The sequence below is a fragment of the Camelus dromedarius genome, chromosome 6, assembly GCF_036321535.1.
Source record: "Camelus dromedarius isolate mCamDro1 chromosome 6, mCamDro1.pat, whole genome shotgun sequence".
NCBI lineage: Eukaryota > Metazoa > Chordata > Mammalia > Artiodactyla > Camelidae > Camelus > Camelus dromedarius.
The window spans coordinates 61,530,164-61,818,521 of record NC_087441.1 but is presented as its reverse complement, the minus strand read 5'-3'; the positions used below and the strand labels follow the sequence as shown (position 1 = coordinate 61,818,521).

The following is a 288,358-nucleotide window of genomic DNA, read 5'->3' as shown; positions in this document are numbered from 1 at the left end:
TTTGATCAATACTGCCCTCTTAACAAATTGGCAAACGTAAAATTCTGGAAGAAGAAGATTAAAGAAGCGTAGTAACAAGAATACAGATAAGGGTTAATCTTGAAAAGGAAGATGCATATCTTTCTCTAAAACCAGAGGAATTCTTCATTTGTCATTTTTTAAAGTTTTATTTTTTGTTGAGGTGGGATTTAAGTAGGTTTACTTAGTTTTAGAGGAGGTGCTGGGAATTGAACCCAGGACGTTGTGCATGCTAAGCTTGTGCTCTACCACTTGAGCTATACCCTTTCCCCATCATTTGTCACTTTTTAATGCTCTGATTTCAGGTAGCGTCACTGGAGTGGGACTGAATTGTGACTACAGCCTCCATTCATTTTAACTGCTGTCCAACATAGAATGGAATCTGGCCTTATTAATTTTAGTAAAACCCTGGCTTTTTTCATATTGTATTTCATCCAGATGACTTCATGGAAGGCCCTTTGGGATATCTTGTGGCTGTTGTCGTATTTTCAACATAGACTTACTATGTGATTAATTGAGCAACAACCTCTGTCATAGTTGAAGACATCAAAACCTGCTATTATAGAAAGATCTGCATTTCAGGGCTTTCATGGAGACTAGACTATAAAATAAAGCACTTGACGTGAATGTTCAATGACAAATGATACAGTAAAGATGTGAAAAACAGTAATTAATCAGGCAGGTAATGAATTTATGAAGCAAGGGAGAAAAATACTCTTTTCAATTGGAACATGATTGCCCTATCATTTTTTAAGGCTTGGTAGAAATCTTAATTACAAGTCGTCTTAAACATTTTACTACCTGCATTGCAGAATGTGTAGCACCTCCATTCACTGAAAGAACAGTGTGCAGAATGCAGCTTGTAAAGAGCTTGGCAGAAACTGCTTTTATTACAGCCTTCTTAAACACTTCACTACATGTATTACAAAATGGGTATCACTTTCATTCACTTAATAGAAGTCTGGGCAAAACACAGCTTGCAAGCAGCTTGTTAGAAACTAGTTTATGACAAGTCTTGTGAAACACTTCACTCCATGCATTATAGAATGAGCATCACTTCCACCCACTGAAAGCACACTCTGCGGAACACAGCTTGCAAGTAGCTTTTCAGAAACACCTTTGTACCAAATCTCATTAAAGCTCTATCATTTTTAATCAGTAGAGAAGTTTTGGGCTTCCTCAAAAAGAGAAACCTCCACTCTAAAACCATTGATTTCTTTCCTTGTGGAATTATCGTGACGATTCCCTCTTTCCAGTCAGGGTAATAGCTGCCATTCTTTTCTGCTCTTTCTGTTCTTTTGCAAAATCTGACGCAGTCAGTTTCTCTGGACTCTCTACTGAAAGAATTCCTTTTATTCAATTTGTCCAACATAAAATTTGAGTTGAGAGCTTTCTAAGAAAATGCAAAGATGTGATTTGTGTTGCAAGGTTTTTTTGTTTTTTTTTTTTTCCCCTCATGTGGACACCTTAAACAGAAAAAAAAAAAAAAAAGAATAAAATCTTTGTTGATTGGATTGAGGTGCACTGAATTCTTCAGGCATTTGGCTGTAAGCCTCCGGGAAGACACTGAAAAGCCTGAGAGTTGTAAGTGTTGTAGTGGTGCATGAAAGGAGCAGGAAAGGTTACAACACTGCTGACATTCTCAAATTCTTCAGTAACTGTCTCATGACTAAAGACAAACTATCTTCTTCTTCTCAAAATCTGCTCGTGTTTCCATGACCTTATCTCCTTAAATTACATAATTTGCCTCCCCATCACTCAGGCACAAAGCCTCTAATGTTTACCAAGAACTGTAGATGCCATCTGTGAAATATCTCTGACTTCCATCACTTCTCCTTTATTTCCATGACTACTGCTCTAGCATTTCAAGGTTGCATAACCTCATCCCTGAACTATAGCTTCTAACTCCAAGTCCATCTATATTAATCACTCTAAACTGGTGTATCTTTGGGCTCTCATCACGCCAATATATCCTCCACACTGCCACCATATAATATTTCTTATTGCTATCGTACTCTGCTCAAAAACTCCCAGGGTCTCTCTATTGCCAACAGAATAAAGTAAAAACCCTTTAGCAAGTACTCAAAGCTCTTTGTAATCTGGGTTCAATGTAAGTGTGTTTATGTTTTTCAAATTTTTTAAAACATTTTTTATTGAGTTATAGTAATTTTACAATGTCGTGTCAAATTCCAGGGTAGAGCACAATTTTTCAGTTATACGTAAACATACATATATTCACTGTCACATTTTTTTTCGCTGTGAGCTACCACAAGATCTTGTATATATTTCCCTGTGCTATACAGTATAATCTTGTTTATCTATTCTACATATGCCTGTCAGTATCTACAAATTTTGAACTCCCAGTCTATCCCTTCCCACCCCCATCCCCCTTGGCAACCACAAGTTTGTATTCTATATCTATGAGTCTGTTTCTGTTTTGTATTTATGTTCTTCTTCTTCTTTTTCTTTTTTAGATTCCACATATGAGCGATCTCATATGGTATTTTTCTTTCTCTTTCTGGCTTACTTTACTTAGAATGACATTCTCCAGAAGAGAGAACCCTCGTACACTGCTGGTGGGAATGCAGGTTGGTGCGGCCACTGTGGAAAACAGTATGGAGATTCCTCAAAACACTAGAAATAGACTTACCATATGACCCAGTCATCCCACTCTTGGGCATATATCCAGAAGGAACCCTACTTCAAAAAGACACCTGCGCCCCAATGTTCATAGCAGCACTATCTACAATAGCCAGGACATGGAAACAGCCTAAATGTCCATGGACAGATGACTGGATAAAGAAGATGTGGTATATTTATACAATGGAATATTATTCAGCCACAAAAATGACAACATAATGCCATTTGCAGCAACATGGAAGTCCCTGGAGAATGTCATTCTAAGTGAAGTAAGCCAGAAAGAAAAAGAAAAATACCATATGGGATCACTCATAAGTGGAATCTAAAAAAAAAAGAACATAAATACAAAACAGAAACAAACTCATAGACACAGAATACAAACTTGTGTTTGCCAGGGGAGAGAGGGGGTGGGAAGGGATAGACTGGGAGTTCAAAATTTGTAGATACTGACAGGCATATGTAGAATAGATAAACAAGATTATACTGTATAGCACAGGGAAATAGATACAAGATCTTGTGGTAGCTCACAGCGAAAAAGAATGTGACAGTGAATATATGTATGTTTATGTATAACTGAAAAATTGTGCTCTACACTGGAATTTGACACAACATTGTAAAATGACTATAACTCAATTAAAAAATATTTAAAAAATAAATAAAATAAAATAAAATAGTACCCATTAAAAAAAAAAGAATGACATTCTCCAGGAACATCCATGTTGCTGCAAATGGCATTGTGTTGTCAGTTTTTATGGCTGAATAGTATTCCATTGTATAAATACACCACATCTTCTTTATCCAGTCATCTGTCAATGGACATTTAGGCTGTTTCCATGTCTTGGCTATTGTAGATAGTGCTGCTATGAACATTGGGTTGCAGGTGTCTTTTTGAAGTAGGGTTCCTTCTGGATATATGCCCAAGAGTGGGATGACTGGGTCGTATGGTAAGTCTATTCCTAGTCTTTTGAGGAATCTCCATATTGTTTTCTACAGTGGCTGCACCAACCTGCATTCCCACCAGCAGTGTAGGAGGGTTCACTTTTCTCCACAGCTTCTCCAGCATTTGTCACTTGTGGATTTTTGAATGATGGCCATTCTGACTGGTATGAGGTGATACCTCATCGTATTTGCATTTGATTTGCATTTCTCTGATAATTAGTGGTAATCAGCATTTTTTCATGTGCCTATTGATCATTTGTATTTCTTCCTTGGAGAATTGCTTATTTAGGTCTTCTGCCCATTTTTGGATTGGGTTGTTTGCTTTTTTCTTATTAAGTTGTATGAGCTGCTTATATGTTCTGGAGATAAGCCTTTGTTGGTTTCATTTGCAAAAATTTTCTCCCATTCCGTAGGTTGTGTTTTTGTTTCACATATGGTTTCCTTTGCTGTGCAGAAGCTTGTAAGTTTCATTAGGTCCCATTTGTTTATTCTTGCTTTTATTTCTATTGCTTGGGTAGACTGCCCTAGGAGAACATTTTTGAGATGTATGTCTCAGATAATGTTTTGCCTATATCTTCTTCTAGGAGGTGTATTGTATCTTGTCTTATGTTTAAGTCTTTGATCCATTTTGAGTTGATTTTTGTGTGTGGTGTAAGGGAGTGTTCTAGCTTCATTGCTTTACATGCTGCTGTCCAGTTTTCCCAACGCGATTTGCTGAAGAGACTGTCTTTATCCCATTGTATATTCTTGCCTCCTTTGTCGAAGATTAGTTGACCAAAGGTTTGTTGGTTCATTTCTGGGCTCTGTGTTCTGTTCCACTGATCCATAAGGGAGTTGCTCGGCTGCCTACGAAACTCCGACCCAGAAGTGGCTCCTCTACCAATGGTTTAGCACCAGGTTCCCCACGAACGCGTGGTGCGTCATGGGCGAGGGAGCGGCCACCTTTCTGGTCACGCCGTGTGTCCCAGACGAAGTGCTCTCCGCACCAGATCCCGGTCCCAACACGGGGCAGGGCGCGCTGCACTGCGGCGCACGCGGACGACGGTCCGCCAGCAGGGATGGCGGGGAACCGGCTATCCGAGGCCGACAGAGGCTCCTGCGCCACTAAGTGTGTTTATTTTTAATTCCACGAACTATCTACTTCCCTGCACTAGACTATTGTCAATGCGTTAACGTTTTCTGCCCACCACGAAGTCTTTTATTTCTTTTGAAATCATGCATAGCTCATCTTTAAGCTCAAATGATAGCTTCTGTATGAATCATTAATTCCTCTAGTTGAATTTAGTCTTCTCCGTGGTTCTCTCAAAGCTCTTTGAAGTTTTGTGAGCAGTGCTTCTCAGAGTTTATAGCAAATCTGGGGTCTTGTTAAAATGCAGATTCTAACTGAGTAGCTCTGAAATGGAGCTGAGATTATGCATCTCTGATACGCTCCCAGTGGATACCTGTGCTGCTGGAATTTGGACCTACTTTGGGGAGCTGGGTTCCAGTATTTCTCAATGTGTGGCATTTATCACCATTCTGCCTTGTATCAGAGTCTGCTGGAAACATAGCTTCCTTCTGATAGAGAACAATAGCTTCCTTCTGATAGAGACCACTTTCTTTCAGAGCAGATTCTTAGTTATATCTGTCTCTCACACACTTCCTAGTCTGATGCCTTGTTGGCAATTTTGGTGGAAGATTCAGCCAATGAAACAGTTGTAACAAAACCCCAAATTAAAATTGAGATTGTAGCTTAGCTCAGAATTTATTTCCCATTATCCTTGAAAGCAGAAAACTCTCTAATAGTACAGAAAGCATATGTCTTGCTGGGTAGGCTCTTATTCACCGCCTGATTTGTTGCCCTAGCATTCAAAAGGACATGTGAAGGAGTTCCTTCATTTCATAGCACCATGGTTTGATCCCCTAAGGGGGATTGTGCTGGTCTGATGCCCTCCGATAATGTTTCCATTTATCTCTGCATTAAATGCCCCAGGTAGCAATATCATTGGTCATTGAAGCAATCTCTGCTATTTCTTCAGTTGTCACCACCAAACACTGTCCAGTGTATCAACTTTTAGTATCCCTTTTCTCCCTATCATCTTCAATCTGTTGCCTTCTATATCTAGAACTGCAATTTTGGTGGGGGGGGGAAACATTTCTTGAGAAACCCACCTAAGCTTGTAAAATCAGTAAGATTAATTTTAACCATTTTTCAAGTTGATTTGCTTTTTTTCCCCTATAGGTTTGAGGGTAACTTCATTTGTTTGTCATAAAGGGCAAATACTTTGGAATATTTATCTCCTTTGCTGCCCCTTTTGTAGGCTTTGGCTTTTAGGCCCTATCCCAAGTGTATTGAGCTGTGTCTATTGGAATCCCACTGGTTCTATCTTTGGGTGTGAGACAGTGTCTACAGTGGCTCCCAGTGATCCTCACCTCCTTGTTATTCATATCTTTATGCACTCCCCTCCCCTTGAGTATGGCTGAACCTACTAACTTGCTTCTAATGAATAGAATATAGCAGAAGTGATGGGATGTCACTTCTGAGATTACATTAAACAAGACTGTGACTTCCATCTTGCATTATTTCTCTCTTTCTTTGACTTTACTTGCTTGCCCACTTCAGTGAATAAATTGCTATGTTGGAGAGGGCTCATTGCAAGGAACAGAGGGTGATCTCTTACCAAAAGCCAGTGAACTGAATCCTTCTGTCCAACAACTGTGATGAACTGAATCATGACAACTCCACTGGAGTGAGTTGGGAAGTGGATCTCTATCCAGTCAAGTTATGAGATGAAGGCAGCCCTGTTTGTCACCTTGACGAGAGTCTTGTCAGACACCCTGAGCCAGAGGACTGAGCTAAGATGCGTCTAGATTCCTGACCCTCAGAAACTGTGAGATGATAACTGTTATTTTAAGCCACAAAGTTTTGAGGTGATTTGTTATGCTGCAGCAATTAGCTGATGCAGTGGGTCTCATTCTTTATGCATTTATACCAGATCTCTTTATCAACATAATTTTCACTATGCTTTCTTCATTAATATTCACATTTTTACCTAGGAGCCCCTTAATAATAAGAAAAATATTTTAAAAACCTATCATGCCAAACCTGATTGGTTGAAAAGTGAAAGGGACATATATACATTAAATATCTAGAAAAATTCTGCTTAAATCTCTGTTTAAATCTCTTAAGTTTCTGTTAAATCTAAAGCTATAGAAAAAAAGAAAGAGGACGGGCCACTGGTGTTTCTGAATGGATATGTGTAATGCACAAATGGGTCAACCATTTGAGATAAGGGAGGATATTTAAAGAAGACTGACAGCTGAGGTGAACAATGTTTTTCATAAGACATTCATAACCAGACTGATATTTAAAAGTGATATATGACCTACTGAGTCTTGCCTTCCCACTTATGATTATATTTTGCTTAAATAAACTATTGCTTCTTGGAACATCATAATACCTCTTCAATATAGCCGAGACCAAATTTCCTTGAAATTTCTATTAAAATGCAAACTACTGCTAATAGAGCCAAGACTTCTGAACAATATTGTTCAACAGAAGTCTTTTCCTATCAGATTCGAATCCAGTCAGAATTTATTTGACAGCCGACTATGTCCCAAGAAAATCTTATTCAAGCAAATATTAAATAAGGATAGAAGTCTCTTCCAAATCTGAATTGAATATAGAGCGTGTATTGAGAATGCTAATAAACCACTGTTTTGGTATTCTAGGACAATTTAAGAAGTTGAGGTAGTAGCATTTAAACAAATAATCATCATTATGCTTTACTCTAGGAGTCTAAAAATGCTTAAATGGTATGAACTTTCTCTTAGATATGAAGAAAAAGGCAGTAGAGGAATGCTTAGGGTCATTTAGGTCTACAAACCACAAAGTGATCCAGTTGTTGATAAAAACTGAAAATCTGTGTTTATAGGACCAGTGTCTCAGGCTCTCAAAGATCATCTCAACTTGCTATAACAGGTCACATTATTGCTTATTTGTTGACCATTCATGAGATTTGGAATCCTTTATGAAAGTTCTTATAAGCCTGGATTTAAATATCATACTTCCCACATCTTACTGCTGTACTATATCCCCTTCTCTGGTTTTTGTTTGATTGGAAGAAACCATGGTTGGATTCTAACAAATGTGGGCCACAACCAGCATGGATTCTAACCATGGATTTTTTTTTCCATCTTTGGCGTTGGGGACCAAGCTTTGAAGTGAAAACCAGAATAAGAAGTGTGTGGAGAATAGTAGGGCTACAGAGAAGAGGTATCTCACCAATCACCAATCAGGACAAATTCCAGCCCTTGAAAGAAATGCAGATGCTGTAATGAAATCAAGAGCCAGCACTGCTCTCTTGCCTTTATAAACTTAACGATTTCCCAGAACCCAATGCCCATGTGGTAAGTGATCAAAAAGCAATACTGGTTCCACATTCTGATAAATCAATGCTGCGTAGTTAAACATGGAATTCTGTTTTTCTTCTTTTGGAAGTATGGAAATAAGAGTGCATCGTAATAATAGAATCTAAGTGTACCACTCTATCTGTGCAACCTGTCCTTCACAATGGTGCCTTCTCCATAACGCTATAGATAAAGCACAGTGCCAACTTTATCCTCGGTCTCATGAAGGACAAAACTAGCTGAAATTATGTGAATATAATCACAATCAACCAAGACAAGTTGATACCCAGGGCTCCTCACATTGTGCTCTAGGCACTTTTTACAGGCTGTTCTCGCAATATCTGCTGCTGCTTTCTGTGCATTAAAGTGGGAGCTAAGAGATGTGTATTTTGACCCTGGAAGGAATGCTTCTTATAGGATACGACAAAAACCACATTTACTTAAAGTATAGGACTGGTGTGCCCTGGACTTGTCCTGGTTGGCTATCAGTATTCTGGGTGTTCTCAAGCCGTCACTCAAACTCCCTGAGTCTATAAAATGATTTGGATGACACTGAAAGTTCTTTTCAGTTCTAAGGACTCAAATCTCTGAAGAGGTTTCAAAGAGCTTGTCTGCATCCAAAACAACATTAGTATTCTGGAAAGTGTGGACAAATCACAAACATTTATCTTAGAGAAGAATTGATGGGTTTTACTTTCTGAGAGCACAGAAACCCCTGGAGGAGACAGCGCACATCTGAAATGTCAGCAGATACCTGATCACAAACCCACTAACATCTGTGCCATTCTTGTTGCTGCCAGCATGGCAGCCTGCAGGGATATTTCTGTGCACTAGAGAGAAAGGACCAGTATTGTCACGAAAGGATGCTCCTTGCCAATGCTTCTTTCCAAGAGACAGAATTAGACAGACCCTAATTGAAAGCAAATTAGCCTCTGGAATTAATTACAAAATGGAAATGGTATTTACTAATTTCTGGTCACATATACACAATCAATGAGAGAAAAAAATCACCATGCACTTAGAAGATAAGCTTTCAGGCTCTCCTTGGCTATGGAAAGTTGCAGGGAAGAACAAATTTACAACTTCTTGGCATGCATGGTGAGATAAAGAAATGCCTCATAGGTCTTTACAGTGAAGTGTGACTTCTGAGTAACCAATCATCCTCCCTTCCTGTCTCTCAGGGTGCATAATTCTAAGACTTAGACTTCTCTCCACTATTGAGTGAGCTCTCAGACATCAGGGCCCAATCAGGAAGATATTTAACTGGTCTCTGTGGCTGGAGGTTGGGGGAAATGTAAGGAGTAAGTACTGAACAATTAAAATGAACAGAAAACAACCACTTCTATAAAACACAATACTAAAAAGCCACAAGATGGAGGTATTGAGATAATATGTTTTATGAAATTAGAGCCAATTTTGTCACCTTTTTGAAATTGGTGCTCTGGGGTAGAATGTTGAAATAATGAACCAAATAGCCCAAAGCAGAATTCCTTCATGGTCTCCACATGGCTTGTGTCCCAGGCTGGTGGCTAAGATGTTGGCAGCTTCCCTTAGTCTGATGAGACTGGGCTAGTGTCTATGAATCAGAGGAGTATAGAGGTGTGTTAGGGGTGTCATTGTGACCTGTCTGCACAAGGATTGGTTCACTTGGGTCTTTTTGCCCATGGGACCCAAGCGCCTCCTGTGAAGTCATACTAAGGGAAGGAGAGTTGATGCACACAAATTTTGTTCAAGGACTGTGGCCCAGGGCGGAGAGGAAGGTGATTTTATGGACCATGCAGAGACAACACTAGTTCAATCTGAGCCCTTCGAAGAGGAGCTTTTATAAAAGTGACAGTAAAAATGAGTAGTAACAAAAAAGCCCACCTATTTTATTAATTAAATTCTCTGATATATATTTTTATTAAGAATAGTTTTTTAGAGCAGTTGAGGTTCACAGCAAAACTGAGAGGAAGGTACAGAGATTTTCCCTCATACCTCCTGCCCCTACACGTACCCAGCCTACACCATCATCAACATCCCTCACTACAGTGGCACATTCGTTAACAACTGATGAGTCCATACTGACTCATCATCATCGCTCAAAGTCCATAATTTACATTATGGTTCCCTCTTGGTGTTGTACATTCTATAAGTTTGGACAAAGTCTAATGATATGTATCCATCTTTATGGTATCGTAGTGTTTTCACTGCCCTAAAACTCTGATATTTTTAAGGTGCCAAGTCTTATTGCTTCAGATCCTATGTAAGGCGGCATAAAGACAAACAAGAGTATAATTGAACTATATTAACTAGACTGATATGCAAGTGGAATAACAAAGAAGTAGGGAAAGGTACAATTGGTGCCACTGTACGAGCTTCACGGGCTGGTCTCACTGGCTTCAGCAAGAGGCCTCTGGGAATCCAGGCCAGAAAGGAGGAAAGTGGTAACCATTACACAGAGCCCCAAAGAACTGCTTCATAATCCCAGGAAAGACACCCTCCAGGGACTCCTAGAGGAATTCAAAGGGCCGGAGTCATAGAAATGCTTTTTGGGTTCCACTAAACACAACCAGACTTTGACCCTAAACTGCTGTGGTAATGTAAGCAAAGAGCAGATAACCTTTAAGCAAGTTTATGAACTGTTCCCTCCATGATGCCATAATCCCGTTGCTTTTTTCAGCAAGGCAATAAAATAGTTTTAATTAAACCAATAAAAATGATTCCTCCTGCAGAAGTCTGGTAATCCTCAGCTCGTGACCAAAGACCCCACAGTTCTGGGTTCCTGAATAAGGGGATAAATTCAGGTTATGGTAGATGCAAAGAGGATTCCCTCGTGTGCTGGGATGGTGACAGAAGCATATTAAGAACCACAAATAAAAACAGCAGCATAATTAAAATATAATGTTAAAGTTAAGAAGTTCAAACCTCAGCCTGTTCTATTATTCATTTCTGAGGCCTCTTGACAAGAAGAGTGTCAAAATGTTTGCTTTTTGAAGCAATCTCATTTTCATGTTTTAAATTAAAAGCAGACAATTTTTGTGGAATTAGCACAACTTTGAAGTAACGAAAAGCATGCTAGTTTGATTTGCTTCTTCCCTGAAGATTTATTTTTTAAATCTGGCAGATCGACTTTATGTTACTGGCACCAGGTCATTCACCCTGCGCCAGGGGCTTGGGGCAGCTGAAAGCAACACGGAGACCCCCGTGTGTATCATAGTAGGTGCTTTGGTGACCAAAGTGGTGTCGGCCATTCTGCGGACTTGGTGAGGACCCTGGTTCAAGCCTGACTCTCAAATTTCACGGGGTTTTAACAGCCCCGATGTTAGAACATCTTCTTTTCTGCTTCGCTGTTTCATCTTCTTCCTGCCATCAGTGCCGCACACCTCACTAACGGGGCAAGAGGCGGAGGAGCCCCTGATGCTCACCTGATTTAGGAGTCTTGTCTTGTTCGGTGTGTCACGATACCCCAATAAGCCTGGCATTCTGCATTTCCCCCCTATTTTTTTAACTGAGGCATAAAATGCATAACATGAGGTATATAATTTGAAATGTGTATTTTAATAAGTTCTTACATGTGTGTATACTTGTGTAACCACTACACAGATTAAGATACAGGACATTTCCAGGAAGTTTCCTGATGCCCCTTGCTGGTTAACCTCAGATGTAACTGTTTTTCTGACTTCTCTATATATAGAATGTATTCCTTTGCATATGGCTTCTTTCTCTCAACACCATGTCTGTGAGATTTATCCAAGCTGATTCATACATGAGCGGTTTGATTTTTGATTTTTATTGCCTTGCCACATTCCCCTGGATGAATCCACCGCACTTTGTTTATTTATTCTCCAGTTGATGGATTGTCACCAATCTATGACTTTTATGAGTAAACCTACTCTGAACACTCATGGATATATCTTCTGGTGGATGGACATAAACATCCACTTCTCTTGGGTGTATAGCCAAGACTAGGATTGCTAGGGTATAAGTTAGGTGTACGTTTAGTTTACAAGTTACTGTTTCCAAAGTGTTTGAAACTTTTCATTGATCCCCATTCTCATTAACAGTATTTTCCTGTTTTTTAACTTTTAGTTTAAAAATAATTGTGGACTCACAGGAAGCTGCAAAAATCATACAGAGGGGGTCCCCACTACCCTTTAACCAGTGTCCCTCAAGGTTTACATGTTACATAACAATAGTACAATGTCACAACCAGGAGACTGACATCGACACCATGTATGTATATAGTTCTGTGTCATCTTATCCCATGTGCATATGTCTGTAACCAACACCCCCGTTAAGATACAGAACTATTCCATCACCACAGAGATCTCTCTCATGCTATCCCTTTATAGTCACAGCCAGCCCTTTTCCCTCCACATCCCTAATTCTTGGCACCCACTCATCTGTCATCCATCTCTATAATTTTGTCATTTCAAGAATGTACTATAAATGGAATCATATGATAGTGACCTACTGAGATAAGCTTTTTTCACTCAGGATAATGCCCTTGACATTCATCTAATTTATTGCATGTATCAGTGGTGGGTCCTTTTTTTTTAAATTCTTATTTTTTATTGAAGTGTAGTCGATTTACAATGTTAGTTTCATGTGTACAGCAAAGCAATTCAGTTACATGTATACATTCACTTTTTAAAAAAAAATCTGTAGAGTAACATTATATGATATGACATGGCCTCAAGTTCTAGGGTTTTTGTCCAATGGAGGAGAGAAGCTGTAGTTGCACATGAAAAATATAGTGTGACTGGATACTTTTCCTCAAAAACTCATAGAAGTCATGACAATGGAGCAAAAGATGATGATGGTAACGATGATGATGACAATCAGAATATGCTCAATTGAAGAAAAAGTCTGTAACTAACTCCTGTTGAGTTGTTGCCAATGTCCTCATCAAGCAACGGTGGGGATCTAATTGCCACGCGAGTCCCTTTCGTTGATGTTTTTTGACACTTCCTAGAAATAAAGCTAAAGAATGAGCAGTGGAGAGGGAGTCCCAAGTGAGAGATCAGGTATGGGGGTGCCCCTTAGCTTACTTTAGATTGCCCGCAAGGCTTAGTAAGTAAAAACAATGTGGCAATGGCAAATTTATTTACTGATATGATGAAACCTACAGTTACAAAGATGTGTTAGACATTTTATTTCCTTTTATCAACAAGAAACCAATAAGGAAGGTATTACTATTGTTACAGTTTAAAAAAGGAAATTGAGGTATAAAGGATTAAATTGTTTGCCCCAGAAACATAGCTAGTAAGTAGTAGTGTTAGATTTTACTGTAAGTGTTGCAAGTGGGGCTGTAATTATCTGGAGCATTTACGAGGCTGGAATTTCCAAAGGGGGCTCACTTACAGGTCTGCCAGCTTGTGCTGGCTTTGACTAGGAAGGAACTCAGCTGGGACTGTCAACTGGATTGTCTTGATTTTCCTCCACACGGCTGCTTCCTGGGGCTTGAGGTCCTAACAGTATGGCGGCAAACAAACAGTTTCAAGCACGAATGCAGATGATGTGGACTTCTTAAAATTCAATCTTTGAAATTAGACAGCATTACTTCAACTACATTCCATTAGTGAAAGTTGTCACAGGGCCAGCAAAGCTTCAAAGAGGGGATATTGATAGGAGGGACAAAGAATTTGTTGTTGCCTTTAATGCACCATAAGTATTGACTCATTTATACAAGACAAATTATCTAGGGCAACCGTTGCTTTAATAAATTAAGACTGTTTGGGGTCCTTGCTTCTGATCCGATATTTGGTATCACTTCATTTTGTTTTAGCTGACAAAGTCTGATATTTCAAAGCAGAGATTTAATTGATCAATAGAATTTCATGAAAAGAATATTTCAAAATGTATTATTGTCTAAGGTGAATGTTGGAAAAATCACAACTTCACGATTATCAGCTTAAGTGGCATCAGATATAAACTTCTTATCACTCATTCCTTTACTCCCCTTTAGGGGTATTAGAATCCTTGAGGGACCTTGTGATGTTTGAAACAAGGCTACTAACTATTAGAACTGGTATTTGAAAAACATAGTCAGAACTTAGTCATGCAAATAGTGCTGTTCCTATCTAAATAATTATCTTGGAAGCTTCACAATTATTCTAAGAATACTGCCTCATTAAAAAAGAATTTCTGGAACTATTATTTTGGAATTGCTTTCAGAGTCTGTAACACTCACTTTGAAAATCCTGGCCAGTTATCTTTTTCTGAGTGTGACTAATGTTTTAAGTGCTATGAGCCAGGCAAATCTAAGTCTGATAAATGTGCTGTGGGGTCACACTGGGACTGCTGGTTTTGATGCTAACAGGATTTAATGATAAACTAATTAGGATTGATTTTCTTGTTGCTTCTAAATTGGCTTCTGATAGCAGTTTAAAAAAATCAAATATATTTTGAGTAGTAGCAGCCTATTCTCAGGGTATCCACTGTGAAAAAGGCAACACACATTTGGATGTGGAAGTTCTGGTATATTTATTCAAAAAGGCAGAAGAGTTACTTTATCTTATATCGCTTGTAGTCTGATCTCATGTTTTTCTCATGTACATATCACTATATAATGTTAATATTTATATATATAGTGATTTTAATTTTTAAAAGTATTTTACTTTTAACTCTTCACAATGAGGTCATGAACATATTTCATGAATATATTATTCAGTTTAGAAATGAGGAAATCAAGTTACAGAGCATTTAAAAGCCTTTTTTTAAAATAGGGACAGTAGGTGGTAAATGCCAGACCTGCAGTAAAATCAGTGTTTCTTCCTTCATGTTGCAGCAAGTGTCCTTTTTATGATATGGTATCAGAAACATTGGAAGAAGGCAGCTGTTTCATAAAGATGTTTGGATCTAAAAGAAAAAGTTAAAGTAAAGCAATAATTTTTTTCAGAGAAGCATTAAAAAAGGTGTTTGCAAGGCCGATCTGAACTGTTAAGTTTTCTCATAATAATCTTAATTGATTCAGCAAATAATTCTACGTCCATCACTTTGGGTTCAATGGATTTTCTCGTTGTTCTAACTGCAGTATTCTAAGCAGGGTGCTTTTGTGGCGCTTTAAAGCAGGGCGTTTGGTTCTTCTAAGCACTGCTCACGGGGTCGATGTACCCGCACTCCATTTCAGTCTGCAGACTTGCTGCTTGCTGTTCAATTAGTGCCCGTGGAAAAAGAGATCTATCCTCCTGACAGAGTCCCCAGGAGCAACAAGTCCCTACCTCAGGTGGAGAAATTGCCTGTCACCGTGAATGGCGGGGCCCCTGTGTCTTACAATCCCTGGGCCTGTCCCGAGTGCTTCAGCAACTCCCCCGACACCTCTCCGCGTGCTTCTCAGCAGAGTGAAGAATGCAGTTCCTTGTGATAAACCCTAGTCCAGAAGTTGTCCCAGTGATCATGGATGCAGCTCTTCTCCGAGCACTGTCTGCAACTTGCAGCTTTAGTTACAGGATGAGAGTTTCCCAATAACATTAGCCTATAAGAACTGCAACCAGAGGGCTCTCTCTCTAAGTTCATGTTCAGCTGTCTAGTAACCTTCCAGGTAACCCAAGACTGATAGCTCAGAATTCTGCTGGGCCTGTTTTTCCCTCTGGTGTGAATTAATAATTACTGTCTTCAGTCCTATCCTTAACAGGTATCAGTCAGTCTTCCTGTTCAGTCCAGCAAGATTGGGCTTCCAGGTATATTAAATGGGGACAGGTGAAGCAGGTGGTCCTTTTTCCCCATGAAAATGTTCCAAAAGTGGGAAACATTTGCAGAATTGCTGGCCCTTCTTTTTATTTTTTAAGCAGAGAAAAATTCTTATATTATGGCAAATACTAGTCTCTAGATTGTAAATAGCAGGGGGAAATTTCTCAGGTCACCTGACGGCATAAACATGGGCAGGCTTCTGTATGAAGAAAAGAGCAGACAGCTTCCCAAAATGGGAAAAATAGCCATAGACTGTGCCAAACAGGGTTCCAAAATTCTGTTCTTAAGCTCCTTGAAAGGCCAGTGCTCTAAAAGTTTTTGTTCAGACAAACCCTCTATCAGTTAAACGAAGACTTGGAGGAACGAGAATTCCTGAAATAGAGTTTGTGACATCGGCATGGTGTAGATCGGAGGGTACCGGCTCTCCAGAAATGGGAACATTTGTTTACATGTGGGAACATCTAGGGCATATGGACGGGAGTTCAGAGAGAAAGGTTATTAAAATGCAACAACTTCTTCTAAGCCTTTAGTGGATCATGTAAAGATTAAATTAGTGGGTGACAATATATTGTTTAAACCCAAGTCACAATGTAAGTCCTATAATCCTGAGATCCAAATGAATAAGAACTCTTCACATGTATCCAGGTTCTTTGTAAGAAAAAAATGCTTTTTCTTTTTTTAAAGGGAAACGTGTTTGTTTTATAAGATGTATGTTGAGAACAGGGTGGAGAAATATGAGAACACCGAGAAATAAGAGTGATGACCCAAAGCTCTATGGTTGTATTGACCTTATTTTTCAAATAAATTAAAAGAAAGCCAAAAAAATTAGATTAAATTAAATTAGTGGGGACTGGAATATTTAAGTGTATTAAGTAGGAGGAAGGTAGATGATGAAGGAAAGATAGGAAGCGATCCTTGCTCCTGTCAACTAGCCATTGTTCTGGACTAAGACAGCAGTCCTTCCCAAATGGGAAGCCGTGGCCTCAGTAATTGTAAATGTACCTCTCCCCAAGGCTGCTGATAAAAGTTGTTAACATTAAGAGATTAAGAATTCCTTTTTTTTTTTTTTTAAGAAGAGCAGATAACCAGTTAGGTGGGGCTAATTTTTCTAATTTAGTTCTACTATACTGTGCCTCAAGAGAGGAAAAAGATGGGTGGAACTATGGTGTTTGTCCTTAAAGGACTCTTATAGCATCACACTTTATTTCGTTCTTTAAAACTAGTTTTAAAATATAGGCTTTTAACTCAAAATAGACTTACCATATGATCCAGCAATCCCACTCCTGGACATATATTTGGAGAAAACTCTAGAAAAGATATATGCACCCCAATGTTCATAGCAGCACTATATACAATAGCCAAGACATGGAAACAACCTAAATGTCCATCGACAGATGACTGGATAAAGAAATTGTGGTTATTTATACAATGGAATACTACTCAGCCATAAAAAGAATAAAGTAATGCCAATTGCTGCAAAATGGATGGACCTGGAGATTGTTATTCTAAGTGAAGTCAGAAAGAGAAAGAAAAACACCACATGATATCACTCGTATGTTGAATCTAAAAAAAAAAAAAAAAAAGACACAAATGAACTTATTTATAAAACAGAAGCAGACTCACAGACATAGAAAACAGACTTATGGGTACCAAAGGGGACAAAGTGGGAGGAGGGATAAATTAAGAGTTGAGATTATCAGGTACAAACTACTGTATATAAAATAGATAAGTTACTTCTGTATAGCACAGGGGACTATATTCAATATCTTGTAGTAACCTATGACAAAAAAATTATGAAAAGGAATATATGTATGTATATGTATGAATAAAACATAATGCTGTACACTAGAAACTGACACAACATTGTAATTGACTATATTTCAATTTAAATAAGTAGTTAATTTAAAAAAAGAAAAAATTAGGCTTTTATATGTGGCTCAGAAATTACAGAAATCAATAGGAAAATACATGAAATATTCTCCAGTGTGTGGGGGACTCTCTTCTCCCTCTGCTTCATTTTTTCCTATTCTCATCCAGGAGAGATCTTTTAGCACAACAACACATTGCACATTTGCCTGGTAATAAATGACTGTGACCTTGCCGTCTACAGACAGCTGGGCAACAAACCCTTCTTCTAGGGCTGCGGTTCTAACCTTAGGTGAATATGTGGACCAGGCTATGTCGGCCTGGAGAGGCTGTGAGTGATCAATGAGGACAGCATAGCATGCAGCCTGAGGCTCTGTGGCCACGTAGTCCACTCCACAACGCTGAGATGGATGGTGTGTACCTGGCTCAGAGAAGGTGGTCTTTTGCACATATCCAGACTAGACTACGTGCAGAAGTGTTTCAGTCTTATGTGTCCATAAGTTCTGTTGTATCTAACTTTGGCCTTGAATGGGGCCAGCCTCCACAATCTGATGTGGTGCTCCCTCCCTGAGATGTAAGCTTCTGTGCACTGCCTTCCTTCTTTGTACTTTCAATAAGTGAACCTTGTATGATTTATCCAAGGTTGTGTGTCTGTCATCAATCCAATCTTACTCCTGATAGTTGTCAATACGTTGATTACCCATGCATCTGAGTGTCTCTTAAAAAGGCAATGAACATTAGCAAGAGAGAGTTTGGCTTCTCTTTTAAGAACGTGAGGATCCCCATTCTTTTCCAGGATAAAGCCAGGAATATATCTCCCCAGCCAGGGTCATACCAGGAAACTGGTTCCCTGGACTATAAAAATTAAGGATAATACAGAGTAGAAGCCCTGAAAGGAAGGCTGAGTTGTGAAAAAGCAGAGGGGGAGCAAGGTCAGTGCGGGGAGAATTCCAGGTGCCCATCAGAGGCTGAATTCATGAACTGAATTCATCTTGATGGAAATGGCAAGAGAATATTTTGCATCATCCCAAAACTCCTATACATGTTCATATCAAGCTATAGATTATCTTTCTAGTGAGTCACAAAGCCAGTATTTTCTTTAAGATATTGGAGATAAAATTAAATTAGAAAATATTAATCAGTTCTGTGTACTCCATGAGGTTGCCCTTTTTGGGGGCCCAAATAACTTTTTCAGTGTGGATATTTCCAGTGGTTTGAAGGTCCATCCACATCTTTCAGAATTTAGATCATCATCCAAGAAGCGACCTTAGTTTTTATTCTCTAAGTGAAGGATACTTTTTAAACCATCATCTACACTCCTTGTTACAGGCTCAGCCAGCATTTGGCTTCATGCTTTACATACATGCTCTTTGTTGGTTGTTTCCATTTTCACATAGTGACTTGTCCAGATCTCTGGGGCTCACCCAATCCTCTGGCACAATGCCATATAACCAGCTCTAAGTTGCCACTTGCCCTTTAGTATGTTAAAGTATCCAGCCTTTTTGCAGAAACACATATTGCAGACATTTGGAATTGTCCTCAATTAGCAGATTCCACAAGACCAGAGTCAGGCTTTTGTTGAGAAGATAGTACTGCTCAAAATACAGTTTTTTTTTTTTTTTTTTTTTTTGGACAATGCCCAAAATGTGGAGCCCAAAGGCTGCCTTCCCACAGTATCTTAGAAATACTGTTTCACTGGAAGAGATATTTGGGTAGACTTTTGAAGTGTTGGCACCTTTGGCAAGTTTAGATGAGCCCCACGGAGGAGGCAGGGAGGATTTCTTCTGATGCTAGTCATTGGGTGGTTCCCGGGGAGCTGCTTCCTCTCTCACATACATATGTTCAAGTTGCCTCAATGAAGTGGTGAGATAGTATTGTCTTGGACATACATGGTTGCTTAGAGGGTTGTGAGAAGAGGATGAGTTCAGAACTGAATCATTCATGCCATTGAAGACTTTTGCAAAAATATATAAGACATGATGATATAGAATGACAAGTTGCCAATCACTTGGAACACAAGCATCTGTGCAGCAAGATATTTCTTGCTTCCTGGCAAAGAGTTTCTTTTTACTCTCCTCCTTTTCAAAGATATTGATAGGCTTTGAAATTTCTGAAAGACTCATAAAATTGAAAATTTTCTGTTATAGTATCAACATGCAAATAATGACTGAAAACTGGGCATTGCCTTTCTAGATAGACAGGGCAGAGTTTCATCTAGATCCACGCTGAAGGGAAATTGTGCAACAGCCAGTTTCTCCATGACGTGCCACAAAATATTAGAAAAAATGTGAGCAACCATGGGTATTTTATGGACTGCATAATGTTACTTGACAGAAGCATAGCTTCAGTTTTCCTCTTCCACTCTCCCAAAGCCACAGAGCATTTGGATGACTGCAAGACACATTTGGCAAGGAAGTAAATCAATGAAAATATAAGCTACATTGTATTTTCTTTTCTTTGAGTTCTTTGATTTTAATCTAATGTAAGCTTGTTATAAATAAAGATAGCTATTGTAATAACATCACACATTTTCCTTAATCATCATCAATTAAAAATGATGTTAGAATTTAAAATATGAAGAAAATGGTGACTGTATTTTACCTTTGTACACTAGGATTTGATATCATCTTGCAGACTTTTGTAGTGAAATGATACCTAATTCAATCTTGAATAATTTTTATGAAGGCATTTTTTGATGCTCAATTCTTATTTGATCTTCTCAGTAAGTTTCTGTCAATAATTTCCATCCTAGGGTGAGTTGGTAAGAAGACTTCTGTCCCCCCCCACTAAAATTAGCTTGAAATCAGGACTCTCAGAAGATAGGAACTTTAATTAGAATTAGGGAGGAAATAATTTGAGCAACTTTGAGGAAGACTTTCTGAGTGGGTAACCATGGACATCAGGTAAGTACTGGGTACAGGCTGGGGAAATCTTAGCAAGACCAAAAGAGAAAAAGATGGTGTCACCTAGATGGTAAAGGTGCAGCAAGTTGGAGGCAAGAAGTTGTGTTATAAATACGGTGGGTGGTTGAGTCAGAGCCATCTCAGCTACTGTTGTGAGGTTTTGGGGAGTGTTATACTCAAGAGAGTTTCATAACTGTTAAAGAATTAAAATAAATGTTAGTTATTTTTATTTTGGGGAAGATGCCAGTAAGAAAATGATTGCACAAGTGCCTCACCAGAGTTTGAGAGCTACTATTCCAGAGAAAGCATAAACACTGTCACCCAGTCCAATACAGAGTAGGAGAATCTCTGACATCTATGTAGGCTCAGGGACACAGCTGGACCACAGTGTTAAAAGGCGGCGTACAGTTAAAAAAAAAAATGCAAGAATTTAAATGGGCCTGGATTCTGGAGAAATTCTTGTCAGCTGAGGTTTAGCTCTTTGTACTACTTCTTAGCATCAGAGTGGCAAATTATCAAAATCCAAGGTGAAACTGTAAACATAGGGTTAAGGCAAGTTACAAAGCTCACCAAGATTTAGTCTTGGTGCATTAACCTAAAAGTTGATGTCTTCCTAACAGTCATTTCCTCCTTTTCCCCTACTAATAGACCTTGACTTTCTTCAGAAACGGATAGATAAATGCTTCTGGGGAGCTGATCACATCCAGACTCAAGGAATAACTCCTACTTGCTAGTCTAAGTCAGTTATAGCAAGTCCATTCCCTTTGCCAGTAAGTGGTTTTGAAATGACAAGTGACCCATTCTATTATTTAAAAAAAGGGAAAGCTAATGCCAGAGGGATTTGAAGCTGGTGGTTCACTGGAAGTAACCACAGCAACAATGAAAAACAAATCTAGCCCCAGACTAAAATGACTCAAGTTTCCAGGCATAAATGTTATTTACCTCAGTTTGCATTGTTAGACACACTGTGTATGAAAATCATAAAAATTATGAAACACATAAAAATAGAGAAAAAAAGGCCACTGTGAAGTGACAAAACAATGAACACATAGAGACTCAGAGATAATTCAGATACTGGAAGCAGACAGGGACTTAAAAATAAGTATAATTAATATGTTAATTGCGCCAATGCAGAAAAGGTAGAAACATGCTATAGCAGTTTGGAGATTTTAACAAAGAGATGGAAAGTATAAGAGTCAAATGGAAATGCTAGAAATAAAAAATAGAAATGAATAATGCCTTCAGCTGTCTTATCAGTAGCTTCCATACAGCTGAGACAAGAATTAGCAAACATGAAGAAATTTTTCAAATTGAAATTCAAAGAAAAAAACTGAAGTGAATATAAGCATACCTCAGAGATATTACAGTTTCAGTTCCAGACCACTGCAACACAGCCAATATTGCAATGAAGTTCATCACATGAATTGTTTGGTTTTTTAGTGCATATAAAATTTATGTTTATGCTATACTATAGTCTGTTAAGTGTGCGATAGCATTATGTCAAAAATGCACATAATTTAACGTGCTTTATTGTTAAAAATGCCAACCACCATCTGACAATGGAGGATTGCCACAAACCTTCGATTTGTAAAAAATGCAGTATGTGTGAATAAAACAGAAGTGCAATAAAACAAGGTATGCCTATAAAAACAGAGGATCCAAGAGCATGGTATAATATCAAACAGCCTAACATAGGTTATAGTTGGACTTTCCAAAGGGAAAAATAGAGAATGTGGCATGATAATATATGAAGATACAATGTTGATAATTTTCTGAGAATAATGAAAGATATCAAACCACAGATCTAAGAATGTTAGAGAACCACACTCAGGATGAATATTAAAAAAAATCACTCATACACATCATATTCAAACGTCTATCAACCAAAGATAAAGAAACAATCTTGGAAACAGCCCAAAATTAAAAAAAAAAAAAAAAAAGCCCAGCTGTGTTATAGTTTGTAATAAGGCACTTACGTTAACATCATGAGGATAAACAAAACATTATATATAGAGGAATGAAGGAAATAATTAATAGCAGAATTTTTTTTTCAGAAACTCTGCAAGCCAGAATTGATATCTTTGAAATACTGGGAAAAAAACCCCCAACAATTAAGAACCTGTCAACCCCAAATTCTATACCTAGCAAACATACCTTCAGTCTTGGTCACGATGGCACCACTCCTCCATAGGCAATTCTGAAACCTTTTCTGACTGCTCCAGTTAATTCTGAGCACCACCTTCTCTGAATTTCTGTAGCTCTAATCTTTGAATCACATCTTAGGTGTCTGAATCTCTCCTGTAGTATCTGTTCTCTAGGAATCATATGTCTGGAAGTCTCCAGAAAGTTGATAGTTTTCAGGAGGAGAGAAAATTCTGCTGCACCCTCCTGTCCCTAGTTCCATACTGGACTCATGGTCGGAAGGTGACACATTTACATCAAGCTTCTTGGCTGGTTGCTTTGGACTAGAAGATGGTACATTTTTCTCATGTAATAGATTTGTCTCATGTAAGAGGGGCAAAGAGTCTATCTGATAGACAAAATAGAAAAAGAGAGGACACATAAGGTAGTTAATTCTTTTCTATTCAGTTGTTCTTTATTTTCTTATAAGCAGAGTCTCTCCCTGCTTCTAAGCACTTCCCACCTCACTTCTCTCCCTCTACCCCCAAAAGATCTGCTTTGTCTGGTGAAATCTTTGATAAATTGTTTGGGGATAGAAGGGCAGGCAAAAATCTTCTCTCACTGCACCCATTCTCATCAACGCTGATAATTCCAGAACTGCTTTCTTTAGAGCATGGGGATAAGGAAGGTCAGCCACAGAAGGCTTTGTTTTGTTGAGTAGAATGTTCAGGTTGAGATTAGAGAGGAATTAAAGGGGGACTGAAGGGGAGAAAGGAGGGTTCTGCAGTGGAAGATGAACTTTTGCAGAGAATACCTTAGAGATCTAAGGAGAATTTGGAAGTTTTGCTGAGATGTGCTATGTAATTTTGTATCCTCTGACACTGCTAACACCTTAGAATTTGGATTTACTACGAGTGGAGGGAGGAGGGTAATACTGCAAAACACTGACTCTGTCCTCAAAGAGAGTGCTGGGTAGGATCGGTGGCACCCACAGGAAGCCTGACCCTAATGGATTAATTAAGTAACATTGCCAAGGTGAAAAGAACAGCTGTGGTTTTGAGTTTTGCCAAGATCTGCCTGGACATTGCAGAAAAACACCACTTTAAAAAAATTACTTAATTTTTAAAGCGGGCAGGTGGAAACTTTATTTTAGCTTCCCCGTAGGAATCACATTTTGAGCCTGGGAGCAGATACGCATGCTAAATTTTGCTTATCAAAATAGAAACTATGAACAGACCTGAAATGATTGCCTTAGTAGTCAAGTTGCTGGTAATAACGTCTGCTTTGTCTGGTGAAACCTTTGATAAATAGTTTGGGGGAAGAAGGGCATCAAAGTAATATATCAAGAGGTCTGTGAAAATGCAGATAATCTCTAAATATAATGTACTTTAAATATAAACAACAAAATTATAATTGTACAGAGAGACCACAGCTGCAACTAGATATATTTCAGTAAGACGGTGCCTCCTTTCCCACCCATCATCCTTTCGTGGGCATTCTTCTTTCACAAGAAGTACCTGCCTGCACACCTTAGGTCTACTGCTCTCCAGGTGTGAGTCCTTTACTCCTGGCCAGCAAAGCTAGCCAATAAGCAGATGCTTTATGTGAGCTCTGATCACCGTTAACTAAATGAGGCTGCAACTGTGCTTATTATGAAAAGATTCTCAAAAAAAGATTCTCCACATCCAGAGCTACTCCTGACAAGAGGCAGTCAGACCGCTGGCAGGACCCTGCAGGAGCACACGGAGGGGCCCTTGCCCAGACACTGCTGTGTAACTAGTTGAGTTGATAGCTGATTTAGAAGGTATATTCTAGACTTTCTTGTACAGTGTGAAGATGGGTCTGGGTGTGGTTACCTGGGGATATTTCTGGGAGAGTGTGCAGCAACTGTGGTGGATTTCTTTCAAAGGTGGCCTCACGACTCCTCCCATCCTGCATGCAACTTAACAATATGACTTCGCTCTCTTCTGTCCAGAGATGGAGTTTATTTCCTGTTCCTTAAATCCTTCTGGCTTTAATGACTCATTTTGAATAACAGAGTGTGGCGGAAATGATATTCTGAGATTTCCAGGCCTAGGCCTTCAGAGATCTTGCAGGTTTTATTTTTACCCTCTTGGAGCCCAGAGAAACCATTTCAAGAAGTCTGACTACCCTCCTGAAGAGGGTGGCCATGTCGGAAAAAGCCCTGGGTGCTGTGAGCTGACAAAGAAAGAGAAGCTCAGTCTTGCCATGGCCACTCCAGACACCCCAGTGGAGACCCACAGGGAGAAATGGATGTGAACCCATTGCGGTTTTCCTAGCCCGTCTGTGCTGCTCCAGTTAACATCACGGGAGGTGCCGCCTTGCCCCCATTGCAGAATCATGAGCAGATAAATGCTTTTTATTGCTTTCAGCTACATGTTTTTGGAGTGGATTCTTCTGTAGCAATAAATAACCAGTACTGAAGCAAACCAGCAGTGTAATAATAATCCTAATAGCAAGATGATGATGGCAGCAGTTAATATTTATACAGGATCTCAAATGGGCTGGCCCTAACCTAAATACTCTGCTTAAATCACTAATTTAATTTAATCCCCTAATGACCCCATGAAGTGGATATTATAACTAATATTCATTTTAAAAGGTGAGAAACTTGAGGCCCAGACAGGTCACAAAGTCCACAGTCACACAGAGGTAGAGATGGGACTGTATGAACACCTTTTAGGTGTGAGGCACTGTCTCAGGCTCCCTCTATACATGATCTCTTTTAAATCTCGTACAACCTGACCCATAACGTAAACTTTAATTTCTCCGCTTTACAGGTGAGTAAACTAAGACTTGGAATCTGGTAAGTGAGAGAGACAGCTTCTAAACCCAATGTAGCTGACTCCAATGCCCAGTCTCTTTTCACTCTACAGTTGGCGTCCCCTCCAAATATTCAATTGGCTATTCAAATGCAGCTACAAGACGTCATCTTGAAAATCTTTATGAATGTTAGATATGTAACAAGGCAAGGATGTCCACTGACCCCACTCTTACATAATATTATATTACATGGGTCCTCGCAATAGGCAGGAAAAAGAAATGAAAGTCATACAGATTAGAAAGGAAGAACTAAAACTGTCCCTATTTACAATGTGATTTCCTGTGTATAAATCCCCACCAATAGAATAAGTGGATTTAACAAGGCTGCAAGATTCAAGTTCACTATACAAAAACTAGTCATATTGTCATATACTATCAATCAATAATTAGAAATTGAAATAAAAAAATCAGTTCCAATAGCACCAAAACTATGAAATATTTAGGTGTAAATTTAACAAAATACATGCAAGATCTGTATGCAGAAACTAAAAACACTGATGAAAGAAATCGGAGACTTAAATACGAGATATATCATGTTCATGAGTTGGAAGACTCAATATTGTTAACATATCAATTCTCTTCAAATCGATCTATAGGCTAATTGCAATTCCAACCAAAAACACACTAGGATTTTTTTCTTAATCTTTTATTGAGGTGAAATTCACATAGCATAAAATTAGCAATTTTAAAGTGAACAAGTCAGTTACATTTAGTCCTCTCACAGCGCTATGCAATCACCCATGTGTCTGATTTCTTTCACTTAGCATGTTTTCAAGGTCTGTCCACACTGTAGCAAGTGTCAGAGCTTCATTCCTTTTATGGCTGAACAATATTCCATTGTATGGATGGACCACAATTTGTTTATGCATTTGTCAATTGATGGGCATTTGGACTGTTCCCACTTCTTGGCTATTGTGAAAAGTGCTGCAGTGAACATGCATGTATATGGACTTGTTTGAATCCTTATTTTCAACTGTTTTGGGTCAGATGAATTTTGTAGGCTCTCAACATACCTTCCATGGGTTTTCTATTCTCCCTTACATTTTACTTCTCTTTGGCCTTCTGTTTAACAGCCCCAGCCCCAGGACACTGGGAAACTGATTCTGCTACAGAGGTCTGGGTGCAGGTGCTGTGGAGGGTAGTTTTTCTTTATAAGTATCTGGACCAATCATGGTTATTGACTACAAATACCAGAAACAATCTCTAACTAATTTAAGCAGAATTAATTCAACAAGATAGTCCTGAAGCGCACAGAATTCACAGGAATCTGGACAATAAGACTTGAGAATGTGCAGGAACTGGGCAGGGTTGGGGGTTCAGTGGACATGCAGGGACACCCTAGGAAGATCTGGGTCAGCAGGCAGCCCTGGGCCTCCAGACTTTGGACAAAATCCACAGACATCATTAAGGTCGGATATACACTGTTTTAGCTCCCAGCAGTCACATGCAGACACATATAGGCATATACAGAAACACATACATGCAAACACAGACACAGAAAAATACACACACCACCCTCATATCCAGAGGCAGAGCTCTTCATGTCAGGCTTAATTATAACCATTTGAAAAGTCTAGCTGAAGACTTGATAATCGTTCCTATCTCTGTTCCTGCAAAGGCGGGACACAATCCCTTCACACAGAACTACCTTCCTCTGTCTTTTCTGTGTAGACCAGCCCTATCTCCTTGTCTGATAGAAAGCAGAATACCTTCTTGAATAAGCTGAAGTGGTGCTGCTCAAACTATCAATTTTCACAGATCATTTTTTTTCCTCAATACACCACTGGTTCCTTCAGGAGGCTATGAAGGGAATCTGTTTGGTTTTTTTTCTTTTTTCCCAGTTTATATATTTTTATTTGTTTTTGTATTTATTTACTTACTTAGATATAATTGACATATAACATTGTTAAATTTAAGGTGTACAATTTAAGGTTTGATACATCTATGTATTGCAGTATGATTACCACCCTAGCGTTAGCTAACCCCTCTATCACGTTACATAATTATCATTTCTTTTTTGTGGTGAGAACAACTAAGATCCAGGCTCTCAGCAACTATGAAGTTTATAATACGGTATTGTTGCTTATAATCACAATGCTGTGCATTAGGTCTCCAGAACTTATTTATCTACTTGTCACAAGTTCGCACCCTTAAACATCTCTCCAGTTCCCCCACCCCTACAGTCCCTGGTAATCACCATTCTACTCTCTGCTTTTACAAGTTAGGCTTTTTTCTATTTCAAATATGAGTGATATCATACAGTACTTGTCTTTCTCTGACTGACTTACTGGCTTAGCATAATGCCCTCAAGGTCCATGCCACTTGCAGCAAATGGCAGAATTTTCCTTCTTTCGGATGGAATACACAATATTCCATTGTGTATATATACCTCATCTTCTTTATCCATTTATCCACTGACAGATGGTTAGGTTGTTCCCATATCTTGGTTATTGTGAATAATGCTGCAATCCAGCAGGGATTTTTTTTTTTTTGGTAGAAACCAACAAATTAATTCTTACATTTAAACAGAAAGGCACAGAAATAGAATACCCAAAGTGATTTTGAAAAAAAGAACAACAGAGTCAAAAGACTCTGACTACCATATTTCAAAAGCTACAGTAATCAAAATAGTGTGGGCTTGACAAAAGGATATACATATTAATCAACAAAATAAAGTCCAGAAAATGATCAATATACAGCCAATTGGTTTTAACAAAGGCAGTTTGAGGGAGGTAGTTGGCTGATGCTTCACAAAGAGTACAGTTGACCCTTGAACAACACACTTTTTTGTCAGTGAACATATGGAGTAATCTGGAACTCTTAAATACCCTTGCTAGGAGAATAAACTGGTATAATCATTTTGGAGGCCTATTTGACCTAGTTTCTACTAAAACTGAATATTTGCATACCCCAAGAAAAATTCATGCCTCAGTGCCCTAAAATACATGTTCAAGAATGTTCATAGCAGTATTATTTCCCAAAGTGGGAAAAGCCCCAAATGGCCATAAATAGAACAGATGACTAAATTAGAATGTTCATGCAGGAAATACTATATAGCAGTGAAAAAGAACAAACCACTGCTACATACTATGGCATGGATACATTTCATAAAAGTAATGTTGTTGAAAGAAGTCAGATAGAAAAGAATATATACCATATGATTCTACTTACATAATGCTCAAAATAGGGAAATTTTTGATATTTGAAAACAGATAGTTGATTACATCTGAGGAAAGAGGAGAATGATTGGCATGGGGTACAAGGAAGGACTTCTGAGCTGCTGGTAATATTTCTTTTTTTTCACATTTTTTATTGATTTATAATCATTTTACAATGTTGTGTCAAATTCCAGTGTTCAGCACAATTTTTCAGTTATTCATGGACATATACACACTCATTGTCACATTTTTTTCTCTGTGAGTTATCATAACATTTTGTGTATATTTCCCTGTGCTATACAATATTTCTTAATTTGAGTTCAGGCTGTATTCACTTTGTGAAAATTCTTCAGCTTGTGTGATTTTGATTTTAGCACATTTCTCCATGACTTTCGTTAATAAGACATTCATTTAAAAGTATGTATGTATATATATATGTATATACATATTTGGTTCTGCCTTTTTTGATCTTAAAATGAATCAGACTGCACATATTCTTATGTGATTTGCTTTTTCATTTAACATTCTTATTTTGCATTTATATGTTTATGTATTTCTTTTATATGTTGATACGTGCAACTATACTTTAGACCACTGTATGATTATAATTGTGTTTTAGAAAAATCACTCCTGCTATTGTGTAGAGAATGGATTTGAGAAGGAAAAACTTGTGGCAAGGAGACAGGTTAGGAGACAATTGCCAAAATTTTGGAGAAATTAAGGTGGCCAGAAAAAAGGCAGTGGAAATAGTGATGATAATGGGGCCTGAAATTTAAGAACTGTTCTTGTGGCATTCCCATAAGATCTGGTGACTAATTGGTTATTGGAGGCAGCAGAAAGACTAAGGTAACTTCCAAGTTGTTTTTTTTTTCATTTGGACCATAGGCTAGTACTACAATATACTAGGTTTTCTAACCCTGACTACACATTAGAATCACTTAGAGGGTTTTTAAAAAATAAGTGTGCTTTCTTCTTTAAAAAGGATCAATTAAATTGAAATACCTAAGGTTTGGGAAATTATGCTTTGCTATATTCTCAAGAAGCCAGGCGATCAGCAAATGGTGGGAAAACTGCACAGCAGCATGTAAAGCAATGAAGCTAGAACACTCCCTTACATCATACACAAAAATAAACTCAAAATGGATCAAAGACTTAAATATAAGACAAGATACAATAAACCTCCTAGAAGAAAATATAGGCAAAACATTATCTGACATACATCTCAAAAATTTCCTCCTAGAACAGTCTACTCAAGCAATAGAAATAAAAGCAAGGATAAACAAATGGGACCTAATGAAACTTACAAGCTTCTGCACAGCAAAGGAAACCATAAGTAAAACAAATCAACAACCTACGGAATGGGAGAAAATCTTTGCAAATGAAACCGACAAAGGCTTGATCTCTAGAATATATAAGCAGCTCATACGACTTAATAAGAAACAACCAAAAAACCCAATCCAAAAATGGGCAGAAGACCTAAACAAGCAATTCTCCAAGGAAGACATACAAACGATCAATAGGCACATGAAAATGTTCAATATCACTGATTATCAGAGAAATGCAAATCAAAACTACAATGAGGTATCACCCCACACCAGTCAGAATTGCCATCATTCAAAAATCCACAAATGACAAATGCTGGAGAGGCTGTGGAGAAAGGGGAACCCTCCTACACTGCTGGTGGGAATGCAGGTTGGTGCAGCCACTGTGGAAAACAGTATGGAGATTCCTCAAAAGACTAGGAATAGACTTACCATATGACCCAGGAATCCTGCTCTTGGGCATATATCCAGAAGGAACCCTACTTCAGGATGACACCTGCACCCCAATGTTCATAGCAGCACTATTTACAATAGCCAAGACATGGAGACAGCCTAAATGTCCATCAACAGATGACTGGATAAAGAAGAAGTGGTATATTTATACAATGGAATACTACTCAGCCATAAAAACCGACAACATAACGCCATTTGCAGCAACATGGATGCTCCTGGAGAATGTCATTCTAAGTGAAGTAAGCCAAAAAGAGAAAGAAAAATACCATATGAGATCACTCATATGTGGAATCTAAAAAAAAAAAAAAACCACACAAACAAAGCATAAATACAAAACAGAAATAGACTCATAGACATAGAATACAAACTTGTGGTTGCCAAGGGGGCGGAGGGTGGGAAGGGATATACTGGGATTTCAAAATTGTAGAATAGATAAACAAGATTATACTGTATAGCACAGGGAAATATCCACAAGATTTTATGGTAGCTCACGGAGAAACAAATGTGACAATGAATATATGTAAGTTCATGTACAACTGAAAAATTGTACTCTACACTGGAATTTAACACAACATTGTAAAATGATTACAAATCAATAAAAAATGTTAAAAAAAAGAAGCCAGGCAATTTCATTCTGTGGCTAGGGTTGAGAATTGTTCACTAGATTTTACATTTCTTGTGGACTGGGAACCTCTGATTTGTCACTGAATCCTGAGAGCCTAGCAAATGTTCGGCATTCAGTATATGTTTAACAAAATTCATTAATAAATTAAGGAATATTAGAAAGAGGAACAGGCTCTGGTCAGAAAGGTCCTGGACACGTGGAATTTGAGATGCTGTGGTACATCCATGAGATGCTGTGCAGGGGATTTATAGAGCCCTGTGGGGCTCTAACTACAGAGAGGACTTGGGGTTGGAATGTAAACTTAGGAAACATGACAGTATGGCTGATGATTTATATTTGTAAATATAAACATGGCTCAGGAGGACTGTGTAGATTGAGAAACAAGAGGACTAGAAATCTAGGGGAATAGGTGAATGGATAATCCAGTCCCTGAACTCATGGCCCATAGTCTTGGTGCAGGAATTGCATTATTTGTACTTCTTCCTCTGAGGACTGAGACCACACTTCTTACTAACAGATTTTTTTTTTTTAAATTGAAGTATAGTCAGTTACAGTGTGTCAGTCTCTGATGAATAGCACAATGTCCCAGTCATGCATATAATACATATATTTGTTTTCATATTCTTTTTCATTAAAGTTTACTATAAGATGTTGAATATAGTTCCCTGTGCTATACAGAAGAAATTTATTTTAAATCTATTTTTATGTTTAGTGGTTAACATATGCAAATCTCAAACTCCCTAATTTATCCCTTCCCACCACCTTTCCCCAGGTAACCGTAAGATTGTGTACTATGTCTGCAAGTCTGTTTCTGTTTTGTAGATGACATTTTTTGATACAGTGTCCTACCTTTCTGACTGTAGGTATTTCGACTTTCTGCACCTCAAAGTCCCAGAGGCTGCCCGACTTTCATGATTGTGTCTAGTTCCAATTCCCTAAGACTTTGGTATTTTGCTCTGGTTACTTTCTTTGCTGAGTCATATTATATAACATGATTATTATAATTGATAGATATTTGATGCCAATAGAGCTCTCTACAATTTAAAAACATACGCCTGTATCTTCTTTTTTGATAAACATTTGATTAATAAAAATCTAAGTAATTTAAACCTTGTAATCATCATTAAAACTGATAAATATGTTTTTTATTATCTTTGAGAATAAAAGGGTAAAAATGCCCACTTATGCATAAAAATGTTATCCATTTCAAATGTGTTCACTAGTTTTTTCTGTCACAAATATTTCTCTATTTATAGTCTGAAATAATCACCAATAGCAAGTGCAAATAGCTTCCTGTTTGTGACATTAAAAATAAGGGTGAATGAAAATGCTTTCAAATTTAAATTTTACAAGGTTTAGCTTTAATTTCATGTCAAAGGGCCAGACAGCAAATTCTTCTATATAAATTGATCTGATTATGGCAGAAAATATTTCTAGACTGCAATTCATCTTACTAATATGTTATCAAGAAATGTATTATTTTATTGTTATCTTGCTTTGGTGATTATTGCATTAAAAAGACCCCTTAATTTTGTTTAATGCTTAAAAATTTGCCAAATAAATATTCTGAATTTAATAATATGTTGAGCACTTGCTGTGATGAGCAATGTGCTTGATGCTGAGAATGTTGAGATAAAGAGTTCATGTTTTTAAGAAGAGGTTGTTGTATCAGTCAGGGTTCCATTAGAGAAGCAGAATCAATAGGACACATACACATCTTTATCTATATCTATATCATAAGGGATTCTAATGATTTGACCTTATGCAAGTGTAGAAGCTAAATAGTCTGGTGATGGAGCAGTTTCTTCTGTATCCGAGGCTGCATCCTGGACTCAAGAGGGCAGGCATTTGGGAAGAGCAGATGGATGTGAAGTGGAGGAAGCAAGGAACAGATGAGCTGTAACCCACAAGGATGGACTGGAATTCTTGTCATTGTTTCCCTGCTTCTGAGCCTTGATGGTGGGGTATTTTGTAGGTGAAGTTGGGCTCTATATCACAGAGTTTAACAAATTCCTGGCCCAGGATTCAGAGAAGCTGAAGAAGGATCCAGCAGGAAGAAGAATGTGAGAGCTGTGGGAGTCATGGCCAGGCTGCCGCCCCCACACCATTCTGGTGAGCCTGCAGATTAGCAGTGCTGAGTGTACGATGCAGCAGCGTCTCATGTTCTGCACTGAGCTTCCAGGTAGAAAAAGAGATGATACAAATGGCCAATAGGCACATGAAAAAATGCTCAATACCGCTAATTATCAGAGAAATGCAAATCAAAACTACAATGAGGTTTCACCTCACACCAGTCAGAATGGTCATCATTAAAAAGTCCACAAACTTTAATGCTGGAGAAGGTGTGGAGAAAAGGGAACCTTCCTACACTGCTGGTGGAAATGCAGTTTGGTGTAGCCATTATGGAAAATAGTATGGAGATTCCTCAAAAAACTAAAAATTTACTTACCATATGGTCCAGCCATCCCATTCCTGGGCATATATCCAGAAGGAATTCTAATGGAAAAAGATACATGCACCCCTATGTTCATAGCAGCACTATTTACAATAGCTAAGACATGGAAACAACCTAAATGTCCATTGACAGATGACTGGATAAAGAACATGTAGTATATTTATACAATGGAATACTATCCAGCCATAAAAAAGAATAAAATAATGCCATTTGCAGCAACATGGATGGACCTGGAGATTGTCATTCTAAGTGAAGTAAGCCAGAAGGACAAAAATACCATATGATATCACTCATATATGGAATCTAAAAAAAAAAAAAAAAAAAAGACACAAATGAACTTATTTACAAAACAAACAGACTCACAGACATAAAAAAAAAAAAATTTATGATTACCAGGGTGGGAAAGGGGGTGGGAAGTGATAAATTGGGAGTTCAAGATTTGCAGATATTAACTGCTATATATAAAATAGATAAACAACATGTTTATACTGTATAGCACAGGGAACTACATTCAATATCTTGTAGTAACCTATAATGAAAAAGAATATGAAAATGACTATATGTAGGTATATGTTTGACTGAAACATTATGCTGTACACCAGAAATTGATACAACACTGTAAGCTGACTATACTTCAATTAAAAAAAAAAGAGAGAGAAGATGGTTGCTTTTTCACTTCCACTTTCCAAATCTTGCCCAATGCCTTTTGCAGACTAACATTCTAGGAATTTTAGAAAACATAGTGTAGTCTAGCTACGTTGACACAGTGCAGATACATCTGCAGGTCCATTCCTTAGTCATGAGAAACTGACAGCAACCCTGTAGATGAAATTTATATTGAAACCATCAGACCCTTTGCCCTGGGAGGACTAGATAATGAAGCTGTCCTTAGTGAAGAGAACACTACCAGAACTTTAAAAGAACTGACTTAAAATTTAAAACAAATGATTTTGCTTCCCTTGATTCTCTTTTTCTCTTAGAATTTCTTTTCTGATAATCGCAGGGAGACCTATTTCAGGAAGACCTATTTCAGGAATAATTTGTATTACCTGAGTGGACTACTTTCTGGATGGGATTCTGCAGCTCAGTCCCCCTAATGCTGACTCATTCATTCTATTGTGGCTGGATAATTATGTGCTGTTACTTCAAAAGCTCAAAATCTCAAATTTTTCTAAAGATTACATTGTGGGTAGAAGCAAGAAAGGAGGGGTTGAGAGTAGTGGGTGCATTTAACAAGTTAATCCTCAGTAATTGAGAGCTAAAGCCATACAGATGGTCTAATAAGAATTCATTTCATTGTTGAAAAATGGTAACAACCAGAGCATAAATTCTTATAGCTGTAAGTTAGGTATAATTTAGTATCGGTTACTGATGTTCTGTGGAAGATTAAATAAAAATCACTTAAGTTCTCTTCATCTCTGCTTCTTTTTATGTAAAATGGGAGTAATTTTTTCCCACTACTTCCTATAGAGACATAAACTGAAAATTAATAGTAATATAACAGTTTAGGTGAAACGACCAGCTATAGCTCTGTAAATGCAGTCTTACATTTAATCTTGGCTTCCAATCAATTTCTGATTCTGATGAAGATAAGTCCTCAAAGCATTGAAAATCAGCTGCAATCTTATCTCCAGCAATCTCATCTCCAGCAATCTCACTTACTGCAGCCACTTCAAGTCACTTTTTATTTCTTTTTAGCTTTAGAATCAATAACTCATGAAAAAAGTAGCACATTAAATGATACTTTTTCAAGTTTTTCAAAATTAGTGTTTTGGCTTGTCATATGTCAGATTCATCCTACTGGAACTCTGCTTTGTGGAACACTTCTAGCGCAGTGCCTAAAACAGAGAATATTTTATAAATATGCATTTCCTTTTCTCTTTGTTAATCTGGAAAATATATCTGTGCTTTTCAGTAGAGTCTTCATTTATCCCAGGTACAGTCATAGACTTTCTTTTTGGGTTGGAAGCATTGCATTGTCAAAACTAGACTTTGTCCTTATTTCACAATTAAAGAGTTATCAACTTTTTTTTATTTTTATTTTTAGGATGGATTTGAGGATGAGGAAAAGATACATTTCGTATTGGGCAAGAGAAATCAAGCAAGAGCAATACTCTATGCTGCACTCTTTGGGGCTATACTTTCAAAGAGCTTGGTTCTCTTCTGATGCTGCTGAAAACTAGATGGGGGATTTTGTTCTAGATCTAACTTTTCATGGATAAAGAATCCATCTTTGTTGTTGTTTCCCTAGGTTGGCAGATACACCTGGCCCTGAGTGTCTGAAGTACAGAAGTCTCATTATAGGTACTAAATGTGCTGGCAAGCTCCTTCTCAGTGTGTGGATGCCAAGCCAGACACTTCACTAGCTACCTGAGGACACATTTTACTGTCTGGGAGAAACAACCTAACTTTTCCACACTTTTCTTCTCATCTGGACAAAAACATATTCCTCCTAAGTAAAGGAAGAAAGCAAGCTAGGGCCTCACAGTCTGGAGGTTTTAGGGGCTCGTAACATTAAAATAAATCGAAAATCCAGGTCAAGGTTGAGGGAAAGACAAGTTAGTTTTTAGACAGAGATGGGACTCTCTGGCCTGGCAATCAAACAATTCTATCATCCAGCTTTTTATTAAAAACAAACAAACAAACTTCTCCCACATTTGGTAGAAATAGCAGAACTGAAGAAAATCTGAAGAAGCCAACCAAAGAGGTCAGGGATGTGGTGAAACCAAGGGGGGTGTGGCCAGACAGAAAGGTTTGTCTCCTAGATATCACTGGATTTGAACCAGAAGGCGTTAATGTGACCTTCGAGAGATCCATGCTGACGGACAATTATAAGGCAAAACAACTGTAGAGATATGAGCAGGGATTCCAGTGAGAGAAAGAAATACTTCCTAGTTTTGCCTCATAGTTAGATAAAATATTGTGGAAGAAGCATCAGGCAGAGAAAATTCACGAGGGTCGGTGAGTGTGGCGAACGGGGATCTTTTAGTTCCTTTCACCTCCAGGTCTCTTTGATTGTCCAGACTGACTTTTTAAAATTTTTATTATTATTAAAGTATAATCAGTTTACAATATTGTGTCAATTTCTGGTGTACAGCATAAAGTTTCAGTCATACATGAACATACATATATTGGTTTTCATATCCTTTTTCATTATAGGTTACTACAAGATATTGAATATAATCCCTGTGCTATACAGTATAAACTTATTGTTTATCTATTTCAAATATAGTAGTTAATATCTGCCAATCTTGAGCTCTCAATTTTTCCCTTCCCACCCTCTTTTCCCCCTGGTAACCATAAGTTTATTTTCTATGTTTGTGAGTTTGTTTCAGTTTTGAGAATAAGTTCATTTGTGTCTTTTTTTTTTTTTTTTAAGATTCTACATATGAATGATATCATAGGTCTTTTCTTTCTCTTTCTGGCTTACTCCCCTTAGAATGATGATCTCCATGTCATACATGTTGCTGCAAATGGCATTATTTTATTCTTTTTAATCGCTGAGTAGTATTCATATATATATATATGCACTAAATTCTTTATCCAGTCATCTGTTGATGGATATTTAGGTTGTTTCCACGTCTTACCTGTTGTAAATAGTGCTGCTATGAACATTGGGGTGCATGTATCCTGACTGACTTTTGTTTTCCAACTGAACATTGGTCTGACTCCAACATTCAAAACAATGTTGTTTCCCTTTTTCTATGACTTAACCAGTTTTCCCCAATTTTTTTCATAAACACCACAAGGTAAGGTCTTTGTCTCTCCCATTCTCAGTAAAGTCTCTGGCATCTAGCAGAGAGACACAAAGAAGACACTTCATGACTATCCACTGAATAACCCGTCGTATTAGAAACCACCCTTCCAGTTACCTGCACAAAGCTAAGGGGTGGTCTCTGATGTGTCATTGATTCACGCCTTCCTGTGTATTCCTGCTTCCTTCCAACTCCCATTCCCTGGTTTCAAATACCTTCACTTCCCACCCTTGAATTATTGCCATTGCTTTCTAGCTATTCCTCTCCCATCTGGTCTTTTCCAGCTAATTGATGTTTTATTGCCTTATTAAGTTTTCTAAGCACTATTTTAATCTTAATACTTTCCTGCACGAAGAATGACTCCTAATCACTTCTCTCTTATCATTGAAACTGCTCTATAAACCTAATTGGGCTTCCTTCTTTATAAAATGGGGAAATCGAACCAGATGACCTGCAAAAATCCAATCTTCTGTGAACACCCACGTAGTTCTATTTCAGGAGGAGGTTTGGGACCCTTTGAAATTGTCTGGTTGGTCATCTTGAGCGAGAGACTGGGGATACGCAGTCTGATGCACATCTCTTTGAAAAGGCATGGGTGACTGGAGAACAAGAGAACAGATATAGAAGCATCTGTGGTTTTGACCCAATGGCCCCTGCTAGAAGAACACAGGAAGCTCTCAAGGGCAGGCGGTGGCCCTGCAGAGGCGGCAGGTGGCACTGATAGGCATGCGTGTCAACAAGCATCCAAGGAAAACTGAGGAAAACCAGCCTGCTTCAGCCTGTGGCTGAGAAAGCCAACAAGGAGGCAGTTGGCCGCTGTTTAATTAACAAGGCACACAATTTGAGTGTTGCATTATAATTTTGAATTGTTACGGTTTGCAGTTTATAAATGGGGAGTAAGTAGTCTTCACTCACCTCTTTATTATTGGCTAAATAATGTTTGTTAAGTTACAGAAAAGTATACACAAAAATGTGAAATAGGTAGAATTTTCTGTAATTTATTTTTGAAGTAAATCTGATAGAACTGTCCTAACACCATGCCACAGAGTTTCCAGTGATGGAAAGAGGATGCAGAGGAATTTAGAATCAAAAGACCATTTTGTGTTTCATCCCGAAATACTACCCACTCCAGATGGGAAATATGAGTGGCCACTCTTTAAGTTTCTATAGCACAGTGGTCCTCATTTTGGGGGGGCTCATCTTCAGACTCCTAGATCTAGTTACATCTGAGGAACTGGGGTTCAGGGACCAAACATGCCTGGCCTCTACCCAGCAGCACTGTATTTCTATGAATTTCTTTCCCTGGATTTGTCCACATGAAGTGTCTATCCCAGCCCAACTAGATTTCAAACTGGAACCTCTGTTTCCCTAAACCTAGATGGCAGACTGAGCATAAAGGAGATTCAGTGAGAGAACCACAGGATAGGGAATCAGAAGGAAACCTCATAGACCCGCTAAGAGGCCAAACATCAACTCTTAACTAACATTCTTATCTTGTGCAAGTCAATTAGCCCTAAGTCTCAAGCCCCTCATTTTTCAAACTATTGTGGACATTAATTCAGAAAGCCACCAATCTTGAAGGTTACATGATATAATGTACAGGCTAGTTTTTCACATATTTTAAACCGGTACATGGCTGTGAGCCATTATCTTATCTTGTACTGTTCTCTGACCTCCTGTATTTCTCCCAGGAAGAGGCTGTGGCTCCTCATTTTGACCTTCCTGATAACATCTCCCATCCTAGAGATGCTGTGGGGCAGAGAGCAGAAATTACACACCTAAACTCTCATACACATCCAGATTGGTGCTAAAACCCAAGTTTGCCGGCCCGCCCTCTTTTAAGGCCCACAGAGCTTGCTGCAGCCATTTGCTAGAGCTGACCTCTGAAAAATCGTATTTTGCGAACACACGGCTAACTGGAAGTGCTTTGAAAGCAGGACCATTAGGCTGTAGGGAAACTCAGAAAGACAGAGATTTTCTGATGCAGGATTTGGTGCCGGACACACAGCAGATCCTCGCTTTCACTGGGACCTTAGGCATTTTGCTTTATTTGGCCACTTGTATAGAAGTTTGGCTCTTTAGGGGCCAACTGAAAGATGTGCAGTCTTCAGAAAACAGCCAGGAGACAGAACCTCATGAGATTATGTCACTCTTTGCCTCTTATAATTGAGCAACATTACAGTTGTCCCTCGTTATCCGAGGGCTGTGGTTCTAGGACCCCCACAGACACCAAATACACTGATGCTCAGGTCCCATATATAAAGTGAACTAGTACAGCTGGCCCTTCGCATCCATGGATTCAGCCAAACGCAGACGGGTTGGATCCACAGATGCAGAACCTGCAGATAAAGAAGGCTAACTGTATATAATCTGCCATGTTTGCACACTATGTATTTTTTAACCCACATAATGGTTTTTAAGTGTACATTACTGCTGACTCTAGGTATGATGTGCAGCCAATCTCTAGAGCTCATTTTTCTTGCTTAACTGAAACTTCATACCCACTGATTAGTAACTTCTTATTTCCCCTTTCCCTTGGCCCCTTGGCAACCACCATTCTACTCTTTGATTCCATAAATTGAACCATTCTTGAAACCTCATATAAGAGAATCATGAGTATTTGTCCTTCTGTTTCTGGTTTATTTCACTTAGCAAAATGTCCTCCAGTTTCATCCACACTGTCACATATTGCAGAATTTCCTTCTTTTTAAAGGCAGAATAATATTCCACTGTAAGTATACACCCCATTTTCTTCACGCATTTATCCATACATGGGTATTTAGGTTGTTTCCACTATTCCACTTCATGAGTAGTGATGCAGTGAACATAGAAATGCTAATATCTCTTCAAGATCCTGATTATAATTCTTTTGCATTAAGTATGCATAAGTAGGGTTGCTCTATCATATGGTAGTTCTATTTTTAATATTTTGAGGAATTTCCATACTGTTTTTCAAAGCAACTACACCATTCTGCATTCTCACCTACAGTGGTCTAGTAACCCTTGAACAACATGGGGGTTAGAGGCGCCAACCCCGTCTCCCACCCCGATGAAAATTCATGTACAACTTTACAGTTGGCCCTCCTATCTGTGGTTCTGCATCTGTGGATTCAGCCAACCTCAGGTCATGTGGTACTGAAGTACATATTTATTGAAAAAAAATTCATGTGTTAGTGCACTTGTGCAGTTCAAACCTGCGTTGTTTGAGTCAACTGTACACTGTATTTTTTTTACTGAAGTGTAGTTGATTTATAATGTTGTGTTAGTTTCTGGTGTACAGCATAATGATTCAGTTATACATGTATATATTCTTTTTCATATTTTTTCCATATAGTTTATTACAAGCTATTGAATACAGTCCCCTGTGCTACACAGTAGGACCTTGTTGTTTATTCTGTATATAGTTTGTGTCTGCTAATCCCATACTCCTAATTTATTCCTCCACCCTTTCCTCTTTGATAACCATAAATTTGTTTTCTTTCCGTACACTGTATTTTAATGGCTGTTATGTTCCCCTGGTTTACAAGTGCTTTGCCCTTGACTAATCATCTTCCAGAAAGAGACACCAGAAGGTATCTCTAAGTATGTTTGTAACTTCATGCTTATAAGTCTTTTCCTTTTGCTGCGCTAGACAGACTCGGCTAGAACTGCCAAGTACAAAGAACATCAGCAAGAATGAAATAATTCCCTTTTTAGAGTCTTTGACCAAACCTGTTTACTCTTAATTAAAATAGGACAGTCACACAATTTTATAAGACAAAGTTGTTAAAAGCTCCAAGTGTAGGACATCTCATCTGACTCTTAAACACTATGCTAGATGGGTAATTTTGGCCGAAAGAGGAAAGACTCAAAATGGTAAAACTAGCACTTACCATTTGCACGGTATTGTCCATGAACTCATCTCATTAAGTCTCTCAGTATCCTTCAGGGTAGGTACAGTGATGATCTGTGTTTTACAGGAGTTCATTGATGGAGAAGCGGAGAAGCATGCCCGTGTCACAAAGATAGCAAATGGCAAAGCTGGACTTTCCACCAGGTCCTGTCTCCATAGCCAGTGCTCAGAACCACCGCTTGGTCTCACTTGTAATAGGTCAGCAGATCTGCAATGAAGGCAGTTAGAGGGGCTCTCACCTCCCATTAGCTTGGGTAGCTAAGGACTCCTTTGCAGACAGACCCATGTGGCAACTGAGTCAACCCTGAGGATGGCAAGAAGCCCATTAGCAACTCAGCTGCAGTAGAGGGATCCAGAATTATCTATGCTGGCACAGACCCAGTGTCCCTGGAGTGAGCCCTGGCTGTCCCCCACCATCAATCACAATTTGAGCTTTCCTCGGTCTTTGCTCTATTGGCCCCAACTGTGGATGAGGCTTCAGCTCAATTCTCTCACCCGCATTTTGTATCCTCTGAGACTGGGACTGCTCTGATTTCCAACTAGCTTTTCTGCAGCCCTGGGTTTGGCCCAAATTTTGCCAGTCATCTCAGGATGGAAGGTGAGAAAAATTAGGTCTTCTTCTCAGTGCCCTCAGCCATTGCCTGGGATCCTGCTATGAATAGCTGAGGACTTTGGCACTGATGTTTGCCTTTAATTACATTGGCTGCTCGCAACCTGCCATCTCGGTTTGGCCCTGTTGATTGACCAGTTAACTTGCTCTGACAGTATCTATCAGATGACGGCTATTGTAGGAGGCTCTCCTATAACTGAGGTTAGATTGTTCAGTCCACTTTCTATTCCCAGTCCCCACTCCTTCCCATCAGCTTTTGTCACAGCCTGCCTCATGCCTGGGCCTGCGTGAATTAGGATATAATTCGCTATGGCACAGATAGTGTCAGTTCTGTGCAGCTACTCAAGTTCCTGGAAGACTGTGAGGCCGGCGGTCTTTGATGCCACCTGGACTATTTTGGAATCTACCTTTGCCCTGGATTCTGGTGCCTAACGTTACCCAGATACCCTCCCTCTCACACCCTTTCCTTACCTCTTTGTACTCACATTTTAGGGCCGGTGACATTATGACAATGAATTATTCAGGTAAACCACTCAGAACCAATGCAGAGAGTTATGAAGGACTCTTGGTGGATAATATAGCAACAAAAACATGTTTAAAGTTGGGGAAAAAATGAGACCAAATGTTTGCAAGGAAAACAAATGTTAACAATATCCTTTAAATTTGTGATATATTTTTGTTTTTATGTTTTGACCACAGTCATCACCATACAAAGATTCCATTCTTGTTGACTATGTTCCCCACTCTGTGCATTTCATATCAGTGACTCATTTATTTTGCACCTGGAAGTTTGTACCTCTTGATCTCCCACACCTATTTCACTCATCCGCTCACCCCTCTCCTCCGACAACCACCTGTTTACTTTCTGTATCTGACTCTACTTCTGCTTTGTTATGTTTGTTCATTTGTTTTGTTTTCCAGATTCCACAAATAAGTGAAATCATATGGTATTTTTCTGTCTGATTTATTTCATTTAGCATAATACCCTTTAAGTCCATCCACGCTGTCACAAATGGCAAGATTTCATTCCTTCTTATGATTGAGTAATGTTCCATTATATCTATATGATATATTATATATATATATAATATTTATATATGATATAAATAATGCTGCAGTGAACACAGAGGTGCATATATCTTTTTGAATTAGTGTTTTCCTGTTCTTTGGATAAATATCCAGAAGTGGAATTGATGGAACATATACTAGTTTTATTTTTAATTTTTTTAAGGAAACTCCATACTGTTTTCCATAGTGACTGCACCAGTTTACATTCCCACCAACAATGCATGAGGGTTCCCTTTTCTCCACATCCTTGTCAACACTTCTTTGTTATCTTTTGAAAATAGCCATCCTGATAGATGTCTCACTGTGGTTTTGATTTGCATTTCCCAGCCACTCTGTGTCTTTGTTTGGAGCATTTAATCCATTTACATGTGAAGTAATTATTAATAGGTATCTACTTATTGCCATTTTGTTGTTTGCAAGTTGTTTTTGTAGTTCTCTTTTGTTCCTTTCTTCTTTTGCTCTATTCCCTTGTGATTTGATGATTATCTTTAGCATTATGTTTGGATTCCTTTCTCCTTTCTGGAGTGTATCTATTACAAATTTTTGGTTTGTGGTTATCATGAGGTTTATATACAACAACCTAAATATTTTCTTGATTATTTTTAGTTGATGATCTCTTGAGTTCAAATGCATTCTAACAACTCTGCAATTTTACTCCTCCCCCGCCAACATTTAGTATCATATTTTACATCTTATAACTTTCAAAGCTCTTTTCAATGTATTTTGCTAGGTTGACAAAATGGACCCAAATGTTGATTCTCTGATGCTCTTCCCATCAAGCTCTTCCCTTGAGACTGGTCTTAGTCATGTGACTTAGTGACTTACTTTAGCCAATGGGACACTTGCAAACATGATGCAAGCAGAGGTTGAAAAAGCACCTGTGCATTGGAAACTCCCAGTGACCTTTGGAACCCTGAGACCACCCTGTACCGAGGCCCAGGCTAGCTACCTGGAGAGCGAGAGACACGTGGAGCAGACATGAAGAGCCTCAGCCAAGCCCCTTGGACCACCAGCCTTCTGTCTGCCAGACACATGAGTAAAACCTTCTGGACCATCTAGCCCCGGCCAAACCACCAGCAGGTTTTAGAGACCAGCTGTGCCAGCCCAGATCTGAAGAACCACCCAGCCAACCTGCCGAGTCATTGAAAAGAATTGTAACTGTTACTTAAGCCATTGACTTTTGGCATGATTTGTTATGCACCAAAGCTGATGGATGGATGCATGTTATCTCATTTGATCCCCATGATTGCCCTACAGTGAGAGCAGGTTAAGTGACCTAAGATGCTTAATTTGTAAGTGACAGAGCCAGGACTAGGACCTGAATGGCTCTCAACTCTTCCATGCGTGAGTTCTCCGATGCACCCCCTCTGCTTCTCACTCTGCCAGAGGGGTTTCTAATGAAATCAAATGGAATAATGAAACACTTGAGTGGAAAGAGCCTTAGGGATAACCTGGTTTTCCTCTCCTATAGTACTTTTGAGGCCCAGCAGGGTTTCCCTTGGTTCACAAAACTCGAAACTCGGAGGTAAGTAACAGGTATGCTGTCCCCAGGTTTTCTCACTCTCCTTCTCGAGCTCTCTGCCTTAGGGAGCTTTCTGCTCCACCTTCAGGCCCAAGAAAATTCATTGTCTTAAGGCGAGATGGTGGCAGTAAGGTGGTGTTGTGGTGAGGGCAGCGTTCCAGGCGTGTGACAAGCATGCATGTCTTTGTGTGTCTGGTGCAGAGGCTGGTTTTAAAACTTCCAGATTAACAGGGGGCAGCTAGCTGCCTCTTTGCCTGCCTGAAGTTTACCTTCAGCAATTGATTCCCTTTCTTGGAGACAGCAGACGGCCTCTTTCTAGAAGCACATGCCTGGTAGTTTCTCCCTGTTGGTTAGCAGTTGTTCCTACTAAAGTTTGGTGTGAAGGAACCTCTGGAAAAGAGCTGCCTCTGTCCAGAACAGGAAGGGGACAGAGACCCTGATTTTAGGCGAGTCGTACACAGGGACGTGCAGAAGAATGGAGCTGAGTCCTGTTGTGGCCTCCTTAGCAGAGAGCTGCCTCTTCTACATCTCTGTTTCTTTCCATCCCCATCGAGCCCCTTCTCTGCCAATCTGTATGTATTCAAACAGCCATCCACTAGCCTTTTGGGTGCAGGTGAAGCACCTCGATCTGGCCCCCACTTGGCCCCCAGCCTGAACCTGAAAATGAGGTCACACCTCATAATGGGAGCAGCATTAGGAGCCAGCATTTTCCCCACTGTTGATTTGCAGACCTTCCCTTTCATGTCCAATACTTTAGGTATATGGTTTCTATTCTGTGAAATGTCTCCCTTCAGAGAACTGTTCAGAAGAAGATAATTAGATAGGCAAACAGAAACAGGATGTGCAGTCACGAGAGTATACTGCATGGTCCGTGAAGATTTTTCATGCTTGTGATGGGAAGAGTGCCCAACCTAAGACTGCTGGTTCTCAGGGGAGTGGGAGGTACAACCACTTCCTTTTCCTTATCAGGTAACAGCCCCCTAATCATTCCATTTCCTGACTTTGAATTCTTACTTTTATAAAGTTATATATTAATTGAGAAATGGATGGTTGTATCATTGATTTTATATATACATATATATATATAAATTTTTTTTTTTAAAAAAGGAAATTAAGGGAAAGGTACTTAAATCTTAATGGCTTACATTTTTTTCTGGAGTACTTCTTCTGTGGTCCTCCTTTCTGAGTCTCAGGTGCCTTATCTCTGTAACAGAAGTACAGCTAGAGGAAGAGGGGAAGTACAATCCTGAGTGTGTGGCCCTGGGGACACAGGCAGCAAGATAAAGGCTCCTTTCCTGCCACCACAGAGGGCGGAGACCGGAAGTGATGGTGATGGCCTGACTTTAGCTCTACAGCAGCTTTTACATCATTTGGTTGTAAGAGGTGAGTTCATTTAAATAATTAAGAAAGAATAATAACAAAAAATAACATTATGCATGCTTCTTAGACAAGATACCAGTAATTTGGCTAACTATTAAATGAGGTGGGCTGACAGCCCCAGGGAAAATTCAAATGCCTGCTTTCATTCAAATCTTCTCTATGTGGACAATAGCTCTCATTGTCACATTAGGATAACTAGGGAGAGAAAACAGAGGTAATTTTCTCTTCTTGTCACTGCATTGCTCAGAATCCGTGAGTAGCTTTTGAGTTTGACTCTAGATATCAAATGGAAACTTCTAGCCACAGCCTTCAAAACCTCACAGCTGGCTTGCCTTTCTTCTCTGCTCTCATCTCCAGCCTCCTGCAGGAACTCTGTTCTGCAGCACAAACAACCTCCTTGTAGGACCCTGGGGTCAGATTTTCCAATCTCCCTGTTCACTGAGTGCATGCTCTGGGCCAGGTGCTCAACCAGCCCTAGAGATTTTGCCTGGGTCTTTGCATGCCCTGGAGTCTCCAGGTTTCTCATAGGGCCTGCTCCCTCCCAGGGTCACCTTAGTGTTTTGGAAAGGTCATCCCAACAGTGGTTTGAAAGGAAGGCTGGGTAGGAGGTGACTGAACGAGGTGTTGGTAGCAGGAAGTACAAGCAGTTGGGTGGGGAAGAGTGCCAGGGATTGCTTCTATACACGCTAAGAAGTTAGCAGAAAGATGATTTAGTGCCCAATTCAACACAAAAAGTGAACAGGGAAAAGGAATATGATTATTTGATTCTATGCATTTTCATTGACTCACACTAACCATTAATTATCCAGATTTACCATTAATTGAAACATTTTATCTTTTTCTTATGGTCGTATTTAATAGCAACTTAAAAAGCACCTTGTTTAAAAAACTGCTCAAGCCATTTTCAGACCAGCTTGAGTGCTACACCCAGAAGGTGTAGGAGAAATATATCTCTTCTCACCTTCCTGGAGTGTGTGTGGGATCATCAGTCTTGACATGGAGCCAAGTTTGGATAGGAGATCCGTCCCACTTATGCGGGGCGGCTATGGCACATGTCCATGCTCCACCTGGAAAGGCTTGGCCCCCTCATTCCTCCTTGCTCTTCCAGTTGTGTGGTCTGATGACGGTGCCTTGATCACAATCATCTACAGACTACACGTAGCTCTGTGCACCTACACGTAATCTGTAGTGAGATCTTCACTGGCTCATACCCTATTGATAATAGTAATATTCCTAGCACTGGGGACATAGCTGATGGCATAAAGATTTGAGTAAAAGAATTTTTTTTTTTTAGGGCCAGAGATAGTTAGGTTTACTTATTTATTTATTTTTAGTGGAAATGCTGGGGATTGAATCCAGGACCTTGTGTATGCTAAGCATGCACTCTACCACTTGAGCTATACCCTCCCTACCAATAATAACTTGAAAACTATCAAAATATTGCCATTGGAAAATGTCACACCTATTTGTAATGCTTGTTTCTTCTTTATGGCTTTGAGGTGCTAGTGTAGCCACCAACATTAACTTCTCCATCCTTGATGCTTCTCCTCTCCTTTTGTGATCCTTCACCTCTGCCAGAAGGTCATTGTCCAGAAATAACAATAAGAATGCCCAATACAAATTTTTAAATCTCTTTATTGCATTTTACATGTGAATGATTTCCAAACATATTATTAAATCTTCTCCCATAAGATAATAGAAGAGACTTTACTATTACATCCTGCAGATGAAGAAATGAAATCCCACATGTTACACAGCTGTGTAAATTTTAAATCCTTTGCTCTTTTCAGTTTTTTTCATGCTAAATCCTTTGCTTGGTCCCTCAGGATCTTTTCCGTGTTGTGGTCAGTCAGAAACAGCCAACTCATAGGATAATGTGTTATCCCTCTTGCCCCAAATTTGCATATTTAACAGGACTATTGGATATCTTTTTATGTAAAAGTAATGATTAGCAATAAGATTCCTAGACTACTTGCAAAATAATGTCATTTCCAGGTATAACAGAATGGAAGAAGTCTCCTTGGCCCCAGCATTTAAAGTTGGATTGTTCCTGAGATTGTAAATAAAAGGCTAAACGTGGACTATCTTCCTTAAGACCTTTGGTGGCAGGGTGCATTATTCCCTGCAGAGAGGAGTCACAGCGAAGCAATTATAACATAACCTCAAAGAAATCCAACGCTAGAAGAGACCTTGACAGCATGCAGTCCAGAGCCTCATCTAAAGTCAAGGAAGCTGAGGCTGGGGGTGGGGGATAGGGGTGGGATGGAGAACTTGCCTCAATCCCATGGTCAGCTGGCAGGACAGCTGAGATTAGGGCCTGGTCTCAAAATGATCAATGCCAGCTGAGTCAGCCTCCTGATAAATTTTTGTCTTTTAATTTTTATTTCTTCCGTATCTACATGTTTTCCCCTCTTTCTCCCTTCTTTTGCTTCCTCCCCAGAGAATCCTTGTGCTAGTTCGGTGCTACTGCTAAGGCATGACCCACCGGGAGTCTCCACTGAGTGAGCAGATGATCATCAAGTCTCTCTCCTCTGCTTACTTGGAGCTTGAAATCTCTATGCTCCGGTGCACATTTCATTGTTGAACACCCAACTACCTGACAGTTACTTGGGGAGCTGTGTGAAGTTTTGCTCTATGCATGACTTACTCCTCAGCGAAGATTCAAGATGATTCTTATGCAAATTTTTGAAGCCCATTTTCTGTGTAGCTCCCTTACTTCCAGACCTATTCTTTGCAACTTCCTGCTACTTCTGGCTAATTGAACTCCAGTCTGTTTCTTTAACTCAGTGAGTCTTCAAAACTTTGTTTAGTTTTCTTTCCCTTCACATGAGGTCTGGAAATTACCTGCAGGGAAAATATTAGGGTGACTAGTACTCACCTTGTTTGCATCTGTTCTCCCCAGGATCACAGTCCTGAGCTGCCTATTTTGCAATGACTGGAAACAGTTGCTTTAGATTTTTTTCCCCAGAGTTTCTTGGTTGTTTGTGGCAGAAGATTAAACTGATATTTTGTTTCCCCATCATGGCTGGCAGTGGAAGTCTTCAGCATCCTTTTAACAAGCTATTCAGAAAGCCAACTGTGATAGGCAGAGAACTCCAAAGATGCCTGTGTCTTATTCCCAGGAGTCTGGGAATTTGTTACCTTTCATGGCAAAGGGACTTTGTAGATATGATTAAGTTAAGATTCTTAAGATGGGATGTTTATTCTGAGTTATCAGGTGGCCCAGTGTAATCACAAAGGTCCAAATGGGGAAGCAGAGCTGGCAAATTTAGAAAAGCATGTGTGATGTTAGAAGCTGATTGGAGGGCCATGAACCAAAGGATGCAGGCAGCCTTCAGAAGCTGGAAAAGGCAAGAAAACAGACTCTCTCCTGTAGCTTCCAAAGGGAACACAGGACAGCTGACACCTTGGTTATAGCCTTCTGAGACTCATTCTGGGTCAGACCCCAGAAATCTAAGATAATAAATTTGTGTTGTTTTAAACCACTCAGTTTAAATAGTGGTTTAAATAGAAATAGAAAACTAAGGCATCCAACCGTGTCACAATGGCCAGAATTTAGCCCCACGGCCACCCAGCCTTTGCAGGGGAAAGCTGGAGAATGTATTTTTAAAATATGGGCACACTGATACCTCGTCTTAGTCTGTTAAGGCCTCTGTAACAACATACCACAGGCTGGGTGGCATATAAAAGCAGTTCTGGAGTCTGGAAGTCCAAGATGAGGGCGCCAGCATGGTCAGGTTCTGGAGAAGGCTGTTTTCTGGGCTGGAGACTGCTGACGTCTCTGTGTGTCCTCACGTGGTGGAAGAAAGGGCCAAGGATCCTTCAGGAACCTCTTCTGTAAGAGCTCTAGTCCCATTCCTGACGTCTCTGCCTTCCTGATCTCTGCCTGCCTAATCACCTCCCAAAGGCTCCACTTCCTGACACCATCACCTTGGGAGCTGGGATCTGAGCGTATAAATTTTGGGGAGACGCGAGCTCACTTCCAATAAATCTAGGGCTCTATTAAAGCCAGGATTATCAGTTAGAAGTGAGCAGTCTCTGCCACATAGTTCTGTTTTAGCTCTTCACTGTCACGCTTATTTCACCTGCTGCAAGGTGCTTTGCTATCTGTGAGCCTACTTCCTGTCATTACTTTTCTTTTTCAGAATTCTTCAGAATCTTCCTGCGTGTTTATTCAGCCATATGTACTTTATCATCCACTTGTCTGATGAAAACGTATCTTGTTGGTATCACATGACATTTACACATTATTACAGAGCATCGACATCTTGAGCATGCAGAGTTCTTCACCTAAGTGCACGCCATGGCTCTCCACTTGTGCTAGCCCCGCAAGGCTTGCTTTGCACTTCTGACCTCCAGAACTATAAGGCTTGTTTCTTTCTCTATGTAGGTTTTTTTTCCCCAGCATTTAAGGGAGAGGATACTTTTATTTTCATCATGGCATGGAGTCCATTCTGATTGTAGGCTTTGGTCCTGGTCCCTATAAGAGCCTACAATATATTTTCCCCAGTTACTTATGTAGATTTAAATTTTTTGTCTGATAAAGGCTAATTCTATTTGTTTTGGAATACATGAGAATGATTTTTTTCAAATGCTCAAGTACAGAAATCATGTAACAATAGTATTACGTTGAATTCCTTCTCACGGGAGGCCACCTGTGTAGAAATATCACTGGGTATAGAATCACAAACAGTTTTGTTCACTGCTCACTATTTGAAAATACAGTATAGCTACTTATAGACAGTAACACCTGAAGCTTGTTAATAGTCCATGATTATATTGTCAAATACATGAAATGTTTCTTGACATATAAATTGCTGCAGATAAAACCTCTATTGGAACTGAGGTTCGAAGAGCCCCACAAAGTTCTGAAAAGTGAGATCAGAGCAAACTGGAATAAGGGAAGATGCTGACTTGTGAAACAGCATCAAGTTTCAGATCACTCCCCATGCTGGGGCTGGAACGCAAAGACGAAGCTGTGAATGTGTCCAGACCTCTGTGATCTGTGAGATCGGTCATCCAGAAACTCCTTTCAAATTCTTATGCTGCTAGATTAAACTGTCAGTTTACTAGTATGACTCCAACTCTTCAGTATCTGGTACTTACTGAAAAATTCTGTATAGGTAAAGAGAAGTTACTCCTAACCATTACATGTAACCAGCCATAAATTGGTTTAATGAAAATAATCAGAAGTTGTGTTCACTTGTCCTCTTTCACTTAAATCCATAAAGAAAGAAATAATTCCAAAGTGTTGATTAGGACTATTAAGCACGTGTTTTACTTCTTTGGGTCCTCAGATGTTTCTTGAGGGGACTGGATACATAGAATTTCAGGGGGTCATTCAGAAGTATACGTAAACCAAAAAAAAAAAAAAAGAATTAGAGAGATCCTGTAAGTGATTAACAGCTTGGAGATTTGTCTTGAAAATTGAATCCTTTAATTAGCATCAGCAAATAGGAGAGACAAACTGGGATGTGACCAAGGGGAGATGCTTAGACTAACGAAGATGCCAACTCTAGATGTTTGTATCAAAACAGCTACACCGTCATGACCATTTTCCAGTTGAATTCAAAGAACAGTACATGTTGAAAATAGGAAAACGTAGATAAAAAAGTGAGGGTGTTAATCTGCTTTTATATTCAGATAAACTGAATTTTGTAATTTCCTACAGGAATGTAAACAGTAAGGGAAAGAGGTCCCTGGCTTGTGGCCACTGTTCACCTCAGACTTGGCTGCCTGCCACTAGTTAGAAGCTACAGCACTGGGGTAAAAACAGGCCCAGGACATCACAGATCCAGTGTTGGAAGGTATGTGAAATGTCATCTGGAGTGAGTGACCCACCTCCTTTCCCATGCTTGTTTCTTTCTGGAGAAGCTTCACAGTGTCATCACCAAATCTGGGCTGGTACACCTCCTCCCAAGGCAGTCTTTTCAGTCTTAGGGGGAGCTCTGGCTGTTATATTCTCCTGTATATGGATCCAAAATCTGTATTGTTATAGCTTCTACACATCGCTTTTAGTTCTATTCCCTGAGGAGGAGCGAACAAGTAAATCTTGGCTCTGTGTAGTAGTTCGCCGACTCTCCAAAACTGGTGATCGTTTCCGTAATGTCCTGTCTTCAGCTGGCTAACCAGCTCTAGTTCCTTCAGCCGCTCCTGCCAGGACAAGTAGTCAGATCTCTTCATCACCCTTATCTTTCTCTTATATTCATGCTTGAGTTTTTCTATGTCCCTTTAGGCAACTAACTCAATAATCAGGTGGGAACTATTAATTGCTGAACAGAGCAGAGTCCTCCTTCTACATTCCTGCTATCAAAGTGTGTCCTGTGGGCTAGCAGGATGACCCAGGAACCTGTTAAAAGGGAAAACTCCACACACCGACCTCAAACTCCTGAATTGTCATTTGTGTTTTGATAAGATTCCAGGTGACTCATAGAAACTTTAAAGTTTGAGAACCACTATTCTAGATAAGTGGTTCTCAAACTTGACAGCACATTCGAATCCTGGCACATGGGTCCATCCTGAGAGACTGCTGAGAAAAATGAATTTTCCTGGAAGCATCAAAACCTCTCATTTTTCCATATGAATGTTGAAGAATAGGGGCAACTGAGGGATGCAGAGCCAAAGAGGCATGTCATGGGCCAAGAGCACTAACAAATCCAACAGAAGGAATTGCAGTTTCCACCTTCTAAGTGGTGGTGCTGTCCAGTCTTGGGTCTTGCTCCCTTGAAATGTGACATAATGCTCCCTGGCAATTATAGTGACTTTACTTTCTTATTGATACAAGAATCTGGATGACAAAACAGAAAACTTACCCCATTGCATTTAGAAATCACAGTTACTAGGATATCACATTTTGTAACCTATGAGGATCTGCTGCTTTATGTTAGTACCTTGTTGTTTTAAAAAATTTTTTGTATTTGTTTGCTTATACCAAGTGATGAACCAAGACTCACTCTCCAACAGGTGCCTATATCTTATCCACTATGTGGAGGCCTGAAGGCATTCTCAGGTCCTTTTTTGCTGTAGATTTTTGAGTCGGTATTTTATGAGTCATTTCTCTATCTTTTTTTTTTTTTAAATTTCGGTAGTAGCAGAGTGTCTAAACTCACTGAAGACAATTTAAGCTTCTTGTATAGTACCTACAGGAATTTAGATTAAAACCCACTAACTCACTGGGAATAGAGAGAGTACAAAATAGAAACAAGAAAGGTTTCAGAGAGATTCTCTTGAGGAAAAAAAGGAGCGAATCAGAGAGGAAAGGGTTTTTATCTCACAACACAGCTTTTTGAGTAACATTTTATCTGTGCAGAATAAATGAGTTGGCTTATTTTGTTGAGTCCCACAAGGCAAATTCTCTCAGCTTCATTAGCAAAAACAACAAACAGAATGGATGCAGTATTTTTAGCACATCAGCACTTGTAAAAGAACTTTCATTATGTTGAAGGAAAAAAAATATATGTTGCTCACGTGTCGTGTTCAGTTAATGGCTCTGGCTAGTTACACCTGTGGGGTGCTTTTCCTGTAGAAAACACCATACCACGTGGTCAGAAATACCCCAAAGCGTCCTGATTAGGCACAAAGATATTCCCTAACAATACAAAATACCGGGGACTGATTCCAAAATATTCTGAAGTCTCATTCTTTCCTATGACTTGGCAAAAGGGAATCGGGGTCATTTTGATCTCTAACAGAAAGTTAAGGAGAAGGCGACAAGAGATTGAAAATTCTCACCTTGGCTTCTGGCTAAAACAGCAGCTGGGATGAGAACCGGAATTCAGAGGACAGGCTTAGCGTGACACCATCTCGACGCCTTCTGCCCTCCCCTCCTCACTGCAGCCCTCAGCCACGCACTCAGACTGTTCTCTTCCACTCACTCCTTTTATCACACATTCATTCTAAAAATAACTCCTGAACACTTACTGCATGCCCAGCCACGTGCTAGCCCCTCAGGATACAGCAGAGAGCAAGACAAAAGCTCTATCTTTGTGGAGCTCAGTACTAAGCAGAGAAGACATTCTGTTAATTAACCAAATCACAATGAAGTGTCTAACTGCGTCTACCCTGTCTCACTGCCATTCACCTCCAGTGTCCATAACTCTTCCCCTTGCTCTGTCTAGGTGTACAGAAATTAGGGACGACAGGGGAGACCAGGAACAGAGGAGGTGACTTTCTTCCTGTGTTCTAAGTGAACCTTGCACTTTTGGGGATAGAGTACTCACTTTTCAACTTAATGTTAAAAATAGATTTTTTTTTTAATTTCCAAACTTAAGTTACAATTAGCATCACAATATTATCTTACAAACTGTATAGCATTTTAGAGTTTGCAAAGTACTTTCACAGTCATCACAACATTAGGCTCAATACTGTGAGATGAAGGACCCATTTTATGAAGGAGAAAACTGAGGCTCCTGGAGGTTAAGCCGCTTGATCGCTAGTGGCAGAGCTGAGACGTGCACTCTTCTGCCTGGTTATAGTGGTTACGGGCACACACTGAATTTAAGCCTGTCTTTACCTCAGTGGTGCTTCACAGACCCTCTGCTGCGCTAGGAAAACGTTACAAATCATAGCTTGTGTTCCCTTAGTAAATCATTGCAGAGACAGAGACTGTGATTAGACAGTATTTAGCTGTTTTCAGGAATTACGCTGCAGGTGGCACACTGGAACTATTCACACCCAGGAACGCATTTGCCAGTTGGCTTCCTGGAAGCTGTCTGTTTTTGATTCCCTGGCCAACACTAGTTGTGACTGGAGGGCTGCAAAAGGAGGTAAGACAAGAGACTGACTATTAGGGCTGGAGCGAGGGCCCTGACATACCTGCGCAGGTCGGATTTCTATAGTGTAAATCTAGGAAGACAGTAAGAGAAGGTGTCGAGAATCCCATGCCTGGTTCCAGTGAGAGTTAACCGGCAGGAGGACCAACACCAACACGGGTCGAGCCTCAGGCTGGCTTCCCCGGCTCATGACCTGTGCAGTCCCATGAGGAACAGGAAACAAAAGGGACCTGTGATCAAAAGAGCCCCACACTTGGTTTAACGTTCTGCTGTTGCCACCTTGAACATTTTGATAATTATACATTTATTTTGTCAGTGAAGTACAATGGGGCAATGAAGGATGCACGTGAAAGAGGAGATACGTGCAGTGTGCGTGTTGTCAGTTACTGCCCTCCTCACTGGCATGTAACACTCGCCACATCCCATGAGCACAAGGTGCCCGAGAACACAGGGTGTCTGTGAAAACAAGGTGTCCATGAGCCCAGGAGGCCCCACGAGAACAGGGTGTCTCACAAGCAAAAGGTGTCCATGAACACAGGGTGCCCCATGAGCACAGGTTGCCCAAGGACACAGGACCCCCATGTGCCCCAACGCCCTTGAGCACAGGGTGCCTTGTGAGCACAGGATCCAATGACCACAGGGCACCCACCATCACAGGGTGCGTGGGAGATCAGTGAGACGCGAGGCTGGTAGAAGACGTGCATGTTGCGCCTAGGACTGAGTGAGAAGAGGTGATGACAGTCCTGATAAGCCATGCTTTCCATCCTAACCAGAACTTGCTTTGGACACAGAAGGAAGGCAGTGGCGTCCTAAGGAACACAAATGACCAAGGGTCTTTATCATGCTCTTTCCTGCTCCCGTACCCCCCTGCACTGGCCAGCCACCTATGCAGAAACAATGGCACAGAAGGAAAGAGAAAGATGGGGCAACCCATAATTTCCTATTAGTTTAGTCCTGCCTTTCTCATCCACAGGCCAGAAAGAGAGTGAGGTCATATATGTGTATATAAATAAATGAACGAAAAACAGGTGGTTTTGTTTTGTGCCATTTTCCCACTCTTCTGGTTAGAGCAAAATACATCTCCTTGTACCAGTTTTGATACACAAATTGTGTAACTTTGGTGAGTCTACATCTTTAAATGCTCTTATTTTCATTTAAAACTAGCATTGCACAATGTCAAGATGAATGGTAAAATTCAGGCTATTAGTTTAAATTTTAAAACTTTATTTAGGAGAACATTAAATATCAAATTTACAAAAATACCATGACAAGTCAAGAGAGAAGCCGTGGAAGAAAGAAAAAGTTTATATTCAAGTACTTTTAAGGCACAGTTTCTCCTGTTTTTGCAACAGGGTTCCTGCATTTTCATTTTGTACGAGCTCCCCCAAATGACGTGGCCAAGCCTGATGCTTCCAGAGAGGGTGGAGAAGTCTTCAGCAGCCGGGCAGGTCTTCAGGAAGAGCTCAGGAGTCAGTGATTTTGTGTTTGGGTCAAACTACAGGACGTTCATTAACAGAGGTCCAGGTAAGTGCATCTGGAGCCTGGGGGACAGTCAAGGTCACCTTGCTCGGACATTAAGTGGCCACAGAGGAGTGTGATCCCCAGTGAGACTTCCTAGTCATTTTCTGGCCTTTGGGTGGCATCTGTGAGCATCCTGGAAGGAATGGCCCTGGAAGAGGAAATGGCAGGTGCTAGCAGCTCCAGGACCCACGTGGCTGTGACATGCAGTGTCTGAGCCGAGATGTTTCTGACATCCTGTCAGCTCTCCCAGTTTTGTTGCTTCACTTGAGCTCCAAACCTGTGAGGTCCGTCGAATCACGGCTTTCAAGCAGCCCAGGAAACAGTTCTCTTTACACCAGATGTCTAAGCTACACGGTCGTGAAGGCTTTGGCGATGCCGACCCTGGGGGGCATGGGTGCAGAGAGACAGGAGAGCAAAGACGTTGCTGGAGATGAGATCTGCACCCCATCCTGGCAGCAGCTGGCAAGCGTTAACACTAACTGTATCTAAACCTCCCAGTTCTCTCTGCCCACATCTGGCAAACAGAGTGAAATTCATAGGCTTTCCCAGATAGGATGGGTTCCATGTTTCCCACCCTCAGCTTCTGACTTGGAGCCTGTCCCCATAGCACACCACCCCACCTTCCTCCATGCTGACACATCACCCGCAAGGAGAGGGATGTGTCTCCGTGCAAAACCAACCATCATGGCCAACTGTCCTTAACATCCTTCATTTGACTGTTGTTGAGCTTCACCAACAATGCTCACAGCTTACAGAAATACATACATACCACGTAAGGATTTTCACCAAATATAAATAAGGGCTCCAGAAGTCGCAGAACTTCTTCTCTCTCTCCCACCGTATTTGTACCCACACGTTGGATACTGCTCCTGGAAGACAAAAGGACTCTTTTAAACCTCAAGACTAGCCAAGGCGACAGTGTGCTGAATAGGAATGCACTTAGTATCAGAACTTGCCACCAGGGCACCTGAAAACGCTACTTTCTATCAACGAGCCTCCTCTGTCAAATGGGGAAAGAAATTCCCTTCCTCTGCAGACTGTCTAGGGAACAGCTTTGTTGGTGGTGGGATCTAGGCAAGCATTAGTGATCGTTATTACAGTTGGTACTTAAACTCTGTGGAATTATTGAATCCTTAAGGAAACCCAGTGAAGAAGTCCTGTGAGTCATTACTCTGTCTTAGCCTCTGCGTGGCACTAGATGTCCCAAAGGGAAAAATGATGGAGGGGGAAGGATGAGGCTCAGTGGCTGGAACATCCTGGCTAATTCTCAAAACAGATTTGACATCCTCAAGACAGATATACTCAAGACTGATTAAAAGGTGTGTTGGGACATGGCCAGGTGCCAAATGGAAATACTCAAGACAAATTTATGGCTCAAAGAAATCCCTTTACCTTATGTAGTTCACATGTGCTCTTTTAGAATTGTAAGTACTTTTAAAATCAGTTTATCTTAATTAGGTGGGTGGCACAAAATTCTATTAAATTCCATATGCAAAAATTTTGACAAACTAATTGTTAGAAAGAGGTAGCAAAAATTTATGTTTATAATATGTCTTAGTCTTTATAAATTACTTCTTCAATTATAATGCATTTGTTTCTTACAGGAACCTCATGGAAGTAGAAACTGTTGCTGTACCTGTTTTACAGGTGACAATGCTGGGCTCAGTACCTTATCAGGAGGAACTAAAAATTGGTAAGACTGCAACTTGAACCCAGGTCTTTTGATTCCAGCATCCATGAAGTTTAATAAGAAGTACAGTTAATTATCAGATACTATGAGTGGAGGGGGAGCTAGCTCAGCACTCAGGAAATGTGGATTTAGTTCCGACTCTCACCATCTAGAGGTGCCTAACTCTCCCTTTCTCTAGGTCTTAGTTTCTTCAGCAGTGGAATGAGGAGGCTCAGGAAAGCACGCCTAAGTTGTCCCTCCTTCCTTAATTACTTGATCGGTGTGAAGAAATAAATTACAATTGAACAGCATTGAAAAGATATTACCTCATTGCTCTCTATTTTAGAAAATGTGGGGGTTTTTTTGTTTGGTTTTTGGGAGATTGGGGGCAAGTAGGAACAGCTAAGCAAGTGCCAGGACTAGTCAAGGCCAATTTTCTCGCCCAGCTTAAGTCCTACAGGAAAAGAAATGCCCCGGGGCCCTGACGCAGAGCCCCGCCCACCCCGTGCAGGAGCTCACGGCAGACCCACAGAGCAACCAGCTGTGTCGTGCACCCGGCACACACTCCCGTCTCTGAGCCCAAAGATAGGAGGAGGCTCCATCAGGAGGGTGGGAGTTGATATCCAACTGATAAATGAAGGTTTCAGAGGAGCTGAGCCCACTCCACATGCCTCATGCCTTTTGCAGAGGGGAGCATACTCGTTAGTCATAAATAAGTCCCGTGGAAGGCCTCCCACATCCCATGTGAACATTTTAAACAGTGAGCTTAGCCAAAAAAAAAAAAAAAAAAAAAGAGAGAGAGATGAACAAAGATGAAAGAGAGCTTTACCTTTTAAGCTTTAGTATTTATTTGTTCCCTTGTTTATTACGAGATTTAATCTCCTAAAAAATGTTTTGGTATGAGGTCTTTAAAATTGCTCCTCTCCGACATTTTCAAGAGAAGCTCAAAGACTCTGGCAAAGATTGAGCATCTGGGGCCCATCTACTCCTCATACGCCTTCGCCTTTGGTCTTCCCATACTGGGGGCCAGGCGATGAGAGGAATTTGGGGTGGGGCAGTAGGTTTCCCTGTAACCACTGGTACCTAGGCATCCGAGCTGTTGGCATTCTACAGTTGTGCTCCTCCTCATTTATTCATGCAGCAAAAACTTACTGAACAGCCATTACATATCAGGCACCGTTCTATACATCAGTGGGCCGCAGTGATGAGTAAGACACAGTTTCTATCTTAAGGAGCCTCCAGTTTCAACAAGGAGAGACAGCGAGGTAAAGGAATCCAAGGAGACGTAAGATGTGTGCTCAGGGAGGGTCAAGGGGTTCGGCTTAGGCCCGCGGGAAAGGGCAGGTGACTGTGCCTGAGAGCGGGATGGAATTCAGAAAAGCCTCAGAGAGCAGGTGACATTTGAACTGGGTTTTGAAGGACATTTCACATTAAGAGAAGGGGTGGGGGAGGAGAAGCTTCTAGAGAGAAATTGAGGCATGTGAAAGGCAGGGAGGGGAAAGAGCATGGTCTCTTCTGGGAGCCGGGCCCTCCTTTGTATGGCAGGCACCCCGGGTTTAGGTGTGGACGTGGTGTGATAGCAGCCTGGAAGTTTGCACACCAGCCAGAAGGTGAAGGGGGCTTGTATTCTGTTGGAGTGGGGAGAGGTTAGATTTTTTTTTTTTATCCTCAAGGCAATGAGAACCCTGTTTTGCAGTTATCATTCTGGCAGAAATGGAGAGTATGAGTTAGGAGGAAGAGAGGCTAGAGGGAGGAAGACCCTCCAGGAAACTGTTATGTCATATAGAGGCTGAGGAGGGGACCCGAGTGAGATGCAGGAGGCTGACTGGCAGGACTTGATGGCCCTCTGTACAGCAGTGGATGAAGCATGTCCCCTCTCTCCAGGAGCTTGTCCTCTGCCTCACTGTTCAAGGTCTGAGATCTGTGGACCAGCAATGTCAGCATCACCTGGCCGCTTGTGCAGCATCTCTGGCCCCACCCAGGATCACTAAATCAGATTCTGCTTTCCAGCAAAAGCCCCAGTCAGTTATGTGCACACTGAAGTTTGAGAAGCACTGGCCTAAGGTAATTTTCCCACTGGCAGGAGGATTGTAGAGGCGGTAAAAGCAGAGAAACAGCATAGAGCATAAAACAAAAGTGCCAGAGGTTTGAATTGCTATCACAAGATTGGGGACCCAGACGTTGATGTTTCTCTTTGTCCTCAAATATATGCCCGATAGGAACTATGCCTGATTACTAATCTTGACCCCCTGATCTTTCTTCCACTTAATATTTCTACTGCTATTTTTTGTGTCCAGGTGGCACTTAAAGGTACTGAAAAGCTCTTTGGGGAACAATTAAGATAAAAAAAATAAACAAAAGATGACAAACTTGTTCTTATCTCTCTGTCATCTTTATAAACTCATTTTTCCTGAGATATAAGGAGCTGGTGAGTATGGCTTTAATAAAGACTGAGCTAAATTCTCAAACTTATAGGTCAGAGAAGAGACTCCCAAGGGTCAGGCAAGGTCACATGGTCCCGGGGCTTGTCTGGGAACCAGGTGGCTCCAGGCTTGCAGCAAAAGACTAAGTCATTGTGACATCTTTGTTATGCCTCAGGAACCATTCTTTGCTCCAGACATAAACCTTGGTGGTTGTGGCTCTTGCTTTTTCAACCTCTCATCCATTTTCTTAGGATGGATTCATTAGAAGAAAAACTTGATGTGGATCTAGAAATGTATGGACGAAGAATAATATTGGATTAGTTATAACGGTGACTCAGGCCAATAAAAGAAAAAGTCTCTGCAAAATGCCTACGGTGCCCTTAGATCAAGAGCAGAATATGGGCTTCACTTCAGCTTTGACGCACGCCGTCAAACGCAGGACCTCCAAGGTCTGATGATGTATTCGTTGCACCTAGAGCAGGGGACAACATAAATCACATTTGGTTGCTCTGTGATGACTGGAGTGACTATGTGTTGGAGCAGAGAGGTGACAAAGAAGAATGCATCCACTGCAGAGGCGCTAGAGCGATGCAGTCTAAGCGAATCACGGGCGACTCTAGTGACAGTGGGAAATTGTTTTTCAAGTACATCATAAATGATAGGGATATGCTGTTCTGAACTATTTTTGCTTCTACAAGCCACAGCCGTGAAGAGAATTGATTTCTTAGCGACAGGACAAAGGCTTTGAAACCGTCAGAAGCAACACAGTCCGTAACTATTCTGAAGGAACGGCTAGTTTAGATGACAAGATCACTTTGGGGTGGTTTTTAATAGCACTGTCTCGGGGGCGTTAACATGGGTTCTTGTCCTGAATACCACCAGCTGCCTGCCCTTAGATAGTTACTTCACTCAGTTATCGCATCCATAAGATGACAAGCATCCTCAAGCAGACCAAATGGATCCATTAAGCCATCCTGTGGTCATTTCTCCAGGTCCTGGGTATACAGTAAACAACTGTGTTCCTAGTTTAGCTCCTTCAGGCATGGAGTTTAGGATACTGGCATAGTTCCTAGACTTCCCCTTCCCTTCCTCCCATACCAAAATTACAGAGATGTGGGAGGAAGGCAGAGGGGTGGTGACTGCCATCACATTTTCATTTTATCTTCTTGCTCGACATGTGCAGGATTGGCGATGAATTATTCCAAGTGTAATAAACCAGTGGCTCGAATTATAGTTGCTCCTTCAGACACAGTATCTTTACCAGCACAAACAGACACATTCTTTGACACCTGTTCTGTAGCTACCGACCTGGCCACCTCCAACTCATGTTTAACACTGCAGCGCACTTCAAAGAGTGGGATCTAACTATGTGAGAGGAGACCAAAGGGAAAGGTCTGGTTGTTGCATGTGCTAAGTATGGGGGAGTTAATTCCTCAAGGGGAAAACTGTGACCAATGGGAAATATTTGACAAGAGAGATACAGGTGATAAATAGCAGACCTCAAAAGGTGAGGAGGGCATAGCTCAGCTGGTAGAGTGCATGCTTAGCATGCATGAGGTCCTGGGTTCAGTCCCCAGCGCCTCCTTTAAAAATAAATAAATAAACCAAATTACCTCCTCCCTCCAAAAAAAAAAAAAAAATAGCAGACACAGGAATTTCCTGCAGCATGTAAGATACATGCATCTGGAGTGAGGATGGAAAGTCTGTAAGAATGCAAGGCCATACCTGCTCTGTTTTCTTTCTCCTTCTGTTCCAACGTATGGCTTCTTTGCACAGCCTGTCTAGGGTCGTCTCGCATGGTTGGGCAAGAATGCCTGTGCATTTTCATGATTTGTTGGGAAGCAGTGGCCAGCATGGTAAACCATCATTTGATATGCCTTTTATCTTTTCCTGCCTCTCTTCCCTTTCCCTCACTCTTGGTGCCCAGGGATTGAAACTCCTGTCCTATTATTGACATCAAGTAATAGGATGATTGAATGAAATACACTGTCTTTTGAGAAGATGCCTACCCATGTCTCTCTGTCTGCATGGGAGGTAGAAATTGGTGAATTAGAGAAAAGAACTGAAATATATATGCTGTTTGATGTCTCAAGATGTTAGTTTAACACAATTAATACTTCTCATCTTGTACACTTTAATTAGGACCATTCTCACTCATCTACATAATCTTTTGATTTTTTGAGTGAGAGAGAAACTTGCAGAATAGAACCTGAAAGCGGATCACAGATTTGGAATTAGAATTTTTTCAAAAGTGGAGTATTCATTTGCCTTGATTTGGGCAGAACCCGGAGAGGAAGTACCACATCTCACAATGGAGGAGGGGCAGCAGTAGGCAGTGATGCCCACAGGAGGTTTGTGTGTATTCAGGGGAAGGATGAAATAATAACAGAGAGGATCTTATGCCACTGATAGCAAGCCTTTGTTACCACAGTGCATGTTTCATAGATTTCACACCCATGCTACTATATATCTTTTAAGTCTAGGTAGAGAGTTCCTATAGAGTGGTTGGCTAAATCAAAGGAATGAATCTAGGAAGGAAATCTAAGAAGGTAGCTGGACTCATACTGCATTCATTGTCATTTACCCTGTTTACGCTCAGGGAGACTGAGGGCCAAGGGCTGGCCTGACCACTCCAGGGGCAGGACCTGGAACGCCTAGACCAAAGAAATTGAAGAAGATGTTGGTGGCGGTCAGTAGTGTCAGATACAGGAGACTGAATCATACGGTTCCATCCGGGTAAACACAATCATAAAGCGGTTGATGAAACTATTGACATGTTTGGAGACAGAGACTGAGATCTCTGGGACTCCAAAACCATCACGAAAAATATCAAAGGAAAGATGAAGAAAATTATGAGGCTCCAACCCTAGAAGGCGAGAACTGCATCCCTGTCTGTGTGGCTCGTGTTGCCTACGAGGCTAACCCCCAAAGACAGGTCTGGCACTGAAGGTGCGGAGCTCCAAGGGGAACAGCAGTGTGATGTCGCTCACGGCACATGTGCCTGTCTGACCCAGTCTCACCCGTAATAAACTGTGCGTGGTGGGATCCGAGGCTTGGGACGTGCGTTTCCTTAAGGCCTCATCTCTTGTTCATTCATGATAAGCAACCATTTGTAAAATAAAAATTGGCACCACACTTCATCAGACTCAAAGTTGCTTAATGTTTATATACTAGAGAGAAATCGAATTTTTTTCAAAATCATTAAAGACCTACAGGTGAGGGACAAAGACAGTAAAAAAGAGACTAGAAAAGTACTTTTAAGAAAAAAAGGGAGACATCGAAAAGCAGGTATCTTGGCATTCAAGCTTGTTTACCTTAGCCTCGCTGCAAATATCTGACAGTGAATGGAGAATGGGGATTTCAAAGTGTTCTTGCTCGTGTCTAGTTTACTCTATTATGTTTTGATATGAATATGTAACAGTTTTAACGCACATTTTTTATTTGGCTCAGTTGGCCGCTTCCTAGTTCATCTACAGGACCTAGTTCCACAGAGGCAAGGTCCCAACACTAATGCAGGAGCAAATGACCGCCTGTACGTGAAGGAGTTCTGATCTAAGGGTTTAAAGGCTACAACTAGTGGGCTGTCTTCCAGACGCTGCCGCGAAAGTATTTAGTCCATTTTGTAGCTACTCTTAGAGATCTGCAGGACTGGGGATTACCTGGGTGTTGAGTCTGAGCTCCTCATGGGGCCTGAAGAGCCCCAGAGCTGCGTGCACTCCTCAGGGCCCGGCAGCCAAAGCTGGGAGCCCAGGGAGTGGGAGCAGGGGGAGAGGACGGACTCAGCCTGGCAGTAGAGGGCAGGTCGGGAGAGATGCGCAGACTGACAGGCTCCTGTCACTCCCGGTGAGGCTCGCCAGGCAGAAGCAAACCTTCACTGTCAGCTCGCTGCTGCTGAAGACCCAGTAAAGTAGATGCTTGATTTGCCCCCAAATAAAAAGGTGGATGGGAGGGAGATACTCTAGAGCAAGGAAAACAGTGAAGGGATGGTTTTTTCCTTCTCTTTTTTTCTTTATTTTATAGTATACTCGTCTCAATTTGACATTATTTTTAAACAGACTGCTTTAAGAGAGTCTTCTGATATGCAAATGTGGGCTATATTAAATGAATAGAAAGGAAGGCTGTTATCAAGTGATAACATTTTCTCCCTACACACAGTTTCCATTTTGACCCATCCCCCAAGCTCCTCAAAGTTTTAAGCTCTTATATTTGTTCTTATTTGAAAAGAGAAAACTCTTTTGCTGGATGGACTGATGACCTGGAGAGCAGGACACAGGGCAGGGCATGGGGGTTTGCTGCTTCTGTTCACTGAAGGAAGAATACAGCACGACTTTATAGAACATAAGCTGAGAAAATACCAATGTGTATATATATTTCGGTAAATACCAAAAGGAGAGTTTTGGTTTCCTTCCTTTATCTCTCTAAGTGCATTCTTAGTGGGTTTTCTGTAAGATTAAATAACCAGGGAACAGGCAAGGTATACACAGGGCTTGGAAAATTATCTTCTGTTGGAAAAACTGAGACAGGAAGGGGTCAGGGCACAGCCATTCAAGGAATGCTACAGCAGTTAACATCAAAATGGTGAAAGATTCAACCCCCATTAGGCCTTGAGGCTCAAGATGAGGAGAGATTTAACTTCTAGTAGATCTGGAGCTTCATTATGCTCTCATTGTAATATATTAAGATGGTAAATAACACGCCCACAGGCACCATGGCAGCCCCAAGGCTAGCCACAAAAGGTCAAAGAGCGGAAAATGGCCCACTTCCTGGGAATCCCAGCCCCTTCCCCAGGCTAGTTAGCCTGGTCCTTCCACTTATTAGCATATGAAGCCACTGAGCCCATAAATATTAGCAACATGGCACCTCGTAGCAGCCTCTCTCTCTCCATGCAGAGATGGCCCGCACTCTGTCTGTGGAGTGTGTACCTATTTTTAATCTGAGCACCCAACCCCCCCACCTCGTGGCCTTTCTCTTGTCTTTCAGTGTCTCTCTCTGAATAAATTTACCTTCACTCAACTGTGGCTCGCTCTTGAATTCTTTCCTGCGTGAAGCCAAAGACCCACACTTGGCGGGGCTCGTCCCAGGGGCTCAACCAAAGCCTGGGACACAGCCCTCCTCATGCCCCACATCTGTTTTTCTGCATCAAAACTACATTGGGTTAACCCCGATCTGCACTTAAACCAGGGCAGCCCACAGCTACAGAACTTAACACCGGGAACTGCGTCCTGGCGCCCCTGCAGTACATGACATCTTTTTCTTGTGACTGACACATACTTCCTTTTAAAATTTTTTAATTTTTATTTTTTTTAAATGGAGGTACTGTGGATTGAACCCCAGGACCTTGTGCATGCTAAGCACACACTTTACCACTAAGCTATACCCTCCCCTATTTCAACTTCTCAAAGCTTTTTAATTACAGGGATGTTTCACACACACACACACACACAAAAATCCAAGGATGTTTCTATTCTATCTAGTAAGAAAGCCTCCACTTGAGAAAATGTGAGGCCCAGATAAGTATTTTTTTCCTTGTATTGTTCTGATAAGTTCTCCAGAAGTATAGCTCAAAAATCAGTGACAGCTGCCTGTCAAGAAGACATTCTGTCAAATTAAATAATTTAATGTGTTTGCAATGTGATGTGAAGTTCCTATTTTTAATAGAATTGTCACAAAGTCTCATCACCAACTACGGACAGGTACATGTTTGGTTGTGATTCACCAGAGTTAGCAGTGGCTGGAGACCTTACCTGATCGACCAGACTTAGCAAGAAGAGAATGAGGGATTCTTGTGGTTTTGATGGGATGTTCGTGTCGGTTCTGTCAATGTGGATCTCAAGAGTGGCTTTCTTAAAGCTCTGCGGTCTATGTTGATGTTTTATATCTTAGCTTTGATAGAATCTCTTGAGATTATCAATTGATGTTTTTTTGGCCAGGAATCTATGTCAAGTTGTGTTTTGTAGTTCTTGGGAAGTTTGGTACCTACCAAAGCCTTTCTATGAGGAAGTATGCTTAGAATAACAATCCTATTTAAAATCTTTGGCAGTAATTTTCCATCATGAACTCTCTTGTAAATGCAGACCCCCGTCCATTCTAATCTATTATCTCACTGACTTACTAATATAAAATAATTTTCAAGTTCAATATTGTATCATCTTTAAATTATTATATTTATCACATTATTCCAATCAAACTTTCATTATTTCAAGTGTCTTAAATAACAGTGGAAATAATCGTAATTGCAATTCATTTCACAGCATCCCAAATTTCAAACGATTTTGCTATTGTTAAGTTACCCTGGAGCATCACCCTATTCTAATGGTAATACGGCCATCAACTTGTATTTAATTTTGTATCACAGTGCTTTCATAACCAAAATATGGCAGTTAAAAACAACCTCTCCCTGGATTTGTGGTTCCTAGGAATGTCAAAATCTTATATGAAATCAACTCTCTGCTTCCTCTGTGCCAGGGGAAAAAAATCATTAAATAGTTCGGGTTGGGTCTTGTATTAATTCATAGTGAAAGGTAGAGGAGTACTTACCACTTTTAGTTTCCAGGAAAAGAGCTATTTCCCTTAACATCCCTTACTCTGCCCTACGCAGGGCAAGAGAATTGACTTTCCTGATTTGAGAATTTGAGAATCTGAGTGTGGCCCCCTCTTATCCTCTCCCCTGGCTTGTTGCTGAGTGTCCAACCGCAGAAATGACACAATCTGCTCTGCTCCTCCAAGCTGTCTAAATTTCAAGGGCAGGCTCAACCTTTGTAGGGAGATGGGGGACAGATCCCAACATCTGGTACACAGGCTGAGGATCTTGAGAAATAAACAAGGAGTGGAATTTGGGGAGAAAAGTAACACTCACAAAGACTGAGACTGCGGAGTAGGTCAGGCCATGTTTCTGTCACGCTGAGTTTGGCAGCTGCAGGCGTCTGCATTGTGCGATGCTGCTGGTTTTCACAACTGTGTAAAGCATTGGGGGTTGGTGAGTTGGACTTTTAACTTGCCTGGCCAGGGCAAGTGAGTTCAGGTTTTAAAGTATAGGCTGCTTCAGTTTGTTTTGATATTATGTGAAGGCTGGGATGGGATTCGATCTTTCAGATGTTGGTTAAACAAACAAAATTTGCTGCAGCAACAGTATTTTTCAGCCAAGTCGACAGGCAGGAGCTTTAACTTTCATGGCATTAAGTTCTGCATACCTTAGAGAGCATATATGGGGCTCAAGATTTCAGGTTTACCTGCCAGGTCTAGGTAGGCAGCCTAAATTCCATTTTGCATTGTAGACCAAGAGAAGACAAAGGCGGCTCTAGGTTAAGTTTGGGTTAATGTGGCTTATTCATAAGCTTGGGTTATTCCCTACCATATTATTTAAAATTGACTCTGGATTTCTAAATGAGATGATTTCTATCCTTAGCTTTGGTTTTCAGGGAGCCAAGCTCTGAGTCCAACCATAGAAGTGTGGTAGATTTTATTAATCAAATAATAAAAAGGATTTGGAAGTTTTTATTATGATAAAAATATGCCATATTTGATGCAAATCTAAACTACAATGAGATATCACCTCACACCTATCAGAATGACCATCATTAAAAAGTCTACAAATGATAAATGCTGGAGAGGGTGTGGAGAAAAAGGAACCCTCCTATAACTGTTCGTAGGAATGTAAATTGGTGCAACCACTATGGAGGGCAGTATGGAGGTTCCTTAAAAAACTAAAAATATACTTACCATATGATTCAGCAATCCCACTCCTGGGCATACATCTGGAGGGAACTCTAATTCAAAAAGATACATGCACCCCAGTGTTCATAGCAGCACTATATACAATAGGCAAGACATGGAAGCAACCTAAACGTCCACTGACAGATGACTGGATGAGGTTGTGGTATATTTATACAATGAAATACTACTCAGCCATAAAAAGAATAAAATAATGCCATTTGCAGCAATATGGATGGACCTGGAGATCATCATTCTAAGTGAAGTAAGTCAGAAAGAGAAAGAAAAATGCCATATGATATTGCTTATATGTGGAATCTAAAAAAAAATCAAAAACAAAAACACAAACAAACAAAGTAAGTTATTATTTATAACTTAGATGATTGATTTCTTGAATATGTGTAAGCACATTTGACTGTCCTTTATGATTGGATTACAGCATTCTGTTGATTCTTATTTTATGGTTGGCTTTATTCCTTTGACAACTATGTAAGTTTAAAAAGCTAAAGCTGTAAATGGTTCTTAGAAACAATGAACAGTACATATATGTATATTAAAAACATGAAGTGCACAGTTGTCAAGTAAAAAACAATGCCACATTTTTCAATAGATATGCATGAATTAATAAAGTTATAATTGTGGACCCATAAGTTAAGAAGATGATGAAAAGGGTATTTTCCAGGTATTCTCTGTTCCCAAGGAGCAGATCTGCCTAGCAAGTCAAGGAGGAGCCAGAGCAATCTGAAAATCATTCTTCAAGTAGAAAAAGTCCTATTCGGTCCTACTAATATAACAAAAGTAATGGAAGGAAAAATGAAATCAAATTTTAAAAAGCTGATAAACAAGAAGAGAAAGAGAGAACCTCAAGTGAAACACAGATGTTAGAGATTGGAAGACTTTGAGAGCTGGAAGGTCAGATGGGATGTGTGTAAAGGGAATAGGATGTACTCGAGTCCAACTACTCTTAAAGGAACTATTTGTAAAAGAGGACTTGTTTTGCATGGTAACTGGATCAGAAAAGCTAATATAAACCCCAGTTAATGTAACACAGGGAGAAGAGCAACATTTCAAGCACAGACTAGGCTGATTACTGGAGGGAGCCTGCCCCCAGGATTTACTGAGAAGGACTTTTTAAAAAACTTTAATTTTTTTCCAGGCCTTTTTTTTTGGTGGGGGGAGGTAATTAGATTTATTTGTTTGTTTGTTTGTTTGTTTATAATGGCAGTACTGGGGATTGAACCCAGGACCTCGTGCATGCTAAGCATGCGCTCTACCACTGAGCGCTACCCTCCCCCACAGAAAGACCTATTCTGAAGTTTCAGTTGTACAGTTTATACCCACAGTAACTGGGAAATCACCCTTATGCTTGCTGACTGTCCTCTCAAGTCTCCCAAACCTGCATTCCAAATCCAGGCCACCAGCCCATCAAGAGGAGAGGGTAAGACGTATGGATATGAAACTCTTCAGAGACTCTTAAACTACAAGGAGTCACTGAGGAGATTTCTCCAGAGGATGTCAAAGATGAGAACAATTGAGTTCTGAAAGTGAGTTGGTGGCATCTGTAGAACACCATGGGTCTAAGCAGGAGAAATAATGATACAATTTATTTGACTAGGTGTTTAGTATTTTGTTCTTTAAAAACACTTTGACACATATCGTCTCCTTCAAGTCTCGCAACGCCCTGTGATATAGGGTGGATCACTTCCAGAATCATAAATGATGAAACTCAAGGTCAGCGGTTGTGACTTACTAAAGGGCATCCAACTAGTAATTGTTAGAATCTAGATCTCTGAGTTGTGCCATTTACTTCATTCCTCTGAACCACACAACTCTTCCCACCCTGCACAGGGGTGGCTGAGCCCAAAGAATGACCAACGGTGATGCAGGATCTGGGGAGTGTTGCAAAATACAACTATTTTGAGAACCAATGCTATGAAATAAAGCAAGTAATCAAAGCAACGTCAAATTTGATACTTTGATCTTTTAAGAAATTATTAAAGAGTGACTCCATTTGGTTTGAGGAAATAACAGTCTTTTAAACTCACAATTGTAAACATATTTGAGCAAATTCAGAAAATTCTTGCACATAAGAAAAGCAGCCCTCCTCCAGCCAGCCTGCACAGTTATTATTATGAATAATTTATATTTCTCCAGGGAATTTTGCTGTTTATTGCTCTTAATTATTTGCTTTGCAAGTGCCACTCTAGGTTCCCTGAGGAAACCCTTGAGAGAAGGAAGTTGTCCTGCTGGGGGAAGCATCAGCCTAATGGCTCACTGGCACTAACGCTGTTGGTCTGCGGGTGACAGCAATTACCATTCATTAGCCCAGCAGAGCTGGGGGAGCAAAGTTCTTCTAAATGGGCACTTGACATGGGTATTAACTTTTTCTTTTCCAAAGAAAAACTTCTTTGGGGGAGAGTGTATGAAAATGGAAGTGAAACACTGAAAAGAAAAAAAAGAGTGTCTCAAGCTGTTCACTTTAGTTCTTTCTGCTAAATCAAATAATATTTTATCAAACAGCTTTAGAATGATGTGAGCACTGAAAAGAATAAGTTGGAGGCCTGATATCTGGGTTCTGTTGTAGGGGTGCCATTAACCCATTAGGATTTTTGTGCCTTGGATTTTTCATTTGTAAAATGATGTGGGAGATGGTAATAAGGAAGAATTGGGCCAAATAAAGAAGGTCTTAGTTTAGCATAGGGAGCTGGGACTGCACAAAGGACAGTCTAACTATGGAAAAAAAAAATTACCTCAAAGCAATTGATTCAGGTAATCTAGGTTAAGGCCATAATCTCTTTAGTTACCCTCTTAGCATCCAGGAAAAACTGGTCATGGTTAAAGTTCTTTGGGTCCATAGGAATCAACAATAGTGAGCAACTCAAATCTGCTGCTGTAGCTCTAAGGTGCCTCCTGGCGGGGGGCATGGTGGACGAGTGGTTCCGAGATACAGAAAGCATCCATCGGGGTCGTGGATGATACCCAGATGACACACGTGGGTACCAGTCATCTGTGGCTCTTTGTAACTGCCAGTTCCTCACCAGTTTTTAAATATTTTTAATACTTAGCTTCGGCTGGGGGTGACTTCAGTCCCAGATATCTAATAACCAGCTGTGTGAACTTATTACCCTCTTGGAACCTGAGTTTTTAATGAGGATGTTGTGCTACGGGACCTCTACATTTTTTACTTATGGGCACATTCCCTGATGTCCTGAACTATACCCTATCTCAGACTCTCATCTCCTGGGATCCAAGTCAAAAAGTAACTTCCCAAAACACAGTAAAATTTTTTTACTCTATTGAATACTCATAATTACTGTTCCAATGAGCTGGAAGAGCCAAACTAATGATTTTTTAAAAAGAGTAGGCAATTTGGATTCAAAGCTAGCAACATGATTCTCTGCACAAGTCCAGGATAAGGATACAGGCAGGTTGACCTGGTACACTGCTCCCTGAAAATAAATAGAATTACCTAATATGCTAATAGGCTACCGAATGATATTATGGTAAGGAAAGGAATATGAAATTGGCAGTAATAAAGCTCTAAAATTAGTGTAAATCATTAAATGAGATAAGGGTAAATAAGATACTATTACTATTCACAAAACCAAGCCCTACTCTGTTGATTTAGGAAGGCTGGAAGAATCAGCGAGTGCATATTTAGATGACTATTTTAGTAGTGGAGTAATGTGTATATGTGTGACTTTATATACACACATACACACACTTTGATGAATTAATTCTAATTTTTCCTTTATTATAGAAGTTGTATTACTATGTTCCTTCTGAAAGCTGAAGCTTGATGTGTGTGTGTGTGTGTGTGTGTGTGTGTGTGTGTGTGTGTGTGTGTCTGTATTTAGAACAAGTATAAGATCTTGGCCTGGAAGAGCTAGGTTATACTGGTCTACGGGTTAATGACTTGTGGAAAGACCTTGCCCTCCAGAGACTGGCCTTACTCTCCTCCTTCCAGGTTCTACCTGGTCTGCTCAGGCATGGATGCTGGCACATTGGTGAGATCTTTGTGCGAAGCTAGTGCAGCATCCCTGTCATATTTAAGATAGTGCCTCTGGGGTGCAAACTGAACTATTATTTATCACCCTTGCTAACAAGCATGTGACACTTGGGATAGGAACACAATGATAATTGGCCTTAAGACTCTGGAGGCAGATCCTGGGGGTTGAGCCCTAAAGTAAATTAAAATCAAGCAAGGACTAAGCTTATTCTAGGACACTTGGGTGCAGATAAACTGTCCTTGATGAAGTGGAGCTTTCCCTCTAAAGAGATGCTGTGATGATAAATTTTATGAGTCAGTTTGACTAGATTATGGGCTGCCCAGATATTAAACACCATTTTTGGGTGTGTCTATGAGGTGTTCCCTGATGAGGTTAGCATTTGAATTAGTAGACTGACTAGAGCAGACTGCTCTCCCCAGGGTTGGTGCGCATCATCCAGTCCATTGTGGGCCTGAATAGAGGGCATAAAGGTTGAAGAAGCAGGAATTCACTCTCTCTGCCTGACTGCTGAGCTGAGATTGTCATCTCTTGCCCTTCGACTGGGACTTCGCTGTCCTGGTTCTCAGGCCTTTGGACTTGCACTAGAACTACACCACTGGATGACCTGGGTCTCCAGCTTGCAGATAGCACACTATATGTGGGACTTCTCAGCATCCATAATCACTTGAGCCAATTCCTTATAATAAATCTCTTTCTATATACTAGAAATCTCTTTCTAATAAAATCTTTCTATAAATCTATTCTATTTCCTTGGAGAACCCTGACTAATACAGATGCCTTAAGCGTGTCCTACTCTGCCCTTTATGACTGCATTTCCCCAGTCACCAGCCTGGCGGGACCGGAGCCTTTTGATGCCTGTGGGAAGCAGTGCCCAAAAATGTCCAGGGTTGCCAGTGACATGGTCCCAAAGATCACGTGTCCATCTCTCTACTTCTGGCCCTTGGTGACTGGCTTGGCTCACTTCCAGACTGAGTGTTCCACACCAGAAGCAGCAGACCTCCTTAGCTTTTCGGCATTAAAGACACTAGCATGAAATTATGGGAAGGATTTGTCTATAGTATTATAAGTGATTTTTGGCAAATCTTGACCTATTCTAATATATTCATTTTATATGCAGCAAACACTATCTAATCCAGAGATAATAAAGAAAAATCTGAATAAAAATTATGATAATAATAGACTGGTGAGTCCAGGGAGAGTCCTGACATCAGACTGTTACCAAGGCCCAGCTTGTGCTACTTGCCTCTCGACAGGCCAGTAAATTGAGAGATGGGTTGTTGGGACAAGGAATAACAACTTTATTCAGAAAGCCAGCAGACAGAAAAAATGGTGAACTAGTGTCCCAAAGAACCCTCTTACCCGAGTTAGAATTCAGGCTTCTTCTGTACTAAAAAGGAGAAGGGATGTGGCAGGTTGTTGCAAACTTCTGGTGCTGGCCAGACCCCGGAGGAGACGTGATGATTCTTTGTTCTTGCAGCTGTCCATGTAGGTCTGGTCGCACTGTTCCTATGAACCTCCAATAAGACAAATGTCTCTGTTGTGCAACTTTTTATCTCTATATGAATGAAGAGTGTTGTACCTTTAAAGGTCAAGCCTGAGAGGCAGAGCCTTAAGACTGGGCTATCGTATATTTCAGGCTATAGGCAATATTCTTTTACAAAAGGTGCAGAACCAGCATGACTCAGTACAGGCAACAGAACACAAAGGTCAAAGCTAAAGGAATAGATCCATTATGGAGTCTGGTTTGTTCTTCTCTGTTACGAGAAGTCAAAGTGTCTGCATCCTTGGGTGGGCGCTGTTAGAAGTCTGTTTCTTGGGTAGGATGGTAAATAATGTGTCTTCAGGCAAGAGAGGAAAAGCTGGAAGAGGATCTAAATCAGGAGTAAGGACTGGCTGAAAACCCCCCACGCTTTCTATGTTGAGCTCAGTTCACAAGGAGGAATCAAAAACACTCACTTACTTACCTCATATTTACTAAGTGCCAACTATGTGCCAGGCACTATTCTGGGCCCCAGTTGTGACCAAAGCAGACTAAAATCTTGTCTTAATTTATCTTACATTCCAGTGGAATTCAATCAATATATAAGGAAAATTTTTCAGAGACACTGCTGTGTATTAGAATGGGGACAGCTTTGGAATCAAATGCTGTTTAAATCCTGTTCCACCACTTTCTAGATGTGTGATGGAATAGTTCCAAAAACTCTTTGTTTTTATTTCCTAATCAGTAAAATGGGGGCAATAATATTGTTTTATGAAATTGTTGTAAGAACTGGTGATAATGCATGAAGTCCTTGGCCTTGGTCTACTGCAAAGGTGAGGCTCCACCCAGGGAATTTTTACTGTCTTTGTTGGCAGATAGAATTGTTTAAAGGCAGAGAGGAGGAAGAGCTAGTACTCAGCTTTTCCCCAGCTCCTTTTTGCATCGTGCTGTTTGTGACTGCTTTTACTTGGAGTACTTGGAAACTAACTAGTCTTGCTGCCTCCAGTTTTGCTGCCCTGAATCTGTTTTCTGTTTGCAGCCAGGGAGAGCTTGCTAAAAGCCTACAGTCTGATCACGTCACTGCACTTTGTAGACCACAGCCAAGGATAATTTGAATGAGAGATGAGGTTTAAATAGTTCAACAGTTAAAAGGTCTTGCATTCACTGGGTCATGTCCACCCTGCAGCCTCTTCTTCATCACACGCTCTCCTTTCACCTTTGTGCTTGTCACTCCTGTCAAACCAAACCCTCCCCACTCCAGGACCATAGACATTCCTGCTCATGAAATACCTGCCCCCTACACAAGCCCATCTTTACCTTAAATTCTGAGCATCCGTCTACACTTGTCTTAGACAAATACCCTTCAAGGAGTCTTCCCTGGCACTCAGGCTCCCCTAGGACCTTTCACGCTCTGGTTTCCTTCTATCATCATGTTTATTGCTCTGTATCTGAGCTTCGCCAAGTGTGCATTGAGGTTTCCCGGGGTGCTTCAGCAAATTCACAGGATATTTTTAATTTTTAATTTAAATACGGAGAGCTGTTGAACATCACAGGGACTGCTGTATTAAGTTACTTAGACCTAGCTACTTAATAAATTGAAGTCTTAGGTATTTCTTTTAACCTAAGGGCACATGAAAACATTAATGAGACAAAAAAGACAAAGTATGGGAACCTCTTTCCCATTGAAATTGCCTCTTTGCTTGTCTCGGTGTCTCAGTGGAACATTTTTTACGTTATGGAACACTTTGGGAATAAGGGAAAAGTTTTTGTCCCATTTCTAGAAAAAATTGCACATGCTCCTTCATTTCAGAGATTCATGGGCCCTTCCAGCCCATCTGTGAGCCCCCTAGAGTAAGAACATCTATTACAGGGTTTGACAGAGGCTGAATGAGCGAATGAACGAGAGGCTTAACCTGTGTGGCTTTACATGTGCGAAATAGAGGAAATTAGAACCCTGGAAGCAGGCCTTAGGGAGGGAGACATTTCTCGGTTGTTTGCCAGAAGAAGAAAGTGGAGATTCAGCTTTACATTTTGGGGAGTTGGGAGTCTAATTAATGACATCTCTCTGTTGGATTCTGAACCAACTGATAGCAGACACAAGGAGCTACATAGAACCAACATGTCTTTTCTATCAGTGTTGTGTACGTATTAGACAAAAAGCTGAAACACTGGGGAGGAGCCTCTGGTTGTTGTATGGGAAACAAGAGGCGTTGAAGAGCTGTGGCTTTGCTGACCTGTAAGACAAGAAGCATCAGATAGATCATAAGAGACGGAGTACAAGTGAGCAGTGATTGCTGAGGCATGCCTGCCCAGGGGAGAAATGCCAACCCACCCGTGTCAACCTCTCACCAGTTTCTCTAGGTGAATCTGTCGCCCCTTCGATAAGGACAGGAAATCGCACACCAGTATGTTCCCAGTACTTCCTGGAGAGGGTCTAAGTGCTGGAAGCTCCAATTTTCCCCAGGCAGGATCTCGGAAGGGAAGAGGGTTACCCTTATACTTACGTATTTTCATTGTCATAATTTTTGTTATTTGTTTTTCTCTGTTAATTAGACACGTGATCCTAAATCTTACTCATAAGACCCTAAGAGGTCTTTAGGATGCCTACGCAGAAGTCAGGGAGAAAATTGACACACCTTCAGAAGACGTTCAAACAAATCTCATGCTCTTAGAGCTTTGTTCTTTCTTCTCTCTGTCTCTCCATCTCTCTCTGTATGTTTGTCTCTCTTTGGTCACCCTGTAAATATCCCCATTTATATTAATTACGAGCTCCTTTGCCATTGCAGCCAGTTACCTATTCCATTTGGCATAAGATCACCAGATCCCCCACCCCACCCAGCACCAGGGCTGCCTCTCTGGTCTTTGCAACACCTTGCCTTTACTTGGTGACAGAATCATCCTATTTCAATTACAGATGCTCATGACTTTGCTATAAGAGCAAAGGACCTTGCTGTTTCATGTGCTAGATTTATTTATTCATTTATTTTTTTTACCAGTGAAATGATTTCATTTGTCATTCTGATTGCTTTTGTCTTTAATTTCTTGAAAGGATGATGACTTCTACTTAAATTATTAGAAGTATCTCCTCATCTGGAATGAATTACCATTTGTCAAATAAATTTGACAAAGTATTATACTCCATTGTAAATCCCAAGGATGAGATTTCTTTCCTCCATGGGGGAAAAAGGAGAATAAAAAAAGATTTCACCTAAAGTGTCAATCTCAAAATCATGGGTGAACAGGGAGGAAATGCCATTCCTGAGAGGCCGTTGGATTGGTAGTTGATTCCCATCTGGCTGATCTCAGGTCACTGATTTGATTATTTAATGCAAAATTTGGGAGGGGAGAGGAGGTTACAGGAGGTTGGGAAGATTCATAGAAACTGTCCTGGGCTGTGTTTGAAGGCAGGACCTCCGATTAGCATAGAAACAGTGTGCTGTTTTCTTACCTCGTAGTTACTCTTTTATTTCCACTATTCAGTTATCAAAAGAAAATGAGTAGGTAGGAAATAACCTAGGACCTGGCCTTTTGGAATTAGAAATATATAAATTGAGGAGGAAAGACTAAACCGAGGATCGGTAGAAACACGTGAGCCCACTCCATGCGGTTAACACAAAATCGTGGGTGACTGAGTTGTCAGAAGTGGGAGGTGATTCTTTTACACTTGGGCAACTGGAGTCAAGGTGAAAGCAGCAGAGCTGAAAAGTACAGATGATTCTCAGAAGCAATTCCTGTAAGGAGACCCTAGAGGTAGGATTTATGAACTAGAGTGCCCACAGGATTTGGCAGGGACTGTAAATGCATGAGTCAGGCAAGCACACCGGTGAACAGCAAAGGACAACAGGAATGGTGGAGGCCACCAGGTGGCTCGTGCCTTGCGTGAGGGGTCAGCCAACCGCTTCTTATACTCCATTGTTGCCATGTGAGGCTATGAGACCAGCAGTCAAGGTCTTTCAAGGTTTTAAAGAAGTTATTTAAAGAATGATTTTATTCTCACTTGAAAAAGTCATTTAAAGATGATTTTGTGTGAAATCTCTTCATCTCTATATGCCATCAACTGATTTAAATTTTTAAAACTTTGTGCAGTTCAGATGAAACATTTCTATCACTTGAATTTAGCCCAAAGGCCACCCATTCTCACTTCTATCTAGTGAGAAACCACGGAAGTTTTTTGAGCAAAGGGAATGGCATTTATTCTTTTATTTGTCCATTGAACAGCTATCTGTCAAGCACCTGCTATATACTAGGTCCTGTGACATAGTACCAGCCTTCATGAAACTTACATTCTAGTGGGGGTGGCAGATGATAAATGGGAAAAGAGATTGCGTGCACAATTCAGATAGTGATAAATGTTATGGAGAATGAAAATCAGGCTAACGGGGACAGAAGATGCTATTTGAAATATTGGCAAAGGTCTCTCTGCCTAGAATCTGTCAGAACAGAGACCTGCACAAAGAGGGGGGCACATTGTGTAGTGTGTGTGTGTGGGGGGGGGTGGGTCAGGCTGAATGCAAAGGCACTGAGGCACAAGTGTACTTCAGTATATGATTCTGAAGGAAGGAGGCTAGGCTGGCTGAAGCAAAGCGAGCAAGGAAAATTTTGGTAAGCAAATCAGAGCCCAAGAAGTAGCAAGAAGTCTTATCACATGGGGTGACATTTGAAGGATGCTGCCCATCTTTCAAGGTCCATTTCAAAAGGGGATAGTTGAAACAATAGGGAAAAATATTGATAGTTGTTGGAGCTAAGCGATGGGTAGATGGTTACTGGCAGGGGATTACTGTATCTTCTACTTTTGTGTAAGTTCAGTAGTTTTTAAAACAAAATTTTAAAGGTGGGGTGTGTGTAGCTTAGTCGTAGAATGCCTGCCTAGCATGCACAGGGTCCTGGGTTCAATCCCCAGTACCTCCATTTAAATATTAAATAAATAAGTAAACTTAATTACCTCCCCCTGCAAAAATTAAAATAAAAAAAAAAAAAACATTTGTTGAGTGAATCTTTTAAAAAATTTAAAATAAAATAAAACAAAATTTTAAGATGTTCCAGTTCAAGTTCTGTATTTTCCTTTCTTGTTCCAGTTGTTTTTCTAAGCTTCCAAAATACCTTATTTTTTAAATAACTCAGTCAAAAGGTGCACTCAATTTTGTAATTTACCCATTGTCATGTGTATGTCTTTTCTTCTCAACTTGTAAATGCTTAAAAATTAGGACCATGATCCACGTTTTTTTTTCAGTCTTAGCATTTAGCACACTATTTGGCACACAAAATTTGCTCATTAATATTAACTGATGAGTGGATTAAACAAATATTTGAATGTTCTAATTTACACCTAGCTCTGTGATGGATAAGGATAGGAGAAGGGTTCTTGTCTTCTAGGACCTTCCAATATTCTGGTAGACACTGATGCCACAGAGCAGAATGTTGAAAATTTAGGGTGAATGTGACAAATGGTAAAGGGGAACTCTAATGGTATGATATGCAGATAAATATTGATTATTTCATGTGAAGCTATTCTGTTTATACTCCCAGGCTTTGCCTGCTGGATAAAATGAAATAAATGCAAAGATAAAAACCTTTATTCTAATATGATGATTTAATTTGAGGTGATAAATTTAATAGATAAAAAAACCACTAGCATTTTGGAGATTTTTGGTTTTGTTTTTCTCTTTCCATTGTCAAAGCAAAAATTGCACCAAAGGTAAACAGTTAAGGAAGACTTCATTTAAGGCTATTGCAATAGAGGAGGGAGATTAGAACTTAGACTGAACTCACATGGCTGACTATCTCTACCACTTCTGTTTCCCTTTCTCTGTCTCCCATCTTCCTACCTGTACTCTGGGACTGGCTGGGCCAGTCTTCTCTTTTACTTCCCTTAATTGCTGTCCTCATCTTTCCATAAGACAAGAAGCCCCAGGATGCAGCCTGCATGGGAGGAAGGGTCAAAGTCCTTAGAAGATACAACTCAATGTTCTCAAGGCTTAGAAAAGCTAAAGGAATTTGAAAACTCTTCTCTCTGGTGTGCTATGTAAGCTTACAGTTTTGCCCTGGGACGTAAATCTCAAGATTTGGACTCAAGGGGTAGAAGACTACAAGGCAATAAAATTTAAGTGAAAGTTAGAAGTTAATGTTAAATATTTGCAAAATGTGATCTATGGCAAATGGTTTACTTCTATTTTAAAAGCTGTTAAGCAAAGTGTGCTCATGTAGGGAAATTGTGAGCTCAAGAAAGAGTATAGTAGTAAGTGTAAAAAATTAATATACAGAAACCTCAATCAAATAGTCAGGAGGCCAAAATGGGGAGCTGTCACACCCTGTGATGCCAGCAGAGCACAAGAAGAAGAAGGACTCAGTCAATGAAAAGCCATGGACTCTGTTTACTACAGCTCTCCCAACTTCCTTTTTCCCTCTATAAAATCACTCTCCTTCCCTTGCCATGCGTGAATTTGCACATGGCTGACAGTGGTTGCAGACTCCGAATTGCAATTCTTTGCTGATCTCAAATATGCTCCCCCCCCCCACGTTTTATTCCCCCCTGGAGAAATAACTGGCAGTCTGTTTTAGGTCAACATTTTGGTTGCGCATATGAGGACTAGAAAAGACTCCCCAAAGACTGCTGGGCTGGTGAATGAACAAGTGTGGTGCCCACATTGGGCCCATTGCCTCTCACCGTTTTTCTTGCTGGCCCTGGAGTTTGAAGCTATGTCTTTCCCCTGGATCTCAGCCTCCACCTTCCTTGCATTTGAAGATCTCTAGGCTTTATATTCAGGATTTATTTTAAGATTTTGTCCTTGCTGGTTAAGGCCTTGTTCTGCATACAAGTACTCATTTGGCACTTTGGTCTGATTTTGAGATCAGATTGTTTCAGATGAAACTGTCTGAGAAGACCTTGGCCTGTTCCTTTGGGAACAGGGGTTGGTTCACTGAAACTGTGCCTGAATTGTGCAACACTTTGGAATAGAGGCTGTTCTGTGGGAACTGGTATGGAAGCCTTCAGCCTGGCTCTACTGGGACCAAGCTGTTCCCTTAGAACTGGCTGATATTAAGCCTGTATTCTATTTGAACTGTTTGAGTCACAAGCTGTTTGAGGTATTTGAACCATTTAAGCTGTTTGAATTTAGTTATTTGAGCTGTTTAAGCTTTTCAAAAAGTATTCTTTTATTCTGTAGAATACTCTCTGAGAAATGGGATCGCAGTTAGCTAAATACGTTCTTAGTTTGTGTCCCTGCAGGGACTCTGGCCAATTTTATCTTTAAAAACCGAGGTCCTTCCTTATGTGCACTTCTAACTAAATGGAGCGACAAAGACAGGTTAGAATATCAGTGGTCACTATGGGGAACTTTTAAGATGAACTGAGGCAAACAATTAAAGATAAAATGGCTCCTGGCTCCTCAGGGTCCTCTTCTTTGGCTTCTTTGTCTCACATTCCACCTGGGGTGTCATCTTCCTCCTTTCCTTCTACACTGCCCACTCCTCCCCTAAATCCTCAGTTCCCCCAGAGTAATTCCCTCACCAAAGTTCCCTTTTTCTCTGAAACGCTCTCCATTTCTTTTTCCTCTGAACTTGTCAGAAATTCTTCCTTTAAAATTAAGCCTTCTGAGGATCGGAGGCTAAACCCTTAATATCTTATATTCCCTGGACTAAAGAGGAACTTGAAGCCATAGTCAAATATTTTCCCAAAGTAATTGCAAATCCTCACAGATTTGCTGAGGAATTTAATATAGTCTTTCAAACTTATCAGCCTAGATTCTCTGACTTACCTCAGCTAGTTCATATGCTTGTTGGTGAAGGCCAGGCCCAGCATTGGGTGAAAGCTGCTAATTAGGAAAATCCTGAATGGTCGCTAGAATTACAAGTGGGAGAACAGCGTGCTGACTTGTTATGTGATCAGACTCAGACAATTGCTAGGCAAGCTCATCCAGCAGTTCCTAGGGCTTTTCTAAAGTCTGTTAATTGGAATGAAATTCCTGCTTACACATAAAAATCCTACAAACCTGTTCATTATTATTCCAATGGACTTCAGATTTTTTTTTGTATATATATATATATATATATATATATATATATATATATATTTTATTGAAGTATAGTCAGTTTACAATGTTGTGTCAATTTCTGGTGTACAGCACAATGCTTCAGTCATGCATGAACATGCCTATATTCATTTTCATATTGTTTTTCACCATAAGTTAATACAAGGTATTGAATATAGTTCCCTGTGCCATGCAGTATGAAATTGTCATTTACCTATTTTATATGTTAGTATCTGCAAATCTTGAACTCCCAATTTATCCTCCCCCCACCACCCCCGGCCCGATAACCATAAGTTTGTTTTCTATGTCTGTGAGTCTGTTTCTGTTTTGTAAATAAGTTCATTTGTGCCTTTTTTTTTTTTAAGATTCCACATATAAGTGATATCATTTGGTATTTTTCTTTCTCTTTCTGGCTTACTTCACTTAGCATGACAATCTCCAGACCCATCCATGCTGCTGCAAATGGTATTATTTATTCTTTTTTATGGCTGAGTACTATTCCATTGTATAAATATGCTATAACTTCTTTATCCAGTCATCTAAGAAAATTCTGGTCTTCCTTTGGATGTTGATTCCACCCAAGTAGCTTTTAAATCTATGTTTATTAAAGGACTGAACCAAGACCTTTTCCTTCAAGCAAAAAGGACCAGGATGAGGAGGGAAACTATGTCCACTCCAGATTAAGTTAATCTGACAAACCAGCTCCCTCACACTCCAGATGAAGTCATCTCAAAGGAAAACCACCAAAATTCTTGACTTAACTCCAGCATATGAAGGCTCCTAAAGGAAACCAAAACCCCTCTAGTTTCTGCTACTCTGCAAAGACCTAGGATGCTGGAAAAGAGATTGTTATAAATTTAAGCACTTCAGACACCTTCATCCCTCTAACCAGCCTTTCCAGTATCCTCCCAATTCTCAGTGACCGAGCTTCAAGTAACTACAGGGTCTCTTCCCAATCCTCCCTCTTAATCAACTCAGAGAAACATTCCTCCAGGTTAGAGATGAATCTCCCAGTCCTAATTTGCACTGGAGCCACACTCATGGTGCCCAGCCCCACTACTGTAAAGCAGCAGTGCCTCGGAGTGCTAAAACAGCTCAAATAGTGGAATCTCTAATGAACCTCAAGAGGTTCCTGACTCTGAACCTGTTTCTTTTCGTTTAGGTCCTTTGAGAGATGCACACCTGTGTCTCCTTTGTTCCTCCTTCTATCCATTTATTAGGCTGAGACTTCTTAGACAAGTATCATACCAGAATTTCTTTCTTCCAAAGGAGGAAATGATTCTAGAACTTGACAGTAATTATCAAAGCAGCCAACCAGGTGGATTAAATGGCCCTTTGACATCTTTTATTTATTCTGTCTTTGACGGTACAAAGCTGATTCTGGGAACACTGATCATTTGTCTCTATTAAATCAGCTACCACACTCCTTAAGAGCAAAATCTCCAATTGATACTGTCAAAATTCACAGTGCACCTCCCATCTAAATTCAAACAGATTCTTCCAAATCTCTTCCCAGAATTAATCAATACCCTTTAAGTATAGAAGCCCTCCAAGGCATAAAGCCCATAATAGATGATTACAAGGCTTGAGACCTCATTATTCCTTACACTAGCCTTTGGAACACTCCCGTTTGAAAATGAGAAAACCTAGGAGCTTTGTCCAGGACCTCTGAGCAATAAACAACATTGTTATCCCTCAACGTTTTGTTGCTTCTAACCCTCATGTTACTAACATCCGCTCCCACTGGAAATTAATTATTTACTGCCGTTGATTTATGTAGTGTATTTCTTGTTGATGAAGCTACCCAATACCTTTTTGTCTTCACTTGGAAAGAAAAAAACAATTCACCTGGATAGTAATGCCTCAGGGTTTTACTGAGATTTCTTCTTATTTCCCCACAAATCCTGAAGGCTGATCTGGAGGATATAAAATTCCCTAGAGATCTCCCTTGCTGCAATATGTATATGATTTGCTCTCCTTCTCAAGCCTCCTCCCAAGAAGACAGCATCCACTTGCTAAAACTTTTAGCCTCAAAGGGACTTAAGGTTGCCAAAGGAAAATTGCAGTTCGCACAAATCCAGGTTCAATGTTTAGGGCATCTGGTTTCAGAACAAGGGCTACCCCTAGATCCAGATAGATTTCGCAGTCCTAGGATTCTCAAAATCCAAAATTAGGTGCCAGCTGCAAGGTTTTCTCATTCTAGTTGGTAATTACTGAAATTACATCCCAGATTTCTCTCTCCTGGACAAAATTTTGCTATGTTTTACTCAATGGTAGCCCCGATCTGTATTTATTCGAAGAACTGGATAAAAATATAGTCTTCAAGACCTTAAAAGAGAGTTTGATGAGCCTACCTGAACTTGGGCATTCCAGTGATCAGATCCCTTTTTCCTTTTTGTATAGGAAAGGAAAGGGAATGCCCTTGGTGTACTCATCCCCCAAATACTGGGGTTTTATCACTGACCCCTAGGGTGTTATAGACAGAAACTGAACCATGTGGCCTGGAGGCCTTTATGTTAGAGCCATTATGACCACCGCCTTTTCATTAAGGCCACTAAGAAAATGGTTGCAGGGTCCCCTTTGACCATTTTGGCACCTTGTGCAGCAGGAGTCCCTGTGAATTCTCATCACACTCAGCGTTTCTCCGTCAGCTGCCCTGCCTCCTATGAAGTCCTTTTGTTAACTGCTCCTCACATAGCCCTTTCATTTTGTGTTAACCTTAATCCTGCTACTCTTCTGCCCCTCCATCACTGACAAAGTCCCTCACGGCAGCTTAATGCTGATGGATCACCTCCTGGCTCCTCATGATAATCCATAGGAAATTCTACTGGGTAACGTTGACTTCTAAGTGTTCACTGATGGCTTTTATTCAAAAGGCAACACAGGCGAATATAGTGCTGGGGACACTACTGCAGGTCCTTCTGATGTTGTTCGGACAGCATCCTTACCTGTGGCTACTTCAGCCCAACAGGCTGAATTATATGCTCTTAAATAAAACTGTCCTTTAGCCAAGGACGAAACTGTGAATATTTACACTGAGAGCACATGCTTTCAGAGTAGCCAATGACTTTGTAATGTCATGAAAGCAACATGGCTTACTTACTTCCAATGGTAATAAAAATTTAAATGGGCCTCTATGTTCAGGAATTATTCGATGCAATACTTTTACCTGCCACTTTAGCTATTAGTAATATTCCAGGACATTGTAAACTCGACTCTCTGGAACTAAGGGAACTCAACTTGCCGACCTCTCCACAAGGAATATTCCCTTAAAGGCACTAGCAGCAGTCAAACCCTCTGTCATAGTCTAAAGGGATCTTTCCCCCCCAGATAACTTAGAAAACCTGGATAGAGAACCCCAAACGGTGTCAGAAAAGGAAGAACAGGATTGGAAATTTAACACTTGTTGGTTTAATAAAAAAGAGAAAGGTTTTCTTCAAATGACACCCCAGTCTTACTGGAGACTCTAAAATTCTCACTCCTCACCACTGTACATGCATTAAATTGGTCTCCTGACAAAATGATAGCCTTAATGAATCAATATTGGTGGGAAACATTAGCAAGACTACAGAAATACTTCCTTCACTTGTCCCATTTACCCAAACTACAACCCAGAGAAGCCCGTTTGTGTGGCTCACAGACATTATACTGCCTAATGGATCATTCAAAGTCTGGCAAATGGATTTCATACAACTTCCTTTATCTCATGAATATAAATACATTTTGGCCATGGTCTATATGTTTTCCCACTGGACTGAAGCCTTCCCTTGCAGACGGGAGACTGCCTCTTCTGTGGCTAAAGTTCTTTTGGAAAATATTATCTCCAGCTGAGAAATTCCTCTCAAATGTCCCAGTGACTGAGGAACGCTCTTTACCGGTTAGGTACTCTGACCAGTCTGCACTGTTTGGCCGGTAAGCGCACTTTCACTGTGCTTACCACCCTCAACCCTCTCGTTTAGTGAAACACACTAATGGCATTATTAATACTCAATTGGCAAAATTTGTCTTGGCCAAAAGCTTTGCTGTTGATCCCTCTAAAGCTTAGATCCACCCCTTTTGGAACTTATAAATTCTCACCCTTAAAGATATTCAGAAGACACTCAATGTGCCCGGCTCCTGCCTCTTTTTAACCACAGCTGATGAAAGGAGAAATACCTTAATATTGCAAAGGCTTAATTGCTTCTGATAAAAATAACCATGTTTTGATAGAGCAATTTTTCACAGGGTTCTCTCAGGACACAACGACCTTAAGTATCACACCTCACAAACTGGAGGTTTTGTCTATTGGAAATGACACCTCCAGAAGTACTCTCTTCAACCCCTCTCTAGAAAGGGCCCACCAGGCACAGACCTAATCAATCTTTGTGCCACCAAACTCACATAAGCCATCGAATGATCGCCAATGTCTATAATCTTGACAATATATGGACTTTAGATATGAAGTTCCTGAGAGCTCTCCCTCCTACCCTTTCTTGTTACTCAGATGTGACCTCAGTATGTTTCCAATCTGTGAACTTCCCCTCCAGTGTGGGACGCTACACCCGGGGAAGTTCATTCCTGACACTGAGGGACAAAAAGACACTGAAACTAAGTAAACCTGATTCTTGATCAGAGATGCTTTCAGAGAAAGTTTTGATCAAAAGGGAGAAATGTAAAAATAGTAATAAACAGAAATCTCAGTTAAATAGGGTTGAGAGACCCTAAATATCTCTCATGTTCTGCAATAATAGCAGAACCCAAGAGGAAGAGGAAAACTCTTCTTTCCTGGCAAGGACTCAGCCAATGGAAAACCATGGACACTTTGTTTACAATCGCCCTCCCTACTTCCTTTTCCTCACTATAAGTACTCTTCTTACATTGTCACAGGGAGACTTGCATGTGGCTCATCATGGTTGAAGACCCCAAACTGCAATCCTCAGCTGATCCCAAATAAATCCATTTTTGCTAGAGAAATAACTAGCAGTCTATTCGTTTTAGGTCAAGACAAGAGATAAGGAAGTTTGAGTACAGGTTGTATAAGGAAATAGAGCCTAGAGAGATAAAAGTTTCAAGTGAATAGGTCAGATTTAAAATCTGAAATTAGTACTTACTGAAGTGGTGGGATGGGAGACCCTCCAAAATTATGGAGTTTGAGCAGTTCCAGATGACATAGCTTTTCAGACATATCTCTCAGAGAATGAATTCGAGTTTTCATTCTGGAGGACCCATGTATTCCCATCATGGTAATTTGCAATAAAACTGGGGAACCAAGACCAGCATCATCCCCAGGCAAAGAAAATACTAAGTTTCAACATTAGGTGGCTTAGAATTTCAAAAAAGTTGCCCTAAATTGTTAGTTCCCTCTCCCTCTTTATCCCTGAGCCACACCCACACCCATTCTCATTAATCTCAGCCTATAGGTTAGCAAGGTATATGCAAAACCTCACTGTTTATCTAGGCAACTACTTCAGAAACTTGTTTTTGAGAGACTATGAAAATGTCTACGCATCGATGTGTTGACTTTTTGCAAGACAGTGTGATGAGAAGCCCCAGGATACAAATTTCCTCAAATAGCTTGCAGTCACCATGGATCTCCACACACAGAGCCTGTGAGGTTTTCCATCTGCACAAGCAGCCCATGATTCGTTATTCATGCCACACTTCTCTTTGAGATGCCTTTTAACGTAGAGGGATCAATAAAAAGCGAACCAGTGCTTTTATTTAAATGTCATTTCATAAATAAGCAGGCAACACAGATAACCTTTCCCTGGAGCGATTCTATTCTAATGTACTTCTCACAGATGGCGAAGCCTTCGCTTCATCCCAGTCACTTGACCAAGTCTGCTCACATTTATTTCCCTAAAAGTTATTTGTCGGCAACTAGAAAAAAATGCAGAAAAAATTTTGTAAGAGGAAAAACACTTTGGAATACACAAAAACATCAAGTTTTTTTTTTGTTTTTTGTTCTATTTTCTCTTTGCTGACTTCTTTTCAAGAGTGTATCTCTTGCTTTTTGAATTTCATGACTAGTGGGATGAGTCAAGGCAAAGTCACACATACATAATGTGAGGCAAATGTGAAGACCGAAGGGAGAAAGGGAATATTCTAGAAATTCTATCCTTTAACTCACTTTTTTTCTCATGGCTTTTCAAAAGATAACTTGCCTTGAAAACGAATTTTCTGTCATGCTATTTTATATTTTTAGACCAGGCAGGGTGAAGGACAATGAAACAAAATAACAAAGGCAGCAATCATGAAAATTGGTATCTTCAACACTCTGCTTACCCTGGTTTGCCTTTTGAAAACATCTGCCTACAGTATTTCTTTCCACTCATTATGGGCATGTCTGATCAATGTTTTGCATGTCTCACAGACAATTTGATTATCAGAGAACGCACAAATTATAATTTCTTCTTTTTACAACTGTTGTCATAATGTGTGAAAGAGGTAAAATCCTGAAGTTGTGCAAATTCAAAAAAAGTTTTCAGATTTTTCCCCTTACCCGCCACCCCTACCCTCACCCTCCCTCTCTCTTTCCCTCTTTCCCTTCCTTCTATGGTTGAAATAATAAAACTTTGGCATTAGCCTGAATTGGCTTTAAATCTGCTCTGCCAGGCACAAGTTATTCAGTCTAGAGTAAGCCAGTTAATTTTTTAAGTACCTCAGTTTCATATCAGAAAAGTGAATATGATACCACTTTCCTTGCATGGTTTTTATGAGATTTGGAGATATTTGTGAAATACATGGCACAGGGCACATGGTAGGCGTTCAATAAATCGTAGCTACTATCATAATTTATTTAACAGTTTATTTTTACCAGCCATGTATAAGAAACCACACTGAGTAGTTCTCATTGTGTTTTGACAAGGATATCAAGGCACTGACAAACAGTCTGATCGGTATTACCAACAGCAGACTTCATCACAGGCAAGGTCAAGGCAAGCGCTGTTTATGACCTGTGATCTAACTTCCCAACACGATGAGGGGCAGGTCTATTCGAGTTCTGTTGACTTACAGTCAGTGTTAGCTGTTGTACACGGGAAAGGGAGAGCCTCAGCTGTGAACACTGTAATCCTGCAACAGTCCATACACCCTCTCAGCTGTCATAATGACAGGCCATTTGGTTTAGAGATTGGACAGCAGCAGACATAATGAACTTCTGAATATGTATTTATTTAATATGCAAATGTGCATGGCCTTTGGTTCCATTCCTAGGGACATTGCCTAGAGATGTGGCAAACTTCCTTATCAAAAAGCTGTGCTAAAAATTTAGTGTGATCGAGTTAAAAAGACTAAGATCTAACAGAATGCCTTCCTTGTTATACGGTTATTTCCCACCTGCCCAGTCTTTCTCTCTCCTCTCCCACAGTTAAATTTTAAGATTCAGAAACATATATTTTCTTTGGAACAATGGAAGGTTATTTTGCAGTTATCAGGCAATATAACGGATCAGCATTCTTTTTATGGACTAAATAAATTATGTATCACCTTTTCTGGACATAGAATATTTCAGGGACTTTGGGGTGTGTTGTGATGGTTGAGCTGTGGAGTCGGACTGCTGGCGTTTAAAGCTCGGCCGCACAGTTTGCCGGTGCTGTGCACGTGCACAGGTTATTTAACTTCACTGAGTCTTGAGTGCTCGTCAGCGAAATAGGGTTTACTGAGAGAATCAAAGAAAACCGTGATCTATAATACTTAATACATGCTTGCATATAGAAAGACACTTAAAAAATTGTAAGTTGGGTAAGGGTATATAGCTCAGTGGCAGAGCACGTGCTTAGCATGCAGGAGGTCCTGAGTTTAATCCCCAGTATCTCGGTTAAAAAAATAACTAAAAAAAAATCTAGTTACCACCCTTTCCCACAAAAAAAGAGATTAAAAAAAATTGTAGGTACAGTCATCCATTGGCATCTGTGATGGATTGGTTCCAGGACCCACCTCAGATACCAAAATCCACACTGGAGTCCCTTATGTAAAATGGCATAGTATTCGCATATGACCTGTGCACATCCTCTTTCCTTTAAATCGTCTCTTATAACATCTAATACAATGTAAATGCCGTGTGAATAGCTGCTATCCCCTGAAAAATTCCAGTTTTGCTTTTTGGAACTTTCTGGAACTTTTTTCAAATAGTTTTGTTCTTCGGTGGGTTGAATCCATAGATGCAGAACTCACGGGTATGGAGGGCCGACTTTATTATTAAAGACTGCACACCGCTTTAATCTAAATTGTAAGTCAGTTCATTAGAGTGAGCCCTCCCATACATGAAATTTTATTGGCCATTCAGTACTATGCTGATTTAGAGGGCTGTTGTATTTAAGATAGGTTTACAAATGTCCTTCTATTGCTGCTTAAAATATTTTCTCTCTGTCTTCACTTTCCTCCCATTGCTATGAAGATTCATCTTTGGATGAGGAAGCCAGCAAGCAATTGGCATATTTTAGACAGATTTTATAAAATATGCCTATGTGGAGAGTCAGATCTTTACTCGCTGACAAATTTTGTAGGAAAAAGCCAAACAAGAATCTTTGGACCTTTGCTTCTTGACTTTCAGCAGACTAAGCAAGTGGTGTTGTGTAGATGTCCGCTCTGTGATACAGGGTTAACTGGAAGCAACATCGTTTGTGCTCTCAGGTCTGCATTTGTGCTCAGCGTAAACTTTGGTTTGTATTTTGAAACTGGGGCCATTTGAGAATAAAATCATCTCAACTGTTAACTGCACTTCTTTGTTCCTCTGGTTCAGGTGCTTATACTTTGTCTTTGAAAATAAACTCTTAATTCTTACTTTGACGTTCCCCTACATAACACCACAGCTGCTGGCAGTTTGGAGTACATTCTGGGTCCATCTCTACTGTGAGATTGTGCGTGTCTCGGATGAACTGTTGAAGGACTTGGAAGATGCTGTGAGGCGGGCAGTCATTTCCCCCAGAGGAGTGAACAGGGTGGAGGTGGGATTCTCAGGGAGCGCGGGGAGGGAGCCCAGTTGCCAAGGACCCTGCCTGCCTCACAGCCTGCCTGCTTGGGCACCTCACCCTCCAGGGTCTCATGCACTTGCTCTCTTGTCCCCTTGCTTTCTATTTCTCGCTCTTCCTATCTGTCTCTCTCTGTCTCTCTTCTGTCTCTCTCTCGCCTCCTTCACATGTGCCATCGCCTGCACGGTTTGGTCTCTTTATTTCTATGGCACCAATCTCCATGGAATCTAGCCACTCAGATAAACACATTAGGTTAAATATAAGCCTGTGTAGGAAGAGGAGGAGCATGTCTCTCTTGCTGTCTGCCCTCCAAGATGATACATGCTTGATGACGTAACCGGGAGAGGGGAAGATGACTACCACCCGTGGGCGCTGAAGAGGGCATTGTAGGAGCAACACACAGTCAGCCCTCCCCATCTGAAGCAGACGCTCCAAAGATCTATGACGGATGGCCTCCGGGAAGCAGACTGGAATGTGAGAGCGGCTGCTCCTCGCTCACCAGCATTGCAGCCTTGCAAGTCACCTAACCTCCAATTTCATCAGCTGAAAAATGTAGGGATTGGACCAGTGATTGCTAAGGCTGCCTTTACTCCCAACCCCGAGCGATTTCATGAGCTCTCCAAATGATCTAGGCTTTTCAAGGAGGCTTTCCTTCCAGTCACACACTCAAGGCCAGGGCCCTGAATAGAGAGATCTAACTTACAAACTCAGGAAGCTGCCCATCAAAGGACTGGGAGACAGGAGTAATGTTCCTGAGCTTCTCTCTTTTTCCCTGTAAGCGTGTTGCTAGGGGCAACCTGGAGATGGTCGGAAAGGTCAGGAGACCTAGCCACTGATCAGCTTCCCCAGGGCCATCCTCTGACAAGGATGGAATCTGATGTTGAGATGATGGGGTGCTTGGCAGGGAGGCTCAGCAGCAGGAATGACATCGAGAGAGGTGCAGAAGGCTCTGCGCAAGTGCCACCAGCCGACACCTTCACAGATCTGCATAGAAAGTAAAATGACAATTGCTTCCAGAAGGGAGTAAGTACATGTGTAACTGGGCGGGGGATGAGGGAAACCCACAGAAGGAAAGTGAAAACTGGCTGAGCGTCTGATGCTGAAGTCTTGTCTTCCTGACAATTTTTATGTTTCTCTACTTGATCTTTATCCCTGCCCCTCCAAGAAGGAGTTTAGCAAGTAGTGCGAAGTGAGTCAGGGGGATGACTGTGTCCTCTTGTGTACCTTCCCTGTCGGGTGAAGCAGTCCTGCACAGGAGGCAGGGCCGGTAGCTCCAGAGATCTGGGCAAAGTCACCAAACTGCCTCTTCCTGGGCTTTGTGCCACTTGTCCTAAGAAAGAAAACCGCACTTTCATAGACTTCAGTGTATTTTCTGTTGTTGTATGAAATATGGGCAGCAGTGGTTCCCATCCCATCTGTGGCCCTGTCCCAGATGGTGGAAGAAAAGACATAATGGAAGTCACTGATGGTGTTTTAGAGTCAGGGCTCTGTGAGCAGTGACACTTTCCAGCCTTTGATTGTTTACAGTCTTCCAGCCAAAACCAGATGCAGCCTGATCTGTCCTGCACTGAAATAACAGATGCATGCTAAGAAAAACCGGTGATTACTTTCCCAATTCCTCTGCCTTCAAAGATGGTGCGCACAGATATGTTCTGACTGGTGGCCTCTGGGTCGTCATTGTGACTGAACACCCAGGCAATCCAAGCTGGGATGTGTGCCACTTCTAAGATTTGTCTACGTTGATTATTGAAGAAGTTAAACTGAAGCCTTGCAGTCCTACAGGGTAAATCATGCTGATGAGATTTCCAAACCAATTTTGGGTTCAGGTGGCTCAGTTTAGTTCAAATCCCTGGGTGCTCCAATCAAAATCTTGATTTGAGGTTTCTTGGCTATAGCACCAGCTTTCCTACACAATGGCCAGGATTTTTGTTTTGTTTCCCTTCTTGTGGTTGTTGCTGTTTTTTTCCTTTCTAATTGAGATTAGAAACAAAGGCTGTGTGAATTATTTATAATTGCCACATTTGCTATCATGCACTTAAGTCTACAGAAGTAGTCGTTAACACCAGAATCACCCAGTAAGCTTTCGCAAAGCAGAGATCTGAGTGTTATTTTTTAAGGTGAGGTTGAGAACCATTGCTCTAGATCTGTGCTTCTTGAACTTTAATGTTTTTATGAATTTCACTACTACTCAATTAACAATTCTTATTTCTCAAAGTGTGATCCCCTAGACAAGCACCACTGACATTGCAAAGAGCTTATTAGAAATACATTCTCAAGCACCACCCCAGACCTACTGAATCGGAGTCTGCACTTTAATAGGATCCCAGATGTGTCGTGTACACGTTAAAGTTTGAGAAGTACTGCTCGAGGGAGTTTTATTTCCTTCTGAAGGCAATGACTTGGGTATGCTGTCACCAAGCAGGCGTTGTGCCCGAGTTGTGGTGTGGCGATCCTAACAACCAGATGTCCCTGAGTCTCAGATCATCAAAGGCGTTTCCAGGCTTCTGTCAACACCTAATATGAATTTTCAAAAAAAGGACAGTAAGGCTGTATAAACAGGATGATCCAGTTATACCAAATGCAAATAAAAATAAAGGAAATATATATTCTCTCTGAATTGTAACAATGTGATTAATCTTTATTTCTTCATTTTATATTTCTTTGTATCTTATCAGTCTTCTATGATGCCCATACATGACACTATAATCAGAAAAAGATATTTCAAGCGAGAAAAAAAAATCCCATTTAAAATGTCTAGCTTTCTCATTATCTTTTACTCTTCTTGGTCACTGCGAGGTAAATTTTCATTTCAATGTTGAAGTAAAAGTAGGGCTGTTACTTCAACATATTTATTCTCAAGGATTTTTTCTAGTGCTAGGCAAATAATCTGATTTTCAAAAAGGGCAAGGAATGAAGTATTTCAGAGCACATAGTGATGAACTTCTTGTCAACCTTAAAAGAATTTCAAAGGGAAACAAACAAACAAACAAACAAAAAAACAAAGCCTCACTCTTAAAGGTGACCATGCAGGCTGCATAAGTAGCAAAAAGCAAGGGCTGCAGGATTAACTCTATTTCCTTTTAAAGACAAGTCAATAGAATAATAAATAGAGGGAATCTTTAAATTAGGTCTATTTTTATTCCACCCATTCCCCCAAAGCACTTCATGGTATTTTCATTAAAATATTAAAAACATTGAGAACTGTGGGTTGTATGATATTACAGTTGGTGGTGATCAGTCAGGATCCCAGGAGGAATGGAACATTCAAACAGGTTAATTGCAGAGCATCTAATAAAGGGACTATTTGCAAAGCTAGGGCATGTTTTAGGAAACCCAACACGGGGTGGTGCAGTGTGTAGGAGCTAGTGACAGCAGAGAATTGTTAACACCCAGAGTCTGAAGGGGGGAAGGGAAAAGAGGTTACCAGAAGGCAGAGAGAGCTCCTGTGTGCAGCTGACAGGAGCTGTGGTGTTCAACAGAGGAACAGAGCCAAACTCTAGGACCTGCGAGAGTGAGCCGACGATTAAGTGCCTTCCCCTCACTTTTTTCACCTCTGAACTTCAGTTGATGCCACTTATTGGCCAAACCACCCAAAGACCATCCATATGGGTCAGCCTCAAGAGCACAGGGCAAGGTGGTAAGGAGACCCATAAATGCATGCAGAAAATATCAGCCATCAGCCTAAGTAGATCCCTAATGGGCTGATGGATGGGTGAGAATGTGAAATAACTGGTTAATGGTTTAGAAATCCATTCGTGGCTTTGCTCCATTCAACATTTCATCAACGATTTGGATGAAGATAGAGAGGGCACATCTGAACTAATCTGAAGATGTCACAAAACTGGGTGTTAGAGAACAAATCAGGTGACACATTCTGTACTCAGAAGAATGGTGTTCTGCTTCTGAGGTGAAACACGTGTTTAGTAGATAGAACTGAAAGGCCTGCATTGGCGTTAAAAACACCAACTGTCTCTAAAATTGTAGGAGAGACAGGACTAATTTCACTTATCCATAAGGTTTCTTTTTAATTGAAAAGATCAGTGTAAATAATCAGTCACGAGAAAAGAATGCCTCCCAAACGAATGTGATATTTAGTCTGAATTAGAATCAAAATGTCCAGAAAGAAGAGAGCTGTGGTGTCACTCCTTTCTGTGCTGAACAGAGAGTAATGATAAGCATGTGCAGGGGATTTACTGCTAGGATGGTAACTATGTAACCTGGAGAATGAGACTCTGTTCAGGAAAGGAGGTGGAGGAACACGTCCTGGAGTAGATTTCCAAATACCTGAAGGGTAGTCCTGTGAAAGACGGATATGGCTTTCTTCCAGGTCTGGGGGCAGAGGGTTGTAGGCACAGGGAGCAGCAATCAGATGACAAAAAGGATGAATGTCTACATGATCTGTGCCACTGAAAATCAAGTGGATCTGCTTGTGGATGGTAAACATCTTATCCTATCCTGGTGGAGACAGAACGGCCAGATAGACTGCTAAGGAGCTTAGTTTGGAGAACTGGGCTCTGTGATGGCTTGGAGGTGAGTCCAGCCCCCCTCCCCCATCAACACACACCTGAATCCTCAGGGTCTTGGTGGCCCCGTGCTAGTCCTGTGTTCCTCTATCAGCTCTGCGTGTTGGTAGTTTCTCCACCCTCTCTTTCCTAGAGCCAAGCAGAAACAGAAATGTAAGTTACAGAGGTTTTAGAAGGTCTTTGAAGCCTTAGAGCTGTTGTTCCCAATTTCTACCAATGGCCTAATTCTTCTCATTAAACATCAAGTGCTGTAGCAGCTATTCTGATCTCTTAACACCACTTACTCTTTTTAAAGAATATAATAGTTAAAAACAAAGCTTAAGTGAGGCCTTCATCTAGTTTTTTAATTTTTCAAATAAGAAATGTAGAAGTTCAAATAAATGCAAAAGTTCTAAAAAAAAAAAAGAAAGCAAAAATCTCTGGAAATCCTACCACCCAGAAGTAATGACAATCAATGTTTTGGTGAACATTCTTCCAGACCTCTTTTTGTGAGTCCCACTGTGTGGCTTTCTGGAGCCACAGAAAGGTAATCGTGCATGGGCAGGTTTGTATTGTACATGCAGCTACACCATCTGCTCTTTATATGCAACATCATGTCGTTGAAATAGCTCCATGTTAGTGAATGCTTTTTAATGCTCTGTAGGGATATGAGTATAACCTTTGAAAAGCCATTTAAATAGAATAGAGCAAAACTTTTTAAAATGCATGTCTTGGTTCGTTTAAAAGTGGACTACTGAGTGTAGCGGGGTTGCAGCTGATACAACTTCAGCTCTCTTTCTGGATGACAGTGGTCCTCGGGAGGACAGGTTCATAATGATGTAGCGAGGACACGTGGACTGCTGGGGAAAGCTGGAGCTCTGAGGTTTAATTAACAATTAATTGTCTCACTATTAATTGCAAGAATGACAAAAGTATGTATTGACTCATTGCTGTGTTAAGATGAGAAATTTAGTGTTTTTTCCTCCTTTTCTATTTCTTTTCAAAAATTATTTATTTATTATTGATGTGTCTGTTTATTTATTTATTGTATTTTTATTGAAGTACAGTCAATTACAATGTGTCAATTTCTGGTGTACAGCATAATGTCCCTGTCATGCATATACATCAATATATTCGTTTTCATATTTTTTTGTGTTAAACTCCTTTTCTATTTCTGTTATACATATTGAGTGGACTTAATCAGATTTATATTAATTTTAACAAACTGATTTCTTTGGTGTCTATCAGATTTTTATTATCTGTAGTTCTTGCATCAAAATGTCCTATTTCTTTCCGTCTAAAAACTCTTGTTTATATTGTGGGCACATCTTCAGTGTACCTTTATCTAGAGAAATCTTGTGCCCCATGGGCCAGAGGTGCTTTCCTCCAGGTAGGCTTTGCATTTGATAATGCTAAATGTCTCAGTTGCTAACTTTTAGGGTAATTTCTATTTAAGGGGCTTTCTCCACCATGTAGGTAGTTTAAACTCAAGTGATACCTTATATGAGCTCAGGCATGTGGGAGCTATAATTTCTTACATTCTACCTAGAACCCTGGCCAGGATACAGACCCTTTTGTTATCTCTCTGTGCTGATGGAAAGAATTTTCTTCATTTCCACTTTCGCTGAGGGGTCCAGCTTCCACTGAGAGGGTCCCAGAGGGACAGCTATCATCACACTCAGTGGTAAAATACAGAAGCTCTCCCCCAAGACTAACAACGAGACAAGGATATTCACCTTGTACTGGAAGAATGACCAGGGCAATAATGCAAGAGAAAGAAACAGAAGGCATGTGGATTCAAAAAGAAGAAGGGACACTCATGTGATTATTTCATAAAGAATTCAAAAGAATCTATAAAGTGAATTTAGCAACATTGCCGAATACAAGGTCAATATATAAAAATCAATTGTGTTTCTATAGTACAGCACCAAACAGCTGGAAAAATAAAATTTGAAAACAACAGCATTTGTAAAAACATCAAAAACATTACATATCTAGGAATTAATTTAATGAAACATGTGTGAGACATCTATTTTTATAAATAACAATAAAGAAATTAAGGAAGACCTAAATGGAGAAGTATAAATGTAGAGATATTACATGTAAATGGATTGGAAGATTCAATATGGTTGTCAATTCTCCTCAAATTTATTTGTGGACTCAGTGAGGCTTCAGTCAAAATCATAATAGCTTTTCTCTTGGTGGAAATCGGCAGGCATGATTCCAAACTGTATGTGAGGAACGCAAAGGACACAGACAGCCAACACAGTCTTGAAGAACAAATCTGGAGGTCTTCCTCACCAGATTTTGACTTACAATAAAGTTGTAATACTATAGTAGTTAAGATATCTCTGTGTTGGTGTAAAGCTAGATAAATAGAACAATAAAGCAGGGATGCCAGAAATCGACACTTATGTGATCATTTGGTTTACCAGATGGTACCACGTCTATTAAGTGAGGAGAAAAGATGGTCTTTTCAATGCTTAGTGCTGGAGCAATTAGAAACACGGGGGAAAAAAAACAGAACCTTTGACTCCTATATCAAACCAAACACAAAAGTTAATTTGAAGTGGATTATAGAACTTTAAGTGTCTTATTGGAAGATAAAAATAAATTAATCTCTGGAATAAGATTAGAAACTATTTTCATGACCTTCAGGTCAGCCACAATTCTTCCAGAAGACAAGAAGTAGTAATCACAAAAGTGAAAAAATAAAGCAACAAACCATTGGGCTTTATTAAAATTAAGAACTTCTTTAAGTGAAGACCGCCTGTGTGACCTCAGATAAATTACTGAATACGTGGATAGGAAATCCATAGACCAGAAGTTATCTGCAATACAAAGACTTCATAGGCAGAATATCTGAAGAACTTTTTAAAACTAGTAAGAAAAAGACAAAGTCTTAAAAAATAGGCAAAAGACTTGAACTCACACTTCATGAAAGATACAGCCAATAAGCATATGAAACAGCTCAAAAATGATTAGGCATCAGACAAATGCAAGTCGAAGCCACAATGATGTATCGCCTCCTACCAGCGGGAAGAGCTACAGTTCTGAAAAGTTTGGCAATATCTGGTTGGTGAGGATGTAGAACAACTAGGACTCTCCTACTGCTGGTAGACTGGCTCAACCGCTTTGGAAAACAATGGCAGCATCTATTTAAGTTATGTGTATAGTTTACCTTATGGCCCAATAAATTCATTATTCACTCTTAGGTATCAACCAAGTATGTGGCTTTAGACACATCTCTTTTCTTCTTAAGGTCTCAATGCCTTCTGTAAATTAATCTTTTTGGACCAGATGATTTTTGAAATCTCTTCCATTTTTATGGTTTTATTTCAGTTGGTATTATTCATTGCATTATGTTATATATTACCCATCTATTTATATTTTAATTACATTATGTTATGTGATACTATACATATATGTTTCCATTTGACTTTTGTTGGAATAATGAGAGTACTATAGAGTAAAATCAGGCAATGAATTTTAGGGTTTCTTAGTGTTTTCACTCGCCCTTGCTCTTATTATACATACAGAAATGGTTGAGAGGGGAAAACAAGAGCTCAAAATAACCTGGACTCTATTAGAAAAAAAATTGCTGTAGGGAATTATTAAGACAACATTAAAAAATATTACTTCTTTTTCTATAACCAAACAAAATTTAAGTTACTGTCGTATGTAGCAGGATATAAAAACTTTCTAATTTCATAAATTGAATGAAAATTTACACCCTGCTTCTAAAGAATTAAAATTGCACTGTATTTTAATGAATATTTTCATGTTTTCAATTAGAAGTAAAACTAATGAATGTATTATTATCTCATTGGGCATTTAATTAGAACTTTTCAAAGAGGAAATGCAATATTAGGAGCTTAAAGTTTGTTGACTCTCTTTGGTTTTGCAAGTGCCTAAAAAGATTTGGTGTTTGGTTTTTCTCATTTAAAAATATTTATAGGGAAAGAATAACATTTGCTTGGAATATTTATAGGTTTTATTTGTCCCTATATCTATCACAGACCTTCTGCTTCTAGTTAGAAAGTCACTGGAGATGGGAACTTGCACCCTCACAGTGAGAACAAACAATATTAACTATGTAAGTCATGGTTAAAAAAAGAAAACCTTCATAATCTAAGGACTTGAAGAAACCCAAATGAACTAAATTCTAGTAAGTGATGAGCCCTTCCTGGAGGAGAAGAGACCTTCTCTCGCACAGCAGCAGTAGGAAGCGAAGGAGACACTAGACAAATTTTTAACAAACTTAACGTCTGCATGTCAGTTGGAGCAAGGCCTTCTATCGGTGAAATTTCTAGGAGTCCAACGGTGTGGGTCATGTTGAGAATTTCCTTCTAATGTGAAAGAGAAGCCATTGCATCTGGCCCCTCCTACAATCAAGAAGAAGGTACAGACCCTCCTGGGCCTCACTCGGGGCCCTAAACTCTCGCAGATGCATACTGGGAGCATAGAAGAATTCCACACAACCCTGTTTACGAAAGTGTGAAATGTCCATCAGCAGTAAAATGGATCAACAAATTGTGTTATATTCGCAAGTGAAATACTAAACAGCAATGAAAAAATGAACTACTGCTACACACATTATTATGGTTAAATCTCAAAATGCTGAGTGAAGAGGAAAGGCATAGAAACATACTGTGTGACTCATTTACACAAAGTGCAAAATCAGGAAAAATAAACAACATATTGTGTTGGGATATGTACATATGAGGTAAAACTACACAGAAAAGCAAGAGAATGAGTAATTAGAAATACAGGATTTTGTTTACTTCCAGGCAGACAAGGGTTGTTAGGGGAGGAGGGTATCAGAGAGGGGCCCACACGTGGGGCTTCAAGGAGACTGGTTAGATCCTATTTTTTTTTAAGTTGGCCGGTGGCACATGTATTTTATTTTTACTCTTAAAATATATATTAGCCTGCCAGGGCTGCTATAACAAAAATACCATAGACTGGGTGGCTTAAACAATAAAGATCTATTTTTAACAGTCGTGGAGGCTGGAGACTGAGATGAAGGTGCTGGGCCAATTTGGTTCCTGGCGAGAACCTTCTTCCTGGCTTGAATATATAGTCATCTATTGCTATAGCCTCATATGGCAGGAAGAAAGATCATCCCTTTCGTGTCTCTTCTTATAAAGGCGCTAATCCCTTTCATGGGGGCTCCACCCTCATGGTCTCATTAAGTCCTAGAGGCCCCACGTCCAAATCAGCTATATGTATATCTTGCAGGTATGATATTTTACAATAAAAAGAGAGCTCTTTTAAGTGACTTTTTCTGAACAAGTGACTTGACCGTCTGCCTTTAATGGCACCTTCTTGGATTCTCACTCAGCTAAGCACACAGACTCAATGCCAATGCCAAGAGACGGACCTCCCTAAATGGTGATGTGGAGGGAAGAGGTATTGGGGGCTGACTTTTACTGGACCGTCCATGTCAACAGAGAAACTTTCAGGATCCCGAAAAGACTTTCCTCTGACCTGTTCTGTGGTTCAGTGTGGCTTCATGGATATAAAATGTCTGAGAAGGTAACTAGCAGAACATTTGACATCTACCCTCAGATGTCTGCGATGAGGAAAAGAGGGGTTCCCATATGGCACAAACATGCTCCCCCTCCTTCTAGCTGTTTGTGAAGCCTTCCACATAATTAGCAGAAATGAAAACAGAGCAGAGCCTTGCAATTTGCAAATGTTAACCACTATATGTAAAAATAGATTTAAAAAATTTCTTCTGTATAGCACAGAGAACTATATTCAGTATCTTGTAATAATCTTGAATGAAAAAATATGAAAACAAATACATGTATGTATATGTATGACTGGGACATTGTACTGTACACCAGAAATTGACACATTATAACTGACTGTACTTCAATTAAAAAAAAGAGAGACAGAGAACAGAGCCAAGGATGGACTGTGCAGACAATAGAACCCTGTAGCGTCTCACTGGGTCTTTGAAGAGCTGGGATCTAAAGATCTTGCCAAAAATATGCCCTCAGAGAGCAACAGTGATCTTTGAAGTCACCTGACACACTGAGGGACCTGGGCCAATGTTAGACAGTTCTTAGTTAAAAAGAAAAATCAGTGCGGTCCAACGGAAAGTGAAATCTGTTAAAAGACAAAGAGTAGAATGGCTTGGTCTCCTTTCTCTGGTCTACTAACTGGAAAGAATGTAAAATCAGAAACACTGTGTCATTTCAGACACACAGAGCTAAGGGCAAGCATGTAACCTTCACTGAGTGTGCTGTCTGCAGAGGCAAATGGCAAATTGGGGATTATGATAATTATCTGAGCAATCTAGGTAAATCCACCATTCTGAGTAAGAAAACATCTTTAAAAAGTCAATACCCTCTAGAAATGTTGTCTATTTATATTTCATCTATAGTAATCACATAAATTGTAAAAGTGTGGTCTAATGAAAAACAGACTTTAGGGAGAGGGTATAGCTCCAGTTAGAGTACATGCTTAGCATGAACGAGGTCCTGGGTTCAATCCCCAGTACTTCCATTAAAATAACTAAATAAATAAAAAACTTAATTACCCACCCCCCAAAAAGTCCCAACCTTGACACTTGTTAGCTGGTGAGAATTTGTCCAAGGATGCTTTCAATTACAAATGAATATAAAATAATAATAGTGACTTAAACCATTGCATCTCAGACATTAGTGTGCATATGAATCACTTGGGAACTTGATAAAATGCAGATTCTGACTCAGTGAGTCTGGTGGAGGGGGACCCCAAGATTCTGCATTTCCAACAAGATCCCAAGTGATGCCCATGCCTGGTACACAGACCACACTTTGAATAGCAAGGGCTGAAACAGTTAAGCATGTTTATTAAGCCAAGAGTGAAAAGTGTGGAGGCAGGCAGTTCCAGGTTGGGGTAATTCAACAGCTCCAAGATGTCCCAAGGACTTGAGTCCTTCTTATATCTTTGCCTTGCCATCCTTAGCATGGCAGAGACAATTCTGATTGCCCAACGGCTTTAGCAGTTTACATACCAAGTTCTCAGACTTCAGTTTCCAGAGGCTGCAGGTCTTCAGCCAGTTTCCCTTCCTATCTTATACGACAGCGTTGCACCACTAACTCTCTCCTACTCCCCTAACTGGCAAGAGGAATGGAGTTAACTCTTGCTAGGCTTAGGCTGATCCCTGGTTTCCCCACTTTCTGCTGCCATCTCTAGTCTGGGGAGGGGACAGGCCTTCTTCAAAACATGTGGCAGTCATAACAAATCTGTTACCAAATAAGGGAGGGGCATGGCTGTTGGGTAGATAACTGTGGTGTCTGCTACAGGCCTTAGCAAGTTATGATAAGCGAAAATGAAGCAGGTAACGTGGCTGGCTGAGGTAGGACCCACACTGCTGGGGTTAAAAAACAAAAAAACAAAAAAAAAACCTCACAGCTTGTAGCTATTGCTAGGCCCAGGAACTTTCTTTCTTTTTTTTTTTTAATTTTTATTGAAGTATAGTTGATTTACAATGTTGTGTTAGTTTCAGGTTTACAGCAAAGTAATTCAATTGTGTGTGTGTGTGTGTATTTTTTCTTTTTCAGATTCTTGAGGTTTGTTTGACCTGGACAGCTGAGAGAGGAAGTAAGGAGATGAAACAGTATCTGATCCATCTGCTCACTTGCGCTGGCCTGAGGCCTTACTGCGGAGTATGGAGCTAAGCAGACACCGAGGTGACTGAGCAGCAGATACCTGTGACTTGAGGGCCCAGGTGACCAGATGTAGCCCTGGAGTTGGCGAAGAAGCCATTTTCCTCCCCTCTGCATGGCATCCGGCATTCTGGATTCAGCAGCTTTGGGAGCTTCAGAAAACAATGGATTTGGCCCAGCCGATGGCATTCCTGTGATGGGCGGAGGCAGTGGTGCTGCCACGATGGCCAGAGGCAGTTCCCAAATGCCTTTGGGAAACTGATGAGAAGTGTGTACCAGAGCCCAAGGAAAGACCATGTGGATACTTCATAAAGACTCCCAAAGCTGGTTGTGGGCACACGTCAGAGGGCCCTAGACATCCCTGGGCAGACGCTGCAAACAGCTGAGCAGCACTTTGGGAGCTGATCGTTACAGACAAGCTGGTGGGGTTTCCTGCTATAATAATCCAAATATAGAAAGGAAATGGGACCTATTTTTTGGTCACAGGCTGTGACAGGCACCTAATGCAACACTTCTCATAAAGTAGATACTTAACAAATTGTAGTAATAATAATTAAATAGCTCACACTTATCAAGCCCTTACAGTGAGTCAGGTGTTTTCTAAGTATTTCACATATATTAATTCATTTAATTGTCCCCCAAATCCAATGAAGTCAGTATTAATACTAGCCCTACTCACAACTAAAAGAATGGAAAGCTTTATTAAGTTAAGACCACCCAACGAGGAAATGTTGAGGCAGGGTTTCAATTCATGCTGTCTCGGACCAGGGGCCTTGAAACAGCTACTATCTATCGCCAGCCTGCTGTGTCAGGAGCATTACGTATTTTATCTCATTTAGTCATTCTAATCTATTAATCCCTCTTTGCAGGTGAAATAAATTAAAGCACAGAAATTTCTACGTAGTGAAGCCAGTATCCAAATCCAAACTATCTAACTCTTAACCACTGTGTTCTAGCCCTTCCCTATTACAGTAGCTGCTGGCATTTAAATTATTTGAGTATTATTTTTTTCCCAAAGCAGCCTTCCCCCAGCCCATGAACCAAAGAACAATTGCTTCTCTAAAGCTGCTGTAAAAAGAACTGCTTTGAATAATCTTCTTCTTTAAAAAAAGTTTTTTTGTTGTTGTTGAAGTATAGTCAGTTTACAATGTTGTGTCAGTTTCTGGTGTACAGCATAATGCTTCAGTCATACATATACATACATATATTCCTTTTCATACTCTTTTTCATTACAGGTTACAAGATATTGAATATAGTTCCCCGTGCTATACTGTAGAAACTTGTTGTTTATTTTATGTGTAGTAGTTAGTATCTGCAAATCTTGATCTCTCAATTTATTCCTTCCTACCCCCTTCTCCATGAATGACCTCCTATTAACCAATTTCATTTAGTTTGACTAAGAGGAAAGCTTCTGACATGCCTGGGACATCATCAGCCTGGTACTGGGGTGACTGGAATTAACTCTGCCCGAAGAAAGTCCACATCAGGCATTGCAAAACCTGGTGGAATGCTGAGACCTAGGTCTTCAACCTTTCCCTAACACCCCCCAAATCTAATCTCTTGACTGCTTATCTCTATGTGGGGGTTTGGCAGAAGCACTGCTTCTATTCTAGCCTTAACTTCATTTCCAGTCTTTCCTTCTTGTTCTAACACTAACATTCCTAAACTTCTTGTTTCATGTTATAAACCTATTTTTGTTTTCCCATACTTAAGAGGATCATCCACTCGTTCAATAATTCATTCAGCAAAAACTAACTGAATGCCTGCCATGTGCCAGACATTCTTCTAGGCAACAGACACACAAGAGAAGATGAGAAAGGCCCCTTCCCTCATCAAGTTTATATTCTGGTTAACATTTACCAGATTAGGAAGTCATGTCAACTGGGATAGTGATATATGCTGTGAATAAAACTAAGCAGAATAAGAGACTAAAGAGTGGCTGTGTTAGTGAGGAAACCACTGATGAGGAGGTCACGTTTGAGCGAAGGATTGAATGAGGGGATGTCCTTTGAATAGAAACTCACTCAGTTATCCTGTGTTCATCCTACCAGGCTGCCCAGTTGGTGGGGTCCTGAAGTAATTCTAAAACAGACAAGAAAGTCAACATAAGACAAATATCATCTCAAAAGTGTGTGGGGTGTGCATCTGATCTTCTTGATCCTCGGGACAATACATTGAAATTATTGAGCAGGTACGTATTTGATAACTGAACAAATGAACACTGTTGGCATGTTCCCGTGGCAGCATCTGGCAGACCTGATCATCCGGCAGCGGAACTGGCTTCCCTTAAGGCAGAACACCTCGCGAGGACCCACAGCATACAGCATCACGGCCAAATCCCTAGATTCCAGGCAGGGGATATCAACAAAGTTACATCAAGCCGGGAAATACTGGCCTTGGGGTCTTGTCAAAATCCCGCATCCGCTTGCCTTTGGTGTGAGCTAATAGGTGCTGTAAATTTCTACTCTCTCTCTGAGCTCCCGTGGTGGTTTTGTTTCATGCTTTCACTCCCAGAATAGCATTGCTCATTTTGAAACTTATTTTCTCTCTCTCTTTTTTTGGTACCACGTAGAACTGTCACTGATTTCCTTTCTCTTTTTTCATTTCCTTAAACCAGACTATTCTCTTTTAAGAGCCATGTTTCAGACAGAAGCTTACAGCACATGACCTGCCGGATATTAGTCAGCCCACATTTCAGGGACCATTCTCTCCCAGGTTCTAGAATTAAGGATGGCTCCCCACAAGACTTCTTTCTGGTGACTCAAGTGCAAAGATGCAGAATGAAGTGTGAAGGGCACCCTCAAGGAGTTTCCTCCTCAGATGTCCTTGGATGCAAAAGGACAAGAGAATTAAGAATCATCAGCGACCCTAGGTTATCCAGGCCCATTCTAATCATGGAGCCCTTGGAGGGTGGCAGAATATGCTCGAAATGAAATAAACCACTTTGGCCTAGAGTTATTTTGAGCTAAAGGCATTTTAAAAACAATAAGTTTGTTATGGTTATGGGGATGTGGGGGGGGGGAGGGAAAGGGAAAGGTTAAACTGGGAGTTTGAGATTTGCAGATACTAACTACTATATATAAAATAGATAAACAACAAGTTTATACTATGTAGCACAGGGAACTCTATTCAATGTCTTGTAGTAACCTATAATGAAAAAAATATGAAAAGGAATATATGTATGTGTATGTATGACTGAACTCTCATGCTGTATACCAGAAACTGACACAACATTGTAAACTGACTATACTTCAATAAAAAAAATAGAATGTATAGTATGATCCCCTCCTTATACAAATTAATTATGAATGAGTAAATGTGTATACAATTTCAAAAGCCTGGAAGGAAATTAAAAAGAATGTGACATTGGTCATCTTCAAGGTAAGATTACAGATGGTTTTTCTTTCTCTTCCTGTTGATGAATATATTTAAACAATTTCGTATTTAAAAAACTACATAACTTTGTTATAAGACAAAATAATAAAAGTCATTTTAAACTATTGATCAAGCGGAACTTTTTGCTTGACCAAATAAAATCTGGCTATTTTCATTTTCCTCCTTAGTGTAATAATCATGCCTTTCTATTGCAATTTGCATTGAAATTTTGCCTAAAGTCCATTGGCATCATGATGCTGTAATCTACAAACATGGTAATCTGACAATTAGTAGAAATTATATACTTCAAGAAAATGAATGGTACTAAGTTCTCCTGCAGCTGCTTCAATTATACCCTGGGAGACATGAACAATGGTGGGCTTAACCCTTTCCAAGAGGCTTCTGAAAATACATTACTGTTGATGATGAATATTACCGTTACAAACGGGGTCCAGGGGGATGAAAACAACTTACATTTGTTTGCTGATAATAACAGTTTCCTCAAGATCTTGTTCTCACTGGAGAATCCTTAACGATGTTTTCAAATGGGCTAATTTGGAACCATGCTCTGAAAGGAGAACTTCCCCTTGGTGTGCTCTGAAGAAATCTTTTATCATGACAGAGACATAGCTGGCTACTTAGTCTAGGGTGAATGAACAATGTCACTAATAGATTTCTTCTGTTAACGGGGAAAAAAATTCACAACTTTTCACTAAGTTATGTATGACATTTTATTCAGATAACAGATAGTTCTGTTTCTTTTCTACGTGTTGCTTCTCTTAGAGAAAATTATTATAAAAATGTAATTAACTCTATCCAAAGATGCAATGAACTGTTCTGTGAAGGCCAGCTCAGGGAGTTATTTATCATACCCTGGAGATATAAATTAAACTCTGAATTAATATATGTAAAGCACTTAAAACCATTTCTAGTGCATAGTATGTGTTCAAAATTGAGGATATGCTCATTTCTTTTACAGAGGATAATGGATAAGGGAGAAATTATTTGGTGTGAGACTCACATTCCTTTTCATTATCTGAATCACAGTCATAAATTTAGGTTTCTAAATATTGAAAATACAGACACAATCCATATTCTTTCTATGCAGTATTTGGCGAGGCCTCATGTTCATCTCTGAATTTCCTCCCTCATTTTGAAGCAGATGTTTGACAGCCTCTGATACGTGCCTGGCGGAAGGTGAACAATTTACAGAGGATAGTCTTGGTCCTGGTGTATATCTGAGACCCACATTCACCAGTGTTTCATATTTTGGGGGCTGGATCTGATGCCACCACCTCAAAAAATTCTCCCCAGATTTTCCTTTTCCTTATTAGAAATGTTTTACCATACATTTACCAGTATTAGGAATTTGTGCCTATCTGTTCGGGAGTTAGAAGAACAGTGGTTTCTAGAAAAAAAAAAAAAAAAAAAAAAAAAAGCTAAAGATCCCTGGTGCTGAGAACTCCAGAGACTTAATTCTCAAGAGTGTGGGAACGCTCAGGTGCCTCGGCAGGTGTAGCAAGATGAAGCCTGGGGGACTTTATTACCGCTTTTTCCAGAAAACTTTGGAACGGGGGAAGCTAGGACATTTTCTAAAACACACACCTTCACCTTTCAAATGGAGAAGGACAGCTTCTGATGCCCCTTCTGATCAGCTCACATCAGGGCAGGACCAGGCCCAGCGTCCAGGATTCATGCTGCTCCCAGATCAGTAGAAACGTTGTGGGAAGAAACTAAATTATTGCAGTGGTCCTGCCGGTCTCCCACTCTGCCGTGCTCGAAACCCCATAGGGGTTGCAGTCTCCAACCTGAGCCCAGGCCTGGTCCCCTCACCTGGGAGGGAGGGCCCCTGAGGTTGCCCCTGGAGAGTCGATCCTCAAGGGTGAAGCTACTGCGCACCTCTGCCCAGCATCTCAGGCCTACAGGTCTTCAGATGCATTGCTTCCTTCTGGCTGCAGGTTTTGCTTCCTTTTCTCTCCAGCTTTGATGAACTGATCAAAGGAGAATTTTTAGGTGACTCCTTTGAGAGGCAACAGCATCTGTTTCTCATTCATTAATTCCTAATTTTTTATCCTTCTTGCTGGATGTAGCTTAGCTCTGCTTCTAAGCTTGCAAGCCCCATTCTAGAGCCCCTGGTAGATTCCATAGAATAAGTTTTGCTGCTTAGGTTATGAAGTCAGAGGCTCAGTGCTCACTGGTGCACAATTGTGAATCAGCAGGTGCCCCAGGCTCCTGGCCCCTAACTCAGATGACCTGAGTCCCTGAACAGCCCTATGTGGCTGCTCTCTCCACCTCTGGACCTGGCCATTCCTGCAGCATTTCTGAGGCATGTTCTAACCATCACTCTGTCTCTTTTATTTCATTCTCTGCAGAACATGCCTAAGCATGTTTTCAGTTTAGGGGAGAAAATGGTCAGAGAGTTGACTGCCATGCCTGAGCATGGCCAGTTCCAGAGCATCAGTAGCTGCCAGCATCAAGTACCCTGGCAGAGAAAAGATATACAATTGTACTGGCCCCTGCTTCCATCAGGCCCCTTGCAGAAAAGACTCTAAATTCATAAGCAATTCAGAGTCCATTAAAAGTTGTGTTAAAATGGAAATTCCCAGGTAGGAATTTGGTAAGGACTTTTTTTTTTTTTTTTTTTGTAGACTTTCTTTATTTACATAAAACTTCTTTGAAATCTTGCATTTGTCTCAAGTTATAATTCCAATTTTGACACGTAATTATCCTTCCAATTTGGATCTTGATGGGAATTCATTCAAGAATCATTGCTGCTTCCATTGGGTCCCCTTTATCCTTTTTATGTGAAAGCTTGGCATTTGACACTCATGGAGAAAAAGTATATTGACTTATATTTAGGGCAATGATTTTCACGTCAATTATGGCAGAGTCCTACCTTAGTTTCAAAACTGAGAATGACAGTCCCGATGACCATAATTGCCCATTCCCTGCATGGTCCTGAATTTCAAGAGACACAGTCCGAAGAAGACTCCTCACTTTCATAGTTCTCGCAAACATTTAAATAGTACACAGAAATTCTTTTCAAAATCCTCTTATTAAAATCCTTATAAAAAATACAGAAATTCTGGTGGAGTGAGTATAGCTCAGTGGTAGAGCGCATGCTTAACATGCACGAAGTCCTGGGTTCAATCCCTAATACCTTCATTAAAAAAAAAACAGGAATTCTTATTAAAATGCTCTGCTATTCTCTGGTACCCTGAAACTCTCAAGAAATTCTCAATTTCTTACCCCAGGAGACTCCTCTCTCTCATCCACCTGTGTCTTCCCAGTATCCGGTTAATTTACAAATCACTCTGTACACATCATCCCCCCAGAACTCCCAACCGTTCTATTTCCCCTTCATGGGCAGCATCCTGGCATATTTTTTTCTGTCGGATCTGTTGCTTTCCGTCCATGACTCTGCATCTCCTAGTTTTGCTTTTTTACCCTCAGAGTGCAGAGAAGATGGGCAGATTGCGAATCTGAGTATTAGTAATTTATATTCCATTACACACATATTCTCTCTAAACTTTACAACACTGTCATTATTATTTTTGTCCTCCTTTTTCAGGTGGCAAGCTGGTTCAGAGAAACAAAGCCATGCAGCGTGTGAGTATAGGAGCTTGCATTCAAGTCCATATCTGTCTGGCTCACACTGCCTCACAAACAGCAGGAGAGTGGTGCTGCCACAGTGGGGACCATATCCTGGTTTCCACTGCCGTTCTGTTAAAGATCTTATTTCTCCCACAAAGTAAACTGAAAAATCCCATTATATTCACACTTTGTCTATAGAAACAAATGTTTGAACCTGGTAATTACTCAACTGTTTGATGAATTGAAAAGGGGCAATAGGTTTTCTTCAAAAATTTTGTTGGTGATAAACAGCAAGAGGAATAGAGCCAGAGGGACCCAGGTTTCTGGCCCATCCCAAGTTCAAACTCTAGGGGATTTCACTCTGAGAAATGCCTGAAAACACTGCATTATTCCATTTTCTACCCCTAGCACACCTAGCGCCTCGCAGACAGTAGACATCCAATAAGTGCCTTTTAAGTGAAAGAAAATGTGTGTTGGACTTTTCTCCAATACCATAATTTCAATATCATAATTGATGATTATGACTATTTTAGTTTTTTAAAGATTAGCCTGAATTCATTATCATGTCAAATTTCATTTCAAAACCCCTGGCTTTCGTTTTTCTTGATTTGGATGTTCCACCAATACTACACTCATCCATTATAATTCAAGTTTTTGGTTCACTCACAGAAAACATGAGGAGAGGGAGAGTTTCAAGAGTGAATAGAGGCAAGAGGGTGTAGCTCAGTGTTAGAGCATGTGCTTAGCAAGTGTGAGGTCCTGGGTTCAATCCCCAGTACCACCATTAAAAAAATAAATAAATAAACCTAATTATCTCCTCCTCCCTCCCCCAAATAAAATAGTTGCTTAGTAAACATTAAAAAAAGAAAAAATATTTAAATAAATAAATAAGTAGGAGGGAAGCCAAAGAAGATTATGTTTATATATCTGAGAAAGTGGAATTTCTAAAGAACTGAAGAAAACAGGAAGATACAGGATAAATAGAATCAGTTTGAGCAGAAAGGAAAGGGAGGCTGGAGCAAAGAGTTCTGTGGACAGCCGCCCCCGCTCCCCGCCACCCCACCAGGAGCGCCGTCCACAGGACATCCTGGTTACTGCACAGAGGGGCCAGTGATAGGTGAATGGCTCAGCAGTAGAAGAGGAAAGAGGTGACGATGTCTGGAATTTACATGGAATCGGGCATCTAGTCCAGAGCTTGAATTGTGACGCCGGCAGCCCAGCGAGCCTGCCATCCTGGGCTTAGACACGCCTGAGGGCGGAGAGTCACAGGCTTCAGAGAACGCCCACTCTATTGCCGAATGGCCCTGTCAAAAAAGTTTTCCTTACCCTGAGCTAATGTCTCTCTCCCCACATATTTCCACCCGTTTATTTTGTCTACTCCTTGGAGCCGTGTGGATAATGTTCACTTTTTGCATATGGTCATTTACCACCTCTCTGAGGGAAACTATCTGAAGCACAGATTGGTTTCTGTTAATTTGTGGACCATCTCTATTCACCTAATAAATATACTATTCTCAGTGCTACAGTGAGCTTAACTCAAACAATTGAAGTAATAATACAATAACAAAGATGAATTAACATTTGAATGGTTCCTAAAAGTTTAAGCTGCATTTCAGGGTGACAATATTGTGTAGTAGAAGATAGGTCATGTTTCCCAGATCATTCTGGTAAAACAACTGTATCATAGTGTACTAATCCTATTTTCAAAATGTTGAAATGTGATACATTTTCCCATCTTTAATGGTTTTTAATGGTTTATTTTTAGAATTAAAAATTAATTTAAGGGGCCCTTTCAAGCCTCTTTTGTCATTTTGGTGTGATCTTATTCAAATATGAAAAAAGCACACTTTTCTAAAATTATGCTGCCATTGCTGTTTTGAATTACCCCAGCAAGAAATATGACAGCCTCTATTCAAGTTTCTAGTGATTTCTTTGCAGCAGGTGACTTACTAATTTTGTTTTACTAGTCAAAAGGAAATAATTGAATTTAATTTTAATTTTTAAAATTGTGAAATGTATCACTCATGTAGAATAGTACATTGTGATGACTTTTGGATGTGTTAGCTTGGCTAGGATGAGTCACAGTCCTAAGAACTCTATTTCTAGTCTCTTCCCAGTTAGTGTGGGCTACCTTAATCAAATTAAGGTACATGGACACATCGTGATTACATACTACATCTAATCAAGGGCACAGGATTGCATGTATGACATATATTTAAATCAGAAATGGCTATCCCAGATAAACAACAAGGTCCTACTGTATAGTACAGGGAACTATATTCAATACCTTGTAATGGCCTATAGTGAAAAAGAATATAAAAGGAATATATTTATGTATGTGTAACTGAAGCACTATGCTGTACACCAGAAACTGACACAACATTGTAAACCAAGTATACATCAAGGAAAAAAAAAAAAAAAGAAATGGCTCTCTCTGTATTTATGTAATCCAGTCATTCCTGGATCCCCAAGCAGGACAGTGGTATATCTTGTAAGTAAATATAATTAGGGGTAGAGAGCCTAAAGAAAGAAGTGGGTAAAAGGGCATCAAATGAAGGGAGAAGAAATGGGGACAGGAGTAAAGGAGACCAGCTGGGAAGGAACAGAGAGATGAATGAGTTAAAAAAGAGAGAGAATAACACGGGAGAATGGGAAGGAGGGCTGCTTCCCAGCTCTTACAAATAGCCTGTAATTCACAGTTGCGTGTTTGCCCTTCACAGTAGCTCCACTGGGTAGGAATTTGTGTTCATCTGCTCAACGATTCAAGAAACACTTATTCTGTGCCAGGCTTTGTTCTAGGTCCAGTGAACAAAACAGTGGGAAACAGAGATGTAGCTTCTTCTATTATATAACTTAGGCTTTTAGTACAGAGACAATAACAAAAGCATTTATAGAGGTTTAAAAAGTAAGTAAATAAGACAGATGTTAGAGATGAATAGAGCTTATATTAATTTATTTCCTATTGCTGCTACAATAAACTACCACAAATTTAGTGTCAACACAAACTTGTTCTCTTACACTTGTGATGGTCAGAAATTGAAATGGATCAGCAGGGCTGTGTTCCTTCTGAAGGCTCTAGGAGAAAAATCCATTTCCTTGCCTTTTCCACCTTCTTGAGGTTGCCTGCATCCCTTGGCTCACGGGCCTGCATTATTCTGTTTCTGTTGTCACATCTCCGTCTCTGACTCTACACCTTCTGCTTTCCCCTTATAGGACCTCTTGTACTGGGCCACCTGGCTAACCCAGGATTATTTCAGGATCCTTAACTTAAGCACGTCTACCAAGTCTCTTCTACCATGTAAGGTAACATATTCCAGAAATTAAGATGTGGACATCTTTGGGTAGCCATTATTCAGCCTGCCGCAGAGTCTTAAGTGAAGTGTTCAACTTCCTGCAACTGGTCCAGACCTTCAGTCTTCTGCATCCAAATGCACTGATCTTTCTCCTTTACCTGCCTGAATCCCCTCACCCTCTGTTCATCTTCTACCTGCTGAGGACATGAGAATCCATTGTGATATTCTTTGATGTTTTCTACATTTTTAGCTACCTTCCTTCACTCTTGCAGTGTCCTGAAGCTGGCTGGAACAACTAACTTATTCAAAGTTAACAGTAACTGACAACTGCTTAATATGTCTATCCATTCACCAAGTATTTACTGACTGCTGCTTCTGTGCAAACTGCAGAACCGGAGTGAGAAACAAAACAGCTGTTCCCCGTGCCTTGATGGAACTTTTAGTCTCGAGCGAGAAATAGCTATTAAATTATCCAACATGTAGATGATTATGCATTCTAGTTAAGTGTTAAGAAAGAAATGAAAAGGATTTGATGACAGATTATAATTAGGGGAGTTAACTGGACAGAGAGGTCAAGGGCAGACTTTCTCTGCAGGGAACACTGAAGTGCAGAGTGAAGGCTGAGCGGGGCCCTCCCGTGTGAAGGGTGTGGGTAGAGAAAGGCCTGTGTGGGTGGGGGTGCTTCTATAGTCAGGGCAAGTGCAAAGGCTCTGAGATAGGAAGAGCCTGATAACTTGGAAACATATTTAAAACTTTGTGTGACTGGAGAAAAAAGGAGCAGGGAAGAGGGGAGTGGTCTGAGATAAGACACATTTGACAGATAGGGACAACGTAAGCCATGCAGGCCACAGATCGTGGACAGGACCTTGGGTTTCACTTTAAAGTGCACTGGAAAGTTACTGAAGGATTCTACAGGGAGAGGAGAGTGATTTAATTGTATTTAAGCTCTTAAAAGATGACTTCCGCTGTTACAAGAATAGTTTGGAAAAAAGATCCAAGATGGAAGCTGAGAGATTGATAAGGAAGCTGCCGTAGTGGAGAAGGTGATGATGGTGGCTTGGACCAGAGCTGGCCTAGGGAGGACGCAGGAAGTGAGGAGATAAGAGGTGCAGTTTGGAGTCGGTGCAACAGGATTTGCTGGTGGATGAGATACGGGGACTGAGGGTGCACAGGTATCACGTTTGACTCCCAAGCTGGAGGATCTAGGAGTGAGAAGGAAAAGACAGGCTTGGCTAACAAGCTAACTCGTGAATCTAGGTGTAACAGGTGTTGGTTTGCTGATTCCCTGCTCATGTTTTTTTTTTCGCTAGCCAGCTGGATTTTCAAAGAGACATATCTGGCCTTGAAATGTTGGTTTGCTGCCTCCCTGCCTCTACTTTGTGATAATGATGCCGCTAAAGCTGTTCCATGCCTATTGGCCGAATACCCCAAGCTTGTACTTTACCCTATAAAACCTCATGCACATGTCTTGGAGGTGCTCAGAGCTTCGGAGCAGAAGCCCCTCTGAGCCCTCCGGCGTAATACATCTGAGTACTCCAACCCTCCGAGTGGTGCTTGTTTCTTGGCTGGCCTGTCGTTTCCGTAACAGGTGGATGGTGGGACTCTTTAGTGAGATGGCAAAGACTGGAAGTGGAACGACATTAGGACAGAAAGTCAATAAATTCCTTCTTTTTAGAACCCTTAAGTTTGAGATTTTTGTGAAATTTCAAGAAAAGATGTCAAGTAGGTAATTAGACAAATGAGTCTGGAGGTCAGAGGAGATACCTGAGGTAGACATAAATTTGGAACTTATCACCATACAGATAATATATGAAACCCCAGAAATGGATGAGATCGGCCTAGGAGAGAGCGTAAAAGCTGAAAAGTAAATTCCTATGAAACCGGATCAAAGTCAGAGAGAGAAAAATCAGAGAAGTACCATGTCAACAAAACCAAGAGAAGAGCGTTTGCACAAGAGCAAGTGGTAACAGGGTCCACCACAGTGACCATTGTTTTTGGAAAAAAAGAATATAAATAAATATAAATATACCTATTAACACTTATAGATACATTTATATTTATTTATAAATATTTATATTTATTTATATATACATATTTCAAACTGCAAAAGACAAGTACAAGCACACATTATATGTTAAGAGATGTTTTCTTTCATTTGTTTCTGAAAAGGGAAAAAGCAGCCCCTGATCACTGGAAACTGGCCCCCACTCACAGTCAGGCCATGCTGTTCTCCTGCTGAACGTATACTCACAGAACATCAGACAAGGTCATCCTGACATCGTGATAAATGAGCCAAAACAGGACCACCATGCAACCCACGAAATATCATACATCCCCTGTTCTCAGCTAAAATGAGTGACTGCTACTTCTTTACCAACTGCAGCTTTTCCTCATTTTAAGCTGCCCTCTCAATGGATCAGGTCTGTTCAGACAGTCATAGACTCGCCTGCTTTCTGACAGCACTCAGTCTAGAGTGAGCCTCTCTGCTTCCTTAGACCCTCCCCAAAACTACCCAGCCAAAGCCTGAATCCTGTAATAGCTTCTAACACCCTCTCTCTGAGGGGCTCCCAGTTCCCCTCAGTGAGCATTATTCTTTAGTGATCTGCAGAGTCCCGGTGGTCTTTGGCTCAAGGACATTAACATGTCTTAGTCCCTTAAAAAATTGGCAATCCATAACTGGTAAACACGTATAACTCAATTAATAAAATTACAAACCGATGAATCAGAACTCCCCATTCTCTAATCATTCTAGATTAATTCTATCTATTAGTTATACAAAGGTTATTTATTATTGCTCCTAAAATGTTTGTATAACTTCCTCTTACTTGAGGAAGATCTTGGTTTCATTAAGACCTCAAACACATCTATACACTTTTATCTTTCTCCTGTTCCCTACATAGCACAACTGATAGTTTCTTTTTCCTATCTCATCAGGCTATTGGGAAGCTCAATGCAATTGTGTCAGAAGATCATTCTGACAGAGCCAGAAGATCATTCATAGGAACTTGCTTCCTGCTTACAAAGATTTAACCAAACGTTTACCAGAATACTTAGGGATATTGTTCACATAGCATTTCACTGTCGCGCCTTCCTAGTCTCCTCTGATCTATGACAGTTTCTCAGCTGTTCCTTTTTGTAACCTTGGCAGTTTTGAAGAGTCCTGGCAAGGTCAGGCATTTTGTAGAATGATCCTCACTGTGGGTTTGCCTGTTGTTCTCTCATTATTGGACAGGGGGTGCAGCTTCCTGGGAAGAACACCTTAGAGGTGAGGTGCCTTCTTCATCGTATCCTCTCAGGGGATACATTCTATCAACACTACTTACCACTGGTGTTGTCAACCTCAGGCACTTGGTTTAGGTGGCATCCGTCAGGTTTCTTCACTGTAGTGTTACTAACTTTTCCTTTCCATCCTATATTCTTTGGAAGTAGGTCATGAAGTCCAGCTCATTCTTAATGTAAGAGAAATTAAGCTCCATCTACTGGGGGAAAGAGAGAGGTGACAGTATCTACATAGATTATTTGAAAACCTTTTTAAGGAAGATATGTCCCTTCTCCCCCATTTATTTATTTGTTCAACCATGTATTTACATCTGAATGGACCCTTAGATTTTGATTTTATTCTTTGGGTTAAAATCCAATACTATGTTTTTACTTTGTTGCTCAAATTGTTCCAGTGTTATTCCTCGGTAGCTCTTTCAGTTGTCTCCCTGGGTCCTCTCCACTTGCTCTCATCTTTTCCATTTTTAAAGCATCTTCTTGTTTTCTGGCCCTACAAAATTCTCCAGTTCATCTTATAATTTTCCTACTTCATCCCAGAATCAGCCACTTCTTCAAGGAGCCATAGTTCTTTTTATTGGAGAGTGGTATTCAGAAATCAACATCTGGATACCAGGGGTGCTCACTGCCACTGGGTTGTCACTGCTTCTACACCCTCTTACAGCCAGGACCAAATACTTGCATGCCTACTAACCTCTATATACACACATATATAATTGATTCTGTATCTATCTCTCTGTATACATTTTAAAATAAACACAAGTTCATATTGATGCCTCAGACTAATTTAGCACCAGATAGTGTATCCTAGACTCCCCCATGCTTGTTTGTAACATCTTTTCTTGACAGTGTGAAAACTGGGTTTTATTATAACTTATATGCTTACTTATTAAGCTTTGCTATATGTGTATATTCTAACCTATACATATGTATGAAGTAAGTTTACTACCTAGAGGACGATTCAGTTCTTTTTTGGTTTAGCCAAAACACTGTCGTCAAAACACTGTTTTCCAAATTACTTAGATCCTTTCCCCCCATTCCTTCAGTGAGGTTATGCTGTGAGTTTGTAATACATTTAGATTCTTTTGTCATCATCTGCATTCTACCCTGAATCCCCAGACATTCCAGTTGATATATTTTGAGTGCATACACTTGAGTTCACATTTTGTTACCTATAGTCCTATGGGTTTTAACAAACGCATAGAGTAATATGCCCATCACCTGTCACAATAACACGTATGGTAAGTGCAGGTTTAACTTTGTAAGAAAACTGCTAAACTGTCTCCTAAAGTGACTACTATTTTATATTCCCAATAGCAATGAATGAGAGTTCTTTTGAAGGATTTATAGTTTTATGGTTTTCATTTAAATCTCAGATTTATTTTTAGTTAATTTTTGTATGAAGTGTGAGATTTAGTTTTATGTTATTTTGCAGATGAGTGACCAGTTGCTCTAACACCATTTGTTGAAAGGATTATCTTTTTCCACTGAATTGCTTTTTCATCCATGTAAAAACAAGATCAAAAGTCTGTTTTTGAATGGACTACATCTGGACTTCCCATAATGTCCCAGTGGTGTATGTGTCTATCCTGACACTAGTGCCATATGGTGGTGACAACTGTAGCTTGACAGTAAGACTTAGAATTGGGTAGGTTAGGTCCCGCTAACGTTGTTCTTTTTTATCTCTGGCTTTAGGTATCTTGGGACCTTGGAGAGTATGCTTAATAATGATCGGCCTTGAATGAAAGAGCAAATGTGACAGAAAACCTGTTACCCTTTTTAAAAAAATGTATTGAAGTCTAGTCCGTTTACAAGGCTGTATCATGTACTTTTTAAAGAGAGAAAAACATTTTATTGATTTCACAATTCCTCACCCCACCAATTCTTTTCATTTGCCAATGCTACATCTCCCATCAACAATCCTGATTTCTGTTTCTTGGAGGAAAATCACTGTCAAACCTTCTTGAATTCATATATTTTAAAGGATACTTTAAAAAATCAACATTTATATTGATTATAACAAGTGAGAAGTTGGGGAGGGTATAGCCAAGGGATAGAGTACATGCTTAGCATACACAAGGTCCTGGGTTCAATCCTCAGTACCTAATTACCTCCCCGCCCCCAAAAAGTAAAATAATTAAAAAAAAAACAAGTGAGAAAAGCATGTATGCATGTGTTACTCAATACATAAAAAATTCCTATGAACATTTAAAACAGAGATACAACTGTCACATTTTTGAATTTCAGTAAGAAAATACACTTTAATTCTTCACATTATTTATTTGTCCAATTCTCAAGTATCTTAATCTCATAAGGAGTAAACTTTTTTTAATTGGCTGAAATAAAAATAAGCCATTTTTAGTCATAAGAAGGCCTATAAGAGAAAAACCAGACCCCTTTCATTCCTGTTTTTGGTTCAATATTTGCCTTTCTGGCTTTTGTGACAGGCAGGAAATATCCTTGTCTCCTCTATCTTTACATTTTCAAGCTCTCTCTGAAAGAAAGGATTCTTCCAAGAAGGATCACTTTCTCCAAAAAATGCCCGTTCTAAGCACTATGCCACATCAGATTTCAGAAAGTTTTGGGAGATACTAGGTTTGCCTTTCTAGCACTGACTTATACAAGATAAACATCGTCTGTCTAAGAATGTTTCCTTATGCAGGGGTCCTTGTTCAACAATTACGGAAAATTTCAAGACAGCAACAACAGAGCATTAAACCAGGTTTGAGTTCCTTTTGAGCACCAGGTCCTATGCAATTGCTCAGGTCACACACCCACAAAGCCAGAGCTACCAGAAATGCCAAATTAAGAGCAATTTGTGTGATAAGCCACGTACTTAGTCCTTCACATGTCTGGCTCATGTTTTCTTTTCCCCTCTTCTCCTCTCTATTTAAAATCTCATACTTTTAAACACTCTTTATTACTTTGGTCTACAACTCAGATTTTAGAAGTCCACTTCATTCCAACATTCCAATGATTTCAATAATAAAGCAGGTACTCCTCCTAATTAAGTGTCCTTTTTTTTGATAATATAGATCGTTGATATAATATTATGAGAATGACACTGTACCTCTGTGCTCTTCCTCCCAGAAACTCATAAACCCAATCTAATCATAAGAAAAATATCAGAAGCACCCTAATTGAGTCATATTCCATAAACTACCTGATCAGTATTCCTCAAAAATGTCAAGGTCATCAAAAACAAGAGAAATCTGTGAAACTGATTTTCCTAAGTTACATTTCATGGCGATGAAATGTAATGTGAAAACCTGGGTGGGATCATGGGATAGAAAAAGGATTTTAGATAAAAACTAAGGACTTTAATTAAAATATTAAAAATATGGACTTTAGCTAATAATAATGTGTTTATTAATTATGGTTCGTTAATATGGCTCATTAATTGTGACTAATGTACCCTCCTAATATAAAATATTAATAATAGATGAAACTGGGTATGGGGTATAAAGGAACTCTCTGTACTAACTAGGCAACTTTTCTATAAATTTAAATCTATTTCTAAATTTTTTTAAAGGACTAAATTAATTTTTTATTTCTTTATATCACTCATCTGGTAGTAAATAGCTATGTCTCCCCCGTTTTTAACCTGAAAGCCCAAAAGTTTTTATTAAATTCTTTTATGCTTTCCCTTTGCTGAAAATAATTGAAGAAATGTTTAATCAGAGTATTCTTTTACATGATCTCTCTACTTAAAGTTGGTAAAGACATTTTTATTTCAACCCCTTACCTTGAAAGTCATCAAAAGAAGACAGAATAAAAAAAGAAGGAAAAAAATCCATCTTCAATAAAGCAAATGCAATCTTATATGTTTCAAACGTGGAATTCAAGTGTTTCATCCAAAAGCAGCTCCGCTGCTGTCTTTGCTGTTCACTCCTGAAGCCAACTTCTTCCTTGTTCCTTTGGATGAAAATACAAATTCCAGGGGTCTTCTGGTCATTCTCACATAATTAGAAGTCCTCTAATATCTTTAGTTAAACTTTAAAAAAAAGATCTAATTTCAATAATTAATTTCTCCAGCTCAGTAGCTCAGTATATTGAAAAGTTGATCCTCACCCAGAGTTAAGTTCTGTCCCCTCTGGCAAACTTAATCAGGCTACTGGGAGGCACCTCCAATGGTGAAGGGTGGGAATTTTTTCTTCTTTCCATCTGTGCCTTAGTTTTACCCCTCTTTCCTCTTCTCGCTCCCCATGCTTTCTGCCCCTATTGGTCAATGAAGATATGACTAGCCTGGCCCCGTGTAAAGCAGGTGCTCCTTGGGCCTGGCAAATATTTAAAACTGACTCTTAATCTCAGAGGATCCCATTTGGGGTCACAACATTGCTGAAGATGTCTCGTCTACCACCCCCTTGATGAAAGACTGCATCTCCACCCTGGTTGCTAATGTCCTTCCTCAATACTGAGCATCCTGTGGTACCCTTCCAGGCCCTCCTGCCAAGGCCTCCTTACCCTGTAGGCAGCTGTCTTGAACTAGATCTAATAGAAGTCACCCCATCTCTCATTTCTGGCCCACATCTGGCCCATGGAGACACTCATACATTTGGCCCCAATAAGCTCTGGTAGCTTATGTTGTACCTAGGCAATTCTCTTATTCATTCACCCCACTCTCAGAGCAGCCTGCCAGAGTCCCACTCCTTCTAGACGCCTTAATGTGTGGGCCAGGCACCAGTCCCCTGGGCTGCTCAGGTCCGGAGAAGCTGAGTGGACCTGGTGAATCTCCTTGTCCTAGGCTTAGAGTGAGGGGCAGGTCCTCCTCTTCAGGCTTATTATTGAGGGGACTAGAGGCAAAACTGAGAACACCAGCACACTAACAGGTCTCTCAATGAACCGTCCCCTATCCCTAAAGCCTTTTTTTATGTTCTTAATTTTTTTAAAGGTTAACAGTGGGTGTTCAGCTAAGAGCTGAAAAATACAGGTTTGTGACCACTTCCTCCTCTGTGAGTCCTCCTGGTGGCCATGCACCTCACTTTGCAGTGCGCTATCATTTGCCTTGGGGTCTTGGCCAAAACTTAGACTCACATAGTTCCTTTTGTGCACTTTCTTATGTAAGAAGATAAACATAACCAAGGAAATAAACAGAGTACCAAACATACCAGCCAAACACTATGAAATCTGGACCATAATAAAAGAAGAAGCTAAGAACTAATACTTCAGTAGGAATAGAGTTTTCTAATCATGTAAGTGGTGCAATTCTAAGGAAAACTAATTAATTGTCCTTCCATCAGAACAAGTGGTAGGGCTGTAAGTTAGCCAAGGAAGATATGAAGAAAGTCTATGGAGAGATCCAGATTCATATCAAAGAAAGGTGGAGGAGGAGAAACTAAAGGAGGAATTGCACTCAAACCATTTCAATTGTTCACAACCAACCTCAAAAGTCTTTTGTTGTTCTAACTAGCAACGTGGAAGCAACCCAAATGTTAATAATCATCAAAACTAACATTTACAGAGTTTCGTATCATTTTTTAGATTTTTTTTTCTTTTAATGGTGGTACTGGGGATTCACCCCAGGACCTCACGCATGCTAAGCACACATGCACTCTGCTACTGAGTTATACCCACGCCCAAGTTCTTATCACGTGCCAGGCATTTCTCTAAGTGGATTTACGTGTTCTAACTTATTAAATCCATGATCAACCCTGTGAGGTGGGCATCATTACTCTCCCACCTCCCATTTGACAGATGAAGCTATTTTTACTGAAGACACTATTGAGAAGGATGTAGCGCTGCGTGTTCCCAAATGGAAGTATTTGTGTCTTCACACATCTCAGTGAAGGGCACCCTTCAAGCCAAAGGATAAAAATACAATAGCAAAGATAAGACACTGTAAAAATAAAAATCTACACCATGGGATCCTGAGGGGGTAACAAGGATGGCTGCTTTTAAATGGACATACACCGGACGCTGAATAATGGCTTTTGATGTAAAACTCCAGCCTCTCCCTGGTTTGAATACAATGTAGGTATTCTCGAGGTTGGTTTAGCAGGACCTTTCCCAAATATCTTCACCCTGACTACGTGCTCTCACTAGCAACCCTGATTTTACAGAAGAATTAGCCACTGAACTTTAATAAATCTGTGGGTGAAAACTCTTCAGGGAAAGATCGGATCAGCCAACAAAGCAGAATTACAGAATCACAGGAGCTGCTCCACACTTGAGAAGGGACCAAGAGCTCAGCAAGTGAGGAAACAAGGTTTAATGGAGCAAGGGAAAAGATTGCATTCTGCTGACAGGGGCCCAGGGAGAGGCCCGCACACCTGATTACATGTGGCACATTGATGCACGTGCTTCTTTGTGCTTCCTCCCCGCCAGGGTTGTCTGGGGTCCTTGAGGACAGAACCAGAGCCCTGCATTTCTCTTGTGTCCTCCACATGGCTGAAGGCACAGCATGGGCTTAATAAATGCTTCTTTAAAGGGAAAATAAATCAAGAAGATAAAAAAGAAGTTAACAGCTAAAAGGACAATATGACACTTTACAGCATGAGTAACATTTACACGAAAGGATCTTATTCTCTCCTCCCCAGAAAAATGTCCAAAAACTGTCATTTACATACAAGGAGGATATTCAGAGGTAAGACCATTTAATGGATTGGATCTGTGAGAAAACTGCAAGTTCTCTGCCCCCATTTCCAACAGAGGCACACTTGAGGGGTCGGGAGGGGACGGGAGAGAATGAAAAAAAGAGTAAAATAGAGTAAGACTTCTTTTCCTTCTTTACGTGGTATCCAAGTTTACTGAGGCAGAGAGAAGCAGACATTCACAACCTCATCACAGATGAACAGACCATTTGATCAGTTGTCCCTCCCCAGTGCTTAGAAACTCCCTCTGCATGGGTAGAAGTACTATGACCCAGTTTCTTATAGAGAGACCGAACAATCACACAGACCTGGGGCTTTTCCAATATCACATAACTTCTTAGATTCCATCGCCAGTATGCCCACATATCAACCGTCTTTCAGTTGCACATTATTTTTTGCACCTCTTTTTGTTGCCAATAAGTGACTTCTCATATAGATTTACAAAAACATTTTCTGAAAGTGACAGATGTCTTTGGATAATTACTCAATCCAGGGATATTCACGGAGTGCCCAACTTTCTGCCAAGGAGTGTGACAGGTGTTGAGAAACAAAAATATTTTAAGACTCAGCCCTTATCTACAAGTCTTTCCCAGTTCAGTGGGGGAGACCGGCACACATCAGACGGACTATTCCATGATGCAGCAAGCACAGCATTTGTGATTTTCACAGAAAATCAAGAGGGTAATCAGGAGAAAAGCCTAATCTGATCTGGGTGGACTAGGGAAGAGAGGAGGCCAGGGAAGATTTCTAGAGCTCATGATGCCTGAACAGATCTTTCAAATGGCAAAGTCTCAAAAAAAAAGAGGTAAATGAAAGGAAGGGATGAGAGTGAAGTTGTATTACAAGGAGAAGATCATAAACAAAGAACATAGAGATAAAAAACAACATGGCATATGTGCCAAAGCATAAGTATTTCAGGGTTGCTGGGACAATAATTATGGGACAGGGAGCAGGAGGAGGAGGACAGGAAGTCAAGTGAGGGCACAATACAGAGGATCCTGTGAGCCATGCTAAGGATCTGGAAATTTCTCCTATTAGGAGTGGGCAAAGAGTCTAGGAAGATGTTCAAACAGGTTAATGATATGATCCATTTTGTTTTTAAATAAGTCCCTCTAGCAATGATGTGTGTATGGCAACTTGGAAGGGGACAAGAATGAAGGCAGTGAGGTTAGCCTCTAAGTAGTGGTTGAGGCTAAACACGGTGCGCGTGGTGAGTAAAGAAATGGACAAGAGAGACTGGAGGAAAGTTTAAGAGAAAGCAAAGGAAGTTGGATGTGAATTTGACATTAGGGAAAGGAAGAGGGAAAAGTCAAGACTTCAGTGTGGATGCTAAAACCAAGGCTATAAGAGAGGACGGGAAGGGGAGAGAGCTGTGGAGTTAAATATCTGACATGTGTTTGAGTTGCCTCTGGAACACTTAAGTGGAAATATCCAGAAGACAGTTGGGTAAATGGATATGAAGTTTGAGATGGATGCTGGACTAGAGCTACAATTTGGGAGTCAGTTAACCACTTTTGCTTATGACCCACTAAAAATACCCTGCTTGCAAATGCTGCCCAAACTCGCTCTCCTTCGTTAAAAAAATGACCCATGGCTGGCTCCGAGGACCTTCATCTCTAGTTCTTTCAGGGTTTTGTGAGACTGTGATGCTTTTAAAGAACATAAATTCTGAAAGAAGCACCCATTAGTAAAGAAAACAGTAACCCTCCCAGGTACTCATGAGGAGAAGAGCCTGAAGATGTAATAACCATGGAACTGTCTCTATTTCACTAAAACTCCGTGTCAGGTGAACCTAACAATGTCGTTCCTGACTACAGAGCTGATGTGGCTGGAATCAGATGGACTAAAGCCATCTCAGACAGTAAAAAGGCTCTGGCCATTGACAGACTTTAAAAATACCAAGAAGTTTCATATTTTTGACTTAGGCATCTAGCTACTTATAAATCCTTAATTTCTTTCAGAGACAACATGACAATATTATAGCAAAGAAGCTGAAACTAGGAAAAGAAAGAAATCTGCAGCAGTTTTATTTTCACATATTCGGGGGCCTCTGCTTCATTAGACAGTGAGTGTGTCCACGGGGAATCTCCATTAAGCCATTGGTGACACTGGATCTACAGCTCCAAATAGAGTCTGGTTTCTATAACCTCAGAGCACTGAACTAATTCAATTTTAAGGGCAAAGTGCCAGGAGCTAAGAGGATTTGAAGGATAGGAAAAGGCATAATTAGATAAGCTGCCTGACTTAAAATATGAACTACCCTTATGGCCAACAATATGAGCGATGCAAATCTAGAAAGAACAGCCATTTGTCATCGGGAATCTGATGACATTGTTGTCCAGTATTAAAGCTAAAGGGAATGAAGCTTCCATCCCTTGGTTCCACCCAGTCTCATCATACACATCATCACCTGACTTGCCACTCTACAAAATTACCTCCCTAATCTACTTGTCCTTGGAGTCTACAGAGTTTTCATTTACTTATTTCATTTTTGCAACTTGTTTCCTACATCCGGTCACTAGTGTGTCCTCTAGGTTTTTCTGCAACTCTGTGTGTTAGCTTCCATTTTAAGCTGCCCTGGGAGTGTTTCACAAAGCGTCTCCTGCAGAAGGCTCCCTCTTTGTGGATGGAGGAGGCAGGATTATATGGTCAAATAAAAGTGGGAAATTCTATATTTCCCTCTTGCAGATTCAACATGAACATCAGCATACTAAAAGCTCTGTGGGAAAAAATGGAAACTGCTCAGCCTTTTAAATCTAGCATTAAACTTGTTTGATCACAGACTCGTTCTCTTGGAACAAGTATTAACAGGCTTAGAAACCAGGGCTTCAGCGGATCTACTCTGGGAAATAGCCACAGGGGTGAGTGGAGGATGGAAGCCTCACACTACACATTAATAAATAGGAACTGGATAAGTGTTTTAATACAGTTCTGTCTGTTCTATCATCTGTATCCAGAGAACAGAGGATTGATCAGAAACCTGGGCTGCAGCCCTGAATGTGTGACGTTGAGCTTACCACATATCTCACTTCTCTTTCCTTCCTCATGGGTAAGAAACAGTAATGCTGTGACTATGAGTCACTACATATTCATATACTTTAGGAAGTAACAGATGTCGTTTATTAAGTGCCTGCTGTTTGCCAGTATTATGCTAAACTCTTTAAAACATTGCTTTTTAAATTCTCATAATGCCCTATTATTGATACAAGTTTATAGATTTAAAAACTGAGGCTTAGAGAAGGAAGGAACAAACCCAAGATCAACCAACTAGAAAATATACCAGGAATTTAAGACCAGTCTGATGGACTCCAGAACACAAGCTCCTAGCCATGACTGACATCCAGGCTGAGTGCCTCAGGGAAAAGGCAACTTTATTTAGGCATTCCATGTATTTCAGTTTGAACTTTCCTCCATGAAATAACTCACCCAAAAAGCCGTTGTCTCTCACTGAGGGAGAGAAGAGCCAGGTTTTGTCCACCCAGCCTGACAGTCCGGCTTTGCACTCTGTCTCAGGAGAGACCAATGCCCAGCGGGAGAGGTGCAGGGCAGGGGTGGTAGAGTTGGCTGTGGTGGGTCCGAGGTACCACCATATACGCAACATGAAATGAGCAGCATGCCAATATCGAAGCTGGAATTTGTGAGAAAAACACAGTGTTTAAGGAGTCCCCAAAAATGCAGACACTTCATCACAAAGTTGAAAATGTCTTTCATTATCCCATAATCACTGGCCTACAAGGATGATAGAAGATTATTCAGTCCATCCTGTCTCTCTTAGCCACATCAAAGCCATGGTGGTGAGGGTGAGGCTAAGTGGGGGTTTGTTCTAGCAGTAAGAGTGGAGCTAGGAAGGATGAAAGGATTGTTTCTTTGTCCATCAAATACTATTTACTGAATGCCTACTCTTCTAGGCCTTAGGGAGACTATAGAAAAAGAACAAAGTCATGGAGTTTATATCTTTTGCATTGGATTATTGCTCTTAACAATAGGATTATTGCATCTAATTAGATCTCCATTTATTGTCATGTGACTTGGCCCTGATCCTGTGAGAGGAGTACATATTCTACTTGACCTTTGGACTTTGTGCTTGGTTACACGACATGCTTTGGCTAATGGAATCTGAGCAGATGTGACTGTCACATCTGAGGAGAAGTTTTAAATGAGATTTCCTGGTTTGGCTCTGCCTATTTATCTTCCTGCCCTTCATCAGAAAAACACTTTATCTTAGAGAAGGAATGTTTTTTCAACTCCATCCTGAAGTGGAAGCAAGCCTACCAGAGCCTGGGTGTGTTCAGGAGAACTGAGTAATGCTGCAGCCTACCCACAGCCGTCATGTGACACAAGCAAGAGATGAATATTTGTTGCCGCAAGCCACTGAAGTACTGGGGCTATTTGTTGCTGCAGCAAAAGCTGACTGATACACATACTATTTGGGAATACAGCAATATGTAAATATGCACTATGTCAGGTAGCAAAAGTTCTATACAAAAAACTTCAGCAGAGTAAAGTGAAAAGAATAATGTTTGGAGGGGTAGAGTTTGCTATTTTATTAAGTGACTAAGTGAAGGCATTTCTGCCAGAATTGCATTTGATCACAGACCTGAAGGAAGATAGGCCAAGAAACATATAGATAACTGTAAGAAAAACATTCTGGGCAGAGGGAACATCAAAAGTAAAAGCTCTCAAACTACTATATATACAATAGATAAACAACAAAGTCCTACTGTATAGCAGAGGGAGCTATATTCAATATCTTATAAAAACCTGTAATGAAAAAGAATATATATGTATATATATGTATAACTGAATCACTATGCTGTACACCAGAAACTAACACAACATTGTAAATCAGCTATACTTCAATTTAAAAAAAAGCAAAAGCTCTTTTGGGGTGAAGAATATAAGAGATGAGTATAGTTTGGATAATTTTCAGATCCCAACAGGGTATCCAATTGTGGATTATTTATAGTATCTGTAGGAGTGAAGTGGAAACTGGAAGACATTATAGGATTGTAGGATTTTGTTTCTGGAAAAATCATGAAGGTTATCATCTCATATTCTTATTTTGTAAAAAAAGAAATTGCAACTCTGAGAAGTAAAGACATGTGCCTAAAATCACACCAGCAGGCAGATCTTGGATTAGAACCCAAGCTTCCCAGCTCAGTGAAAGTTTGAGAGCTGTGCACCAATGAAAACACACAGCTTGGTGACTGATCTGGGAAGCAATAGAACAATCAGAGGCTGGGAGGAAGCAGGTGGTGCTGCCTGTATCTGAACTGACTAACACCATACTTGGATTCCCCAAGACTAAGCCGTATTGGATACCACTCAGTTGTCACCACTGACCCAATCATAGCTATTTTTAAGGTAACCGCACTTTTAAATGATTGAACAGTTCCAAAATATTTGGTTAGCTAGAGCTCTACCTCTGCATCAAAAGATATTTTTGGAGAATCAATATATGAATTTAAATCATAAACACACTGGAAAAATATTGTTGATTCTAAAAATAATCTTGGTGGGGTGGGTATAGCTCAGTGGTAGAGCACGTGCTTAGCATGCATGAGGTCCTGGGTTCAATCCCCAGTACCTCCATTAAACAAACAAACAAACAAACAAACCTATTAATCCCTCAAAAAAAAAAAACCCCAAAACAAAAAAAGTTAAATGATTTTTAAAAATTAATAAACAAAAATAATCTTGCAGTAGGATAGTCTTTTAAAATATGATATAAAACTCCAAATCATAAAAGAAGCATTGACAGAGTCAATGACATACAAATTTTTAAACATATATATCAAAAGAAATTACAGAGAAGGCAATAAAAATAAAATACAAGGAAAAAAACAGTTGCAACTCAATTGACAGAAAAGAGGTACTTTGTTTAACATAGAAGAAACTTTTAAATTATGGTTAAGAAATAAACAAACAACTCAATAATAAAAGGGGCAGAAGACATGAATAGACAATTCATAAACAGTCAGACACCCTCACACGGTGGTGGGAGAAGCAAGGAGCAGAATTATTTTGTAGATATCTTTGGCAAGATCCATAAAAATATAAAATACTTGTTCTTGTGGTCCAGCAACTCCACACATAAGAGTATGAACTTGAATAAAGTTCTTTCATCTTTACTCTCTGAGTAAATTCTAGTCATTCTTTGAGTAAATATTTAGTGAGTCTTTTCTACGTACCAGGTTCTGTGCTTGGAGCTGGGGACCTGTGATGAGCAGGCAAGTGGAGTTAAGATCTGCAAAAGGACGAGGGTCTGTCATTCAAGGAAACAATCAGGACTCTGTCCTCATGTACTAGAACCTACTCCGACATAGGAATTAGGAAGCCTAACTTTAGTTTTGGTTTTGTGGCCAAATTAATGTGATAACCTTGTACCTTAGCTTTTCTTTCTGTTAAAATAATAGGATTTGAATAGATTATAGCCAGGGTCTTATTTACCTCTAGAATGTTTATGACTTAAAAGTCTTCTCTGAGGTTTAAAGCAGAACTCATCTTTAGTGAAATAGAGGAGTGGGTGTCCAGATCTTGCTGCAACCCCAGGCTTCTCAGAATCACCAGGATCACCACTTTCCATTGGAGCCCTTTCTGGATGATTTTTTTAAAGCATACATTCTCCTTGATGGTAAATAATTTAAATAATCAGAGTTTTTAAAAAATCAGATATATTACGAACAGAGCACAAAAATGACATCTACAGTATATGTTACAAATTTTCTATCTGCTGTAAAGTCCTCTTTCACTCATCTTGGTCATTGATGCAATCAAATCGGGACTCGGTGGTGAGGATTATTTCGGTGGAAACCTTTCAGAAGTGCTGTTTTAATCATACAGCTAGTTACTAGTCACAGAATTCAATATTGACTTTTTGAAGCCTCATTTTTAAAGTTGATTCTGGCTAATTTTGCCCCTGAATTTTAGTTTCTCAAGAAGAGATTTTCAGCATCTGTTCACAGCATAACCTTTATTCCAAATTGTTCCCGTCCATGGAACAAAGTATAGCTTGCCATTTGGCCAGCAGATGGTCACAGTATTTAGGAAGCAACTTTATCCACACTGACTTGCTTCTCTCCTTGTTACAGTCCTGACATTCTCCTTGTCAGACAAAGATGCCAGAGTTCACACCCTTCATCACAGGCCGGGATCCCACGAAGTCTGCAGGGGCTCCATACAAGTTTTTGGGTTTGGGTTTTTTTGGTTTTTGTTTTGTTTTGTTTTTGTTTTGTTTGGTTTGGTTTTCATGTCTATTTTATTTTTCATACAAATTATCCTTTTTGTTCAGCAGACTGCATCCCCAGTGATTAAATTTCTTGCTCCATTAATTATGCTTCATAAACCTTCCCCATCTATTAAGATCATTTCCTTTGACACTTAGATTCTCTTTGTGTTCCAGTAGGGAGCTGGTCAAGGAAATAGAAAGCAGGAAGTCTGTCCTTCCAGCTGGTAGCCATGCAAATTTACCATCATCTTTGAGGTTTTAAAGAAAGTCCTACAAGTGCAGGTTATTACTGTTACCAATTGGCAAGAATATTTTAAACCTAGAGAAGATAATTTTTAAATAATAAATTTGTGGGCTGTTATTGTGCCAACCTTTGTAAATATCCATGGTTGTATTTCATTCATTATGAAAATTATTTTGGTGATATAAGGAATGTTTGGCTGGGCAAATGCATAGAAGACCAGAATGATTTCTACCATTTCTTACGAAGAACATTCTGCGCACTCAGAATCAATTTCCCATTTTAACAGAATGAAAACTAAGCTCTTGTTTTATTCTTTTTATACCCTCCCACATATAATTTTCCAGTTTAAAAAATTCACACATCTTTTTTTCATCTCATAAATAAACCTATCAACATTAAATCAAATTTGTCATCATTTTAAAACATTTCATTGCTTCTTTCAAACTCATTATTTGGAAGTATTATAAATGAAGAAAAATAAAGTTCACTTCCCCTTGGACCTTCTCCAAATTACTGTACACTCTTTTTTTTTTTTTTTTGCCATCTTCTGTTACATTCTGGCACAACCAGGCAATTCTGTTTTAAGACAAAATTAAATTCTTCTTTTCTTGGTATCATTTAAGGGTATGTCCCAAAACATGATAGCTTGGTTTGACCAACTTTGGAACGTCTATAAATGAAGTTATACATATGTATTCTCTTGCCTCGGGCTCCTGTTACGAACATTGTGTTTGTAGGACTCATGCGTATTGTTGTGCATCACTGAAGTTCATTCATTTTCATTATATTCAATACAATCGCTGTGTGACTATACCAAAAGCTTCCCCGCTCTACTGTGGATACGCATTTAGGCTGTTTTCAGTTTTTGCCATTTCAGAGCAATGCTGCTATAAATCATCCTAGAAAACGCATCCTAGTGCATATGTGCCCAAGTTTCTCCAGGTCATACACACAGAAGCGGAGTTGCTGAACTATGAGTATGTGCATCTTCAAATTTACTAGGTCAGGCCAAGCTGTTTTGCTGAGTGTTTATACCATTTTAACTCTTGCCAGCAATGTCTTATAGTTCCTATTGTCCACACTCTCCAGCACACAGTGTTGTCAGGCTTTACCTTGAATGTTAAAAGGCAGTAGCACTGGTTAGAGCCACCGTGCTAACCACAGCCCTAAAGCTCAAGGCCGTGTGATGCTTACCTCGTAGGTGGCTCAGTTCTCACTAGGAAACGCCCTCTCCCTTCCCTGCTCCCTGTCTCCTCTGCAAACCTGATCCCTCTCTCCCACCACCCTGGGCCCCTCCCTGTCCTCATCCTTGCTCTTCCTCTTCCTCTCTTTCCTTTCTTCTCCCCCCACCCTCACTATTGTTCCTAGAACCGTCTCTTCAGCTGAACCTTCTTTTTCAACCAGCTCCTTTGCCTGACTCCAACTCTTCAGTAGTGACTGTTTATTATACGAATCATAGGCTTTATTCTTTTCTTAATTTCAAGAGGCAGATAAGAAAAGCCAGTCTCACGTCTCCAGAATGTCCCTGGATTTGACTCGCCAGCCATGGTGGTGTCGCTCACACTTTTCGTCCTTCTAAGAGGAGTAGCCTCTGCCCACAGCCCCTTGGGCTGTTGTGGGTTTTGAATTACTGACTAATAGGACTCCTCCTTCTGGTCACAGCCCACTGAGCCAAGTGTGGTAACGGACCCAAGGTCAGTCAGTCCCTGAAAGGCAGTCCACGGCCTGGCTCTGGAAGAAAAGATGAACTGGACCAATTTGACCCTTTCTCTTGGGAATTTCAATAGGGAAAGTGAGTTGAGAATGAGGACTTGATCCATAGAAACAGGAAATGAAAGATAAGTTTTTAAAAGTCATGGTGGTCCATGTGCAAACCAGAGAAATGGGGAAGCAGAAATTACTAATAAGCAGACGTTATGAAAAAGAAAGAAGAGGTTAAGGGCAATTAGTGGTAGCAGGGGATTAAGAAGTAGACATTAACTATAGAGCCTAACTATAGGACCACATGACCTATTCCTGTGGTCCCAGGAGCCCCTTAGGCCTGGTTGTGGAGGCCTGGCTGTGATTATGTTCCTGGGTTCCTACAAGGAAACTTTCTTGACTTTTGCCGTGTCTACAGCCATCTGGTAAAGGTTTTCATTTCTTGAGGTACATGGAGAGAATTTCCTTTATACATTGGAAGCTGATCTAGAAAAACTCTAAATTAGTTGTTATCTCATCTCATGTGCAATTGACCTGCTGGTTCCCCTCAGTAGACCCTTGGCCTTCAATGGAGACTGACCTTCAAACGCACCTGGATGCAACCCCTCTGCTCTTATAAAATTCACATTTGTCTCCCAGCACAGAAAGCTATTATGTTCAATTTCTTAAAGGGGCCACCGGCTGTTAGGTTTTTACATTTTTACCCATAATTTTTATCAGGAGAAGCTATTTTTACTGAGAACACTACTGAGAAGGATGTAGCACCGCATGTTCCCAGATGCGAGTGTTTGTGTCTTCACACATCTCCGTGAAGGGCACCCTTCAAGCCTAAGGATAAAAATACAACAGCAAAGATAAGACGCGGTAAAAATAAAAATCTACACCATGGGATCCTGAGGGGGTAACAAGCATGGCTGCTTTTAAGCAGTTATACACCAGACGCTGAATAATGGATTTAGATGTAAAGCTCCAGCCTCTCCCTGGTTTGAATACAACATAGGTCTTCTTGAGGCTGGTTTAGTAGGACCTTTCCCAAATATCTCCACCCTGACTACGTGCTCACCAGTAACCCTGATTTTATAGAAGAATTAGCCACTGAACTTTAATAAATCTGTGGATGACAACTCTTTGGGGAGAGATCGGATCAGCCAACAAAGCAGAATTACACAATCACAGGAGCTGCTCCACACTTGGGAAGGGACCAAGAGCTCAGCAAGTGAGGGAACAGGGGCATAGAGTTAAAGCAACTTATATGTGGTCACATAATTCTAGAAGAGCCAGGACCAAAATCCAGACATTGTCTCCCTTTTCTCCAGGGCTTTTTAAAAATTTATAAATTTTTCAAAAAAAAAATTTAGTAAGCCTCTTCCAAATCTTTACCTGTCCTGCCAGTTTGAATCCCAGGATACAGAGCCTTTATGATGGGTCAGCTCCACATCAGTGTCCTCTAGTTGTTGAGAGTAACTGTGAGTCTGCATCTCATGGAAGGCAAGTGAGTGGATACTGAAATAGCGCCAACCCAGATCTAGGGAGGCCTTCAGATCAGGAGGTGTGAGAAGCAGAGAGGCATGAATGGAAGGAAAAAAATGCCAGCAGGGAAGATGAGGGGTGGTACGCACAAGATTTGGCCTACTTACTAATTTGTCTTGGGCCTTCTGTTGGCTAAAATGAAGGCAGTCTGATTTTCACTATATGCTGAGAGAAAAAGAAATAAAAAATAGATTATGTCATTAGGGAGGCACATGATTTTGTGAAATGTGGATGATGAAATTAGGAAAGCCAAAATAAAATCCATGTTTTGTGTTACGGGAGATATAAAAGGAAATGAGAAAACGTTCTTAATATAGAAAGCCAAGAAGGGGATAAAGGAAAATCATTTATAATCATTGGAAAGAGGAGGGTTTTTTTCTTAATGCTTTTAAAATTTTTCTATCTTATTTTAAAAAATAGGAATTATGACAACTTGGGAAGATGAACAGGAAGCTTCCTTGCATAGGAAAGGAAAAATTCAGTTCTCACCTGGCTACCCAAAGTAATCTTTTCAAAATGCAAATCTGATAAATGTCTCTATTGTCCTTGACTGTTGTTAAAAGAACAAAATCCTAAATACACAGACAAGGCTTTGGCTCACGTGGCCCCTGTGTATCTCTTTAGCCCCCTCTTCCTAGTCCACCAATTTCCTCCCTCCATCAGAATTTGCCTCCAAGCCATGCTGATCATTTTGGCCATCTGTCAGTCCATCAGGGACCCCAGGGCCTTCGTAAGTGCCCTTTCCTCTGCCTTAATACTCCTCCTTCCACCTGAACACACACCTTCACCTAGTCAGCTCTTACTCATGCTTTCACCAGAGGAACTGCAAAGAATTTATGCGTATTGGATGCAGTACTCTCCTTTCAAAGAGGTGGTGAGTAACTCCTTGTTCCTTAAGTGTGGGTTGCACCTGGTAATGTCCTTCCAGAGTAAAGTATGGGAAGGGAATTGGAAGAGTCACTGATGTATCTGTTACTGCCCATTCAGGTTCTGCTGGTCTCAGGTATTTTTGGTCACAAAAACATGTTTGTTGGAATTTACAGTTTTTCTCTCTCTTCAATTTTCACTAAATTTGCAGTTTGTGAGGTGTGTGGTTTTGTTCTGTGTTTCTCTGTACAGTTTTCTAAAGAAGAAGAGAGATTCACAACCAAGATGCCGCCATGGTCCTATTGGAAGATGATCCTGAAAATTACACGACTGAGGTGACAATGGGGCTGCAATGTGCTTTATAAATCATTCCCCTTTGGAGCCAGCTTCTACTCCTGTGTTGAGTGGAACAGTTGACTCTCCCTTTTCTCACGTATCTCTGTGGAGCCCCCATCCCATTTTACTAGAATCCTTTAATAGAAAAAGAAGAAAATGTCTTTTGACAATAAATATAGTGGTATAATAAAATAATGGTTTTCATCTTTTAACTTACAGTTTTAAGGGAATTTATATTGTTCAGTTCTGTATCTAAGAGCTGAAACCATCACTTTCCAGTAGCTGATTTTAAAGTGTAGGCTCTAATATTAAAAGCAAGATGAACTTTATTGTGTTCAGAATGATCGAATCAACTTCCTTCTTGTATTTATTCAAAGCATCACCACGTTCCTTAACAAGTCTTTGCATGGTGAGAGCTACTACAATACTTCAGGAGGTATGCTGAAGGTGAGGTCATATTATTTGTCATAATAAAAATCTGAATTCCTGAATCTTAGGGAATACATGGACTACTTTATGCCAAATTTCATGTTGTCGTCACCTAAGCTGTTAGACGCTAAGCAGATAAAGAAAAAGAAATGACTGAACCGCACAGGACTGCAAAATGGTATTAGGAGTTGGGGAGACTCCAGCAGAACACATAGGTTTGGGGCCTGGGCAAAGAAGAAAGTGCTTTTAAATGCTGTGGGCTGGTTGCATCTTTATCAAGTCACTACAGAGAGATTTGCAAAAATATATTTGACCTGCCACACTGCAAAGAAGATTGACCAGAGGGTATTTAACCTTAAAGTAGCAAAGAGTAATGGTGGTATTTGAGTGGTTTGGGGTTTTTAATTATTATTATTATTATTATTATTATTATTATTATTATTATGGTTGTTGTTGTCAGTGATTAAAATTGGACTTTCTTCTACTTAGTGTGATATTCTGTGATTTAAATATTCTGGACATTTCAAAATAAATCTGGAAAAAAAATAAGCCCTCTCCTTTACATAACTTATGCTTAGATTCAATGCATGTCAATAGGCCAGTAGGTACTGCAAAAAAACTGTGATACAGAGAAATGACTGACTTCTTCCCATGAGACCAAACTAACTGATGCTCCACTGAAACCACACGGTATCATGTCGGTCCAATGCCTTCAAGTTTTCTCCAGAGTGAGAGTCAAGTTTGGACAGATGTTCTTTGATAATGTGCTGTTTATACTGTTGCCTGCTTGGAGACAACTGTAAAATGTGAACAGACTCTGAGTGAGCAAAATGGTGCAGAGTCTACATTGTATTCTCTCTTCACACAGTTTTACCAACAGTGGCTGCCACTGGACTCTCCCACCTTACCTACACATTCCCCTGGGGAAGCAGCTGTCCCCGCCCAGCCTGCTTCTCTCCCTTGAGCCAACACGACCGCTTTGGCTCCTGGGAAGAAACACCGAGATGAATGTCACCTGGATTTTCTCTAAAATGGTGAAGAAAATCTCCGTTTGGTTGCTTATGTACAAAGATCACTGGTGTGAACGAGGAGCTTTTGGTTTATTTATGAGAACCACAGGGAAAATGATGACTACGGGGAGAAATCTTAGGATGAATGTTTTTTACCCCATTCTATTTCTCTAGCCAAGACCCTTAGAAATTTCAAAAGACGTGCATGTCAATAGCAAAACAAGGAGAGGAGGAGGGAGTATATCAGATGAAAGATCTGTTTCTTTAATAAAGGAAAATACAGAAGAAGAGCAGAGAGTAGGACAATTACTAGAGAGTAAACTAAAAACTAGCAGAATTTTAGTTGACAAGCAGCTACACAGTGACCAGAAGAAGGAAGTAAGAAGGGTGACTGAGGAATCAGGCTAGGCCTGTTTCAAATGTACTTACCAACTTCCTTCTGCTGCCATCTCTTCACTCGTAAATTCCTCTTCATGAATGCCTGTCTTCCAGAAGTATCCCTAAGATCCAGCCAGGAAGGGCCATGTTTTCTGTAATGAAGGAGTAGATCACATAGCTTAACTGAGATCTTTATAACCAAAGAGTACCGCCAAGAAACCACCGGCCTCCTAGCCTCTCGCATCTTGTACATTCCTTTGCATCAGTTGTCCAATCTGGGTGCTCCTTTGATTCACTTCTTTGTCTTTCTTGTTTGAATTTGTTTCTTCTCCTCTAGCAGCTACTCTCCGCACTGTGGCTTCGGTTTCCTGGGCAATGACTTCCAACCAGAGAGAGAGGAAACTTCCTCCTTGACCTCGGTACTTTGCTCTCTAACGACAGCCTCTGTAAAAGCCAATCTGCCTTCAACATGGCCTGAGAATTTTGTCTGGACAACCCTTAGCATCAGCCCTTAGTAAAAATCTTCTTGTCAACCCTTACTCGGTGTAGCAGCTACCTACTCACCCAACCAGCCCATGTCTCTGGTTAAGCTTTCAGGAACTTGGGGTTTTGTTTTTGGATTTCCAAATCCTGTCCTGCACCATCCCCTTTCGGTCCCTGCTCAGGCCTCCTCATAGTGTTTTTGTCCATCATTCTTAACCCCTCTTTGCCCGTAAGCTAATCGCAGATGACAGAGATTTAGAGCTAAGAAGACCTTCACTTTCACTCTTAGAAAAGATGGGGCACAAAAATGAGGAGGAAATTGTGCTTCTATAATCCCAGCTTAGAGCCCTGCCAAACATGGATTTCCATGGAAACATTATTATAGGTGCTTTTTTATAATTTCACAAATTATACATATTCTGAACTAGGTAGCTTTTCACAGGCCATCGTGAAGAACCCAGTCAGCATATATAACATTATTTCTATTGGAAAATATGATCTATGTTCCCAAAAACTTACAGATGAATAATTGGTAAACAATCTAGTCATAATTGGGGACATTAGAAAAGACATGAAAATAGAGTTTTTCCCCCTAACATATTAGCTCTTGAATTAATCTACATTCATCACTAAAAAGTTCAATTAACTCAATTCTATTCCTTTGAAAAAAATGTGATTAAGGTCTTGTTTTATTAAAATTAAGAACAAACAGCATGATGCATGTGGTACCTGTTTGATGATATTCCTATCACTTAATTATTGCAGACTGTTCAGGTTGTAAACCTCCTTCTGACGAGTCCTTATTACTTAAGTAGGTGCATGTTCTTTATTTCTGGCTTAATGTTTAAGATTTACTTCATTCCTCTCTATTCTACACCTAGTTTTCTCAAATCATCATAAGAATCTGCACAAATATTTGAGTTCAAACAGAGGCAAAGTTCTAAAATAGCTCTAAACCAGTTTTCTTTTTCAAAGATTTTTGTGTCTTTAAAAAATGGAGTAAGAAAGATATCGAATCATGTACATGAAGGGAATAACTTGTAATGTTAAAAATAATCACAAACTATTCTATCTTTGCTGAATTCAATGCTGTATAATCAATTGGAAGAAAGACTATACTCATAATATAAATATACTCTGGGAAAATCAGCACCATGGACACATGCTGTTCTTACCTGCCCAGCACTCGTCCTCCCTTTGTTTAACAACAGCACCCTCTTTTCCATCTAGTCCTGGGATGCTACTCTCATAGTGTTCCCTCCATACCCACTGATACAGAAGTGGTCACCTGACCTTGGCTGGCCAATCAGAGTGTTTATGCCTCTTCTAAGTGTCCCAAACTGGGTGAAAGAGTGTTTTTCATAATATTTGCCCACTGGTGTGAGGAAAAAGAGTCTTTTCACCCTAGGATCTCCAACTGCAAAAATAATAAAAGCCACAGATGTTTCTACATTCTTTCCAAGCTACACAAAGAAAAACCTGCAGTAGGAAAGGCGAGGCCAACACTCAACGAGAAGCATCACTGAAGAAAAAGAGAGAAAAAAAAAAAAAAAAAAAGAAGAAGAAAGCACAGATAGCTTTTATCCCCTGAATTCAGCTGGGCCTGAAGCCACCACCCCACCTGAGACTTGTTCACAATTTGGACTCACAAATTCCCATTTTTCACTTAAAATTGTGTGACTTCCCTTTAAATCTTGTAAAGCCACAAGAGTCAACACACCAAGGTACAGAGCAGGGGAGTAGAACTCCCATTTGCTTCAGGGTTCCTCCATTTGAGTGTATGCTCATCTGAGAGAAATTAGTCCTCCTCAGCCAGCACCTCACAGGACCTGTAGATCCTCCTCCTTGTTCTAAAGGGAGAAAATTCCATGGCCAAGGGGCCTCAAGATTCCACATGGATGAAGTACACACATCCCTCCATCACTTCCTCCCTCTGTGACCTTGTGCACGTGGCATATTTTTTTGAAATCTCAGTTTCTGGATGTTTAAATAGGCATCGTGGTAGTACCCAGTTCATAGGTAACCTATGAAAATTAAGTGAGACATTGTATGCAAAGTACAGGACACAGTACATTTTCAATAAACCTTAGCTGTTATCATATAAAAACGTATGAGATAAGACAATGAGTTAGGTGCTACAACCAAAGTGTAAACTAAGATACTGGAGCCACACAGAGAAGTCCACTCTTCCCCTCCTTGTGTCGTCCCTGTGGGGCTTGTAGAGCCACTTTCCTTCATGTAAATATGGGCAGTTTCATGTGCATCCTTGCCAGTCGAGCCCAGAAAACCTTGCCTTGAGTCAGCTAAAGACCTGTGATGGAAAAGCTTTGAGCCAGTGAACCATTCAAATGTTTACTGTTAAAGCCATTAACTAAGTAATGATGGAGGAGTCAGAGGGGTCCATGAGATGCTGTTGTGTCTTAGTTAGAAGCACTAAAAGTTGATTGATTTGAATTCCAGCCTCTGCCATTGTTAACCATAACATTTCATAACATTTTGGACAATTTACAAATGGTCTTTGAGCCTTGCTTTCTGTGTTTATGAGTAAGGATAATAAAAATACTCTTAAGCCGTTGAGAGGCTAAGTAGGACAATGTATGGAAAACACTTAGCATAGAGCCCGTCTGTCCACGCCAGCCTGTTCAAGGGGCTTGTAGGGAACGATGGTGTCTTGGAGTTACTGGTTGGGTCACAGAAGGTAGTACAGTATTAGCTGGATGTTGCTGAGTCAGCAGGCTGAGTCAGAGGAAGGAGTTTGGGAAACAGGACAGACCCAGAGGCACAGCCTGTCATCTGAGGGTCTTTAGTCCCAGGTGACTAGAGAAACCCTTGACTGCAAGGCATCCATTTAAAAAGTGAAAGACTTTGAAATAGGAAAAGATACACTAGTGGGTATCTTGTCTAGCACATTCATCCAGGTTAACCCTGCCTTTCATTGTCTTTGAGCTATTTTATAACCTTGTAAGTTGCAGAAATAATTCTTGTCCAGGAGAATGTGTATCTGGTGCGATGTAAATTATTATTTCCCTTTAAAGCCATTTTGCATGAATGTAAATTTATTTCAAAATTCCTTATTCCCTATGTATACATGGCTCTTGGAATTCTCCTTTGAACTGATTATAACATCTTACTGGTTTCCTCAATTACTAAGTTAAATAAAATGTTTGACATATGTTCATTTTACATTTGTGTGAGAGTCATGATTTTACTCCTCTTTTTTTTAGATTTATTCTTTTGAAAGGAGTTCTCTCAGTTGCATGGGACCCTCCGACATTTTTCTAATTTTCTATTGAGTAGTCCTTTTAAAATTAAATGGACATCACTGGTCTGGGACCTTGCTGCCTCACTGGAAGCATCTTCCGTCCGGGACATCTTGGAAGTTTCAGAGGAGGAACCAAATACTCAGGGATCTAAATCGAGTCCCCACATTCTGCCTCTTCGCTATAGACACTCACAGAGGGAAGGCCCTATTCGTAAATGTTCACATTACTCTCCACAGTAATTCTTGAAAGTGATCACTTCGCCCTTGGTTAAAGCTACAGCCAAATCTCTTTTGATTAAATCATTTATGGCTCAACAACCGTTTCATTCAGTAAAGCACTGGAATGGGCCACTGGTGATTTTGAATAGCAAGCCACACCTCGTTTAAAATTATTCTCTTTTATAGACAGTTAATAAATAAATCTTAGACATGAACATGTGAGCTACCATAAAAGGTCTTCAAAAGAATTATGTGGACCCCAAAACAATTTCTATTAGTAATGGGGAAGAGGTGAGGTTGGTGAAAAAACTTTCTAAAAGCAAATAAAAACAAAAATAAAAAGCAGTCTCTGATGGTGTTGATACCACAGTGTGCACATTTCACAAGCGGTATCAGATTGACAATAAAACAACTTTCAAATCCATGAGCTGGATTCTGACACGCCTCAAACCTGACCCCCACCGGGAATCAGCATTGTCTGACTTGAGGAGGAAAGTCGCTCTCCCACAGCAAATAGGCTAGGAAAGGCTGCCTCCTGCAGGACAAAAGGCACCGACTCACTGCCTCTCTGTCCTCAATCTCCTTCTTCAATGAGCAGACAAAAACAAACAAACAGTACTGAACAAGGCATTGAATGAGTATTGGTGTTGGCACCCCCTGAACCAATCTGGTAGTAGGATGTTTGGTTTTTAAACTCTATGCTATAATCAAGCTAAAGGGAAGGAGGCTAGGTTTAACCAGGACAACCAAATTGTTGTGTCCTGGTGTCCACAGAAGCCAGAGCTGAGCTGAGGAGGGGCCAAGAAACATTTCCAACTTCTGTAGTGAAGGAGACCATATAGGAAGGTTACATTCCTCTGCAATTTTTCCTATTTTTTTTTTTGGTGTATTTCTTGGGGCATTTGCAGTTGACTTTAAGAAAAAAAATGAAACATCCAGCCTTTAGAACAATTTAGAAAGAGCAAGCGCATTGTGTGTGTGCAGCGCCAGGCCTTTTATTCCCCAGCAACCCCAGTGATTAGCGGTGGACTTCTTTCCCCTTTAAACTGTATTTCTCCTCTTTCCTTGTGAGATAGTTGGAAATATGGGCACTGTGGGTAATGATAAGGCTTTCTGCTTCTAGCTTTAATTTATTTAATGAGAAGTAGCATCTTTAATTGACAATAAGAATTCTCTACTAAAAAAAATTAGTGTATATTATTATATTTGCTAATCTTTCTGTTGGATTTTCTGCATCAGAAATTTTGCATAAATAATTGTATCCTGAGAAATTGAATGTATCTTGGCTTATATATGGCAAAATCTGTTTTATGATTTATTGACAACTAGCTTCTCTAGTGTTCAGTATCTTTTTTTTTTCTTCTTTTTTTCTCTCAATATCTTATTTTTGATTCCCTGGACTCTATTTTCCCTTTACTCTTATGCAGTTTTCAAATCAGCTGAAATGTCCTCTGAAATTCAAACACTCTAATTACGATTTTCTTTTTTTATTATTCTTTTTAAATTATTTAATTTTTATTTTTTCCACTTATATTGAGACAAAGTGACAAATTAATAATTTACAAATAAAATTGTCTTATAATTAAAGTGTACTGTCTAGTGATCTGATGTACATGTACTTCATTAAATGATTACCATAATCAAGTTAATTAAGATATCCATCACCTCACATTGTTACCTTTTTTTTTTTTTATGGTGAGAATGCTTAAGGTCTACTCTCTTAGCAAATTTCAATTATACGAGATAGCATTATCAACTATAGTCACCATGCTACACATTAGTCCTTCAGGACTTACTCTTCTTATAACTGAAAGTTTGTATCCTTTTACCAACCACTTCCCATTTCCCTCACTCTCCAGCCTCTGGAAACCACCATCTTACTCTCTGCTTCTATGAGTTCAATTTTTGTTTTCGGATTCTACGTATAAGTGATACCGTAATTGTCTTTCTCTGTCTGGTTTATCTCACTTAGCATAATGCCCTCAAGTTTCATCCACGTTGTCACAAATGGCAGGATTTCCTTCTCTTTTAAGGCTGAATAAAATTCCATTGACTGTATGATATTTTCTTTATCTATGGACAGATACTTAGCTGTTTCCATATCTTGGCTCCCATGAGTAATGTGACGAATGTAGGAGTACAGATATCTCTTTGATACCCTGTTCCTTCCTTCTTCCTTCCTTCCTTCCTTCCTTTCTTCCTTCCTTCCTTTCTTCCTTCCTTCCTTCCTCCCTCCCTCCCTCCCTCTCTCTCTCTTTCTTTCTCTCTTCTCTTTCTTCTTTCTTCTTTCTTTCTTTCTTTCTTTCTTTCTTTCTTTCTTTCTTTCTTTCTTTCTTTCTTTCTTTCTTTCTTTCTTTCTTTCTTTCTTTCTTTCTTTCTTTCTTTCTTTCTTTCTTGTATATATCCAGAAGTAAGCCTACGTGGTCATATTGTAGTTCTACTTTTAATTTCTTGAGAAACCTCCATACTATTTTTTATAATGGCTATACCAGTTTACTTTCCCACCAACAGTGCACAAAAGTTTCCTTTTCTCCACATTTTCATGAGTATTTTTTATCCTTTGTCTTTTTGATAACAAGCATCCTAACAGATGTGAGGTGATATCTCATGCTTTTGATTTGCATTTCCCCGATAATTAGTGAAGTTGAGCATCCTCCATGTATGCGTTGATGAATTTGTATGTCCTTTTTGGAAAAATGTCTTTTTTGGAAAAATGTCTATTTTTAAATTCTTTGCCCATTTTTAACTGGGTTATTTGTTTCTTTGCTATTGATTTGTATAAGTTCCTCCTTATATATTTTGGATATTAACTCATTGGATATGTGGTTTGCAAATATTTTCTCCCATTCCATAGGTTGCCTTTTCATTTTGTTGATTGTTTCTTTTGCTGTTCAGAAGCTATTTAGTTTGATGTAGTTGCACTTGTTTATTTTTGCTTTTGTTGTCTTTGTTTTGGTGTCAAATCCAGAAAATTGCCAAGACTAACATCAAGGAGGTTATCCCCTATCTTATCTTCTAGGATTTTTACAGTTTCCGGTCTTATATTCAAGTCTTTAATCCATTTTAAATGGAATCTTGTGAATAGTATAAGTGTCTAATTTCTTTGGAGTTGATTTTTGGAGTTTTCTCTTGTTCATTTGTTTGGAATATATTCTTCTGTTCCTTCATTCTCCTTGACTTGTTGGTTTCTGCATAAGACAGCTATTTCTACCAGTCTTGACAGACTGGACTCATGTAGAGGATGAACCTTGTCAATCTGTCCAGCTCTTGGTTGCTTTTCAAACCACTGTGATTGCCTAAGTGGCTGTATCTGTTCTTAGTAGCTCCCATTAGATTAGGAAATACTATGACCTGTCAATGTCCCAAAGGTGTGAGAAATGCCAACACACCTGCTCAGGCTCCCAGGGGACTACTAATTTCCTGCCTCTTCAACTCTTCCAAAGCAGACTAGTTGGAAACCTGACTTTCAGGTAACAAGAGGTGGGGAAATCAGGGCAGTAGATATGGCCTAAGTCTCTATTGGGAAAAAAAAAATGAACTGGGTGTTTTTGGCTACTCACTCTGGGCTAAGCCCCAGGGAGTAATTGCTGGGAGTGCTCATGTGCCCAAATAGAATCGCTTCTTTGTTTTGTGTGGTCCTGGGGAACTTCTGAAAGTGGAGCCCTGTCAGTTCCCAGAGCTAGGTGACTTGGGAGTCAGTCTCTTGGGTGAGAGCTCTAACAGCTGGTGTGCAAGATGGGTGGACAAGCTCCTTCCAAGGAGAAGCTGGAGAGCTGGTTTACTGGGGACTTAATTTTCCTGTTGGAGTGAGCCAAGGAAGAGGAGCCAGATAGTCTTGAGGTGAGATTCCTACTTATTTGATAGACCCCTTGATGCAGGGAAGGGAGGGAACTAAGTAGGGATCTGATGTCTACACAGATGAAGCCAAGGAAATAAGCAGCAGTCCATGTTCCCAGCATTTCATAGACTGACTTATTGGAATCAGGGTCAAGAATGTAGCTTTGACAAAATTAGGATGGTCTCAGGACCCCTTAGAAAACCCCATCCACTCTACGTGCATCCAAGGCAGTGCAGTGAAGGACAAGAAGTGGAGAGAGATAAGAAGAAAGCTCAAATCCAGACCCCATGCCTCCCCTACTCTGGTGCTTTCATGTCTGAATGAGACAGGATTTCCCACTCAGAACGTGTCTGGAAAGGTGGATGGATGGCTTTTAAAGATCAGAGCAGATGCAAATGAGGAACTGCTAAACCAGTAAACATCTTCTAGAATTAGATTTTTTTCTTTTAAATGAAAGTCCATCATAGAACCAACCACCGAGTCTTTTGCAAATGTAGACAAGCTTGGTCAAAAGTTAATTAAATCCTCAAAGCACTGTCTGGAAGGAAAAAGAGCATGAGCTGCTTTTCAAAAATCCTGACTGTTGGAGGAGCTTGTGCCAAGATTGTGTTTGAAGATTTTTTGTAAAGCTTAGATTTAAAATGCAGTCTTTTGCAAACTGCATTAAGTACAAATCCTGGGGTGGCACCAGGATTATAATTTTTTATGGAACACAACCTCACAGCTGGTGCACATTTTATTTATGTCAGCTGAAATGTTTTACCCCATCTAATCTTCGGCCACTGAAAAAAAGTATAGCTGAGGGGTTTTCACTGGCATCCTGGCAACAATAAAAGTAAATTCTGATTTTCTGTCATACTGAAAGGGAGAATTTTAGACCACAACAAAGGAGATTGCAACTGAGGCAGAAGGGGACACATGTTTCAACCTGAAACATAACAGGTTCTCATCACTGAAAGAGGTTTTAGAGAGAAACAGAAGCATGCTATGTGAAAATGGAAACATTAATTCAGAGCTTTGGAGCACTGAGTCTTATTTTTAGTTTCTTCTACACACCTTAGGCTTCCTAGAGCTTAAGTTCTTTCTTTCCAGAATATTATTTCACATTGCTTCTGGAATTTTCCTTGCGTTTAAGCTTCTAAGTATATATACAGTGTGGTCCAAGGGTTCTTACCCTCCCACTCTTACCTCCTACACTTCTGCCTTATGACTTTATTATTCCAGTGGCAGAGAGAGCTAACTGTCCACCAATAATTTGCCCACCACATCCACATTATCGAGTGGTTTCTGGGAAGTGGCTGCCCAACCAAGGGTTACATTTCCAGGATGCCTTGTTTCTCGGAGGAGAAACATGACTGATTCTCACCTGTGGAATATGAGAGCTAGTGCTGTGTGTCATTTCTGCTCACGGAAGCGAGGTGGTAATGGAGGCAAGTCAGTGTGCCTTCTCCACCTTGTCTTCCTCATCTTTAGCTGGATGCAGAACACTCTAAGGTCCGAGGTGATAGTATAGCCACAAGATGTGAGAAGCCTGGGTCCCTGAATGACCATCCAGGAAGAAAGCCACCACCCAACCATGACTATCCACATTGGGCATTTATATGAATGAGAAATAAGCTTATTGTGTGTGACATCAGCAAATCCTTGGGGTTTATCTGTTATGACAGCTAGTATTTCCTTAACTAATATATATTAATCACTCTCATCTCTCTTATCTCTGTTAATATGTTTCTTCTGCTTGGGAAGCTACTGCCCTTTTATACATGTGCCAGATATCGTGTGGACATATAAAGGGAAGCAAACTAGACAGCCTGTTTCCATGAAGCATGTAGTATAACTGACTACAACTTAGCCTTCAAGGAAAAGCTTAATGTCCCTTGCCTCTAATTTTCCCTGATCTGCCCCTCTTTCTTCAGCCTTTACGTGAAATTAATTTCTCCCTTATTTGTGTTCTAGCAGAAATTAGGACCAACAAGCTGAACAACTCCAGGTGGCAGTTCTGGTCTCATGGAGGAGTCTAGATGCATGGACCTAAAATTATTTGCTTGTACATTTCATCCTCTGCATTGTTGGCTCATACGTATCAAAGACTATGTCTTTTTGGTCTTTATAAATGCAGTTTCAGGCATGATAAAGGCTTAGTAAGTGTTTGTGGAATTGAATTACTTTTCATCCACTATTCTTTTTCAAGAAGGGCTTTATAAAGTGATATTCCTTTCTCCTTCCTGGTGCTGAGGTACAGATATTGATCTTGTAATAACAGCAGGTTGAAGCTGCACTAAATATAGCTCCATTGTTAGAATGCTGCCTGGTACAGGGACATCCAGTCCTCTGACTCCTCCCAGAGCACGATACCATTTTTCAGAACTGGTTATCAACTCTTCATCAGATCCTGAGAATGGTACTTTTTCTGACTCACAATGATTTTTCTCTTTTCAGCAGATTTTCTCAGGGTTGCCATTCATACCAACATTTATTTATTAATACATACCAAAAAGATCAAACATAAATGCTGGAAAGGATGTGGAGAACAGGGAACCCTCCTACACTGTTGGTAGAAATTAGTTTGATGCAGCCATTATGGAAAACAGTGTGGAGATTCCTTAAAAAAACTAAAAGTAGACTTACCATATGATCCAGCAATCCCACTCCTGGGCATATATCTAGAGGGAATTCTAATTTAAAAAGATACATGTACCCCAATGTTCATAGTAGTACTGTTTACAATAGCCAAGACATGGAAACAACCTAAATGTCCCATTGACAGATGACTGGATAAAGAAGTTGTGGTATGTTTATACAATGGAATACTACTCAGCCATAAAAAAGAATAAATAATGCCATTTGCACCAACATGAATGGGCCTGGAGACTGTCATTCTAAGTGAAGTAAGCCAGAAAGACAAAAAGAAATACCATATGATATCACTCATATGTGGAATCTAAAAAACAAAGACGCAAATGAACTTATTTATAAAACAGACTTACAGACATAGAAAACAAACTTACAGTTACTGGGAAGAAAGACGGCGGGAAGGGATAAGTTGGGAGTTTGCGATTTACAGATGCTAACTACTATATATAAAGTAGATACACAACAAGTTTCTTCCGTATAGCACAGGGAACTATATTCAATATCTTGTAGTAACTTCTAATGAAAATGAATATAAATATGTAAACGTATGACTGAAACATTATGCTGTATACCAGAAACATACATTGTAAAGTAACTATACTTCAATAAAAAAAATTTTTTTGAAAGAACAAACACAATTGTTGTTCCATAATAAAATTATATATTGTCTCAATTTATAGTCAGATTCTGAACTCTCATAACCCCCTTGACATGGACAAAAGGTACATCAGAAGCTCAGCAATGGGGTTGATGAGTATCTATGTGCAAGCTGACAGTAGGGGGCATGGTGTTGGGGGATGAACCCAGTGGATGTGGACTGAGCTGGGCTCACCACTGTTGTTTATTACATGTCTGAGGGGAACAGTGAATGCTGGTTTGGTTCCAAGCTGGTAGCAGTTTTCAAGAAGCTCATTTGATGATTGGTATAGAGTAGTTGGAATCTCCATGTGATAGTGTTATTGTAAGCAAAAGTTAAGGCAACATAGACCCAGGACCCGCAAATCATGGTATCAGGATGGACTGGGATGTCCAGGAGGACCGGAGCCCAGTCAAGAATGGGGGGGCAGGGGCAATATTTTGGGTCTTGTGCCCTCACTGCTCCCAAATCCCGGCCACTATGTCCCACTTCCCTCCTTTGTGAGCCATGGACAGTAAGGCTGGGCTTCTGCTTATTCCCTGCAATGCATTTTTGTCCACTTAGGATACCAAGACATTTTCTTTCCCTGTTTTCTTCTCATTTGTCTTTTGACTTAAATACAAAAGATTTAGATCAGTAAGTCTTTCCTATATTTTCACAGTTGCTTTAAATCTGCCCCCGCCACCATGATCTTCAAGTGTTGTGCTGAGTCCTTTCTGTCCTCGGTACTGCAGCTTCCCTACCATGGCCATTTGAAGTGATATTTTCTTCCTATCACTGTAATCCAGCAAAAAGGAAAAAAATAAAAAGAAGAAGAAGAAGAAGAAGAAGAAGAAGAAGAAGAAGAAGAAGAAGAAGAAGAAGAAGAAGAAGAAGAAGGAGAAGGAGAAGGAGAAGGAGAAGGAGAAGGAGAAGGAGAAGGAGAAGGAGAAGGAGAAGGAGAAGGAGAAGGAGAAGGAGAAGGAGAAGGAGAAGGAGAAGGAGAAGGAGAAGGAGAAGAAGAAGGAGAAGAAGGAGAAGAAGAAGGAGAAGAAGAAGGAGAAGAAGAAGAAGAAAAAGGAAAATAGGTTATCCATGTAGAGCCATCACTCATTATTTCTTCTCATAAAGGAAAATATTTGATTTGGGAACCATATTTTCTTTAATTTAAAAGATTCTTGGCAGAGAAAAAGGCGATTAAAATTGCCAAGAGAACTGAACATGGTGGAAGGGAGGGAGGACAGAAGGGGGCATCAAGAAAAGGCAATAATGAGGCTACCATCCCCTGCATGGCTACAGCCTGCGGGAATTTTGCAGTCCTACTACCATTCATTTATTCAATCATTCCTTCATTTCACAAACCCTGACTGAGGCGTGCCAGGTACCGAGATCCCCCACCCAGCTTCATTAGCCTTTTTCTCACAAGATCAGCGGTTCTACAAAGTCTTTAGAAAACTCAAGTCCATTTGTTTGGAAGGGAAAAAAGACAGGAAGCCTGGTTCTAATCTTCAGTAGGGACAGTTCCTCCTGACAACCACCCGGAACGCGCGGGGTCTACCACGCAGCCTCCGAGCACCAGGGAAATGCGAGGAGGGCAGCCACGCCAGGCAGCAGTGATGTGTTTCCACTCAGGGCTGCCCTGTAGGATCAGCGAGACAGCAAATGCGCTGTTTACAAACCCGTCTTTATCCCCTCTGGCCTCACTGCATTTATGCGATTTTTAGGGAAAGGCTGACTGTACACAAAATCAGCAGTTTTCTCTCTTAATGGGAGCAACAGTCGGTGCAAACTAAAGGGAGAATCAATAGAACTGAAGATTTAAAACATTGTCATATCTCCCTTCTGCTGAGACCTTGGCTTTATAAATGGTACATTTCAGGGCACGTTCCGCCTGGCTAGCGCTTGTCCTCTTACCCTCTCCTGGGTTGCATTTGGGAGTCTGCGCAGGAAGGATGCGCTATAAATCACATTCGGCCTCTCTAACGCGTCGCCTGACGCTTCACCTTAAGTTTGGCGTCTTTTGACCGTCCTGGCCCTGCCCTCTCTCCAGCACCATAGAGACTGTCAGCTCCTTCGTCTTCTCAGAAAGCCTTTTTGATTGGCTTCTCATCTCCTCCATCGTTTCTTCTCTCGTGGAGGCCATCTTTCCTCTGTCTTTCCCTCAAACCTTGCTGCTCTTAAATTTGTTCTTGCCTCTCCCTCACCCTCCTTGGTGACCTCATTTATTCCCAGAGTTTCAGCCTTATTCTTTATGCTGATGGTACTGAAGCTCTAGTTCAACACAGGTTTCTCTCCTGAGCTCCAGACCCATTGATCCAGCTCCCCATGTGCTAAGTCCACAGCCGCTGGAATCAATATGTCTAAAACTGAACAGATCACCTTTCCGCTCCTTGCCCCTAGACCTGCTCTTCCAAAAGTGTTTAACTCAGCAGAGAGCACCACATCTACCCAGGTGTCCAAAAAGGAATCATCTACAAGTCCACCTTGTCCCTGCCCCCGACCCCACTCCCAGTCAGTCACAGCATTCTCTTGGTCCTACCTTCCTCGAGAGAAGCCGTCCCCCAACCTCACCCCTCCTCCCATCGCTCCTGCCTCTGCTCAGGCATCACCAGCTCCACCCGAGCCCCCACCTCGTCAGTGCTGCAGCCTCTGAACTGCTCTTCCAGTTCCCACGTTCACTCCACTGTAGTCTGTTCTGCACGCTGATGCCAGACCAATCTCCCGGTAGCACAAATCTAACTAGCCAGCCTCCTCCTGTGCCCCCACACTGTAGTAAAGTGGACCCAGGATCAGTTTTAGTCAGGTATGGTAAGGCTGACAGATCAGGAGACAAACTATGCAGGGCCCTTTTACAGGAAGCATCGGAGTTAGTAGGAGACAATGTGGCTGAGGGGAAAGCAGACCAGAGATGTTATTATTTTTCTGGGTTTTTTTTTTTGGTTTTTGTTTTCAGGAAAAAAAATGAGCAAGGCAGGATAATTACACTAAGTTAGCTTATGATTGGCCAGTTCAAATAATGTTGGTGGGCTCTGGGCTGTTGGGGTGGTCCCTTGTTGTCTGGTACCTGGACCTGGAGCGATACAGGGCAGGAAGAATATTAGCTTGATGTGTGAGAACTTGATAAAGGGGATGGTTGGAAGGGGGTGGGTAGAGCTCAAAGTGGTAGAGCTCAAAGTGGTAGAGCACATGCTTAGCAAGCAGGAGGTCCTGGGTTCAATCCTCCATACATCCTCTCAAAAGTAAATAAATAAATAAACTTAATTACCTCCCCCATCCTCCAAAAAAAAAAAAAAAACAAAACAGACTAAGAACTAAATTTAAAAAGAAAAGGACGGTTGGGATATGGGCTCTGGATTGGTTGGCTCCATATCAAAGGTGTGCTTATTGTTTGCCATCTCTAGGAATTTGCTAATTCCTCCTGGGGTCCACAAGGCTTCCAAGATATCAAAATATCATAAAAATAGGAAATGAAGAAACTTGACCAATATACACACCCTCACATACAAACAGACAACAGACACACAGGCACACACATATTCCCACATGCTGCAGCTGGGGCACAGGCAGCAGGAAGCAATGGAAAGATTTAAAGCAAGAGAATGGCATGATCAGGTTTGCAACTTCGGGCCTTTGGAATAAAGTCAGGCTTCTACTAATACTTGAAATTTTATCCTCCTCTATCCTCTATGTATTCTGTATAGTCCCCCAAATATGCTGTGCTTTCTCTTGCTTATAGAACTTTGCCCATACAGTTGTTGCCTTTGTCTGAAATGCCCCTTTCATCCCTCTTTACCTGGTGAATGCCAGAGCTTGCTTCCAGACTAAGCTCAGATGTCATCTCTTCTTGAAAAGTCACCCCTACCCACAGGGCTGCACTGGTTACCGTCTGTGACCTCCCACATCACCCAGCACACCCTGAACTGCAGTGACCTGGTGATTGTCTGTCTGCTAAACTTAGCTAAAACTTCCTTGCAGGCATAAACTGTGCCTTGATCATCTCTGAATCTCCAAGGGCCTGGCCCAGATTACAGCAAGCACCCTATAAATGTTTGTGGAATTTATAAGTAAATGGATGATTGGTTAGGGAAATATTCTTAAAATTAGAACTAAAGACATCACATCAGAGAGTCACCTTCTCTATGAAGCCTTTTATTTGATTCCCAAAAAGATGTGGGCACCCTAACTCAGAGGTCTTCCCTGCCCACATCTCCACTGGAGCAATGAGCACATCACACATCACATGGTTTTCTTTGAGAAACCATAAATTTTTAGATGGTAATCATCTTGTTGTTTTGTTTTTGAATTTCTAAGAGTGCTGGGCACATAGCAACAATTCAGTAAATATTCTATGTAAAATTGAAAATTAAATAAGCTAGGGATACTATTCCAAAGACTCTCTCACAGTATTCCAAAAAGAAATAGTGTTTTAATCAAACAACCCTCATAAACATAGTTCTACTTTCCTAATTCAAAGCTACCCCTTCCACTTCCTGTTACCAAGACAATATATATCCCATAGGAAACAACCAGACACATTAACGATAGAGGCATAGAAGCCATTTATGTTTGTTGTTTTCCAAGTCTTATCTTCTTCTTTCATATGCCGACGACTTAAGGCTATAAAATGACTAAGGTCTCCAATTGTTCAGCTGTCCCAACATGCCACCATATTTTAATCCCTACATACTCTCTCAATTTTCAACATCCAGACTTCACAAATCTTAAATTATATAGATGTTCTAAACCAAAGACAGGGTGATTTAGTTCCTGTTAGGAAAACTATAAAATATTGTTGGTAAGAGAATTCAAAATAAAACAGGGAAGCATGAGACACCATGATTGAAATACCAAACTTTTGAGCTTTGAGAATGTCTGAATCCCAGTTAGGATAAGAGAAAGAGGAAAGCAAACAGATTCTAAAATTCACCTCAATTCTGCCTGAATGTCAGGTCTCTGTGTGATGAGCATCATGTTTCTGTCTTATGAACATATTAAACATATTTTCCTTGTGGCAGTTATAACCAAGAATTATTCCCACATTAAAAAATAAAGATACGAATAAAACAATAAAAACCAATGACAGTAAGTGTCCAAATTGGGGCTCACTGTAAATGAATGACTCTTTCAAACTGCAAATTTTGTGCTTCTTTAGTTACTTAAAACATAGGCAAGACCTTGGCCATTTCCCCAACCCAAGGGCAAGGTGACAATGAGATATATATGGCTTGTAAACTGGCCAGTACTTCCTGGCTGACCTTCCATCCTGCTGAAAGATGCACTTTCTCCACAGTGGCTGGCACTAAATCTGACTGACTGACCATCCCTGACATCCTGGAGTTTCTCTTTCACAAAGTTTGTTTGCCTTCTCTTTGCTTCTGGTGCATCTTCCTTGCTCTCTCTAGCTCTCTCTCTCTCTCTTTTTAAATTGAAGTATAGTCGGTTTACAATGTTATGTTAATTTCTGGTGTACAGCATAATATTCAGTTATATGTATGTGTGTGTGTGTATGTATATATATTCCTTTCATATTATTTTTCATTATAGGCCATTATAAGGTATTGAATATAGCACCATGTGCTGTACAGTAGGACTTTGTTGTTTATCTATTTTATATGTAGTAGTTAGTATCTTCAAACCCTAAACTCACAATTTATCCCTCCACCTACCCTGCTTTCCCCACTTTTAACCATAAGTTTGTTTTTTATGTCTGTGAGTCTGTCTCTGTTTTGTAGATAAGTTCATTTGTATCTATTTTTTTTTTAAGATTCCACATATGAGTGACATCATATTGTATTTTTCTTTCTCTTTCTGACTTACTTCACTTAGTATAACAATCTCCAGGTCCATTCATGTTGGTGCAAATGGCATTATTTTATTGTTTTTTATTGGATAAAGAAGTTGTGGTATACATACAATGGAATACTACTCTAACTGGCTCCCTTAAATGCCCGTAGCCCCCAACCTCTTTTTACTAAATGACGTGGCTGTGTCTATCTAGCCAATTAAACAGAAACTCCAAGAAGCAAGACCGCCCCTCTTTGGGACATCCTTCCCTTTGGTTTGACATTCATATACAAAAGAAAAAAAATAGCTCTTAAGTTTGAGTCTAGCTGGGGGAATTGGTAAAAGGCAAGAATCTTCTTTAACATTAGAATGTTCATGGTTGTCTGTGACCATACCCATTTATATGCCTGTTGTGTACTATGAACCACAAGACAGAAGGACATTTCAATGAAATACAATGGGTATCTAGTAAATTTATCTTTCTAAGGAAATAGAGGGGCCAGTGGATGAGGAATCACACAGGAAGCGTAGGTAGGTCTCCTGAGAGGCGAGGATCTAGGAAGGTTTCCAGGAGGAGAGCGTGACTCACTGGGGTGTTTTAAAGGGGTTTGGAATTAGCCAGAGTGGGATGGAGGCAGGTTTCAAACGATGGCAACAGTGTGGGCAGCAGGAGACGCACAGGCAGGGAACCTGAAATCATCTCCTACCCCAGGTAGATGACAGCCTGCTTCCCTACTCATATTTCCATCCCCACTCCCCCCACCAAAAAGCCACATTGGGAATAATCTCTTTGCTTACTATTTTTTTAGAAAGATGAGATTGAATTAATATCAGTATAGAATTTTTATTTGTGCCAGTTATTGAGATCAGTATGTACTTTATACCCACTTTACTTAACTGTCAAAACAAAAATGAAGAAAGGCATTATATATGCATTCTCCAGAAGAGCAAACCAAGGTTCAGGGAGGGTAAATGGATTGTGCAGAGTAATGCAGCCGGTGAGGTCACTCGCAGCCTGGATTCGATCTGAGGTTTAGACGTCAGAATCCAGTGGGCCAGGGGACTCGCACCTTAAGCACAGGAGCAGTTGAGAGGCAACGGTCATAGTTCAGGGTGCGGGGGCCAAAGCAGGACTCCCAAGCCCTCTGAAGAAGTTAACCCTGCATCATGGCTAGTGCCTCTCTCCTGGGGTTCTGTCCATCTCACGTGATACTGAAATGTGGCATGTTTGGCTCCCAAAGGGCAGGATTTGGAGGTCCTCATTCCCAATTTGCTGTGACCTAGAGGTGGCTCAGTTCTAAATTCTAGACAGATTCTAGATTTTGACATCAGATAATAGCTCATATCCGCCTTGAGCTCACACACTTATGATCTGATACGATCCTTACCACTGTGCTGTGAGGTTGACAGAGTGAGCGTTCATTTTATGATCATCACCAGCTTCCACATAGAGAATCTGGAGACCAGGGAGAGTGTGTACATTTCTCAAGTCACACAGGACATGGACTCATGGCAATGGCAGGAAGAGAACCCAGGTCAGGCCACCTCTTATCACAAAACAGGATGAATCAAGGTCATTACTGAGAAGTCAGAATTTAAGCCTCCAGTGGGCTGGCAGGGCAGAGCAATTGAGGGAAGGAGAAGAAAGCATGGCAGCTGCTCTCACCAAATCCTGAACATTCCGGATTGAGAAGAGCCCGAGGCCTCATCTGGTGCAATGGATCTCTGTGATGGCCGGACTGCTGTAGGCAGGGGCCAGCATGTACCGTGTCTGTGGACAGCTGGGAGCCAACAGCTGGAAATGCTGGGGACATTGGTCCAGCACTGATGGGATGGGCTGGAGAACTGTCCCCCAGATGCGTATCAGTGATCTAGGTTTGAGGCTGAGATGGGCGGGAGGTGCCAAGTGCAGCACAGCCCTCGTGCTTCTGCTCCCAGACTGCAAACAGTTCAGATTTGCCTCCAAAAAGAAATACCCCTTTTCTCAATTTTCAGGTATCTTTAATGAAAAGATTGTAGGAATTATTACCAAGGAAAGAAGACATGTTGGATCTCAGGGCAGATAATAAATTTGTTTTTATTTTGACTCCATCGACGAGTATAAAAAGTCAAATGCAAGTTTGTTAGCAATTCACAGAAAACCTCAAGAAGGGGATCAAATTCACTCCGAGCAAATCAGTATCACATGTGTGTGTGTGTGTTCACGGGCATGTTTGAAAAATACAGTCTCCTGCCAGAATCTACATTTAGCGTGACTGGTCCATTATTGTCTTTTTTTGGTCTCATAATGCATCATTTCTTTCTTTTAAAATAAACCTTTGTGAGGGAGGGTATAGCTCGGTGGTAGAACTTGTCCTTAGCATGCATGCAGTCCTGGGTTCAATCCCCAGTGCCTCCATTAAATAAATAAATAAACCTAATTACCTCCCTTTCCTCCCTCCAAAAATAAAATAAACTTTTTATTTTGAGATAATTGTAGATTCATACACAGTTGCAAGAAATAGTACAGAGAGATCCTTTCTATCCTTTATCTAGTTTCCCCCCATGAAAAACGGTAGTGCACATCAGAACCAGGACACTGACACTGGAACAGATGAGACACAGAATATTTCCCTCAACACAGTGACCCCTAAGGCTGCTCTTCAGTGGCCGCATCCACTTCCCTCGCTCCCTCCTCAGCCCCTGGCAACCACTCGTCTCTTCTCCATTTCTATAATTCTGTCATTTCAAGAATGCTATATAAATGGAGTGACACAGCATGAAACTTTTTGTCTTCTTCTACTCAGCATGATTCTCTGGAGATTCAGCCAGGCGGGGTTGCACGTGTCAACACAGTGTTGAGTAGCATTCCATGGGATGAATGTACCAACATTTGTCAGACCTTCCACCTGCTGAAGGTGAATTGCAGACTTCCTGCAGGAACTCAGGCAACTCCGAATTGCCAGAGAGAATTTTGATGGGACAGCTTAGGAAACCTCTTTCTAAGCAGAATGTAGTAGCAACAACAAAGGCAGATTTTCTGGGATTCAGGTAACCTCTACCACATCTGGAGAAAGTGTGGCAGACGCCCATCAGTGGGGCTCAAGCAGGAGGAACATCCTGAGGACGGGAAATAAAAACGTCTGTGTGTTTCGGTCACGCGAGACAGTGTTTGCCTGCAGGTATCATCCTTTGTCTTCCATGACAAAAATATGAGCCCAACAGCAAATCAAATCAGGCATTTTCCTCTGAAGTCTGCCATCTCTAAAGAGAGTGAGTTTGCATAAACACGTGGTAGTGCTTTCGGGGCCCTGGGGCTCCTGCTGTGACCGCCACACCATCACAAAGGCCACAAGACCAATTAATAAGCTGGAACCAAACAGGGAGGTTGATGTAAAGGTAAGGACTTAGAAGAGCATCGAGAGAAAATGGGCAGTTCAAAGAGATGGGGTAAGAAATAATTGGGGTTGTTTTCTGAGATCTGCAAAAATTGAAAACTAGAAAGAAGAAAGGATTTGTTCTCTGTAAGGAGAGTCTTTATTCTGACAATAAATAAATAATTTCTGCCAGAATAAAATCTACCACTTAGTCCCTAAGATAAAGTAAAAACTGGTTGAAGTTGGGATAAAACTGTTAAATGTCCTTCTCGTTTCACTGCATCACAGACCTCTGAATTCTTTGTAGAAAGCAAGGTTATTACACAAAAAGATACATAAATGAAAGGGCAGAATGCTGTTTGTACTAAAAAATATTTTTTCTTGGGTTTTTTGTTTTGTTGTTCATCTTCTGAGAATGAATTCTGGAATAGTGGTACATTAGAAAAAATCTGTACAAATTCAAAAATTTGTTCTGGCAACAAAAGAGTGAGGAGTCAAGACCTTTATGGAAAAACACTAAGCCAATTAACTATGCCCAATATGCCCTGAGGCTGGTTGGGAGGAAGCACGTAGCTTTTAGCATCACTCACAGTCCTGACTGTACTCCTTTGGAGAAAGCCAGTGCTGGACATGATCTGATTCTGCTCATAACTCTGTAATGACCCTGCACAGACAGGCAGACAGACAAGGAGGCACAGCCAGAATCCGTTGTAGCTAGACTTGTGTACTGAGCCATTTAGCTTCAGGGCCCCTACTTCTCCACCCCTCTTCTCAGGTCATACATCCCCCTGCTGCTCTTTCAGGATGTACAGCACCGACCTTCCCGCATGGGACCTGACTACAGCTCCCAGTCCTCTGCGTTCTTCTCCCTGTCTTCTGTCTGAGTGTCTTAGAACTCTCTGCTCCAATAGATAATTATGGGTTGGTCCATTTGGTTAAAATACAACATCATTTTATCAGTTTCATCTTTGAGGCAAGATAATGCTCAAGACCAGGTAAAATCCTCATATCTCCAAAAGGATCTTTGGGAGTAAGGCAAATAGTGGGATGTCTAGTTCGTAAGGAAGCTTCTGTAGGAGAAATGTATGACTGGTAGATCCAAAGTACTTCTTAGATTATCAGTCATTCACCAGCAAGTGGAGCACTGGGCCAGCTTTCTTCTCATCCAGTACCAAGTCATTCCTGGCTACCTTACTCCCAAATAACAGGGTTGTGACACTGGGTTTTGCAATGATGTAGATCCTAAACAGTGCACTTGTCTTCAAAGGAAGATACCTTAAGGACCTGAGGCAGTTTCTACATAGTAACAGCCATTCAAATGATGAAGTACATGATTTCCTTGGCTCTGGATATTATGATTAAACTCCCAATCTTCAAAAAGAAATGAGGATGATTAAACTCAAACTATACTAGAAGTTGAAATTTAGCCTCATAACCCAATCTATCAGGCATTCATTGAGTGATGCTGATAAAAATCTTTAATGGGCCACGGCCAGGCATTTTCTCCTCCTGACAGACAGTAATTGGTGCATTATCCTGGGTGTTTGTGCCCTAGATCCAAGTTGCCTTTTCCTTTGGAATATTATAAAATATGTATTTTTCCTACATCCAAGTATAAATAGTTAAAGCAGTTTAAAAAGGACAACTGTGTTTCAACTGGACATAGATTAAAAGGTAATACAATTATAAGAGACAGAATTAAAGGCTAGTGAACAAAGAATGTCACTCATCATCCATCCAAGGGTTAAGTCCCAACCCACTGCAACGGCCCACTGACAGTGTACCTTAAAGGGAGTTCAGGATGTAAAAAGCAGCATGTGGCACTCTGTGCTTTGGATCAATGGGCCCCTAAGTAGGTAAGATGCATATCTCAGGAAGAATTTTGATGACTCCAGATTCTCGCATCTTCCAATACAGAGAAAAGTACTAATATCATTAACTTGAGGTGTCCGATCTTTGTGACTAGCAGTGATCTTTCACCAAGACATATGCTTGGCTGCATTTATTCCTTAGCCAAAAATTACATATAACCTGGCTTTTCCCCCATCCCATCAGAGTAGCCTCTCAGAGCTACTAAGAGGCTATAGTCTTCAGTAAGACCCTGCATAAAAGTTAAACTCACAATTCTCATATTGTTTCTTCTTCTTTAAGTTGACAGACTGAATCCATGATGAAAATAATCTACCTTATATTTTCAGTTTTCTACGTACTAGATTCTATGTTAAGTGACTTACAAACCTCAGCTAACTGAATTCTCACAACAAACCTCTGGTTTAGTTGTTTTATGCCCATTTTACAGATGAAAAAAACCCAACACTTAAAGAGTTCTACTAACTTGCTCAAGGTTCCACAGGAAGTCAGGATTGGCATCCAGTTCTCTCTGACTTCAAAGCCCATATTTAATTATCCAGCCTAATCACTACTAGTCTAGTAGTCATTACCAGTAGGACAAAAAAAAATGTTTCTTCCTCTCATTAATAAACAGGTTGAGATTTCTTCTAAGTTTGGGGGAGTTTTGGTTTATTTTGATTCATCTACAAAGTAAAATGCCTAAAGATGCCATCCTACAAAATTACGTTTGTGTTTCAGACATTTATTGTAAATTATGACAATTATTGAAAAACAAACTGAGAAATAAAATATAAAATTATATCTCAATATTCTAGTTATATCATAAAACAAATTAATGACTTATCTGTAATAACCATGATGACATCACTTAGACAGACTAAATTTCTGTGCCGAAAGCAGAAATAATTCATCTCTGAAATTAAGCATTTGCTTTGTTTAAAAAAATTCTCCTTTACTTAATGAGCAAAAGGTGACCTATCATTAAGGAAGAGTATTTCTGTTATTTCCTATAATGTTCAATAAACCTTGGCAAAAAAACGATAAAAATTAATTCATTCTGGTTACAGATTTAATAGCATTAGAAAATGGACTCAGATTCAAGCAGTTCAGGTGTATCAGTCAGGACATGCTAGGTAGTGCTCAGTAATCATAACAACTTAAAAACATAACATTTCAGTGATTTACACCAACAAAAATTTATTGCTTTCTTTCAGATCCGTAAGGAATCTCTGCTTATCCTAGTCAATCAGAAACTCATGCTGATGGAGCAGTTACCATCTCAAAAAGTTGCTTGCAAAAGATGGAAAAGAGAATATCATAGGGCCTCTATTCAGAATTAAATGTTCTGTCCCAGAGATGATACATGTCACTTCCACTCACAATTAATTGGTCACAAGGGGACCAGAGCAAGTGATACAATCATGTGCCCATGCCTAGATGGGATGAAGGAATAGCATTGTGACTGACAGAGCAGTTCTTTTTGTTTTCCATTTGTCCTACCTGCTGCCTCTTTCTAAGACTGCCTGAATTTTCTTGAAAATTCTTTGTGCTTTACATCAAGGAGAGTCTTAAGTTTATTTTATGCAATACCAGTTTTCCATATCTTCAATCTAGTCGTTAGTAGGACCTATTTAGAATTATCTAGCTGTCTTCTGATGATTTCCTAGGATTACTGTAGTGAAAGTCAGATATAGTTTATCACACAAGGCTCGTTCCTTCTATCCATGCACTCATCTATGAACAAGAAAGCAATTATATTTGGGGATTGAAAACTATTACTTTAATATTTTTCACCATTTTATTAAGTAGGGTAGTCGTTTATTCCAAGCTAAAGTGATAGACCTTAAAAGGGATATATCCTATGTTGGCAGAGGAGTGACTAAAGAGCTGTATTACTAATTTGCGGCATTTTCTATGGTGATGATTAGTTGTGCTAAGGTTGAACATTTGACTTTTGTCTAACACTTCCTTCCTGATTTTGACAGATGCTGAAGGTCCTCAGCCTCTATCTGCTTGAGTTGTCTTTGTGTTGCTGTGCATGTCAGTCTGACTTCCAGAGATCAAATCTTGTATTTTTGTTGGAGGGTTGGCCTCAGAATGTCAGAAGCCATTTGGCCTGGTGGCATGGAGGATCAGAAGTGATTCCAATTTAACAAATTAACATCACACCCAGGGCCTGACCCAGAAGTGTTGGTGTGAGGTATAAATAGCTGAGCTACCTTGTTCTTCAGCTGGGATAACCCTGGGGCGTGTGTAAATTGCCAGAGCTTCCCTGGGAAGACCAAGCTTCAGCTGCCCTTGTCCCCCGCTGGTTGTCTGTGCTTCTCTAAGTCACCCCCCTCCAACCCTGCCGCCCCCCCACATGGTCCCTGCATCTTCCAAACAAACTACATCCCCTCTGTCCTTGCCTCAGAGTATAGCTTCTATGGGAAACCCAACTGAGACAATAAACAAATGCCAATTTAGAATAAGTGCATTTTTTAATGAATACAGTTTGGGAATTAAGACAGAGGAAGAAGGAATATCCCCAATGTGAGTTCAGAGGAATCCTTTGGGGTCAGGGTGGTGAGGTTCTAGGAATACACACACAAACGTGTTTCACCATAGAACACTTTTTCAGAGGACCCTATAAATCACACCTTTAAAAATGCTTATCTGAACTGCACTGTAAAGGAGAATAAAATATTCTCTTTTTAAATAATCAGATTCCACTAACTGAGAATTTGAAAATATTCAATGTAAATAGGCCAGGCTAAAAGATTATTACTCTTTCAATGAAGAGTAAATTTGCTTAAACAGATTTCACAAGGTTATTCTTAACTTAGCTAAGAAAAGAGCTTTTCAAAAACATTAGTGGAATCCATTTTTATATAAATGAAGGATGGAAACTTCAGGGGAATCTTGTCTTTCTATTAAAGGAGACTGTTTACTTAGGCATCTTAGAAGGTAAATTACTTATTTTTTAAAAATTAAAAGCAATAGCAAATATTTATCAAAGGCCTACTATGTATGGCACAAAATATTTTCATAAACACTTCATAATGCAGGTGAATTTTCATTCAGAATAACTTCCCCATGGAAGGAAAAGAAAAAGATAACATTAAACTTAAGTCTGAGACACTTCAGTTATTACTGTTTCTGTTTTTTATTTTTAGTATTCAGCTGACAAGCTCTGTCAGACACTGAATCTGGATGGAAGGTTGTGTAAGGTTGCTTTATGAAGAGTATTTTCAGCTAACGTAAACATCATTTTTTAAAAAGCTAAAAATGATTAACTTTGATGTTATCAAGCTTTAAAAAATATGTTTCACAAGAATGTGGTAAGTGTAATTTTCAAGTTCAGTTGGAAGAGGCAATGAGGAAGCAAGCTTTTGGCATGTAAATATTCCGATAAGAAGATGGAATGTTATTATGTAATGAAAATTCCAGCAAAAAGGGAGTGAAGGATTTTTGGTTTTATGGATATTTTGAAATGGTAACTTTTGTGAATTATGATCTGAGTTAACAAAAGTGAAGTTAATTTCCAACTGATCTAAGCAGTGGAATTAAGTACTAAGTGAATAAAATATTTCAGAGGGCACTTATAGCCATTAAAGCACTCAGTGGAAGGTTTTGGGACTTTTTTCCCAGCAGCTATTGAAAATTCAGATGATTATATGATTTAAGATAGTTTCAATATGGTCCAACTGATTTGATTAGGATAGAGAGCTAAATATAACTTTGGAAATGTCTTAATGCATATAACGGTACAGATGTGGTAGAGTAGAAAAATTATTGGCTTTAAAATCAGGAGAAATGGCCTGTCAAACTCTATGGACTGATAAGCCTGATGGCCGAGAGACTCAATTCCTCTACGACTCAATTTCCACATCTGTAAAATTATATACAAAAATATATACACATACACATGTTTACACATATACACATGTATACATGCATATATACACACACTTACACATAGGTACACATTCATGCAAAATATACATATGCATATGTGTATGCATATACATACCTATTCACATATATACACATATATATCAATCAGGATTTTTGTAATGGTTAAAAGATGTAATGTGTACAAAAATGATCTTTAAATTTAAAAGTGAGAAACACATACATGATGATTATTAGTAAATACAATCACTTGGCAAAATTATATTTCTCTATTCTCTGTCAGTGAATAACACTGAAGACCTTACCTATTCAGATTGGCTGTAGCCCTTTAGCTGCTGGTTCTTAAAAGTCAAACACTAGGGGACTGAATTATGTCATTCTTGCTAGTGGAATATTATCTTAAACATTTGCACAAATTAATTGACCTTGAGTTTCTTTTTCCTTATTATAAATATTTCACATTTATTAATGTGTCATCAGACTTGAGTTCGAATGCCAACACCTCTACTGAATAACTGAACACCACTTAATTGATCTGAATTTCAATTTCAGATAAATGGCAATAATATAAATCAAATCTCATGGAGTTTATAAGTTAGATGAAGATGGAGTTAGATGAAATAATATATTCAGCAAGTAGTGTACAAACACATAGTAAGAACTCAACTACTGTTAATTTTTTCTCTTCCCTCCTCCACAAAAAGCTTGTTTATTTTCTGAATTCTCTGGGGCCAGTTCTCTTCCTGATTTATAGGTAATGCTCAATAGCTGTTGGTTGAATGGATGAATGACTACCCGATCTAGGTTCTCAGGAGAGCAGATGCCCTCCAGGTCGAATCCAGACTCTTTGGTCTGGCTCTCCATGTCCACCAGAATCAAGTCAGACCTGTCTGTCTCCCCATTGCTGCTCCTCTAGCGTGGTAACTCCTGAATCGAAAGTCGCCCAAGTCCTCACTGTCTCCTCTCCAACACTTAGAACTATCTTTGATTTACCTTGCTGAGCCTTAACTAATATTTCTCTTTTTCTTCAGTTCAGCCACTATGGAGAACAGTACAGAGATCCCTTAAAAAACTAAAAATAGAGTTACCATGCCATCCAGCAATCCCACTCCTGGGCATGTATCTGGAAAAGACAAAAACTCTAATTTGAAAAGATACATGCACCCCAGTGTTCACAGCAGCACTATTTACAATAGCCAAGATATAAAAGCAACCTAAATGTCCATCAACGGATGACTGGATAAAGAAGTTGTGGTATATATGCACAATGAAATACCACTCAGCCATAAAAAAGAATAAAATAATGCCACTTGCAGCAACATGGATGGACCTGGAGATCATCATACTTAATGAAGTAAGTCAGACAGGGAAAAACAAATATCATTTGATACCACTTATATGTGGAATCTAAAAAATGACACAAATGAACTTATCTACAAAACAGAAAGAGACTCACAGACATGGAAAACAAACTTATGGCTACCAAAAGGGAAAGGAGACGGGGTATAAATTAGGAGTTTGGGATTAATAGGTATACACTACTATATATAAAATAGACAACAAGGACCTACTCTATAGCACAGGGAACTATATTCAATATCTTGTAATAACCCGTAATGAAAAAGAATCTGAAAAGAATATATATATATGTGAATCACTTTGCTGTACACCTGAAACTAACATAGCACTGTAAATAACTATACTTCAATTAAAAAAATAAAATAATAATAACAATATTTCCCCTTTTCTTTTTCTTATTTAAATCTCAGTATTTACTTTCAAATACTTCAACATAAAGGCAATGCTCTGTGTGTGTATGTGTGTATGTGTATGTGAGAGAGACAGAGAGAGAGTGAGAGAGAGAAAGTGATTTTAATACACACTCTGGCAGTGGTTATTGTCCTAATTTGGAAAACACTTCAGGGAGCATTATGTAGAATTTAATCAAAAGCCTCCAGTGCGCAGCTCTCTTGATTCCTGACCAGTAACAGTGGGTTTTTGTTTTGTTTTGTTTTGTTTGTTTTTTTAATTACCTAACAGATGTTAGCCAAGTAAAATTAGTCATTAGTTAAATTTATGAATTGGCTAGAATTATTTTAGCAACATAGTTCGTTCTTTTTCTCATTTTTTCTCATAAACAGATGTAAGAGTCTAAATAAGCCCAGAAGCCCTTCACTCTCCAGGATGGCAGCTGAGGCTTCCTTCTGAAAGGCGCTGTCTCCATCCCTAATACAGATGACGCAGTCCATGGCAGAATCCAAGCTTTGAGTCAACCTTTCACACAAGGTGTGGCTGGATCACCTAAAAGGAGAGCCTGCTCATAGCGGTCTATATGACTGGTCTTGTACCTTGATGATAAGAAATGCTTGCATATGTCACAAAATTAATTTGAATTCTGACTTCATTGTCAGCTGGGGCAATTGTAAAGAGGAGCCCTATAATGCTCACTTATTTCTATGTGAGGCCCCCCAGCAAAACCCAAATAATTGTACACAGCCAAGTTGGCTCCGATCAGTTGTAAAATTTGGCTCAGATACCAAGGTGGGATTTACATGGATTTTTAAGTAAAAGCAGGAAACAAAACACCTTTTCTAGGAGACAAAAATCTACAGAAAGCAGTATGGATTTGTTCCTGTGTTCATCTAAATGTATATGCTGTATAAAAGCAACAGAAGGGAGCCTGAGGGCTATTTCAAAACAGACCCTAGTGCTCCACTGGTGAAAGCTTAGAACATCCGGAGCAGCAAGAAGGCCTGGATTGAGGGGGGTTATTATCTCTCCTACTAGATATTTGACTCAGCACACATATTTAGCAAGTAAAATGGAGAAAAACGTTGTTGCCATGGCTGGTGATGGAATGTTTATCAATATTTGGAAAAATTGTAAAAACTGTTAAGGAGTGAGATTAGCGCAAGTGATTAACAGATGAAGGATAGCTGTCTCTTTTTAACCCCCAACCAGGTGACCTGTTTCCAAGAAGACTGAGACAAGCGAGAGCAGGTCATTGACAACCTGAAAATTAGCAGTCACAGGGATGTGGCACAGAAGTGAATGAAGCTACCAAGGGATGAAGTCAGAGCTTAGATGTGGTTCACACACAAGTTAAAATTCATCAGATTAACACAACATCGTAAATTGACTCTATTTCACTAAAATTTCTTTTTAATTTAAAAATTAAAACAGAGACAAACACATACAAGAAACCACCCAAAAAAACTTCATCAGAAAAGAACTGTCCAGAGAAGGGAGAGGGGTGTTTGGCCTGGTTAAGTGACCTCATTAAGGAGGAAGAATCTCTCAGATTTGGTGTGTCACAAAATAGTTCACTCCTGCTATCAGCTCTGGCAAAAACAAAAAGGGCAAGGGGAAGTGTCAATTTATCACAGACATATAGACCCCGAGAAGACAATTTCTGGCCTCATTAAGTAATGACAGTGGTACTGAAGGAAGGTTGCTGGTTATATCTTCTGGGAAGTAAACAGCACAGTGGTTCATTAGTGATTCTGTACTTGCTTCTTTTCTATAGATTTATGTTCCTTTGTTCTTTAAATCCTAGTTGATGTGAATTCATATGCTTAGAAATCACTTTATGAAATGTAATTTTTTTCCCCTAAATAATTCTTTCATTAAATTCATTTCACTTCTCACTATTCAAAAACGAATACAAACTTACAGGAAACAACTGTTTCTACTTGATTTCTCTCTTTATATAGGCTTTTTGTGAAATGAAAAATTAGCTTGATAATAGCTTAATAGTTATTAATGATAACACAATTGTAACAGAGGTATCATGACAATCGTTTTCTTCCCTGCCTACATGGAAAGATAATTTTTTAAGCATATAATTGCTCCCTCCTAATTGGAGTCATTTGTGTCTAAAGATTTAGAAATTAATAGGAATGTCAAACTGATATAATTCAATCCACGGATCTAGTGCCTAACAAATCTTTTAATAGGCTTTGTATATACAGGGGTTATAAACCTTTCGAGGCCTTGATAAAAACTGCTGACACTCTCCAGAGAAGACATGTGCACGTACACTCAAAACTTTGCATCCCAAATCCAGGGACTTGCAGACCATCTGAAACTCATCCATATACCCCAGGACAAGCATCCATGGAGTGGGGGAGTACGGAAAAGCAAATTTTAAAGATATGATACAACTGATCCTTCATACCCAGAACTGTGTCAATGCTGGTAATAATCCCCTAGGGAAAGAAACACGTACACTTCCTTATTTCCTCCTCCTGTTTAAGGGTTTAGTAGAGAGTAATAGAAACTAACAGGTATAAAGACCTTGAAGACTGTCTACTCCCACCTCTTTATGTCGTAAGTGAGGAAAATGAGACTCGTGGAGTAAATAATTTCCCCAAGATGGTACCATTAGTGGAAGATTCACAGGCCAGAGTTCATAGGCAATGCTTTCTCCTCAGAAAAAGGAAGATCAGAGACTCAGCAGTGTAAGTCCTGTGATGCCTGCCTCCTCTCCAAAGCTGGTGCTCGTGTGTCTGGAGTCACAAAGTTGGAAGGGTTATTTGAAGTATATGTCTACTATTTCACATATTTCTTGGAGATATGCTACTAGAGGGCTGCACACTCGGGGGCTAAGGTTAGCCATGTCAGAATCTAGCTGGCCAGCACGGAAACTGTCACCAGAATGAAATGGCTGGGCCCTCTGGCAATGCAGAGAGGGTGTCCGCCTGCTGGACGAGTCCATCCTGCTGGTTCTGAGAGGCTGCACCGCTGGCATTCATAACCTTGATGAATTTATTATGATTCAGGCATGGAGCTTCAGATTTGCGGGCTTGTAAACTGAATCTGTCAACAGTCCTGGTGTAATCCTGTCTCTCAGGGGCTGCACACATTAACCAAATGCTCTGAAACTGAAGCTTAGAACCAGAAAGTCAATTTGTAAATTACGATGAGAAGAGACTTTCACAGGATCTGCCCTGAGGGCAAATCTAAAAAGGAAATAAGATCCTAATCACAGTTGTTTCTGAACTTAGAGTCCAAATAAGGGAAGTTAGATGAACCCATGGCAGCAGACTAAGGCAGTCTAAATTTTCCACCTCAAAGTGGGGATGCTGTTGCCTATGGAAACCAGAAAACTTAAATTTTATTCTCTCTCTAGGGACTTTGTAATTTAAGCCTTAGGGCTTTATTCTCTGCTTTAGGCAAATTCCAAGTAAGTCGGGGTTCCTTCTTTTTGACCCTATGCTTGAAATTCAGCACAAAGGCAGATGCATAATCTGCCAATAGCAGGCTCTGCCGACATGTAACCTCATCTGTGGAGGAAAGGAATCTCTTGAACCCAGCTTCTAAAGTGTTCGTTCCACGACCTTGTCCTCGCCTCCACTTAGCTCAGGGGTGAGAAACAGAAAACTAATTGGAAACAAGACTCAGTCTGATTACTGAGTGCCAACAAGATCGATACTTTTTAAATCAATATACTGTTTTTCTTTCTCAAAAGTGTCTCAATGCCTCGATTTTTATGTAAACTTTATTATATCTACTTTACTATAAACTATGTTCAATATCTTGTAATAACCTTTAATAAAAAATATGAAAATGAATATATGTATGTATATGCATGACTAGGACATTGTGCTGTACATCAGAAATTGACACATTGTAACTGATGGTACTTTAATTAAAAAAATAAATTAAGAAAACATTTAAAAACTTTATAGGATCATAGAGGCTTTGGACTACATGACTGATTGTTGAGTCAATGATGAGACAGAGAACTAGCAATATTCAGTGGCTTGTCCAAAGACACGCAGCCAGTCAGAAGTCCATCAGGACTGAACCCTGGGATCAGTTTTGCCCTTAGACACAGGTCACACAGCTCAGGAGATCCCAATTCTTTGGTCATCTCCAGTGCCTGGAATTGACCAGTAATGCTGCCTGGCAAACGTGTCCTATCCTGAACTGAGAACCACATAGGCCCCATCACCCTGTCTCATTTACAAGATTCTCTGTCCCTCAACCCTACACAGAGGGTCAAACAGATGTCCTGAGGAGCTCTGGGACTTGAGCCTGTGGTGGGGTTGTCCCAGCCACATGGCTGGGCCCCAGTTACATGGCTGGGCCCCAGTTCCAGGAGGAAGTCTAATAATAAATTGCTCTTACTGTCCAGTGTGGTTCTCCTTTTGCAGGATCATGCAAGAAAAGGCATCAGAATTGTCCTGGCATGATGATTTGGATAAATCTCATCAACAGTAGGATGAGTTGAGAGTTCTGGTCCATAAGTAGTCTACTGCTGACGTTTTTGGTTGTGCCACATGTGTGGACACCTGTTTTGACTACTGCTTCTCCATGTTCCAACCATGGTGCTACCTCCTGTCTATAGAACCTAAGGGTGGCAGGGGTAGCAGCAGGCATTTTTTACATTGTGCACCTCTTGCCACTGGCACCCAAGGCAGTCACCCCATGCCCTCTACAGTCTCCAAACCATGGATCAGTGAGTCCTTGGGGTGATTGCTCGTATCTCCTTTGAGGGCTTCCAAAACCATTGCTCTGCAAAGCGTATAGATCTTTCCAATTGATATCCTTTTTTTTTTTTTTTTGCCACCAATCAATTTAGTGACGGCACATTGAGACCAACATTCCTTGTGCAAATGAGATTGATCTTTCACCCTGCTTACAGGATCCTCCCCTATCCTTCTCGCTGGCAGTGAGTAGAAGGCAGCAGCAGTATGATCAACACTGAAATAGATCACATTCTAGACATTTAGCCTAAATATTTCAAGAGAGGACAGAATTGGAAGATATGTTCTGAGTTTGCATGATAAAATTCCAAATGGAAAAATTTATCATGAACAGAAACAAATTACTATTCACTTTTTCTTGAGGTAGAAAGATACGAAATTAGTCAGGAATGAAGGATTGATAATAAAGAACATGAGATGCTTCCTGGGCCTGAACAGGAAAATAAGGGACCTGGACACCATAAAGAATATTTACGTGCACTGGTTGGACAATATGTAAATATTTAAGTACTTCTTCTCCATTCATTTTTCTAAGTCTTTATTGATAAATTACAAGTATCAATGAATTTTATAATATATTTTGTATCATGTGGTTTGTATAAATAGAGGCCAAAAAATATTTGTCTAGGGTCTCACCAAATCTTAGGACAGCTCTGCCTGGGATTCCTCTATCTTGATCAAAGGCTTTCAATTTTATGAAATATTAATATTAACATTACATCTTCCAGACTTCATGTATAGCATTGACTGTAATTTGTTATGAACAGCATTTAGGTGTTTATAAGGTAGTCTTCCAACAAGATGGTAAAATCTTTGTGCACATGAACCGTATTTATTTCATCTCTGCAGTCCCCAAGCACCAGTGCTTCTCACAGAATCAAAATTCAGTGGAGACTTGTGGCCCTAGGGAGATGGTGTATGCATCTTTTCCCTAGTCCTCTCAGTAAGTACAAGTAGAAATCTTAGACATACATACAAAACAAACAAAGAGCATTCTGAACAGTGGAGAGAAGAAGCCAGACTGGCTACGGATCTCAGGATCTTAGGAACCACACGGTGTTAAGTTCCCTGGTGTTTTCCTTTTGCTTTGTTTATCCCAGACAGGTCCAGTGAAGCTAGTAACCCAGAAATGAAGAATAAAATTCCCCAACAAAATGCTCCTCCCTTTAGTCTAAGGACCAAAGAAAAGGAAGCTTAGCTATAGAAAAATCTTTTAAATAATATATGCTTCCTCCAGCTAAACACTATGGGATAAACCATGGTTCCATACCTACCCACAATAGAAAAAGCTGAGTAGGAAGCCTAGACTTCTACCTTTGTAATGCTATACCAAGGCTCCTCAAAATCCCACCAGGGTGATGTCAGATAAGTCTAAATGCGAGCCAGGACTTCTACACCCCACCTCTCAGCAGTAACAAAAGACATCCTCATTCCTGCTGGGGTGGTGTTAGAGGAGGCTTAGTGGAGAGTCAGGACTTTCTTCTTAACATATAATTATGAAATCTTCTACTGCACTGTCAATGAAGATCACTTGGAAACTCAGGACTCTGAGTCCCACCCAGCATTAAGGATGCACTTCTGCTTCTATCTAGCAGTAATAAAGTGAGCACCCCAACCTCCCTTGCCAGTTAGTATCAAAACCATGCAACTAAAACAGAAGATTTAATTAAGATCCAGACTCTCACAACATGATACCCCAATAGTCTATTTCAACAAAAAAAATCAATCAAGATACCAAGAACCAGAAATACCTTAAACTGAATGAAAAAGACAATCAATAGATGCCAATACCTAAATGACACAGAATTATCTGATAAAAATTTCACAGTAGTCATGATAAAAATGCTTCAGTGAACAATTATAAACACATTCAAATCAAATGAAGAAAAATAGAAAGCTTCAACAAGGATACAGAAAATCTCAGTAAAAAGAGAGAAGATAGTTATAAGTCAGCTATATTTCAGTAAACTTCAGGGGAAAAGATAAAGGGAAGATACAAAGAAGAATCAAATAGAAAATTTAAAACTCAAAAATAAAATAACTGAAATGAAAAGTGCAGTGAAAGGGCTCAACAGCAGATGGGCTCTGAAGAGAAAAGAAGAAAGAACTGATGAACTAGAAATCAGAGCAATGGAAATCACCCACAGGACAAGAGAGGAAAAATAGACTTAAAAAAATTTAATAGAGCCTCAGGCACCTGTGAGACTCTAATACAAGATCTAATATTTGTGTCACTAGAGATCCAGAAGAAGAGGAGAAAGGGGAATGAAAAAGCACTTGGAGAAATAATTGTGAAATTTTCTAAAATTTGACAACAAATACAAAAAAGATTCAAGAAACTGAATGAAGCTAGAACACTCCCTTACACCATACACAAAAATAAACTCAAAATGGATCAAAGACTTAAACGTAAGACAAGATACAATAAACCTCCTAGAAGAAAATATAGGCAAAACATTATCTGACATACATCTCAGAAATGTTCTCCTAGGACCATTTACCCAAGCAATAGAAATAAAAATAAGAATAAACAAATGGGACCTAATGAAACTTACAAGCTTCTGCACAGCAAAGGAAGTCAAAAGCAAACAAAAAGACAACCTCCGGAATGGGAGAAAATTTTTGCAAATGAAACTGACAAAGGCTTGATCTCCAGAAATATATAAGCAGCTCATATGACTTAATAAGAAAAAAACAAACCACCAAATCCAAAAATGGGTAGAAGACCTAAACAAGCAATTCTCCAAGGAAGAAATACAAATGATCAATAGGCACATGAAAAAATGCTCAATATCACTAATTATCAGAGAAATGCAAATCAAAACTACAATGAGGTATCACCCCACACCAGTAAGAATGGCCATCATTCAAAAGTCCACAAGTGACAAATGCCGGAGAGGCTGTGGAGAAAAGGGAACCCTCCTACACTGCTGGTGGGAATGCAGTTTGGTACAGCCACTGTGGAAAACAGTATGGAGATTCCTCAAAAGACTAGGAATAGACTTATCATATGACCCAGGAATCCCTCTCCTGGGCATATATCCAGAAGGAACCCTACTTCAAAATGACACCTGCACCCCAATGTTCATAGCAGCACTATTTATAATAGCCAAGACATGGAAACAGCCTAAATGTCCATCAACAGATGACTGTATAAAGAAGAAGTGGTATATTTATACAATGGAATACTATTCAGCCATAATAACTGACAACATAACACCATTTGCAGCAACATGGATGTTCCTGGAGAATGTCATTCTAAGTGAAGTCAGCCAGAAAGAGAAAGAAAAATACCATATGAGATTGCTCATATGTGGAATCTAAAGAAAAAAAAAGCAAAATATAAATACAAAACAGAAACGGACTCATAGACATAGAATACAAACTTGTGGTTACCAAGGGGGCGGAGGGTGGGGAGGGACAGACTGGGATTTCAAAATGTAGAATAGATAAACAAGATTATACTGTATAGCACAGGGAAATATATACAAGATCTTATGGTAGCTCACAGAGAAAAAAATGTGACAATGAATATATATATGTTCATGTATAACTGAAAAATTGTGCTATACACTGGAATTTGACACAACATTCTAAAATGATTATAACTCAATAAAAAATGTTAAAAAAAAAAAAGAAACTGAGAAAACCATAACCAGGGTAAATTCAAAGAAATTAATTCCAGAACACATCATAATTAAACTTCTGAAAACTGGAAACAAAAAAAAAATCTTGATAGCCAGAGGAAAATAATACCTTAACTATAGGGGAAAAACAACTTGAAGTCCAACAGATTTCTTACCAGAGATTCTGAAAGCCAAAAAGAAATGCTTCAATATTACTCAAGAACTGAAAGAAAATAGTGAACCCAGAATTCTATATCCAGCAAAATATCCTACAGGAATGAAAGAAAAATCAAGACATTCTCAGATGAAGAAAAAAATAGAATTTGTCATAAGCATCAATACAAAAAATGGTAAAAGGAAGTTCTATAAACAGAAGGGAGACACTAAAATAAGAAATCTTGAAACATCAGGAGGGAAGAAATAACATGATACCAAAAAATAGGTGAGTACAATGGGCTTTTTCTTTTCCTGAGTTTAAAAAATTATGTTTGACAGTTGAAGCAAAATATAATACTATCTGATGTAGTTTCAGCAGGCAATCCTATATAGGTTTGTTAGATTTATACCTAAATGTTTCTTTTCTTTTCTTTAAAGCAAATATATTTTTAATTTTTCTTTTACTAGTTTTCCTTACCAGTATATAGAATGCTATTGATTTTTACATATTTATCTGTATTTTATGATCTTGCTGAACTCATTTATTAGTTCTATGAGTTTTTTTATAGATTGCTTGGGATTTTCTGTGTAGACAATCATGTCAACTGCAAATTGGAACAATTTTATTTCCTCATTTCTAATTGCATTCCTTTTATTTCCCTTTCTTGCCTTATTGCAATGTTTAGTGTTGAAAGAAGATACAAATTACTAATATCAGAAATGAAAGAGGGGTCATTACTACTGATCTCATTAAAAAGACACTTAACAGGATAATGAAGGAATACTATGAACAACCCTATGCTCACAAACTTGATAACTCAGATAAAATGGACTAATTCCTGAAAGACATGGACTACCAAAACTTACACAAGGAAAAATAGACAATCTGAATAGGTCTATATCTAATAAATAAATCGAATCAATAATTGATCACTTCTCAAATAATAAGGCACCAGACTCTCTGATTCTACTGGTAAATTCTACAAAGCATTTAAAGAATAAGTAATATAAATTATCCACAATCTATTTCAGAAAATAGACACAAGGGAATGCTTACTAATTGATTCTATGAAGAAAGTATTACCCTATTACAAAAACTGGTTAAAGATATTACCAAAAAAGGTAAACAGATTAATATCTCTCATGAACAAGGATACAAAATCCTCAACAAAGTTGTAGCTAATGAAATCCAACAATGCATAAAAAGAAATACACAGCACAACTAGTGGTGTTTACTTCAAATATGCGAGGCTTATTCAACATTCAAAAATCAATTCATGTATTCCACCACATTTAGAGGCTAAAGCAGCAAAATCATATCAATTGATGCAGAAAAGCATACAGTAAAATCCAACACTCATTCATGAGTGTTTTTAGAAAACTAGGAATGAGGGGAATGGAATCCCTCAACTTGATAAAGAACATCCATAAAACCTTAAAGTTATCCTATTTAGTGGTGACAAACTGGATTCTTTCTCCTTAAGATAATTAACAGAACAAGGATAGCCCCTCTCACCACTCCTATCCTACAACCTACTGAAAGTCCTAGCCTAGTATACTAGGAGAGTAAGAAAATAAAATACTGAGATGGAAGAAATAAAACTGTCCTTGTTAGCAGATTACATGCTTGTCTATACCAAAAAATCACAGACTCTTCCCCCCTAAAATAAAACAAAACTCCCAGATCTAATAAATAATTATTGCAAGGTCACAGGATACACAAAAATTGGTGTTAATACACAAAAATTGATTAGTTTCCAACATACCATCAAACAATGGAATTTGAAATTAATAAACTCAAGAAACTCAAAAAGTGGGGGAAAAGGTGTTGCGGAAAAATGTTACAGCTCCGTGTTACAGCTCAGTTGTGACAGCAACTTGGAACCGAGCAAGAGACCAAGGAGCACTCGGAGAGTTGGAGAACTCAGGTTTACTACACCAGCAGGCCCACAAGAGTTAACACTCCAAGCTCTGGACCCTGTCTGTAGGTTTACACAGGCCTTTATAGGCTGTCAGTTTTACACTTTGCAACATCATATGCAAATAAAGTATAACAGAATTTGACCAACTAGGAACAAGCTTTGTAGAAATAGACCAATCAGGAGTGAGAGAAATAACCAATCAGGAGTAAGGGGAATGGGCCAATCAGGAGTGAGAGAAATAACCAATCAGAAGTGAGCTCAGGGAACCAATAGAATTTTAGAGGTAAATAAGCCCTTTCAGAGGCAAAAAGTGAGAGAGAGCCTCTGGGCCAGGGAACTGGATGGTGCTGGCAAGAGAGTAGTGGCCCTGCTTGGGGATCCTGCTGGTCTTTTTATGGGGCTTCACGCCTCAAAGGGACATGGGCAAAAGACATGAAGATATATTCATCAAAGAAGATACAAAGATAACAAATAAGCATGTGAAAATATGTTCAACATCATTAGCTATTAGGGAATTGCAAATTAAATCCACAATGAGATACTACTACACACACCTATTAGAATGGCAAAATAAAAAATAAGTGATTTCAGTGCTAGAGAGAATGTAGAGAAATTGGGTCATTCATATATATCTGGTGGAAATGTAAAATGGTACAGCTACTCCAGGACATAGTTTGACAGTTTCTTTAAAAACGAAATATGCAACTACCATAAGACCCAGCAGTTGTACTTCTGGGCATTTATTCCAGAGAAAAGAATTATGTTCATACAAAAACATGTATACAAACGTTTATAGCAGTTTTTTTGTAATAGCCAAAAACTGAAACAATCCAGATATTCTTCAATGGGTGAATGGTTAAACTGCTGTATAATCATATCACAGAATTCTATTTGGCAGTAAAAAGTAATAAACTATTGATATATGCAACAATTAATTGAATCTCTAAAGAATAATGCTGAGTGAAAAAAAGCCACATAAAGATTACATACTTTATGATTTCATTCTTATAACATTCTTGGAATGACAAAAGTATAGAAATGGAGAACAGATTAGTGGTTGCTAGCATCAGGGAGGGCACAGGAGTAAGAGGGAAGTGGATGGGGCTACACAAGAGTGGCCTGAGGGATCTTGATGTAAATGTTCTATATCTTGACTGTATCAATGACAATATCCCAGTTGTGGTATTATACTATGTTTTTCCAAGATGTTACTATGCAGTGGTACATAGGATCTCTATTATTTCTTACAACTGCATATGAATCTACACAATTATCCCAAAATTAAAAGTTTCATTTAAAAAGTCAGTGGAAGTATATTCATTCAATTGAATCAAATCTAGAGAAAGAAACCTCTTTTAGCCATTTTCTTAAGGACACACACACACACACACACATTATGAAATGAAAATATGTTACACTGCATTTGCAGTCAATGTCTATCACCTGAGGAAAACCATTATATCACATATGAATATATCTGTTTAAAACTCTAACACTGTACACCCAGAGCCTAGGAGGTTTTAAGAAATCAGACCATGGCTCAAACTTTTATCTTTATACCTTTAGAAACTTTGAGCATATTTGCTATAAGCTGAGGCTTTTGATATTTCCCCAGCTTGGCAATATGCACAAGAGTGAAAAATAGGTGGAGTGCCTAAGAAGATAAATACATGTGGACTTAAAAAACACATGTGGACTCTGGCCTAGAGAGATTGCACCGATAATAAAAAATAAAGTTGAAATTAATAAGTCAATGATATTCAGAAAATTAATCAATTATGAAAAGTTTTAATCAAAGAATATTGAAATTAAAAGCTCTCATCCTTGGCCCTTCTGTAGAAGAATAAATTTAAGATTGAGTGGATGGTTCTCATTATATATTCAATTTTAAACACTCTTTCTTTTATATTTTTCTTTTTTAAAACTATAATATAAAATACATTAATTTAACTTTGAGACAGAATATAAATTTGAGATAGGAAAAAATCGAAAATTCTTCAAAGTAATTTGATTAATTTACCCAGTAATTAATGTGCACCAATTATGTTATAGGAACTTAAGATACACTGATGAAAAGACAAGACTGTAACCCCTGCCCTCATGGGGCTTAAATTCTAGCAGTATTAATTCTAGAATAATGATCCCTACTTTGAAAGAATATATATAGTAAAAACCATTCTATATTATTGACAGTTCTGTAAGCATAAGAAGGTTGAATTGCTGTTGCTTTGGGAAACATAATTTCTCTAAGTCCTTTCTATTCTTGTTCATAATAGCTCAAAACTGTGAATTTTTATCAACAGTTGAATGGATAAACAAACTGTGCTATATTTATACAGTGGACTATTCTCCAGGAATAAAAAGAGAATGAACTGCTGATACAGGCAACGAAAAGGATGAATCTCAAAAACATTATGCTAGGTAAAAGATGCCAGACACAAAAGAGTACATGTCATACAATTCCATTATATGAAACCCTAGAAAAGATAAATCTCTAGTGACAGAAAGCAGATCTGTGAATTACACGGGACTCAGCTTGTGGAAAACTGACAGGGAATGGGTGAAAGAAAAGTTCTGTATCTTGATTATGGTGTTGGTTACATGGGGTACCAATTCATCAGAATTTATTGAAATGTATACTTAAAATGAATGCATTTTATAGTATGTAAATTGTTCCTCAATAAAACAGATATAAAAAAGCAATGTAATTTGCATTACAGAATAAAAGAGAAATTAACAGACCATTATTAGAATTAACAGAATAAATGAGAAAAGCTGTAACCATGAAATTAGATGCAGAAAAAGCATTTGACAAAGTCAAAACCTATTCATGATTTAAAGAAAAAAAATAAAACCTCTTAGCAAATAGAAATAGAAGCCTATCAAAAAAATAAGTAAACAGAAACAACAACAAAGTCTTTTTTGAACTGGAAATTCTACTAGTTCAAAGTACAGTAAGGCTAAAATGTGAGTCTACAACTATTTCAAAATAAAATGTTTACTTTAAAAATCAGCAGAAGCATTGTGTAAGAATTCACTGGCTATATAAAATTTACATCTAGAATATTGTATATTTCTATTTGTAAATTGTGCGCAGCCTTCTTTAGGAGCAGGAAGTGTCTCACACTAGTTCCTGCACTGATATATTTACAGATTCCCCCACTCCACCCACCCCTCTGGAGGACCAGTTGTTAAATATTTAGCAACACACCACTACCTTCAAATAAATACTAATTTCATTTGTTACCTGAAGAAAGAGCATGTCATGAAAATGACCTTTAAAAGTTTCCTGGCTTGTAATTGTGTCAGCTTGTCTCTTTTTTATTCAGTTCACTCCTATGAGAACTTTTAAGGACTGAAATGTGGGATGGCTGCTCACTGTAAACTTGAGACTGGGTATTATCTAAGTGGTATGTCAATACAAATGGAGAGACAAAAACAACTTTGAAAGAAATGATGGATGTGAGAAACTCCAGCGGGTTCTGGAACAAATTCCCCACAGTGAAGAGGGATCAGAGACTGAAGGGATTGACTCAGGGTGGGGCAGAAGACGTATGACATGTCATAGAAGGATAAGGCAGGACTATGAAGCCAGTTCAAAAAGGAAAAAAAAAAGACTTCAGGGGAAAAAGTAGAAATGCAACCTTTGGTTCACTAGGAGAGCAGAATAAAGTAACACGTCCTGAGTTCTGAACAACTGAAAAGAAAAGAAAAACTCATTAGGAATAATGATCTTTCTCATTGAAGAAAGGCAAAATGCAGTTTCCCATTGTTTATTTGTGACTAAGAAACTTGCCTAGGCTTCACTTTCCTACAATCACTATTTATGTTACAGTTGATCACTGTTCTTAATCAAAGCCTCTTCTATGTACATATTCATATGCTGTGTACTCCTTGGTACTATTAATCCTATGATAAGTCAAAAAAGAGTTTTGGGCCTCCGTCACTATGAATATAAATAGAACTTATTCGTCATTTGCATTCATCTCCTCCCTTGCAATTAACATCTCTGAGCCTTGACTCTCCTCCGGACACCAGCCGAGAGAAAAAAATCACCTGTGATTGAAGGAGCTCTCAGGGGTGCTCTTTGGATCATAAAAATTCACATTTAAAGGGTAGGTCATTAATTGAATTTCCTTTTTTTAAGTTACAAAGTAATGACAAATACATATTTATGGAAATCATGTTTAAAAGAAAATTCTAGGTTTTTTTTTTTTTCTCCCTTATGTCAGGAGTAAAGAGCAGTGCTTTGGGGATTGGCATCAGTGGTTTCTGACATTTCCTCCACTCTTGGCACTGTCCGTTGGGGCTGAATGCCTAAAAGGTGTCTTTTAACAAATGGGGTATTGGTTGCTCAGTCATGTTTCACTTTTCCCTGGTGGCTACTTAGCATCTGGTGGGTCCTCTCGATGGTATTGGCAACGCTCATCCTTCTCAGAGTGACTGGAAGTGTACAACCTGTTATTCAGCAACTGCCAGCAAGTGAGAATGCCTCTTGTTTCCTATTCTGCTTCCATTGCCAGATGAATCTGTTGTTCTAATGTCTAATAGCCTTTACCAGCTGCTGGGTTCTCCTCTTCCCAGTTAGGATTACTTGAACTTTCCAGTTTCCATATTGTCCTGCCATTTTCACAGCAGGGGCCGCAGAGACATCGCAAAAGAATCTCAAAACAATTGCCTCTAAAGCCTCAGTAAAACCAAAACAGTCATATCTTCCATAGGTTCCAAACTGCAACATCTTGGCAAAAAAAAAAAAAAAAAAAAAAAAAAGCCAATGTTTTTCTCCCCAGTAAATTTTGGAGCACGCTCTAAGGCCTTTGTTTTCTTTACTTCCCAACTCAAGTCTTTAGAAAAAGGTATACTTCACTCTACACAAATGATCAGTTCCTTTGTAGTGGTGTGGAAGTCAGGTTGTTAAAATGAAAACATATGTTAAATCTACTGGGGATGACTGTTGCATATGAGAACTCCAGTAGAATTATTTGATTAATCAGCTCTTTTGTGTCTCAAATGATCATCCCTAACTTGTGTATGTGAAAACAAAATGTTCATATGTCACATGCCCTTAACTATTAATTCCCCTTGTAGGATATGTTCTCCTTAAACCTATCGTTTCAGGGCATTGATTTGAACGCTAACCAGAGTCACTATTGATTCTCATTGTTTGGAAATCTTTTCTCTGTTTTTCTTTTCCCTTGTTTTTGAAGTGAAAGATCAATAAACCTTAGTCCTGGACACGTTTCCCCAGAGACATCAGGGATGAGCAGCAGGGCTGATGTGAGGAGAACATACCGAAAATCACTGTTCATCCTGACTGGCCAGTGCCTTGCGCTATTGGTCACTAAAGTTTTTGCTGTCATCTCTTTTCATGGCAATGTTTTTGTTTTCTTTCAATAAGAAATGTAAGGCATTAGTATCTTGGATCAATCATCTAATAACTTGTTTTCCAAACTGTAGTCCAAAATATGATAATCACTTGAAATTTTCCTTCAATTTGTATGTGTTATTGACTAACAGTTTATCCATATATTTTGGGCACACTATTTCTTCTTACTAACCATCACATACACAGCACAATTATTATCTATAATAATACTGATATCACTGAGTCTTACTTAAAAATATAGATTTCTCACATAGTATTAAAAATATGAAATATATGTGAATTTTAAACAACCCAAGATTGAAAAATTATGTAAGTTTTTTTCTTGGAAGCGTGTTTTGTTCTTTCTTTTTCAGAGGGAGACAGCATTCACAGTGAAAACAAGATGCCATTTTTAACACTATTATTACATTGCCAGTTATTTTTTTAAAGGATGGTTCTCTGGTCAGACAAATGTAAGGAGTTTTGCTGTCTATAGTCTATCTTTGAAGACTCACTGGTATGAAATTTTACCAAAAAATTAGTGGATTTACATTTAACTGAATAATTTATATATAAATGTGTGTGTGTGTGTGTATATGGAATATTTTATTTGGGGCATGCTTAATAACAAAGCTTTGGGACATGCAGAACAAAACCTGTTTACTTTACCTTGGGGTCATTTGTTAACTTGGAAGATGGGTTAACAATTAAAATTTGGCACATAAAATATAAACATTTTATGTAGTACCTCAACATTTGCAACATTATTAAATAATAGAATTCCAAAAGAAAGGGAGCCATGTTATTTGTTAGGTGTTATAGACCCACTGCGTGAGATGGAAGAAGTAATGTTGATGTTTTAATGGTTTTGGTATGATATTCATGACCCAGGAAAACACAAAGTGGCTCCATTCCACCTCCAACAAGTAGAAGGAATGAGCCACTATAGACCCTGACTCTCCTGGTGACACCCCTATGTAGCAAGGGCAGACCATACTGAAGAGCAAAGATAAAAATGAGTATAGGTTGCGTGGCCAAACCACACTAACTCCATTCTGTCAGCTTCATCTTACGCCTCCGGTCCTACCCCACCCCTTCCTGCAAGACCGAGCTTTAGCACAAGAAATGTGCCCAAGCCAGATGAGTTCCCTATCAACTTTTACCCTTGCCTTCATCTGATATGAAACAAGGAAGGATGCCTTCTGCTGATGCAAATGGATAATCGCCCACAAGGAATGATGGTTAGGAGATGCAGGGCGAGGGGAGGATGGGGGGACCTCGGGTTCCTGTTGGTGCTGATGTTTTTCTCCCTTAGCATTCAGATTCTATCTTTAGCTCTGGCTCCCTTAAGTCCCCCTGTGCCCCTTTTGGAGTGCAGCTGAGAATGCCTCTGGCTCGCCGTCTGCCTGATCCTACCTGTATGTAAGTTATCCACAACAAACTTCACATTTGCACTTTATGGAGTTGCCTGCTTCATTTTCTGGTCTTAAAGTTCCTGTCTAAGTTTGAAGGATATGATTCAGTATCTCTGTCTTCTAATAGGCAAACTGGTCTTTGCTTTGAGATTGTTTACTTTCACATGTTGAAACTACTGCTTCTGCCTTAAATTCGAATTTTCCTAATGGGACCTTCAACACATACCTGATTGACAAATTGTTCTGTCTTTCCAGACCCTTGCAGTGAAATTAAGGTACAGATTCCATATATAACAGTAAACTAAGGGCTACAATTAATGCATGCACGCCATCTCATAATCTGTTTCTATTAACAGAGTCAAAAGCTAAGGAAAGATCAATAATAAAAACAATTCTCTGGCATCCCTGGAAGGTTACTCCATAAAGCAGTGACGAATAAAAACAATGGCAAATTATAGAACAGACATACTTGCCTGCTCTGCATGGAGATGACTGTTCCAAAAGGCCCAGGTTTATGACATGAAGAGGAAATTAAGATAAAGAGGCCCTATCGCACGGCGGCTTTGGATTTCTGGAATACCTGAAATACCTGGCAAACCCTTGAGCTTTCCCAAGCAGAGTGAAAGCCCCTCGCTCTGCCTCAGTACCTTTTGTCTGCTATTACCGTGTCCTGGCATTATATTTATTACATTTATTCTGTAGTTTAGAACACAGAATTAAGCAGAATGTAAGTAAGTTAGATCTAACTTAATTCCTTTATGCTAATATAGCTACAGTTTTTGTGTGCTATCCTCAGAAAAGATGGACAAACACTAATATTTTATACTCTGTTTTTTCTAAGACAAAGCTGTCAATTCTTTCAACAAATATGTACTGTGCACCCACTATGTGTCTCACACACTCTCTAGGAACTTTGGGTATATTTGTTAATAAAGCAAAGATTCCTGATCTGTGGTTCTCATAGCCTAGCAGGGCAAGATAGATAGTAAACAATAAATTTAAGTGAAGGCTAAGGGAAAAAGAAAGAGTAGAGTAGAACAAGGAGGGTTAGGAGTGCAGGGATGGTACCTAAAATAGGTAAAGATTAGCCAGGCAGACTCTGGGAAAAGGTATGTCTGGGCAGAGGGAAGGACTACAGCACAGGCCCTAAGGCAGGGCATTCCCGACATGCTGGAGGAAAGCAAAGGCCAGTATGGAGCAGAGAGACTGGCATGAGGAATAGGAGAGGAGCTCAGAGGGAGTGCTGGGGCAGGCGAGACCGTGAAGCGCCATGAAGAAGACTTTAGCTCTCACTCTGAGTGAGATGGTGTGCCATCGCAGGGTTTTGAGCAGAGGAGTGCTCAGATATGACATACATTTTTAAAGGATCATACTTTCTGTGGTAAAGAGAGTAGACTATGGGGACTAAGGGAGACAAGCAAGAAGACCCATTAGCAGCAAGTGCCATAATCCAGGCAAGATATATGACGGCTTGGAGGTGGACAGTAACATAGAGGGGTGAAATGGGTGTGAGAGTAAGATAAATAAGGACCCTAGGATGACTCCAAGGTTAGTCACGTGAGAAACTGGAAGAATGAAGCTATCTCAATTGAGAGAAAAATCATGGGTGGAACTGGTTTGAGGGGAAAGATTAGGAGTTCAATTTTGAACACATAAAGTTGGAGATGTCCTTGAGATATCCAAGTGGATATGTAAGGACGAAGTTGGCCATATATGTCTAGAGTTTGCGAGAATGGAGGCTAGAGATTCCCTTTCATTTCTGATCTTTCAAAAAAGGCAAAAACTCAAAACTAATAAAACATTCACCCAGGAAATTAGCACATTTCCAATGTGGATATTGTGCAAGAAGGTGAATTTTGCTGGAAGCCTTGAAAACAGTCTCTGATTTTTTTTGTCTTAACTAAAAACATCCCCAAACATAATCTGACTTGATTTTGATTTGATTCTCTTACCCTGACATTTGGACAGTGAGTGAAATTTCTCCCGATGGTAACAGCTTCTGCCCATGAAAACCACTTATTTATATTCAGTCATGATTTAAACATTTATTCCGCTCCTACAATATGTGAGGCTCCTATTCTTTGCCATAGTCCATTATCTTGTTTGAGCAGCAAAACTAGCCTAAGGTCGGGGGGAAATCAATTTGAAAGAAACACTTTGTGGAATAAAATTTGGAAGGACAGCCTGGCAAATCTCTGGTTTTGAGGAGAACCTCACTGAGGGCACCCTGATGTGAAAACAACAGTTCAGAGATTATAATGGCAGCGAACAAAAGCACTACCCGGGGCCGTGTGCATTTCTGCTGCCCACAGAGGATTGCTGAATAAATATTTCACATGTAATACACGTGTTTTATGTCTTAGGATTCCTTGAATACTAAAAATTGTCTTCACATATACAGAGCTTTTTTTTTTAAATTGAAGAAAGCAGAAGGTGAAATCAAGAAACTAACCAAAAAAAAAGTTGTGTCCCAGCATTCTAAAGTTTGCTTTTTCCTTTAAATTCCATGAGATATGGTATTAGAAGGTGAAAGACCCTTGTGGGTAGAATGAAGTAGATAGACATCATGAAAAGTCCATCCAGAGTAGAAATTCCGTTTAACAGATGTATGTCGAGTGTTCCACGCGTGCGAGAATTGGCTGGAAATGTGAAGAGCAATGAGGAACTGTCCTTCTCTCCAGCATTCATAGCAGAGTAAGATAGCTTTACGTGTACACATAAACGACAGTAATACTTGGCAGGCTGTGCTACATAAGGAAAGAAGAGATTATGAGAGTGGTATTATGCTTCTTAGAGGAGTAAGGACTTCTGCTATGTTTTTAATGAAGTACTAATAATGAGGACCAGAAACCAGGATGAAGAATTTCTACTGAGAGACAACTTGAGCACAGATCTGGATGCAGGGGACAGTTAATGGTCCAGTGTCACCAGAGTATTAAAAATGTAGGAGTAAATATCTTGTAGTACACTATAATGAAAAAGAATATGAAAAGGAGTATATGTATGTATATGTATGACTGAACTATTATGCTGTGCACTGGAAATTGACACAACATTGTAAACTGACTATACTTCAATAAAAAAATATACGAAAAAAAAGTTAAGCACGTGATCTTTGGTTTCAAAAGGCTTGAGTTTAAATCCTAACATCACCATTTACTAGCTATGCGACAACATAGGTAAGGCAACATTACAAAGCTTCAGTTTCTTCATTTCTAAAAATAGCATTAAAATGATACCTACTTCTTAAGACTGTGTTGAGGCGTACATGATAAAAACTCCAAGTATAGTGCCTGGCGCATAAGTGCTCAGTAAAGTTCAGCTGTTGTTATTAACTGGGATTTGTGACTGTAGAATGCCCCAAGAGCTATAAGTATGATAGAAGGTTTTAATTTTAAAATGCTTGGATTTGATCAACACTCATGCCAATTAAAGCAGTTAATTATTAAAATCCTAAAAGAACTAAAATGATCTTACAATATGGAGAAACAGATAACAACCTCTAGTTGATTAGTTAATTGGTAAGTGCTGACTGCACTAAGGTTCTTTTATATCTCTCCTGTTTTCTTTCCAAATGAATGGCAGAGCATATTCTGTAGTTAAGGTGATGAAGCTAATATTAGTTCTGCAGAGATAAAGTCATGGTTTGGAGATGAAGATATAATATAACAGTAAATTCTATAAGCAATAAAGAGTACTGACATTCATTTTCTACTGATTTATCTTCAAATTCACCAACTCTTTCTTCTGTCATCTCCACTGTGCTGTTATGCTCATCCAATAATTCTTTTTATTCAGATACTGTATATTTCAGTTTTGGAATTTCCATTTGGTTCCTTGTATATTTTTAAAATTTTTCTGCTGAGAATTTCTGTCTCATCAATCATTTCAAGCATATTTTCCATTATGTCACTGAGCATTGTTATGAGAGTTACTTTAAAATCCTTGTTGACTATTTTTGACTTCAGGGTCAGTGTCTATTGATTATCTTTTCTTCTGAGAATGGTACACATTTTCTTGTTCTTTGACAAGAACTTTTGTAAAAGGACTATAACTCAATAAAAAATGTTTATATGTATTAAAAAAGGTTGGTTCAGGCAAGCACCATCAATGGTGCAAAATCTAGGGGGAAATTCGCATTAAATTTAGGTTGTCTTAAAGTGTCGCCCCTGGATTGCTTATTAATTATAAGAAAAAAGATAGTAATTATATGGTGAAGAATTGAACATCTTGACTGAGTTCCAAAGTTAACACAACCATTAAGGACAGACAAGAATCGTGAGCCTCAAGCTGCAATGCCCTGACAAGGATACAGCATAGCCCATGAAGTGTTCCAGTCCAGCATTTTTGAAGTCAGACACTGACTATTAGGTAGTAAATATTATATATATATACATATATATACACACACACATATAATAAAACTACTTATTCTATACTTATTATTTTATTCTGTACTTATTGCATTTATTCTACACTTATTATTATTATTATTATAATACTTATTCTAATGCAGCCAAAGTGAAGAAAATTAATTAGTAGAAAACTAAGATCTTGAGGTAAGACTTTGTTTGTCCTGAAGTACTTAAAGGTTTCTGAGAAGGAAAAGTATAGAATAAAAACAAAATGTGCCAAGGATAATTCCTGTATCTCTATGTCTGTCAAGACAAAGGAAGAGGGCCCTGGAAATGAGAAGGTCGGGAAGAGTTCACTGCAGTGGTTCCATCACAAGAGAACAAGAACCTGGTTCTCTGCAACACAGCTGATGGCCTCCTTTCTTCCATGCACTCTGTTGCCTTGGCTGCCATACTGCACACTCTTGGTTTAGCTTCTTTTTTGCTGCTTCTCAATCTCTTTAACTCACTTCTTCTCAACAGAATTTTTAAAACTTTCCATTCCTTAGGGCTCTATTCTTATGCCTTAAGTTGACAGTCTATCCCTGGATAATCCCACTCATGCTCTTGACTGTGACTTTCATCAGTGTGCCAATGATTCCCAAACCAGTATCTCTAGCCCAGATGGCACTCTCCAAGGTCCAAGGTCACATATCCAATTTTCTACTAATATTCCCACCCACAAGTGACACAAATGCATGTCCAACTCCCAAAGCTGCTTCTTGGTGTTTTCTATTTCAGTACATTATCATGCATACAATTTCTCAACCAAATCCCTTGGAGTCATCTTTGACCACCCCCCATCACAAAACATCCATTCCTACTTAATCCCCATGTCCCAGTGAGCTTCCCACTTAATATCTCTTAAAATCTCCACTTTTTTTCTTTAATTTTTTTTATTCTTTAATCACCTCCTTTTCTCACTTACACTTTCACAGCTGATTCCCCCACATCTGTTTTTGGTTCAAAGTTTACCTTTTACACTTGATTAAAAGTCCCACATAGACAGAATCTGTATCTATCTTTTCACCATTGTATCCCCCGCACAGAGCACAGTGCCTAGTATGCTGTATCATCAAATATATACCTATTGACTGAAGGAATAACATTGAATGGTGAGTGTGGAAATGAAGGGGTATGTGGGACATGAAGAGGGTGGATCAAAGAAAACTGCTAGGCACAAATTAGCAAAATTTTCTAACCCATTACAGCAAATATGAGCTACTCAAATGAAACACTGTATGTAAATAAGCTGTAAATCGTAAAGCACTATTTTATTATTTACATGCTTTTTAGTGTTGAAATAACTCCTGAGAGTCTTTCTGATCAACATCTTGCTTTTTGTTGTAAGTTGTCCCCTGGGTTGGAGAGAGCTGACCTGGGTGATGGCAGTAGAGCACATGGAAAGGAAGACACGTCCAGACACTCGTCCTGTCTCCAGAGCCACAAATGTCCTCAAATCCTGGCAGTGTTAAACTGCTGCAGCCAACAAAGCTATGCAAGATGCATCCTTCTTATTTTATTTTTATTTTCTATTTTCCGGGGGGAGGCAACCAGGTTTACTTACTGATTAATGGCAGTACTGGGAATTGAACCCAGGACCTTGTGCATGCTAAGCACATGCTCTACCCCGGAGCTGCACCCTTCCCCCCAAGATGCATAGTTCTTAAGGAAACTGAATTTTCAGAGGACAGTGGGATCAGCTTTTGAAAAATTGGCTAATATTTCAAATGAAATATTTAATTTTATCCATTAAATTAAAAAAAAAAAAACTACAGTTAAAGATTGTGCATGATCACCCTCAGGGGAGAAGAACACCAAACTACAACAGAAATAAAATTCTTAGGCTCAGAAATGGAAAAATACTGAAGCATTAATACTTCAGGAGCTGACTTTTTTCAGGCATGTTGAGCCCCACACCAGAGCAATCCTTCTGTAGGTCACATGGGCACCTCCCAGTCTACAAAGCCAAGTTTAGAAGGGCAAGATGTAATATTACAAAAGACAGTGGACTTCACATCATTTTGAATCTTTGGCATGTTGCCAAGCTTAGAAAAATAGACTATGGGGAGTCATTAGAATTTCAAAATCCTGGTATATAATGAAGGTTTCTTCACAAGGGGCAGCTTGGAGATCCTCCATCTATACTCATTTTTCCAAATCTTTCCTGAGCTGGACAGGAAAGATAGGAGACTGGCTAGAAGCATGCAGGCACTCCAATCTCCCACTGCCCCAGTGGTCTGCTCACCACCTCTTTTCTTACACACACTCAAAGCTTCGCCTGCTTTTATTGGTCCCACATATCTCCAGTCATCCTCCATGAAACCCACACCATTTACTTCACATCCACTGTCGCTTGCGTTTGCTCAAACCAGACTCCCACACTACCTACTAGGGTTATCACCCTCAATCTACACACCCTCTCTATGGGGCTTCAGTGAACATTATGCTACAAGAATTACAGTATCACATGACGAAGCTGCAGGAAATCTAGTAGACACAATTCCAGACTTTTGTTTTACAGATAGGAAAGTTAGACCTACGGGAGCAAAATAGCTTGCCTGTCCCTCAGAGTTGGAGAACGGTAGGTAGAAATTGTTAGTTATCCAGCTTCTAAGCAAGTCACTGTGTTTGCAAGTAGTTCGGTATACGGTTCTCCAACTGGTAACGTCCAGTGTGGAAATAGTCTATGACTTTGCCACACTTTTAGCATAACTCATAAAATCATTTCCTGGATCCAAAAGGTGAAGTTGACTTTCTGCCTTTTTTACAAATCTCTCTCTCCACATCACTCCCTTCCTCTTCTCTCTCTCCTCTTACTTTGTCTTGTTTTTGTTTAAATGCATGACAGGTTCGTGGAAAATACATAAAATACAAAAAACTATCCATAATCTCACCACATGGAGAAAACAGTTGGTCTGTTTTCTTCTAGCCTCTTTTCTGTGTGACTCTGGATTGATATGGGTGTAGTCCCAGCCTGAATCCAAGCTGAGAACCCTGGATACCAACAAAGGGACCTGAAGTAAAAAAAAACTGATAGAACTCTGTACGTTCACATAAAATAGCTTCAGGGCCTCCTATGCACAGCCAGGGAGGCTGCATTACACAAACTGAGGGAACAAACAGCAAAATTTTTGACGCCATTCTTGAGACTTCCTTTACCCTTATAGATGAGACTAGTTTCTCTAGTGAAGCTGGAGGAACTCAGCCCACAAACATATTATAAAATAAATATCATACACTACATACAGTTCTGTATCCTGTACTTTCAATGTTCAATAAGTGGTATTTCACATCATCAAAATATTTTAAAAGACACACAGTGAGCGGGAGGGTAAAGCTTAGTGGTATAGTGCATGCCTAGCATGCACGAGGTCCTAAGTTCAATCCCCAGTGCCTCCATTAAAAAATAAATAAACAAGTAAATCTAACTAACCCCCCTCAAAATAATAAACAAACAAACAAATAAATAAATAAACCTAATTACCACCCCCCCAAAAAAAACCAAACACAAAGTGGCTGTTCACCTATGGCGTTTGATATGACCAATCACACAGAGACGACAATGACCACAGAAGAGGTTCCAGGCTGAACGTTCTCATTTGGGGCTCCGAAAAGGCTGCAGAGTGATAGCAGTTTCTTTCTCTTCCCAAATAAAATTGGACTAGAAATACTGGAGAGTACGCTTCCATTTATAAGCAAAGATTGATTTCTAAAGGTGTTTAGGAGGCTACACAAATATTACTTCGTATCGTTCAGTGTTCTCGTGGACTTACATCAGTACTCCCTGACTGCCTTTTATGATGCATTTTAGTATTTGCAGTGTTGGTCTAAATTCCCCTGCCCTATATCCCTACAGAATGTGCTAGTCTTGTTAAAATAAATGTTACCTTAGCATTTGAAAAATAAAATTAATTAAATAAATAAATAAATAAATAAATAAATAAATAAATAAATAAATAAAATGAAATAAAATGAAATAAAATAAAGTAAAATAAAATAAAATAAAATAAAATAAAATAAAATAAAATAAAATAAAATAAAATTTCTGGTCTTAAAAATGCTTTTCTAAATTATTCTCATTGTTTCCTCACTTAAGTTTTTTTTTTTTTTAGCCCCAACTATATTTGTTTGGTGCAGAGATAAATTTTTCCTATCTTAAATCTAATTCAGGACAAGGTGGAAGAGCCAACTAAAAAAGAATAGAAAGTGAAAACAGGCAAGTATGAACCCCTGAGTCACACTTGTGCATTTACCTGTGCTGCTCGGTGACCCTGCCACTGACGAGCTCACCAAGCACATCCATGCTGCGTTGCAACTTGCTCTCAGAACCCTGACTCCCTCGGAACTTCTCCTAGTTCTTTTGTTTTGATTTCATAGACTTTCTTTGTTAGAACAGTTTTAGAACAGTTCCACTCACAGCAAAAGTGAGTGGAAGGTACAGAGATTTCCATATAACTTCTGCCCCATTTATCGACATCCCCCACCAGAGTGGTACATTTGCTACAATTGATGAACCTACATTGACTCAGTATAATCATTCAAAGCCCACAGTTTACATTAGGTTTCACTCTTGGTGTTGAACATTCTATGGGTTTGGACAAATGTGTAACAGCATGGCTCCACCATTACAGCATCGTACACAGTAGTCTCACTGCCCTAAAAACCCTCTGTGCTCCCCCTATTCATCCCTCCCTCCCCACTAATCCCTGACAACCACTGTTTTTTTTTTTTTTTTTTTTACTATCTTCATGTTTTTTCCTAGAATGTCATATAGTTGGAATCATATGTAACCTTCTAAGTCTATCTTCTTTCACTTAGTAAGATGCATTTAAGTTTCCTTCATGTCTTTTCATGGCTTGATAGCTCATTTCTTTTAAGCACTGAATAACATTACATCATCTGGAAGTAGCACAGTTTATCCATTCACCTACTGAAGGGCATCTTGGTTGCTTCCAAGTTTTGACAATTATGAATAAAGCTGCTATAAACATCCATGTCTAGATCTTTGTGCAGACATACAAGTTTTCAACTCCTTGGGCAAATATCAAGGAATACAATTGTTGGATCATGTGGTAAGAGTACGTTTAGGTGCACAAGAAACTGCCAGACTGTCTTTCAAAGTGGTTGTACCATTTTGCATTCCCATCAGCAATGAATGTGGAGTTCCTGTTAGTCCACATCCTCACCAGCGTTTGGTGTTGTCAGTGTTCTGGATTCTGGTCATTCCCATAGGTACAAAATGCTCCTAGGTTTTGTTTTTTGTTTTTTGTTTTTTAACTTACTCTGTTACTGCCCATCTCAGGGCCTTCACACATGCACAGCCTCCAGCTGAAGTCTTCTCCCCTCTATCTCAAGTTGCCAAGATAACTTATTCTCAGGATTCTTCAGGCCCAGCATAAAGGCTTCTCCCTGAAGGATGACTTCATTAAAGTGTCAGCCGGAGTTAAGTTCTCCAGTTACACACTCTCAGAACTCATTAGACTCCTCCTTCATAGCACATATCACAAAGAGTTATGCCTGATGCTCATTTCCCGTAACCAGCTCCCCGAGAGCAGGAACTACTCTGTCTTTTTCAACAGTGGATCCCAAGCTGCTAAAGCAGGGCCTTCACAAAGTACTCAATAACTATTTGTTGAATTAACTAGTGGATAAATAAAAATATGTCCACAAATGAGAATTAGTGTCTACAGTTACTCTGCAAATCATGTATATTAGCCACACAAGTGAACACTGCTGTACAGAACTTCATTAAATATCTCTATTGGTAATCTTCACTGCTGGTTTGATGTTGAAATTTCATGTTGTGAATGTTATTAAATTTGTGATGGATGTTGGAGAATAAACTTTGGAAAGAAAAATATTTTTTAAATATTGTGAGAAAAAATTATATTGTGAGAAAAAATAATATTGTGAGTAAAACCTATTATACAATTTTAGAAGAATGAATGAATTGATAAAATCCCTCCAATATTACACCCTTAGTAACTGCTTAGAGATGTTGGAAAAATCCTCAGAAAGCAAGGATAGGACTGATTAAAAAAAGAAAGCCAAGCACCACTGACTTTCCTGTATCTGAGCCCCACAAATCACCTAAATCCAAAGCCAAGCTGTATTGTCCTGCAAGCAAAAAATTCATAGGATGAGTAGAAAACTGTATTAGAACCAGTATTAGAAGTTGGATTAAAGGAATCATATCTATGCAACCACTGAGTCTATCTTGCTTTTCTGCCCCAGATGTCCTCAGTGAGGTCTCTTGTCTGCCTCCTTCCTGCCCAGAATTCAGCTTTCCCAGTTAGGTTATATCTTAGGCACATCCTGTGTCTACAATGCACATGCTGTCTCCCGAAGCACAAGCTCCTCATGTGAGCTGGTACAGCACATGGAGAAAGAGAATATGGGCACAGGAAGTCATCCAAGTTGATGTGAGGGAACATCCTGAGATCAGATGAGTTCCTTGGGAGAATGGTGAAAGAACAGGAGGAGGCTGAGGACAAGGGGGACTTGGGAAGAATCCCATGTGTCAGAAGAGGAGGAGCCAATGAAGGAGATTCTGGAGGTGCCAACAGTTAAGATGGGAATGTACCAACGTTTGGAAGTGATATAATTTTTGACATCCTGACAAGACAAGCAGTAACTGATGATAAGACCAAACTATAGTACAGGAGTCAGAAGAGGAGGATGATGGCAGCAGAGTAAGTTGTGATCTTTGAAAGACAGTTCCAATTCAGAAAAGTGTGAAAATGCTGGAGAATGTCTAATTTAAAACTAATTATTCTCTTTAATCAAGGAGCTTTGCACAGCAAACTGAAGGAGCAAAACCCTTTTTTTTTGTTTCTTCTGAATACTTTCCTGAATCTACTAATTTGGAATTATTAATAGTGGTAAGTACAAGGGTAACCTGTGAGAAATGCAAACAGGATTAGAACTCTTCAGTTTCTAGCAAGAAGGAAATGCACCCTGACGTGATAGGCAGAATTCTAAAAATGTCACCCAAGATTAATCCCTTTGACTATTCAATCAAACACTAATCTAGTACTACTATAGGAGGATTTTGTATGGAATTAAGGTTAATAATCAGCTGACTTTAAAATAAAGAAATCACCTTGGATTATCTAAGTGGGTTTAATGTAACAGATGAGTCCTCAAAAGCCAAAGATTTAAGGCAGAGTAGTCAACAGAGAAGAAAGAAGAGGGGAAGTAAGAGAGACTCAAAGCCTGAGAAGAGCATGATTCAATGCTACTGGCTTTGAAGTTGGAGGTGGAGGCCATGAGCCAAGGAATGTGAGCAGCCTCTAGAATCTGAGATTGACTTCTGGCCAACAGCCAGCAGGGAAATAGAAACCTCAGTCCTACAACCACAAGGAACTGAATCCCACCAACAACCTGAATAAGCTTGGGAAGGAATTCATACCCAGAGCCTCCAGAAAAGAATACAATCCTGCTAACACTGAATTCAGCCTTATGATACCAGGAACAGAGAAACCATCTGAGATAACTCAGATTTCTAACCCACAGAACTGAGATAATAAGTTTCTGTGGTTTTTAAGGCACTAAGTTTGCAGTAATTTGTTATGGCAGCAATAGAAGACTAATATATCTGGCTTTTTTATGTTGACATAAAATTAAGTTTTATGTTTTTTTCCAATCATAAAAGAAATATATTTTATAGAAAACTTAGAAAAGATTTTAAAAATTGAACAGCAGATTCTTCACAGCAATGATAAGTTGAGATCCACACAGCTTTGGAGTTAATGTTTAAATAAATCACCATTGATATGTACCATGTCCCCCAGTTCTAACTGGGAGAGAATAGACAAAGGAACTAAATAAGAAACCAATTAGCAGTTTTATTTCACAAATACCAAAGTATAAAGGCCTTTGGTAAACTTGGATTCTAAAGTTTAGCCCCAAACGAATATATGTATATATATGCATGACTGGGATATTGTGCTGTACACCAAAAATTGATACATTATAACTGACTGTACTTCAATAAAGATAAATAAATAAAAAAGAAATTTTAAAAAAATCAATAAAGTTTAGCCCCCAAACCAAGGGCATATGAAAACCTCTTATCTCCCTACTGGAATCTCAGCCTTGAGAACTTCATAGCTCTGAGTGGTCACCCAATCATGAGAAGGTACATGGGAAATGAGAAGATCCCCTCCTTGGAGAGGTTCTTTCCAGAGTGGTTGTTTGAGCATAGGGAGATCCAAGAGAGATGGAGATGAAGACAGACACTGAGACATAGATGGAGATGAAGATGAAGAGAGACAGAGAGAGGTTCCCATCACAACAAAAGCACCAAGTAAACAGAGGGTCCACATAGCCCAGAGGTCTGCTGTCTCTTCTCTTTTAGAAGGGGTATAAGAAACATCCACTGACACCTGAGAATGTACTTTTAAGTCTCGTATACACATATGTAAAGAGATTTATTTTAAGTTATTGGCTCATGCAATTGTAAGGGCTGGTAAGCCCAGCAGGCTGAAAACTGAGGGAGTTTGTTACGTTCTTGAGGAAGAATTCCATCTTCTTTGAGAAATCTCAGTTTTTGCTCTTAAGACCTTCAACTGATTGGATGAGGTTGACCCGCTTTATTGAGGGTAAACTCCAACTCATCTACAACTGACTGCAGATGCTACCACATCTACAAGATACCTTTACAGCAACATCTAGACTAGTGTTTGGCCAAACAACTGGGCACCATAGCCTAGCCAGGCTGACACATAAAATTTAACCATCACGTTTACCAACCACAAATAGCTAACCACAGATCAAAGAATATCTTCAGGATACATTCAGTACTGAAAAATCCAATTTTATTTCATATCTGCACACAAAATGTGTTGGAGCATTTCATCTAAGATGTCAGTGCATTTGGCCATTTATTCAGAACTGAGGCACTAAGTAAGATAACTTCTCAGTGATTTTGCCTATATCTGATATTAACAGGCTGAAAACTTTTTCTAGCAACTGATTTTGCCTTCACATCACTTGGGTCGTCCTACTTAAAAAAAATATTCGTTTTCCTACTCCTGTGACAAAGTCCAGCTCAGCTATTACCCTGCACAAGAAGTCTTTCTGAATATTCCCAGCTGCAATTATTTCCCTTGTTTCATATGTCAACCTCTATTATTTTACTTATCAAGGCTTAGCTGAGGTTAGGTCATTGGATATGTGTCTACTCCCCAACTGGATTATAAAATAACACAACACATGTGATGAAGGCCTAGCCTGGGCTGAGCAGAGTACCTGGCCCAGGGTAAGCAGTTACCTAATGAACATGTACTGTTTCCTGCCTCCCTCTGGTCTGATTTATCTTTGTAGACTTCCACGACCCCATCAGTGTCATACATATTCTCAGAAAGCACTGGTTAAAGCAGACTGTGTTTAATTCCAAATCATCAAACTCTAAACGTACTAAAAACCACAACATAATGTCTTTGATTTATGAGCATGGGCTTGGCTTTTTGATAAATTGTTTCTTAAATGGCACTAAAAACATCATGTGTAATTAAGTACTTGACCCATTCTAGTAACGGCCATCACACTGACCATGGTGACAGTAGTATCATGTCTGTCTTATCTGATTCATAGATGCAACACTTACGTGTTTAAATCATACTCCTTTCACCCTCCTGAAACGTGATTACTTAATTCATAAAAATTACAGCTATTTTTGTGCATCTTCACAGATACAAATCAGTATACATAATTTCCTTTTAACGTCACATATATCAGATCCTAGATTTCCTTAATTATATGTGTCTTTTATACATATTTCCACTTTTACTTACATACTCAGATGGAGGAAAAAGGAAAAATTCAGCTGCTAATAATTTAAAATGTTGTTTCTATATTCAAATTTTACTATTTTCAAGCCTGCTTCTGATACATGCCCTGTTTTGCCTTCTACTTCTGTGAAGATGACCCTCCACTGTGTCTTTCTAGCCTTAGCTGCTCTCCTGCCTCTCAGACCTACATCTTCAGCTGCCCCCAGCATGCTCCTCCTTGAACTTCCAGCCAGCTCCCTCTAAGAAGCTCTTCATTCTCTCAGAGAGAAATAGTGTCCTCTCCTTACTCTCCAAGTCACTAATAGCATCACTCATCACTCATCACAGTGTCATCACTGTCCTCTGAGTCACCCGGGCTCACCCAGACTTAACACCCAGGCATCACCTCCCCCTTGTGTCACCAAGTTCATCCCATTCTTTATTTTTGGCTTCTCTCCATTTCACCTTCTTTTTTCTATACCACCTGGCATAGTTCAGATTCTTAGTCACGCCACACACAAGCCTTATAACAGTGTCTAAACTGTTCCTAAAATGGCAATCTCATCATGCTGTGCTCTTGCTCCAAAACGTCAATGACTTCCCAATGCCAGGGTAAAATCTAACGCGCCCTGATGTATGTACCTCTACTTAAATTATACTGGAATTTGGTGTAAGACTCAGTTTTTCTCTTAATAATCTCCCTTAAAAAAAAATCATTTCTTTCCCTTCCAGTCATTCTTTTTTTTCCCCTTGTACATTCAGCTCCAATTTCTTCTCCCTCCTATCCTTCTTTCACTTACCCAGCTGGAAAGGACCTCTTCTACCACAAAATTTCTTCACTTTACTGTTTATTCCATTCATTCAACAATAATTATTTACTGCCTTATCTGCTGGGGTTCAGGCTGTTACTGTTATTTAAATTTCCTCACATGCATTTTGTTTCTCCAACTGGAATGTAAATGCGGAGTCTGAGGAATAATAGGGAACCAGACACTTAAATATCCTTGCATCCTTTACATACTTACCATGGTATTTGGCACATAAATAGATACTAAATAAGTAATCATCGGGGTTTTTTTTTCTCCATTTTCCCTTTTATTGCCATTAAATGTACTAGTTTCAGGATCTAAAATAATCTGTGTTCGGCTGGGTTTGAATAACAAAGTAATACAGGAAGAAAACAAGATGCTAATCCATTTTCTCCTTTATGTATCATCTGTTGTTTTCAAGCAAAGAATTTTGCTCAGACGATGAATGCCAGTGTGAAAGCAGACCCAGACACCGCATCACACCTTCTCATTAGCCATTCCCAAGAAGCATGGCTCACTGATGCAGCCTGATTCATCAGAGGTATTTCCTGGAGAAGAAAAAAATCCCCATCATTTAAGTACCTCTCTCTTTTATTTTGAGACCTATGGAGTGTTGGCCTTTGCACATTTGCAGGGATTTACTGTAACAGCTGAGGCCCAAGTCAATGAGTGTACTAATGTCATAAAGCGGATGAGACGGCTGCTCACAAAGCAGAGAGCAGTGACCAAAACTGTCCTCTGGCTCATTACAGCCCCTTGTGAAAAATTTACAATAACAATTATCCTTTGGTGCTTCATGCCCTCCAGGTGACGATGACGGTATGGACTTTCAGCTCTGCCAATCACCTCCAGCTAACGCCCTCATTAGCCTCCCAGAGCTGTCGTCCGCTCTGTCAGGGTGTCAAGAGCAGCAGGAAGGAAAAGGTCATGAAATCCGAGCAGGAAAGGCTGTCTGTGTGTGAGCTGTGGTCTGTCATGGGCTGAACTGTGTCCTCCCCCCGCCTCTCAGAATTCATAAGTCCTACCCCCCAGCACCTCAGAATGTAACTGTATTTAGAGAAAAATTTGGTCTTCAAGGTGGGCCCTAATTCAATATAACTGTGTCTTTACAAAAAAAAAAAAAAAAAAAAAAGGAGATTAGGCCACAGACACAGAGTGAGAAGGCCACCTGAAGACACAGGAAGACGGCCATCTACCAGGCAAGGAGGGAGGTCTCAGAAGAAACCAACCCTGCCAACACTTCATTCTCAGATTTCCAGCCTCCAGAACTGTGAGATAAATATCTGGTGTTTAGGTCATTCCATTTGCATCGTTTTGTTATGGGAGACCTAGTGAACCAAGACAGGGTCCAAAGGGAAACAAATGGACAAGAGGCAACTACAGCTTTACGTTGGTTTGTTGGCGTTAAATTTGTAGCAGGGCACAGTGGAACTCTTATTAACAACACAAATCTCCTTGATGTGTGTAACTGCAATGAGTCCAGGAAAGCTAGAAGCCAGGACTACGGTGGGGTGAGTAGAGGCCCCTCCAGTGTGCTGGCTCCCGCTGTCTTTCGGGGCCTCGCACTCCTGTCATCCCAAATGCCCACCTAAAAGAGGTTTTTTCTCTACTGCACAACAGGTAAAGACAGCATCAGTGATCTTCCCCCTCCTAACTCCTGAGCACCGTGGCCCAACCATAACTAGGAAGAAAGAAACCTTGTTAACTCAAGGCATCTCCTTGGTAAAGGCTGCTCACCTGGTTCTGCCCGTTGGAACAGAATCTTGTCTCTAACAGGTAGGGCCCAAATATCTATATGCAGCAACTCCCAAGGGTTCCTACTTTATGGGTTTTTGACAATAATAAACAAATTTACTGAAAATGACTTGATCAGTTGGGGCTGATGAGGTTACATATGTTTGTAATATTTTAATTTTCTGTCTTTTCATTATTTTTTTCTCAAAATACTTTTAGATAATTAAGCCTACACTTTCTAGTTGGAAATGTAACCATACATACATTGGTAAAGCAACGAAAGGTGACCATACATACATTGGTGAACCAACTAAACGAGATACAGCCTGTTGCTCTGATACCGTCTTTGTTTCTTCCTCACTAAGGATTTGGCGATCAGTTCTAAAGAATCCCAGGACACTAGATCTGCCCCAGAATGAATCCTTTTCCCTGTGCCCCTCACTGTCTGACCTGGGAGGTCTGCATTTGCATTCTTGATCATGGACAATCTTTACTCTTGTTTTATTAACCCTAGTAGTGGTTCCAAAATGTTGTGGCTCTGTCTCTCTAACTTGCACACTCTGTTTCTCAGTCTCTCTGGCAGCTGCATTCTCTTTGTCGGGTGTTTATTGCATTGTGATGATGGAAGAGAAAGTTTAAAGCCTCTCCTCTAGCTTCAAGTCAAACTAAAAAAAGATTCCCACTTGCACAATGCCCTCTACTTTCAGTATAATACCATTAAATATTTCAGACAGCAGTAGCTTAGAACTTCACTTCATGCTCAATATCCTCTAGGTTACATGTAAAACATTTACAGGAAATAAAAGAAAATGTATATTTTAAACAAAGAAAATCAGTTTATATTGTTAGATAATAAATATTCAGCACTTGACTGTCTCTAAAATTAATAGTAATTTTATTAATGACATGATAATATAAATGTATTGGTACCACTTGATAGAACACTAACTTGATTATAAGAATGTGGTAACAAAGAGCCCAATTTAATTTTTAATGGGTATTGTAACAGAAAACCAGAAAGTTAAGTTCAAGTGAAGATATCGATGAAGAAAGAAATTGGAAGGAGTCTGCAATTATGTGGCAGATTCAGTATGTGGAGAGTTATCAAAGATGCGACAATTAGAAAAAGCACTTCAACAAGGCTGTATATCCAAGGACATTCTTCCACAGAGAAGCATGCTGAATTCTACCAACAAAGCAAGTCACTGATGGACAGAGCATGTCCTGCAACCTCTCTGTACTAATATGTAAATAATAAGATATTGAGTTGTTTATCAAGACCAAAGGTGTTGGTGCTAAATATCATCAAAACTTTTATATCAAAAAAAAGGTGTGGAGATTGAACCCAAAGTGGTTCTTTGACACCATAGTCAAAACCATGTCCTGTATCTTTGACCCTCCACAGGGGACCTCTCCAGGTAACTCACCTATGCTTGTGATAAATCAACTTTATAAAAGCATAAAGGTGCCTATGAGAGGGTATATATTTGTCTAGGGGCAAAACTTGTCATTAATAAAACTGTCAAAGTGGCTGAGGGAGGGGGAAACGGGGAGTTACTAACCAACAGGCATAAGTTTCAGTTAAGCAAGATGAATGGTCTCTGGAGGTCTGCTGCACATCACCAACAACAGTGTACTGTACACTAAGAATTTTATTAAGAGCGTAGATCTCGTGCTAAGTGTTCTTACCACAGTAAATCAAGTGTTAAAAATAATCAATCTATTAGAAACATAATTCTTTGTCTTTGGAGGATATTCTTACACTTTCTTCCCTGAGATCTTAAATTGTAGAGACATCCATTGTTATATTAGGCAACTTCCCAAATTATCCAAACTTGCCCAATCTCCTCCAATATTATCTCTGGTAGGTAACAAATTTAGCACACTACCCTCAGATGTACAAGAAAATGTAACTGTATTAACCTTTCTTACGCATGTCTACACATGGGATAATATAAAGAAATAGTAATTTAAATTCTGTTCAGTGTAATAATTTAAAAAGTTCCTTTAGCTAAATGCTTTGTCACTTTAAATAATATGGTTAGTCTGTCAGATTCTCCTCCCCTTCTCCAGCTCCACAAAAGCAGAGGGTGTGTGAAAGAGAAATATCAGGAAATAAATTGTTAGAAGGGCCAGTTGATGAAGGGGTCTACACACCATGCTAAGAAACTTGGACCTTGTTCTCCGGGCAACAGGGATTCATTGGAGAAGTTTTAGGCAGGAGATTAGTTGATGAGTTTAGGATAGACGCTACTAGTTAGTCAACGCAATGTCTATTCCCACCTTCTTTTCTCCTTGCCCACCTCCACGGTGGAGGTTGGGGGAAAAAATAAGACACTCACTTGCTAACCCACCTTACAGTTAAGAGGGCTATGTGACTCAATTCTAACCCATGAATTGTGAGGGGAAATCTGTCAGGGACATTCTGTGACTGTTTTGTCTTCCTCTGAAAAAGAATAGAAGTTCACAAGGCTTTGAAATATAAAGGTTTTGAAGGAAGACATATTGCATAGAATTGTAGCTACCATCTTGCAACCATGAGGACAAAAACCCAACAGTGAACAAGAGCAAGGTAGGTATAAAGAACCAGGGTCCTTGATGGAACCACTGAACCAGCCCTGGACAGATGCCTCCAGACAAACCTTCATTTTTTCAGAAAACTTATGTTGTATTATTTCAATCACCACTGCTTTTATTTTTCCTTATTTGAAGCTGAGCAAAGCGTTCAGAATTGATGCACTGTGACACAGAGCGCTCTGATCCGAGTGGGGATTTGAAATTCAGCAAGACTAAAGTCAAAGTGACCATTTAGGGAGCTATTGTAATAACACAAGCAAAAGATGAGACGGACCTAGAAAAGGGAGGGCAGGTACTCATATGCAGAAAGTCAAATTTCTTTAAATTCACTATAGTGAATTGGAAGTGTAGGACAGGCAATTTAGGTTTTGGCTTAGGTGTCTGGGCCACAAGATAAAGAAGCAGCAGTTTGACTGTGAAGATGAATTTTGTTTGAGAAACATCAGATCTGAGGTACCTCATCACCTGGAAAAATATCCGGTGGGCAGAGGAACTTATAAGTAAAATACTTCTACTTAGTGATACAGATTTGAGATTCATCAAGGTCATACCTAAAACCGCTAGAGTGGAAGAGATCACCCAGAGAGTGTGAGGAATTGGAGGGGCTAAGGACAAAGCCCTAGGGAACACCAAGATTTAAGAAGGGCAGAGTAGAAAAAGGAACAAGCAAAGACTCAGGTGTTACACAGGTTTAAGCTTCTAAAATGTCCGAATTCTGGCTGAGCCTTAGTCTTTTTTTAATATTAAAAAATTTTTTTTGTTTTTTTTTTTTGGTGGGTAGGTAATTAGATTTATTTTTTAATTTATTTAAATGGAGGCACTGGGGATTGAACCCAGGACCTCGTGCATGCTAAGTATGCACTCTACCACTGAGCCCCATCCCTGAGCCTTAGTCTTATGTGTAAAATGATGAAAAGAGAAAACCATCAGAGAAAATCTGAAACAAAAATTAAAGCTGAATGTATTGCTTTCTTGAGCAAAGGAGAGCTGCACTGGTCAGGCACAATCTTCCTGAGGAAAGCAGATTACTAATACGATACGGATTTTTCTGAGGATGAGTTTGTTCGGGTTTGAGTTGCTCATAGAAGTGAGAGTAGGTTGACCTCAGCCTTTGAAGAATGTTCCTTGAAACAAGTCTACCTCCAGTTGTCTGACTTTTGATGTGTCAGTCTGTCACTGACTGGTTGGCTTTCAAAGCCATATTCAATGAAGTAAGATGTCACTGACCTATTAGAGATGTTTAAAACCAGTTCTGGAGTTTGCTTGTTAAAACACATTCCTAGAACTGTCACTAATTAATTTAAAAGTTTAAAATCTTTTCTGGTGGCTATAGAAGAATCAGACTTTTCCTAGGCGTAGGGGGACTTTTTTATTCACAAAGTAAAATGCTACAAAGATCAAGTAAGATGAGGATGGACATACACTCATCAGTTTTAGCAATCTAACCTCAGGAGCATTTCAGTGGAGTAGAGGAGGGACTAAAATATTGCAGTTCTGCACGAACCTTGTCCTGCTCACAATTTTCTTTCAGCGCAGGAAGCCAAAAGGAAAAAAGCAGGCTCGAGGAAAATAAACAGGGCAGTGGTAAAGAAAACCAGCATTTATTAAGGGCCTGCCATACCCTAGAAGCTCATTCAGTTTTCAAACTCTGCCTTAAGGCAGCTGTTAGGAGCAGTAGTAGTCCTCCCACCTTACAGAAGATAAAACTGAGGCTCAGGATATTGAATAGCATTTCCAAGGTCATACAGCCAGCGACTGGCAGAGAAGTAGCTGGAGAACAGGCTTGTGTGAATTCAAAGTCTGGGCTTGTGCCATTGTACCACGTTGCTGTAAAGAGATGAGACGAGCTATGAGAAACAGCTGCTCATGTCTTCCCATCTTCCCCTTCTTCTCTTAAACTATCCCCGACCCCCTGCAAGGCAGTGCCCAGGAATGTAGCTGCAACCAAAGACCTTGAGAAACAGAGCCCAGTAAAGCCATGGCATTGCTCACACATGACGACTGAAGAGCAGTATTTCTGCTTACTCATCAAACATTTTTTAAATATTCATTGTCTTTGAGTGTTTTATGTCGATGGTAGGAAAATCATGCAGCACTTGGCTAACTATCAAGCAAGATGTTTCCTTGACTGACAGCTACTCAAGAGATCATTTCCTTATCCTTACAAAGTGATACTTTCTATATATCTGTAGCTCATAAGACAATATTAACAATCCTGAGGCTGAAATTGAGCCCTTCAGTAAATAAACTGCATATTGGTAATTTGGTGATAGTTTATTATTATTATTTATACCTCTTCATCCATCCTGGGATAGTAGAGTTCTCTTTCTATGTACTTATTCATTATAAACACAGCTGAATTTCTTTAAACTAAAAAAAAAAAACCTGACATAGAAAAGAATGAACTAATGCCATTTGCAGCAACATGGATGGACCTAGAGATTATCATATTAAGTGAAATAAGTCAGACAGAGAAGACAAATATCATATGATATCACTTATGTGTGGAATAAAAAAAAATTATACAAATTCTACTTACAAACCAAAAATAGACTCTCAGACATAGAAAACAAACTATAGTTACCAAAGGGGAAAGGGCAGGGGAGGGACAAATTAGGAGTTTGGGATTAACAGATACACATTACTATACATTAAATAAATAAACAACAAAGACCTACTGTATAGCACAGGGAACTATATACAATTTCTTGTAATAACATTTAATGGAAAAGAACCTGAAAAGAAAAAATATATATGTATGTATATGTACAGCTGAATCGCTTTGCTGTACACCTGAAACTAACATTGTAAATCAACTACACTTCAATAAAAAATAAAACTTTAAAAAAAAAAACAAAGCTGAATCAGAAAAATACAATATATAATGTTCTTGAGCTCCCAGAAACTTCAGTCTTTGGGTACATTTGGGTGGATACTGTCCTTAAAAAGACTGACACGCCAGCTCTAAATACAAGTTATTTTGGACTACTGTTCAGCATGACCAATCACCAAAGAAAAGCACCACGGACTGGGCTGGATATCCCCCGGAAATACCTCGCTGGGGAGTTCTCATATTCTGTCAGGAAGCTCCCCCACTGATTATCTCACTTATTGAACCGTTTACCTCCAGACTGTGTCTTGGGGTGATGAGAAGGCATCCAGCTACATCCTGGAACAGTCTGTCTTCTCATCAATAATGACAGCTTCAAATACAAAAGACACCTTAAATTTTATAACAGTGTGTGGGAAATGCTTCCTTTGTGTTCCTTATCTTGCAGTTCTTCTGTTCCCTGATGAGGAATACACAAGCTGTTTTGCTACACAAAGAAATTTTACTGTAACAAATTTCAATCTTCATGGCATTTCACTTTGATTATGTATTTATAACATGTTAGAAAGAGGCTGGAGGAGGCCCAAATATGAACATCTATTAATAAATTCAATAGGAATTATTCACTGAAATGTTCTCTTTATAATTAAAAACTACCACTCAATCCCACCAAGTTCTGTTTATAAATTAGCTGAGAATTTTCCTATTTAAATTAATCTGGTCATCTTTCATTCTGTGGGGATATAATCCTCCTACGGCTCAGTAGCTCCAGATGGGTCCCTATCAGACATCCTAAAATGATTAATTCTACCAAAGAGTATGGAAAGCAATTTTTTAAATCGTTAAAAGTAAATCCCTGCATTCAAAGGCAGCATACTTCTTTGCAGAAGAACAAATAGCTTGCTCTGAATCTAGATAATACCCAAAGAAAAAGATCTCCTGCCATTGAGCTGGACAGCCTGCCATGAGGCTGCTGGTGGCAGATGGGTCTACAGTGTTCATGCAGCAGAGTGACAGTCACTTGGGGTAGCTCAGGGAAGCTTCTGAAAGACCATCATCAAGGAGAAGACATGCAGTGGGATGGGAGTGGCAGCGCTCCTTAACCCAGAGAGACGCCTTAATGGGGAAAAATGATTCCTGAAACCAGATGCTTGCAAGTCAGGTTAATTACTAATTAGCAGAGCCAATCTCAGAACGGAATAGAGCCTTCCCTCTCAATGTGGTTCTAAATGAATTCCAGCAGGAGACTTTAAAGGGATGAAATCATGCCAAAGCAGGGCATTATCTGTGTGACCTGGCCCCTCCACGAAATCCAGAGTTTCCCCAAGGTTTCTGTTCCTCTGAGTAGAGAAGGCAACAGAGCAAAAACTCCATAATCCCAATAGCTACAATGTAGGCTATCCATAAGAAATTTTCCCTGGGTTGCCCTTTTCAGACCACTGGAGAGAAAAGAAATCACCATTTAACATGTCACAGACTTAACTGTAAGAAAAACCATATAACCAACATTGGGCAACAATTGAATGGAGACTCAGGATGAAGATTCCATTTGAAGGTCTTAAAAGTTCAGTTGAAGAAACAATTTCTCCTTAGGGAAAGAGAATCTGGAGGCTTCTTTCCCCTCCCAAAATATTATACCTAACAAATGCAGTCATGTAAACAGACAAGTAAAAAGCAAAACAAAAAGAAAAACATCTATGAGCTCCTCAAAAGAAAAATGGGGTTAGAAGTCCACTGAGCCAGAAGCTAAGAAGCCAAACCAAAACTCTTTTGGCTGATTCTGGTTTTAGGCCCCACATCTGTGACCCATGTAATATTTTAAGAGCTGAATAACTCAGAATGCACTGCTACCTCATTCAGAATAAAGCTGTGCTTGTCACTGTCTATTGTTCTATTTTGCTATTCCCTAGAAAAATATATCTTTCCATATTTGTCTTTAAGAGGATGCTCTACATAGAATGGAAGATGAATACATGTACTTCAAATCTGTGCCAAGACTAAGACAAAAAAGGATATTCGGGTTTTGTGGTATTTGTATTACCCACTCATCTTCTTCATTCCTTACTTTCTGACACAAAATGGAGTCATTTAACACTTGCTTGAAAATTACTCTCAGATTCCCCCATGACGTCACTATCAGCATGAAAAGAAGGACGGTGAAGCAACAGTTAATAAATTGCACACTGGAGGTTCCTGCCCCCCACCGTCTTTGGTGTCACACACAATAGTCCCTCAGCCAGTCATTAACCCACAGGAATGGTTTAGCAGCCATCCTTTTATTTCTGCTTTAGTTAAACCTTTATCTGTTCCATAGATGTCCCCAATGAACTTCAGAATAATTCCGAATTGTTTCTGCATGCATTTGCCATCTATGTAAAATCACTTAGCACGTACCACGAAGGGTTAATTAGCCTCCTTCTTCCCAGTGCCGTATTAAGTTTCACAACTGCAGACATTTCTAGCAGCCTTTGAACCAGGAATTCTTTAAAGTTTCTCCATTAAGCTAAAGCACAGAGGAGCAGATAATGGGTAGAAATGACTTCCGCACCACCCTCCACGCTCCTGTTGGCCCTCACCACGCTGTCAACTCTCTGTCACCCTGCTGGAAGGCCCCAGCTGACATCACGACCCTGGCTTCATCCTATTCCTGACTCAGGCTCCCCCTTCCTTTCAGTCCCAGTTCTTCTCTCCTCTTGTGAGCCTTCTTCTTCATGTGTTCCTTCTGGCCCTTAACGTGTGTGACGCTGCATGACTCATTTGGTGCTGAGGCTCACCACAGGCCTGTGATGCGGATGGGAACCCAGCTGTGAGTAAAGCCAGTATTTGCATCGATTTTGCTGGGACTTTGGATTTTGCTTGGACTTTGGATTTTGCTTAGACTTCTCTTACCACTCAACCTAATTAGCCAGTATTTTGTTGAAATTCAAAGATGTCTGCTTTCAGTAAGCATAAAATATACTGAGTGATGACGAATGTAAATGACATAATCAGAATTAGCAACTCATGGTTCCAGATGCAACCATTAATGACAAAATGTGGACTTTCAACCCATGGACTTGCAACCCAGGGCAACACCCAGGGAAGCATGGCAGTTTTACAGTTTTTTCTTTAAAATAAAAAATTTTACAAAATTTTTAAATAAGTAAATAAATAAAATAAGAACACATCTTACCAAAATTAAGATGTTGTGTTTTCACTAAATTTTAAAATCCCTGTTACCTGAAGTAGCCAATCATCAGAGTTAGTCATAGTCTTTGGGGTCTTAGCAAAGAGTTTTTTTTTTTTTCTTTCTTTCTTCCTTTCTTTCTTTCTTTCTTTCTTCTTTCTTTCTTCCCTTCTTTCTTTCTTTCTCTTTCTTTCTTTCTTTCTTCCCTTCCTTCCTTCCTTCCTTTCTTTTGGAATGAATTTTTTTCTTAATTTGATTGATTGATTGATTGATTGATTGGGGGTAATGAGTTTTATTTGTTTTAATGGAGGTACTGGGGATTGCACCCAGGACCTTGTGCCTGCTAAGTGTGTGTACCACCACTGAGCTATATCCTCCCCCTCTGAATGAGCCCTTAATGGCTATGTCTGACTCTGCATGGGGACCCTTAGCCATTACATAAAACTGAGGAAGTGAAAATTTTACGCTACTTGTAACTAGACTGTCATGATTTTTATACCTTCTCCAATGCATTACATATGAAACTCAAATTTATAAAAACAGACCTTTATAGGAAGAAAACTTTTAGACTATATCTATCTGTAGAATTGCAGTGTATTCCAGACACATGACTTCAGGCTATACTACAAAGCTACAGTAATCAAAACAATATGGTACTGGCATAAAAACAGACACATAGATCAATGCAACAGAACAGAGAGCCAAGAAATTAACCCACACTTATATGGGCAATTAATCTATGATAAAGGTGCAAGAATATACAATGGGGAAAAGACAGGCTCTTCATAAATGGTGTTGGGGAAACTGTACAGCTACATGCAAAAGAATCACACTGGACTACTCTCTCATGCATACACAAAAAGAAATTCAAAATGGATTAAAGACTTACATGTAAGACCTGAAATCATGAAACTTCTCAAAGAAAACACAAACAATAAGCTCACTGACAACAGGCTTAGTAATATTTTTTTGGATCTGTCTCCTCAGGTAAGGGAAACAAGAGCAAAATAATAAATAGGACTACATCAAACCAAAAGGCTTTTGCACAGCAAAGGAAACTATTAACAAAATGGAAAGGCCACTAGTGAATGGGAGAAGATATCTGCAGATAATATACCTGATAAGGGGTTAATACCCAAACTAAATCAAACTCCCTTTAGCTGAATCCCAAAATGCCTGCAGCCACTCTAATGCCACTCACTATAAGAGGAAGTGTGAGAGGAATAAATTATGTGGAGAGATAACAGTATTAACTAATTAAATTAAAATGACAACTATTGCAAATTTTACAAAATCACATGACCATATGAATACCTACTGAGGCCACTCCAGTACCTTAAAAGGGGCACTACAAGGAAGGGGCCCTAAAGCTTAATTAGTTTCATATTCAGTCCATCTCTGAGTATCTGTATTTAAGCAGTAAAATGGGGGGGGGGGAGGTTTAAAGCTGTGTGGCCTCTAGTTTCCTTTATTCAACATTCAGAGTGATTTCCACTTGCTCACTATAATCCCTGACATTTAAAGAATACAGATGACTGGAAGACACAGTCCTTGACAAGGTGGTCAGTGCATATACACATGTGAAGCAGCTGGTGTCCTGATGAACGACTGCATACTGTGGCCATGTTGAGACCTAGGAGTGACAAAAGGGTGGGATGTCCTAAAGTCAGCTGGGAATCATGATGACCGCATCTGTCAGAAGAAACAATCTGAGCCTGTCCTGAGACACAGATGCCATCAGCCACCATGGGTCTGGGCCTGAGGGCAGAGCTCTGTCTTAGACATCAGCCTTTCCAGCCCTGGAAAAAGAAGGGAGTGGGGAATCTATCAAACATGTCAAAACACATTAAAAATATCACCCGTTGTATTCCAGGAGTTACTGTACCCAGCTCCTTTTCAAAAGGACAACTTCTCCATTTAATAGTAGTCTGGTGACCAGGCAGCAGAGAACTGCAGTCAACATCCAACTCTATTATGTAAGTTTTTAGTGTAACAAATTCCTTTGTATCGACATAAGAAAAGCAGTGCTGGCATGAACTGTGGTCCAGACTACGGAAAAAGCCCCATTATGTTGAATTGGATGTTATAATGGGATTTGATAAATTGGTGATTCAAACTGTGGGGCTCATCACACTTGAAAACTAGCACTTTTTCATAACTTTTTTTCTCCTTTCACTTTGGAACATTTTTGTTCCTTTCATCACTTGGCTGGTGTCAAACAGATTGTCAAAATTATTGTTTACAATACTCACATCCTCAGAGCTGTCTTTGTAGATTTTTTTCCTAAGAGGATTTTGAAATAATACCAGTTCACAGAGTTAAAATTGAACAACCATCTCCCAAACTTCAAAGAATCAAGTTCTAATTTGATCTCTATTTGATTCCCTACCTACAATCCTCTATGACTTAGTTAAAGAATGTAATAAAATAAATATAAGAGAATAATGTGGAAGGATTCATGTTTACCATTAGAATATTTATCATTGAAAACAGCAGAGTCGTCATCTTCTTGGGTACATATATCTCCTTTAACCATGTCTTAACAGATGTTTGTTGCCCGTGACAAGGACCAATACAGTTTGTAGAATCTACTCCTTTTTTTCCCTCTCCTTTTTTAGCATTACAAGACTGAAGCTAAAGTAAATTTAAAGTAATCCTAAAAAGCTAAAACATGCTAGAACTGCTTGGGATTCATTAAACAATGTTAAAAGAAAAGCATGCTAGAGAAGAAGCGCATATAAAAAAGAAAACGTTCTTTGGTTAAATGGGTACAAAAGCCAACTATTTACATATTAATTACCTTTTGGGAAGAACTATTGAATTTATGTGATAGAACTATTGTCATTAACTGGTTGGCTCAACTATTGGAAGGATGCAAAAAAATAAGAGCACTTTAATTAATAGGTAAATTGGACCAACAAGATATTTATCTTCATTTGCATTTAACTAAAGTAGATTAATTATAGAAGACGGTCAACTTAAAATTTCTGAACTGTTTCCTGTTTTCTTTTTTAAAAGCTAATATTTATTTAGTCTGAAACAAATGTAATGAAACCCCAGTAGGCTATAACTTGGGGCCAATTTTTTTTCTTGTTTTTCTTATGCTATGGAGTTGACTTTCCCTGAAACACACAGAGAAGTCTTCAGGAGAGATTTTTAGAATACCTCCCTACTATGTACCTGATAACCACATGTAATCCTAGTCAAAACTTCTAAGTAGACTGTACTTAGGGTCCACATATAATTTACCATCCAAATGAGGATAGTTTTGAAATTATAAGGGAGTACTATTGTTAATAACTAGACCAAAGAAACAGGTAGCTGAGATCAGCAGTATCTAATGGTATAGATTAGCATAACCTCTGAGCTGAAACTCCCTGATTTGAAATCTGCCCCCACCCGCATTATGCTCTGAGCTTCTGCTGAAGGCTTTGGCCTTGCCCTTCGGCCCTAGCTGACCACACCAAAGCTGGAGGAAACCAGTCGGTCCTACAGGCTAGGTTGAACCAATCAGACTGCTCCCTTCCTGAATCTGAACAGAGACCATCAGAGAATGATGTACACTGAATAGGAGGGCTGTGTGTTGAGTCCTGTAGGATCAGCACCACATACCAGCCAAAATTACGAGAGCAATAGAATAGGAAAAAGTCAAGCTGGAGAGGAAAGTCAAAAATAAGAGAAAAATCAATAAGGCACCATGAGCCCTCAGGTAACCTAACTTTGCCATTCAAATCTCCGCACGGCTCAGTAGAACTTAAAATGTGTTCCTTGATTACAAAACTAAACGTATTCTTACCAGATGATCCAGTAGTTGTGCTCCTTGGTATTTACCCAGGTGAACTGAAAACTTATGTCCACACAATAACCTGCACATGAATGTTTACAGCATCTTTATTCATAATTGCCAAAACTTGGAAACAACCAAGATGTCCTTTAGTAGATGAATGGATAAATAAACTGGGGTACATCCAGACAATGTAATATTATTCAGGGTTAAAAGAAAAATGAACTATCAAGCCGTGAAAGACATAGAGGAAATAAAGCATATTACTAAGTGAAAGAAGCCAATCTGAAAAGGCTACATTCTGGATGAATCCAACTGTAGGACCTTCTGGAAAAGGCAATGCCACAGAGACAGTAAAAGAATCAGTGGTTTCCAGGGACTGAGAGAAGGGAAGCATGAATTTTAGGGCAGTGAAACTATTCTGTATGATACTACAATGGTTGATCCATGTCACTATACATTTGTCCAAACCCACAGAATGTACAAGACCAAGAGTGAACCTAATGTAAACTATGGATGCTGGGTAATTATGATGAGTCAGTGTAGGTTCATTAACTGCAAAAAAATGCTCTGGTGGGGAGTGTCAATAGTGAAGGAGGTTGTATGTGTGTCGGGGCAGGGTGTGTAGGAGAACTTGCTGTACAATCTGTTCAATCTTGCCATGAACCTAAAACTTCACTAAGAAGTAAAGCTTATTATTAAAAAAAAGAAAAGGGAAAACAGCAAAAGTTCTGGAATTTACACATTTCTGCTAAAAGATATTATCTCTAAATGGTGAAATTATAGATGCCTTAATTTCTTTTCTCTTTTTATTTGATAATATTCCCCCCAAATTAAGCTTTGGTTTTTATTTTTTTATTTGCTCCTCAAATATTGTCAAGCTTTTTAACTGAATCTTCTAAATAACTTCTAAGTAACTTTTATTTATACCATATTGATTGGGGTTTACGTTATACCCCAGTATCATTCTTTTTTTGTGAGGGTAGGGGAGAGGGTAGGTAATTCGGTTGGTTTGTTGGTTTGTTTGTTTGTTTGCTTAATGGAGGCACTGGGGATTGAACCCAGGACCTCGTGCATGCTAAGCATGCACTCTACCACTGAGCTATACCCTCCCCACCCAGTACCATTTCTGACTGGAACATAAATACAATGATGCTTTATCTCCTTCCTGCAAACAAAACCAGTCTCATTCATACTAAGGAATAAATGACTCAAGTGGACTCTGTACAGTTACATCATATTAAGAGGAAAATCCTTAAAATAAAGAAACTCGAATGTTACCCACGTATATTAACATTTCTTTTTTTTTAATCGAGGTAAAATATAAGTAAATGAGAGAAATAACAAATATTTTGAAAATGGATTTTAGGCCATTGTTCGACAAAATACTTAGTTGCATCCATGAGATCAAGATGAAAAGTGTTGGATGATAATATAATTAGATGGCTCAAAGACTATTTAGTGATTAAAAGCATAACCTTGGTGTCAGGCTCTCTGAGTTGAAACCTTAGCTCCATAGTTTGGGTGACTCTGAGCAGTTAGTTTTTAAGCTTTGACTGTTTTTCAACTATAGGAATGAAGTAATAATGTAATACCATCTTTATAGGCTTGTTATATTATATTGAATAATGTATGCAAGGCAATTACTGAAATATCTTGCACTTGATAAGCAATTAATTATCATTAGTGTAAATTAATGGATTGATGTCAAACTACTGAAAAGTCACAAGAGTTGTGTCCTAGAACTACGTTCTTTTCTATGACTTTCTATCATTTTTCCAGTGAATAAATAAAGACATAGATGGCATGATAATGGTTGCTAAATATTTCTTGAACACAACTTACAATATACTTAATTCAATGGCTAGCTGAATACACATTCCATGTTTTTTTCTGTTTTCATATTCTTTTTCATTAAAGGTTATTACAAGATATTTAATACAGTTCTCTATGCTATACAGAAGAAATTTATTTTTTATCTATTTTTATATATAGTGGTTGTCATTTACAAATCTCAAACACTTAAATTTATCCCTTCTCACCCCTCAATGTTTTTTCAAGGCTTGGGAGAGTCTGCATAACTTGGCTCCTGCACACCTCTCTCCCGCCATCACACGTCTCTCCTCCACCATTCATCCACCTCCCCCACCATTCCCGTGGCTTCTCCTCTTGTTCCCATGCTGGCTCCATCCTGTGGGTGCCATTCCCAGTGCCTGGACCCCTCTTCCCTGTACAGCTTCTTGTTCTAATTTTTTTTAATGCAAATTGGATAATTTGTATTTTCTGTTCAATATTTTTTAAGGGTTTCCCATTGCCAAGACAATAATACTAATACTACTTATAACAGAAAACATCTACTGGCCCAATTACTATGTGCTGTGAATTAGTATTAATTTGCTTAATCCTAAATAAAATCTTTTGAGGTATGTATTATTAGTCCCATTTTGTAGATAAGGAAACTGATGCACAAGAAAGCTTAAGACCATAGCATGGCTCACAGACACCTCCATGATCCAGCCCATACCTGTATCTCCAAACTCATTTTGTTTAAGTCTCCTGCTTATAGTTGGCATGCAAAAACTCCAGCTGCTTTAACCAGAAACACAACGAGAGTGGACTTTATCTTACCTTTCAAATCAGACTGGGCTATCCTTCACCATCAAAAGCCTCTACACATTTGTATGTGCCTTTCCCCCACCTTACTACGCTGCCCCCATGATCTTCCCCGTGTAGGACTAAATGCTGTCCGTTGTTTTGAATCCTGCTGCAATCACACTGCTATAATTTTGTCCCACATCACCCTAATCCAGAGCCTTCCACTAAACACCTGGTAATCTCATGTCGACAGTAGCCATTTGATAAAGGCACAGTATTTTATTAGTTCTTTGTTTGGGCCCTTGAATCAGCTACCATTTTCTGTCCACAGACTCTTCTCTCAGCCATCAGGTAAGAGCCTCAGGAGCAGGGCTCTGCCCCCTCCTCTTGCACAGTCCCTAGCAGACTCTCTTGCAGGAATGTCTTATAGGTGCCTAACAGGTACCCATTGTTTGATCTGTCAGTTGATCTTTTTCCCATCTAATGAGATCTCTGTCAGAAGAAAGTTAGGCAATTTCTGGCATTGACTTCCTAAATATTTAGCAATGCAGCATGAATCATGGTGTTTCCATCTCATACCTAAAAGAACTAATATTCTACTAATTACAGAGTACAGCTGAAAAAGTCTTTTGCACATTTTTTTGCTGGGAATTATCTCCTTATGAGTTCTGTTATCAGGGACGGTAGAAAAACACTCAGCACTGCTCCCCAAAACTGTGTTTCCCTCATGTTGACATATCATCTCACACACACACACACACACACACACACACACACACACACACACACACACACACACGTCTACTATACCTCTGACAGCAGAGGTTTGCCGAATCCATTTCTATGGTAATTTTAAGCTTATATAACACCAGCTCCTCATAATCTTTATGAACATTTCTTAAGTTTGTGAAAATTACATACACTTCTACTTCAAAATAATTCGAGTCATTGTGTAGACATTAAGGTAATAATTATGAAATAAAACTATGTTAACAGTGTGAAAATACTTTATAACATTAAGAGAGAGAAGGAGTGTGAATTGGGATCTGTGTTGAGATCATAACTATGGAACCTGTGAGGGAGGGGCTCTTGTGGCCTTCCCAACAGCCATCATTCTTCTCAACAAGACCATCACGCTGTGCAGGTATCGACCTTCTTTACGACACCTATGTTCAGGGAAGTCCGGGCCCAGGCTATGCCCAGCCCAGGGGAAGGTCACACTTAGGTGAAGTCGGAGTTTCTCAGCCCAGGGAACCTTGTGAGGTACAATGCGGGTCCCTCCCTTCCGACCTCCCCCTTTTACACCCCCTCCCTCCAGTTTCAACAGCTCTGGGGTAGAGCTCTGGCGTCTGGTGCCTTTAAAGGTCCGCTGGTGATTCCAATGTACAGCTAGGATTTAGAATTTCTGGCCTGAGCCAGTGGTTCCCAAACTTGAGTAAAGCCAAGAATCACCAGGAGTGTTTGTTAAACTGCAGGGTGCTGGGCCCACTCCCAGAGCTTTGAATTAGGAAGCCTGAGAATTTCATTCTTAAAAAAATTCCCAGGTGATTCTATGAAGCCAGTCTGAACCACATTTCGAGCACTTTAAGCTTTTGAAAATAAGCTCTTCTGTGGGGAGTTGTTTTGTAATGTCCTAAACGGTGGTAATTTTGCCACCAGCCTGCAGGTAACAGCCATACGCAGAAGCGGGTGGAGCCCAGGGCTTCTTAGAGGAGGGCAGGGGTAACTGACCCCTGCAGTCAGCCCTCCCTAGGCACTTATGGGAGTTAAATAAATCTCCTCCTTTTTTAAGTCTTTAGTGATAAGGCATTTGTTGTCTGCTGTTAAAAACATTCTATCTGACGCCTTTCTAAGAGAAAAACTATTGTGTTTAAAATAATAAAAACATAACTATTTTCCTCATTTCCAATATACTGTTTATGAAATAAATATCACAAACAATAATTTATTTGATTAACTCTCTAATATAAAATGGAAGAGAAAGATAGGACTATTTCACCTATTTATTCCATCGACATAATAATTTTACCTTTTTTTTGTGGTTATTTTCCAAAATATTTTCCATTGTATACCTCATTCAGAGGCAGGATACCAAATCCTAGGCCTTTCTGTTCAATTTTCAGAACAAAAGGGCCATAGAAATGCCTCCAGGTGAAAGAGTTCTTCAAAAAGATACATCTGCCTGGTATCAGGAAGCGCACAGCCACTTGCTACATTAAAAGGCAAATGGAAGAATTAGAACTTTCTAAGTTGCCTTGAACCTCCTATTGTCTTTGCTTTAACTCTGTTAAATAATTTCCGTGTGTGTGTCCCTTTCCCCCTCCCATCCATTTGCTAATGCAAATGTTGTGGGAAAATGTGTTACAGCTAGATATTACAGCTCAGTTACGACAGCAACCTGGACGCAGGCGACAGACCAAGCAGCACTCCAAGAGTTGGAGAATTCAGGTTTATTACGCCAGCAAGCCCAGATGAGTTAACACTTCAAGCTCTGGACCCCTTCTGTAGGTTTACACAGGCCTTTTATAGGCTGCCAGTTTTACACTTTGCAACATCATATGCAAATAAAGTACAACAGAAGTTGACCAACCAGAAACAAGCTTTGTAGAAATAGACCAATCAGGAGTGAGCTCCATGCAAATGAAGTACTACAAATGGACCAATCAGAAGTTAGGGAAGTGGACCAATCAGAAGTGAGAGTAATAACCAATCAATCAGGAGTGAAGGAAATAACCAATCAGAAGTGACCTCAGGGAACCAATAGAATTCTAGGTGTAAGTTAGCCGCTTTAGGGGCAAAAAGTGAGATAGAGCCTCTGGGCCAGGGAACCGGATGGTGCTGGGAGGAGAGCAGCCGCCCTGCTTAGGGGTCCTGCCGGTCTTTTTATGGGGCTTCCCGCCTCACAAATACCTAAATTTGGATCTGAGGAAATACCGAAATCCAACTTCCACCACTGCCTTTCATGATACAGCATAGAGAGAGGTTATAGAAAAAACTGTCAGTTGGTAACTGAACACCCCTTCCCAGTCTTCCTGCAGTGCCTCCACTCTGGAGCCTGGAAAAGCTAAATGCTCACTTTCCCATTCTCATGGCAGCTACACGTGGTCACGTGACATGGGCTAACATAACAGATGCAGAAGTCTTCTAAGGAGCCTCTAGGAAAGTTTTACCTTCCTGATAAAAAGGACTCACAAAGTATCTCAAAGCGAATAAGCTGGGGAAGAAGTGGAGATATCCATCAAGTGAGGACTGGGGTTTGACTATTACACTCAAGGGGCCATTTCAATCATCAAAGTGATTCTGTTCAGAGTCTCAGTAAAGTCTAGGACTTGCCTAGAGTTTTCTTCTCCAGGAGCGTGGAAGAATAAGATCAGAGCCCAAGTTTAAAAGGAGTGAAAAGGAAGAAAACAATTTGCTATAGCACCTCAGTTTCCTGCACCCAACTTGTTCCGGGTACCAATTACACAGGCATCGCTCAAAGAGGTAACAAAGTGGCAGGGGTAGAGAGGCTTAGTGAGAGTAGATAACTTGGTTCAGATCATCACCCAAAGATGAGGCAAGGCTATGGCAGAGGTGCATGGCGGTTTAAGAATAAAAGTGCTATATAATAAAAGTCCGGAGTGCTTGCTCAGAGCTGAATCACTGTTTCTGTTACATAAACATAACCTCATAGGAGATGGTGCACTTTGCCTGATGCTAATATAACCCAGAAGGGACCTTCTTAAGGTGTTCTCATGCAACCCCTTGTTTAGGACAGGAAGTTTCTGTTTGGAAATGGGGAGCAGACGTCATGAGAACCCCAAATAAGCCTCAAAATGATCAATTTTTTTTTCTATCAAAAAATTCACACTCTGCTGAGATCTTTGGCACTGTGTTGTTCTCATATTTTTTAGCATAGCAAGCAGGTTCCAAATTGATCTTGCAATATGGCTTATTAAATGGAAGACATTTTTAGGTACAACAGTTTGTATATGTCAATAAAGGAATCTTTGATGTATGCTTTAAAAATCTTTGCATCTTAACAATCAACATATCCAAAAATGAATGTAAATTACTGTTACTGCTAGTAAAAACCAAGCAAGTTCATTTAAATCCCTTCTGTTTGCATTATCACCCTTTATTGTATCAGGTAGAAGTAGCCAGGAATGTTCTACTAATAGCAATCAGATTCTTTATTGTTTGTGGACATTTTTCTTGGAACTATTGGCTGAACAGCACAGGATGGTGTCTTGTTGCTAAAGTTACCTGGACAACTATTGCACCTTATTATGTAAAAGAAGCCTACACTACCTGTATTACTTTTCCTAAAGAAAGGGAGTGGGAAGGGATAAATTTGGGAGTTTGAGATTTGCAAATGTTAACCATTATGTATAAAAATAGATTAAAAAAAAACAAATTTATTCTGTATAGCCCAGGGACCTATATTCAATATCTTATAATAACCTTTTATGAAAATGAATATATGTATGTATATGCATGACTGGGACATTGTGCTGTGCACCAGAAATTGATACACTGTAACTGACTGCACTTTAATTAAAAAAAAAAATACTGTGTTTTTCTATTGTGGAAATTATTCCTGTACGTATGCCCAGGATACTAGAATTTGTTTGGGTTTTTCAGCATCATATGCAATATACTCTGTGTTTATTTTCTGTGTCACTGAATCATATCCCTCAGCTCTTGCCTTGCTAATTAAGACCTGCAAGATACTAGACGGAGAATTACTATAGACTATTTTTCATTTAAGACTGAGTCACATTTATTAATACTTCCAACACATGTGCTGTCTAAATCTAACAGATGAATTCCAAACAGAAGTAGAAGTCTCAATATTGAACGAGCTATAAAACCATATAATAACATCTACAAGTCCTTTTGGAAATAAATGGTTAGATTGGAGATTCAACTTGGGCTAATAATTGGTGTAGGCATGTTGACCTTTGTACTCGTTCACGTGGATTGTTATTTGCTAGGTCACTGGAGAGCCCCAAGTCAGCATCACACAAGGGTATTTGAGGAGAGTGGTATAAGGACCAGAACTAAAGGGTGATGCATGTTCTCATTCTGGTTCTGTCCTTATATAATATTAAGTCTAAAATATGTTTTAACTTGCTCTAGTGCCTTCTTTAAACTTGAAATCTGAAACAAAGCATTATTTATTCTACAGACAAATTATTCTAAGAAAAAGCATTATTTTCATATTCCTTTTCAGCCTTTGTATTCATAATAACATCACTGAGTTTATTCTCTACCATGACCCAAGAAAATAGTTTATCTTTAAAATAAGGAATAGCCATTCACTGCCACCACTACTGCCACCACACCATCTTGCTCCTCTTTATCTGTTTATTGGCAAAATCCACCAGCCTTCCATGGTTGGATTTAACTCCTAGCCTTGGTTCCCAAAAGCCAAAATCATGATCAAGATATATATAATTAATAATCCAGAGCTAGCTTGAGATCATATGGTGGATAGTTACCATAGATGCCTGTGACCAAGCTACATAATTACAAGAGACTAGTCCCTCCAGTTTCATCCTGGCCCCTAGATGCAGCTCAAAAATAACATAAAGAAGAACAGAGTTGAAGCAATATGTGCAAAGAATGGCTGCCTTCCTAGCTAAGTTCCAGTCTTCTGTCTCTGCTGAAAAACATAGTAAAAAGAGCAAAATCACTTCACTATCCAGTTAGGAAATTAGAAACTAGAAGATGAAGACCGTGCCAGATGAAGACCAAGACAAGGGACCCTCAACTGGAAGCTCAACTCAGAGATGAACAAGGCCATAGAAAGTATGGGCGGGACAGTTGGGAGACAGGAGATGAAACAGAGAGTCTTAGCTGTCAGCTACCAAAGCAAGTCACCAGGTTAAAGAAGTGAATGCAATGCTGAGAAAGGCCAACTGGGTCTCTGGGATTAAGACAAACAAATGTCGGGACTTCAGGAACCCAGGGAGACTAAGGTGATAGCTGTAACAGCTGATAGATCCAGAAGCAAGGAAGCAGGCTACTCGTCATCTTTTATATTTTTCATACAGACTGCTGAGCAGACAAGAGCCAAAAGGTGGATGCAGCCACTTCCATTAAAGGGAGCACAGGGTTCTGTGGCTTTAGGTGTGTTCGCATTACAACTGGGTGAGGGAGGAGAGCTGAAATTGCAGGAGGAGATCTGATGCTTCATTTCTCACAACGTTCATACGGCAGACGCCTCTTATCCAGTATAACAGGACTGAACCAACAAGTTGGTTGGTTGACCGAGAAAGATAGATGGTTAAACTAAAAGGTTATTATAAAAATAATACATAATACCAAATGACATCACTTATATGTGGAATCTAAAAAAAAAAAAGGCACAAATGAACTTATTTACAAAACAGAAACAGACTCACAGACATAGAGAACAAACTTATGGTTACTGAGGGTACGGGGTGGGGAGGAATAAATTGGGAGTTCTAGATGTGCAGATACTAATTACTATGTATAAAATAGATAAATAGCAAGTTTATACTGTAGAGCACAGGGAACCATATTCAATATCTTGTAGTAATCTATAATGAAAAAGAATATGAAAATGAATATATGTATGTATATGTATGACAACTATTGTGCTGTACACCAGAAATGTAAACTGACCATACTTTAGTTTAAAAAAGATTTTAAGATTATAAATCAATAAAAAAATGTTAAAAAAAAAGATTTTAAAAACAATACACATAAAAAAGAAAAAATGATAATGTTATAAAATACATCATACATAATTTGTTTTGACTAAAAATATAAGAACCTATTTATTCACCAAGATTTGGTTTGGAATAAAACTTTTCATTAACATATGGATTCACTGATCGGAATTCTCCATTGTCTTTCCATAATTGATAATATATTATCTATGATGTCCCATTTTAATGTCTTTTAAGTCAACCAAGAATTTAAAGGCACCTTGAGATCTTTATGAACTTCCCTCCCCCAGCTTTTATAACTGTTTTACCCACACCTAATTTTATAGCAGTAATATTCAGGTAACTTACTTTTTTAGGTGTTTTTTTTTTTTGACAGCTTACTTTTTATCTAGTTTTTTTATACAAAGCATTCAGCAGCAATCTTCTTGTCTGCACTCTTGTCATTGGTGTGTAAGTTCTAATTAAACTATGGAAGTGTAACAAGCAGCACAACTGGCATAATCAGGTGTGCCATCAAGCACAATCTACCTTGGGAGGGTGTGCAACTCACTGGAGGACACAATCTGCAAATCAGTTTAATGACAGCTAGTTAAGGGACTATAATTTCATAATATAATTTCTAAATTTAAAATGTGTTTTTTTTACATTTGTCTATGCTAACTTCCTAAAAGCACAGAAAGATATATAAACTGCTTCCAAGTCAAAATAGAGGATTTGGTTATTTCTGGGAAAATATTTCTGGTATTCACTGGATTATCTGACCCCAATATTAACAGATGCCAAGAGTAGGTTAGATTGACAGAAAGACCAGGCACAGACAGCACAAACAAGTTTCACTTATCTGAAGGACAGAGAATGAAGTCAGTAAGGAGATGCATTAGTGATCTCAGCAATATTTTCCTGACCAGATGAATCTGTAATCTCATAGAAACCCAATTCTCGCCATTTGAGCATGCAGTAAGTGAAACTCAATTGCTCTCCTCCAAATCGAGCTTAAATATAAGCTTTATATACATATAGCTTGGCTGAAGGAGTTCTGCTAATATACTAGTCTAGATGTTTGCTGAGAAGTACCTCATCCAAGCCAGGTGCAACTCATCAAAAGAAAACATCACAGAAGAATAAGGTATACAACAGTGTTCAGAGGCCGAGGCACACCCCCGCCCTCTCTAGGTTAACCCAGCTGAACACAAAGTTGCTGAAACTAAAACACAGATCAGTTAGACGGCTATCTCTGAAGGTAATGATAATGGTTCTTATGCCAGTTAAATGTCTATTGTGCATAGATGCTAATTGAAAAAAATGTTTCAGTCAAACCATTTGGAAAACACTAAGGTTAAACTAAGTTAAACAGATCTCTTTAAATCAAGGCTCTAATATTTGTCTTTAGTTAAGAGGAGGCTGTATCTAGCAACATTTCTTAAACTAATTTCAACTCAAGGGTTCCCCCCCACCTCCCCAGTTTATGCATTTCCCAAGATCACTATATAGAATGTATTGGATTCTACAGAGCATTACTTGGAAAATGCAACTGGTATCCTGTGTTTGGTATTTGGTCTGTGTTGGCTCCTAACTCTGAGGACAGAATTTCTTTAACTTATTCTTGGGTTTCACACTTCTTCAAGTGAGACTTTCAGACCTTTGTTCAAAGACCTGCACCATTTGGAGAACCAAAGGGAATTTTAAAACAAAGCCAAACATTATTTCTGTCTTTGGTTGTTTTTAAGGTAGGTAAAAACTTAAACACATGGAGCAGTTAAATTGTAAAACATGGTAGTAATAACAAAAGCCCTGCTATGTCTCAATGCTGTCCAAGCTTCCTTATAAATGTCACCTCATATGTCCCCAAATATCAGTAGATATTATAATTCCCCTTTTTGTATGAGGCTCGAAGATGTTAAATCCCTTGACCAAAGTCACACAACTATGACCTGGCAGACCTGGAATTGAAATCCTGATCTTTCGATTCTAAAATATGTTCTTTCTCTTACCACCTCACCCGTCTGCCTCCCTGTGCATCAATGTCAGCACTGTAGTAGTTAAGGAAGAGGGAACTGACAAAGATGGAGCCTTCAAAAGAAGCTCCTGAGTGACTGAGACCGAGGCTAACAGTGAAAGGTATGTAGCTTTTAAATAAAGAAAGAAAGGAGAAAAGCCATTCCAAGTAAGGAGAACAATACAAGCAAACTGGATCTGGGACTGAAAGAGTTAAGAAATGCATCAATAAATTATCTAAAAATGATTTCTTTATAACCACAAACAATTAGGTCAAAATGTATTGCAAGGCACAGGAGGCTACAAGAATGAGACTGCAGAGTGTAGGGGAGATGGTCATGCTCATGCATCCTTGCCCTAGGGGAGGTAGGCGCCATCCAAAGAATGACCGGCAGCCTCCAGACAGACTCACCTCTGGCTGCCCAGCCTGGCTTGAGGTCCCTGGGAAAGGCTCTATGTTCAGGAAAACACGGCGAGAGAGGCCAGAGCAGCCCCTTCTAAGAAGCTGGGAAAGATGGTGCAGAGAGTAGTAGGGTGATTCATCCATCTCCAAGGTGGAAGAAAGTGTTTGAACCATTTGGATTCTTCTTTCTTTCCATCCTCTCTCCCATTCCTGGAGAGACACCACAAAACAAAGGAAGCAGGAAAGTCAATGATTTTTGTAATTATCTGCTCCTCTACTAGGCAAAATCACTTAGGGGGAGACAGACATGTCCAGGAATTCACTGAATATTCAAATAGAGGTGATTATACAACCCTGGTCATTGAGTCATTGTCAAGTGTGTCCTATTAGGGACATTTAGATGGTATGAAGAAAATATAAGGACTGGTCTACAAGACTTTTCCAAACATCTTATGATAAGAATCACCTAAAGTATTAAAAAAAAAAAAAAAACCTAAGAGTCAAAATCTTTCCCCACGTCACTCCCCAGAGCATTCTAATTCAGTGGTTCTGGTTAGGTGCCTGGAACTTTGTATTTTTAACCGGGTCTCTGGGAGAGTCTCATCATCAGAAAAGTTTGGGAACCACTGCTCTAATCCTATTGCCCAAAATGTGGTCCCCCTCAGCATTGGTGTCATCCAGGAGCTTATCAGAAATGGAGAATCTCAGGCTCCACCCCACACTGGAAATCCAAGATCAAGATGCTGACAAGACTGGTTTCTCACGAGGTCTCTCTCCTTCGCTTATAGATGGCTGCCTTTTTGCTGTGTCCTCACATGGCCTTTCCTCTGTGCACAAGCACTCCTGGTATATTTCTTCTTCTTGTAAGGACATCAGTCAAATTGGATTAGGGCTCCACCCTTATGACTTCTTTTAACCTTAATCACATCTTAAAGGCCCTATCTCCTAATGCAGTCACACAGGGGGTTAGGGCTTCAGCTTATGAATTAGAGGGGGTACCCAGTTCAGTCCATAACAGACCCATTTCCAATATCATTTGGGGGCATAGTGATAGTATTCAACATCAACAAGCACTTACCATCATCCTCATCATCATCAAGAATTTTGTAAATGCTGAGTACCTGCTGTGCTAAGCAAGTTGCGAGTCAATAAAACATTCTGTTATTTTACGGATTCATAGATGATAGGGGCTTTCAGATACCCTTCCTTATTCAATCCTCACACTACCCACTCTAATATTAAATAGTCAAAATTATTGTTCAAGATGGAGACGCTTATAAGGGGTGAGTCCAGAACTACAACTCAAGTTTTTATATCCTAACTCATTGATTTATCCCAAACTATGACATCAATTAAATTTAAAATGGCTCCCACTTTGGAAAAATTCCAACCATGGTGGTAAGGTAAACAATGTTGAGTTGGTTGTAAAGTATGGGGACAATGAAGAAGTTTGAATTGGACTCCATGGTCATAGTGGTTTCCCATGGCTCACCATCTTTAGACTGTAATCCTAGAGAGAGATTATAGTCCTAGGGAGAGGAGTCTAGAACAGTGGCTGGTATGTGGTAGGTGCTCGAATAACAGACATTGAATGAATAAATATTGAGTAAATCCAGGAAGGTCCAGTAACTGGCCCACAGTGAGTCCTCAATATTGTTGAATGAATAAATGAATGATTAAATGATAGAGTTAATTTATTCCCAAAGGTATTTGATACTTAATGGAAATAGGAAGCATTTCAGAAACTACCGTGCCAGCCACATCTTTCCAAGCTGAGCTCAAGAAGCCTAAGATTCCAGAGCCCCTCTCCATGTGACCAAAGACACTCCTGTATATCCCTAACACATCATTCTCAAGGTCTCCCTAATCTAAATCGTGTGCATTAACTCTTAGTCTCCCCCATTGCACCATAAACTCCCAGGAGACCAGAGACCAGGTTTTGGTCTCATTCATGCTTATCTCCCACAATGCCTTGTGCTTCCAAACATTGCGGAATTGAATCAAATTGTGCTTATAATCCACGCTCTAGTTGAGCTAGACCAGTGACTCAACCAAAAATAAAGTGTTTCTTGCCATCATGAAAAAAAAAAATCCACACTCAAAACTGGGAGCTCCCTCTGGGGTCCCTGGGAGGTTAATGCTTTCTCAAGGCTTGTCTGATCTGATCTTACTCTCACTAGTAGATGTATATTGAAACATCTTTTAAGTTCAGAAAAGACATCTGGAATGGAGAAGCAATTCTCTCTTGCTTCTGTGTGTTGGAGCTAGAACGCAATTAAACTTTACTCTCCTAAACACAAAGTGAAACAAATCTTTCTTGGTGTCAGTATTTTCCAAGGTACACACAGCCACACAAGTTCTCTTCTGAAATGTTCTCACTAAGCCTGCAGAAAGTAAATTGCCTGAGTTTTTTCAGCACTAAGGAATGGACAAATTTTTTTCCATTCAAAGTCTCACAGAAACTATATATTTTTATTTCAAATGTTCACTTATATCAGAAACACTGGGAGGTTTTCTGTTAAGAGAATGTTGAAATAATGAGGCAATTAGAGCTTCAGTTACATCTGCAACAGCAAATGTAAACAAGAATTTGAAAAAAAAGATTTCTCAATCCAGGAAGAAGTCTTCCCATCCAAACACCTTGCAAAGCAGGAGGCAGGCTTTGGCAGGTATAAATTAGAGATGATCTGGAAAGCTTTTGGGGGCAGGTGCTGATTGAAATGGAAATTTCACACAACAAAATTGATTATACCTGAAAAATCTGAGGCTCTAAGAAGAAAATGAAAGAAGAGTAAGACTAAGTTTCAGAGTTCTCTATTGAAAAATTTTCTTTATGTGGTTTTTGTAGAGTAGGCCTCCTCAAACTGTAGAAAATTCCCTCACTGCACCTGCAGAGAGCAAGGGCCTCAGGGGCTATCTATCCAAGGCAGACAAAGCCGCTGTGAAGTGAGCCAGGTCAGTCACCCCCTAAGCCAACAAATCAGTTTCCACCATCAAAGAAGCCAAGGATCCAACTGGGACTTCCCAGGCACCAAAGCTTGGTGGTTACTGAGATCAAATATCCCACACCTGCCCCATCTCCCATGCCCCTGTTTGTGCATCTGCCTTTCCCTCTCCTTTATTTGGTTGGCGGTAAGTGAAAAGAGTTGAAGCAAACCAGACAAGCAGCAGAGTAAAACATTTATCCAAAACGTTACACTGGAAACCTAGATCTATTGTGTTCTTTCCCTGGGATTGAATTGCAACATATTTCAGCATATAATCCTTTTTAAAATCTAACTAGATTTTCACTGAAATAGAATACAAGGAAATTCAAGTCACTAAAATCCTTCATATTGTTATTATAGTGTATTTTTAGAGTAATTTGTGATAATAAAATGCTTCTTGATACAGAAGTTTTATGGATTAAAGATTAAGATGTAGTTGCACAGAGCCATGAACAGAATTGTTTTTTAACAGCGATATCCATAACAATTTCGATTGGGGAAAATCAATGGTGCATGGTTGTAGTCATCAAGTTATTAAAAAAAAAACCCTGTTGTTTGGCTTATACATATTCAATGATGCGAAACATCTCTTCTTTTATAATATAGGTTAAAGCAATGGTTCTCAGTAGGACAGGTTGCAGAAGTTGTTCAGTGGGAGAAGCCAGAGGAGGAGATGTGATGCAGCTGGGGAGGTTTTTAAGGTACAACGCTCCCTCTCCACATGTGCCAGAATCAGAGGCAAAGGAAGGAGAGTATCTGTAATTTTAAAAAGCTTCCTAGATGATTCCACTACCTTCTGACTTTTACTAAAACAAAAAAACAAACAAAACTCACTGTTTTAAGTAATTGAGGATGACTGCTTTTATGGCAAGTCAAAGGAGGAAAACAAAACCTATTGTATAGTCATATAATTGAGTACTTTGGAACCAGAAAAAAAAAACCACACACACACATAGAGATCACAATTTCCAGTTTCCTCATTTTGCAGTTGAAGAAACTGAGCATTAGGTTTAATTGCTTAGTGTTAGAGATGATATGGTTGTACAATTAAAAGAGGTTTTCTATAACAAATAGAAAGCATAGTAGAAAGTTGAACCAATGAATGTTTATTTACAGCATCCTTTAGCAAACAATTATTGAGCACTTACTCTGTGGTAGGTATTCCAACCGCATATACTATTTCTAATCTTCATATCTGCTCCAGGAGACAAATACCATTTTCTCTATTTTACAGATTGGGTAGAAAAGGACAAATGCACAGAGAGGTGAAGTAATGTCCCCAAGATCACATAAATAGTATTGGGAGAGCTGGGATCTGAACTCAGGCCATCTAGCCTCAGAGCCTGCACACTGATCACACTAGGCAGTGTTCCTCTGCCTACCATGTCCCTGGCATTCTGCCAGTTTCTGTAAGTACCATAGTAGGGGAAAAAAATCTCTTTTTATGGAGCTGACATAAATAATAAACAAATAAACCAGTTATTAAACATATCCTCTCAACTTCTGATAAATTTTTGCCAAAGAAAAGCAATTATAAGAAAAAGCATTATAGGAGGGAACACCCAACTTTATGAGGTCAGGAGAGAGACGTGTTATCTAAGCTGAGGCTCAGAAGGGACCATTCATGTGAAGAGTCTAAGTGTGTGTAGAGGTCCAGAGATAGGAGAGTTCAGCCTCCTCAAGGAACTGAAAGAAGGCCACTGAGACTGGAGTGTCGATATGTGCAGAAATAGACGAGGAAAGACGAGAGAGATAGATGAGGAAGGCGAGATCATGCAGAGCCTCGGAGGCCATCATGAAAGTTAAGGCGTAAATTTACTTCTCAGTGGGTGGGGCCAATGTCCTCCTGAGGGAGAGGAAAAGGTGAGGAGAGAACACGGGTTCTACCCTTGATGCCTCAATACACCACCTTGTTTCTCTCTTGTCTGCTGTCATCTACTACTCCTTTGTTATCCTCCCGCCCTTTCTTTACGTATGGTCTTCCTGTCCATGAAACTACTGTCATCACTCATAATGACTTCAACGTTCACAAGATTGCCCACATAGGATTTTAGTTTTTTAATGACACCATCTCTAATGTACTCTGCCCCACCCAACCCCAGTCACCCACACTATGGTTATATCTTAGGCCCTCTGTTTCTCAGCAGAAATTGCTCTACCTTCAAAACCTTAATTTCAAGCATTTCATTCTCCAATCCTCACTTGCAACTGTTCTAGCTCACTTGTTCAATACCCCACTGACAAAATTCTTGAACCTTATGAAGACGTCCATTCCATCGACTCCACCATTTTTCACCATCAGCCCATTTTTTTTGCCCCTCTCTCCCTAAATGTAAGTAACAATAGAGAGAAAAAAAAAATCCCTGTTAGATGCCAGTATTTGACATGGGTAACTAAACACGAACATTGATGGAGAAAATCACGTTGGAAAGTGGAACGACTTCACAGAACATTCACAACCACAAGCCCTAACGGTCCTCAAAACACCAGCATTCTGACTGCATTTCCCCATTGCTTTGCCACTCTCCAAGACGATTATTTTATACTTTTTTCTCACTCCTCAGTTCTTCCCCATTCCCCTCATTTGGTTGCTTCACTTCATGTTTCGTGGAGTAAATAGGAGCCATCAAACAGGAACTTGCTCATCTTCTTCTCATCAAATCTATACACCTTCTTGCATCAGCACCCACTTTCTATTCCTTGAGTCTTCTTAAAATAGAAAATGTGTCTTTCCTCCTATTCAAGTGCAAACCTTGCTTTTGTGGATCCTGTCTCTCTGGCCTTTTCAAGATCTTCACTCTGTCATTATCCCCCCTCTCTCCCATATCATCAATTCTCTGTTTCTACCAGGCTGTGTTCATCAGTCTAAAAACATGTTCTAGTGTCGGTTTTTAAAAGAAAGGAAGTGGGGGCAAGGGTACATCTCAAGTGGTAGAGCACATGCTTAGCATGCACAAGGTCCTGGGTTCAATCCCTAGTACCTACTCTGAAAATAAATAAATAAATAAACCTAATTACCTTCTTCCCACCCCTCCAAAAAACAAACACAATCTAAAATACAGGAAGCAAGCATGGTGGTTTACATTTCCAGGGTAAAGGCTATTCTTGTGGATTCTGGAGCATGTACGGTGTTTTCCCAACCTAGAGGTTTCCCTTTCCTCCTACAGTTTCCCTGAGTGCTATTTAGTCACACCTATTCTTCAGCCTGTCTTTCATACTATAGGGTGAAAGACAAATGTAAGAGATAATGTTGTTTATCACAGTTTTTAATAGGAATGAAAACCTCAGTCAAAAACTTAGAAATGTAAAAAATGAAATTCAGGCTTCTACCAGCCAGAAGAACTAGAAGAGGCAGCATCAAGTTCTACATTGCAACAAGTCTTTGTGTAATCATCAAACCTACAAATGGTGCTACTGTGTACAAGACCTCAGAAGGAGAAACATGTCTGTGTACATAATTAGGCCTTAATGATCCTCCAGCAATGGTGCTGGCCTGGTTGAGCACCACTCGGTGTCTCTGTGTATAACTTACTATTGTCTTCCCCATATGATCTGACTTCTTCTTCCATGATCCTGGAATCTGTCTTGCAAACACCAGTGGTCACAGATAGGTGTCTAATCTACAGCACACGTTTAATGCATGATTTGAAAAGCACATCATTATTTCAAAAAGTTGAAAAAGAGAAAAATCAGGTTAGCTTTCTGTGTGACTAAATCCCCACAACATATTGACTGTTAAAGGAATAATAAGGTTAATTATCCATCACACAGTCTTTGCTCTTGTGAATTCTTTTTATTTTTAACCTTTTTTTTAATTGAGTTATAGTCATTTTACAATGTTGTGTCAAATTCCAGTGTAGAGCACAATTTTTCAGTTATACATGAACATACATACATTCATTGTCATATTCTCGTTCACTGTGAGCCACCAGAAGATCCTGTATATATTTCCCTGTGCTACACAGTACAATCTTGTTTATCTATTTTACATTTTGAAATCCCAGTCTGTCTCCCTGGCAACGACAACTTTGTATTCTATGTTTATGAGTCTGTTTCTGTTTTGTATTTATGTTTTTATTATGGATTTTATGGGGTTTTTTTGTTTGTTTTTTTTTTTTTTAGATTCTGCATATGAGTGATCTCATATGGTATTTTTCTTTCTCTTTCTGGCTTACTTCACTTAGAATGACATTCCCCAGGAACATCCATGTTGCTGCAAATGGCATTATGTTGTCAGTTTTTATGGCTGAATAGTATTCCATTGTATGAATATACCACTTCTTCCTTATTCAGTCATCTGTTGATGGACATTTAGGCTGTTTCCATGTCTTGGCTATTGGTAGTGCTGCTATGAAAATTGGGGTGCAGGTGTCATCCTGAATTAGGGTTCCTTCTGGATATATGCCCAGGAGAGGGATTCCTGGGTCATATGATAAGTCTATTCCTAGTCTTTTGAGGAATCTCCATACTGTTTTCCACAGTGGCTGTACCAAACTGCATTCCCACCAGCAGTGTAGGAGGGTTCCCTTTTCTCCACAGCCTCTCCGGCATTTGTCACTTGTGGACTTTTGAATGATGGCCATTCTGACTGGTGTGAGGTGATACCTCATTGTAGTTTTGATTTGCATTTCTCTGATAATTAGTGATATTGAACATTTTTTCATGTGCCTATTGATCATTTGTATGTCTTCCTTGGAGAATTGCTTGTTTAGGTCTTCTGCCCATTTTTGGATTGGGTTGTTTGGTTGTTTCTTATTAAGTCTTATGAGCTGCTTATATATTCTGGAGATCAAGCCTTTGTTGGTTTCATTTGCAAAAATTTTCTCCCATTCCATAGGTTGTCTTTTTGTTTTACATATAGTTTCCTTTGCTGTGCAGAAGCTTGTAAGTTTCATTAGGTCCCATTTGTTTATTCTTGCTTTTATTTCTATTGCTTGGGTAGACTGTTCTAGGAGAACATTTTTGAGATGTATGTCAGATAATGTTTTGCCTATATTTTCTTCTAGGAGGTTTATTGTATCCTGTCTTATGTTTAAGTCTTTGATCCATTTTGAGTTTATTTTTGTGTATGGTGTAAGGGAGTGTTCTAGCTTCATTGTTTTACATGCTGCTGTCCAGTTTTCCCAACACCATTTGCTGAAGAGACTGTCTTTATTCCATTGTGTATTCTTGCCTCCTTTTTCGAAGATTAGTTGACAAAAAGTTTGTGGGTTCATTTCTGGGCTCTCTATTCTGTTCCATTGGTCTATATGTCTGTTTTTGTGCCAATACCATGCTGTCTTGATGACTGTAGCTCTATAGTATTGTTTGTAGTCTGGGAGAGTTATTCCTCCAGCCTCTTTCTTTTTCTTCAGTAATGCTTTGGCAATTCTTGGTCTTTTGTGGTTCCATATAAATTTTATTACGATTTGTTCTAGTTCTGTGAAATATGTCCTGGTAATTTGATAGGGATTGCATTAAATCTGTAGATTGCCTTGGGCAGTGTGACCATTTTAACAATATTGATTCTTCCAATCCAGGAGCATGGGATATCTTTCCATATTTTTAAGTCTTCTTTAATTTCCTTAATCAGTGTTTTATAGTTTTCCGTATATAAGTCTTTCACCTCCCTGGTTAGATTTATTCCTAGGTATTTTATTACTTTGGTTGCTATTTTAAAGGGGATTGTTTCTTTACTTTCTTTTTCTGTCAATTCATCATTAGTGTAAAGAAATGCAACTGATTTTTGAACGTTAATCTTGTAACCTGCTACCTTGCTGAATTCTTCGATTATTTCTAGTAGTTTTTGTGTGGACCTTTTAGGGTTTTAAATATATCATGTCATCTGCATATAGTGACACTTTTACCTCTTCTTTTCCAATTGGATCCCTTTTATTTCTCTCTCTTGCCTGATTGCTGTGGCTAGGACTTCCAAGACTATGTTGAATAGGAGTGGTGATAGTGGGAAGCCTTGTCTTGTCCCAGATTTTAGTGGGAAGCTTTTGAGTTTTTCACCATTGAGTACTATGCTGGCTGTAGGTTTGTCATATATAGCTTTTATGACGTTGAGATATGTTCCCTCTATACCCACTTTGGTGAGAGTTTTTATCATAAATGGGTGTTGAATTTTATCAAAAGCTTTTTCTGCATCTATTGAGATGATCATGTGGTTTTTGTCCTGTGAATTCTAATTCTGACAGTGATCACCACTTCTTTAAACGGGATTCTGACAACTGACTCAGTTGGGGGAATTCGTCTAAACACTAAAGATGTAAAATGGCTTTTCACCATAAGGATGGAGTTTTGAGCCTCATTCAAAATAACTAATTGAGTCCTTATAGATAACAAAACCACAAGGAAAGACACATTGGAAATTCAGACGGGAAGTCTGATTAAAATGTGAATTTCTCATTGTGGCTGGTTTCTTATTTGTGACAAAACATCAGAGCACTTGAAGATGAAGGAGCATTTCAGCCTGACAGCATTTGTTGAGATGTCTCTGTTCAAGTGGCTAAAATTTATCACAGTAAATAAAAAACGGATTTTTTTAAGTTAGCATTTTCAAAAGAAATAATCTAAGTCACTACTATATTACTTGCACATAAATTCAACCCTTTTAACCTGAAGCCAGCATCTTTAGAAATATAATTAATTTTCTAGCTCAAAGTAGGAAGGTGATCAAAGCAAGTACTCTGCATGATTTGTAAGCATAGCTAATCCTTACTTCCCTAGACACTTATTTTCCAATTTATGGATTTAGCACACTTTCATTTGCCTAACTTGTTTTCTGCCACCTTTAAGCCATTGCACTGTTTTTTAGCAACTAATTGAGAATAATCAACAGTAACTAAGGAGGTAGAAGCCAAGTTCAGTCAATTTTCCTGTGTTTTCTGGTAATAATTTCATTGGGATTAATGGCTGATTGGTGGTTTTTCATTTACATGTACCTAATTTTTTCCAGATCAGCAATGATCCTTGGCCAACAATGAATGATGTAGCCAAGAAGAGCTTGCTTTTATGAAGTTAAATGTACATTCACTATGTGGCCCAGCAATCCCACAACTAGGCATCTGCCCAAGAAAAATGAAGACATAGGTCCACACCTGTAGATAAATGTTTATAGTAGCTTCAGAGATTACCACTGAAAACTAGAAAAAAACATAAATGTCCATCAACAAGTAAATGGATAAATAAGTTGTTTATAGAATACAACTCAGCATTAAAAAGAAAGGAACTGCCAATACATGTAACAGCATGGATGAGACTCAAAACTCTACATATTATATGGTTCCATGTAAATGACATTTTGAAAGAGGCAAAACTACAATATGGACCAAAATGGATCAGTTGTTGCCAAGGGCTGGGAGTAACAAAAGAGGAATGATTAGAAAGTGGCATGAGGAACCTTTTTGTGGGGGTGGAAGAGTTCTATACCTTCACTCCATGGTGGTTTCACAACACAGTATACATTTGTCAAAATTCATTAACACACAAAAACGGTAAATGTGTATAAACTGCATATCAGTAAATTCACTTTATTTTTAAAAGTATATACATTGTCATTGACCTCAGGGAGCCTACAGCTGGTAGGTAAGGCAAGGCCAGTGAGAGGACGATTCACAATAACTGAGTATATCTTTTTTAAAAACTGGTAGAACTTACAAGACACGCAGTGTTATAACCTCCCCTTACGTGATTCTTCATGGGTTTAATTATGGGGTGAGTGGAATGTAGAAATTATCATGTATGTATGCAGTCATTTGCTAAGACATTTCTAACGGTGTCACTTCAACCCACAGGAAATTACTTTGGAAGTTTGTGAGAGTGAAACAGGCTGAATCTTCTAACTGTAGCTGATGAAATCTAATCAGATTGCAAAGTGCTGAAACAGTCTTTGGCCTCAGGGAGACTTGCCTTGTGGAAACAAAAGGTGCTTTTTCATGGGTCGTTCTCTTGTAAATGAGATGATTGTTATCATAATAATGCAGTCAACTTACAACTTATGGAAACTGCAGCATAGTTATCACCTGCAAAAAGGACCAAAATGACTATTTTGGATGGGTGACTCTCAACTTTTAACTAGGTGACAGCTGAGGTTTTGTACTAAGCTATGAATTTAGTTCCACAGGCTTTCCTTTCGCTCCCAAAGAGGCTCTTGCTCCTCTGGTGTGGACAGTCTTGGCTCACCGGCATGCCACAGCGTGGAGGACTTATCAATGACATCCCTTTTCCAAGAGTATTCTCAGTGCTGCTCCCTCAGCTCCCCGACCTCTGCACCCGCAATCCAGCCCCCAGCTGATGAATGAACACAGAACTTCAGCTCCCAAAATGTTGCCAGGGATTCATCTTATAGTTACTGCCAAGCACTACCTTCCCCAAAATTAGGCGAGGAAGACAGTTTATAAGAATAGCTTCAACAGAGGATTTTTCAAAGCTTTGAACTAGAGTCACAGTAAGAAATACATTTTGCATCATGTAGTTGAAGGAAAACATGAAACATTTCTCCGGACCCTCTGATTTTTCTATTTTGTACTCTTCTATTTTTTTTTTTTCCTTTTAAAATGTTGGTTGCCCCTCACTGAATTAATTTTATTATCCAACCTGTAGCTTAAAACTCAATGTCCTCAAAGATATGAAACTTCCTATTCATCTAAATATCATATAATCCAAAGGAGAGGGGCTCATTAGGGAGTATTTCCCCTTGACCACAGTTTACGGCAAGCATCCCTCCCACTCTCCCATCCCCACGAACCCAAATTGCTTTTACTGAGTTGCCCTTTGGCTTAATACCGTAAGTCCGTATGAGAATGATCCCGGCGGCTAATCGCTGAGAAGGCTGTTCCAAGTTTTTGCTCATTACACTACACAGTGTTCCCTCTATGAGGGTCAAGGGGACAAGAAAAAGTCTTTCTGGTCTCACTGGGGGAATAACAGTGATTATCCTAGGTGACTGACTTATTTTTATTTTTGGAAAAGCTTATTGCATTCCTCTTATTCCCAGTTGGAAGTCTTAGTTTCTACACACAGCCTGCCGCTCATAAATCCATGGGATTTTGTGGCTAGAATTGGAGCATTTAACCTCATTCCTAATTCCCTTTTACTTTCCTATCCTTTCTTTTTCCCTTTGCCTCATATTTCTTACTGGTCTTACATTTATTTTAATTTGTTCTTTGTATCTTTGCATGCCACTTTAAATCTTTGTGAAACAGAAGAGAAGGAGAGAAAGGAGAGAGACCAAAGTTGGGAGGGAGGAAGACAGAAAGATTAGTTTCCATATATGATGAAAAGACAGATTTTTCAGCCTTCATTTATTACATTTTCAAACTGAAATTAACATGAAGGTACAAATTCAGAACACTTTGTCCTACTTATATTAGAGACAATAATTATAAGAGAAACCATTTTGCTGATATTTTAAAGTTAATAAAAAATGGTTTTAGAGTTTCCTAAAACTAACGTATTCCATATGCAGTGATAAACACTGCATGGACCAGTAAGAAATAACCTCAAGCAAAGTCTGCCGTAATTGTATATGATTTTCCATAATATCAGAGAGTGCAGTATTTTCTTTGTGGCCCAAGAGAACAGTGTTGAAACACTATGTGGTATTTAAATTGGAAGAACAATTTCTTCTGAGAGAAGCAGATAATGTAGATTTTACCAGTGGCCAAGGTGACTGTGGCTTTAAATACATTTCTAAATAATAAAATAAGTCAGGATATTAGAGGACAGATAAAATCAGCTATGAAAATGTGTGTTTGGCTTCATTTGTTTAAGACCTCCTTGACGTAGTTCAAAACCAAGGAAATTATTTGGCAACATCAACAATGAAGTAAAATTAAGTTTCTGATAATGTTTTAGAAAATCAAATCAAACTTAGCCTTGTTTAAGTAGCACCCAGCCTGAAATCTTGATCTATTAAATCTGTATTAGTTGAATAGATAAAACATTAATATCCACCCCATAACTTCTCAAGCAACTTTTATGATCTCTTTGTACTGTATTTGTAACTTCAAGGATACTGGCATAAAAGTGATGAATGACAATACTACAGGCAGCCCTCTGCCCTCAGCTTCAGTGAGGGATTGAATCCAGGACCTTTGAGGGCACAAAAGTCTGAGATGCTCAGGTACCTTATATAAAATGGTGTCGTTTTTGCATATAATCTATGCACATCCTCCTGTATACTTTAAATTATCTCTAGATTACGATTATCCCTAATACAATGTAAGTGCTATGTAAATGGTTGTAAATACTATGCAAATAGTAGACAGCACATGACAAATTCAAGTTTTATTTTTTACAGCTTTCTGAATTTTTTAAAATATTTTCAATCCATGGTTGATTGAATCCATGGTGCATAACCACGGATACAGGGGCCAACTGTATTTCCCTCAATGGCCCATCTATCCTGATGCCTCTTTGGTTTCACTCATCCACCCACCCCAGCCCACCCAGCTCTGATGACAGCTATATGGTGATATCTACACAAAGCTGAAAGGACAGGCAATTGGGAACAAAATAATCTTATGAAGCCATTTAAGGATGAAGCTATTTCTAAGTATAACATTTATTCTAAGTATAAATTTCAGTAAACAATAATAGGGGGGAAAAAGTTGATGAAAGGATGGTAATTATGATATACAATAGCAGATTAATAATTTGAGGGCTTTCAATTTATAATGAATAGACTCAGTGTGGCTAGGTTTTAAGTATGTAAAGAAATTAACTTTGAATCATAATGTAATAGCTGAAAAATAACTTTGTGGGAGAAAATATAAAACAAGAAGGGATTGCTTCTGCTCTCTAAATAGTACCCACTTTTTGGAATTAAGTCTCTAAGTTACTCTGGTTTCCCCTCAGATCTTCGATCTTCTCCCATTATCACCCCTTAGTCTCCACTGGCTTTGGTCCTCCACCAGCCTCCTCAATCCAACCTCTAAAAGACAGTTTTGGCCCTCTTCTCTGCATAAGTCATACTCTCCCCTGGACCATCTCAGTCACTTCAGGAGTTTCAAACACCATCTACATGCTCATGGATCCCAAGTGTATAGTCTAGACTCAACCACTCTTTTGCCCTTTGGCTTGCATTGCCATTCATTCAATAAATATTTATGGAGTTACTGAGTGCCCGTGATGTACAAGGTATTAACCTGGGCCTGGGGGTACAGTGGTGAGCTGAACAAAGTCCTTGCCTTCATGAAACTTTTCTTCTAGTGGGGAAATAGGTTCATAAAGATGATAAACAAGTAAAATATTTATGTGTTAGAAGCAATAACTGCTAGGGAGAAAAAGTAATCAGGGTACAAAGAGAGAATATTGAAGTTGATGGTGGAAACCATTCTAGGTACAATGGTCAGGGAAGACGTTCTGAGGAGTTGAAGTTTCATCAGCGATCTGAATGGAGTAGGGGTAAGAGACAGGCAAAGATCTGCGTGAAGAGATTTTTCAGGCAGAAAGAAGGGTGAGTGTAAAGGCCCTGAGGCTGGAATGGCAAGGTGAGTTTCCACAAAGAGCAAGAAGACAACTGTGCCTGAAACAGTGAGTGAGGGGAAGAAAGGAGATAGAGATCAGAAAAGTAAGCAGAAGCCAAAACAAGACCTTGCCAGCCATTATAAGAACTTTAGGTTTTATTCTAACCAAGATGGGAAGCCAGTGGAGGGTTTCGAGCAAGTGAATGATACGGTCTGATCCAGAGGTCTGCTTGATGTCTCTACCTGATGTCTCACAAGCACCTCAAACTTAACATGTCCTAAACAGAGTTCTTCATCTTCCCACCATCAAAATAAAATAAAATTATCCTACACCTTCTTCACTTTTCCCTATTGTAGTAAATGGTACTAGAAACTATCCAATTATTTGTCAGAATCTTGCAAATCATCCCAGATTCATCTTTCATCTATCTCTTTTATCTCACACATCCATTCCATGCAAAAACAAACAAACAAACAACAACAAAAACCCTCCCAAACCCAAACAAACAAAAACCCTTATACTTTCTATCTTCAAAAAAGAAGACTAATATTTCACTTGCTTCTCCAAACCTGTCATGCCACCCACTTCATCCATGACCATCTCTAACCTAAATTACAACACAGGGGACAGACCTTTTACAATTCTGACTTTCCATCAATGGCTTCCCCATGCTCTAAAAGTACTCAGTACATATTTGTTTACAAGGATCAGTTGGTACTGCTATTTCCCTGTGTCATGTGGAAATGTTTGCAAACATACAACAGTGTCTATCCTTAAAAAAAAAAGACATTTTCCTAAAATGCTAACTGCAAAAGAAAAGTAAATTTAAGGAATTAAATTATATTACCCATTTGATTTTTATATATACTTTTCTCCTCTTGCCGCAGGAGGAAAAAATATTGACTCTAAGAAATAATCAAAAGTAGAATTGAAGTCATAGCAAATCTTTGAAAACCACACCTTCCATCCATCAAATTGTTTGAATTTTCGGCATAACACTTTTGAATCTCTTCTGTGTCCTGGATACTGTCCTCTGCACGTTCCTCATCTTGTCTCACTTAATCCTCACAATCGCCATTAAGTCTAAGAAACCATTGTGCCTGATTAATAGATGAAAAAACGAAGCTCAGAATTGTTCAGTGACCTGCCTAAGATTATACACCTAACTAGGACAGAAACAAAATTCATACTCAGCTGTTATATTGCAAGGAACACCTGAAAATATACACTTTTTTCTGATCACAATATTAAAAATAAATCAATAAACACCAATGCCCTTTAACTGAACCCTAAAACATTGGACCAGGAAATGCGCCAAGCTCAGTGCACAACTCACAGCAGGTTAATAGCTGTTGGTCGTTGAAAGGATTCCTTAAATTTCAGTTATGGGTTTCTCTATCCCATAATAAACATTCTTTTCATAAAATTTTATAGTCCTATTTTATTCTTCCTTGTGTGAGTTTTGATTATTAGTTTCTTTAATATTAGCACAGGGCTTTTAATGACAGTTATTACTTATTCTTAGCATCTTTTGTAAGATTTTCAACGGCAAATATACTACTTATTTTATTAGTTTACCAGTTGTCATTGAGTGGATGATAGGCATAATCTATTATTTTCCCAAAGCTGAGTTTCTGTGCCCTGATTCATTTTAGTGAGCTCACATATGCATATACAGAACATTCATCCAGCTGCCTAAGATGGGGGAATCTTCTTGGTGTTCCTACATGCTGATAAAAAGACAAATAATCGATAACCAGTAATGCATTACTCTCTTTTCATCCCCTCACAATTCATGGCACATAGCGAACAGTTAAATATAATTTGTTGAGTGAATGAATAAATGTATAAATGAGCAAGTGAGTGCAGGTGAGTAGAAGGAAAAGGTAGATGGATTTCACTTTAACCATCAAACACTTCTGTTCACCTAAAGGCTACTGATTTTTTAGGAAGTTGTTCCTTTTTCACATTCTCAATATTTTATCATTTAACGCTTGAACCAATTTTTATTTTATAGCTTCATACCCACTCTAAAAGCACAATTTTATTACAGAAAATAAGAAAGTACCTATACGTAAAAGGAATAAAAGTAAAATGATCGATATGCCTCTCTTCCACACATCCCCAAATAATCTATAAATTAAGAGACAGCACACCAGTACTAAACAAGAATGACAAATTACTTCTCATCTCAAAGTACAATGCTAAACATACTATAAACAATTAATGTCTATTTTATTTTCCAATGTAATATTTGTTAACCTTTATTGACAATGATATTTGAGGTGACCTATTTAGAATATACCATGTACTGAGACAGGAATTTTTTTGTGAACGTTGCACTATGTGATCTTTGTAAGGACCTCTCAAGTAGGTAGCACTGCCAAGCTTTTCTACAGATGAAGAAGCAAAGGCTTAGGGAGGCAGAATAATGTTATAGAGGTAACAATTCTGACTTGGAGCAGAACTGGGCTTCTAGCTGAGGCTAGTCTGACTCCGAAGTCTGCACTACCTCCACACAGGACTTGGTTATACCTATATGGGGTAGAAACACATGCTACTGCCAATGGTCAACCATTTTAGACATAGAAAAATGGAAACTGTATATGATTCCATTAATATAAATAAAACTAGTCATCTCTTGAATCAAGGCCTGAGATAAATAGACATCAAAATATCAGATTAAAAGGTTAAAAGCAGATGTTAGAGGATGTGGGTTCCAATCCTGGCTTCCACACTAACTAGCATTGAGACCTTGGGCAAATCATCTTCACTGCAGGTTTATTTTCTTGTTGAAAAAATAGCATTGCCCTGCCCTGCACACTTCATAGGGATTTGTGAGCAGCCAATGGAGTGTATACAACTGTAAAGGATATAAAACACAAAGTGATTATTACAAACAACACGTACGGGGAATCCACCAAGCCACATTCCCAAGTTTCAAATGTGAAAGCATAGCATTATAAACTAGGGTGGAAGCCCCAAAGAGACTTCCACAGGGCTAACTCAGTTTTTTATAATCATGTCAAGGTCAAAGCCAATCCTTTGGAACCCTTTGAGTGAAGAGTGATTCTGACTTGTCCTAAGGAACAACAGCCTACCCTAAACGTCACATAGATGTTTCAAAATGCGTACACAGAAGTTTGGCCTAATCTATTAAAACTCATCAACATTCCTGGAAAAGTGCTCAAAGCTGCCTAAGAAATAATTATTGCTATACTATCTGAAAACTCTAGTTGAAATTTCAAGAAGCCCAGAGGCTTCTGGGCAACCTACATAAATTTAAGGAGAAGGAAGTACCATATTTACTGGCAAAGTATCAAATTCCAAGAACACGTCCCTAACCTAGAGAAGGCGTATTTATCAAGATCTTAGAAGAGCTCTGAGCTACTCTTAAATATTAATGCCCTTTCTACACATCCTCTCTGGAAAAGGCAGTTCATTTCCAGTCTCCATATGAAGAGATTCTTCCCCTTCTTTGGAAAGATTTTTCCAGTGTGATTTATGTTTGAGACTTGTTATCCCTTCCTAGCCTTTTAGCATGTGAGTACATATGAATGAACATATTTTCTAAATGGGAAAGCACTGGAAAAATGGAAGGACCTTTTATGATCACTTCCTGAGACAGGCATAGAAGACACTCTTCTCTCTGCACCCATCATCCAAGCCAGAGTTTTAAGAACTTAAGTCACACATCACCTTAATGAAGATTTATATCTTCCTTTGCTGCAGAGATGAAAGAAGATGTCTTCAACGACTAGTATTAGGTTTACATAACTAAAGCATTTGTATAGCTGTTGACTTAATATCAAGTCTGGTTCAAAATTGGCATATATGCTCCTTTCATTAAATAAGTCTTCAAGCTCTTGCATATCTGGGTTTTTTTTGTTTTTGTTTTTTTTTCATTCTTAACCTTAGCCCATCTTTTCCCCATAGTTTCTCAGAATCACTTCCATTCTATGAAAATCTCCTGGCCCACACTTGGTTTCCTCCTTGGCCCATGACCTGATCTCCTTTAGTTTCTTCCATGGACCTTTTTTTCCAAATCCCACCCTGTCTCAGTGAGCATATTTCTGAGGGAACCCTCAGATGAGGGTAAGAATCCCTTCTCTTCTGAGGTGGGCTCTTTCTTTCCTTTTCATATTCCCCTTTATCTTCATGTGCTCCCTTCCCATGGGACGGAAGTCTTCCTTATCTCTAAGGAAGAAATTAAAATTTAAAAAAAAAGAAGCAAACAAACAAAAGACTTATCCCCATCGTATTCCTCCTTTATACTACCATTCCAAGTTCCATCTTCTTTGACATCAAGTTCTTAAAAGAGTTGTCTACACTCATTCCTAAACTTCTTAGCCATGTGATCTTAGCCCTTTAATCTGGTTTCTGTTTACTACTCTTCATTAATCTTCTAAAAGTCTTCTAAGGTCTGAATAGTACAGCATGTCCTAGTCATCCTTTCTAGAATTCTCAGAACCATCTTTATCTCCTCCCTCTTCCTTGCCTCCTCTATTGCCTTGCCTCCTCTATCCACTGCTTCCTAGTCAACCCAATAGGGAAGGTTTAGGCCCAATCTTAGTCCTTCTGCCCTGGATTATTACAGGTGACTCCCAACTGGTCTCCCTAAACCTGCCTTCAACCCAACCCTCTACATAAACAGAAAGAGCTCTTGTTCCTCGTTGATTAGACCCAAGCTCTCGTTCAGCCTCCCCGCCTCCCCAGACCTCCTGCTCCTCATTGGTGTCCTCACTTCTTCCAGGACTTCCTGCCTGATGCTTTTGTTTACACTGTAATCCTAGACTGGAAACTCCTTTCAAATCCGACTATGGAAATACATGTTGAAGTACTGGCCACCTCCTCCACGAAGCCCTCTCCAAAATACTTATAAATTAATATTACCTGAAAAAAAAATGAAACACTAAGACATAAGTATAGTATATAGTCCCAATTTATATGTGTATTTGCATATGGTCTATAAATATACCAGACAGAAATTGGCCAGGATATTAACAGTACCCATTTTAAAGTATGATGGAGATATGCTGTAGAACTTCGGGCAGCTCATTTTCTCTCTCTTTTTTTTGTTTTATTGTTTTTATTGAAGTGTAGTTGATTTACAATCTTAGTTTCAGGTGTACAGCAAAGTGATTCAGTTATACATATACATACATATTTTTTCTTTTCAGATTCTTTTCCATTAAATGTTACTACAAGCTGTTGAATATACTTCCCTGTGCTATATAGTAGAACCTTGTTTTTTATCTACTTTATATATAGTAATGTGTATCTGTTAATCCCGAACTTCTAATCTATCCCTCCCCACCTTTTCCCTCTTGGTAACCATAAGTTTGTTTCCTAAGGGCAGCTCATTTTCTTTTGCATTTTCTAAATTGTTCAAAATAGCTAATATTTTTAGTGCTTTTTATATATGAAACTCTTCATATGCATTAATTCATTTAAACTAACAACACAACAACAAACCTCTGAGGTAAGTATTACTATTACCCTCCTATCACTGAGGGAATGGAGAGGGAAGCAACTGGCCCAGTCACAGGGCTGGCAAGAATGGTCTGTGGTCTGGCTCTGGCGCCTGCACTGGTAAGCACTCCACTGAATGGCAGGAAGGATTTACACAATTGGAAAAATTTGTTTTGAATTACCTTTTTCCCTTCTGTCTCTACCCTCTGCCCATCTCCACCTCTCCAACACCACCAAATTCAAAATTCCTCTTCCGTTTCCTTCAAAAACACTCATCTCAGCCAGGTGTTAAGGAGAAAAGCAATCTGATTTAGAAGTTTTGCATGAATTTGTAAATTAGCAATTGCCATCCTGAAGTAATTGTATTTCAAAAAGGATTCTTGTTAACATAAGTGAATCCCTAATTAGTGGAATTGCCGTTGCTATGACTAAGCGAGTGTGTCTACTACTGACATTGTGTGAAGAGCCAGAGGAGGGTCTTAGGAAAAAGGATTTTCTCCCTATACCTTAGAGCACAAAGGCTGTCTTATGCACAAGGTCCCCCTCTCTCTCTCACATCCATCCTTCCCGCAGAGTTTGGTTCAGAGCCCCAGTAATCCCCACCCTGAGGCCTGGGTAAAATTTCGATTACACCATTTTCAGACTGCAGAGGCCACCAAAAACCAGGCTAAGAACCAAAGGTCCCAGGTGTGCCCATGGCTTATTTGGTTTGAATGTTCATTTTAGCCTGGCAAGAGCACCACAGTGCAACAAATCCATGACTAAAGCAATACCTGTGTTTATAGCATGGCATTTAGTTTAGTTGTGTGTAACCTTTACAGGAAAAATCTTCCAGTATGCATGTCTAGTCTAACCTCTCTTGTATCTCCCACATTTCAGGAAGTGAGTTTTAGAGCTGTGATTTTCACGTGTACTATGTTTGTTGAGTAACAGTGAGATTTTTGAATCAAGGATTCTGTCTCATGTTTCCTATGTCAAAAGAACATATATATGACATTTTCTTCTCTCTGCATTTCTAGGGATCTGAATGTCTATCAAGTATTTACCACAGTCATGTCCCTGAGGGAAATCTGATGGGCTGGGCACACAGGTGTCAACCACAGGATAAGCTGTCTGCTCCCTGGGGAAGTGGCTGGGGCTGACACAATGCTGTAAGCTCATTTCCAGAAGAAAAGTCTTTAATGAAATGAAGGATCAAAAAGTGATGCAAAGGAGATTCATTTGACAGGAGGATGCCTAGTAAAAACTTTTTCGGATGGATGGATGAATATGGATGAATGGATGGATGGGTAGATGGATAGATGGGTGGATTATCAACGGGGAGATAAAAGCATCCTCGGAAGAACCAATGGTCATAAAATAAAATTGGGGCAAGGGAACGAAATTGGGGGGAAAAAATGAAATAAGTAACATTCCTTATTTCCTCTGTCAGCTTTGGAGATAGTTTCGGTGCTGTCCCATATTCAGGGAACTAGTCAAAAAGGCAAGTGCTTTCCCAGGACAGTCAGTCTTCTGCAAGGCAGGACCAATCCCAGCGGGAAGAGAAGAACCACAGGAGGAGGCACAGGTGAGAGAGAATCTCAATCATTCCAAGAATCCACATGTCAAATGGAGTCCAGAAAGTGCCAGAAAATCGAATGGAGAAGTAAATATCATCCAGTCTTACATACGCACCCGGAGAAAGGAGCACCACACCAGGGGGAGCAGATGAGATGAAGAGGTTGCGTGGGGCTGAGGTTGCCCAGCAATTCTGAGTATCAATACAGGTTCTCTCCTAGCTTAACGTTTAAAATTCATAATATTCAATGGTTTCTGTTATTTCAAACTTTGAAAGAAGTTTGTAGTGAGAGCAGCTGTGGCAGAGACATGTGCTGCTCATCCAGTACCCCTGCCCTCCCCACCTCTCCCCCTCCTGCCGTTAAGAGGGTCACGTGACCAGCCCCAACAGTAGGCTGCAAGCAGAAGTAGCTTTCATCACTGCCAGGAGGAAGCACTTAAGAGCCATCATGTGATCTCTGACCCTCCTCCCTTGAAGCCTAGACGGAGGAGTCTACAGGTTCCAGATGGTACAACCACCAAGGCCTTGCCTCTGGACAATCTGTGCTCAATTTCAATTCTTTTCCATACTAGCTGAGTGACCCTGGGCATGTGGCTTAACATCTCTGGGCCTCAGTTCTCTCACCAGTAAAATGAATATAATCATAGTCCCTACCTCAGTGATTTAAGGTGATAGAGTAAGCACTCAGTAAATGCTATCTGTTATTAATAATCTTAGAAATAACAAGAAAGATTACATAATAAATACATTCCTTTGATGTCTCTCTCTCTCTGTCTTTGTTTTCAAGAAACAGAGGTAAAGCTGACCATTTTAAATATAACTAACAAGTATACAGTTTACACTATCGTCACTTAAGTGTCTTTTTCCTTATTATGGCTGACATTTCTATACTCAGAACTAACCGTCTGCTTTAAAAGAAAAAAATCTATCACAACCACATTTTCAAGTTAGAATTATTTTAGCAAGCCTTAATTTTTCTTTTTCTAAAAGGAGTATATCTCTCCAGAAGAAAATAAGAATAAGTGAAAGCGATTTACTGTGCCATTTAATGACTATTTCCAGAAAAGATTACAATATGTAAAAGACTGCAGTGAGGAGGAAGGACGAGGGCAGTTTCAAGTAAAGGCCTGACTCATTTTGAAATAAGACTTCCGAACATTCACAAAACGTGGTTCTCTCATTTAATATCACACCTCGTACATCGTATTTATCAAAAACTTCAGCACAGATAAAGCAAACTGAAATGGAAAAAACAAAACAAAACAAAACAAAACAAACAAAAACCCAAACCCAAAACCAAAACCAAAACCAAAACACGAAAGGTGTGTATTACCGAGGCGTTCCCTACACATTATTTCAATTCTTACTGTCATGGTCATTCCAATGATAAGCGTCACTCCATTTTCACAGTGGAATGAGAGTGTGATAATCTCGCTTCCACGGTTATAGAAAGTTGAGAAATCGAATCATGGCTTTCCGGAGGAAACTGTAAGCGTAAAACGACACCGATTAACCTGTAAGCACCCGTGTAAAATGGACACACGAGAAGGCACGAGCTGTTCCCTCCACTCACAGGGTCTCTCGCTCTTCCTTCCCTGGAGGAGCCGCTGGTTTGCGCTTTCTTCTCCTCCTTCCGGCCCCTCCTGCCCAGAAGCAGCTGGCCACTCCTTCCGCGGTGTCCCCTCCGGTTTGTGTCTTAAACACGCAGGAGTGCCCCTGGGAAGTCTGTCACAGGGCAAGTGAACACCAGAGAAGCTGCAGTCCGGATAGCTGCGTATGCGGATAACGGATCAGACCGTGCGAGCGCATAGCACGGGTCCGCGCTTAAGCAGCTATTTTCATACAACACTCAGGACCTTCTATTTTAATGAGTTTCGAACGAGTGCTGTTCCTCCACTAAAAGCGTGAAGTGGCAGAGGACAGCAATGCTGTGCCATTTACCCTCGGGGGCCCTCGCATCATCTATAAAAAGGCTTAAGCGCAGTGAGTGCTGTTTGCTGGGATTAATTTAAATCCCTACGGCAGGCGCTGAGTGTGGGTGACGCATTCAGCAACACTGAAGTTAGGGCCTCGTTGCGTCACGTGACTCTAGGATTTATTACTGATACTGCCAGTGTACTTAGCACTAATTGACCCAGTCCTTCCTCACACTATGACTCTAAGGCAAAGCACAAGGGGTGTTCAGTCAAGCCCAAGAGATCATCCAAGTGTCATCAAAACTCCAACAGCCTTTCTGGAAAGCCAGTTTATTGTAATACTCCAGATTGTGTTGAAACTGTGTGAATTCCCTTTTTAAATTCCCATTACAATCACAGTTTTCCAATTCAAGTGTCAGCATCAATTTCTTACCATCAATATTTCCCCAAAATGCAGTAACTTGAGCTTCATCTCTTCAGAAACCTAAAATATTAAACGTCTCCGCGATTTTCAGATGTATGCCCCTTGATCCTGTACAATAATCCCCTCCACACACCCTGAGGTACTTGGCAAAATACTGAGAAGCTGCCTGGTGATTCATCTGCAGTGTAATATGAGATGGAAGTATAATAAAAAGGCAGAGATTGGGGTCTGTTTCCAGAGATTCTGAAATAATATTCAGGCACTGCTCACTCCCAGAAACGTCACGTGCTGAGAGTTTTATTTCCTTTTTAATTTTTTTTCTCTTTTCTTTTTTCTTCTTTCAGTTCTCTGAGTATTGGATGAGGAAAGACAAACCTCTCTCTCTCTCTCTCTCTCTCTCTCAGTAAAGACTTACAAAACATTTGCCATTTGCCAGGCACTATTCTTAGCATATTATATATATTAAATAATATAATTTTTATAACAACACTATGAGATATTGCTAGTAATATCCCCATTTTTCCATGACATAATTGAGGCACCAAGAAATTAAGTAACTGATCCAAGTGGGACAGCCAGGGTCCAAGCCTAGGCAATCTGGCTCCAGAATTCAAGCTTTTAGACACTACATGATTGTGCTTCCCAATTAATGGTACAGTCTTGGGATGCACACGGAGCAGGGACATAAATATTTAAGGAGTAGGAAGATAGGGAGAAAGTCGGTGTTGCTACAGAACCCAAAGGAGGAACAATTTCAAGGAGGCAGTTTCAAAATATGTCAATGTCCAGAAAAGTCAAGTCAGGGAAGGCCTGGAAAAGGGTTCATTGGTTCTGGTGATCAAGGAGTCACAGGTGATCTGCTCCAGGCCAGTTTTGGAGTGTGGAGGGGCATAAGCCTGTGTCCGCAGTGCTGCAGGGTGAAGAGGTTTTACCAACACGGGAAGGGAGCAAAGGAGGGAGAAATGATGTTTCTTCTTGAGATGGAAAGTTGTCATGGCAAGACCCTGCCTCCCTCCCCCTCCTCTTCTTTTCTCCATTCCTAACGCATTTCTAAGAAGAAAAGACAGAAATTAAAGTGACAGTGCAGATGGTAATGAGGACTTTGGTGGTGTGGACATTAGTCACACAGAGATGATAAATCAGGCACCAGGAGAGGGAATATGGTGTGAACTGCTCAGGTCACACGACCAGGTTGTGACCCAGGCACTTCTCCAACTTTTTTTGAGCCACTGGGACAAGTAAACCACCGCCAGCAGGGTGTGATGCAAATGCAACTTAACCCAACCAAATAAGTGAGAGATGTAATCATCTCTGAGGTCCTTTGCATTTATAAATTCTATGACCCTGTGAGTATTAACCTAACCATTAACTTTTTGACATTGGCCAAAATAGCCCCATTGCTCCCACTGTTCCATCCCATAACTCCCCTACTCTAACATCAATTTCCATGGTTACATGGATATAACACACACTCACTACTGAAGCCAAGGCAGCACCTGACACCAGTGGTGTCAAGGGAGAGGAAAACATCAAGTTCAACATCTCCAGCACTCTTTCTGGCTCATCCCAACACATTCTGGCAGAAAGAAAACTTGAACTGTCACAGTTTAGTTACCCATAATGTCAGCTGGTAGAACTAAAAGCCTAGAAGTTTTATTAAGACAATTATCTGCTCCAAATAAACAATAATAGAAAATTCATGTAAAACAAAGTATTTGCAGCTGTATTATTTTCAAGAATGTAACATAAGAAAGCCTTCGTGATTGCAGGATGTTTAATTGACTCTACTCTTGAAATACCTGAACACAAAACCACAGCAGCACAGCTCGGACACAGGTGCAGTGGTGCACCAAAAGTTACCCGGAAGCGGAAAGAAAAATTGGAGTAAGAAAGAGAAGTTTCTATTCTCTGTTTTTATAGGAGCAGTGAGAACATTTGAATGCCAATGACCTAGAATAAAGGAAATGGAAGAGACTCTTCTACTTGCTGTTTAAATAACCTTTCTCAATTTGTGGGCGTTAAAATAAATAAGCTACCAACCACACGAAAATGTTTAAAGTAAAAGTTTACTTTTTCTGTCTTTAAATTAATTTGAAGGATGTCCGAGCAGAGCAATAAATGAAGTGATGCATTTCTATTAAGCTTGACTTCCCAGAATTACTAGATTTTTTATACATAAAAACACTATGTACCAGGTTCAAATGCATAATAATTTCTCAGTGTCTGGACGGAGATGCTAACTCAGTGGGTTAGAAGCTGAGTTAATAAACCTAAGGACAGAGTAATGCAACCAACACAGTTACTCCAACCGCAATCCAGTTGGCGTTCTCCATGGGCGGTGGGTCAGATGCCGTGATGACGTCTGGATATGAAAAGCAGATCGTGGTAATTTAAAATCTCATGGCCTCATATTCAGTATTCAAAGCTCCCTTCCTGATCATGATTATAAATCCAAGCTCTTGGAGATCAGTTCTTCAGGCTGGAAAATCTCTTGACATCAAGAAAAATATCTTTATTTTGATATTTTGTTGTATCTCTGCCACGAGCGCATATAATTATTGGCCTATCCCAAAACATCTTGGAGTGCCAACTTGACAAAACCTTTTAGATCATTCTTACAAATATTATTAGTCCATTTGTTAGTACAACTATGAAGCCTACCTGCTACAGTATAGAGTTGGGAATATCAACGTGCCTGTGGGTATGAGGAGGTGTACTAACCCTCCATACATCATGCATATGCAAACAAGCTTCCTTACATGTGTTACGTATTTTGATGCAAAATACCTCAAGTCAGTTAACAATAACTATGGCAGATCCTTGCCTCACTAAAACCACACTACAAATAAGATCACCACAATTCTGGCCTAGTTAAAATGGTAGGTGGTAACATGACTCTCTTGAGAGTCTCTCTCCCAAAATGAAACGTGGCGATGGGTCATCCTTTGGGTACCCAAGGGAGCTGGGTTCTACTTTCAGCCTCAGTGGTATAAAACTGAAATATATTTTAAGAATAACGTTAACTAGGTGTACATTCTCAATTTATTCAAATGTAAAATGAATGGTGGCATTTATTTCTATGACCTTATTTGAATGAGGCTATTATGGTGTCATTATTGTAGAAGTCACACAGCACCCGTTATTCGGCAGATCTCATTCCACATTTTGTTGTTGTTGTTATTCATTAAAGGTCATGTTAAACTAATTCATTAATTTACTCTGTAACAGTGAGGTTCTCCACGAATGCTGGGGGTTGGACTAATTATACACATACATATGGGACTGTACAGGGTATCTTCCAGCCCTATTAGAATATAATCAGTAATATAAACACATCTAATGAAGGTCTCACCAGTAAATAAGGTAAGCAAGCTAAATAGACAAGATTTTGAAAAACAAACCATGTCACTGTCTGTCTAGCGCTGTTCAAGACAGACACAAGCAACCCATCACTAGAGAGCTATTCTCCACTGGGGGCCTGGTAACATGTGGTCATACTTCCTCAGGGTTTAGTAGAAAGAGCCCAGGAAGCCATCCTCTTATTACTCCCAGGACACACCAGAGTTACTTAAGAATATGAGGGAAAACATACATGAAACACCACAGCCCCCAAGTACAGTGGCCTGAATAAGATAGAGGTTTTTTTACTCTCTCGTAGAGCAGGCTGGATGTGGATGGTTCACATCTCCTCCCCCATCTCCTACCAGGGCTCCCAGGCTTCCCCAGTTCCCACTATTCCCCAGTTAGAATCAGGACAAAAAGGGTGTTCAGGACATGTGAATTAACCAGCAAGGGGATAACGTGGGAATCACACATACCCCTTCTGCTCACACCCAATCGGTCAGTAATTTGCTGCAAGAGAGGTAAGGAAATTCCATTCTTAACTGGGAGGGACGGTTTCTCTCTAAAAAGGAGAGAAAGGGTACTAGGAGGAGGTTATTAGTCTCTGTCATAGTCCAACCCTCTGGTCATGCCTAGCCTTTTCCCACACATAGAACACACCCTCCCCAAGTCCCTTGCAGGTCCTCCAACTCAAAGCCGTGCGTCTCTGAGTCGTAAAAGTCCTTTCCATCAGGTCCAAATGAGGCTCCTCACATTTCAGTGACTGGCAGACTAACACACGTGTGTTCCCTCTCTCCCTCTCTCCCAATCACACACATACACACGTATGCATGCATGTACATGTTCACAGGCAACAGTAGAGACGGACCAGGAGAGCTGTATAACATCCCCTATTCATAAGAGGCAAGAACGACACACTCACCGCAATGCACAGTCCTCAGCAATGGTGCGCCCTGCTGGGTGGGATCTATGGAGAGACCCCCAAGTCCTGGAAGTATGGTTCTCTTGGTTGGAACCTGGTTCTGTTCATCAAGCGGCACCTCCTTGACAATTATTCTCTGTGGTCACTGGCATTGCTCTCTGCATGGTTTTCTCTCATTCACCATCATAGTGGCCCCATAACCAGAGAGGTGGTCGTTGGCAAATACCCCAGCTCTCTGCTGGCACAGGTTCAGGAGGGAGGGAGGGGGGCTTTGGAACTTTCATAAGCTTTTGTAGGCCAGAATTGTGGTTTCTTTGACAGAACACATCCCTCAAAATTGTGACAGGCTCTTGTGGGCTTGCTTCTGCCAAGTTCCAAGTGCAGTAACTGTCCCTAACGTTCTCAGGGCACAGTTCTTAAGCTGAGTGACTCGTCCCTTTATTGACGGCCTTCTGTGTTTCCTCAGCTGCATGACTGCTACCCTGAGACCACTTGAAACCATCAGCTTGGGAGGGAAAGCAGTGCTCTTAATCAGATCCTTGCCACTAAGGTGCTCCCTGGTCTGGACGTGGTGTCTTAACAGGTTTGTGAGAAAAGAACTAAATGACAGTTTTATCTTCAGAAGTTTGCTATGGAAGAGTTGACTTTCCCACCCCGGTAAATCTCTAAATTTAACCTGCAGGTCATAGGCAGAGGGACTTTCCTTTAGCAGATTTATATTTCTTTCCAGCCCTGCTTCCAAAATGGACTAATCTTGTCTGCTTTCATATCTCTTTTGTAAAAACAAACAAACAAACAAACAAAAAAACCAGTAAGAAAGAGTTGATTAACATCAAACATTTGAGTTTTCCTGTGTAGTTACCCTAGACCAACAGACTAAGTAGGCATGTAGTCCGTCTTTTCAGTTATTGTAGACTAAGTTTTACCATATTTTTTCCTGCAGCTCAGAGTCAGCAGCAGGAGAACTTGCAATTTCTGTTGCCCTGCAACCCACAGTCAGACGACTAAGCCTTGTTTTGGTTGTTGTTATGTAGGACCTCACTTCTGGGCACCATTTTCTGTATTAGTTAGCTGCTATAACAAAAGGCCCCAAACAGAATGGCTTATAATAGGAATGAAGTTCATCACTTTCCTACGAGGCAGTCTAGAGCTCACAGGGTGGCTCCGCTATTGGTGACACATGACCTTCAAGGTTGTGCCCATTGTCACCATTTCCCAGCCAGCAGACAACAGAGAAGAGATAATCCAAGGCAAACAGGTGCTCTCTAAGCAGCCGACCTAGAAATTACACACATTTCCACTCACATCCCATTGGCTTACACTTATTTACATGCCCCACCTTGATTCAAATGGATTCTCGAATTGGAGAACCACCTGCTCCTCTAAAACTGGCTGGAGAAGGATTTTAATACTAAAAATAAAGAGGAGAACGTGGGGTCCACAGACATCTAGCAGATTTCTGCTCCAAGACCCCTCAGGTGCCCAGTTGCTGTCCTTTGAAGATAAAAAGAACATTCCTTTTCTAATTCATACTTGCCTTAGCTGAGATAATGATTTTCTATACAACACCCAGAAGCCTGACCACCAGGACCAGTTACAACTCCCTACCGAAAATCACAACTCTCTACCCAAATCGCTAGCCCTACCCTTTCATGACCCCCTCCCTTCCCTATCACCTCAACGTCAACCAATCAGAGACTTGTGCACAAACTGATCACACACTCTGCGGCCCCCTTTGTGCCCGTGTCACGTAAGCCCAAGGAGTTAAAGGTTACCCTCCCTAAAAAAAGACCTCAGCAACCCTCAGGGCTCACAAAGACACCTGCCGTCTGTGTGGCTCACTGTTGCCTATAGCAGTGTACTTAATAAACTCCTTTACTATCATCCTCTCTTGTCTCTGGTAAATTCTTTTACTGCCCACGCACAGACCCGCTGAATCCCACAACAGAGAATGGTTAGTGAAGGGCAATCAGCAGTCTCGGCCACAAGGGGACTTCAGAATCCTAGCCCACTGTTACTTCATCGTTTTGACTCCCTGTTTTAACGTGGGTTCCTAAGAGCCTGTAAAGCACAGTATGCAATGCAGCATCTCAAATAGAGACCCAAAGACTCCTCTTTGATGAGTTTCCATAGATAAAAACCTCCACACATCACACATTCCCAGTTCAGCCTCTCAGTCACCATAATATTTCAAATCCCATAAAAAGGAGGAAAGAAAGAAGCAAACTAGCACAGTCTACTGCTTCCATTTTGGGATGTTTGCACCTGAAGATCACTCTTATTGACTTTTCTTCATGCTGAAATGCTTGCGGTTCTGTGTCAGGCAGCAGCCGTCCCCCAGCTAGCTACAGCACGTCTCCAGATGAATTAGGGTAACACCAGCCTCTTCAGCCCCAAGATTATCCTCCTCAAGTTCCACAAACACCAAATTGTGACTCAAGGGGATATGATTTAATCAAAACAGGTGCATACATGTGCCATTCAACATCCTAAAAAAAAATGGAAAACAAGTCCCCTACTGATTAGAGGACATTGTCCCTTAAGCCAGGTGCCCAGTGTACCATGTGAGCCTTTTCAATGCTCTTCAACACACTCTGCCTCTAGTACCATCATGCCATGCTCACCTTCCACTCACTAATAAGCTCACTTCCTAGACACTTTGATACCAGAAGTGCATACCTTGTATAAGGGATTCACAAAAGGCCTACTACCCAGTAAACTGAATAGAGTGTTATTATGCATGAGATACGTGTGAGTGTAACAGCAGCGGGGCTGTTACCAAGAGACAATAATCTCTGAAATGCAAGTGAACACTACAGTGAGGAATCACTTCACACCTCTCACCAGTCAGAATGGCCATCATTAAAAAGTCCACAAAAGATAAATGCTGGAGAGGGTGTGGAGAAAAGTGGACCCGCCTACACTGCTGATGGGAATGTAGTTTGGTGCAGCCATTATGGAAAACAGTATGAAAATTCCTCAAAAAACTAAAAATACACTTACCATATGATCCAGCAATCCCACTCTTGGGCATATATTCAGAAGAAAATCTAATTCAAAAACATACATGCACCCCAACGTTCATAACAGCACTACTTACAATAGCCAAGACATAGAAGCAACCTAAATGTCCATCAACAGATGACTGGATAAAGAAGACGTGGTATATACAATGGAATACTACTCAACCATAAAAAAGAATAAAATAATGCCATTTGCAGCAACGTGGATGGACCTGGAGATCATCATTCTAAGTGAAGTAAGCCAGAAAGAGAGAGAAAAATACAATATGATATCACTCATATGTGGAATCTTAAAAAAAAAAAATACACAAATGAACTTACTTTCAAAACAGAAACAGACTCACAGACATAGAAAACAAATTTATGGTTAGCAGTGGGGAAACGGGGTGGGAAGGGATAAATTGGGAGTTCTAGATTTGCAGATACTAACTACTATATTTAAAGTAAATAAACAAGGTAAATAAACAACAGTTTTCTTCTATATAGTACAGGGAACTCAATTCAATATCTTGTAGTAACCTATAATGAGATAGAATATGAAAACAAATATATGTATGTATATGTATGACTGAGACATTATGCTGTATGCCAGAAATTGACACAACATTGTAAACTGACTATGCTTTAATTAAAAAGAAAGAGAGAGAGAGAATAATGTCTCGTTTAATCACACACACCTTATCCCTAGACCTGCAAGGGAATGGGACAAACAGTAGAAATGGTGACTTCATTAAAATGCTTTTCCTAAGAGGCTTTACTTACAACTAAATTGTTCCCCAAATGACAGCTTCATTGGCCTCCCTTCAATGCATTTCTAATTCTCATTAGTAGATCTCATAAGCTGTAAATCTAGGGCAATGGTGAGGTGATCTTGCCAGTTATTTCTGAAAACTCTTAACGCACAACCACTCTAACACTAATTAAAGGAATAAGATTGCTCCTGACTTTTTAATTTTGTCTAATAAACCTCCATTTAGAAGGGGGAAACACACATCTACACACCCCATGTACCAGAAAACCAAATTCTGACAACATAATTCTTTTTATCATTTTGGCTGATAAATATATAACATCCCCCATCTCTGCCCATGGTAGATACTCTAAACCCGTCAGAGCATCCTTTCCCACAAATACCAGAAGTTGCCCTAGAATCATCCTTTATGCAAAATGCTAGGAAACTGTTATGAGTTAGAGCTGGTCCTCAGAGTGAAACCTACTCAACACCCTGACAATGAAGCGGGCACATATACAACGAGGCCTGAGGTCACACAACAAATTAGTGACAGATCTGAGACGAGGATTCAGGACTCCTATTTCCTGATACCGAGGCTCTATTTTTACAAGGTATTGTGATGGTTAAGTAAATTAATGATATTTGTAACAGCTTGGAAATGCCTCTATTTGCCAAAGGAAAAATCATTGAACGAAAAAGAAAAATCAATCCATAGTTCCCTAGAGAGCATTAGAAAAGAACTGCATGATAAAAAGAACTTCTAAAGGCCCTTCTAACTGTTAAGAAGGTAAGGAAAAAAATGCTGTTAATTAAATGCTAAATGAATGTTTATTATACATATTTTATCACTATTAGAATAAATTTATGACACAGTAGAGCTGCACGCATGCATCCTGCACTTTATAGCATACGCATGCTTCCTTGTGTCATCGTTTGCTAAAGGCCAATGTCAATTTTATAGGCCTTTTATAAGGAATGTAGTAGACAGTAGTCTGACAAATTAGGAGAAATAGATGAGGCCTGCCCTTGTCTTAGAGTATGGGGTGGCCTAGTCACTGAATTTTCTGCACCCAAGTTTCCTCTTTGTTAAGTTGACGGGGGTCTTTATGGTCTCTGCAAATGCTCAAGCCCTACTGGTCAAAGCATAATTTGGTTGTTTTAAAGTTATTATAGGATATTAAACTTGGAGCTTTCCAGTGTGCCTAAAATATTGTCAACTTATTTGACACCACCATTTTGGAAAATTATATACCTCCTTGTATATTTCTAAGTTGAACCTAAATAGTTACAAAGATGAAATTTTTTGAATACTGCATGATTATGTGTGAGATTTAAATATATTTTTAAATATATTTGGAGTTGCAGATTTAGCCCATTCGATAAACAAAATATATCTGCTGCATAAAACCTCATTGGCAGAGCCAGTCCTAGTGGTCAAACCAGTAAGTCAAATCAGACTTTGTATTTTTATCTTTATTTTTTAGTGTGGGAAGCAATTAAGTTTATTTATTTATTTTTAGAGGACGTACTGGGGATTGAACCCAGGACCTTATGCATGCTAAGCATGTGCTCTACGACTTGAGCTACACGCTCCTCCAAGACTTTCTTTTTGTCATAAAAAGTCCAACTTCAGTTTTCAATTTAAGTAAAAATGTCAAAATGTACTCCACAGAAACATTTTATTTCTGAATCCTGATTCTAACATGCGTAGACAGAGACGGTTGGGCACAGAGCCTTTTTCATAAGTTTGTAACCTGCATGAAATCAGGTATTGCTCTCCTTTTCTTAATTTTAATTTTCTTTTTTTTTTTTTAACTGAATCTAAGGACTCTTATTCAGGACATACTAAACATCCTTCTGTTGAGTGCCCCTAAGTTTTTTTATACCCTGGGAAGCACCTCATAAGACTCAGATGGGACAAGGGTTACATTTCTTTTATAAAATAGGAGGCAGTCAGCTGTGAAAAGGGAGGAAGGAAAAGAGAAAACCTGACTGCAGGAGTTGGTCTCATACTCGCTTGAGGAAGGGACATGTGCAAGCTGAACATCTACAAAATGATCTCCTTAAAGCTGCTTATGCTGTGTACCCCTAGAAAGTCTCTAAGCCCCTCAGGGATATAAATACCCTGTTAAAGATACCGGAACTGGGATTCCTCTAAGGCTGAAAAAATATAGATAGATAGATAGATAGATAGATAGATAGATAGATAGATATGCAGCAAATTATGATGTTCTCATTGGGAGAAACAAGAAAGAAATAGAATTCAAACAAGAATTCACTTCCCTGGGCTCATTTATCCTCAAGTCCCCAGTGCAAAATTTCTTGCCAAACACACACACACAAATGGCAAAGAGGTTTTGATTTTTTTGTTTTGTTTTGGTTTTTGGTTTTTGTCTTTGTATATATATATTTTTTATTGGAGTATAGTCAGTTTACAATGTGTTAATTTCTGGTGTACAGCATAATGCTTCAGTCACACATGAACATACATATATTCGTTTTCATATTCTTTTTTTACCATAAGTTACTACAAGATATTGACTATAGTTCTCTGTGCTATACAGTAGGAACTTGTTGTTTATCTGTTTTATATATAACAGTTAGTGTCATCTTTAGAGTCCCTCCTACTGGCAGTGGCTTCCTGGGGTGTTAATAAGGTTTGTGAGGTTGAATAGGAGCTCTTTAAAAAAGAATGCCATGGTTGATTAGCATTAGGATGGAGAAGTGACAGTAAAAATGTCCTATCAGTCTTCCCATATTAAAGTCAGAATGACCTAATCAGATTATTTTACTTGAATGGTATTTTGTTATCTAAATTTTAGTTCCTAGAACTCTGAATGTAGGTACATTCCAAAGAGTACATTAGGAGAAATATGCATGAGAGTCTTACTTTATCACATGCAAGATACCATAAGTAAATGTAAACCAATTTTCCCCACATGAGAATCAAATGCAATGTATTTATCAATCAGTTGAGAAAAATGATATTATTTACTTATTTATTACTTGAGAGAGTGCACATGCTTTATTAAAGGAACTGAATTAATTTGAAATCATAGTGCAAGAAATGAAAATAAAGTGCAAGGAAGTGAGCAGTAAAGAAAGCTTGGACTAATTAGGGGGACTGTCAGGAAAGGACCTTGTAAACCACAGGACTGATGGAAGTCAATGGAAGCCATCAGTTTTCATCCGCTTACGTGATCAGATTTACATTGTAGATGGCTCCCTCTGGTGGCAGTGTAGGGAATGGACAGATTAAAGGGCAATAAGAAGCACTTGGGAGGCTTGAGGTGCTCTGGGTGAAAGGCACTGTTGAGTTGAAATAATAGTATTTGTAGTGGGAATAAAGGGAAGTGGAAAGACCCAAGACCGTAAGAGTTGGAATCTCGCAGACTTGATAACGAGTTGGATATAAGCAGAGGAATGCATCAAAGAGTCACTGAACCAGGGAACAGAAGGAAAGAACAGGCTTGGAGCAAAAGACAGAGTTCAGATTTGCACATACAGAGCTTGAGCCAGTTAGACACGTGGGTCTATAGCTCTGAAGAGGGGTCAGGGCCAGAGACAGAAGTAGGTGATCTTGGCACAGAGAATGGGCTTGCAGAGGAGACAGAGATGACAGACGGTTAAAGAAAGCCTGGAGTAGGATGGGATCATGGAAAGTAAGGGAAACATGGGCTTCAAAAAGAGAGTTCCAAAGGTGTCAAATGTTGCCAGGTGGAAAGTGAAAAAGGACTAAGGCACGTGGACTGAACGGGTGTCAGGCTCGGTGTTGGTGAGAGGTTTTTTCCCACTTCGGTAACTTAAAAGAGAATGTATGTTACTGTATATAAAACAGATAAACAACAAGGACCTACTGTATAGCACAAGGAACTATATTCAATTTCTTGCAATGAGCCATAATGGAAAAGGAACTAAAAATATATATATGTATGTCTGTTTATGTATAAAAACATTTTTTTAAGTAACCCAAATGCTCTTCATGTTCACATGACTTGGGTAAGTCTTTGGCAATTAAGACTTGCTTATAGTTTGGGTTTAATTAAAAACAAACAAAAATGTCTTATGAAGTATCAGCATTAATTATAAAGGAGCATGCATTTTTATTCAACTTGGGCTTACAAACCATGCAAGCTAATATATTTACTAGATGTTTGAACTATAAAATTGAAAATTCAACCTCAAGAAAAATTGTACACATAAAGATGCAGTAAAATGAATTGCTTGATATCCATCACTTTATGTATGTCAAGAATAGTAGTATAACAGAATAAATGTATTTAACTTTTAAAAAAAAGAGAGAGTATGTGTAATGGCTTGAGAAGTGATGGGACTTGAAGTCAGAGAAGAAATTTGAATACGAAAGGGGGAAGAGGCTGCAGTAGCTAGAGAAGCGCTCAAGGACTGTTGTTGTTATTTTTTAATGTAAGAAAGATTTGAACAATTTTTAAATGATAGGAAAAGCCTGTACAGAAAAGAAATGCTTGAAGATTTAGCAGACAAAAGGTATGCTGGAGTTGGGGCGGAAAGAGAGAGGAGGGGGCTTTGCCGAGCAGAGGTAAAGGGAAGAGCCTTAGCTCAGAGGAGGGACGGTGTCACAGGAGGGAAGGAGGAGATGGGGTGTAAGGATGGAGCAATTAGTTTGCAGATTCTCTCACAACTATTGTCTGTACAGAGCAGGAAGAGATGTCATCTGCCCAGAGTATCGGGAGGAGAGCATGAGGGAGGAGACTTAAGAAGAATGTGGGAAGCACCCCTGTGAAAAGTGGAGAGACAACCATGGAAACAGTGGGGCTGTCCTGCAGCTCGGACATCCTGGTTGAAGTTGTTGGCATGAATTTATGGCGGTATCAGTCTGTGTGTGTAACCTTTACTGGCAGCTGAGATGCGGGCAGCAGAGGGCAAGCAGTTGTATTCATCTGGGTTAGAGTTTTGATTTGTGGGTGTAATGGAAGGACAACAAATCGGGAGAGTTGAGGATTCCAGAAAAAGTGTGGCTCAAGCAATGGTCCTGAGACTTCAAACTGGATGAGGCGGGGGCTAAAAATAATGGGAAAGTAGTGATGACAGGCTGTGATTATAGCGCTGACAGACCGAGGCGGATTCAATGGAGATGGACAAGTTTATAAACAATGGAGATAATTAATGGAACAAGGACCCTGAGGAGATGGGAAAGAATGAAACCGACACACGGGTAAATGGATTTACCTTAAGGAAGGACGTGTGTTCCTCTGAGACGGTGAGGACGGGCATGAGGATGAATACAGGTGCAGAGTTATCGCAAATGGAGCGGAAAAGCTGATCTCTTAGAGTCATTTACTATTTTGGTAAAGTAAATGTTTACCAAAAATAAATACTTAAACTATGTGCTTAATTTTAAGAGACTCTACACAGTAACTTATACACTGGTTAATTAGAAATTGAGAGACCATATAGTTTTATAATGGGCAAAATCAATGCATGATGAAAAATACAGTTTAGAAATGTATGTGCCTGAGGACATAAATTTGCTACAAAAAGTGCTTTAACAAATGTAGTTCCCCTTAACAAGCATTTTTAGTCTCAAGGTTGTAAGTCAGCATCCACAAAACAAACAAGATTTCTCAGCAAACTTCTAGTTAGTGCTTAGAGTCTCAAACTCTCGTTATGTTTTCTAAGTCTGAATTAAAGAAAAAGAGAACTAGGGGTCCTTGGAGAAATGGCTAATTTTAGGAGTAGAGCAGGGAAAGTACAATATAAACCTGGAACATCCTGGTGCAGATAGTAGGGAAGTGCTGAAAAAAATGACAGGTGCATAAGTCAAAAGGATGCAGGAGTGAGATCAAAGAAGCATCAGTAGGCTGAATCTGGGGTAATTTAAGCATTAAAATTAATGATGACAGAAATGGACTATTGATTGAATTTAGAAAAATTCATGAGTCCATACTAATGCTAAATAAATAATTGGAGGCAGTTTTATGGGTTGAACTGTCTCTCAACCCTGCAAAACTTTCATATGTCCTAACCTCCGGTATCTCAGAGTATGCTCCTGTTTGGAGACAAGGATTTTGCAGAGGTAATTGAGTTAAAGTGAAGTCATTAGAGTGGGTACTAATCCACCCTGACTAGTGTCCTTATCAAAAGGGGATATTTGGACACAAAGACATGCGTAGAGAGAAGAAAATGTGAAAAGACAGAGAGAGAAGACAGTCATCTACAAGCCAAAGAGAGACCTGGAATACGACCTTCCCTCACAGCCCTCAGAAGGAGCTAACCCCGCTGACACCTTGATTTCAGACTAGAAGTGTGTCTGGCCGTCACAACTGTGAATCAATAAATTGCTGTTGTTCATGTCACTCAGTTTATGTCACTTTGTTACAGCAGCTTTAGCAAACTGATCCAGGTGTAAAAGCTCTTTCTTATAATAAATATACAAGAACAAAATTAGAGAATCACCATTATACAATCATAATAATAATAATTGATTCAGGGAAGAACCATCAGTACATGGTAAAATGCATTGGGTAAAAGGGTGATTAGGAGAAAATATTTACATGGTTTCAAGGGATTCTCTTCACAGATAATTTAATAATTGCAGAAATGGTAACTTTAAAAGGAGAAACCTGGTGGATACAACCTTAACCAAGTAATAAAGTTAATATAACCAGTAAATGGCATAAAATAACATCATATGTAACTTAAATCAAATCATGAAGAAACATTGTAGACACACAAATTAACATTTTACCAAGCAACAGACCTGCACTCTTCAAAAATATCAGTGTCATGAAAGACCAAAGGAGAAAACTAAATATCATGCAACACACAATCCTAGGTTTACTCCTGGATCAAAAAAAGAAATAAACTGACTCTCAAATGGTTCAGCAAAACTAAAAATAATAATAGATATATTTATGGGTATTGTGAAAAACATAAGGAATTCCTAATAATATTTCTGAAATATTCTATAAGTTTGAATATTTTTCAAAGTAAAGTCTTAAGAAAGAGAAAATAGGGCTTAAAAACCAGAAGTATCAATTCAAAGTAGAATTTAAATTCATACCCAAAATTAAATTTTTAAGTAATCACATTTATAAATAATCAATTCTTTTTGTCAAAGAACAATATTTTTCAAACAAAATTTTATAATCAGTTGAGCATTTGACTTATTTACTTCATATTTACTTTTTCCAGCACCCTGAAAATTACTATATTTGCACAAATCAGACTTTTAAAATTATAGCCCTCACATAACTGTAAGATGATAAAGATCACTTATTTCTACTAAAAAAGGAGACATAAAAGGAAAAGAGGGGAAAAAAGAATTAACAAAACCTTTAGCTTCTCAGAAAACCTTGTAATTTATAAAGCATAATTTGTTATTTCTTAAATTACCTCTGCATATTAGTTTTCAGTATTTATAATTAATACGGTCATTATGCAAACATATGACAAGCAGATATTTTAGATTAAATTCAATCCTCCAAATTCAACCCATTTCTTTGCACTCTAAAACACCATCTAGACTCAAACACTAGAAGAAAATTGCATAATCCTAAAGCAAAAAAAGATCTATCCTGGTTAAAACATACTGCTTGAGATCATTCCGTCCAATAACATTTGTTAGGAACCCAGTGCAGATATAATTTATACATAATATATAATTTTATGTAATATGTCATATAATCTTATAATTTATAAATGTAAATAAAAATTTAATTCAATTTTTAAATTAACAATTTACATATATTTGGACTTCCATTTTTTTTCTTTGTAGACAATTAAGAGCCAAAATTAAGTTGAAACTGTCATCAACTTTAAAGTAGGATAACCTATAACTCCTTTCTTAACACTCTACAGTTATGCTAATTCAGTATTTCCTCACAGTAACTCTTCTGCCTTCTGATTTATGGTTATCAGAAGTAAGCTCTTAACATGGCAGCATCTCGGTCATTGTTAGTCTTTCAATTTTGGCCAAAGCTCTGACTATTGGGAATCTCATGGATCAAATAGTACTTCACAGACCACCAGCCTATAAAATTACTAAAATGTAACAGAGCAATATTTCTCTGACTCGGTTGCCTTCCACAGAATTCAGGTAACTCAGACCCTAAGTCCTCTCTTCCAAGGAGAAAACCTCTGGAAGACGTCTTCCTCCTCACTTCCATGTCTTTCCTGGACTCTGGGATTACAATCTTTCTCAAGGTATCTGAGAAACAAGATGTTTCCAATGCCCATCAAATCCCAGCTCACTGAGAATGCTAGCTTGTTATCAAAGCAACTACTCAGGACTGCGCTAACATGTGCTTCTCTTGTCCGTGTCACATCTCAAAGCAGCATTGTTGTGTGTCTTGTTAGTTTTAAATGGAAACTCTTAAGACACACACCTCAACTCATTCTCCCTCTCTAGTACGGTTCCCTCTTGACACTTGTCGAAAGACAACTCAGTCAGAAGGTGGAAGATTATCACATCTTGGTGCAATGTGCATACCCTACCCAACTCCCACGTAGGTTATAATTTGTGGAGCATAATGTTATAAATGAAAGAGCTGTACAGAGAGAAAGCTCTAGAGATCTGCAGAGGGGTCCACTCAAACCTTTGACTAAATTCTTATCTATCCATGAATGTAGTGAAACTCTATGAGGATGATAAAGAACCTCCAGAAAACATAAGACTGAACAATTACCAGAGCTCACTCAAGCCTGAAAACAGTTTATATTACCAGGGTGCAGAGACTTTTAAATACTTAGGCCATTGGGTAAAGTCTGTAGAAGGGTATTGCCTTAGTGAATTAGCCCCTAAAGGCTATTCTGAACCTGCCCTAACAAATTCTAAAATCGACACTTGAAAGAGTCAGATTAATCACAAGTAACTAAACTGTGTGTCAGAACAAAGCCCAGCATTCCTTAAAAGAATACAACACACTTTAATACCTAAAAGGTAAAATTACAGTGTCTAGTGTACAATTGAAAATTGCTAAGCATTCAAAGAAGTAGAAACATATAACCCATAACAACAAAAAAAGAGATAAACCAGTCCATAGAAACAGATGCAGAAATGACAAAGATAATGGAACTAGCAAATCAGGATATTAAAATAGTTATTATAAATATACTCCCTATATTCAAGGTGGTAGAGAAAAATGAGTAGAATGAGAAAAGAAATGAAAAATATAAAAAAACAGACACAAATGGAACCTCTAGACATAAAATACATAATATCTTAAATTTAAAATATTCCAAGTGGGATTAATGGCAGGTTAGATAATTAAAAAGGAAAAATAAGTGAACTTGAAGATCTGGAAACAGAAACTATCCGAAATAAAACACAAAGAGAAGAGAGATAAAGAAAAACTGAGCATCAGTAAACTGTGAAGAACAGCAAATGATCTAACAGACATCTAATTAGTCTCAGAGATGAGAAAATGTCTTAAAGAAATATGGTTGAACATTTTTCAGATGTGATGATAACTACAACCCCACAGGTCTTAGAATAAGGATTAAAGAACTGCAAGCAGAGTCAGTCTAAATAATATCACACCAAGGAACATTATAATCCAATTGCTAAAACCCAATAATAAAGAAAAACAATTAAAAGCAACTAGAGAAAAGAGAAAGTGCAGCTAACCCTTGAACAATGCAGGGGTTAGGAGCGCCAACCCCAGACACAGTCAAAAATCCATGTACATCTTTACAGCTGGCCCTCCATAAGATCAGTTCCACATCCACAGATTGAAACAACTGCAGATTGTGTAGTATTGTACTACACATTTATTGGAAAACAATGTATGAGTGGACCCATACAGTTCAAACTCGTGTTGGTCAAGAGGATGTAAAAAGAAACAAAAATAAGCATGATAACAGAAATCTCATCTGCAGCTCTGCAAGCCAAAAGACAATAAAGCAACATCTTTAAAGAGCTAAAAATTTTTCAAAAACAGTTAAAATAGAATTCTGGACACAAATAAAGAGAAAAGGTCCCTTTTCTGACCTTTCCAAGCTTACAATCTAGAGGAGAAGCTATACTAGTCAAATAAGCAAAACTAAAGGTATAAGATCATGTCAGGTAGTAGTAAGTCTTTGAAGAAAAAGAAAGGAGAGGAGTTAGCTAGAGACTGAGAGTAAATGCTATTTTAGAGAGGATTCAGATATATCATTTTTGCAGAGATGACTTTTGAGCAAATACCTAAAGTGAGGATTCATGAGAATGATCCACAGGAGTGTCTGGAGGAAGATCATTGTAGACAGAGGACACACCAGTGCAAAGGCCCTAAAACAAGGGCCTGATGGGTGTGCCAAAGAACATCAAGATGATGACTCAGAGAGAGAGAGAGAGAGAGATAAAAAACATAAAATAGAGATTAAGAACCATAAAAGACAGACAAGACCTCTTAAAGAATAGAGTTTAAGGATGGAGACATGTCACCATCCAAAGAAACAATGGTTGACAGTTTTCTAGAAATTATGAAATACACGAATCATTAGATTGAAGAAACATGAATCTCATATAAGAGGGGAAAAAATCCAAACCTAGGCAAGCTACAGTGAAATCTTGAAATATCAAAGACAAAAAAAAAAATTCTTGAAAACAACTTTTTGTGTTTTTCATGACAAACCACCTTTTTCTCACTCCTCACGTTTTCTAGACTCTCTCCCCAACATGTATGCCTAACTCTAAGAGGAAGAGAAGTGACTCATCTGACTGAAGAAAAGTTTGGCTCCTGTCTCTCTTGATCCTTACCCCTGTCTCTCTTTAAGAGCATCTTCCTACATGCTCAAAGTGGATATGCCGCCTCGTGGTGAAAGAAGCCTGCATCTAGGGAGGAGGTGTGAGATGGCCCATGGGGCAGGGCTGTACAATTTACAGCTGCAGCTTATTCAGAAGGACATCAGGCTCTGACTACAGCCATCAGAAGAAAAAGCACTTAACTTCTCACCCTTCAATACTCAGCATAAAATACTAGTGAGATTGTTACTCTACTAGTGTCCTGAAGAAATTATGTTTTTTATTAGTCAGAGGTTGACTAATACAATCTTAGGACAAGTTTTAAAGAAAAAAAAACCAGTTGAGCTACTAAAATAGCATGGCAACTTTAAAATGTCATTTAGATTTCTTCCCAAATTATGTTTCTTGTGTCCTTTGACTATGCTCCCATTTAAAACGTTTGAACTACTTAGGAAGTGCCTCTTTTAGGTGAAATTCACAGAGATTAAATTAACCATTTTAAAGTGGACAAGTCAAATACTACTCTGCCATAAAAAAGAATAAAATAATGCCATTTGCAGCAACATGGATGGTCCTAAAGATCATCATTCTAAGTGAAGTGAGCCAGAAAGAGAAAGAAAAATACCATATGATATTACTCATATGTGGAATCTTAAATAAAAATAAAAGGACACTACAAACTCACCTACAAAACAGAAACAGACTCACAGACTTAGTAAAAAATCTTATGGTTACTGGGGAAAGGGGATGGGAGGAGATAAATTTGGGAGTTTGAAATTTACAAATGTTAGCCACTATATATAAAAATAGATTTTTAAAAAGTTTCTTTTGTATAGCACAGGGAACTATGTTCAATATCTGTAATAACCTTTAATGGAAAAAAATATGAAAATGAATATATGTATGCATATGCAGGACTGGGACATTGTGCTGTACACCAGAGATTGACACATTGTAATTGATGGTAGAAAAAAAAAAAAGAAAGTGGACAAGTCAGCACTATTTAGTACATTCACAAGAGTGTGTAACCACCACCTCTGTCTATCTAACTCCAAAACATTTCATTATCCCCCCAAAAAACTCCATATCCATTAAGCAATGGTTTCCCCTCCCACCAACTCCAACCCCCTCCCAGGCCCTGGCAACCACCAATGAGCATTTTATCCTATGGAGTTTCTTATTTTGAACATTTCACATAAATGGAATTATGTAATGTTACTTTTCACATCTGCCTTCTTTCCTTTAAGCCTAATGTTTTCAAGATTCATGTACATTTTAGCATGTATCAGTACTTCTTTCCTTTTTAAAGCTGAATAATATTCCATTGTATGTATATACCACAATTTGTTTATCCATTCACTCATTCATGGACATTCAGCCTACTACTACCTTTTGGCTATTATGAATAGTGCTGCTATGAACATGATTGTACATCTGTTTGAGTATTATCTGTTTTCAGTACTTTTGAGTATATATATACCTAAAAGTGGAATTGCCAGGTCCAATGATAATTTAATGTTGATCTTTCGGAGGAGGACATTTCTTTTAAACTTTATAATATTACAATATATCTTTTGCCATAATTCTAATTCAGCCATTCAGTTAGCCCCTTCAACTTTATCTCTCTAAAATAATATTTAATTTTTTTTCAAGCTTATGTCATTTATTTTGCAAGTATTATTACCTATACATATAAGTGATAGATTAAAGAATGTCTGTGTGCTTAGAATTCGTAAGCAATTGAGAGATATGTATCTTCAAATGTCAAAGATATGCTGTCATATTATTTTATTGGAAAATTTAACATATGTTTAACAGCTATGGGCTATTTTATATATTAAAAACTTCTCTCAAGTATAACATAATTAAGTTCAACTTCTGAAAAGAGTATTTGTCAAGTTTATACTTATAAGCCTATAAAATTGTCTAGTGGTGATTCTGGTGGTTCTCTTCTTATTTGCATTTAAAATCTATTACTTTATCTATAACCAATTTAACTGATAGTTAGTTTACTCAAACTACCATGACCTCTAATAAAATAAATATATTCCTGGCAAATTTACTCAACAAAAATATCTCTATCATTCCTACTAAATGACATCCATATTGTAATTGTAATTCCAAAGTTAAAAGTACTATATTTTCTAAATAGATTTCAAGGGCCAATTTTCTTTACTCTCTGTGTATATTATTTCCATAAATAAACATCTAATTTGAAATTGTCTGAATTTTAATCTCTGATTATCAGTTCTCTTACAAAATAAAAGATATGGCTACATTATTGGGCCATTATGATCATTTATTGTGATCAGATCTTTGTTACCAAGTAACTCTGCCTCTAGCTGGAATAATTCCTCACTTGTGGACCATATCATGATTTTCATGTTACCTAATCTGCCCATATGGACATAAAAGACATATATTCACCATCTAAGGCATAAAGTTTTAAGAAAAGCACACAAAAAAGCTCTGCTTATCTGGCATTCCATTGTCCTAAGAGTCATTATGCCATGAGGAAAGCAGCATTGTATACAAGGTAAAACACAGACCTAAAGCAAACCAGTTATCACAATGTAATAGCATGATTGCCGTAACAATCATATGGCAGGTGCAGGACTTTACAGAGGAGGAGGAGCACTGTCGAGCCTGCATGTCATGCTTTCCCAGAGAAGTAACCCTGTCCAGAGTTTTACAGGGCCTAAAGAGAATTGCCACATAGACAGGGAAGGATCATAAGCGTATGCAGGGCTCAGAGGCCAGAAGCATTTTGAAGGCTTCAGAAAAACAGGAATCACTTAGTTCCCCTATTTCAGAAAGTGTGATAGACATTAACCAGAAGAAGCGAATGGGGCCAGACCACACACGACCATGCTAAGAAGCTTGAATTTAATTCTGAAGGTAATAGGAGCCACTAAAAGGTTTTCATAAAGGAGGCTGGTCAGGAGCTCTTTGCTTAGTCCAGACAAGAAATGAAAGAGTTTGATCAAATGGCATTAGCAAAGGAAAATGGAATTTATGCATATGTAGAGTATAAAATGGAAGAATCTTGGTGTCTGGTTAGAAGCTTGAATTGAGATGTGGCAGGGTTAAGGGAGAGAGAAATGGAGCGTGATTCCCAGGTAGGACCTGTCTTGGGTTGAACTCAGTCCAGCCTCTGCCATGAAAGAGGACCTCAGTGTCCACACTTCTCAAAGGAGGGGTGAGACAAGGGACAGCCCCTTCCAGGACAAACATTCTGCATCTGATGGTATGGATCTGGCCTTTCTGGGGACGGAGAGGGACAGCTCCAGTTTGGGCAGGAGGCTGGAGGGACAAAGACCACTCACAAAACAAACAAACAAACAAACAAAAAACCAGGCTTGCTGCTAAAGGCATTTAATGCTAATAGCCATGAATTTTCACTGGTCATTAAATGCGGGCTTGTTTGACAAGTTGGAAGCCTTATCATTCATCCATCTCACATACAAAGAAACAATTACGTAAGTTCTTTAAGAAAGACATCAATACCTATGGAACTCACTGTCTACTAATCTGTGCCTGCTTCACTCTACATGAAAGTCAAATATGATTGCTGGATTCTGATAGTCCAGGCATTTGAAATATTGTTCTGCATTAGAAGTGAATTTCACCTATGCCAGCATCTGAATGACCATGAAGTGATCAATAGCACGTACAAAGTGCTTGCCACACAGAGTCAATCTTAGTTTTTCTTTTCCTATGCAAAAGACAAACAAGCAAGCAAGTAACAAATCCCCAAGGTTCTTATAAAAGGTTACAGGAATTTTATAGGCTAAGTAGATCTTTGCAAAGCTAATGATTTTTTAAAGTCCTCACCAAGATTAATTTACTTGATCAAAATCACAACATTCTCTTCCCTTATATATTGTTTTCCTTCTCTAAAGTCAGAGTTTAAATATACAATCCCTAATATTGTCAGAGAATAAGCCTGGTTCTTCTTATGTCCAAGCTACCCCAAAATTATAAATTGTATGCCCTTTTAAGTCACCGGGGTCTGAAAATCTATGCTTTTTTATAGTTATATATAGTTTATAATAGTTCCTGTAATAAGCAAATAAATGTTAATGCTTCTACCAAAGCTGATTAACATAAAATGTATAAATAGAAAGCATTATATAATTGTAATAAGATCAGAAATTGCCTCAAACCCCAATAACAATTCACATAGACTTTTTTTTTAATACAGAAATTATTATTACAGGTTTTAGTCTGTGGGACATAGTGCTTCTAAAACAAAAACCTCAAAAACCATTAAAAAATGGTTCTCAAAGTTTTCTGCCTCAACTCTGTTCACATGTGCAAACAAGTCATTTCTCCCATTATAGGCATTAATTCAAATAATACACTGAGGAGAGAGATTTACATTATTTAACTTTTTACTGAGTCATTGGAAAATAAGTTATAAACATCATAACTATACCCCTACTTCAGCATGCATCTCTAAAAATAAAAATATTCTCTTACCTAACCACAATAACCATTATTTCACCTAAAAAATAATGATGTGTGCTTGTTGCTACTGGGGTGTAATTGCATCTAAGACATTTTAGTGAAGAGAGCAAGGAAAATATATACACAATTAGTTTGGACTGATATCTCCAGTTCAAATCCAACATTCCAGGGTTCTTCCTTAACTTTTCCCATTCCATATTTGCAGCTCCCTTCTCCCACAATGAAAATCATAATTTCCCCCCAAAATCTACATATTCATTAATTCTCTCTGTCCTACTAGACAAACAAAATAGTTTCAGAGTTATAACACCAATATCACTAACAACAGCAAACCTAATATGAAGAGTTCAAAAGCGTTTTGTCATTGTTTTTGTCCTTGAACTATTTTCTTCTGAGTGTATATAATTAAAGTACTGTATTCAAAACATACTTAACTCCCTTCTCTGTGTAGTAGTTAGGATGTCAACTTTATACACTGTAAGGATTGTTCATGTTTGCATTCATTTTCAGTGTTTGCTTTTTATTTCACTACTTTTGCTTGTTTATTTTTGAATATATAAAATATTTACATGAATGTTACATCACAAAAGTCAAAACTATTTAAAAGTTTATTCACAGAAGTCTAGTTCCCAGCCCTCTCCCTTCCTCAATTCTCACTTGCCTGCGTATGTAACCATTTTTATTGGTTTCTAGCTTGTCATTCCTGTATTTCTTTTTTGAAAAACCAAGCAGTGTGTGTGTGTGTGTGTGTGTGTGTTCTCACTTCTCCTTGTTTATTACACAAAAGGTAGTATACTACACACCTTCTTTTGTACCTTGTTTTCTTTAACAATATATCCTGGAACTCATTCTACATAGTTTCAAAAAGATCTTCTTTGTCATTTTCATGGTGACAAATTAGTCCATTTTGTGGCTGTTCAATTACTCTAAGAGTGGATATTTAGCTTGTTTACAAAATTTTACTAATATAAATCATCTTGCCATGAGTAGTTTGGGCACTTTGTTTTGTATTTGTAAGATGTATCTTCATGGGCTTAAAAATGTTTCCAGTATTTGGCATATGAGATGAGTTAGGATTGTGTGATAGTTGTCTATCCAAAATTCATTTTCTTCCACCTATTAACAGAATCCTGGTTTAACCGTAGACCTCAGTGTGCCAATGACAATATTATACCCCCTACCCACTCTTAGGGAGGCAGATTCAACAGGCTGGGGGGGTCCTTTGCCCTTCTCTCCTCTGTACTTTTTCTGTGTAAAACTTGAACAAAATGTCTTGAACCCCAGCTGCCATTTTGGACTATGAGGCAACCTGAAAAGCTGGAATCAAATTGCAAAGGATGACATAGCAGGTCAATGGGAGACTGCGTTTTGGCCCCAAACTGCCAGCCTCTAGAGTTCTTTACATGAAAGAGAAATAAATATCTATATTGCTTGAGCTATTTATTTGTATTTTTTTAATAATCAGCCAAATAAAATCTTAGTGATACAGAACCAGTACCCCAACATAAAGCACTACTAGGGAGTTAAGGCAAATATGACAAGGCGTAGTGGAGGCAAACCAGCTGGAAAGCTGATGATGTTATAACGGGGCAGCAAAACACTTAGTCCAATGCTTGCCCCTGTGCTTTGGCAGAATGTCCATGTGCTAATAGACTCCAGTGTTAAGTGAAATGGTTGGAATATTCATAATGATCCACGTGTTGGTTCTTTCTTGTCACTTCTAGTAAAACCTACGAGGGAGAGAGAAACTCAGACCAGAGCTATCAAGTCTGCAAACGGAGATTAAAGGAAACACTGCCTTTGTGAGGGAAGTGTTCCCTGGCTGGGTTCTGCAATCTAAGTTTAATTAGAGACCCACAGTTTGAAGCCTCCGAGCAACTACGGCTTCTGTACTTTCAACCAAAACAGTAATAAGGGTGTCTGTAAAACTGCAGCCTTAACAAGATTTAAGATGGAAGGTGCATCTGCTGGCAATGACAAGACTGAGGGTGCAGCTTCCCACTGGAGCCATTCTTTCAAATGTCCTCCAGACATCACCCTTGAAGTGGAGAGAGAGTGTTGAGAGAACACCAAAGCCACAACTAAAAGATAAAACTCTCAGTCTTCAGAATTACGTGTCTACAGGAGAGCCAGAGTGGTATCATCCTTTTGGGGATGGATAGATTGTCACTGCAGCAGCCCAGGACTGTGACCATGAAAACTGTCCCTGCCTTCCTTGACTTCTGTCTTCCAGAGGAAAACCAGCTGCTATGGATGCTCAAGTGTTTACTATAAAGCAGTTTTATCAGAAATGCTGCAAGGGAGTAAATCTGGTATAGACTTTCTTCCTCCTTAGACCAGGAAGATGTCAGGAAGTCTACCTGCCACTGAATGGACTCAAGATAAGTTCACTCATTTAGGACATCCTCCCAGCTGGCCCCTGCTGCCCAATACAATGTTACCTCCTAATCCCTGATTGCTTTTGAGCCAAAAGACTTGAATGCTGGTCTTTGACTCTTTTCAAGGGAAGGGAAAAAAATTGGCAAAACCTCTGCCAAGATTAAAGACTGCTTTGCCTTTTTCAAATAAACCCCTTAGGTGAGCTCATCACAAGACTAAATTAAAGAGAGAGCTTTTACAGACTTCATGAAGGAGGGAAACTTGAAGGGTGGGTAGAATTAAATTAACTCTGACTTATTTCAAGCAAAATAAACAACATGCACAAAAGACTGGAAGAGAGAACCCTCAGAGCCTGTCCAAAGAAGAATGCGCTGGTTTGACTGAAAATTCAGGCACAGGCGAAAAGATGCATTTGGACAGGGCCTTGAGTGCAAAGCTAAGACACTTGGATGTTGTCCCATAGGTAACGAAAAACAATAGAAAACAATGGGTGATGTTTGTAAACACTTTTTTTGCACTATACAGCAATTCCCAAAGCTCATTCACGGGGCCAGCTAGAAAACAGCACAAGTTCAACTAAGGAGAGTGGATAAGTGTTAAACTTGCAAGCCCTTCCAGCGTTCACCAGCCCAGGCCGTGACGGCAGAGTGAAAACGAGGCCAGCTCTGCCTATGTGAAAAAGTCCTTCCATCCGTATTCCTACAGAAATAGACTAACCAGTCTGGGGACTTAGGCAGCATATGATGCATTATCCTTGCCAACTGAGAGCATTTTAAACCTTGCCTTTTTCCTCTCCATCGTAATTTGATAATAGGTCAGCATTGCTCTGTACTATCAGAGCATCAAGAGTCAGATGTGTGACTCGTCCATCGAGATTAAAATCTGTTCAAATGTGTGACCATTTATGAATATGTTGAAACTACTTAAATAAAGACAAAGACAGTAGCTCTTCTAGGCTTACTGAGCAACCTTGATCTTCTTTTTCTTTTGCATCAATATGTACAGTACAGTGTCTATAAATCTTAACTGAGATAGGATGCAAAACGTTGCCTTACTTGGTCTCACTTCCACCTATCAGACTGTGTTCTCTCACCCTGGCAGAGACTGGGATTTCTCTGAATTTCAGACAATGTGATCCTGAGATGTGGTGTAATCTCCGGTGGCTTAGTGAACAGCCATTAGACCACATCAGTGCAGTCATCTCAGCCTCTGAACTGTAAGCTCCAGATGATACGATCTACCAGTTCATGAAGCTGGCTCGTACAGCGAGAACATCAGCCCTCGCTTTAGAAAGGCATTAGAAGCAAGGATGGACTCAAGTGTAAAAAGAATATTAAAAAATAATGAAACAAAAAACATATGTTATCAATGCCTCTCTAAGCAACAGAATAAATTATCCTAACATGAATGCAATAGGAGTATTGCTGTTTGCTGGAGTTCACCTTCCTCTTTCTTTCTCTCTCTCTCTCTGTCTCCTCTCTCTCTCATTCTCTCTGTTCATCTTTTACCTCTTTCTTGTTTGGTACAGTACATTCTTTTAAATTACATTTTGCCAAAGGCAAAAATGGTTTTTGCTGGTACTTTCCTACCTCTAGAGGGAAACAGGGGTGAGTGTCATTTGAAGGCAGACAGCATCTCATTTGTACAGTTGGAAACCTTGCACCCTGCAGACTTGATAAAAGCTCAAAAAATAAGGAAGAACCCTACTTCTACTTTCACTGGTTCCCTTGAGATCAATGTCTATGTTGCAATGAGAATAAAAATTTTAACTCCATAATTCTGGAGTCTGTATTCCCATAAACACACGAAAACCCTTCTGTACTGACACTTGACCAGCTTGATCCAAGCTTGTCAAGAAGATGAGAGTTCTGATCATCTTTCTCCCTCTACAAAATAATACTTTCCACTCCAAAAAGGAATGCAGAGCTATTAACTAGTTACTTTCTTTTTGGCTTAAAAGATTTTTTTAATTAACAATGTTCTCTAAATTGTGAAACTTTCCGCAGTGGGTTAACATACAGCATAATGTGGAGGTAAAGACGATTGTCTGTTACAGAAACCCAGGCGGTCTTACTGGGTTACCAGATATTGTTGAATTGATTTGTATCCCCCCCAGAATTGGTGGAAGTCCCCATCCCTTGTTCCCTGTGAATGTGGTTTTATTCAGAAATAGGATCTTTGCAGATGTAATTCAGTTAAGGTAAGGTAATTAGAGTGGGCCCTAATCCAACATGACTGGTGTCCTTATCAGAAGAGGAAACCACCAGATGGAGACAGAGACACGTGGGGAGAACACCGTGTGATGACAGGGGCAGAGATGGCGGAACGCATCTACAAGCCAAGGACTGTCAAGGATTGCCTCCACCACCAGGAGCTGGGGAAAGGCAAGGCAGGAGTCTAACCAGTGTTTGACATGAAGCACCACCCTGCCAACACCTTGATTTTGAACTTCTGGCCTCAAGAACTGTGCGGGAATAAATTTCTTTTGCTGCCATCTAGTTTGTGGTACTCGATTACAGCACTATAGGAAACTAGTACAGCAGGCAACGAGCTAGTTGGGACCACTGACAGCTTTTCCCAGTTGGAGGAGCTGCACCTGAACTTGACATCTCATGGGACAGAGACACCAGATTCTCCTGGGGCTGAGCAGCTGACATTTCCCACCAGGTCTTCAACAGCTGTTTGTCTCCTGCTTCATCAGGGGCTCTTACTCTCCCCTCATTACAAGGTAGGGCAAAGCGAGGAGGAGTTCTTCTGCAGGAGCACAGAACCATGATGAGTCCATTCGGGCCAAACACAGAATGCCGAGGACACGAGAGACGTGTGCCAGTCGCTGCTGACCTTCCACTCATGAGTGCCCGCCTGCACCAAGTGATACAACGTGTCCCAAGGCCTTTGCAGGACATATGAGGCGTTCAAAAATAATTCCAACGTTCCACTTACATATTAAGTAACAAATGGAGAGTGTGGAAGTACAAAGCCCATATCCTGGAGCCAGGGTGCTTGGCTTTGGAAGAGGACGCCTCTTTACTAGCAATGCAGCCCCTTGGGCAATGTATTAACCTCTTTGGCCTTAGTTTCCTTATCGATAAAAATGAAGATATTAAAAGATAATAAGAATTTCTTCTGGGTGTCCTTGAGAAGAGTAAATGAGAAAAAATCCATGAAAAGTGGTGAACACAATTAGATGAAAGGGTTAGTTGCTTTGGTTGACACCTCTGTTACCTGCTCCAAGCATTAAGTAGCCGAGAATTTCTCTGCCAGCCTCCCAGTGTGCCAAGCCTCTGTCTTCCTGCAGGTATCACACTGACAAATTTCACTGGCTTGTTGTCTTTCCTTGCATGAAGTTGTTCTGGGACTTCACATCCTTAAAGACCACCATGTTATCTGTTTCCATTATTTTTCCAAAATCAATAAGCAAAATATTCACTTAAATTTTTGTACTTAAAAACAGCACAGTCGGAAGGATTCTGAGCTCCCTCAAATGCATATGAATGATGGTTGGTAAATATCAGGTAAGTATTATCACCACCAGTCATTCAGTTGCTTTCTCACTCAGCTGAGAACAATGAGCCACCATATCTCAAGACAGTTTTAAATTGTCTTTACTTTTCGTCATCTGCAAGATTTGCATTCCTCTAACCAAATTCCCATCAAAATGTCTACAATGCAGCAAAAATGAATGCTTAAAAAATAAAATATGAGAGTAGATCATTTTGGTTCCTTGTTTATTAGGACCAATAAGTCCCCTAGTACTGGGTTAGTCATAGAGAAAAGGATTGCACTTAAAACCCTACAACCGTCTTTCTTATATCTCATTATTAAGATACAAAACAAACACACATGCACAAATAAATACAAAGGAGCTGATTTCTTTTCATACATAAATATTTTTAGAGACATTTTGGGTTCACAGCAAAATTGAGAAGAAAGTACAGAAAGTCCCAATATCTCTCTTGCCCCATACATGCAGCCTCCCCCATTATCAACATCCCCCACCAGAGTGGTACATTTGGTACAATGGATGAATCTACATGGACACTCAAAATCACCCACAGTACATCATTTATATTATGGCCACTCTTGGTGTCATACATTCTATAGGTTCGGACAAATGTATAAAGACATGTATTCATTTTTATAGTATCATACAGAGTAGTTTCAATGCCCTCAAAATCCTCTGTGCTCTGCCTATTCACCTCTGCCCCACCTCCACTCCTGATAACCACTGATCTTTTTACTGTCTCCATAGTTTTGCCTTTTCCAGAATGTCACATAGGTGGAATCATACAGTATGTAAACTTTTCATATTGGCTGCTTTCACTTTGCAGTGTGAACTTAAGGTCCCTCCATATCTTTTCATGGTTTGGTAGCTCATCTTTTTTTAGCACCAAATAACGTCCCATTGTCTGGATGTACCAGTTTATTTATCCATTCACCTACTGAAAGGCATCTTGGTTACTCCCAAGTTTTGGCAGTTATGAATAAAGCTGTGATAAACACTATGTGTGGGTTTACGTGTGGACACAAGTCTTTTGGGGGAAATACTAAAGCACATGACTGCTGGCTCATATGGTAAGAAGATGTCTGTTTTGTAAGAAATGACAAACGTCTTCCAGAGTGGCTATACCATTTTGCATTCCCACCAGTAACGTATGAGAGTTCCTGTTGTCCCACATACTCATCAGCATTTGGTGTTGTCAGTATTCCAGATTCTGGCCATACTAACAGGTGTGTGGTGGTATCTCAATGTTGTTTTAATTTGCTTTTCCTTGATGACACATAATGTGGAGCATCTTTTCATATGCTATTTGCCCTCTGTATGTCCTTTTTGGTGAGGTGGCTGTTAAGGTCTTTGGCGCATTTCTTAATTGGGTTGTCTGTGTTCTTATCATAAAGGTTCAAGTGTTCTTTGTATATTTTGGATGCAGTCCTTTATCAGATGTGTCTTCTGTGGATATTTTCTCCCAGTCTGTGGCTTGTCTTCTTAATCTCTTTTCATTGTCTTTTCACAGAACAGAAGGTTTAATTTTAATGAAGTTATGATTATCAATTATTTACTTCACAGGTCATGACTTTGGTGTTGCATCTAAAATGCCATCGCCACCATGATCTAGGTTTTCTCCTCTTTTATCTTCTAGGCGTTTCATGGCTTTACATTTTACATTTAGTTCTGTGGTCCGTTTTCAGTTAATTTTTGTGAAGGGTATAAGGTTTGAGTCTAGATTCATTTTTTTTTTTGGACATGGATGTCCAGCCGTCCCAGCACCATCTGTTGAAAAGACTGTCTTTGCTCCATTGTATTGAGTTTGCTCCTTTGTCAAAGATCCATTAACTGTATTCACATGGGTCTATTCCTGGGCTCTGCTCTGTTACACTGACCCATTTGTCTATTCTTTCACCAACACCACACATCTTAATTACTGTAGCATTATTGTAAGTTTTGCAGTTGGATGGTGTCAGTCTTCCAGCTTTGCTCTTCTTCAGTACTGTATTAGCTACCCTGGGTCTTTTGCCTCTCCATATAAACGTTAGAATCAGTTTGTGAATATCTACAAAATAACTAGCTGAGATTTTGACTGAGGTTGCCTTGAGTCTATAGAGCAAGTCGGGAAGAACTGACACCTTGATATTACTGAGTCTTCCTATCCATGAACATGAAGTATCTCTCCATTTAGTTCTTCTTTGATTTTGTTCATCAAAGTTTTAAAGGTTTCCTCATATAGATTTTGTACATATTTTGTTAGATTTATAAGTAAGTATTTCATTTGCGGGAATGTTAAGACAAAGAGTATTGTGTTCTTAAATTCCACTGTTCATTGCTAGTATATAGGAAAATGATTGACTTGAGTATATTACCCTATATCCTACAACCTTGCTGTAATTGCTTACTTATTCCAGGAGGTTTTGTTTGTTTGTTTGTTTGTTTGTTTGTTTGTTTGTTTGTTTGTGGGGTTTTTTTTTGGTTGCTTCTTTTGGATTTTCTAATTGACAGTGTCATTTACAAACACAGACAATTTTATTTCTTCCTTCCTAATCTATATACCTTTTATTTCCTTTTCTTATTGCATCAGGAAGGACTTCCAGTGCAATTCTGAAAAGGAGTGGAGAGAGGAGGTATCCTTGTGCTGTTCCTGATCTTAATGGAAAAACTTCTCCACAAGCATAGCGGAAGGAGGAGGGCTTCAGGTTGGTTCTTCTGATCCACTTCAAATGGCCAATCTTCTTCTCCTCAGTAAGACAACCATCTCTTTTTGACACTCTTACACTTCTCCACTCCCTTCAATCTCAGGATCCTTTAACCCCTTTTTGCTTCCCAAATGCACCCAAGCCACATCTGTTTCTTCCTCTTCTTGGCTTTCAAAGCAGGTATTGCCCCTCTGGTTTCTTTTCTAGATCTCTAGATGTGGCTGGGGGTGGGGTGAGATGGGGTAGGCGAAAAGCTCTCATTAGAGTCTGGCCCCAGGTTGGGTTATCTACAAGCTGAACCTCCACGTCACCAAGGCAGACCTTTTGACATGCCCCTTATTTACTGTTGTGCTACAAAACAAAAGAAAGTCTTTGTCCCTTTCACAGCACCTTTTAAGGTGCTTTCAAAAGGCCCTTCTTAATTATTCTTACTTTGGTATATTTCAAGCCCCAGAAATGGGAGTAGACAAGAGGAGGGAGAACACAACCCTGCTACATGTATATTATGGTTATTATTATTAAAATGAAATTTGTAAAACAATCTGTCATTATATGCTAACCTAAAATTTAAAATTTCACTTGAATTGCAAAATGACTATCTTAACCCCTAAACAAACTATTAAAGTACGCAGTTCTGTGCAAGTGGCTGAAGAAACAAAAGAGTGCACCGTCCTACTACTCCAGACTCCAGGACCACTCTGACACATCCGGCCAAACAACTGTGCCGCTTTGACACTTCCTAAGAACTTTATTTCTTGATGTCACTGATTTTTTTTTATCTCTGCTTTGCAAATTTTAAAGGTGAAAGGAGGCAGTGTTAATAACCATAGTGAAAAGAAGCTAGAAACAGTCTGTGTGCATGTTTCTTACTGTTATTGTCGTTGGCAATCTCACTTGTTGACAGTGAGACTGGCTTTGTAGACCACTGCAATGGACTGAACTGTGTCCCCCCAAAACTCATACGTTGACGCCTTAACACCCCATGTGGCTATAGAAGAGAAAGGGCCTCTAAGAAGACAATTAAGGTTAAATGAAATTAAGACAGGAGGGTAGGGAGCAGGGCACAGCCATTCAAGGAATGACACAGCAATTAACAACAAAATGATGGAAGATTCAACTCCCAGGAGGCCTTGAGGCTCAAGATGGCAGGAGATTTGACTTCTAGCAGATCTTGAGCTTCATTTTACACCCATTGTAACATATTAACATGATAAATAACATGTCCACAGGTGCCATGACAGTTCCAAGGCTAACCACAAAAGGTCAAAGGGCCAACTGGTGGCCCAATTCCTGGGAATCCCAGCCCCTTTCCCAGGGTAGTTGGAATGGTCCTCCCACTTGTTAGCATGTGAAGCTACTGAGCCCATAAAAACTGGCAACACCACGCCTCCCCTCGTGCCGCCTCTCTCACTCCCTCGTCTTTAGAGACAGCCCACTCTCCGTCTGTCTATGGAGTGTTTATCTACTTTTACTTTAACCTGAGCTCCCAAGCTCCACACCTCACGGCTTTTCTCTCACCTTTTGAAACAGCCTACACTCTATGTAGTATATATCTCTCTAAATAAATCTATCTTTACTCAACTATGGCTCGCTTTTGAATTCTCTCCTGTGTGAAGTCAAGGACACACACTCGGCAGGGCACGGCCCAGGGACTCAACCAAGACCTGGGACGTGGCCCTCCTCACGTCTCACATCCATTTTTCCTGCATCAGAATCATAACAGTGAAGCCTTGATCCCGTGAAACTGGTGTCCTTATAAAAGGGAAGAGACATCAGAGGTCTCTCTCTCCACCATGTGAGGACACAAAGAAGCATGGCTATCCAGAAACCAGACCCTGCTAGAACACTGACCTTGGACTGTCCAGCCTCCAGAACTATGAGAAGATAAACTTTTGTTTAAGCCACCCAGTGTTATGTTATTTTGTTATGGTGGCCTGAGCCCACTTAGACAGCCCCTGATTATATGTCAGGGGAAAGGAGGGTTGCACAATATGAACAGCTTGAGAAAACCTGTTCTAAGACAAAATTACCGTCTTGAAAATACATTGTATCTGAGCCTCCAGCAATATTTTGGTTTCCTTTTTAACACATTAAGGAATCATTTGGAGAAGTTTCAAAAAGCACAGATTTTTTTGGGCCACAGCCTCAGAGATGTTGATTCAGTGGTGGGGCATGGTTTGTTGATTTTTTTTTTTTTTTTTTTTTACATTTCCCCAGATGATTCTGATGCAAAGCCAGGTTTAGAAACCACTGCATCAAGGAAAAACCTCAGAAATAATACTGGTAATGAATGAAATCCCCTCCTCTTTTTTTTTTTTTTCCTTCTCCCCCACAAACCTGCTCATCCCCTGCCCTCTTCTTTTCTTACTAGTAAAATGAGTTTAAACTACTCAAGAGTGTTGAACTGGAACCAGAGTGTGGAAATTTTCTGATGAAGAAGGAACCTGCCACCCTCTGGTCCAACAATTAGACAGTAGGCACAAGAGCAGGACACAAACCTCAGGAAGCCAGTGAATCAACTGTCTGCCCCACGGGTCTGTGACGGATTTCTGGATACTTGTATCCAAAAATGGCCTTCAGGATTAGTCTATTTACTTTCTTTTGACTTTTGCACTTTAAAAGCATAGTTTTCATCTCCCAGCCTAGAAATAAGGGAAAATTCCAACATCCCTCTTCCCTCCTGCCCCTCCTCTCCAGCTGGTCACCAAATCCCCCTGATTTTCCTTTCTAAATCTCTCCTAAATATTTTCCTACCTCTATATCTATCCACAGCATCTGCCTTCTTCCATATTTTTACAATTTCACACATATTTATTGTAAAAGCACTGCTTTTTCTCACTTGCAGTCTTGACCTTCTATGACCTAATCCAGATTAAGGTCCTTCAAACTCCTTACAGTGGTGGGTAGGGTTGTTCCTCCTTTCAAGCTTAACATCCACAGCATTACCCTAGTCCTGACCCATAAATACATATACCACAGGCCCAGGCATGCTGAGCTTTTTTATTCTCTGAACACTTCACCTCATGACTTAAATGAACTCACACATTTGCTGTTGTAAATTACCCTTCTGCTTGGAATATGACTTCCCCAAAACCTGTACAATCTTACTCATTCACCCCTTCTAGGCCATCCTCAGTGCTGCTTCCTCTATGTAATAGTCCAGACCTTCCCCTGTAGGGTTAAGAGAAAACAAAAACTCATAGTTTTTGTCAATAACTCAAATCTCTGGATAGGCTTGTCCTTGATAAGACAACAGTATAGGGGAATAAAAACCCTGCCTTTAATTCGTGCCTTGAGAGCCTGGGATGTGAAGCAGAGAGTCTGATGAAGCCATGATGAAGTGAGATTCTGGTGTCTGAGAGGGAGCTTTGCAGCCTTTGTCTCCCATAGAGCTCCCCACCATGTTAACAGGGAAAAGATAAATCTGACTCCATATTGGATCTGTTTCTTTTACTTTGTATTCTATTGCTTTTGCTACAAGTTAAGGATGTTGCCTAGAGCCTGAAATAGACAGGAAAGCCCATTCTCAAGCTTCTGACCTTTAAAAGTATAATACTTTCCCATTCATATAGAAATTAAAAGTTATGCAACAGAGAATAACATTTGTCTTGTTGGAGGTTAACAGGAACATCATGACCTGACCTACTACGTGGACAGCAGCAAGAACAAAGGATTCCAGCACCAAGAAGTTTGCACCAACTAACCACAACCTCTCCCCCTTTTTATATATATATGTATATATATATGTATGTATATATATGTGTGTATATATATATGTATGTATATATGTATGTATATGTATATACACATACATACATACACATGTATGTATATAGAAGTATAGTCAGTTTACAATGTTGTGTCAATTTCTGGTGTACAGCACAATACTTCGGTCATATAGGAACATACATATATTCATTTTCATATTCTTTTTAACCATAAGTTGCTACAAGATATTGAATATAATTCCCTGTGCTATACAGTATAAACTTGTTGTTTATCTATTTTATATATAGTAGTTAGTATCTGCAAATCTCAAGCTCCCAATTTAGCCCTTCCTACCCCCTTTCCCTACTGGTAACCATAATTTGTTTTCTATGTTTGTGAGCCTGTTTCTGTTTTGTAAGTAAGTTTGCTAGTCTTTTTTTTTTTTCAGATTCCATATATAAGTGTTATCATATGGTATTTTTCTTTCTCTTTCCAGCTTACTTCACTTAGAATGACATTCTCCAGGTCCATCCATGTTGCTGCAAATGGCATTATTTAATTATTTTTTATGTCTTAGTAGTATTCCATTGTATAAATATACCACAACTTTTTATCCAGTCATCTGTCGATGGCCCTCCCCTTTTAGTATAAAAGAAGCCTGAATTCTAACTCGGGTAAGATGGTTCTTTGGGACACTCCTCTACCATCTTCTTAGTCTGCTGGCTTTCCAAATAAAGTCCCCATTCCTTGCCCTAACACCTCATCTCTCAGTTTATTGGCCTGTCATGCAGTGAGCAGTATGAGCTTGGACTTGGTAACACATGCACAGACTTCCCCCATCATGCTCCATGGCCCTGAAGGGAAGACTTAAACCATCTCCCAAGGAAGGTACCTTTTAAGTTGTAACACCAGGGACCCCCTCACTTCACAATGTGAGGAGGAAGGAAGGAGCTGAAAATTCCCTGAGAGAAAGGCACTACAATTATGATATTTGGAGTTCCTAGAGCTGATATTCTAAGAGAGGCTCTCAGAGGAAATTCGATCTATTTCCTTCCAAGGACTCACTTTGGGAGGTAATTGTTGATAACAGTTTTCAGAGTCTGCTGTAGCTAAATTTAAAAATGATTTTTTAAAAGAATCTGGAAAATAATTTTTATATATATGTATATGAATCATTTTGCTGTACTTCTAAAACTAACACAACATTGTAAATCAATTACACTTCAACTGAAAAAATGTTTCAACCCTTTCTGAAAGGACTGTGCCCTCTTCTCTCTGTACAGACACATGACACACATGGAATTCTCATGCTGGCTCAGTCACCTGTGAATTCAAGAATTCACTGGAACTGAAGCAGGATTTGGGCCCTGTCAGACATGCATTCTTTGTGCTCCAAACTCAAAGAAAAGCAGTTTCGTCTCCTTCAGCTTTTACTTCCCATTTGAAGATTGCTCTCTTTAATACAAGCTCACTCTTTTTCTGTCTCCAAGGATCCTAAATGTTTCCATCATATCAGGCTTCGTATCAGTCTTTAAGGAGAAAGCTAATGACAGTATCAATTTTGGAGGCAGGAGAACTGGGATCTAGTCCAGGCCCTGCCTCTGACCAGATGTGGGACTTTGGAAAAGGTCAAATACATCAGTCTTTTCTCAGCCTATTATCATCAACCACACAAAAAGTATGCTACATATTAATGTCCAAGGTGTCTAAGTTGTCTAAAATTCTCCGGGATCTGATAAATAAGTTTATATCAAATATGTCTATACTGAGAGGGAGAGAAACACTTCCATTTACTAGCAAAGGCCTTGAATGGTTTTGCCACTTACTGGCTACAAAGATTGCGGAATGTTATTTAACTTCTTTGAACCAGTCTACTAATCTAAAAGATGAGGATGATAATGGCCACTTCCCCCATAAGTCTGTTGCAAAGATTAAATGAGTTAATAGACGTAGCATGTTTACAGCAGTGCTGCAAATAGTAAGAGCTCAATAAATGTCAGCTACTGTCATCATCTTTATTGTCATTATAAAATGAGAATAACAACCTGCTTTGACTTCTTCCCATGATTCATGAGGGTCAACTAAGATAACAGATACCAAAGTTGATTTGTAAAATTTAAAATGCTATTCAAAGTTAAGGAATTAGGAGGGCAGGGATGAATTAGGAGTTTAGGATGAGCAGATAGAAACTACTATATGCAAACAAACAAACAAACAACAAGGTCCTACTGTACAGCACAGGCAACTAAATTCAATGGCTTGTAATAACCTATAATGAAAAAGAATATGAAAATAATATACTTATGTATAACTGAATCACTATGCTGTACACAAAAACAACACAACGTTGTAAATCAACTACACTTCAATAAAAAATAATTTTTAAGGAATTATATGGGAAAAAATAAATTTAAGGAATTATACAAATGTTCAGCAACTGGTGACTGGATTTTTTTTTAAGTGCCATATCCCTACAATGGAAAACAATCCAGCAATGGAAAGGAAGGAGCTACTGGGACATACTACATATGGACGAACTGAAAGACATTTTGCCAAGTAAATGAATCCAGGCACTAAATAGTGTATATATATATGTGGCTGCCTAGGATGGGGTGGGAGCAGGGAAACTGACTGTAAACTGGCATGAGGGGACTTTTCAGGACACCGGAGATGTTCTACTACTGGATTGTGGTAATGGATGCACAACTCCACAAAGTTAATAAAACCATTGAACTGTCTACTCACAATGGGTGAATGCTGTGTTGTATAAATTATACCTCAATCAAGTTACTAAACTAAATAAATAAATACAAAGTTAAGGTGTTATTGTCACCTAATATGTTACGTCATAAACCCTGTTTCTTTCTTTCTTTCTTTCTTTCTTTTTTAATGATTTGAAATTGCTTGGTTTGGAAGACAAAGTTTGTTGAAAGCTGTAAATCTCTACACGAAGTAATAATAGCATTAACAAAAATAAATAATAATAAGTACATTTTAAGGCACTCTGTGATTGGTCCACGCCACACACAACCAACCTCACAGCCAAATACTCCCACAGAAACCCCTGAGTCCCACAGCCCACTCATTCCCAGAAACCAAGCTTTCCTTGGAGCTCTGTCAGCCCATCTCTGGAATACACTGCAATGGAACGAAAAAGAACAAGCCTTAGAGCCAGTCATAGGTTCAAACCTCAGCTCAGCACATATCACCCGTATGACCCTAGGCAAAGAATTTACCCCTGAGCACTTCCTTTTCCCAGGGGCAGGAAGACAGGCCCTGAAGCAGAAAAACTAGCCCTACACCAAGGAGACTGGTCATAACTCTGCACATCCTCCCAAAGCCAGCTGAGCCCCAATTCCTCCACACAGGCTTTCCTGCCCCTTCAGCTCTTCCATGAAGTAATCCACTTAAGCGCTTCCAACTACCTTGACTCTGAGCTCCTTGAGGGCAGAGACCAGGTCCCCTATGTATGTCTCGAACTTCTAGGTTGGAAGTATGTAAGAAATATTTATTGAAAGTCAACAATTTCTGTTCATGACTGAGTGAGCAGCTTCTCATGAGGACTTTCGATGAAGGAGGGTGTTGATCATGATCCATTGTCAAGACCTCTAGGACCTGAGGTTTTGGTCTGTTAGATTTGTCCTATCTCATCGGGTCTGCCTTACGGATTTCTTCACGGGAACAGATATCAACATGCACAAACATGGAGAAAGAGCCAGTTTATGGACAGGATGGAGTTTCTTCCCAGGGCAAGACTAACTGTTCCTGGAAAATTTGGACCCTGATGACAAAGTCTCATCACTTAAGTTAATCAACCTAGATTTATTATTCTGCTCCCCATACCCTGAGTTTGGTGGATACCATTGGCCAATAGAGTCAATAAATAGATACTTTTAAAGAGAAAATGCCTTCATTCAAAAAGTATTGCTGGAGACTATTGTCGATTGAATACTTTGTCCGCAGTATTTGCCCCTCCTGCAAAGGGCATCTCTACAGAGTCCTCCCCTGGAATCCCTCTCAGTGAAGGATGCATACTTTTTATTCATTTGACATCAGACTCAGCCATGTGGCTTGCTTTGGCCAATGGAATGTGAGTAGAAATGTTTAATTTTATCATTTAGCAAAAGCTTTAAGAACCATTGTGATGTCCCACCATTACTCTTCCCTCTGCCTAAGAATGGTCTGGCTCCATCAGCCTGTGTCCCAGGGCAAACATGCGAAGTGGACCTGCAGACAATCCACAGCTAATATGCACTGTGGGCAAAATATAAACCTTTGCTGTAGTAAACCACTGGCATATGGGGGCTATGCTTTGTTACCATAGCAGAACTTACTGAGAGTTGACTAATACAGAAGGCTAACTTTAGGCACCTCATACTCTCCCTCTGGCCTTTGTCATACTATAAATACAGAAGGCAATTTGAAGCTCATTTTTTGAAATCAACAGTAAAAGAGATACAAACTATGTCCTACAGTTACTGGAATTGTTTGGTGGGATAACGTATGGAGAGCATCTCGGACTACGTGAGCTCCATTCACGTGAGCCCCTCCCCACCACAACACCTTTCCTTCTCACTTTCTTCCTACTTCCACGGTGGAGGGTAGGAAGCTATGGACAAATGTCTCCTTTTCTCTGCACTGGTGAGGTGAACAAATCATACACAGTCCCTACCGTAAGAAGCTTCTAAGCTAGCTTCTAGCAGGAAAATGTGCATGCTTGCCTTCTTGTATATTAAAGTAAGTTTCCAGCATCCAGGTGGAAAGCTAACAAATGTGACTACAATGTTTCTTGGGATGAAGGCTCTGCACTGTTCATTTTTCCCACTTTCCACCACTACCAACCAGCTTCCTCCTAGACACACGCAACCCACACCCCCACCCCCACCTCCAACTAATACTCCCTGATGCTCAAGCTAGATTAGATCACCTCTCTTTGTGGTCCCACAGTTTTTTGTACGTCCCCCTTTGCCCAACTATTACCATGGATTAGATTTACTGGTTTATGAATTAGTTTTTCCACTAGACTCTAGGTCTATGAGAGAAGAAACTATATTTTCCTTATTGTATTTCCAGAAGCTAGCTCTTGCCCAGAACAAGGTACTAATTTATCAACATTTTTTTGAATGAATAAATTTGATCAGTTAATTCCTTCATAATGACTTTTGAGTTCTCCTTGCAAGTGGATGGATTTGTTTTGCCACGTGTTCAGGGATTCAACTCAATCCTTATAGATGTTTTTTATGAAATATGAAATCGGTATGCGAGTTACATATACCTATAGTCTAAACGCACTCATAGAGCCTCATGGAAATTCAAATGGGCAATCCACAAATTGAATTATCAGCTCCTAATTAAGCAGATGCTGACTTTCATTAAAACTGGTAAAATTATCCCAGAAGTTAATTAATAGCTTGAGAATAACCATGAACTTCACAAAGCTGAAATCTGCCAAGGCAGGGGTGTCCTGAAGTATGTTCAGCAGAGTTTACAAGTGTACTATGTATGTTTCCATAGTTGCTTGCACTGTCATAACCAAAGGATAGATAAGCTAATTTCCTAAAAAAAGAATAGAATGAACTCGAATTTCCTTCATCTCTTGGAAGGATTCCAAAATTGCCAGAATAGGACCATGTCCTTACTTACTCCTAGGCTATCTAAAAAACTTTGATTCTGTGAGTTTCCTTTTAAAGATGAGGAATGATTTTTGTTCTGTTTATTTTTACATAACATCTCTATCATCAAACATATTTTAAAATGATGATTTGGATCAGTGCAGCCACTGTGAAAAGCAGTATGGAGGTTTCTCAAAAAACAAAAAATAGAAATACCATATGGCCTAGCAATTCCACTCCTGGGTATACATCCAAAAAAAAAAAATCCTAATTCAAAAAGATACATGTGCCCCAGTGCTCATAGCACTGCTATTTACAGTTGCCAAGGTATGGAAGCAACCTAAGTGTCCATCAACAGATGAATGGATAAAGAAGATTGATGTGTGTGTATATATATGTACATATTATACACATACATCTATTGTGGAATACTACTTGGCCATAAAAAATAATGAAAGTTTACCATTTGCAGCAACACAGATGAACTTGGAGAGCATTATGCTAAGTGAAGTAAATCAGGGAAACAAACACTATGTAATATCATGTATATGTGGAATCTAAAAAATAAAACAAACTAGTTGATATAACAAAAAAGAAGCAGACTCATAGATATAGAGAACTAACTAGTGGTTACCAGTGGGGAGGGAGGGGTAGCCTAGGGGTGGGGGAGTGGGAGGTACAAACTATTGGGTGTAAGGCTACAAGTATGTATTGCACAATGCAGGGAATATAGCCCATAATTTTGTAATAACAATAAATGGAAAGTAACCTTTAAAAATTGCATAAATTTTTAAAAAATAAAAAATAACATACAAAAATAAAAGGAAATAAAATTTTTAAAAATAGAATCTTCCATTTAACTTTTTTTAAAAGGCAAAAAAACTTTTAAATGATGACTTATAAACACCATCTTTCTTTGGTAGGAAAAAAATCCTTCCATCCCATCCTCCTGTTGGGCTTTAGTCCACTTAAGCCTTTTTTCTTACTGTAATAATTAGTTTAATAGGATTAGCAAAGCAAATCACAATTCAAGACTTTGGTTTAACAACCTCTCTTTCTCTTGTTGGGTGAAATTCTCCTTCACACCCACACCTAGGCCCTGCTGAGCCTGAGAGGTACCCCAGAAGGCAAGAAGAAGGGTACACTTGCTTGCTTTCTGAATTGAAGGATGATTTCGTTTGTTTTAGAATTGCCAAGCCGCTAGGGGAAAAAATCGCCTTCTGGATTTTTGCCACAAGGCTTCACACAAGAAAGGCAAGCAAGAGGCAGGTATTTGGGGACCACATGGGCTGTCTATAGAGGTTCCAATGGCCTTTCAACTGGAAGATTACATCAAACTGTCTACAGATCATATTGTCTATGGAAGATTTTCTATTTTTTTTATGGCTCCCATGTCTCTTCTCCTATCTGCCAGGGTTATAGTTCAAATAATCTGATGTTGCCCCCAAAATATCATGGAATCAATCTATGTAAAGCCTCAAGGCTTCAGAGCCAACAAGGTCCCAGACAGGAAGTAAGCAACTAGCCCTGGGGAACCTGCCTTCAGCAGGACCAGGATTCTCTAAAGTCCCTCCCAAGTTAATTTCTCTAGCCTTG

The 288,358-nt window shown here is 39.4% G+C and overlaps 2 long non-coding RNA genes across 2 annotated transcripts; both read right to left on the bottom strand.

Annotated features, from left to right (window-relative positions):
• Window positions 1–94,762: 94,762 nt before the first annotated feature.
• On the bottom strand, window positions 94,763–116,188 carry LOC135321597 (uncharacterized). Its single transcript, XR_010381466.1, has 3 exons — window positions 115,948–116,188; window positions 104,387–104,444; window positions 94,763–94,848 (listed from the first exon to the last, which is right to left on the bottom strand). It is a non-coding gene; the product is annotated as an uncharacterized LOC135321597 (long non-coding RNA).
• Window positions 116,189–119,672: 3,484 nt separating this feature from the next.
• Window positions 119,673–222,067, bottom strand: LOC135321598 (uncharacterized). Its single transcript, XR_010381467.1, has 4 exons — window positions 221,878–222,067; window positions 136,265–136,365; window positions 128,682–128,737; window positions 119,673–119,815 (listed from the first exon to the last, which is right to left on the bottom strand). It is a non-coding gene; the product is annotated as an uncharacterized LOC135321598 (long non-coding RNA).
• Between the last annotated feature and the right edge of the window lie 66,291 nt (window positions 222,068–288,358).